We start from the raw sequence: 274,396 nt of genomic DNA, 5'->3' as shown, positions 1-274,396 counted from the left end.
AGATACAGTTCCCAGACTGCTCAGGTGATTGTGCTGCATCTGAGACTCAAGCCCTTTTCTTGACTAGAGATGGGCACTGGGAGCATCACTGAAGACTCTGTGCTGTGATGGTGGAGTAAGACCCTTGCATGAGAACCCTATTCTTTCCTTCTGGCTTGATGTTGTGACCAAAGTACCCCCACCTTCTTTATTTGCTGTAGAACTACATTATAGTTGTTTTTCAAGGGGGATTAAACATGGACTCTTCAGTGCAGCAACTGCTGAAAACCCTGTGAATGCATGTGGAAAGAGCTGTACTGGCAGGTGTGAGCTTACCTTTGTACTGCACCAGGTAAAGACTCTCCCAGAGGCCTGCCAGCATTCAAGTGGATAAGGGCTGTGGTGCTGTGCATCTGGACAAACCTGGTGCAGACAAGAACAGGTGGATGGGAGTGATCTGGAGGCAGTCTAGGAGAGTCCAATAGACATGGAGTTAAGATGACCGTCCCACACTTATTACTGGAAAACACCTCCAGCAAAATCAACTCCCTGTCCCTATCCCTGTACTCTAAAGTATGTCACACTTTTGCAGCTCAGCAACAGCTCCTTGTCCTACCTATTCTAGCTCTGACCAACCAGTTTTCACTTCTTATTGAGCAGCTTCAAGGTTGTCTAATCCTCATAGATGTTTGCTGTGGTTCTTCTTGCCCTGTTACTAATTTACAAAAGGCATGAGATTCACTTGGCAGCACACATGTAAAAAGCTGGTGCTCAGAGACCTAACAGACTGACTATTCTGTTCCAAAGGAGGATGTGCAAAAGCTAGGCACATAAAGATGGGTTAACAGATTTAAAGCCTTTGTCTGGCTAAGACCTGTGTGTTTATTCATCTTCTCATTCTGTAATGGAAGAATGCTGGCCAGATTAACAAAGTACAACATGACCTATTGCTGTGTTTTAACAGAGTGTTCTATATTTTTTCTTTTAATCTGCAAAAATTGAGTACTGAAAGGTTAAGAGAACACAGATTCCAGACCTAATCACAACATTTTCTTCTCACCATAGCATAAACTCTATTCTGTATCTATTCACTATTTGCAGAACAAAGACAGGATATCCTAGAAAAATCAATATTTTCTCAGTGATGCTGGTTGTCCTCAGCTTGCCTCCAGGTAACACAATGAAAGGTTTTAAGAAGCTGTCAGTTAGCAGAATTGATAGCAAATGCTTTTGATCAGGTACCTTGTTTAGAAAGTGACTACAGTAAGGACTCCCATTTGGTAAATGCGGTCTGTTGACTTTATATTGAGTTACCATAAAATGGATTGTAAAAAGCCAATTTTATTGGAGCAAAATTACACAATCTTTCACAAGCCTAGCCTGCTGATGCACACTTTTTCTTTTCTTGTAACAGTCTGCTATAAGATATAATATGTACTACAAAACTTTATTGTTCTACCCATGCAATTAGAGAAATTTTATTGAAACACAGAATCATAAAAGAGAAGTCTCCCCTCATATTTTTTCTTTCAAAAGCTATCATCAATAACCTGTAGTTTGTGTCACATTGTAGGCACAAAATAGTGAGACAGAGGCTGGTAACTTTTCTGTCCACTTCACCCTAGGCCATGCCTCTTCATAAGTGTTGACAGTTTCCTGGCTTTGGAAAGGCCAAAGCATGCATTCTCAAGGGGCTGAAAGGAAAATGCTCCACAAATGCCAAGCTGGAACTTGGCACCGTGGTCATTTGGCAGATGAACAGCACTGTGCATAAACAAGTAGAGAGAGGGAGCTTAAATTCTAAATACCCTCTTGAGAAAAGATAAAAACCAGTTCCTAGGAACAGTGAACAGAAGCTGTCAGAAAAACTAAGATCATTGATTTTTGTCATGAATGACTTATGATTATGGCTGTGTGGTTGGGATGGGAATGGAAGATTATGCAGTACAAAGTACCATGTTCTCCAATCTCATGAGAGATTCCGCTTACACTCATTAGATAAGGCACTGTGTCACATCTGTTAGATCTTAGGGCTTAAATTCTGTATTTTACTCATTAATCCAATTATCTTTGTGTATCACCACATCTTTAGATGACATTAATGTATCATCATCAATTAATACAAACTTTTGCTATTTCTGTGCTTATCTGTGCAGAGGGAAATACACAGCCTGTAGAATAGCCACTGATTTTCCACCCAAATGATCTACTTCAAAATGAAGCTGACCAAGCTGCAGTTTTATTTCCATACCTCTCATACCTTTATATGCAACACACAAAAACTAAAAATAAGAATATATATGGTTCAGAGTTTAGACTGCCAGCTGGCTATCTGACAAAAGAGCAGATTAGGCAAGGTAGCAGGATCTCTGATCCAGCAGATGAACAGGCTGTATTCTGCCTTCTGCATATTAACACTGTTCAGATCTGAAGGAGATCTACTGTCACCCTGGTGCACTTCAGCTCTGCACTGCACAGCACTCAGGATATTCAGTAATCTGTTACCTCACCCCACACCCTTGATATCTTTCACAGTCACCATCCAATACCAATTCAGGGTTTCATAATGCACTCTTACAAAAGCTTTCAAAACCTTACTCTGCACTGAAACAGTAGGCATCCTTCTCAGAGACCAAAGTACAGCCTTGCTCTTTACCTCAGAAGGACTTTAGTCCACATCGAGTCCCATTCTCTTAAAATACAACCAAAGATTAACAGAAGGTGGGAAACGAACCTTCAAACTCCCCAAATAAGCATATTCAGTTTTAAATACTAACACAAAATTACTACTGTGCAATGTGGCATTCTGCTCTCTTCTTTTTCCCATGTCTTTTGCAGCTTTCCTTTACAGTCCACGACTTTCTCTTTGTGGGCCTGAACTACACCCTCCACCAAAAAAATCTATGCTTGTATTCTGCTTTTTCCTGCACTTACTTGTGGTTTGAAAGAAATCCAGTTGTGCAGTTGGGCCCAGATCCAGGAAAACACATGAGCACATGATTTGTAAATATGAATAGTACCATTGTGCAGGATGCAGGCACTTTCCCAGTATTTGCCATCAGTCTTTTTCCTGCTATTGCCTCTTTGTTCCCCATTAGTGCATGTGGCCTTTCTGGTTTTACCAAGATTTTCTCGTAAATTCAAAACCAGGTACAGTCTATGTATATGATCATGCTCAGAATGGAGGGGAATGAAGTCTCAGATGAACTGAGACATGAAATGCACATGCAACTGTGTTTAAAATGAGGTGTCAGTTCTCAGCACTGCTTTCCATCTCAACCAATTAACATGTATCAAAAAAAACTGTTCGATATCCTACTTGTTAAACTTGAACTTCGGGAAGCTCCTTCTGGTAGCTCATTTAGTTAGGGAAATACCATTAGAGAAGAAGTAGCAAAGGTTTACGAGTTACAATATAGTTGTGACATTAAGCACTAAATATTCTAAAATAAAACTACTTAAAACTAAATAGTGTGGATTCTGTGATATTGTGAACATTTTTATATTCTTTCACCTATGAGCAGTAGTGTGTTTTTTGAGGTGAGATATCAATATGTTTCAAACAGTCCCATAAGTAAAAGAAACATTTACAGTTAGGTATTAACGGATACTGATCACTAACATGAATTATCCTGGAAATAATGTCATATATTCAAGTCATTTCAGTTATCATGCTTTGGCTTAGGAATACCTCTTGGAGAGTCCCACATGTTGAACCAGGCATTTATAAGAGCTGCTGCAATATTTACTCTAGAATGCCAGACATGAACTCTTTGCATATGTGCCCAACATGGTGAAAGTTCACATTGGGTGATTTCAGTGTGAAGGTGCACCATGGCCTGCTGTACTTATAGTATAAGTATAGCAGAAATGCCAGTGCTGGTCAAACACTTTCATAAACCCTAATGGGAGTTAACAGCATAACTCAGGGAGGTGTTCACAACCTTGCAGAGTCAAAGTGCTGGTATCACATAGCAGATTTCTCAGCTTTCTAAAATTAAAATCAGGAAAGAAATTTGAAAGTTGAAAGATCAATTTAAAAAAATAATTGTACTGCATTAGTGACTTGTAATGCATGCAACATCATCGTCTGGTTCTCAGAGAAAGGAATAATGCTTTTGGTGAGAGATTTTGGTTCAGGAAGGCATACAAGGTCAAGAACAAGAAGTTGATATTACTGTAAAAGTATATTCAATGCTGTTATCTTGATAAAATTAATTTCTAGTTGCTCAAAAATCCCTTTAATTCGGTATTGCTGGGATATTTTGAAAACACAGATGATAAGCTTTTGTGTTAGAGCTCATTCAAGTTGAATCTTAAGTCAGCTAATGCTTTGGCACTAACAGCTCACTAAATGTTTCCAGGCAACAGAAAGAAAGTAGCAAAAGGTAAACAATTCAAATATGCTAAAGAGGAACAAACTGATACAAAAATAAAATCTTCTTCTGTATGAAACTCCTCACTTCTAAGCAATGTTTACTCCTTCTCTGTTTCATGCATTAAGAGGAAGTACAGAATCCCACAATTTAAGGGTCAGTGTTTTTCAGAGTTTTTTCACTGTGTTATTTCCTCAAAAGTTTCACTGATTATTTTCAACACTTCCGTGGAAAATTGCTTCAACCCATGAAAACCACCACAGTCTCCAAAGGCTTGATAAAGTCACTGAGGTTGACTGAATGTCTCCCTGTGCTTTACATATCTCTGTTGTGTGTGTTGGGGGTTAAGTGTTTCCCTACAACCATTCTTGTGAGGCCTGCATGCTGGGGTGTGGAGACTGTATTTTGTGCCTTGTGATACTTATATTTTTTACAGCTCTGGCAAACCAGAGGTGCTGAAATTGCAATTTGTGCCAGCTGACAGCAGTTGCTGACTGTAGTGAATTCCCCTTGGGCCAGCAAGGGTCCAAAAGTGCTCTCCAGTGTTTTTCTGATTGTCAGTGAGTTCTGCCATCAACTCTAACCCATCACCAGAAAACCCTTCTTCTCTAGACACCAGTAACCCATGCCCTCAACCTGCTGCCCTTTGGATAAACTGCAGAACACACAGGCACTTGCTCCAACACCTCTGATGCCCTGGCCTATAGGTGTGATGGCTTTAGAGGCACCACAGTTCTGGGCGTGGAATGTCTCCTTACTACACAGCTACTTCAAAATTACTCTTAGCACAAAGCAAGTTAAAGATGCACATAAAATCATCTTTCTACCTACACCTCTTTTTTCATTGTCCAGTTGAATAGTTTGCAGATTTTTCTTGCAAATGGTTCCCTCATTTAGAGACACAGACATCTCAGGTAACAATCACTAAGAAGTGTCTTATCATGCTGGAGAATGATAGGCTCGATAAGCCACCTCCCATATAAAATCCAGCCAGTGGTCATAAGTCATATTTTTTTCCACCTTATCAGTTGACCATTTCCTCTTTGTTGAAATAAGCACTGTTTGATTCCCTTGGAGTGGAAAAAGACCTGTTTGCTAGACAAGGTATCATGTTCTATGCTTGACAGCATGTATTGGATTACGTGGCAAGCTTTTGATAGCAGGGGGGCTACAGGGATGGCTTTCTGCAAGAAACTGCTGGAAGCATCTCCTGTGTCCCATAGAACCAAGGCCAGCCAACTCCAAGATGGGCCTGCTGCTGGCCAGGGTCAGGTCCATTGGTGATGGCAGTAATGCCTCTGAGACAACAAATTTAAGGGGGAAAGTTACTGTGCAATTTTAGCCAGAGAGGGGACAGAGAATATGTGAGAGCAAGAGCCCTGCAGACACTGAAGTCAGTGGAAAAGGAGGGAGAGGAGGTGCTCCAGGTGCCAGAGCAAAGATTCTCTTGCAGCCCATGGTGAGGCAGCTCCCTCCATGGAGAACCCCATGCTGGAGCAGGTGGATGCCCAAAAGAGACTGTGATGCCATGGAGAGACTGTTGGCTCCAGGCAGGAGTAGCAGAGACAATGTGTAATGAACTGATCACAATCCCCACTCCCCCGCCATCTGCACTGCTGGTAGGATGGAGGTAGAGAAAATTGGAAGTGAAGCTGAGCCTTGCATGCAAGGATGAGTGGCAGCAAGGTTTTTGAAGATTTCTTATTACTCTACTATGATTTGATTGCCAATAAAGTAAATTAATTTCCCCCATCTGAGTCTGCTTTGACCCAGATGGTAATTGCTGAGATGTCTCCCTTTCCTTATCTTGACCCAAGAGACTTTGATTATATTTTCTGTTCCCTGTCCAGCTGAGGAGGGGAGTGACAGAGCCATTTTGATGGGCACCTGGCATCCAGGTAGGGTCAACCCACTATACAGCCCCTTCAACAGCAAGGGGTAGAATTCTTCCCTTTCCCTGTTGGTGACTCACTACATGTCTCAGTTTAAAGCATTTCTCAACTGAACTTTATGGTCCATGCTGCATATTTGTAGATTTTTATCATAAAAAAGAACTATGTAGTTCATTACTAGCTCGATAGGGCAACCATGATAATAATGTCATCACTTTGGGCTCACAGTGGGCTTGGTATGATCTTTCCCATCTTCAAGCACCCTGTAAACTTACTACACTAAAACAGGAAGGCATTTTTCAGGAGGCTGATTTTACATTTCAGTTCCTTTACAAAACGGATATGCTCTTGCTCAACTTAATGCACTTTGAAAAGGAGTTCAACCAAAAATGAGAGTCATGCTAATTATGGAACGAGGATACCCACATATAGAGTTTCTCAGAAATAGCCATTCTTGAACAGCATTGTATGACCAAGCATGGGACAGATTTTTAAGTTTTTCTTGATAATCATGGTAAATACAGCTTTAAGAATCTAGGGTTTTTTTTTACTTTGTGTCCCTTTCTAATTTTTTTAATTGGATCAGCATAGCCTAGTTTTTGGTTATGGGGGGCTGAGGGGAGGCTCAGAGGTGGCTTCTGTGAGAAGCTGCTGGAAGCTTCCACCATGTCTGGAAGAGCCAGTCCCTCAGGGTTCCAAAGGCAGACATGCCACTGGCCAAAACTGGGCGAATTGGAAATGGTGGTAATGCCCCTATGATAGCATATTTAAGAATCAATCAAAACAAAAGTTATGTTGCAGTTGTAATCTTCCAGACAGAGAAGAGCAGAGTGAGACTATGTGAGAACAACTCTGCAAACAACAAGGTTAGTGAAGAAGGAGGGGGAGGAGGTGCTCCAGGTGCCTGAGCCGACATTCTCTGCAGCCCACAGTGAAGACCATTGAGAAGAAAACAAAAGAAAAAAGAAACAAACTTCTGGAACCTGTGGCAAAAAATTTGCTTCAGTTAAATTGTTGAAAAAGCACAGGAGTATTTCTATCTCCAAGTTCTATCCAAAATTTTAGTAAAAGACACCCATTACCATGCAACTAGGAACACGAAGTCTTACCAAAAAATTAGGTCTACAAAAATTTTCCACATTCCTAATAACAGAAAAGTGATAAAAATTTAATTATATAAGGACGTATTTATTCAGCATGCAATGGGAAAAACTTTCTGGTCTCTTATGTTAGCTTGGTGACTCAGGCACCATGGCAGGATTTCCTTGCCTATAAAAATTCTTTAATTGGAGTGGATGATGAGGCATCTGTTGCCACTCCTTTGGACCCAGTACAGCTGTCTACGGAAAGACACAACTGTTTTCGTAAACAGACAATGGAAAAAATCTTTTTGACAGAGTACAAAAGGCCAACAAGCAGTGGAGCCAAATCCATTCCTGAGATCCCTGAAGAATATCAATGCCATCATGGCAGAGTTTATTATAGCCTATAGGCTGGATGCTCTGCAGCAAATGGAAAGCACTGGAATAAGCTCACAAACCTGATCCACAGGAACAGCTTGCTGTTGGGACATCCGGTTGTGGGTTAATGTTCTGCTTCTTCTAGCTAATGTTGCTAACTTTTTTCTTAGGAATACAATTGACTATTTTGCCTTGCTCCTTCTTTCCCTGGCCCTTCAGAAAAAATCTGGGTGCATGTCTAAGGAATAGGATTATATTGCAGTGATATTGCAATATAGTTATTGTTTCTGGCAAAAATAGGAAGTATTTTTAAAGAAAGATAAGTTCAATTGCATAACTTTTGTCCCTCTGTATGTGCAGAGAGTTGCATAGGAGAGAGAGCAGGATAGGCATCTTTGAAAGCACTAAGGAGCACAGAAATAATTTGACCATATGTTTAATGGCTGCTTATTAGGAATTTTTATTAAAGGTATGAAGCCTTTTAACTTCCACACATTCATAGTCCAGTGATGGCTAACTGAAACTAAGGAGGAAAATCTCCCCATGCAAGTGCATGCACACACCTCTACCCCCATGTACAAGCACAGAAGAGAGGAATAGTTCTAAGGGAGGAGGAGACACAGTCACTGTAAGAGCTGCCTTCCATTACCTACAACACACTGCAGTACTGACCTTGCCAGGAACTGCAGCAACAGCCAATTTACCAGCTCAGGAATCGCTCAAGTGTTATTTTGCCAAGGACTCTGAAGCATTTTAAGGAGAGGTAAAACTCTTCTCTTGTGTTCAGAAGAGTCAAGAATTCACACACACAAACATTATGAGGCCACCCAAGAGCAACTATGAAATCATCTCCCTGAGATGATCAAAGGTGTCTGTGTTAAAGACACATTGTATTTTTGTGTACTAAAATATGGAAGCGTATGCATTCTAGTGAAATCTTGCATTGAAATTGGCAACAAAAAAGGAAGGTGGGAGTGTTGTAAGACAGACACATTTACAGACTGCTCTACATTAGCTTTTTTCTGAACATGACAGTGCTGTTTGGAAACTGTATTAAAATTATTTTGGTAAAAATTTATTCTCAAACATTTATTGGAAAAATTTTATAATCACAAAGTGCAGGAGATAATACATAATATTCAGGATCCTGAAGTCATAATCCTAAGGATAAATAATTTTGAAAATTCCTGCAAAAGCCTAATTTTAGCCAACGTTTCAATAAAAAGAGATCAACAGAGAGCAAAGTAGAAGACAAAAAACCAGATCCATGCATAGTTCTCCATCACTACTGTTGTAAGTACACTGAGGGATTAGACTGCATGGGATTTCAAGCAGGAGAGGATCTCTACAATATTATTCTCCACAAGCCCTATTAGGAATTAATGATGCTTCAAGTAGGATTAGCTCTTACAAATTTTGTCCTACTGCTGCTGCTACACAACTATGGCAACATCATGGCTTATGCCCAGGCTGTGCTCTTAGGGGAAGAGATCTGCAGCAGAAACAGAGAGGCACCAATTCCTTGGGGAGATCTTACTGCTCTGCACATCACTCAACTCCATTAACCAAATAACTGGGATTCCCAGGCTTTAATGTTCCCACAGAGCTCTCCATCATCCCTAAAGCTCTGAGAGGACAGCAAATGTCATCTGAACCTCATGAAAACTCCTTCTTTGTTTTCCCTTCCTGTGGGATATTGCTTTTGGGGTACAATGATAAATATGCATTTGCATACATCTTTAACTGAGCCTATATTCATCCTGTCAGCAAAATATTGGGCTTATCAGAATAAACGAGTGGGAAAACACTGCAGAATTAATGGAAGCACTCAACCTTTTCTAATTATATACTGCATTAAACTTTTATGAGAGAAACCATATAAAGATGCTTTGCTATGAGTGCATTCTCAGACTAACTAATTTAGTTTGGTCAGTTGAACTGATCAGGCAAACAAAAGTTTAACCCAACAAAGTAAAAATATTCATGCAAGGGTGGAATCCCTCATTAATCTCTGAACAGTACAGAAACCAAGCTGAAAACTCATTGCCCACTCCAAAAGGTAATAAAGAAATGGTTCTGTATCACAAAAAAAAAACCAAGTCTACAGCAAAAGGTTGATCTAAGGGACTGTTTCCAAGTGTACATGTTTGTCTTTTGTTCATGTTTTTATCTGCCTTTGATGCATCAGCTGATGCTGGATTTTATTTATATTACGCTATTTATTTCTTCAGCTCCAACTCAGATGCATGTCCCTGCTGTGCAGTACAAATATTCACATAACAAAACATCATCTTTGTTTCAGAAAGCAATGAACTTAAGGGCCAAACAGACAAGATGAGAAAATTGGCAGGGAAAAGGAAAACTCAGAACACCCATTTCACATGGTGCAGTTGAGGCACAAGATTATGATGTTACCCTGGTAAATGGCAGCTACGTTTTGTTTCTGGCACACATAGGGATAGGGTTACATTTGACATGTACCCAGGGAGACATGGAACATACATGGCAGAAGGGAGGACTGAGGCCCAGTCTGCTGCATGCTGTTCAGAGGGGCTGACATCCTTTCTTTTACTCTTTACCAACACAAAATACTTTTCATAGAATTGTGGACTCACAGAATGGTTTCAGCTGAAAAGGTCCATAAAGATCCTTTAGTTCCAATCTCTCTGCCATGAGTAGGGACACCTTTCACTAGACCAAGTTGCTCAAAGCCCTGTCCAACCTGGCCTTCAACATTGTCAAGGATGGGACTGACACAAATTCTCTGGGCAACCTGTTCAGAGAGAAGTGCCTCACCTCCCTTACAGTAAAGAATTTCTTCCTAATATCTAGTCCAAACCTACCCTCTGTCAGTTTAAAGATATTTTCCCTTGTCCTATCACTATATACCCACTCTATACAGCTCTGCTGTAGGCCCCCTTTAGATACTGGAAGGCTGCCTCTCTTCTCCAGGCTGAGCAACCCTGGCTCTCACCTCTCCTCCAGCCTTCACAAGAGAGGTGCTCCAGCCCTCTGATCTTCTTAATGGACTTTTTCTGGACTCACTCCAGGAGGTCCACATTCTTCTTTTGTTGGGGACCTCTGGACTCCACACTGCAGGTGGGGTCTCATGAGAGCAGAGCAGTGGGGCAGAATCTCCTCCCTCACCCAGCTGGCAGCACTGCTTTGGATGCAGCCTAGGATTATAGTTGGCTTTTTGGGTAGAAAGAGCACATTTGCTGGCTTATGTCCAACCTCTGATCCACCAACACCCTCAAGTCCATCTTCTCAGGGCTGCTCTAAATCCATTCTCCATCCAGCCTGTACTTGTGTTTGGGATTGCCCCACCTCAAGCGCAGTACTTTGCATTTGGCCTCATTGAACTTCCTGAGGTTTGCATGGATCAGTTTCTCAAGCCTGTCAAGGTTCCTCTGGATAGCATCCCTTCGCTCCAGCATGTCAGCTATAGCACACAGCTTGGTGGCATCAGCAAACTTGCTGAGGCTGTGCTCAGTCCCACATTCCATGTGAGGATGTTAAACAGTGCCAGTCCCAATACTGACCTCTGAGGGAGCCTGCTCAGGGTTTCATTTTTCCTAACCTTATCCCTGGCTCCTCAATCTCCCTTGTTCATCCCAGGCTGCCTGTTCTTGCTTTCCTGCCCTGCAGGGTTTCTTTTTGTGTTTGAGAATCAGGTGTTCTTGCCTGATTTCCTCTGTTTTGGGAGGCATATACCTTTGTACATTCATTATATACACACTCAATACACAGTATGGAAGAAAACACTATTTATGACAGTGTAAATGTCATTTTTACAGTACAACATACATTATACTTACCTCAAAAAATTAGCCCAACAACCTCAGAGCAGTTTGATGCCTGCTTGGTATTTATTAAAAAAACAGTCTGTGGCTTTGCCTAGTAATTTGTAGGTGTTAATACCTGCTGGTTGCCTTTTGAGAAAGAGATAATTTCATGTTACTGATTTATGACAGACACTAACAGGTTGGTGGGTGGACAGCCACACCTCCAGGTCTTTGATTTCAGCTCTTAAGAAATAGGAGGTGTGTGCACTAGAAGAGAATATGGGCTAAGCTGACCTGACCTCCATAGCCAAATCTGGCACAGAGGGAAGTGGCTTTGAGGTCAAGGGGTGTCCTGCTTTACCAGCATGTGTGGTCATGCTGGGCAGATCCTTTCCAAAGTTACCTTGCTCGGCAGCTATTGGAAGAAGACAGCAATTGCAAGTAAAGACTAGACCTGGATGGAAAACAGAACTCTGCCTAACAAAATATGGTGATATTTCAAGTTTGGAAGAAGCCCTTCAACATTCTCAAAATTCTACACAGGACAATTTTATTTAAAGAGAATAACCCCTACATTTCTGCTACAGCATTTTTGCTCTTGGGGTTTTTTTATAGAAGAAATAAATTGAAATAGATATATGATTCCAAACAACACCACAAAAATCAAACAAAACTTATTATTCTAAATGTGTCAAAACTCTTTTTTGCAAAATTAACATAGACAAAACTAGCCTTTTAAAGACTTCCAAAGTCAATATTATCCCTGATGTCTTGCCAGTCAGCTCTAATAAAAATACCTACTGTTGTATAATTCTCTGAGAATCACAAATAAGAGGCAGTACATATACACAATTAATAATAATAGTAGCCCTTTGTAGATAGATACAGATTTAATACTTTTTTATTTTTGAGCTAAGCTATAAATTCATAACAATAAAACAAGAACTCCAGTAAAATAAAGCTTATCTCTGTATTGGGATGTGATTGACAGAATAAAATGGTTACACTAAATACTATGTTAAATACTGCTAGTCTGAATCGAGACCTTTCACAACATGTTGTATGGAGTTTTCTCTGATTCCTACTGCATTTTTCTGGGGAGAATACTCATTTGTTGATAGTTTCACTGTATGTACTGCAGCAATAATTTTAAGGGACATATACTGAAGCATCCAATCATATTTTGGAAGAACATGTTCAGGCCTACATCCCTAGAAATCCCAGGTCAACATCTGATATATTTCTAAAGAGATACACACATTTTTTAAAGAGAAATGGGACAGTCAGTGCAGAAACTATGTGAAGAAGATCTTCAGCTGTAGCATGTAGAACCTCAGTCTTGATGACCGTGTTGTCTTTTTCTTTATTAATATTCTATTTTTTACTCATATATCATGATGGAAATTGCTTAAAATGAAAACAGCTGCTTCCTTTTTGCAAACTTTGTGGTATTAGGCACAGTCTGAATTTTGTTTTGCAACAGCATGTGTCATTCTGCTGAGGGCAAGCAATTATTAGCAATTCTTTCCTGCAAACTTTATCAACTAACTTTACAAACTTCTTTGTGTGGTTTAAGGCAGGTGGCCATGCAAAACCTATGAAAACAATTTGTTTGTGCCTCAGAGAAACGTCTGATTTGCCTGAGTGTTCAATCTCTATGGCACACAGTGCTTCATGCTTCAGATTCGGTGTCTGTGATTACAGACATATGCTAACCTTGTTCAGGAACAAAGGCAGCACTTTACCAGCTGATAAAGTGTAAATTTCTACTTCATGACCAATTCAGACTTTTCCAGTGCTATCTGAAAGCACAAGCACTCAGCTTGAATGCCACAGCTCTAGCAGAGTAGAATACAAAGCACTGAATTTGTATTTCAAAAATTTGAGCCTTGTAACTGGTCTGGTGAGTAGACTAAAATCCTCTACTTTTGAAGCCACCATCCATAAAAAAGGAAAAAGATGATCTATCCATGAAAAATGTCATGGAAAGCCAGTTACAACATACTACTAACATGATAATGCAATTCTTCTATGAACTGGAGTTAGTCCAAGCAATGAAGTGTGGATCCTAATGCTCCATTTGTAAGTCAAACTTTACCTACCTTATGGCTGAAAATATCCTCAGCACAGGCTTAATGTGTGAAAGGTAACAAAAATACCATTCCTTTTCTTCCAAGGCTTGTAACATTTTCTCTTAGAATTAAAACAACAGCCATTGCTTTAGTTTTTTGGGGTTTTTTGTTGTTGTTGAATTTGCTCACTAGAAAGCACTCACGAGTTTAGAGTAAGGGTAGGGGTACACCACACCAAAGGAAAAATTTCTGAGCAGTTATGAGTTACTAAACTAAAAGCATAGAAAAAGGAGAGCCTGGTTTGTTTTATTCCTTTGCTAGTCAAATAGCCAGAGAAAAACACAGAAGGTACATAGTGATCTATGTGACCTGACATTATGTATATAATTCAGTGCCTTTAACTCCTAGATTTTCTTCTATAGCTGAGGCACCATTTTCCAGGGACAAAAAAGTGTCATTTTGTCACACAGAAAGCACCTCAGATATTAAAATATGTTCTGCCTGCATCAAGACAGCAAAAGTTTATCCCAATTTCACATGATGATATAATTAGAATGGGAAAAGTTTGAAAAAAGATTAATCCATCAAATTAAAGAGTTTTAATTAAATTCTGATGGTGTAATACCATTAACAGTGCACACTTCTGGCTTAATCATAGATAAAAATGTGATTTTCCTCTACTACATCCAAGTTCATAGTTTTGATTGAGTCAGTAAAACCTATTTTTATATACATAAAAGAATTCTATAAGTAAGTGTTATTTAAGTTACTTAAACCTGTACACTTTTAACATTTCTGTGACTCCAGTCCAGCCTTTAAGAACTTGCCAATGCCAGGAATCGGAGTTTACAAGAGAACAAAATGTACTTTATAGGGAAATTAGTAGTAAAAGCAGATGAACTTGTTCTGAAGAAGGTTTCAGTATGTGCCCTTTGAAAAATACATGCCCCACCATTTACAGCTACAGTGAGTCAGAACTGGGCAAGGCCACCTCCTCAGAGAAAAGAATGACTCACCAAAATGTGTTTAGACTGAGCACCCTGGTCCTGACTTCCTTATTATAAGAAATAACACTATGGAAGACATGGAGGTGGTCAGATGAAGAAACATTTGCTCCAGTGGGACCACTTTTTCCTAGCCCTTAATCATCTGTCTTAATTGCTAACTTCATCTTCATATATAGAGCTGTAAGATGAGGAATTCTGACCTCACTGAAAAAGCAGGCACTTTTAAGGGAAGATAGAAATGATTCAAATGCAAGTAAATAAAATACAGATAAAATTAAGGATAAAGTCCCTTGAAAAAAATTAACAATTACTTGATAGTCTCAGAGATGGTCCAACTTAGAAAGAACAGAGTTTCATATGTGGCCAGTTCTGTAATTAGCAATCTTTTACTCTGTGTGTGATCCTTTGTTCTCAGACAGACTAGAAGCTCTCACTGTGCTGCAATCAGAGATGGCCAAGGCTGGTCCTACATTTCTGTCCCCAGCTCAGCAGACACACACTCATGGCAAAGAGCCCTTCAAAAGCCTGAATTATCAAAGCACTCAAACATATAAAAGGAGTCCTTGGGGACTTTAGCAGTATCACGGAGTAGGACTGACAGTGAAATAAAATGAAGAGATAATTCTAATACCCTACTCTGTGGAGCGATGTGCATTTATCTCTGTAAAATGAATACCCAAAAACCTCTGCCTAGAAAGAGCTCTGGCACTGTAGGGTGGGGAGCTTGGATGGAGGGACTGATGCCCAGGTGGGCCTTTGGCTAAATACTGTATTGCACAGACCTGAGCTGTCTGTGGCATGGCACAGCTTTCTGAGTCAGCACAGGGGCTGCCTAGGAGAGCAGAAAAAAAAGGTTCACTCCTTCCCAGGACATCCCACCAGGGCAAACATGACCATCCTCAATGTAAGTGGATTTAAACAGTCTCTAGGAACAAAAAATGATCCAAGAATTTTTGTTCACACTTTTTATAAGCTTTCTGTCCCATTCTCTGTCTATAATGATCCAGTTGTTGGATTTAATTTTATTTTAAACAGTACATGGTAAGAGTATCTCACAATTGCATATGAATCTTTCTTCATACTAATTTTTTAATACTTTAGTCTTGGCGAAATCCCATTCATTCCAAATACTTCCCCCAAATATTTCTTTCTTTGGCCTTTACCTAAGGATTATGCTTCTTCTTGATAGAAATGATTTGACAGTAACCAGAGTGAAGTTAATTCTTTCATTGTATAGAAGGGAATAAAAGCAAAGTTGCCGTTCAATTTAGTGGCAGAATATTAGTGAGAGGCTTCCATAAGCTCCTGAAACCATGTTCTACAATAAAATTCAATTAAATTTGATATGATCCTGGTCATCTTGAGAAATGCTGCATATTTCAAGCTGCCAGTCAGACCCAGCTAAAACCCAAAACTGGCCTTTCAATGCGCTTGGGTTTTATATTTACCTTTTTTTTTGGGGTGGTCTGAGGTTTCTGTGGGGCTTTCTTTTTTTCCTGAAGCAGTCAAAATTATTTATATGTTGCTTTCAGAGTTGACAGGCAGTTTATTTCATTATTAGCATTAACCATAGTTCTTGAATTTCCTGTCATTTAACAGTAACCTAATTGATTACAAGAGAAGAAAGAGAACACTGAGTGCCTCTGCAGGAGACTGTGAAACTAATGACAGATATCTGCTGACTTTCAATACTTTTCTAAAGAGGTTCACACAGACAGTGCCTGAAGAGAGCAGAGGTCTGAACTGAAAGGTGTTTCTCAGCTTTTTGCCTAGTTAATCCCCTTGTTCAGAGATCACTTTGTTCAGAGGTCACCTGTGATACTTTTTAAAGTCACAATTAAAAATTTTGTAACATCTCAGTAAATATTTGAGTAGAAACTGAGCCAACTACAAAACTAAAAATCCAATTAAAACATTATTTTAAAAAAACCTACCTTCCAGAAATATATGTGACTTTACAATCCATGTGTATGTATCACAATTAAAATGTGCTTTGATGTCGGATATGAATGCTCATTGTACCTCTAGAAATCCATGTGATTCTTGATCCACTTTTTCCCTGCCCTCTATATGATAAATAGTGGGCATAAATCTAAGAAACTAACTGTACCAAATAATCTACTGTCTTGGAAGCTAAGAAGGAAAAGAAAACATCAGCCTTTTTATTCAAGTTTTCTCTAGAGAAACTAATAAGGAAGTTCTGCCACCTTGGAAAGGCTATTCTTCCTTACTGCTATGTGTAAATATGGCTTGATAAAAAAATGTTCTGACATGGAAATCTCAAATATTAAAAAAAGAAAATCAACTGTTTATCTCTGAGAGTTCTGAGTTGAGAGGTGGAGGTGAGAAGCCTAGGAGAGCAAAGTATGTTGTTCTATTACAGAAAAAAAGGAAATGGTCTCGAGTTGTGCCATGGGAGGTTTAGATGGGATATTAGAAAAAAATTCTTCACTGGAAGGGCTGTCAAGCACTGGCACAGGGTGGCCAGGGAAGTCATAGTATCACTGTCCATGGGAGGAATGAAAAACCATCTACTTGTGGCACTTAGGGACATGCTTCAGTGGTGAAGGTGACAGTGCTAAGAATAGTTGGACTGGATGATTTTAGAGGTCCTTTCCATCCTTAACAATTCTATGATTCTATATATTCTATTGAAGCTGGGCATTGTTTATTTTTAAAACAAAACATGTAAAAGATTCATATGGGAAAAGGCAAAAAGGGAAAAATGCTTTGTTCCCTTCATGAAAAAAAAAGGGGTTCATAGAATAAACTTGAGATTTTTAATTACAGAACTGTTTTATTTAAAAGGCAAGTATTTTTTGACATTCAAGTGCAGTCTGCTTTTAAAAAAGGTGTGTGTTTCAATTTGTGGGCTCAGCATTTTTGCCACCCTCAGAAGAGGATGAAGAGTTGATTCTAGACCTGTTTTTGAAGCAGAGTGCTGTGAGGCACACAACGTGACACATAAGGTGTCTTTATCACGGTTCGATTTAATGCCAGTGACTCACAGCAGGAAGCTGAGCAGGGAAGCAAAGGCTTAAAGGCCAAGCTACAGTCATCTTTTCCATGTATGCAGAACAAGAAGAGCTTCAACCAGAGAAAGCATTTTTGTACCGTTTGAGATTCTCCTGAAATAGCACTGGGAAAAGCTCCAGGGGAGCCCATGAAATTACACAAGGGGCTCATCTGTTTGACAAGCATCATCTCTGCAATCTTTACCATAGCAAACAGAAAGAGACCCTTAATAAAAGTAAAAATATATTTCCAAACAGAAGTGTCAAAAAGGCCCATCAAAAAAAAGATGCAACCTCAAACTTAGCAGATTTTTGATAGTTTTTTAAATGCCCATCTGCTGTCAGGGCATTTACAATCACAAGCTTTCAAGCTTTTCTTCACAAAGGAAGATTCTTTCTTCACAGTTCCTATGGCCAGGAGCTTGCTTTAATGAAAAATAAACGCTCCCAGGCTATATATAAACCAAGTGGATCTTACAGACTGAAACCTCAGCAGTCACCCTGGGGGTGCTTGCCTAATCCACACAGCTTGGTTCACTTCCACTGAAAACTGACACAGAGAGGAGAGAGTGTCCAATAAAGTCTCATCCCAGCATGGAGCTAGGGTTCCTGCACGGCTCCCAGAATTAGGAAGTGCTTCCTAATAGAAGAACTATTGCATCTGGTAACAAATCAGTTCAAATCTCAGTCTCCAAGGTGACAATTTAAGGGAAATGTGCCAAATTAGATGAGATGGTGATTTAAGATACAAACTGACAGCACTCAAAATTACTATTTCTTTGCAACATTTTTATGGACTGTGCTATATAGCTGTAATGTGGAGTCACTGTCTGGGAAAGTGACAGCTTTCCATCAAATTTGGGCAAGTAATTCCAACTCAACTCCCATTATAAACATCAGGATTAGAGTAATTGACTAGACACCACTAAAAAAACTGAAAACCAAGGGTGAACAAAAAAGGAACTAATAAATCATTAGGCTGTATCAATTAATTTCCACACTCTTTTCTATACTTAAGACAAAACTCCAGTCAGCTCCACTGAAGAAGGTAAGACTGTAATGTAAACCTTAGGAGATGCACTAAAGCTGTGTGAAGAACTTAGAGTTCTTCATTGCCAAAACTTGCACTGAAATAATTTTTCTAAGCATCAGTTACTGTACTATTGCAGTGAAAAACAAGCTGTTTAAAAACAAAACAAAGAACCTCTGTTTTTCCTTTGGGTGCATTGTATGCTGTTCTTAATCCAGTAACCTGTATCTGTTATTGCTAAGCTTTGTGCATCATTAAGAAAGCTGTTTATGAAAATGGTGTTGATCTGTTTTGGTAGAGAATGAGAGTTATTTCAAGACATGGAAATTTTATTCAATCACAATTTCAGCTATTGGTAACTGAAGCATTGCTTCTATGTGTCCATCTTCCACAACAGCTCAATAAAATTTCCAATTAAAACATTACAGCTTATGCTCTCTCCATCTATCAAGCACCTTCACAATTATATTTGCCAATGCTAACTGGCCTCCTGAATCATCAACACTGTAAAATTCCACTTTCTTCTACAGGCTGTTAGTCAGCCCTGATAATTCTTTTTGCTTTCAAAGATACATCAAAATGTAATGAAAATGTGGAAACTTTTTTGATAAAAAGTAAAACTGTCTATTTTGTACTGCTCATATCTTGTTACATTCTAAAACTGCAGCTTCTTGTCCTGAGGGTATGGATCAGGTATCTGGTATTACTAAAATTTAGCAAAGGACTGTCACAATTTACTGTTACTGACCTGAATAATTTGCAAATGTCCAAAAAGAACTGCATCAAAAAAAATCCTTATCTGAATTCAACAGAACCACAAAGATAAAAGTACAAGATAAATAAAAAGAAACATAATTAAAGGAAACTAAAGAAAAAATAAATTATTTTCTTCATTGTTTTGTAAACCTTTTTCCTAACATTATCACTCATAATGTGCAACTACATCAGTGCAGCTCTGTGCGTGGCAGCTCTGGTCCAGTTTGGATCAGCAGCAGTACCACGTGACATATGGCTGTGGCTGAACATCACAGTATTTGCTTTTATCACACTGAGGAAAAGCAACTTGACCACTTCTACCCTTTACCTCAGATTTCTGCTCTCATCTTGCTCTCCAGGAAAAAAAAATGTATTGACTGAGTATTTTTCATATAGGTCTTTAAAACCATATATGCTACCAAGTATTAGAGGTAGAAAAGGTAAGTACAGGAATTGCATATATGGATGCAGGACAGGGAGGTTTGTGCCAGTCTAATTTCTGTGGCCATTTAGTGCCACATCTGAGAGGCCTAAAACACATCTGAAATCTGAACATTTGAGTTTTACCTATAGAAAGCTACGTTGTGTCAAGCAAAGAAAGTTAGTGATGATTACCTTTATTTAAGGGTTTTAGTTGGGTGTGTAGGTATAACATAGAAAATGTTGACTACTGGGGTCAAAGGAGTGATAGAATTCAAAATCCAGTGAGAATTTTACTCAAGAAAAATGAAGCTTGAGTGTGACACTGATGATCTGTGAGGCAGAACACACTTCTAAGGAACATTTTGTACTTGGTGGTGGTGTTTAAGTGTGGCAGACATCCCAGATAGCACTGTTGTAACACTACTGAGAAAGTATAAAGGTGAAAATAATTGATGCCACATTAAGATAATGTCTTTTAGCTACTCACTGACAATATGGGCTTGCAGATGGGGATAACTTCCTGGTTTCTTGAAGGATCACAAAAACTGCTGTACAAAAAATATAATCTAATTATCATCCTACACTGAGTCTCTTAAGCTGTGCAGTTAGTCTAACACCTTTGCCTCTATTCCAAATAGAGGAAGAGAGGAATTTATGTAAACCAAATTACTTAAGTTATTCATAGTTCTCAATAATGCAAATAAAAATAAAATTCCACTTTATATGTAAACACTGGTGAACATACATGTGAATACAGTGCTATGCTATACATAAGTATCTCTAATTACTACAGTTCAGACTCAAAGTGTAGTAATTCTTTTCCCACCGCCCACCAATTGCAAGAAGAGACATAAAGGGAACACATTTCGACCCTCCTGCCAACAAAACAGCAATAGATGCATACTGAAGTAGGAACAATGTGCTTCACTTTTCTGGTGGTGTGCCAGTAACACATCAGCTGTGCTATGGAACAAATTCTACAAAGCCTGAACATTAGTGCTGGGGAAAAGAAAAGAGAAACTTGATATTTAATAAGACAACAATGTGACTGCAATGTTCCATATCAAGTATTAAGCGCCCAGCCCAAGTTCCTCTGAAGTCAACAGCAAAATTCTGATAACTAAATGTTATGAAATGGGGTACAATGAGGTACAGCTACTTCTAAGGCACAGTCCTCTTTCTGACTTGGTCCCTAGTGAAAGAGAATAAAATACTATATGAAAATGAAAAAATCCTGTATGAAATCAGTTTTGACATTAAATTGTATCTGTACACATCAAATAACTGATATTGCTTTCATCATATTATGTCAATCACTATGCTAATTGGGACTGATTTGTAAATACTTGCTTAAACATCTTTACTCCAGCACAATGCTTCTATAAAAATGCTTTGGTAGCCAAAAAATAACTCTAAGCAGGTTATCTTTACTGCTTTTTTTTTCCCCTACTTTTTTTTAATGCAAAACCAGCAGTTCTTCAGGACTCCATGCTGTTGCCTCTCATATTCTCATCATTTATTGAAAATCTGCCTGAAGGATGAATTCATAAGCATGACAGTAGCACTATTTATTTTCTAGCCCCTTTACTCTGCTAATAGACTTTCAGCAGTAGCAAATCTAAACAATTTATAGTAAATGGAGAATCCCAGCTCTTCCAAATAAAACATGTAACTGAAAGGAGGTAGTATAAATGGTTTACAACCCACTTGGGAGGGTGTGACTAATGAGAGACTGTACTACTGCCTGTAGCTGGATAGAATTAAAACAGTTTGCTTTACATCTCTGGACCAGAAACTGCTGGTCAGACTCATCACCTAATCTGATTTCTCTATGTAGATATTTCAGGGAATTTATCTATACATCAATCTATCTACCTGGTTTAGGGAGATTTTTTTCCCCAGGTTATTCTATTTCTGCATCCAACGACACACAACACTACACTTGTCTTTTGCCTGGAAAGAAGTCCCAAAGTTTCTAAAGTCAGGGAATAACTGATCAGGAGTGTTGATATTACTGTGTACAGACACAGGCCCTAAGCACTATCCTCCTACAGAAAATTTCACTTAGCTGGGGTTGTAGTGAATTATTTACATCCTGCTTTCTATTTTAGAATTCAGCTAATCCTGGGGAGAAATAAAACTCTGCCCACTCAAGCAAAACCCTCTGAACCCTCTTTTTTTTTCTCCTTTTTTCTTATTATTTGTACTGGTCATAAGTTATCACAAAATAACAGAATACTCGGAATTCGAAGGGACCCACAAGGATCATCAAACCCAACCCTTAAGTGAAGAGCTCATAGAGGAATCAAACCCACCTTGGCATTTATCAGCACAATGCTCTAACCAGCTCAGTGGCATATGAAAGTCTCCATACAACACCTATAAATCCCCCTCTACCCACATTCTCTGTGCTGTATTCTAAAGCTGTCATCTTCTAATACCCAGTTTGAAATTTCCAGCAACTGGGATGCTTTTCTCTTCTTTTGTATTCTACTGACCTTCCATGCATTTTTTTATTCAGCTAAGTAAATGGTGTCATTTCACAGATTCAAGGTCTCAGCTGGGCCAAACAATCTTCCCACTTTCTAGTTATTAGGTTTTTTTTTCCTTTCCATTAAATAAATGTGACACTGTCTGTATATTTCTTATACTGCCTTTTTCTTTTTCAGTGCTTTACATCAATCATTCCAACTTAATATTTTTCATGGAATTTGTAGCTATGGCAAACTCTTGTGAGGCATGTGAGACATTAGGCCTCTGCTTGTTTTTGAAATCACAGGTAGGAATGGGCTGCCTGGATAGCCAGTATCACTAATCTAAAGTGCATAAATACATCTGCATTCAAACATCATTTCACATTCTGTCAGAAACATGAAGAATGTCTTCACTTAGAAGTCTCAGGTTGTGCTCAAAATTTGCTCAGTTCACCTCTTTTGAATACCTGATATCAGCAGACACGTAAACCAAAAGCAGGCTTGGAATCTACCATCCTTAGTAAACCTAAATAAATGTTCCAGTTTTGCCTTAAAGAATGCCTCTCAGACACTGTCTCCAAGGCTTTAAAATTCTGATTCAAATGGAGCACATTGTGGGGTTTTACTTCATATTCACCCTTTCTCTGAAGAACATCTGCATACAGCATTGTCTAACAAATTGCTGCAAGCAGATTATTATATATCTTAAATTGCAAAGTATTTAAAATAACAAGTGTCTCCAAATAGCCTTTAGACTTTTTAGATAATAAGAGACAACTGAAGACATTTGTAGAATAGCCAGAATTTCAGCAGCAATGATGAAATATTAAAAACAAAATGAGTTATTAAGCAATAACTGTTCTTCTTCTTGATATCCCATTATCATATCCTTTTCCTTATGTACTTCTGTTTCTTTCATTGCCAACCAGTATTTGCTATTTCAAACACATGAATGTGGGCAGGCAAAGTGGAGGTGTCCCACTATAGGTAAGGGAAAGGTCTGACTGTACAACCCTTATAGTTACTGATGATGTGTCTGCTACTGATTATTTAACCATGATGTAAGCATTGATGAGTGATTCTATAGGCAATTAGAAGAAATTTCTGGATTGGTAGCTCTGGTCCTAATGAGAGATTTCAGACTTCCCAGACATCAGCTGAGAATATCACACTGCTGTGAAGAGCAGGTGTTGGAAATTATTTAATTTTTTAGGAGATAGCTCCTTGCCACAAGTACTCAGTGGCAACTAGGAAAGATCCTCCTAGACTTGCCTTCAGGAATACAAAAGGAGAACGTGATTGTAGGTGGCTCTTTTGGCCACAGGGAGCAGGAAATGGTTGAATGCATGCCCAGCAATGGCTACACAGTGGAGAGAGAAGGAATCATCATTTCTGGGACAGAATAAAATTTTTCTCCATAAATACATTTTGTCTTACAGAAATCTTGACCTTTTCTTGCAAAGAGCATTTTAGGTTAACAAAAGTGGAAATTAAATGCACAAAAATAAATCACTCAAACCCAACTGCATATATCTCTATAGGATACACAGAGCATGGATATGTATTACAATGCTTAATAGCAGATTTTGAAAAAGGAAATTAATTTATATAGTATAAAAAGTTACTCTGATGCTCAGGGTTTGTTAGAAATAAAAGCTCTGGCTGTCTTTGGAAGAAAAATATGAATATATAATATTTCTCATCTTTAATCTGTATTTGGCAAAAATGTTTTTTCTCTATAGATGAAAAAATCCATAATAAAATATTCTAGTAGGACAGCTGAAGCAGTAAGCTAATAATCTGTTCCTTTGTTCAGTTTAGATACATCTTAGATTACATATTAAAAACTTATTGTTCCAAAACGGCACTTAGAACAATCCATGAATAAAAAGAGCATTTATGGCAAATGCTGTCTATGTGCTGTTTAAATCATTATTCTTGTTTATAAGCGTACAGGCAATTATTTTTCCTATTTTATGAAGTGTGAAAGAAACAGTTGCTCCTCTTATATTAACTCATAAATATGAGTTAAGAAAATCAGAATGGTACAGCTAATGGTAATATATTCCATGCTCAGCTCCTTGAGAATGCAAGTGTTACAGAAAGATTCCGGTTTTTCACTTAACAGCCAAAGACAAACCCAAATCCAATAAAAAATACAACCAGATTACAACTTGTTCCAGATAATTACATAAACCCATCACTGTTGAATATTTTTTCATTGTTAATATACTGTCCAAGCTATAAATTTGGGCTATTTTTTTATTCCTTTTGACTCACTAGTCTACTGAAAAATTCTAGACACCAAGAAAGATTACTGCCTCTAGCCCTCCTGAAGACCCTTCTGATTATAGCAAAATTTTCTTCCTGTTTTGTTGACCAAATCGAGTTATTCGCAAGGTCAAATCATATATTCCTTTCAGTTCAAAGTGTCAATACTTCAGGGTAATCCTGTAGATAGTTCTAATATACCTTTAGACTACTGGATGAGTATTTTAGGTACTGAAGCTTATTTTGAGTGGGTACATTTTAAGGCAGTAGATAATTGTCTTTGCTTTTTGTGATGACTGGCTGTAGAAATATTGGACACACTACCAGATTATATTTATTGGCATTTTTAAACAGTTACTTATGATTTTTTTCAGATTATTTAACTCTATCCAGATCATCCAAGTTAAGTTTTAAGAGGATTTTTCATATAAAATCTGCAATGAAATCCTGTCTGACAGTTTTTATGAGTTTCCTTTCAGAAATTCCAAACCATGGAAACACACCTCTGAGAGCACAGATGAGGACATTGCTAGAAGCTAACAGTTTGTATTTTGTCTCCTCATGCTCGAACATGAATCTGGCACTCATTAAATTATTCAAATGTATGATAAAAAATATCCACATGCCAGGCACTAGAAAACCACTGACCTGAAACAGACTGAAAAAACAACTGAGGGAGTCTCAGAAAAAGGGACATGAAAGAAAAAACAAATTAGTAGTTCAAAACCAGTGAGTCATCAAGTCTAAACAGTGTATGTGGAGTGAAGAAGCAGTTTATATATATTACTGAATTACCAGAGGGATTGTGCTCTGCTGTATTAAAAAAAATAAATCAATTGTAAGGTGGCAAAATGTCATCTCATACCAAGTTACTTGAGTTTTCACTGTCAGAGAATATTGCTGGAAAGTGCCAAAAGACCTCAGAGCATCATGATAGTATAATTGAGTACTTATTATGCACATTGAAGAGCATACACACTACAGAGAAATATATAAGCCACCTGTGAAGTTTAATTGTATCCAAAGAAACATGCATATTACTACAGAAAGCAAGATAAACTGCATTAAAACTGGAGACAATGCCTTCATGTTTATAAACAGTAAAGTCTTATCTGGTATATTCTGTACAGCTCTGAACCTACTCTTTAAAAATATGTATCAGAACAAGAAATGTCTGGCTATTGACAAAGAAAGATGATGGGATGCTTTCAGGATTTGTACCTTACATCAGGAAGAGGAATACTAAGTGACATCAAATATATAACACATATAATGAGTGGAACACTGAGCAGCTGTTGTCTCTGACCTGTGACAGAATAAGGACATATACAATCAAACAAAAAGAAAGTAAACACCCAGCTGATTAATTGCATTTTTACTCAATATAAATAAAGAAATAAAATCAAGGATATTACTGCCAAAAGCTACCAAATACCAAAAGCTACCAATGTACCACTGTTAGACTGAAAATTTGCATTTTACCGAAGGTCATGGCATACTAGAAAGGGCATCAAACTGGCAAACTTTACAGACTAGGCCAACCTCTAAATAGAGACCAGAAGCCTCAGTACTTCAGTCTGCCAAGCTCTTACAAGTTTCCTTGAAGAACCAGGCCCTCTTCACTCATTTGATGAAGACCTAACTGACATTGTGCCTAAATCTAAATTACAACTCTTGTATTCATTAGAGGACAAATCAAACTTGATTAACTCCCCAAAATTCTCAACTCTGTCTATAAGGCACACTCATGGTCTTGCCCTTTGATCCAAGCACAGAAGGATATAAGAAATGGAAGAGAAAGAAATGGTCACCAAGCAAAGTATATGGGAGTTTAGAAGTTTTGGTCTGAAGAAAGATCTCGTTTCGATGTACCACCATGCCTAAAGGCTATAGGATGAACTTAGTCAGCATTAAATATTCTTCACTACAAACACAGACAGTGGTCTGGTTACAAGGTTGAACGTTGCTATTGTCTCATTATTGCAGCTGAAACCACACAAACCTTCCTGCAAAGACTGAAGGATCAAGTTCTCATTAATTAAGTACTTACAAATATGATTATGAGAGCACCTACATCAACAGGAGAGGCTGTGAAGTATACAAGATGGTTTTACATTGCAGCTGGCATTGGGGGATAATAAAGGAGAAGCAAGGTCAAACTGAGAAGCTGTGCATCCTTTCATCCTGGACTAGTCCAATCCTCCAGCAACATTGTTTAAAGAATTATCACTCTCACTTCTTCAGATCATTTGTGTTTTGGTTTGGAATGACCTAAAGAAGCCCAATGGAAAATACTTCAGAAGCACTGAAACTTTGAACATTATTTTAATTCCCCAATGAAACTGATTGTAGTCATCAGTTTACAGTCACATCTATCTTGACATGCTTGTGCACCTCCTTCCAGCTGGCTGCTTGTTTAGTTTGTTTTCCCAGTGGTTTTAGTGTTAATTAACCGAACACTGAATTTCTATGGCCTGTGAATTAATTTGATCTCTTCCCAGGTCTTCAATCAACCAGAGCCACCTCTCTTTTAAATGAGGAAGAGAGAGTAAACCAGAGACCTTCAGTGCTCAAGTGAAAAAAAAAAAAAACAAGAACCAAATCCAAAATAAAACCACCAAAATAATTCAAAACCAACACCATCTTCCTAGCAGCAGGCTGGAACTGGCAGCTTTAAGCTGGAACAGTAAGTAGCACACACCTGAGCCTATGCTCACACAGTAGAAGGGCAATCTCTTTCAGTGAGGAAATATATTTCAGCTTCAAACTCTCCAAGGATTGCTCCAAGCAAATCCTTATTTTCAACATTAAAAACCAAACCTCTTGATACTATCTTTTGAAACAGCACTTTTACTCAGTGCAGCCTGAAAAGACTATGAGAGAAAGTCTCTACAACAGCTCAAGAAGGGGAAGGAAGAAACAACCCTAAGGAAAAAAAACCCTCAGAGTAGAAAACTCCCTCATAGTAGAGCCATCAAAGAAGTGGTAGCAGAAAAAGTTGGCAGGGAGAGAAGGAATTGACCCACCTACAGATGCAGAGCATTCATTATTACTGTTAAACCAAGAAAATTAAGTACCAGCCACTGAGTCATCAAGTCTGTGGATTTTTAATTAAAAGGACTCATCAAGCCCTTTTCATTTTTTAGCACCTGTGGTGCTACCTGTCTTTGTTGGAGTCGGCCTTGAATTCCAGTGATGCAGGCAAGAGGGACATCTACCCACTATGGGTAGATCTTCAAGTATCTCTGTCACACTGGACACACTTCTTAATCACATGATGGTCTTTCATTCTTTAATTTCATTTTTCCCTTCGCATTTCACCCTTTTCTTTCAATCACCTTTACTAAAGGCTAAGATGAGGGTTCTCATATTCTCCACATAAATGATCACAACTCAAGTAGGCTGCAATCACTGACCAGTAAGGGAAAAGATCAGAAGAAAGAGAGAAGAAGAGGGCACAGTGCTTGGTGTTGGATCTATTCCAGAGGAATCCTCCTGATTCAGATTGTTCTCAGTTTGAGAACTGCTCATTGCAGCATAAAGAAGTCACAACAAGAGGCCAGGCATAGATTTACAGGACACATTAAGTTCCCCTCTTTAGATGTATTTTCCTTCCTTTTCACAATACATCAAGAAAATCAAGTTTTCTTCTTGTTACCTGGGACAGGAGGTACACTTTTTAAATGAAGAGCATTTAACACATAAAAGTTAGGAATTGTGCACTCCTGTGTCAAACAGGGTCAAAATATTTCGTGACAATTAGCAAAGAACACGTGAAATCATACTGACAAAGTAGTTTTTGATTACAGACAAAATATAAGTTTAGTTTTAACAAAGTCTATTTTTTCCTTTGCCATTAGATGTTGAAGCGTGATTTTTTTTGCATGTTGGTATCATGGCCAGTTTTCAAACTTAATTTCTTCTAAAATGTATTCTGAATTTGTGAAAATTCAACAATTTGTGAAATGTGTTCTCAGTGTATCAGCCACTAAATACATAGATGTTATTACCTGCTATTTCATTAGGCACATCTTTCAAGACTGAAAGGAAAAGTGAACCTCACCGCAGGGCAGCAAGATGCATTCATGTAGAAATTGCTTTGTTCATGTGTTTCATCTTCTCACCTCAGGGAGTGACATCTTTGCCAAGACAGCAGCCATCACCCCTCCCATCTGCATCCTCTTTGATGATTCCCTGGAGAGATGCCTGCCAGTTACACACAGCCTTTCCAGGAGAGGAGATATGCACTGCAATATGATCCCATGGTTTCACATGACAAATTTTAGTGTTATCACCTTAGTATCAGACTATGCAACCAGATAGCTGGATGAGTTATCTCATTGAGAGCACTGTGAAGATCAAACTAAGGCTCCAGGAGAAATAATGAAGAACAGATGCACTCCTAAAACTATTTTCAATACTTTTTAAAAAAATAGCTATAAAATCATGACAATCAGAACCCATTACAATTGAGAAATACACAAGATCTCCTTCCAAAAAGTAATTTTTTTAAAATTATTGATTTTCACATGTACTATTGATTTTCAGGTTTGAGCTTGAATATTGTTCTTATTTTGGATAACAAATTATTCAACTTATTTGGGATTGCTGATGTTGAAAAACTAGCTAATGCAATTCAAATATCAGCTTTCTAAAAATTTGAAACAGAATGAGATCAGTTATGAATATTCTGCTATCAGATCTCAGATTTATTTTTTATTATTCTTAACACCTACATTCTGTCATTGCTGGTTTTTCTACTTTTCTCTGTATCTACCCATGACTCACTTGTCACTTGCAAATCTGAAGCATTTAATTTTAGACATTTGTCTTCTGAGAATCAGTCATAAATACTCTAAGAGCTGACAGCCTTTTAAAACAAAAATGTCACCTCCCTCCAGAGATGTTGAACCTTTTTCTCCATCCTCTTATCTTCCTATTCTTCCACGTATTTCTGCAGAGGTAGTCTTAATTCACATCAGCCCCAGTGAAGAATTAATTAGATCACTTCAAGGCTTAGCAAAGAATACCAGTTAACTAGGAGCAATGGATTCAAAATACTCATTTGGGCTGTAGTAATGTATTTTCAGCAAATACTATTTTAAGAGAATTTGCACCTCTTGCAGTAGAAATTAATAAATGTCAGACCAAAGAGAAAATATAAAATCAGTATTCCCAGTTTTACTTTTAGAAGAAGACTTTCAAGCAGGAATTAAATGCATATGATGACTGCTCCAACCATTTGCATCATTTGCCTTGTATATAATTTTAATTTTTCTATGTTGTTTTCTTTTCACTGCTTTAAAATTGAGATAGTGAATTCTTGTTTTGCTGTTATATCCAGGAAAAAACCTGCTGGGATATCACAGCTATTGTGGAGCTCTGCCAAGCAAGTGAGCCCACACAAACTAGCATGGGTCAAATGTTATCATATCAAACAATCTTGACACCTTTTTAAAAGGTACATTTTAGTCATATTGCTTGTGAAAAATTGCACATGGAATTTCTTTTATGGTATATAAACGTGGTCAGGCTGGGCCTGTCTAGAAGAAACAGAACTCCATGAAAATCAAGCCCAAATCCTATTCATTCTCACAGAATCACATAATCATCTATGTTGATTGGGAAAGACCTTTGAGTTCAATCTATGATCTAACACTACCTTGTCAACTAGACCACAGCAGTGACTGCCACATCCAGTCTTCAACACTTCCAGGGAATGTGACTCCACTATCTCCCTGTGCAGCCCATTCCAATGCCCAATCACTCTTTCTTGAAGAACTTCTTCCTAATGCCCAGCCAAAACCTCCCCTGGTGCAGGTTAAGACTGTGTCCTCTTGTCCTGTCACTGGGTGCCTGGGAGAAGAGGCTGACTCCCTCTCCCCCTCCAGCTACAACCTCCTTTTAGGTAATTGTAGAATGTGATAAGGTCTCTCCTGAGCCTCCTCCAGGCTAAACCACCCCAGCTGCTCCTCACAGGACTTGTGCTCCAGACCCTTCACCAGCTCCATTGCCCTTCTCTGGACACACTCCAGCACCTCAATGTCCTTCTGAAGTTTTGGGGCACAGAACTGGACACAGTACTCAAGGTGCGGCCTCACCAGTGCTGAGTACAGGGGAAGAATCCCTGCCCTGGTCCTGCTGGCTGCACTATTACTGAGAGAGGCCAGCATAGCATTGGCCTTGTTGGCCATGTGGACACCCTGCAGGCTCATGTTCAGTCGCTGTCAGCCAGCACCCTTTCTGCCTGGCCACTGTCCAGCCGCTCCATCCCCAGTCTGTAGTGCTCCACGGGGTTCTTGTGACCAAAGTGCAGGACTTGGCACCTGATCTGTTAAGCCTCAGAGTGTTGGATTCTGCCCATCTACCCAGCCTGCCCAGGTCCCTCTGCAGAGCCCTCCTCCAACAGATCAACACATGCATCCAACTTGGTGTCATCTGCTACTGGTAAACTCAATCCCTTCATCCAGATCATCAATAAACTAGCACATCACAGATTATCCCACCTGATACTATACACACAGGTTTTTCTCAAGAAAGCATCATTTTTTTAAGAAAGTCTCCACAATTTTACTTAATAATTAAGTAATAACAATGCTTTGAGACCATAAGAAAGCAGCTTTTTGTTTCAAGTGAATTACCTTAGAAAAACATAAGCCTTGAGGGCCATGGAAGACAATAACAACAACATCTGAGGAACTGAGAGAATGGCATCAAAGTGCATCTGTTGAGGTACTTTCCACTATTCCCAGATAGCTACAGATGTGAAGATAGTGAATTCAAAGTGTTGACAAAGGAAGGCAGAGAGATGCAAAAGAGTGGGAACATGGAAATATGGGAAAGCCAATTGTGGGCCTAGACAGGAGTATATAAACAAGCAAAAGAACTCCAGACAACAGGAATGAAATGCCATTAATAAGGGTTAAAGCCAAATTCAGAAAGAAAGGCAAGGAAAGAGAGACTGGGAAGGTCAGCAATTTACCCTTTATGTTGAGAGTAGTGAGAATGCACAGGGTTCTAGGGATGGACATGAGCCAGCAGGCAACTTTCACATTAGGACTGGTGGGCAGCCCATCATGGGTGACAATGCAGTGGGCCTCTGCTACAGCCCTCTTGTTCAAAAAGTAGACAAAGTGTTCTTAATGTAACTGAATGTTAGCCCATGTGAAAAATCTATGAGGCCTTCAGGGGTCCTGGGTGTGTAAAATCTTGCAACCAAAGTACACTGACACATCCATTTGAGCCACCAGTGGTGACTACATTATAGTTATAAAAGTGATGACTACCAAGTATAAAAATAGGCCTTTTGTTCTTGCGCAGCAGTCAGGCACACTAAAGGCAGACTCAGACCTACTCCAAATGTCTCTACAGCCTCATGGGTATCTTTCCACTCACTCCAGCAAGAGCTGAATAATAAATATTGCACCAAAGATGTGCAAGGCAGGCACATCTTGCAATATATTCATAACAGTGACATTTGACTGAGCTGCAATGGGCCATGAGTCATGTACTGCTAGATGTAACAGTCTGACAACAAAAAATGCTACACACATAATAAGGAGAGGGGGTGGGATAGGAATGCTGTGCAGGATAAGTAAAAGTTATGTGCCTCCAAAAACCACAGAAACTAAAAGATTATCTGGCCATAAATGCACTTGAAGGTCTAAAAGCAGTGACATTTTAAAGACTCAGTAAATCAAGAATGCAGGAATTGCCCATCCAGCCACTTGAGGTTAGTTATGTGATGCCTAACTATTCTAAAGTTAAGAAACAACAGCCTGATAAAAGCTTCTTGTTTTGCAATAGATTTGAGTACTATCTATAAGTCTGCTAAGTACAGCCGCAAACAGATTCAATTCTCTGCTGCCTATGGCCAAGCTCAGCTCTGTAACAATTCCTTAACCATAGACTCATGAATGTAATCATTAAACAAATTTTTTTAGTTACCAGAGCTAAACTACTCTGCCTCAGATTTCACAGTACCCAGGCAAGGTGAGCAGGGCAGGACAGACCCAGAGATGGCAGCCAAACTCAACCCAGAGTGCAGATCATCAGGAAAATTCCTGGTGATGAGGCGGGTCTGAGATCAAGCCATGAAAGCAGCCTTTGGTTAGGGTGCTGATCAACAGAGCCCACGGCCAGCAAGGGCTGTGGGTGAGCTAGAAACCAGCAGTGATAAAGCTCAGACAGGGACTGAAGGCCTGTGCTAAGCTGAAATCCAGCTTCCTGGCCCATGGACAGAGGCCCAACGGTCAGGACAATTAAAGTCTAGTAGTGCCCTGATCATAGAATCATAGATAATCCTGAGCTGGAAAGGACCCATAAAGATCACTAAAGTCTAAGTCCTGTTAAGAGCCTTCACCAGCAGCAATCAATTGAATGATTCCCCATGCAGTTAAGAATTGTACATAATGAACAATAATAGATTAGTATCTGCTGGAAAGTCTTTGGTCAAAGGACTAAAAATTATCAGTATCATTTCAGTTTTCATTTAGCAATGACAGATGTGGGACCAGCTGTTGTCATCTTATTGCAGGGGTTCCATACTGTTGCCTCCTATTGCAAAAGTTTCATACCTTCTTGGGGTCTCTCACGGGCTACTCCTCCAAGCACTAACTCTTTCTTACTCACAAAGCAGCCAACCTGACTCCAGTTCCCTTCTCACCTAGCCACCCCACTCTTTTATAGCAATCTTTTTCTCATTGGTTACAGCTGTGGCCTGTTAAAGTCAGCCTGTTCCTAATCTTTGATAATTGGCCCAGCTGCAACTCCTTAGGGGTGAGAATACTTTCTACACTATCTTTATTTTCTTATATTCTATCCCCCTACAACCAGTTTTGTGACTATTATGAATTAGGAAGGCAGCTGAGACACAATTTATGTTTTACAAAGGTTGTTTTCTTCTGTTTTTTTTTTTTTTTGGGGGGGGGGGGTATTATAAAAGACCATAAAACATTATGAGCCACTACACACAAGAGAATTGCAGTTTTTACAATGACTACCTCTTACATGCTTAAAGATAATCTTGAATATGTATCAATTTTTATTTTGCTACTTCAATTGTTCAAATATAGATGCTCCATAAAATGCTGACCCTGTTAAAATCAATTATGATCATTGTATTTCCTCTTTTTTAGAGTTAGGTTTTCAGATTTTCATTCCTCAATACTTTACTGAAAATCAATGGTTAAAATAGGCAACTCTTTCTACATTGACATCTGGCTCAAAGTTTCATTAAAATATTGTTAAAATGTTGGACAGATGGATTAACTGAGACCAAACATTACCCCATATAAATTAACCCTACAAGTATAATGAAAGCCCTCTTTCACACATGCTACTATAAAGCTTTTGTTAATAAGATTTCCCCTTCTTGGATACTCAAAATGAAGTATTGTTCCTTGCCATGTGGCTCACATTAAATACAAGGAAACAAACAAAAACACAGTAAGCCTTTGACATTTTAATGACTGTGGACCAGCCACTCCTACCAGAAGCTGCTCTAATAGCTAATTACACTCACTGGTAAAAACATTAATTTCAGCTCGTGCCCTTTTCTGCTAACTTTGGGTTCAGATCTGGGTGCTGAAAAGGTTATATGTGTTATCAATAGCCCTTAAAGACCTCAGCTGAGATGAGAGTCCCTTTGGCATTTCATAATTAGAATATGAAAGAAAGTTTTGAATAAGATTGCTTACACAAGACAAAAATAGAGAAATGCTAAAAGTGAATGGACATCAGAGGATCTCCATTCTAGGATAGGGAATTTTCTTCCATGGGGGAAAAGGCTTTTATAGTATCCATGCTGGTGGTCTAGCTGCCTCCAAGGGCCAGTCAATAAAATTTTGCACAAGCACAAGCTTCCCATTAATCTCAACTTTTAGAATTCAGGTGGGTTACTAAATGATGCCAGCTCCTACTGCTACCAGAAGCATTTGCAGGCTTGCAGTAGTTCACAGGATCTTCTCACCATCTTTATTTGAAAAGCACAGATTTGCTATTGAATATAGATGAGACAGAAAATATCTTTTCAGTACAGTATTGTGTTAAATGTAAATTAGCTCTCTTTAGAAGGAGAGACATAGCGATCAGACTTAAGAATCACCATCTGACTGAAGATGATGCTGGCTGACATAGAGTGAGAATAATTAAAGTATATGAAAGTTAAGTGAAAGACTGATGTATATGGTGAAAACCAAGACACCATTGGACTACTGCCTACCACGATGTCAGGGTACTACTTTGTACTAGAAGAGATGTCCGGTGAAAAGAGGACAAACCCACAAAGCAAAGTTATTATCTAATTTTGAACATTCTCCTGAGATCAATCCAACCATGGCTGGCACCTTTGCCTGTAGTCAGTCTCATATTATATGGAGGGAAAATAATAAACCTTTGTGAATGGACAAACTGAGCTTGAGCATCATGGACTTATGGCAACATATCACAGATACAAGAACTGGAGTACCATTAAACATTTCTTACACTAAAACACTATTAAAAGAAAATATTTTAAGGCCCTAGGTGATCCCACATAAATATTTGGAAAGATTACAGATTCCAAGAGAAAAAATACAAAGCCATGCAAGGACAATGATTTTCCTAAATGTCAATGTTGAGAAAACAAGGAGTAGATGTCATGTGAATCTGACAGTGATGAAGACAGCTGCACAGACACATGGCTGGGGCTCCTAAAGGCTCAGACTCTGGGTAATACACTAACAATTCTGATGAGGAAGTCTGCCCCCACCACTCTCTGTACTCACATATTCACCCAGATAGATACACACAAAGAGAAAAGATCTATTAGCTGTCTCCTTGGTCTCTACCAAAAGATGATTTTGCCTGTTTTTTTTCCCTAAATAACTTTCAGTATTTAAAAAAAAAAAAAAAACAAACAGTGGAACTGGAAAAGATTACATCTGTACTTTGGAAATGTATTGAAAAGATAAGCATACACCTCCGAGGAACACAATTACTTTCAGCACTGACCTGCTCTGCATGGAATATTACTTGGACATGATGAAGGAAATGAGCACAAGAAATGTAAGGTAGCTAAGAAACTGCCTCAAAAGAACATAGTGATATGTATAGTAGAACTACTCATTTGAGGGGCAAGTCTTAAAGATCTTCAAGGATCCATTTGAGCATGAGTCTTTTCTTAATATTTTCAGTGATGACCTGGACACAAAAAATTACATGCATTAATTACTCTTTGCTGACGTAAAACTGTAAAGCAGCAACAGTTTTGGCTGAGGACCAGAATATCATACACAAAGAGCTCTATGACCCAGAGGACTGAAGTAATAGAAACTGGATTAAATTTTAATACCACAAAATACAGTGTTATGTACTTGAGGACTGCTATAAATACAGACAACTGGAAGCAGTAGAGAAAAAGGATGGCCATCATAGGATACCCAAGACACCCATTTGATACAGCTTTGAAAAAGACAACTGAAATCATATGATGCATAAGGAAAACTATTTCCAGCAAAGAAAAGAAAATAAAAATGCTATTGTATAAAGCACTTTTTGTGTTGCAGCACAAATACAGTCTATACTTCTGAACATTTATGTTAAAAAAGATACAAACTGCATCAGGTGCAGAGAATTCTTCAAAGATAATCAAAGGAATAGACAGCTTCTCTGTCTACCAAAGGAAGACTTAGAGACACTGACATACACTGAGTAAAATAAAATTAGGCCAATTATGATACCACATATGCATTGGGCTTGCAGGGCAAGATTTTAATAGTGGTAGGGCTACAAGGGTGGCTCCTGTGAGAGTCAGCCAGAAGCTTTCTCCATGTCCAACAGAGCCAAGACCAGCCAACTCCAAGACACACAGGCCACTGGCCAAGGCCGAGCCTGTCAGCAATGGTGGTAGCACATATGGGATAACAGATTTAAGAAGGAAAGAAAACAATTCTGCAGAAAAAACAGCAGCCAGAGTGAGCAACAGCTCTGCAGATACCAAGGGCAGTGGAGAAGGAGGGGACGGAAGTGCTGCAGGTGGCAGATCTGAGTTTCCTCTGCAATCAGTGATGAAGGGCATGGTGAGGCAGCTGGGCCCCTAAAACCCATGGAGGTCCATGGTGGAAAAAAGATCCACTTGCAAGACTATGCAAAACTCCACATCAGAGCAAGGGGATGCCCAAAGGAGGCTGTGATCCCTTGGGAAGCAGGTTTTTGTCAGGACCTGTGGACTCAGGGAGAGAGGGGGCCACACTTTGCTGGGAGGACTTGTAACCCTGTAGGGGACCCACGCTGGAGCAGTCTCCTCCTGAAGGACTGCACACTGTGGAAGGGATTAATGTTGGAGAAGTTCATGAATAACTGCAGTCCATGGGAGGAACTCACATCGGAGATGATAAAGGAGGGCCTTCTCCTTGGAGGGATCTCACACCAGAGGAGGTAAAGAATGTGAGGAATAACCACATCCCCCATTCCTTGTCCCTCTGCACTGTTTTGGGGGGAGAAGTAAAGAAAATGGGGAGTGAAGGTGAGCCCGATAAGACAGGGGATGTTCGGGAGCGTTGTTTTAAGATTTAGTAAGATTTCTCATTATTCTACTCTAATTTTTTTGGCACTAAATTAATTTCCCCAGGTAAAGTCTGTTTTGCCTTTGACAGTAATTGGCGACTGAGCTCTCCCTACCCTTATCTTGACCCAAGAGCTTTTCATTACATTTTCTCTCCCTGTCCAGCTGATCAGAGGAGTGGTAGAGCCCTTTGGTGGGCACCTGGCATCAGTCAGAGTCAAACCACAACGTCAGATAGGAAAGCACCAGCAAGGAGAGGTTAATCTAGGCTAAAGAATACTGGCGAAAGGACAAATGGATTCATAATGGCCACAAATACTTAGGCCAGAATTAGGAAGAGGCTCCTTGTTTAATCAGTAAAATGCATTTTTGCAAGAGCCTTCCAACCAAAGTAGTGAGCACTAGAAATATCATCCACTTCAAAACGCATCTTAAGCTGTCCATGAAAGGGACTCTAATATGTTCTATGATATGATTTCTGAAATCAGCTGGAGGCTGAACCTAGTGACACAGAGATCATTTCACTCCTCCTCCTATTTTCCTATGACTGTTCAACAATCCATACATATGCACATGTTCCACCTTACAGGAGAGATTATGGACTATGCTTGTCATCATAGCTGGTGTAGCCATGAAAGAAACACCTGTGTTGTTCTTACAGCTTCACTTGACTGGTCAGCTAAGGGAGGTAAAAGGGTACCTCTCACCAGATGACATTTAACACTTGTTTCTTCCCCCACCCAGAAGTCTCAGCCTATTTCAAATCACCTTATTGAATCAACATACATCAATTACCATTTTCTATAGCTTGGTGACGAAAAAACAAAATTACAGGAACACTTTGAAATAAATAAGTTTTGTGTGAAGGCAAACTCTTTCTAGCCCTGCACTTAGCTCACTGCACAGAAAGCTAGATGACATAAAAATGCTGTCCCAACAGTAACAATTCATAATGACAACAAAATTAAATTACTGTTTTCGTAAATTCAAAGGTCATTTGCAAGGTTTCACTAGCACCTTTTACGATCTTTACTGATGAAAACAATCCAGCCTTTTCAACATCAGGAGAGAGGGAATGAAAAGGCAAATGAAATTAGTCTAATTTCCGTGTATTGCCAGAATATTCTTTACAAATAAAGTTATTTCAGTTTAACTTTTTTATGAGGAACATGCTTTTTTACAGATAATCTGTTACAGATCCAGAATACACTTTTCATTAGTCCAAATCTGTTCTGTGTGTTGTGGTTCTGCCTCTATCGTGGGATCTGAGAGCATCTGTTATTCCCTGGGTCCAAGTGCATGTGCCTGGGTCCACAGCAGCATAAGCATTACTCATTTTGTATGTATTGTTTCCAAGGAGGAAGACATTTAAGGGAATGGTCTGGAGGACAAACACAGAGTACTGCTCTCTCTCTCGGCACCAGAAACCTAAATGTGCTTAACCTGGCCTTCCAATTCAGGGACTATCTCCTAATAACGGGAAACTTAGTAGAATCAATGTTTGCAAATTGTGGATTATATATATATAATACTGCTATTTCTAACTCAGAAATGTAAAATTTCTGTCATATGCATTATTGCATATATTTATATATAATACAAGGTATGCTAAAATGATTTTATTGATGTATTGTGGAAGTGGATTCAGAGAACTTTTGCATGACTGCCTTAGTATAGCTATATAAAAGGATCAAAGGAACACAAATATTTTTTGTCACAGTAAAAAGATGATAAGAACACAGGACTGTATCACTTCCCAAGACATACCAATAACCCAACTATCTAGAACTGGTGGGTTCTAAGAGCTGCTAACATTATGAGAGTCTAAAAATGCAATTCATCAGTATAGAGAGAGTTGCTGACACCTAGGATTCAGGGTGAGAAACCAAGTACCTATGAAATTCCTGTTACACTGTGAGCCATCATATAGCAGAAAGGAATGATGAGAGTGCAACAGTATGTTACCAACAGATTCTGAAAGACACAATTTCATAGGCTGCTTTCAGATGACCAAATATAAATGGGCAAAGGTCATTCATATCAGAGATCCAAAGGCACCTGGACTGATCAAATAATTTATTTCATGTGCTGGTAGCAACAGAATCTGGTTTGCAGACAGAAAGGGACATTATCATATGGATCTTGACACTGTAAATGTAATCAAGGATTGAAAGGAAAATGGGAAGATAAAAAGCTCTAGAAAAAATGAAGTAAAAAGAAAAAGTGCATTTTACCTACTGTTATTGTAACAACACATATTTTCATCAGACTTTTAACCTTGCATAAGATTTATTTCCCAGCTGGTATGCATCAGGTGTGTTGCAACAGCACAGTCCATGGGAAGAGGACCTGACTGCTGGCATAGAAGATAAGTAAGCAAGATGATTTTTACTATGACTGGAGTCAACATTTATTTCTACAATTCAGAAGTGGTAAGGACTAGCACAAAATAGATAAGCAGCAATAGAAGTATCTAATTCCCCCCACTACTCTACTTTTGGGGAAGTATTTAGCTTAATAATTTATGAATATTCATCAATTCCTTAGATATTGACAAAAGCTTAGAGTGTCCATGTCTCAGATAACCAAAATGTCAAAGCCTAAGGCTACATTGCAAGCAATTTTCATTGCCAATATTGAATTCAGGGACCACCATAAAGTTACTGCTGCAGAAAGAATAAAATTTTAGCACAGCTTTTTTTGAATATTGATAGTGACAGAATCTTTCAACTGTACATCGTAATTCAGAGCTGCGCTAGTAGTATGAATTTAATTTAGCAAAAACTAGCCTCTGTGAGATGAATATCATATTTCAAATATGACAACATATCATATTTTAAAACTGAACAAAGTCACAGCTTTCCTACTGATAGGGAGTTCAACATATAAGAAGTGAGCTGAATCACTCCTTGAGACATGTTTCTTTAGCATCAGCTCCCACAGAATACTCCTGCAGTGCTTCCTCATTCCTGTATCTAACTCCATAAGCCAAAAGGACATCTCTTCCTAGAACAGTGGTCACCAGAAACTAAGACAGGAATTAGAAAGCGTTGGAGAGCCTGAGTAAAATTTGAATTTATGTAAATTCTATTCAAATACCATATGCTAGAAGAGAGCCATGTGGATTTTTACAAACACAATCAAGTTCTGCAAGACACAAGTAAACAAAAGAGATCTGCTCTACACAAATACTGGTGGGAGACACAAATATATAAATCTTTTGGACAAATAGATAATCAATTATGAGATTTTTTTACGTTCCCAGCCCATCATAAATTTTTATTGAACACATGGTAAAGATAACATAGGTAATATAAAATCCTGATGTCTATAAGACAGCAACTGATTTCCTGCAATAAACTGACGGGCTAAGGTCTAGGACTTACCACTGAAAAACATTTATGTAGTTCTTTCTTATCAGCCAAATAATTTTGACCCAGTTTATGCACAAGTGTCACAACTGCAATGCTTAAAATGTAAACTCAAATTACGTTTTCTTCATTCTCTCCCAACACTCAATAAAATGATAATTCCTTCCCAGTTTGTAAATAGATATGAAATTGTCTCAGGTCAACATTTTACATGGTACTTTTTTGGAAAACAAATCATAAGGATATCCCTTAATTTTTTTTTAATTGTTGAAGGTTAAAAATACAATAGTGAATACAGACAGAACAACATTCCAAAAGGACAGAGTCTCTGATCTGTGGTAGAAATAGCAGTATAGGTTTCCACAGTAATGATTCAGTCATTATATGACAGTGAACTGCTACTCTGTTCACCTTAGTGAATTATGGTGCAGTTAGAATCATTCAGTGACTGGATCTATCTTGGGGGACATTTATTTCATGGCGGGGCTATTACCACAATTTATATAGAAGACATACCTGCTTTTAGCTCATTCAGATAACAAAGCAGTCTTTAAACAGGTTTGTAGCCTGAAACAATCATCCATTCTAACACCTAAACCTTTCATGGGAGGACTAAATACTGTATTGAACTGTTATTTTTAATGCTCTGATGAGAGTAATAAGATACCACCTCACAAACTCTAACTGGTTTGTCATCTAAGGGGCATGCATTTGCGTGGAATAGCAAAAAACAGACTCACATTGATCCTGAGTTAAGGCTAAACAGCAGGAATCCAGTCAATTTGTAGGTGAAGTCAAGACTTAGATTTTCACTTGATTATGTAAGTATCTAGGGTCTTACACATGCTTTAGACACCCTGTTAGACCACTGTTCTCTTCAGAGATACAACACATCTGTATGCAGACCAGTGTTCTCAAAAGAGGAACAACTTGGCTATGTTTGTGGTTGCAGAGTTACCTTAACTCAACCATCAGAGAGATTGTTTCATGAATCTTTTACTCCCTGCAGAAAAATTACTTACAGAAGTAAATGCAGACTCTCTTCTCACTCTTCTTCAGCACCTGTGCAAAAACGATCCTCCATGCCATTATTTTCTGTTCACACATGATATTTTTCTACTTAGTAAATATCTGTTTAAAGGAATATTATTTAGGGAGTCTTACAGAGTACCAACCACTTGACTGGATCCACTGATTTGCCTCATGCATGCAGATATTTGTTCAAAATTGCGTAAGCATTAGCTTTGAAACCCAAATAGCAAAGTCCCTTCTTTTGGAAGCCCTATATATTTTTAGTACTTTGCTATTTTAAGTTTTGCACATAAAGGAGTTACAGTTCCTGCTTGACCCCATTTGCTCTGCACAGATTGATGTGCTCTCCATGTCATATTACAGAGGATGTGTTATGCTGTTCAACAGCACCCTTATTCACATCCTGACTGCATCCAGTCCTGCTGTATAGCAGTACTGTGGGAACAGATTGCTTTCATCACAGTTTTGAGACTCAGAGGGAGCCAGTTTGGATTGCAATTTTATTTTTATTCATCCTACAAGGGATGTCTACAATCTAAGACACAACTCTCTCCAACATGATGCCAGTGTAAATAACTGGATGCTTCTTAATGATTACCTTATATAGCTTTAAAAGGCAAGCCATGATCCTGGAGAGATTCAGAGTCCTAGTACCCATTTAAAAAAAAAAAGGCATTCTTTTCAGTTCCCATCTTCTTTTTCTTGTAATAACTACATAAAATCATGATGAATTTGGGAAACTGCTCCAAAAACGATATGGAAGTATCCACGTTCTGCTTGAATTCTGAATTCCTAGATAACCAGAGTAGTATGACTCAGAGGACTGGATAAACTTCCCAATCATCTGTTTCACAGAAGTACTTCAAGTACTTTTTAAACATTTTCAACTACAATTGTGTGATTATTTTAGCCCTTTGCACTTGCACTGTGAAATGCTCAAATTAAACAAGACCAATTAAGCACATTCTTTTTGTACAGGATAACACTTATCTCAAGTGGTGTAATTGGCACTTTGGTTATGTGTACACTATGTAATGCAGTGCAATGCAGAGATATCCAGCTTAACAGGAAAGAACACAATCATGGTAATTAGAACAAGAGTGCAACAATGTGGAAGGGAGGAGAACTTTGAGCAAAATTAACTTCTGGAACAAAAGCTTCTTTAGCATCCACACTTGGGTTCCTCTAGACAGCTTTAGAATATTTTTACCAGCGGATAAATGAAAGTGCCACGCAGTAATTGTCCTTGATAGACAAGAAAAAAATATCTGCATCTCATTACAGAGTCCTACTACAGCAGATCCATTTTAATCAACTGATTCCAGTCTCATTTCCTAGACAGAAACTCACATCTTCCAGAATAAATGGCCACCTGATTACACAGTCTCTATGGCCTTATAGCTCTGTCCAGGTAGTTATTATCCTATCAAGGTTTCCATGACAACTTTCTTTGGTCACAATGGCCACTAAGTAAAGCCATTCACTTAAATGAACAATTTTTGTTCAAAGCAACATGTCATGAACTATCACTTTCCATCTTATTCTGTGTATTCTGAAAGATACAAGGGATTCGCAACACCTTTAGCCACATGTTGTATTCTCCACTGAATTAAGGCTCCCACAAAGTGAAATCCACTTTTCACTCGCGGAACAGTTCAGTGAAATCCAAAGATGTTGTCAGGACTGAATGGGAGAGAGGAAATAAATGAATTGCATGGAAATAAGATCACATGTGCCAGCTACATTATATTAAAAAAAAAAAGATACCTCTTTTTTTGAAAAAGCACATGGACTCATTCACCAGCTGTGCTGCATCCCTCTTGAGGCAATACCATACCGGCAGAAAGAAAACATCATCTTGGAGAAGGATTTCTGAGAAATGCAAGGAGTTAGCAATTAGCTTCAAATTGCTTAATTAATAAAGAACCAAATTATTATGCTAACTAATCTTGTGATTATAGACTGATTTAAGCATTGCTGATAAGTATTATTATTATTAGTCAGCAATGCAGCCATATCCTACAGTATTTCATTTGCATTAGAAAAGATGAAACTGTAAGAGGTTAATACTTTTTCTGATTTATGGAAATTTAACTGCTTGCCTCCTGTTACTGTAAGTAGCCATGTGGTTAAATCACCTTTCCTTATTTTAAGAAACAAAAATAGAGATTTTTTTTAATTATTTCAATTCTTAACATCTCTCACGACAAAACTCTCCATTTTGTTGACATCTTGGTTTTTGTCTTATACTACAACAAAACAGTTGGTTACCAATATCAAGTTATACTAAGATAATTAGAGTGCCATCAGCTGTGGGATGATGGCAATGGTTCTTTGTGCTTTATATCTGTTTCCAGGTGTATGTACACACCACCATAACTGCCTTCTTCAAATTATACTTCTGGTTTGTTTGATTTACTCTGGATTTTTACATATTTTTCCCTGAAAAATAAAGCAAAATCAAAACTATTTTACATAGAATGTTAAATGTTGCAAGAGGGAAGTTGAAAAGGAGGAAAAACATATTAGTCATATCACAAAGCAAAGCTTAAATATTAATGGTGTGAATATGAGAGAAGACAATGGCAACATTAAATAATAGCTTGTTACAAAGTACAAATCAAATTTTGTATAATTTTCTTATGACTCTAGCAGATGGTCACCTTTCACATAACTGACTGAGCACAGAACCTGCTTTGCACTGCAGTCCCTGCCTGCTCTATGGATGCTCTATTGAGCACACCCTCAGCATTTGCTTGTGACACCAAGCTGTGTGCTGCAGTTAACAGGCTGGAAGGAAGGGATGGTATCCAGAGGGACCTTGGACGGGCTTGAAAAGTGGGCCCATGAGAGCCCCACGAAGTTCAACTGGGCCAGCTGCAAGGTCCTGCACCTGGGTTGGGGCAATTCAAAGCACAAAAACAGGCTGGGCAAAAATGGATTGAGAGTAGTCCTGAGGAAAAGGACCTGGGAGTGTTTGTTGACGTGACCTTGTAACATGTGCTAGCAGCCCAGAAATCCAATCACATTGTGGGCTTCATCAAAAGCACAGTGGCCAGCAGGTCAAGGGAGCTGATTCTGCCTGTTTTGTTCTTCTGAAATGCCATCTGGAGTGCTGCATCCAGCTCGGGGGTCCTCAACATAAGAAGGACATAGACCTGTTGGAGCAAGTCTAGAGGAAGTCCATGAAGATGATAAGAGGGCTGGAGCACCTTTCCAATGAAGACAGGCTGAGAGAGTTGGGGTTGCTCAGGTTAGAAAACAGAAGGTTCCAGGGAGGCCTTAGAACAGCCTCCAAGTACCTAAAAGGGGTCTAGAAGAGAGACAGAGAGGGACCTTTTACACAGGCATGTTGTGACAGGACTAGGGGGAATGGCTTCAAACAGACAGAAAGTAGGTTTACATTTCGTATTAGGAAGAAATTGTTAACTATGAGGGTGATGATCACTGGCACAGGCTGCTTAGAAATGCTGTGGATGCCCCATGCCTGGAAGTGTTCAAGTCCAGGTTGGATGGGTTTTGAGTCACCTAGCCTTGTGGAAGGCATCCCTGCCCATGGCAGGGGGATTGGAACTAGGTGATCTTGAAGGTACTTCCAATGCAAACCATTCTGTGATTTGTCGTAGACATCTTTTTGTGAAAATCCTTTCCTTAGGATTTTTTCCCTTCTGAGAAGCTGAGGCCTCAGAAACAATCTGTGAACAATGGTTATCTGCTGCTGTGGAATGCAACAGGTGTGTCTGTGACTGGCCCATCTTGGATGTTCACAATTAATGGCCAACCACAGCCCAGTTAGCTTGGACTCTGTCCGAGACACAAACCTCTGTTATTCATTCCTTTCTATTCTTAGCTTAGCTAGTCTTCTGAGATGAAATTTTCCCTTCTATTCTTTTTAGTATAGTTATAATGTAATATATATATATAATAAAATAATAAATCAAGCCTTCTGAAATATGGAGTCAGAACCACGTCTCTTCCCTCATCCTGAAAACCCCTGTGAACACTGTCACAGTGATTATATGAAAAAAATACTGTCGACCTGTTTTTTAAGAACACTTAGACAGCAAATGCTTTTCTACAGGGTTTCTGAGATTTCCACAATTATATATAACCAAGGTGTTTGACAAAGATTGTAGCCTATTACATTCAATGGCTTAATGCCAGGTGGTTGGCTGAAAGCCACGGCACTTTGCACAACTGAACAAAGGGTCTTGCTAGAACCTTCCAGAAATACAGGTGCCTACATTCTTTCTTAGACAATTAAAGTAGTTACTGATCACAATGATCACATACAGTAATGAATATAAAGTCTTAAAATATGTTAGAAATAACTATTTTAACTCAATGCATTTTTCTGAGAAGTCTAATGACATTTTGTAAACTTGAACATGCATGACTGACAACAGAAGCTGAGTACCTAACAGATACCAATTTGAAAAAAATCAGTGGTGCTTAAGTGGTATATTTAGCTGTTTAAGTGGGTAGGTGGCACTCTGAAGACACTGAGACTTTAAAAAGTTTTCATTAAAAAGGAGTGGGATTTAGAACATTTTTGTAACATCCAAGATTTTTTTTTCTTTACTATTAGTGCACTATGGTCCAATTATAGTGAAAGCACAATTAGCAGTAATTCAACAGAGTTTCCACAAATCCTTCTTGCAACATCTATCCCATTTGCTGATCTTCCTTTTCCTTAATTAGCTCCCTCTAGTTACACAGAATTATTTGACTGATAGAATCAATGTAAGAAGTTTCACTATTATTTTAAGCCAGCCTTGTCACTGTAACAAAACAAGACCAGAGTTTTAACTCCCATATAAATGAATGCATTTTCTGTGATGAGGTCCCTGCCTAGCTTCTTCCTTTTCTTTTTCAAATGAACTTTTACACCTGTTATCTCTTCTGATAGGCAACAAATTGGAGAGCAGATAAATAAAAAAAGAAAAATGAACAATTAAGGGAAAAAATAAGAAATTCTGCAGGAGAAAAGCAGTTATGTTATGTTGTGTTTTGTGGGATACTACAAATGCTTTAAGCTACGTCCTACTGAACAATCCAAAACCTTAAGCATTTTTTTGCATTTAGATCTGTTGAAAACTGGGACCAGAAAGACAGGGGTTAAATGGCCAGGAAGCAGGTACAGCTGAGACCCTGCAACCCAACAGCCTGTGCTGATACCTTGGAATGAGCACACTATAAAAGAGAACAAGGCACCTAGTAAGAAAGCATGCAGTTTTTTTCATAGAGTTACAGCTTTCTGGCCTACTTCAGCTTTGTTTGCTTTGTTGTTGTGACCTGCAATGGTAAGAATTTTCATTGGGAGTTGTTTGTTTTCTTAATCTGTTGGTCCATGTTATTTAATAAGAGGGTTTTATTCCCTTTTGCTCTGAGTAAAGTAGAATAAGGAGCTTGTCTTACAATAGCTGGTGTATTTATCTTTTTGCTGAGAAAGCAACAACTGCTGATTAGCAGAGGTACTAGCTAAGTTGTCTTCAGGTTGAGTACTGCAAAGTATGTAAAAAAAGTCAAATATAAGGGAGCTGACTGGCAAGATTTGGGTTACTTGGTACAACCGAAACAATTTGTCTCTAAACAAAATACAAAATTGTTTGTGCCCTGAGGCATCTTGTATGTGGTGTTCCTAAGCTTAAAACATATTTTTAAATACAACAGGTAATTATCAAATTGTTTTCTTGTGTAAGTACAGAATAACATGCAAAAGGGATGAAGAGACACACTGTCCTATAGTTTTTCACCAATGCAACATGAATATTCTTCTCCTGTTTGTTGAAAAAGGTGGCATTGATAAACTTAAGACAGTTGTTGGTCTCTAAACTTGGAAACATCTCTCTGGATATGGAGATTTGCATTTGTGTAGTCCTGCATGAGACTCTTAACAACTTTGGCTTTTTGTGTGATGGGGTTTGTTTTGTGTGTTTTTTGGGGGGTTTTTTGTTGTGGTTTTGGGGGTGTTTTTTTGTTGTTCTTAGCTGGGGCTGTTTTTTAAGGTTTTTTTCTTTTTTAAGAGTGTTAAAGATTTTTCTTTGAGGGAGGTATGTGGTTTTTTTTTTAATGCCATCTTAGCTAGCCAGTACTACTGAATGTTACCTGAGTCCCCAGGAGGGGTGCCATAGGAGCTTGCAAGACAGAGGCAATGCCTGTGTATTTTTGTCAGTATACTATGAAAAAAAGAGTGCTTAAAGCTTGGATTGTGCTGGTAACTAAGTTAGTGGCATACAAAGCCATCAGACTACTATAAGTAGGTGATCAAATGCAATTTCATTCTATTCAAGAATATCCCTAAGAGCTGTGGGTAATTGTGGCTTGTGAAAAGTAGCAGTTCTTAACAGAGACAGAGCTTAAACTTACAAAATCTCAACAAGGAACAGTGATGATGCTAAAGACAATATCTTACTGTGAAAGAAGTGCTCACTACCTTCTGGGGCTATTAAGTAGGCTCCTTGAAGTTGAGGAAGCGTGCCAGGACTATCCTGTGGTGTGAAATGTCTTTCGGGCATACCGTATTTGCAGCGTCCCAGTGGAACCTATCCTAGATGGGTTACTGCACTAAGAGCAGATTCAGCTCTGTGAAAGGAGCAGAAAGCCCAAGACTACAGCATCAAGGGGAAATGCCAGGCTCTGCCATCTCCCAGCACCATCCCAGGGTGAGAAGGGCTGTTTCCCAATACTGAGCATAAGCCTGCCTTAGCCAGAGTCATTGTCTTTGCCTGTGCTGTAACCATAGGTGAGGGCTTCAGACAGATTTTCCTGCTGTGGTACTTGTTTATGGTAGCTTATAGTAACAAGGCAGATGAAAGGTGAATGGGATGACAGAAAACAGAGTAGGATGTTTTCTCAGTGCTCCCTATGTTGTGCAATGCCATGGCACAGCAATTCCAGGTGAGCATCACAGCTGACTGGTTTCAGACTGGAAAGAGTAGAGCTGTGGCAGCTTCAGTGCTGCACCTGAATTAATTAGTCATGCTTATAGACAGAAAGGGTAACTTATTTGGGAACAGACTGTGCTAATGCTACACAGCCCTAGGCACTGAAGCTGTTAGCTGGGAATGGCACGGTGAGAATATGTGGTGTTTTGTGTTACTAGCTAGCAGAAGTTTACTGTATTGCTACACTAGAAGCCATATGGAGTGGAAACATCTGAGCAGGTCTGAGGGAAGAATTTTAAATATGAACACAAGTCTAAAGTTGATGTTATACTTTAGTACTGCATTAAAGACTTACATAAAACCCAGTTTTTGTTGCTTTTAATGCTTTATGGTTGCCAGGTGCCCAGAAAAATGCAAGCAGAAAGGTTTCTTACAGAAGTTGCTAAATATAATTGGATTGTTCACCCTAAACCATATACTCAATCCTCAAGTGTGACTGTGGTCACAAGGGTTTTCAGGATGAAGAAGAGACGAGAATGTTGACTCCATGATCAGAAGGCTTGATTTATTATTTTATGATATATGTTACATTAAGACTATACTAAAACGAAATAGAAAAGAAAAGGTTTCTTCAGAAGCTAGCTAAGCTAAGAATAGAAAAGAATGAATAACAAAGATCTGTGTCTCCGACAGAGCAAGAGCCAGCTCTGCCATGAGTGGTCAGGAAATCCCAACATCCACAGGAGACCAATCACAGGTCTACCTGTTGCATTCCACAGCAGCAGATAACCATTGTTTACTTTTGGTTGCTGAAACTGCAGCTTCTCACAAGGAAAAATCCTAAGAAAGGATTTTTCATGAAAGATGTCTGCGACACTCAAGTTTAGGGACTCTCATAGCAATAATAGCTACAAAAGTTATGATTTGCAAATGGTTTATTGGAAAATCTAGACTACTGCCCCTCAGGATGTTAAAACACAAAACTGGATTTACCCTGCCCCTGAAGAATTTTGCCTGTCAGTTTTAGCCAGCAATTCTGTGTCTCTCAGATAATAGGAATATGATCAATTCTCCCAACTGAGCTGTTGAGTTCCTGACTCCCTCTATCCTAAGCTGAAGTGACTCAGAGCCATGATTTTCTAGCTCCTCACCACCTTGTTTATCAGGGGAGGAAGCCAAAGCATACGCACAAGATAAAACGTTAATACCATCAGTTAGAACTTAGGGGATGCATATTATTTCATTATTCATATTGACTGTCACACTAATATCCAGTAACAGCAGAATGTGACTTGCTCTCGATGTGAGGAAACTGTCCCATGAAAACAGGGTCCTGAGTTCTGACACTGAAGACTGGGAGGTGGTGTGTACTAATACAATATGAAACACGTGCAGTCTTAGGAGTTACTAATGGTAAAACAATGTATGAAGGGTTTGTCTCGCTGGTAAACATGTTTATCAAGTGGTTCTTCTTGCATATCAGAATTATGAAACCTCACAAAGGGTATCTACAAAGTAGTCATTGATTTTAAATTACTTGCCATTAGATTATTTTCATTTTTATGTATCAGACAAAAAACTTTTTCCATTTATTACTTCCAGTGGCACCAACTCGACTTGATACTTTTTTTCCTCCTTATCTGTATGCAGTATTTTGTACGTATGCAGGCAAGAGTTTAAAGTGAGACTTATAGATGAAGAGAACCAGAATACATATGACAAAAAAACATACCCCCCCCCCCCATATATGACAAAAAAACATACCCCCCTACCCCCCCCACCCCTCAAAAATATAGTACCTATATTGCCTGGTTCAATCTATCCTGGCCTCAGCAGCTGACCAGAAATAAAACTGGATTAGATTTACTAACTCTGTGGTTTACTTTCACAAGGGAAAACATTGTTTTTGATAGGAATTCACATTAGCAGCCCTTTTCTAGGAGTAGATTCTTACAGGAAAACTCCTAACTTCCTGGGATAATGCATTCAGATGAGCCGTGCCTCACTGTGCTTCAAACACACATGGCTGTACTTCCAAGTAAACCAGGCAACTTATAACAGTACATCTATGGCCATCTGTAAAATTTAACTGATGCCTATGGCAAATGGCCCTACATAAATTGCAGTTCTGTACAACCACAGGACTAACAAGTAAATTCAATGCAGAATAGCGTAGATGTTTTGTGTTCCAAGCACTCATAACTTATGCAATCAGAATGGTTTCCCTGTATTCAAATTAGAGCAGAAAGAAAGGGTTTGGTTTGCAGTAAAATACTACTGCCACCATAAAATCATAGTCTACTGGTAGCTGCCAGATCTAAATAATAGTTGTTCAAATGCTGGATTACAGCAGTATCAAGCTGTCAGTTTACTCTCTTGTCAAGAGCAGTTATTGCAAGGCTCACTGAATTGATGCCTAAATAATATTAATTTATATTCTAAAATATTTATCTAACTTCAAGTCCTTCACAGAAAGACTACTGTATTATCTTCACCCATATTCCTTTTTAAACATTCACAACACAAAGTATCCTGAAGCCTCCAGGCCGTCTCAGGAAATACATGTCCTGCAGTATCCTGATCAATTGTCTCCAAGTTATGACTTCCCCTCTGCACTGTATTTTTTCATTTACCCTGGTGTGTATGTAGCCTTCCTTGCAGAACTGCAAGGGGAGCTGGCAGGGATCCAGGACAACCTGTCAGCACAAGCAGCAGTGAGGTGATGAGTCAGCAGAGGCACTGTGTGTCTTTGTGCTCTGCTGCAGCACTGCTCGCTCCCAACCCTCCCGGAGACAAGTCTTGGCTTTGACCTTGAAAAGTGTCCACAGCTCATGCTCATCCTTATTTTGATGAAAGGGAGGATGTGTCCTTCAGTGAACCTGAAAATGTGGAGCTGCCCTACAGAAGCTAATAACCCAAGGAACAAGAGGCTCTGTGTGATCTGAGGATTATGTGAGGCTTAACCTGAGAACAAGGCTGGCAGTTTTGTAAAGCAATTCAGTAAGAACCATCACATAAACTGCAGTGGTAAAACAATTTTAAAATAGAATAATTTCACTGCTTTTGTGCCACACTGCATTCAGTACATCCCCAACATGATAGCTGTACACAGAAAAATCCAGCAGCTGCTACATACACTGTGACTACATAGAATAAGACAAAATTATCTAGGATTGAGAAATAAGATGTCCACAATGAAAGGACATCAATGTGGCCACTCGTGTATTCAGGTATTTTTGTCTTCATTTTTTATACTGCTTTTTTAAAAAAAGAATTAAAATGGCTCCCTCTTGTGTCAAGAGAAAGGCAGTATCATTTTGGCCAAAATCTAGTCCTTGAGCAGAAATGAGATTTTATCTATATTTATACTGCAGAGGCTAGTTATCAGTATGTTGTGGTGACTGAGGAGACTGAACACATGTATCCCTTGCTGCTTAGGTACCCTTTGAAACTACCTAAAATAAGTCACATAAACAGTTACCTTTCAGCTGCACGTGATGGAGGGCAGGGAAAAATAGCTTGTGAACCATATGTATTGCATCCCATCTAATTTGCTAATGCAGTCTAGACTAGATAGATATCTTGTCTTGGAGATCCCTGTTCTTAGAGATCTTTAACATCTCAGCACAGAATATCTGGATCAGTGTAGCTTAGTTTACTTGTGTTTTTCACAGGTGAGCAAATCTTCACCTTGCAAGGGGTGGGAGGAAAGCAATGAACTCTGACAGAAAGCTCTGAGCATGAAAGAGTCAGTAAATGGCAGTGAGGAAGGAAAAACCTGATTTCAATGATCTGCAAGTCTTCTTTCCTTCTTTCTAGTACCTGCTAGCTGATAAAGTTTATTGTTCTGGCTTTTGAATCATGAAAGCTTTTTCCACAATAATTCATATCCATAAAACTCTGAAATTGAAAACTGAGAGGGTTCATATTTTTTTTTTTTTTTTTTTTTTTTTTTGCATAGCATGGAGCATACTTAGGTAACTTTGGATATTAAGCACTAATCTTGGAAATGAACATAGAAGAGGAAAAAGTCTTGCTAACCTCAAGAGGCAAATAAAACGTATCAGGAAATATGTGTGTGTATACACAGGAAGTAGCTACAATAGTTTTAGAGAATGCAGGTCTGAAAAGCTTTGTTTCAAGGAAGCACGCTTCAGTTCTGTAGTTTCTCACAAAATCTCTTCCTGTAGTTATAAATTAACAAAACAGAAACAATCTAAATAAAAAGAAATTAGGCCCACTTCAGAGTAGGATTAATCATACTGATGACTGGAGAGCTTGATGAAGCTACTTTGCAGATAACTATCTTGAGATAATCTCAGTTTATCCTGATTCAGAAGGCTGGTGGCACATGCACAGGAGGCTATGTTTTCTAGCTTGAAGGGGAGGCTTTAAAATACCATCTTATGAATTCTGCTGTAGCTATTTATCCTTTGTAAAAAGTCTTCCTTGCTACAGCCTTACAGGTTGTTACCAGAATGAATGAAAATATGACTACCAACATCAAATTATATATTCTTTTCAAATCTAGGACTTTTATCTCCTATAAGAGGAGTAAGATAATTTATTCTTGCTTCTCATACAGAAGGAGTTACCACTTGTTCACAGAGAGGAAAAAGTTACTATGGTGGACAGAGTAATCATTCAGTATCTTAGCATTTCTTGTTAAGGCCTCTACAGTGGCACCCCACAATCCATTTCCACGTTTCAGAGAAGAACCGCTGAGGGTAGACTCAGCTGAAGAGAAACTGAAAGGCTTTATTGACCCTAAAGCACATACTTAGGCTCCAAGTCGGCTGTTTGGAAAAGATCTCATCAGCTGCCACCTGGGACTAGGTACATCTAAACTAAAATACTTTTTATCTATCCAGCCATGCAAAGTTACTTTTCCAAACACAACCACCAGTGACAATCTTAATGGAACTGAGCTACCTGCCTCATATTCCAAGCCTGAAAAGACAGGATGAGGTAACTGGGCATTTCATTACCTATTTCTTTTGAGGTACTCATTGCAAAATTGTTTGGAAGGTACTTAAAAAAGATTGAGTTGCACTATATACATACACACATAAGAGTATTTTAAAAATCACATTTTATCTTAAGTATGGCTAAACACTGGTACTCTTAATTAATAATCTAGTGGCTGGGGTACCTGCCTGGGAAGTGTAAGAGAACAGGATTCTCAGATGGAGAGCATTTCGTATCCTCCTCCTTGGATTATGCACTTTTTTCTTTCCTGGGTTATTTCCAAACTATGGGTTGTTCTAGAAGAGAGGTGCTCTTGGAGTCTTTAATAGCTTGTGTGGACAAAAGAATAAAAAAAAAAATGATTGATCAATAAAGCTCATGAGCTGTATGTTCAGTGGTAAAATCACTCCACGTCAGGCTTTAGACACCTACCACTAGCAGTAAGTCAGCGTAGGGGTATTTTTCTAGTCAGTTTGCATTCTTCCCAGTAAGTAAGATATGCCTTGTGAGGTATTGGCATATCTAAAATGGGGGCCACTACAAATTTATTTGATGCTTACTTTACTTCCGTTTCAATGCTGTAATGCAAAATATTGTGAGAGGCAGAAGTCAATCTCTTTAAAGGTAGAAAACTTTGAAAAGCTGCTGTTTTCTTTTGACTCAAAGTAAAGGTAAATGCTTTCGTGCTGACCTTATTTACTTGTTTTTCCTTTGGGTGACATTTCCCCTAGCCTCCACTATTGCTAAGGTTTTGTAGAGTAGAAATTATGAGCGAGACTCATAATTTAATTCTATGAAGCATTTCCCAAAGAAACCTCAGGCTAGTACTCTTGACACTTTTCAGAAAAAAAAAATTAGGTTTGTGGTTTCTTAGTAAGCTTTTGTGCCTCGTTTCTACTTAACCTCAGGCAATGAAATGTAAATCGTTAAACAAGGTTTGGATGTGAAATTTAATATTCCTTCCTTGTGTATGCAGGATTTTCCTAAGCAAGCAACAGGTATGCTGTTTTAAACAATAGTTTTTCCAACTGAGAAAGGAGACTTTGATGCAGTCTTTGTTCTGCATCTACATCATAGCAAACCTCACTGTTTTATGTACAGGCAGTACTATCCATCAGTCAGGATCAAGTTTCCTGTGACTTGTGTGTAGTCTTAAAAAATGAGTGCTGTAGCCTGACTTAACATCATCGAGCTTTTGTGTGAGTCATACAGCTGTCAGGTGGCTGAAACGCACTGCAGCTTATTCCTGGACGTAGGCTAACAACCTTTACCACAGCAAATATTTACAGCCTTAACAGACTGCAGGATAAAAAGATCTAATGGTATTTATTTATGCCATACACGCATCTTTCTCTCTGGTAGGCACAGTGAGTTCACCAATTCCTGTAGCATAACTACATAATGTTTCTTTAAATAAACTCACTGCGATCTCGCTTACTGAAACAAAAAAAGTGAAGGTTTATATATAACCAGCTTCCCACTGCCGCCTCCTGTGCCGCTGGTTTTCCAGGCCCTCTCCTATGCAGAGCACTTGAGCGGCGTAAGCGGATGTTGCATAATGTGATTATGGGCTGCTCTAAAGTCAGGAACGTGTCCCACTTGTGGCATCTTACACACGGCTGCCTCCGCTCTTTCACTGAACACAAGCTGTGATGCTGTTTTCATATTCCTGGCAGCTGTCAATCGCCAAAGCAGAAGATTAGGGGATTGGGGCGCTTTTTTTTTTTAATTTGTACTGAAAACCTGTAATGCTTCCTCTCTCATGCCTTTAGCTCTAAAGGAGATGATTACATTTCAGGTCATCTCTTCCTCTGTGTGATCCCAATACACCACCCTAACTCATATTACAGGAATTTGAACGTATATGTAAGCAAGATTTTTAAAAATCAGCCTCGAAAGCGTATCTATGCGATGTATCTACCGCTGAGGGAACATGGCGGTGAGTTCCCGACGTGTCTCCAGCACCAGCCGCATTCGCCACCCGGGGTGAACTGCGCCCCTTGTCGTGCCCAGTCCCGGCCCCCGGGGTCGCCGCTGTGGCGGCGATGCCGGAGCCGGGGCTGCCGAGCGCTCCCGCCCCTCAGAGCCCCTCACGCTCCCGGCCCCTCACAGCCCCTGGCGGCCGCCGCGCGGGGCCGGGGCTGCGCAGGCGCGGGGGCGCGCGGGATGCGGGCGGCGGGAGCGCATGGCAGGTGGCGGGAAGCGGAGGCCGCGCGGCGCGGCGGGACCGGCCGGAGAGCAGGTGGGGTGGCGGGCGGCGGGTCTGCACCGCGCGGCTGCCTTGCGATGTCTGTCGGCCCTGTCTCCTTGCCCCTTGTTCTGTTTGGCTTGGTGGCTTTGGGGACAGACTCAGGGCCCCGCGTTCTCCTGCGCGGCAACCCCTCCTCGGCGCGGGGACCGCCGCGCTCGGAGTGCGCCGGGCCCGCCGGCCGCCGCATCATCCCGGCGGGACCGCGCTGCGAACGGCGACACACGCCGCGACCCGGCTTAGCTGGCAGCGGCCCTGCTTCAGAGATGCTCTCTCTAGCAACAGGCTTTCTTTCTTGTTCTTATGTATTTATTTTATTTTTTTTATGTTCTTTCAAATGGGGGGTAGCGATTCCTACCAATTCATGGAGACTTATGTGGGAATGCGGTGGTTGAGGCTACTGCCCCAGTAGAGTGTGCCCGTGGATCGTTTCCTAGCCTGCTTCAGCTCACGTTACATAATTTTTAAAAGCAACTTCACCCCTAAGACGCTTCTGAAATGCTGCACTGAAAACTGCAGTAGTCGTGACGTTGCATAGCACAGTAGTTAAAATAGTAGAGACCAGAGGAGTTTAGCTGTATTATTTAGTTTCACAAAATAGTATTCCTACTTTGAACTGTCTTTAAAACTCACAAACATATTGTATGCTGCCCACAGTGTGATTGGAAATGGTCATTTTAGAGCAATGTAGAATTAGATTAAACTTTAGGATTGCTTGCTCCTTTGCTTAATTAGCTAACAGAAGTGCTTCTGTTGATTATATTGACCCATTAATATCAAAGTAGCAGTTTGCTGCTGCAGACACGTTTAGTACATTTGTCAGACTGCACTTTTAATGGGTTCTGTCCAAAACAGATGTTCTAGGCTGTATATATACTGCTGTAACTAATGAACACATCCTAATGGATCTAATCCTTCTTCTTCCATTAGTATAAAAGCTTTGTAGACTCCTTTGGTAGAGCTGAGAGAAAGCAACTAAATTAACTTTTGGGTTGTTTTTTTGTTGGTTTTTTTTTTTTCCAATCTACAGAGTGAAAAAAATGGAGCTGTCAAGAAGAGAAGATCAAACCAGGCAGATATTCCTGATAGTCTTTGCCAAGAAGCAGAAACATGCTATCAGCTTAGACTGCCTGAGGACTTCTACCAGTTTTGGAAGTTTTGTGAGGAGCTAGATCCTGAGAAACCAAGTGGTGAGGTTTTAAATTTTGTCTCTTCTAACTTTCACTCCTGAAAGCAGGCAAACTGGAGTTGGTCAGATGCATTTTAGTGATCCTGCAGCTTCTCACTTGAGATGGAGGCTATTTATGTGAGTGTGAACTAAAACACTGTCTATAATCACCAAGATGTACACTTCAAGCTTTCTAAAATGTAATTACTGAAGTTGTGCAATGCAAAGGGACTAAATGTGGTCTCAATCTGCCTTTCTTGCGAGTGCATTTAAAATGTTTAGTATGGAACTCAAATTTCCTCATGTATCATGGTTTAATCCCAGTCACCAACTAAGCACCACAAAGGCACTTGCTCACTCCCCCTTGGTGAGAGAGAATTGAAAGGGTGAAGGTGAGAAAACATGTGGGTTGAGCTGAAGACTGAGTAATAGGGAAAGCAAAAGCCACAAGCAAAGCAAAACAAGGAATTAATGCACCACCTCCCATGTGCAGGCAGGTGTTCAGCCATCTCCAAGAAAGCAGGTCTTTGTCATGCTGAGCATGATGCCATATGCTGTGGAATATCCCTTTGGTCACTTGGAATCAGCTGCCTCCTCTCTCAGCTTCTTGTGTACCCACAGCCTCCTTGCTGGTGGGATGAGAGGTTGAAAAGACTTTATCTTGGTGTAAGCACTACTAAATCTGGATTTCAACCTCTTCAAGTTTATTACATAACAGAATGTGGCATCCCTGTGTGCTCTAGAAATGACAGTGTCTTTCAGAGTCATAGAATGGTTTGGGTTGGAGGGGACCTTTAAAGGTGATCTAGTTGAACCCCCTGCACTGAGCAGTAACATCTTCAACAGAGCCAGGTTGCTCAGAGCTGGGTCCAGCCCAGCCTTAAATATTTTTAGGTCATCCAGTGTGTCTCTGGGCACACTGTTCCAGTGTTTCACCACCTGCATCAAAGCACTTGTTTTGGTTTTTTTTCTTGTGTTTAGTCTGAATCTACCCTGTTTTAGTTAAGAACCATTACCCCTTGTCCTCTTGCTACAGGCCCTGCTAAAATGTTTGTCCTCACCTTCAATACCTAAAGTACTGAAAGGCTGCAGTAAAGTCCCTGGAGCCTTTTGGTCTCCAAACTGAACAACCAAAGCCCTCTCAGCTCATCTTTATAGGAGAGGTGCTCTAGGCCTCTAATCATCTTCATGACCCTGTTCTGGACCCACTCCAACTGGTCCATGACCTTGCTGTGCTGACAGCCCTGGAGCTGGATCCAGCACTGCAGCTGGGGTCTGAGCAGAGGGGCAGAATCCCCTCCCTGGCCCTGCTGCCCACCCTGCTTTGGATGCAGCCCAGGACATGTTTGGCTCTCTGGGCTGGGGGTGCCTGTGGCTGGGTCATGTCCAGCCTTTCACCCACCTGCATCCCCACGTCCTTCTGGGCAGGGCTGCTCTCCATCTGTTCATCCCCAGCCTGTGTTGATACCAGGGGTTGCCCCAACCCAGGTGCAGAACTTTCCAAGACCACTTGGTCTTGTTAAATATGAAGAGATTCCCGTGGGCCCAGTTCTTGAGGTTGTCCATGTTCCTTGGGATGGCATCCCATCCTTCAGGAGTGTCATCTGCACCCCTCAGCTTGGTCATCTGCAAAGTTGCTGAAGTTTGCTGATCCAGTCTTGTGTAATTGATAAAGATGAATATTAAACAATACTGGTTCCAGTTCAGAGCCCTGAGGGACACCACTCATCACCAGTCTCCATCCTGACATTGGACTGTGGCTGGATGGCTACTTTTTATTAGAATTGTAATAACTCTTGAATGAAAACTATCTGGACAAAAAAATTCTTAGCTTTCCTTGTCTAGTGAATAGTGTTTGACTGAATTTATGGGAGCTTTCGATATCTGAGCAACACCAGAACTTCCCAGTCTAGACGTGCACCTGATTCATGGTTTGCTTTTCAGATGCACTTGTGTCAAGTGTTGGACTTAAGCTGGTTGGACCATATGATATTCTTGCTGGAAAACACAAAAAAGCAAAATCAAGAGATGTGAACTTCAATCTTCATTGGAGATTCTTCTATGATCCCCCAGAATTTCAGACTATACTTGTTGGGGATAGCAGAACACAGTATCACATGGGATATTTCAGGTATTTTATTTCCTGTGTGCCCTTGTCTCACTACAACTATGCATAGCTTTTGTTCTCTTTTTCTATGAAACATAACTTGTGTGCTATCACCAAGCAAGAATCTTTCTTTTTTGTAATAAGACATTAACATGTGGCTTTATCTTTTTAATAAAAAAGTTTGCAGTAACAGGAGTTGAAGACTAGATTTAAATATTTATTAATCTACCTCCTCCAGCCATCCAAAGCACCTTCACTCACTAATCTTTAACTTTTGCCATGATGCTGAGAAGAAAATCAAGTTACCAAAAGGAAATGTGTGGCTGCAAGCTCTTTTCAAGGCTTGCTCTAAGATTTTAGAGCTTTAGATCTAAGGGCATTTCTTGGTGGGGTTCTGAAGGAGATGGCAGCATAGTGAGGAGGCAAATTTAGTTTTACTTTGAAATAGGAGAAATGGACACAGCTTGACTATTTTGTGTGTGCTTTTTCATCAATAGGGATGTGCCAGATGAGCTGCCAGTGTGGGTTGGTGCAAATGAAGCGAAGAAGGGTTGTGTGATTTCACAAGTTGGCGATAATGTCTTTGCTGCAGTCAAGTAAGGTTCATATTTACTTTTATTTACAAAGAACAGAATAGAGAGAAATTGTTAATTCAGAGGTGGGATGTGGAATAATGAAGCTAACTTATTATATGGCTGTCTTAAGAAACCCTCACTTATTTTCTGCCCCTGTTGGCAAGTTTTAAGATTCTCTTTAAAGCCTTTGTAGGCTTTTTAACAATATTTTCCTTTCAAAACTAAAATAAATAAGTGTTAATTACATCATTCCTTAAATATATTGGCTGAGACATCCAGTGGATATTTTTTCCAATTTAGAGGCTGCGTTAAAATTATTTTGTAAGTAGAGAAAGGGCATCTCAAACAGTGGTGAAGAAAATCTGAGTATCATAGTAGATAATAGCATCTGTCTCTTGTTCTTGCCTACATAAAAATACATTATTTTTGTATATAATCAATATCTACAAGAAATACCATTTCTGCCCTGTGGCAGGATAACACTGATGTGGATATGTAGTTCAGTCTGATTCATGGAACTTTACATGTTCCTGTGTCAGGAAGGTAAATAACTGACCTCATCCCTGCTGGTTAAAAATGGAAAGCTCTCTAAGAACAGGCACGTGTCAGGCAGTGAAAGCAGACTGAAGAATGGCTTCTGCAAAAGAACCCTTGTGCACTGCAGAGTTAAATGAGGACATATGTTTTGAAAGTAGCACGGGGAAGCTCATAAATATGTATTTATGTGCATGACTTGGATGACAAATGGTGTATATGGCACAGAAACAGCAAACTGAATTCTTAAGATAGAAAGATGAACAGTTACTGAGGCTGGGAGAACCTTGAGCACCTGCAGATTGCATAATTGTAATGCAGGTACAGATAAGAAAAGCCCAAGTACTGGATATGCCAAACTATTTTCTTGCCTCTTCTTAAGAGGCTTGCATTTTCAAGTCTCTGTGTGATTAAACACAGGACTGCTAATCTTTGTTGTTAAGATCTAGAGGCTTAACATTTAAAAGTCTATTAATTTTTTTGTTTGTTTTCTTGACATGTTTAATCTATTTGCAGATTATTTTTGTCAAAGAAACTTAAGGAAGTGGCTGATAAAAAGAAAAATGCTGTTTTGAGAGACATAGATGAAAAGCTAACAAGAACAGCAAAAGAACTGGGTTATTCTCTGGAACAAAAAACCCTGAAGATGAAACAGAGAGATAAGAAAGTATGACTTTCCTCATCTACTGGAGAGAACTAAGTTCTGTTAAATTTTTTTTTCATTTACTTCCTGTTTGTGTTTTTCCATCCTTCTAGTCAGTAAGGATGCTACGTTAGGAATTTCCCAAGGTAATCAGCTCTCTATAAAGCTTCAAAAGAGGGAAGATTACTACAAGTGTGTTCCAAATAATAGGATATAATAAAAAACACTTTACTCTTGTAAATCATAGTTTGGCATTCAATTAAAAATGAAACAAGAACAAACCACCACCAAAAACAACTCAGTAAGCACAGTAGTCTAGAAACTGGAACAAATAGAGGCCATGGAGAAAACTGCTTTAAATGGAAGATTGTTCTAAATAGTTGGGTTGGACCTGTTAAAAACAGGACCATTAAGGATGATGTAGATGATAATAACAGAGATTGTTTGCATACCTGTTAAAAATAATTATGGTGGGGGACTAAGTAAATGCAGTATAGTGCAACACAAGTGACTACAAGGGTTCCTAGAATTCAGAATTTCACTGAAATGGCATTTCCAGTTATTTCAAACTTCAGTACTTGAAATTAACTGCAATATAATTTGAAACTAAGTTGATGTCCTGGAGCCAGAACACCATGTTAGGTTTGACCACCAGCAGTCAGATGTTAGTGTTTAATGAGGTGAGTTATTTTTAGGTCACAGTACTGTCTCATGGTGCTATGTTCCATTTTCTGTCTCTCTATTCAGGTGGTGACCAAAGCATTTCATGGAGCAGGCCTAGTCGTTCCTGTAGACAAAAATGATGTTGGATACAGAGAACTTCCTGAAACAAATGGTAAACATGTTGTTTACTGTATCCTTCTGCTTTTTTTAAGTAAACAACCCTCAGTAAAAAACAAACTGCATTCATGTTTTCTACTTAAAAAATTTGGCTGATAGGAGTAAAACGTAGAAGTCCTAACCCTCACACTTGACCTCAAAGTATTGTCATTAAAGGAACCAGATGAGACTCAATGAAAAGTGCTAAATCTGTGAAAATACCTCAAGTAGTAGTTTAGATGATCTTTTCTTTTGTGTTATCAAAGCCATGCAGGAAGTAGAGCAAAAAGCTGATCTGCATTCAGGGATATGTGGGCTTATCTTTTATCCACCACCTTCTTCTAGTGTCATTTGAAGCAAAATCAGTTCCTTGATGAAATTTCATCACACAAGTGCTTGTCTTCCTTTGTGAGGAACTGAGAGAGATGGGCATGGGGTAAGAATGAGCTTCCAAGGAAAGGGGGGGAAGCTTCACCAGCAGTTCAGGGTATGCCCGCTTACCTTACGTGTAAGCATGGCACATGGGTATAGTTTTGCCACAGAACACTTCTGTGCAATATTAAATTTATTTATTTAAACATCTAAATATCTGCTTTTGTTTTTTTGCAGCTAATCTTAAAAAAATTTGTAAGGCCATTGTTGATGCTCCGACTGATGAGGAGAGAGTGAAGGCCTTTGCACCCATTCAAGAAATGCTGACCTTTGTTCAGTTTGCTAATGATGAGTGCGATTATGGAATGGGATATGAGCTGGGCATGGACCTGTTTTGCTATGGATCACATGTGAGTAAATTAATGCATAATTTTATACATGGGCTAGAAGTTGTTTTGCTGTAGATTAATTATCCCTAGGAAACTAGAGGTCTACAATTCTTAATTCATGAAGACTGTTAAAAAGTCACACAGCATCATTCCATGTTGAATTTAAAACTGTGTGTGTGAAGGCCCAATCCTGCAGTCCAGAAGCGGAGTGTGAAGGGCCTGATCCAAATACACTGAACAGCTGGAGTCCCTTGTCCCCAGCTACTTGTATAGGCACCCATATTCACCCTGATCAGGAAACAGCCTGATGCTTGTAGTAACCCCAGCTGGGAGAATGTGAACCCAGGTGAGCTGCCTGCTGTACTGCATAGGGCACCTGCCACCTGGTGTCTCCTCCCTAGTTCTCTGCCAACAGGGAACATTGTCAGTGAGGGGATTGAATTAATGGCACTTATTGCACATAAAAATTATGCTTAATGATTTTTATTCTATATTAGCTACTGGCCTGCTGATGAAAAGGGTCACAGCTGTAATTAGTCAATGGCTAGAAAATAACATATGAAGTTTCAACATCAACCTAATATGAATGGATCATCATAGAAACCCCTGCAAAACTAGGGGGTTTTTTTTGCTAGCTGCTCCTAGCAAAACTATTATTGGCTAAGTGGTTCTCCAGAGTATCATGGGAAGGATTAAGTTTTTCAGTACTAAATGTAGGCCCAAAAGAGCTGTGCTGATTACTGGTTAAAATACTTAGCCATTGAAATGTATGAAAACTGACTGCTCTTGCCATAAACTGTTAAATTACTAATGTGTTTCTTAGATTAAATGCCCTGCTCTCTTAAGTTCCATACAGCATCTGAAAATGTGTGGTATTTTTCTTCAAAATCCTGCTCATTTAGAGCCCTTCTTTCAGACTAGGCTGCTTCAGCTGCTTACATCCTTTTTACAACTGGAAGGGCAGTGAAGGAAACTGTTCCTCCCATTTTTCTGAGTAGGTGGAGGCAAATCCTCATCTTCCAAGCTTTGTGCTTCTCAGCACATGAGCCTAACCACTGACAAAGTCCTGCAGTGAAAAATTGTGTTTACAGTACTGTAATGTGTCTTGTCTGTTTTACGCTGCAGCTTGGAACACCTGTAACTTTGCAACTGGTTTCTAGATTTAGAAACTTTCATCTTCTAGTTTAGTAAATAGAAGAAACAGTGGCTTCACACATAAGTTTTGCTCAGTTACGTCCCTGCCTTTCTTGGAGCTCCTACTTGGAGCTGTTTTCCAGTTCTGACTGGAGCCTTCCTGGCCATTTGCTTACAGAGCCAGAGAAACACTGACTCATTATCTGTAGCCCAAGACATAGAAAAGAACTTGAATCATCCCCTTTGTTTGAGAGATACAATGGACTTACATGTACAATGATGATTGCAAATGCTAAATATGCTCTGATGTTTATACATTTGAAGTTCTTAAATGGTTACTGTAAGTACCACTGTAAATCCTCAAACTGTGGGGTGGGATGAGACATGGGACTGTGACAGGATAGGGGACTTCACCTGCAGGCTCCAGTTTGGGATTCTGTGGTGAGTGGGATCATCATCTGCTCGATTTCTCTCTCACTGCGGCAGCTCGGGCACCCCGCCTGCCCTTGCTGTGGGTGTCCCAGGTGTAGCATGAGGATGTGCTCAGGCATTTTGGGAGGGGTTGAAGGGCGCGGTGTGAATGGGGCAGAGCCAGGAGCTGGGGCTGCTCCTGGCGATTAACCAAGCCACTGAGGCCGAGGGCGGCTCTTGTTTTTGCTTCTCCCCTACAGTACTTCCACAAGACGGTGGGCCAGCTGCTGCCCCTGGCTTACACCCTGCTGAAGAGGAACCTCTTTGCCGAAATCATCGAGCAGCACCTGGGCAGCCGGCGGGAGGAGGGCCTGGATCAGCTGGAGCCCTGAGCCGGGCGCGGGGGCTGCAGCTGGGCGTCGTGGCCCTGTGCGCCCGGGGCCGGGCTTGTCCGTGTGTCTGTGGGGCTTTTTGTACTCGGTGGCGGTGTTCCCTCGCTCAGTAAAGGTTTTCTAAGGAACGCGCTGCTTCCCGCTGCTGGCTGCACGGCGGGCCCGGGACGGGGAGCGGGGCTGCGGGGCTGAGGAGCTGCCGCGGGCGGGGCTGTGGGACCGGCACGCCCGCCTGGCCCTGCCCTGCAGGCCCCGGGAGCCAGGCCCGGGCCGGGGTTGCTGCTCCAGGGCTGCTCAGAGCACCGCGCCGGTGACTCAGGGCACGGAGGGGCCGCTGGGGCTCGGTCAGCACCCCCCGTGCCAAATGCGAACCGATGCCCACGTCCCTGCTCCAGGGGGTGGTTCTGCCCTTCTCCGTTTCTGCAGTTGTGTCCTCCCCCTCAGGTAAAGCATTCCCTTACTGCAGCGTTCCCTTCTGTGGCAAAGCACTATCCCTGCTCCTGCGTTGCTGGGGCTGGTTCAAGTGGGACGAAACTGATGGGATGAAGGAAATGCTAAATGACGTTACAAGGGAAATTAGGAATTCAACTGCAGTTGCTACCTTGCTAATAAAATAAGAAGCCATCTCCAAGTGATTTTGTACAAGGTGCAAATTAATTGCTTTCAAGGTCCTTAGTTCCCAGTTGTGTTCTTGTTACTGCATTTGGAGGTTTATTCTCTGACAATTGATTAAAGTAACAGTCCAGAAACAATGGAAAATAACATTTGCTCTTACTCAACAGCCCTGCCGCCATCCAGTGACTTGACTTCCATTGTAGCAATTCGCATCAGTACTAATGACAGCAATACTAATTACTACTGCTAAAGATTATAGGCCAGTAGCACTATGCTAAAATGTAAGTCATTCCAACTCTTTCAAGCAAAGGATTGTCAGTTACATGTTACTTTATGGTAGAACGGAGCAATGGAGATAAAATGTAGGTTAGAGTGCTGCAAAAGTATTGTGAGTTTCAAATGCACAAGGAAATCACATACTACAGCTACTAGTGTAAATTTGACAACTTTACCCCTTTCATTCAGCATATTAATGTCAAGCACAGACTTGCAGATACTCATTCACAGGCCTAGAGGTTTTTTTTTTAATACATAAAAAACAGGTACTTTCCATTTCATTCTTGTTGTTGTTTCAAGTACAGGAGCCCGTAATATCAGGGCCCTGTAAATCACACAAGTACTAAAACAGTAGAATCATGGAAAGGTTTGAGTTGGAGAGGACCTTAAAAATTCAACTTTTTAACTGTTACTTAAATATGAACTTAGATCTGCAAAAATGAGGACCTGAGACTGGACATCCGTATTTATGTTTTAACCCCTGATGGAGAAAGGGTTAATACATGAATAATGCAATATGAATAATAGTCCCTGATGGAGAAATCTGTTAGAGCAGCTGCAACATGACTGATGTGCTGTGTAATAAACTGGGCCGGACTCCTTAGCAGAGCCTGCTACACTAAAACAAGGAGTAATGGTTTTAAATAAAAAAGATTCAGACTAGATAGGGGGAATGCATTTTTTATTATGAGAATGGTGAAATATTGAAATGGTTGCCCAGAGGGGTGGTACCTGCCCCTCCCTCCAAGTGTTCAGTGGATGGGCCTCTGAGCAATGTGTCTCATGGAAGGTGTCCCTGCCCATGACAGGAGCGTTGGAATGAGGTGATCTCTAAGGTCCCTTCCAGCCCAGGCCATTCTATGACGTGTACATCATCAGCAGATGGTTTTCAGACAATAAAAGGATCATCCACTTTTAACTTTAAATAAAAAAGATTTTGTTTTAATTCTATAATTAGCTAGGCAATGCAAATACTGCATCTCCTACACTCTATTCTTTTTGACAAATCTTACTAGTTTTGTATGTAAAATTCTAGCTGTTAATTTTCTCAGGGAAAATAAATGCAAAAATCAAGACAAATCTTGTTTGTGAAAACAGTGAGAAAGTATGACAAAACAATAAATGGTCATACAGAAGTTTTTAATGCTTGATTAAATCATCACAGTAATGAGAATTTTTACTGTAATGATATGCAGTTCTACCACACTATTATAAATAAAAACATTAAGATCAATATTAAATACAGCTCTAGGCAACATCACAGATTAACAAAGAATGCATTCTTCATGAACCAGTATCTGAATGATTTAAAAAATAAAAAAATGCTGACACTTTCCCCCTCCCATCCACCACCTTTTTTTTTTTTTAATTAGTAACTTGAGTAAGGCGCTGCAAGTTTCACGTTAGAAATTTTTTGTTGCACAGCACAGGCACACATACTTCATTAACAGAACCTCTACTGCATGTTTACCAGAAGACATTTTAAATGTCAACAGGGAAAGCTTAGCAGGATAAGAGTAAACAGAGATGCACAATTTATGTGCAGCTCTGGGGATCCACACTGAAATGAAACACAGCAGGAGTGTGAACTGTATTTTAATTGAGACAGCAGTCTCTAGAATTAGGTACAAGTTAATACAGTACACACAGCAATGTTTTACGATAACACCGAACAGGGCAGAGATTTCAAACTGATTTAGAGTGATTTTTGTATGTGTAGTGAGTTTGTATTCTTCCACTACAGAAAAAGAAATCAGACAACAGAAATCAGTGTCACAGACAACTTCCAGAGCTGCCTTCTGTAAATGGGCCTAATCCTGCTCTTTGTGAAGCTTCCTCTTCTTCAGGCTTATGTAATGTAACATAGCAAATTTCTGGCTAATGTAACATAGCAAATCACTGGCTTCACATGGAAGAGTACAGGTGGTTGTTGCCATGCTCCCATTTTTATGTAGTCCAATTCCCTGTTTCATTTCCAAACCTGTTTTTAATACAGGGCCTGATCACTGTGATCCCCCTAGCAAATTTCACTTTCTACTGGTTCCAGTTGCTGCTGGAACTGAGATGATAAAATGTAGATGGCAGTTTTTTACTAAGAAAAAGAAGTTCAAATTCAACAGTGCACTTACTTAGGCACAGCCATTTTTGTGCAGCTCAGCCAAAAGTGCCACAATTTTGGTTCATTGTGTTATTGTACTTAAGATAAAATCATACTGAGTACTTCATGAATAAAGATGTTTGAGGTAACTGTGATGAATGCCTTAGATTTAAGATAATGTTAGACTTTTAGTGTTTCTATTCTGGCCATTTTTGCAGTCTTGTGAGCATAACTGTTAAAAGAAAGAAATTTTATCCAACCTCATATTACAAAACATGATTTTTGTCAGCCAGATTTAATTTTTTTCCTTCCTAATTTAGGCTTATAGCATATTGTCATTTTTCCTCTGCATGCAGTTCTGGTGATGGTCTGATAAAATGAATAGAAAACAAAACAATGAACTGTGAAGAAGTTAGGGGTCTGTCAGTTCACCTCCAAGTGTGTGTGTGTTGCTGCTGAATTTTAAAGTCCTGCCAAAGTTTCAAGTACTGGATTCAATTCTGCCCTGCTGCTCAGGTGTGACTACATATAATTTACACCTTTATATACTTGGGAGAAAAGAAGAGTCAAAAGCAATTTAATAGTTGCTTTCTCCTATTACTTTTAAAACCCTGCAGGTTTGGGTTTTTTTAAAATAAAACCCTACTATTACTGTTCCAGTTATCTGCCAGTAAAGAAAAAAGGAAATCCAAGGTAACGGCAGTGAGAGTTACATTTGAAAATGATCTTGCATGTATGTTGTGGATCATAAAGAAGCCATTTTCTTGAAACCCTTCATCTAGTTGTAAACATTTGCTAATCCTCCATTACTTGCAGAGGATTATGAATTATTCTATAAAATCACATTAAAAAGGTAATTAGTTATGTGAGATATTAACTGATTCATATTTAATAGATTTTTTAAATCCATACAAATATAAATAAAGAATGGTAAAACTTCAAGAAAAATAATATACATTTAGTGCAAATTATGAGTTACATTTCTTCCAACCATGTCAGCAGTGGAACGTCTTTTGTGGAGAAGAAAAAATAAAAATGACCATTCTCAAATTTTACAGGGGGGGGAAAAGATCTCCAGTGTTGAAGCATGCATTTTTTTACCAGATACACGTATACAGAATTGTTCCAGCTCTTAAACTAGTAGAATAGCAGTATTTTTCCTTATACTGCACAACATTGGTATATATCATAGTGTGTTCAATAATACAAAAATTGCATAAGACCAGGTCACGTTATTGATATTTTCTGCAGCAAAACCAGTATTTTTCTTTAAAATACTGGTTTCACCTGGTTTTAGTTTTCTCATATCATGACAGCACAAGGGTTGAAAGAAGTCTTGTGTGGTTCTTGGAAAGTATTACCTGTTCAACCTGGTTTTGTTGCAGTGCATCTGCACTGCCCCAAGCATTTCGTGATGTACAAACTTAGACATTTAATGGCACAAGAAAAACCTCCCTTCTTGTGATCACACCTCAGTAACTCACAGTACATCTCAATATGAGAAACAACTGCTTCAAAAGGGCACACCAATTTTAAAGAGGCTTTGTTACGGCTCAGGAGAGAGAGAAATAAAGCTCTTCTGGAATGTAGAAAGGTGACGAGTAATAGTTAATACGTTTCATGAAGGGCAAGACCTTTCAGTCTCCACAAGATGGCTCAATTCAGAATGATCCCTCCAGAAACAGGGATTAATAACACATCTCTTCAATGCTGAAGTACCAGGCTGGGCTGGAGAATGGCACCGCTTTGCACGGCTCACCCACTGCACTATCATGGCAGACCTGATGTCTCGGGACGCATCCAGTGCAGGACAGCAGCTCTCCCTTCCCACACTCCCATCAGCTCCCCCAGACTGACTCCTGATTGCCAGCAGCACTGTTATGTAAAAACCCAGCTCGTCTCTGATTTTAGAAGTTTCCCCAGACTACAGTGTTGTGCTATTCAACAAATGAACCTCCTCTTCCGTTTCCTCTCTCTCCTCAGCTATGGGTTTCAGTTGAACATTATGGAGGCGGGGTCTTGGTTTGCCGTCTGGGCCATATGACGGAGGATATCTTTTTTTGTTATAATGCCAAGGAGGCGCCTGAAAAGGATAAATGGAAGACTGATATTAATCCAAGCAGGAAAATAATGAAGTAGAACAAATCTGTAGCCAAGTCCTTTTTGTTGACAGGAATAGAGCAAAAGTAAACAGCCTGATTTTCTTATTTAAACAGAAACATTTTATTTATCAAAATGTTGAGGAACCACCAGTTTGATAAAACACAGCAATGCTGAGACGCTGTATCAAATGGTCTCTGACAGCTGTAGTCCGTTTTAATGAAATACAAGTCATACAAGTAGAGCCCATTACAATTTTTATTTAACTTTTTGTTTCTACAAAAATCAAATTTTCATTAGCATATGCCAACAAAAAAGTAACAAAGAGGGACAAAGAAAAGAGAGGTATGAAAAAGAAATGACAGTGATCCCACTTCATAAGGGAGGCATGTTCCAACCTAGCCATCAGAAGTGATGAACTGCTTGATGGCCCCAAATCAAACTCCCCTTCCCTCCTTTTTTAAACCAGAAGGATCCTTCCAGTCTGACACACTGGCTCAGATTGAATGTATTCATAGGAGCACACTGTACTGGCCATGAAACTTTTGTAAAATAAACAACAGTTAATTAGTTTTTGGAGTTCATGGCTTTAGAAAAAAACAAACTGTGAATAATAAAATTTTCATTTTCCAATTTAGATACTGTGCTCTTATGACACGGTCTTTTAAAACTATAACTGCTAAACATCAAATAGAGTGAGACTGTCCAAAAGGATAATATCACAAGAGAAGCAAAGAGCAGAATGGATGAGCTGCTGCCCTTGTTATTCTGGTTAGTACATTTCAATTTGTCTTATTAAAGGACGCATGAAATACTTGTGAAATATTAGCATAAAATGAGAACATAATTAGCATGTTTTGCACATAAGCAGCTAAACATGGTGGGTATGTTTAGTAGACATGGAACTAGCAACCCATGTCTAAATTAAGACAAAGTGTACCACCTATCTAAGGGGTTAGTTCACAACATCATGGTTAAAATCATATCTAGATTCTGAAGTCAACAGACTACATAGTAGCAGGCCACTTGGTGGCTGGTATCACTGCACATTTTGTAAAGGATTACACTCACTGCTGTAGGTAACAGTGGCAGAATCACAGACTTTACATAAAATCACAGGACTTTGCTAAAAAATATTTTCAAAAACTCATGTTAATAAAGGGGGATTACAGGGAAGATCTAATGATGCAATTAAAACATGCTTATCTCTTCTTCTCAAAAGATGTGATACTTTGCTATTTAACAGCTATTTAAAGCTGTCCAAATCAGAAAAAGAAATTGGCATATATGAAAATCTTAATTTGCATTAGTCAGGGAAAAAGTATTTCTAGCTGCATGCCTTCCCACCTGGGGAATTCAAGAGATCAACCAGCTGGATGGATGTGATCTCATCAACACAAGTATCAGAAAGTTTACTGTTTACTTTCCTTTAATGTTGTGACTAACAGTATGTTCACATTTACAGCTTCTTTTCTACAAAAGGATTTTGCACATGTTGTTTTATGTTTAATACAAATTTTGAGCATAAGAAGATTTCATGGTTCAGCCGATACCATAAAAGCCCTGAACAGTTCACAAGTTTCATGCTTCCTGACTTCTAATGTGTCTAATTATGAGATCTGATATATCTAATCACCAAGGGTTCGACGTGCTGCTTTAGTTGCTCGAGATGCTCTAATATGTTCTTCTTTGTGATGATCCCCAAGACAATCCTGCAACAGATTATGTTATGCTAATAACTGTGTGAAATCAAATGAAAAAAAAATTCTAATCATAATGGAAAAGGATTAGAGCAAACTGAAAAAGAAAAAAAAAAAGAAATGGTTGCAGGAAAGCTAATGAGATAATTAAATGAGAACTTATTTGAAAGTCAGTACCCTTTCCCAGATTTTGCTTTTTTTTCCTTTTTCTCCCAAAATGCTGAACACAATTGGCTCTACAACCACCCCAGAGCAGTATGTTTCTTGTATCAGTTACACATCAGGGTAGCAAACTTTATCCCTTCATCCTAAATTCACATATTTTTGGGTTTTAAAGGTACTGAAACTAAAATCTACTTTGTATTTCCTTCATTTAATAGTTATTTCTCCTCAGACATACAGATAATTTTGACATTTTAACAAGCCACAGTAGATGAACAAAGTAATAACTGTGTAAAGTCATAGCAACTGAGCTTCAAAGCTGCTTACAGAGCTGGGCTATCTGGTGGCCTTAGAAACAGACAAATTCAGACAAATTTCTTGTTCATGACAGGACAAATCAAGAGCAACTCCCTGGAATGGATATTCTGGAACAAATTTGGAGGAGTAAGGCTCAGTCTTCTCTCTGTCATCTGCACCAATTTCTGTACAATCCAGTCTGGACTGGAATCAGTATGTTGATGCAAGTCTTTAAACAGGTATATTCAGTTTACAGGAAATCTGCCAGCGAAAATATAAAGTAGTCCTTGATGTCCACAAGGGTATATGCCATCGCTAAACACCACTAGTACTAGTATTTATGATCTGCTCTTCTTGTAATGGACAGTGTGCTTGTGGAATGTCACAAATTTGTAAACTGAAGTAGTATAAAATAAATATTAAAGCCATTAGTGCTACTTTATTATAAAATAGTTTAAAATTTATAGTAGAACTTGACATAGTTTTGCACAATCAAGCTTTCTCTAGAGAAGATTTTAGCATCAATGTCAATGCTTGAGCACTCAACCACAACAGAAACTATGAAAAAAAAATCATAGTAATTATTTTTCAGTGAAGTTCTATTGATTCCAATTTCCCTCCCCAAACAAGAATAACTGCATGCCCAGACTAACTTCTAAATGTCAGATCATTATGTCCTTTAGAAAGGCTTCTGGAAACACTACTTGCCATTCCATACAGAGATGCATGGAAGGAAAAAAACAAACAAAACAAAACAAAAAACAGACAGGAGAACGTTTAAATACATTTGTTTTAAAATACATCTGAAAAAAAACCCCAACTTGGAAACCAACGAAATATTTAAATATTCGCTACATACAGCAGCAGTCCTTTTGCCCACAGGAAAACTAAGAAAGTCCCAGTCATTTCAGATTTCTTGTCCCAAGGACACTGATCAATCCTAAACATGTCAATGAGCAGACAACATTTCACTCCCCGGGTGCCTTAAAAGACATGCTAAAGGGAAAGCAAGATACTATGGTAGGAGCTTCGATGTTGCATGTCAAGTGTTTAATGCAAGAGATACAGAAAAGCAGAATGTTAAAGGAACAGCTGCACAGAAAAAGATCATGTAAAAAAAAATAAGGAGCAGTTTAGATAAGAGGCAATTACAATGAACATTTATTTTTCATGCTGGGAGCTGATTTATTTAGTAGATAATCACAGGACAACTCCCAACAGTCTCATTTACAAACATTCTAAACCTTAAAACTACTTTCCTGAAGTATTTTGAATTGTAGAAACAAAAGTTGCAGATTGAAGTTCCAGAACTAGGAGCAGTTTAGTTGTTAGTATTCCGAAAATCAAAAGCTTGCTGGTAATCGCCATCACTAGACTCCAGAAGAAGAGATACTGCCTAGATCATTTTCTGCTTTACTTTTTATGAACCCAGTATTTGTAAATGTTCAGTAACTGCTGATACATTGCATGTTGCCAGAACATAGATAACAACCAGGAAATACAGGCCTTAGACTCTGCAGAGTACAAGGACTAAATTTCTGCGAGACAAGTTGTGTCTCCTCCACAAGCAAGTTGCACAGACCAAGCTTGCCGAATGGCAGTAAATTTTTAACAGAACATCCTAAAATGACTGAAATCATCTGCCTGCTTACTTGGAATACAAAGAAGGCATAAGAATTTCAGAGAGGTGCTACAGCACAGCACATTCTTAATGAACAGCTGGGGTCCTCAGTTGCAATACCAAACCTACCATGGGTTCAAATACCATGATCCTGGTGTATATCCTGGTTCAAATACTCTGATCCTGGAAGTGAAAATTACTGTATCTAAAAAAATGCACAGCATTGCTGCCACTTTACTCACCCATTGTGTGTTACAAGGCACTGCCTCAGACCCAGCTTGCGGAAAATATCCACCACTATTTCCATTGGTGTGTGGTCTGTCACGGTGAAAGGGCTCATATCAAGGATGCTTCTGAGCTTCAAGGGTCGAGGGCTTTCTGCTGGAAGCGATGGGGTATGCTGGGCAAAACATACCCTGGAACTGCCAACAATCCCCTCCTGCTTCTTTCTAGCACTTTCTTTAAGAAAGACAGGGAAGGGGGAAAAACAGCAGAGGAAGAGGAATTTACATTCTTGGAGTAAGATGTTAATGCAGACATACAGCTCAATCAACACTACCAGGCTCTTGCACAGCCACTGCTTTATCCCCAGCAAGTGGTTGTGCAAAAATCACAAAAGCCATCTGCCATTCAGTTTTAGTCATTATTCAACTAATTGTCTCACTCAAATAAGTAACTTTTATTTACTATAAAGAGGTGGAAAGGCTAAAAAAAGAACTACTCAGCTCCTGAAGAAACTGCCAGGGAAAAGTCAGTGTCAAATGACAGCCCCCTGAACTTTGTCCTAATACCCAACTTAAACCTCCCTCAGTACAACTTCAGGCCATTCCCTCAGGTCTTATCAGAGGGCACCACAGAGCAGAGATCAGTGCCTGCCCCTCCCCTTGCCCTCATGAGGAAGTTGCAGACTGCAATGAGGTCTCTCCTCAGCCTCCTCCAGACTGAACAGACCAAGTGACTTCAGCCACTTCTCATATGGCTTCCCCTCAAGGCCCTTCACCATCCTTGTGGCTCTCCTTTGGATGATCTCTAATGGCTTTATAACCCTCTGATAATCTGGCACCAAAATTTGCACACAGGACTTGAGGTGAGGCTGTCCCAGACCAGAGCAGACCAGGACAATCCCCTCCCTTGCCTGGCTGGAGATGCAGTGCCTGATGCACCCCAGGACACACCTGGCCCTCCAGGCTGCCAGGGCATAGTGACTCTTAAGACAGACACAACCCAAGACTAAGCAACTTGCACTGTATAATCACAGCAGCTGAAATGAGTCTTACCTGTGAAAGCATTTTCTAAGAATGTTCTGCTATTCCCCCATTACTCAAGTAAATGCAAACTTTAACTAGTATGGTGTTGGTAATAATATCCAAGTTTTGTACATTCATATACATCCTACATAATGTAATACCATAGTATACACAGTAGTAAAACCACAGGCAAAAATCTGACTGAAGTAAACAGTGTTATGTTCACAAAACATGTTTTAAAAAAGTTTCTGGAGACTTCTGTCCCTTTCTCAAGTGTCTCTGTTGAAGAGATATGTATATATAAAAAAAATCGTTTAAGATGCAACTTCCATCACTTATTTCATGCACTAAATGTTACAGTTTTGTAACATTTTCTTACATAACAGTGTGTTTCCTCCTTTGGTTATGATAGTAGCCTCAAAATCCACAGAATTTTTCTTGCCAGTGCACAAAGCATTATCACAAGTATCACACAAGCACCAATAATATTCACCCAGAAAGAGATGTTCCAAACAGGGCTTGTATGCTCATGTGCCCAGGGACTAATTTCCCATTACACAAACAGATTGGAAAACATAAACCTAAAATAATTAATATTGCACTTATCTCTCCATAATACAAACTTGGTTGTTATAATAAAAGTAAAAAACACACTGTTAGAAAGAAATAGGATATACATTTAAAAATTACTTGGACAGTAATTCTCACAGAATACTGATGGTCAAAATAAGAATTACTCAGTTTTGAAGAATGTTACTATAGCATTACTCAAGGAAATGGGGTACTATCAAAAGCCTCAAAAAACGAAAAAATATCAGATTAGATAATGTTTTGACCTACGTGAGTATGACAACTTTTGTTTTTACAAGAGACAAAGAGATGAGGATTATCTTCATTTCAGAGCCTGCTACTGAAGATATACTATCATACAGTTAAATCAACCTGAAGTGTAAAAACATACAGAGTAAATTCTATTTTAAATATAAAATAATAGAAACCAATTTAAATTGGCGTATATAATAATGCAGTACTGAAAGTTAATTACCTATTGCAATAGTTAAATCTCTTCTTAGAGCAAACCCCACAAGTCTCTGTGATTCCTTTGACATAATAACAGGAAAACCATTGTAGCTGGTTTCGTTGATCAAGGTTTCTATGTCTTCGACAGTCATATTGTCCTGGGTCAGAACTGCTAAAGGGGGGTCGCTCCGCCGAGGCCTCATCACATCAGCAGCCAGTGTTGTGTGAGTGAACTCTTCCTTTGCATCCAAGAAAGGATACCCATTCAGTCGGATGTGTGCTTCATAGATGCCTTCCCTACCAAAGGCATCTCCTACCCACTTACTGGTCATCACTGCAGCCATTAGGGGCACAATATATTCCAGCCCTCCTGTTAGCTCAAAGACAATAACTACCAGGGACACAGTCATCCTTGTCACACCACCTGCAAGGAAAATGATAGCCAGTAACATCTGAGTATCAGATAACAATGATTTTAGAATTTTGTGCCTTCCTGTTGAGACCTACAACCATAACTTTGAGATGAAAGGTCACCTGACAAACATCCTTCTGCGTAATATCAACAGAAGCAGACAGAGAAAATTAACACAGAACTTCAAGAAGTGAAAAACAAGAGTTTTAGGGAAAATTCATAGAAAGGGAGGTAATAAAGGGAACTGGAAAATAAGTACAGTTATTTAATGTAAGCTAAGAATAAAACTGTGTCTATCTCCATACCACATCAGGGTTCAAAGTATTGTGAAACGCAAGGAAATCCAGTGATGTAAGAATTTGAAAAAAGAATGGAACTAATGCAAAAATGTCATAGGTAGCAAACCAACAGCTATGTTGTCCAAAGGATTAGGAATTTAATGCTGTTGCTTAATCATAAAAGCTAAACAGAATTATGAGCTGATGAAAAGAAATCTCTTTCTTGGACAACAGAAGACAGGGATTATACTTCTCTTTTGTTATTATTTAAAATAATTATTTTCTGCTAAGGTTTCTGATGCTATATCTTCATTTAATAAAAGAATATGAACTGTTTTTTCGATTCAATCAAGAGTGATTCAATTTGCACTATTAAAAACCAGAACCTCTCCAAAACCTAAATTTGTATCACTAGTTTGATTGCCCAAACATAATTTTCCTTAAAGAAAAGCTCTACTTCTTGCAGAATCTGTGCTAAGAGTTTTTAAGTTTAATTTCTAAGGCCACCAAGTTATAAATGAGGACAAGTTTAGGTCCCCAATTTAAGCCTCTTTCCATGAAGCTGATTTTCAACAATTAGACTTGAAAAAAATTTCTTACACACTTCTAAAACTTTTGTTTGGAAAATGAGTTTCAGGAACAATTTTTTGCAATTCATGTAGTTGTAGAAGCTGATCACACCACTTCCTTCTAATAATTTTAACTGTACTTGACACTGTAAATGCTCTACTTCATACATTTAAACGAACTGATTTCTCTGACCAATGTAGTGATGACATCTCTTGATACCAAAAAGAGAAAGCATACACTACTAAAATTTTCCTATTTCTCATAAATTTAGATTTCACATTATTTATCAGATCACAAGGATTTGAGGGTCTTGTTTAGAGATGTGAAAGTATTATTCTGGAGGGAAGACCCTATAAACAGGTGTTCCAAAACTGCACAAGTTTATGCCTCCTTTCATTTTTTAATAATTATTTTGCTATAAGAAGAAACCAGATACTTATTTGTTATATTTTATTTACCTAGGCATGCAGCAGCACCAACCATGGCATAAAGACCAGGTGTAATACAGTCAGCTCCAACTTCACACCACTCCTTGAAAATGAACCAGTCATGATGGTAGTAAGCCAGCTGCTCCACTGCAATTCCTACAATCCTTCCTGCTATTGCTCCAATTGCCATACTAGGTATGAACAACCCAGATGGAACCTGCAATAAAAACAAAACTGTTGTCATGCTGCTGGGAACATACCTGACACATGACTTAAAAAGTATTTTCTGTATTTTTTTTCTGAAAGAGATGCAAATACTCAAACTGTCAGGTTAAAACCATGTTAAGTGACCTTGGAAGGTTAGTAGACAGAATTCTATTGATATCTCTGACTGAGCTGATTAGGAGAAACCATTTTATGAGCATGTTTGTTTATATCTTACTGTATTTAAGAGAAAATCTACCACCAATACAGGACCAAGAACTAGACTCAGTGCCAAGAGCACAATTCTCTACCATGTGCATGTCCAGTGTGAGCTGTGCTAATCATACAGGGAAGAGTTCCTTATCATTTCCTGTCTCCCTTATTCCTTAACGTTCCTCAGAGTCAACATTCACTTACTAAACAGGACTGCCTTCCTAAACTGTTTCCTGACACTGCTATAAATTAACTACACAGGTGAGTTTTAAAGGAGGCTTTGTATTATTATTGCTGTTTCCTGTAGAAATGAGTGTATATAGAATGCTAAACACACCAAGAGAGAAAAGGCAAGATAATCCCCACCACAAAAAATAGGTAACACAATAGGTTAAAAAAGAAAGAAGCTCCTACTGTCAGTTTAGTTACTTAAAATGTTTTTCTGCTACTAACTAAAGCCTTGTCACACAACCATGGCTTAGTAAAATATTAGTGCAAACTTCCTTTTATCAGCAGTTTCATATAAAGAAACTGTTGTACATCTTTTCTTCTTACGAAGCCAATCTTTCCAAAAAACATACTGGTACCTAAATGTCTCATTAAACTGTAAATGCCTGCTGCTTCTCCTCACAGCAGTTGTTAACATCAAGCTATTTTATACTGTGACTGAGGTACAGACGTGACTACAAAAAAGGAGCCGAACTTTTACTTCGTCTAAATGCATCTCATCCCATCTTGTTGAAATAACTTAATTAAATATTGCATTCCTGTTGTAACAGGACACATCATGTAATTTTTCTTGTACTGTCCAGCTGTGAAATTTAAGTACTGTGGAATTCCAAACTATAGATTTTGGTGTGGCATTCAATAGCTGTTGCAGAAATGTATTTCAGAATTGTTGTTGTTGTTAGTATTATTATATTTTGTCTGTATTTATGGTTGCAAAGACTTCTAACAACAAACGAAGGAAAAGCAAACATAGCTTATAATTATTATTATTTTATATTTTGTCTATATTTGTGTGTGCAAAGATGATTTCTAACCAAGAAACCAAGGGAAAACTAACTTTGTGTTGGACAGTCAGCAGCATGGGTTTTGAGAAAAAGTTTAATAATCCTTAATTCCTATACTGAATTACCTAATATTTTGGTGTTTACAGAGGTAATATTTAATGCTATCATTTTAGTATTTTAGCCTAGTATTCAAATTGTGCATTTATACCACTACTGTTATTACTCATAATTAATTATGCATCTAAGCCCCTTCCTAACTGCTAAAATCAATTTTTTTTCCTGTGTGAAATTCTTCCTCAGTGAACAATGCAACAGTACCCTGACAAAATCCCGTATTTCCAACATAAAAGTAACTAAATAAATTATTGAAACTGCCTCAGATCCTACTGTGCTAGCAGTATGCAACAGAAATTCAGTCTCCATGTGGAAATTCCATCCAAATTATTTCTGGTCCTTTGGTAATATAACATTTTATGCACTAGCTCCTTCTCTTCTTTCCATCATATGTGGATAATGGTTACAAGTCTAACTGTAATTATGATTTTACAGGTCCATTTGTTTGCATAAGCCTGTGAATCACAAGTCACAAAGGGGAGAGGAATCTTCCCAGAGAAGTAGCAAGGGAAAACAGCTACGTTTTTCCTCTTCTCAGCTTTCTTCTCTGGGACAAGCTCAAATTACACTCCAGAGGAAAAGATTTGTTCTGTGTCATGTGTGTCATCTTTGGAAGAAGCAAGGATTAGGATATGGGTACAACTTTCCACCTCTTTGGTAGTGCAGCTGTGTACCAGTCATGTTCGGAGGCAAAACTGTAACCGCTTCCCACCTGTTGATCAGCGTTTAGACACAGTAATGAGTCTACTGATAAAAAGCAGTACAGTATAGGTGCAAAAGCATGAAAGAAAAAAACAAAACAAAACAAAACAAAAAATGCTGCCATATCAGCCTCCTGGTAATGCATCTCCACAGCAGTATTAGCAGCAGGAATCCCTTTGCCTCACTGGCAGCAGCTGGGTAGCTTTGCTCACCTCACAGGAAAGCAGCTCCTATGGGGAAGATGTGTATTTGCAGATGGCTACAGCTCCAGGAATAGACCTGGAGAGCCCAGAGGATCTCTTATAATTATTTAAATGACAGTGTAATATTATTTCTTCTCTCTTTTTTTCCTTCTATTTTGAATTTGCTTATTTTATAGAGATAAAGCCTAAAGCAAATAAATATCATTAAAGTAGCATCTACTTCTCCAGATCCTGGCTGACATTCTAACTAACCACATGCTTTAAAGCTTCCAAGAAATTAATGTAGCCCAGCTCCATCAATGACAGCAACATAACTCCTTGCCTATTGGCAGAGTAATAAATATATTGTCACAGCTTCACAAAAATACTTCCACATGCTGAAATTCTGAGAAAATGAACCCAACTCAAATAAAGTATAAGCTCTCCCATTCTGTAAAGCAGTGAATTCTATCTAGTACGCAGTGTGACCTTGTGGTGGCAACCCCATGTTAAAGTGCCAGATGCACATAAACATGTGAATGGTAAAGTAATGTCCCAGATATAAATGAAACCCAGTAAGTGAATACAAAACTAAACAGACTGAAGTGGTCACATCACACAACAGTGCCTGAATTACGGACCTAAGGAAGACTAGCTTTTGAAACACACACTCTAAGATTCCTCTCACCCACCAACCAACATACAGAACATAACTTCAAATAACAACCTGCAACATCTTCTAAAATATTGAAACATGAGAAACACAACATGATGTTATTGTTCTGTCAGTTACAGGATAGTTGAGGTTGAAGATGACTGCCCAAGACTGTCTGCCCCTGCTTGCAGGTTGCTCAGGCTTGCAACCAGTCAAGATCTGAGTACTTCCAAGGCTGTTCTCTGCACAGCATATTCCAATGATCAAACACCCTTACAGAAAGAAAGTGTTTTCTTATGCATGCTGTTACATGGAACAGCAACTTACACTGAAAAGTTAAGGCAAATTGAAACACAAATCTTGCTTAGTGAACGTTCTACGGGAAGTTTTCATTAAGACACATTTGATTATGGTGTACTTGCAAAAAAAATGAAGGGAGCCTGACAAGACAGAAAATGATGAAGGTGTGACAGTTATACATTATCACTAAGAAAACAGCCACAGACTGGGGAGAAGCTGAAGCCACCTCCAAAACAGATCTATCAAACAACTGGGAAAAACAAAAATTATGCTGCTTGTAATGGAAATGAAATTTCCATTACAGTCACATGAACAAAGCCCACTTTCTCATCACAGGACGCAGTACTGGAAAATACAGCAGAAGAAATCATCATGGTCTCCTTTTAACATCAGTAGTAATTACATTTATGTGAACAATGAGGAGAGTGGATATAAGAATTACCACCAATGAGTAGTGTAAAGGGTCCAGTCTGTTCTTATTCCAAGTAACAGGAAGACTAGGGAATCTGAGTGGTTATGCTCAAACTTTGCTCTTGGAAATTTCAGAATCATCCCTTATTGCTGAATCAGGCCCATACAAACAGACATCCATCCACACAGTTACTGCTCCCTACTGCATTTAGCACATTTCTATTCAGCTGAACAAAGGATTATTCTGAATTTAATTAAAGTTATTACTGTTTGCTACAGTACTTGCTTACTAGCTAAAAGGAAAAAGACCTCTTTTTAAAAGAAATAACATGAAAAAAAATAAACAAAGCTTCTAGCTTTGAGAGATGGGAAATGAGAAAGGCAATAATTAAATGATGACAGCAGATAAGAGAGCTACTGCATTCACACTTACCTTGATACCAAAAGTGAAGACTGTCATGATAATTTTAAATATGAGTGCTAAACACAACTGCCATATAGCTGAATAGACTCCAGTGCCTGCTGGGCGGTCAGGAATATCATCTACAATTTTGCTTGCATTCATATCATTTCTGTAGTCACACAGCGAGGAGGATTCCAATGGCCCACAGTCTGTGAAGAGCTCCTTAATAAGCTCACTGGTGTTTAGCCTTGTATATGGATTAGGAAATGCAATCACAGCTGTTATTGCTGCAACAATAATAACCTCCAGGACAGGATACTTCCCAAATTTTGTAGATTTGCGTCGACGACACCATGCAATATTTGCTCGGATGAAAAATGCTCCCCAGAGCCCACCAAATACTCCCAGAAGAATAAAAGGAAGCAGTTCAAAAAGGTACCAAGGAGTGTGATATTCCACATAAAAAAGGACTAGGCGGCTATTACCAAAAGGATTGATGGACCTTAGAACAAATGCAGCTACTAAAGCAGCAAAAAACGATCTCCATAAAGTTTTCAGTGGGAAATAGTAACTGACCTGCAAAAGACAATACATGAGAATTATTAGCAATTCAATTAAAGACCTGGAAAGAGAGGCTTCTGCATGTGTTAGAACACTGCTGCTCACATGGTATAAGCTAAAAAAGCTGCTCTGCTTTATGTCTCTTACTAGCCTTCATGAGAATCAGTGTGTACTACCTGTACTCTCAGATTTCCTGCTAATATTTTCACATCCTTTCAACCTCTATTGAAAGGTTTATCACAGATCTATTATTTTTAAGATGTATGATTAAAACTAACAAAAAAAAATTAAAAAGCCTCAAAACAGAACATGCACTTTCATTTTTAAGCCCCACATAGCCTGATTTGAATTTTAAGACAGTTTTCTTCTTCATTTTTTGGCAACAGAGGAAGTCCTCAAAATACCCTAACAACATAACAAAATTATACATGAAAGAAATATCTTCCCTACTTTTCAATTCAGAGATTTTTAGGGCTTTAATTGTCTTTAAAAATACCAATGATAGAAATAACATTCTTACATATTTTGAAAATTACAGTTAAAACTAATTTAGCATAACACATTTTTTGGAGAAGAGAATTTCCTTCCTTTGGAGGTAAGTTTTATAGTATATTTGCCCTTTTAATAATTATCATATTTTTGTTAATTATCATATAATTGTGTTTAGTGTCTGAAGCTTTAAGTATTGGTTAAAAACTTGCTTTACAAAACTGTCCAATAAGTCTTGAAAGCCTTTTTCAAAAATTAAGAGGCCTGTATTTTTTTCCAGAATAAACTCCTAGACTGAAAAGCTGCTGTGTCTCTATCTGTATGTAAACTGTAGTTATTAACAGACTTGGCCCTTTTCCAGAATAAAATAACTGAGAATAAAGTAAGGCTGACATTCATTTAAAAAAAAAATCTTCAGGAGTTTTCTGGTAACAGGACTCTTGGCTTTGAAATATGGGTCAAAAAATAATTTCCTTCTTTGGAGAGACTCCATAGCTTAAAGGAGTCTGAAATTATTTTAGGTAAGAGAGATTTTTTAAAACATTTATTCTTCAATGCCATCTCTTGACATACCTCCTCCAGACTGAAAAGGACTCCACCAATTGGGGCACCAAAGGCTACAGAAACTCCTGCTGCTGAGGCAGCTGACAACACCTGGAAAACGATAAAAGGTGAGGGGTTTGTCACAGTCTATGTTGTAAACATGAACAACAAAATCTCACTATAGCTATAAGCCAACTTCACTGATGACAGAGCAGAGCAGAGGCATGGCAGAGCAGATCTTCACCCTGCAGCCCTGGCAAACTCCTGGCAAGCTCCTGACAAGAGCCATGGCCTTTGAGAAGGAGCCCAAGCAGGAGCAAGTTTCTTGCAAGCACTGCAGCCTGTGGGTGATCCAGGCTGGGCAGTCCTGAATGGCTGTACCCTGTGGAAAGGACCCATGCTGAAGGTATTTGTGAAGGACTGTCTCCCATGGGTGGGGACCCACATTGGAGCAGAGAAAGAGTACCAAGAGGAAGGAGCAGCAGAGACACAGTATTCCCTTGTGCCACTTTGGGACAGAAGAGTTAGGAGTGAAACTGAGCCTTTCAAGAAGGGACAGTGGGGGCAAGATACATTTAGTTTTGTTTTCATTTCTCGCTAGTCTACTGTTGGCAGTCAAGTAACTTTCCTCAGGTCTGGTCTGTAATGGTAACTGGTGAGCAATCTCCCAGTCCTCATCTTGACCTCTGAGCTTTTCATCTGACTCTCTCCTGCTGTCCTGCCAACACAGAGGGGTGAGAGAACTGCTTGGCTGGCACCAAGTCTAACCCACCACACTCGTTAACAACAGTGAACTGAAACAGGGCAGAAAACACTGCTGTCACCAGGAACACTTTGTTCATGGGTTCAGAGTACTCTGCTGTCCTCACCATTGAAGACACCCATCAATTACCAAAGTTCAGAGACAAGCACAGAATTTAAATAAAACCAAATGGTCTCTGAAGGGGAGACCATTCTGGAGTGGAGACCAAACTGACACTGCCATAGAAATTATTTACCTGTTAGAATGCTGGGGATAATTCATTGTTTTTAACAGAATAAATAACAATTGATAATCACTAAACATTGTCCAAGAGAACAAAGATCATCTTTTAAACAAATCAGTGTAAATGCACCAATATTCAATACATTCTAGAAATGCTTTTTCAAGAACTTACCTCTCTTTTTTTAGCTTCATTTGTACTGTATTTTGGAAAGAGGTAGGAAAAAATATTCCCACAGCAGCAGGCAACATGTACCAAAGGACCCTCTTTTCCTAAACTTAAACCTGATGCAACAGCCAAGACTAAAGTAATTGTTTTTATCATCAAAGTCCACTTCCCCAAGTAACCTCTGATGATGAAGCCGCTCAATATAGTTTTTATCTGGAAGAAATAAAAAACTGTATCTGTTACTGCATTCTTGAATTTTCAGAAAATAATTCATCCATTAATTTTAGCTGCAGAACTTCAAAGCCAGCCGTTTGGAATGACTAACTTTGTCACACTTTAAAACATGTATCATTCAGATTGCCACACCAGGTCTATCTGCTTGCCAGAAGCTTTTCATTTGCAACTTACTCTAAAACACTGGGTAATAACATACAACTACAGTATCAATTACATTTAGTAGAAAATTATCGGCAGCTTCTAAGACTGGATTAATCAGTTTGTGATGCAAATTATGTAAAAAGGCAGAAAATTTCTAAAGGAAAAATAAATCTGCAAAAACCATACTCAAGATCAATCTATTGTAGCAATATCCCAACTTGCACCAGTATCACCCCTGTTTTCTCTTTGTGTTTTACCATCACTACATAAAAAACAACAGTAGATTTCTTCACATAAAGATGGAAAAGATCAGCCTATGTCCACCAGAAAAATCCGTGACTTGCCAAAGGTATTACTGTGCTTAAAAATGCTATATTATAAGCCTGGCAAATATGCCCATGCAGAGTAAATAATATACAGCTACCATATCACAACATGTCCATAAATAGGATGTACATTAAACACTGGACAGCTGTGTCCAGAAAGTAAAGACAGCTAGATTTGAAAACAAATTTAAGATGAAATTTCTTCTGGAATAATGGCATAGAACTACTCCAGGCTTAAAGAGAGGTGGATAAAAATATTTATAGAAAAACTGAAGAAGTAAGACTGACCAGATTGATTTGACTTTGGATTTTTCTCTCCCATTCTGTGGATAGTAGCAGACAGCAATTGTGAACAGTGAGTTTTTGAGGATATTACACATTTCACATTGTGACTGTTCATTAGTTTGTGCTAGTTAAGGCAGCTAAAGGCATTGCAACAAAATATTGATTGCTCTATCAAACGACCAAAATTGTGTCAATGAATCACTGCTCTCTTATCACCATAGGGAGGGTGTGGACTAGGGGAGGTTAGGAAATCATTCTTCAGAACTATACTAATCCAAATGCTTCCTTAAAAAGTGGTCCCAATAGAAGCAAAATCTACTAACTTAGGTGATTCTTTTAAGTTTGGGGTATTTTCTCAGAAACAATTAGCAAAATTACCAGGTTTTCAGTTTGAATACTTGTATTAATATACTTCTTCAAAGACACAGGGTGCTTCCTCTTGCCCTTCCCCTGACCCACTAAGGCAGCAGTAATCTACACATTATTATGAAACACCTATTTTTATATATATATATATATATAGATTAGTTAGACCTCACCTCAGGTATCCCTGAGCCACAGGCGTAGGGAGCAAATACCTTCACGAGAGAAACTGCTAAGAAGGCAAAGCTCAAAGCCCAGAAAATGTACATGATGTAGTTCATTATGTATGAACCTGGACCCTAAAAGCAAAAACAAAATGTCAGAAAATAGGTTTGATATAAGAGCAAAATCACTACTTAAAATACTCCAGAAGCACTTCTGCTGCAAGTACATTAATACACATATTTTGAGGCACAGTAATTATTGCCAAGAGAGAGTTTTGTTTGAAAAGCATGAAGCCATGACACTTGCACATTAGCACAGACTTATAAAAGGTAGAAAGTGTTCTAACATTTCCTCTTGAAAAGAAAAAATAAACATTGAACAGCTATGTTTTTAATAGCTAATAGCTGCTAAAATCTAGTAAAATATTGAGTAAATCTTCCTTATTTAAAAAATGTGATAGAAAAAAATCAAGCAAATCTATTCTTAGTTATCAGAGAATACCATAAATGGATTTAATTTACGTACAGCTATGATCAAGAATAGAAATTCTTGTGTTATCAACAGCTCTATATTCTCATAACTTCCTTACATTTGCAAAACTCCAAGCTCCCTTGCAATTCATGAAATACACATTTATTACACTATAATCTAGTAATCAATTCAAATGCTGAAAAATGGGACAGACAGTACAACCTAAATTCATGTTTAGAATCCTAACCTTAAGACCATTATTTTTTTCCCTATTCAGCCAAGCTGTTGAACAAGGCATTCAAAGAATACTCACTTCTGCTTGCCCGATTATTAGCTCTGCCCATGTTTTCCACTGCGGACATTTATCTCTCTCTTCAAATGTGGTCTCATTTGAACCCCAACAACACTGCTCATGGTTAAACCACAAAGCACTAAGGCAAATGCCTTCCTTCAAGTCAGTCATCCAGTCAGCAGCTATGTCAATTAATCCTGCCAATGCCCCTGTTGTAGAAACAGTTTTGTATTAATGTTCTGGTAAACAGAAATAACACACACAGCTAAAATGAAGGAATGTGCTCATATTAACTGAAGTATTAGGTATTAACTTAATTAAATGAACATTTGATATACTACTGGTTTCTAGGATTATATTCTGGTTTTTGTTATGGTAAGACTAATATTTGCTGAAGAATTAAGTACTTTGTATATTTTCCAAGTTAAATGAGATTTTTTTTTGCCTTTTTTTTTCCCTATACCACAGTTCTCCAACAGTCCACTGAAACCAAGGAGTTAAGAGTAAAAAGAGAACTGTTACTTTTTTGTGATGAAGCAGTTTATACAGCATCAAGCCTGCTGGAAAGAGATGGGATTCACCTGTCTAAAAGGTGGAAAAGGATTCTAGCCTATGTGTTGGCAAGTCAAAAGCAGTACTTCAGTAGAACAGAATTTCAACCAAATTATTAAAACAGGTAAACATAAGATCTCCTTGTGACTGAACTCAAGGTTGTACCATTTAAGATCCACTAAACATGCAAGAGAAGGCATCTGAGACTGAAAAACCTACCAGTGTGCAAGACCAGAATTTGCTCACTTTGTTACTCAGAAACAGAATAAAGGAATTTTAATAAACAGCAGCTTAAGGGGTAGAAAACACTACACTGCATGTTCCCACTGAAATTATCATAAACAATTTCCAGTGATTATACAGATTATACACTCCTGGTTTGTGCATCCAGAAGTATATAAACATGCTACAAACTTTGCATATATATTAAATTATATGTGATTTGTGAAAGTGATTATGTATATACCTAAGCAGCAATTATACTGTTACCATGCTTTTTAATAAGCATAGCCTTACTCCACAACTAACTTTCCTAACATTTAATCTAATATGTTTAAACGTCTATTTGAAGTACTTATTTTGAAAAACTGGGCACAAAGTTTGTGATCATTTCTTACTGCAGGTTTTAGTCACTTCAAACTATACTAACAGAAAAAACAGCAGCACTGCCTGACCACTGGGCCACAAACTATTGGATGGTTTTAGCTGTAAAATCCATTCTAAAATACATTAAGAATGAAAGAGAGAATTGAAGTATAAGTCAACAAACTCTACCTGTTAAAGTCAGTATTTTCTGTGGAAGAACCTCTGTAAAGGTACAACATAAACATATAGCTAAAATTCACTAGTCCATAAACACATGCTTTACAAGGAAGTGTGCTTGCCAAAACTACACATATACCAGAGCTACTTTTACAATCCACACTTCCACAAGAAATCCTACAGGTAAAACCCAAAATTTTACAGAAAAAGAAAACATAAATCTCAATCACAGAATTAAAGAACATTGATAGCTTAGTAGGTGGAAGTTCAATAACTTGAGAAATTCTCTCTAAATTCAGTGAGGATTTTGGTTCCCATCTGATCAGTAAACCCTCACCTCAAAATGGTGAAGCTTGCCAATTGAGATAGTCAACTTTTTTCTTCCCTTATGGAACTGTTGTAGTAGACTGAACCAGCTCTTAGCTGGGTTGGTGGAGAAGAAAGGAAAAACACAACAACTATACTTGCTGACAAATAAGAAAAGAATCCTTTGTGTTTTCATTTACCTGATGCCAAGCCAGTCAATGTGACTACCAACCATCCTGACCATGCATCGTACAAACTTTTTGTCATCTCCCATGCTGATTCTTTCTTCTTGCTGTTAATCTGCAAAGAGTAATCAGTATATACAGTTGTATGTATTTCAGTAATATGAATAATGAAACAAAAAGAAGTATGACATACAAATTGTGTGATGCAAGCAAATAAACCCTCTCCTGAAATCACAAGTGTTCTCCTTGTATTTAGTGCTTCACATAGATAAATCAGCTTAGTTATTCAGACATCAAGCAACTGACAGAGAAACATATATTTGCTTAATTTAAAGAACTAAAATCCAGGAAATACATTATTAGGATAATTAAATACGTTCTGTGGCATACACCTAAACTGTGAATTGTAATATTATTTCCCTCCTATACATTAAATATTTTTGAACTTCAATTGAAGTGTTAGCATACTAATAATAAGCTATTTCATATGATTCAAATTCCAAAACTTCTACTTCAAATATAAACATCTTTATGTTTAGACTAAAAAACATATAAAAGTAAAATAAAATAAAAAACTGGATAATTACCCTAAAGTACTTCTAGACAACTATTATTGTACTGAAAAAGTTGCTATTCTTATTTTATCCTTATTTACTCTGCACACTTAGCTGCAGTGGCAGAGACACTTGTGTCAGTACAAAAGCAATATACATCACATCATGCTTCACTTTTCTGTACAAGTACCACCAAAACCACTATTGTACTATTACAAATACATCTACACTGGAAAATAGCCTTAAATATAATAGCATGAAAAAAATGCAGAACTTTAAAAAAGGTATTTGGGTGACAGGGACCTATTCCCACTCTATTAAATTACTGCTTTTTTTTGAAGTTATAATAATGCTGCAAGACTGCAGGTACCCAGCTAAGCAGTGCTTTTTAAACAGTATTCAAGTAGCTCTAGCTGATGTAACTATGTACATATTTAAAGGACGTGCATATATTTGTATGTGTTACTAAATCAGACCTTAACTCCAACATCCAACCAAAAAGGTTTTATTATTTATCTCAAGTACCCGTCTATGCCGTTCTCTGTCTTTGCACTTCTCTCGAACCCAGTCAATGGTATGGAAGTCATCGTATGTTCCTACTCCAGGAATTGGCTCATCCAGAAGGTCCAGTAAATGTGTTGAACTGTTGATATTTCCTCCATTTGTCATTGTATAATGAGTTCCTGCAGAAGAGAAACACAGGAATCAATTAATTCTGTGATAAATTAAGTATTCAAACTGTGTTCATAGCACAGAAATTTATGAAGAAGTAATTAAGACACCTTCCATACTAAGCATATTGTATTGTCATTTAGGTTCTCCCAGTGCTGCATGCTACTCCTCTTTACTGTCATTCAGCTGTAAGTTAAATTTGTGTATTAGTGACTTTGTGTTTCCAGCGGTTAAATAGCAATGTCCTAGTCAAATTATTGTTCTGTTTTGTGTGAAGACTCCAGAAAAACTTCAATAGAAGCAAGTGGAAAAAAAGAGCAACTTTGACACACATTTAACTTGAAGTTTATTTCAGTCTATGAACTACCAGAGGAAAACCTGTTTGTACAAATACAAAGCAAGGATGATTAGCTAGAAAGTTCACAGTACCTTCATTTGTAACCAGTAATTTCTAAATATACATTCTATTGATTACCAATCTCTCCTACACATCTAAACCAAACCTAAAATACATTATTAACCTGATTGCAAATGCATCTAAAAAGCAACAAGAAACCAAACAAATACTTGTATTTTGTTTTTATGTATTTTTTTCAGGTAAATTACAAAGCAGTCCTCGGTAATGAAATTGGAAACATTGTATAAAGAAAATATCTTCTGCTAATTTGTCATCACTAGGTAGTTTCTTCCCAAGCAGCTTGCAGAGCAACAGCCCCACGAATATTTACTGCACTGATCAGAATAAGAAGAGCAAGAGGGGGGTACTGAGAAGTTTTCCATTTTCAAAAGTGATAAAATAAAGTTTTCACTTTTTTAAGCTTTCAAATGTCATAAATTCTATAATATATCAGCTTTTTTTCTTAGTCCTCACTTGTTTGATTACGAACAAAATATTTTGCCCAACAATATACAGCACACCACAGTAATCTCTATTCATAAAGACATAGGCTCAAGTTGACCAAGATTTCTATCACTTCAGATAGACACCAGAACTCATTTCAGGGTAGACTGACACTGGGATTTTTAGACAGGTGGGGGGTTTTTTAACCTGGGGTGGGTTTTTTGGGTTGTTTTTGTGGTTTGTTTGTTTATTTCCAGGCTTCTTTAATTGAGCTTCTTGGTATTGTCATCAGAAATTTCCAACTAACCAAAAACCAAAACTAACAAACAAATAGCTTGTCAAAGGATCTACCTGTAAACTTCCAAATGCTATAAATGCTGAATTCACCAGCCCAAGCCCTCATAATAACTCACAATTGCATTTAAACATTTAAACAAAGTAAAATGTGTCTTTTCCCTTTACAAATGTGAATTCTAAGATCTAGAAGAAGCAGTGTGACACCTGGCATTACACTATGACCAAAGAGGTGCCTCAGTCATCCATTGCTTAAGAGGTCATGTTGACGCCTACTATAACATATTGTTTACTCAGACATTTTCTTAGTGGTGAAAGACAAAACAAGAAAATAATACAAAATTCATATTAAGACAAAACACAATTATAATTTTCAAGATACACAAACAACTATTATTACAAATTCTATAAAGATTAGAAGAAAAGTACAGAAAACAATGCAAATGTAGCAGACAGTTCCCCAGTAACACCAATATTGTTCTCTTACGTGAGCCTGGCTGCCATCTTTACCTTAATACCTTTTTCCCCAGTCTATGCCATGCTAAATTCCCCCTCATCTATTTCCCATAGCTAAGCCCTGTAAATCTCTTCCCAAAGCTGCTGCTAGTCTCTCTTAAAGAGATGTAAAGAAGCATTACCTATGCTTCAATTAATAAAAGACTAACAACAATTTAAATCAGGTTTGCTAATAGAGGTGATTGTGAAAACTTTGCTTTAGGATAAGGAATTCCATTCCCTTGCCACTTCCAATTCTCCTAACTAGAAGTCTAAAATACATGTCTGGATAGCTGAAAAGGCAAGGTGATCTTGTGGAAAAGATACTAACAAAATTCACAGTGTGATAACTAGTTTAGCTCTCAGAATTAAGAGAGTAACAGAATCCATTATTAAAATATTATTTTTGCATTAAATCAGCTTCCTCTGGCAAAGCAAGGGGACATAAATTAACCTCACCCACAGCTTAATTATTAATCTCCTACAAAGCTCCAATGTGATGACACAGTTTCCTGAACCTGAGTGAGTAGGGTTGGGCAAAAGCTTGTCTTTGCTCTGGAGGAGTTGGTTTTATGCCCTGCTATAAATGAAGCAGCACCTAACTACAAGGAGCATGCAATCCTATGCCACAGAAGGCAAAGGAAAGTTGAGAGTTATAAATGAATCACAAACAGTAAAAGATTATTTTATGCATATAACAAGGTGCTAAATTGGAATTCCCACCAGGGGATTATCAGAGATGCTATCATCAGATGGCACTAAACTAATTGCACCTGACCCACAGCAGAACTTGGAGCAGATTACAAATGATGATGGTCATTGTCTAGATACAGTAAAAATCCCACTGAAACTATGTCACATTCCTACTTTGCCAACAGTTGCTGGCACACGAAATACTGGAATATAAGTGATTATTGTATGATGGGGAAGAGACACAGAAGAAGATATGAAGCTGAAGAGGAGGTTTTGTTGAATACAGAGCTGCCATGAGTGCCTGATGCAACAACTGAATAGCTGTAATCTTGTACCAAGTGATAAAACAGGCAGCAGTGAGCGTGGTAGAAAGGCTTCCTTAGAGGACCATGAAGAGGACACCTCTACAAAATCTGCTGCTCGGTATCTAAGATACAGAACTCTGAGATAACATTCTCCTGCTAGCATTATGATCTATGCAGTATACAACTATTCTAAAGCAGATGTTAGAGAAAGATACTTTTACTAAGACTCAACATTTTTCCAACCTCTCTACCCTTCCTTCTCTAGAATTTCACACAGCAAGATGCTCCTTCCAGCTATGAAGATAATGATTCTCATCAGCATAAATGCACAAATTCTCACTATTTACTCCCAGTTCCAAAGTCTCATTAAATGTATTTTCAATGCAATGTTAAAACCCTTACCAGAACACAAATATTTCATCACAACATTCTAACCATCAGGCAGGAAATCATCATTACCTAGATAAATTGTAGAAATATTTCCCCTTCCGTCCTCTCCCTCTTCCCCACTCCTGAAGTTTCAAGATGCTTTCACAGGCTACGTGCTTTTCACCACAACAGAAGCAGTTTTGGTCTTAAAAACCACAACAAGCACTTAGCATACCAGATGTATAGGTATAGCTTCTAGCTATGATAAGAGAACACTTCTAAAGTTCGTATGAGGACACCCAAGCCATTTTGGAGCTGTAAAGAAAGTAAAGCCTTTTTGTTACATATGAGTTTGCTTAAGTTTTTATGAGATTGGAAGGTAATGGTAAAAGTGGCATGCAGAACTTTAATTAGTACTGGTATTCCAAACTAACCCATGTTACTAGAGAGAGGGAAACAGTAGATTGATGTTTTCAGAGACTTAGTACAATTTGTAAGAATCCTTATAAAGCAAACATAGTCACTATACACTTTGCAAAAATAAGGCAAAATCACAGAATAGTTTAGGTTCAAAGACCTTAAAGATCATCTAGCTCTTGGGCAAAGACACCTTTCACTAGACAGGTTGCTCAAAGTCCCATCCAACCTGGCCGTGAACACTTTCAGACATGGGGCATCTACAGCTTATCTGATGGGCATCCTGTTCCAGTGCCTCACCACCATCACAGTAAAGAATTTCTTCCAGAATCTAATCTAAACCTCCTCTCCATTTGAAGCCTTTCCCCCTCATCCTGTCACTATGCACCCTTATAAATAGTCTTCTCCATCCTTCTTGTAGGCTCCTTTCAGGTACTGGAAGGCAACAATTACATCACCTCAAAACCTCTTTTCCAGGCTGAACAAACCCAACTCTCTCAGCCTTTCCCCATAGGAGAGGTGCTTGGTGTCCCTCTGCTGGACTTGCTCCAACAGGTCAGTGTCCTTCCTGTGCTGGGGAAGGACAGCATTCTGCTCCTCAAGAGGAGAGGAGCAGAATCCCTCCCTGGCCCTGCTGCCCACCCTGCTTTGGATGCAGCCCAGGACATGTTTGCCTTTCCTGGCTGCAAGTGCACATGGCCAGGTCATATCCAACTTCTCATCCACCAACACCCCATTGCACTTGGTCTTGTTAAACATCATAAGATTCCCATGGGCTCACTACTGGAGCTTGTCCAGGCCCCTCTGGATGGTATCCCATCCTTCAGGAGTGTCAACAGCACCTCTTTGCTTGGTGTCATCTACAGATTTGCCAAGCATCACTCAAGCCCTTCACCTATGTCATTAATGAAGATAGTAAATAACACCAGTCTCAATATGGACCCCTGAGGGACACCACTTGTCACTTATCTCCGTCAAAACTCTGAGCCATTTATACCCCTACCCTCTGGATGTGACCATCCAAGTAATTTCTTATCCATCTAGTGGCCTGTTCATGAAATCCATCTCTGTCCAGTTTAGAAAGAAGGATGTTGTGGGGGCCCATATCAAAGGCTTAAGAGATGCCCAGATAAATGATATCTGTAACCCTTCCCTTTTTCACTGATGGAATCACTTTCCCATAGAAGGCCACTGGGTTAGTCAGGCAGGAACCTTGCTGAAGCTGTGTGGCTATCCTGAATCTCAACACGGAACTGCTGTGAGCTGTTGCAATCACAGACTGCAAGCTTATAGACAGTAGGCTTCTAGACAATAAAAGCAACATGCTTCTTCAGAAAAAGGAAACTCTTTTGGGGAGTCAGTCACTCTAAGTCTTAAATGAACTACCTTCTAGAAAGGCAGCTGACTTTTGTTATCCTTCCATGCATATAATTCCAAGCCTTGAGCACAATCCTTTCTCAGCAATCAGCTCTGGTATTGCGGAAGAACTGTTTCAACTGAAGTTGTTAAAAAAAAATGTGCAACATTAGAAGAAAAAAAACTGTAATAAGTACTAAGGTTAGCAGTTAAACACTGTACTTTGGGACACCTGATGAGAATGAAGGACAAGAAAAATAAAAATGCTACACAAAAGAAACCAGAAGAAAAGTGGATTCCAACACCATAAAAAAATCTTTTATGTCTGAAGAAGTGAAGGATTTTTTTCTTCTTTTTTTTTTTTTTTTAATTTTAATGAGAACATAAAAAATGCAATCCAAAATTGCTTGAGAAGATACTATGTCTGACAAAAAACCAACAGTCCTTACCATGCTGCTCTCCCACATTTCCCTTTGAACGTGAAGTTATACTCAGTGGCTGTTGGGTCCCAAGACTGATCCAACTTCCTGCTTTGCCTAGCTAGTTTCTGCCAATGGAACCACCAGGTAAAAAAATTAGAGATTTTGCTATACTCACAGAAGCTGCTTTATATACCAGGATTCCTCCCTGTCTTTTGTCCCTCGTTAAGGCAAGAAATATCTCGTCTTTCCTATTTTATAGGTGTGCCTCATATGAGCGGTATTCAATCTTGATTGATGTTGGAACTATGATAAACATGACAGAAAGCTGATTTATGCAGGTTACACACAGCAATTTTGAGGCAGTGCACAGTATTTTTAAAAGCTGCCTCACCTCCTGCAGGAGTAATCCTATACAGCTTTGTCTTTCTGCAACACAGGAGATTTCTTTCGAATTTGAAAATAACCCTGGAACAACATGCAGCTGATGAAAAATGTGTTTTTAAATGAAAAATACCTGGTAAGTTTATAGCTAATTTATTTCACACAAGAAAGGGGTTTAAAAACATGCATGCTGCTCCAGATTCATGCATTACTGTTCAACAATCCTCCCCAACTCTTTCCTTGTAGGCTGTGTTCCTTCTTTTTTCATGAAAATAATGGGAAGAGAAACATTGAGATTTAAGACAAATGCTACATCCTGCATAGTCAAACGATGCACGACAGATTTTTCTGTGGTAATCCACCACGTGATTATCTGAACAATTACCCAGGATCACCTAGAGAACAAATCCCCACAGCTACACCCCCGCAGGAGAATAAGGTACAGAACTGAGACGTGAACAAGCTTCTCAAGAGGGTGGCTATCAGAGTTAACAAGGGACCATAATCTTATGATAAAGCTTAAGACCCCTTCTATATGCTACACAGCACATGACATCCATCTTCTGAAGGCACATCACAAAATACGCCATTGTCTCAAACTGAGCCTATATTACCTTATTCCATTTTAAGAAATGAGACATGTCCCTCTTGAGACATAATTACACAGTAAGACTGAGCTGATCTAATTGACTGCAGGCACACAAAGAGTAGATCTTGCTACCCCTATTTCTCCCCGCTGTTCTTGGACACACATTCCCACTCTCACCCTTGGATCAGCTCTGTCACCCTTGATCTGACTGCACAGTAAACCAACCCAACGTGCTGATCAAACTAAGCAGACAAACTAACAACAACAAAAAAAAATCTGCCATTATAAGGAACTGGAATCAAGTTTCTGTGCTGCTGGAGAAGAAACAGAGCCAGTGCATGGGCAAAAACTGAGAGAATAGATGGGGAGCAACAAGTTCAGCCCCTTCCACAGCAACGAACTGTCAGACTAGTTATCCTGAAATACATAAACGCACCCTTGGGCTCTTGTTAGATTTTAATTATAACTTTCTGCTGGAAACAACTCAAAACTATAAATATTAATGTCCAGACATCATAGAGTAACATCTATTTCACAGAGCTCAAAAATCCCTAAGGTTTAGAAACATTCCAGAGTTGTGAAAACAACAACAGATAAACAATGCCAATGCTGTATTCAATGGCAAAGCAATAACAGGACCTAATTTCTCAAAGGTATTTTTCTACAAGCTATGTAATTGTCAACTCTTACAGCAAGAATAGTTGGTGCTGCTCACCCATCCCTTTTTCTAAACAACGCACAACTACATAGCATTGCCTCAGCTGCTGTTCTTATGGCTGACAGCAGTGCAACATATCTCCTTTGGGCTACTCCCAGTAGTGTGAAAGGAAGAAGGAAAAAAATAAACGCGCTTCTGGGAGTGAAAATGAAGTTAGTCAGATTACAGTAAAGGCTGAATAAGCTCCCCCTGACATGACCATCCAAATCTGCTGAGTGTTAAAATCAGCAGGGGCTGCAGCTTTCCAGAGGCCAGGTTCTAATCCAAGGCTTTGCTTCACCCGTGTGTCCTTGGGCATTAGGTGCCAAGGGGAGTGGAGGCAGGGAAGCACCCTGTGTGCAACGCAGGCTGGAAGGATCACTTACGCTTGTAACAAAGAAGATTTGTATACACAAGGCATGTGTGAGCGCCTCAGCTTCTTTCTGTCGCCATATTCAGACCTCAAAGTATGAGGCTTTCAATTAAAAAGACAAGAAACAATCATCAGTTTATTTTAATTTGTCTGTAACCACTCAAAAAGAGTCATGAAGTACTATTTCCTTTCCTGGCTAGAAGCAATTTTTACATTTCAGATCAGAAGCACAGCACAAAATGCCAGTGTTATTTGCTGCTGTTGATGATTACTGATCTTAAAGTCTTTGTAATCAATTCATACATTCTACTTGCAACTTTGAATTTTCAGCATGTCTCTTCAGTTAGCTCTTCTAACTGCATCAAAGGCTTTCAAACAAAAACTGGTCTCTGCATTACAATCAAAATGCATTTAAAATTGACACAACTATATATACACAAACAAAAAAAATCAGCTGGGAAAAAATCTAATAAATGGGAAATAGGAAGATATGGAACAAGTTTTGAGGAACAAGGATAAGTTGCACTATTTACCAAAGTACTGCATGATAATATCATCTGCTCCCAAATAGGTCTGGGTTTAAAAATAATCTTTTAAAAAGTAGGAGTGAAAACAAGTTCAATACTAGCACCTCTGAGTTAAACCAAGACTTTTGAAGATTTGTGTCCACCACAAATGAACATAGGGGAAAAAAAAAAAAAACCCAAAACCAAAAAAACCCTGGGCTTTGATTTTTCACTTTAGGTGAAACAAACATTTCTGTTTCTATGATGCAGAACCAAAAAAAAGATTTACTGCTATAGATTTCTTTTCTTTTGTAGTCATAAAGGCAGATGTACTATGTTTATTTAATTATGTCTATGATGAATAGTGACTTCAGATATGCAAGTGAAAAGCTATTGAGATCCTCCCACTACTAAATTTACAACTTATATTTAAGATGAATAATGAGGAAGGAGATGAGAAAAATAGAAGGTATAAAAATATATAGAGTTAGAAAAAGCAAGCATTACAAAAGGGAAGTTATCTATGATCTAACAATGACCAAGGCCATCAGAGTCAGAATGCCAGAAATTTAGATAATTAGATTTCAAAGTGCTGCTGCTGCATTTCCATAAGAGCAACTTACTTATATGTTGTTTTAGAGGGCAAAGACAGGATTCAGCAAAAATAAGAATTCTGTTAATATGATTATCCCAATCAGAGCACATTCAGGCCCAAGGAGGGCATAATCTTGGTCTGTTTATTAGCTTTCTAATATCTCAAAATAAAAATACATCAAAAAATTATTTCCAAAATTGAGAAACATATTCACAGAGAACCTTACCAGTTATACAGCACATGCAGATAACCTGTAACTACCTAAATGAACTGCATTTACATCTGACAGTACTTCATGTTAATCACCAAAGTCAAATATGCTAAACTCATAATTGAAAATCCTTATCCCTCTTTTATACAAGGAACCTAAAAACAAAGCACAGCAGAAATACAGTGCCATAATTACACTGAGTTTCTCCAAGTTAGGTTTTTTCTCCAAGTACTTAAAGTTAGAGAATGATAATAAACTTGACCACATTTTCTGTTGTGAGCATGTAATTAATCTAGAAAAATAATTTTTTAACTCTCACTCGGCAACTAATAAAATTTCAGGGTCAAGCTCTAGCTCTGAACATGTGTACACAACTTCCTTACCCATTTATTTCAAAGGTCACACTGGTATTGACTTATTACTAATTCTTAAACATAAGAGGACCTTAACCAGAAATGCAGCCTAAAATGCCAAAGTATAAGTTTTATCACTTAAGAGCATCTGAACTGGCTCAATATACATCTGACTCAAAGTCTTCCTAGGCTATTATTAAACACTCTGCCCCACAGTTTATAGTAACAGGTGAGGCTCCAGGTGGCTGAGAGGTTTCCCCTGTTACTATCAGTATTTTCTAAGCAAGAGAAGTTGCACCTTTATGGCTGGGGCCTGGTGTATGATAAATGAAACAGTGACTTATTTTATCTCCCAAAAAAATTAGGTTTATGAAAACTAAGCCATCAGTACATCTGGCATGTTTTTAATACATGCAGTTTTCACATCTCCTGGCTACTGACTCTATCAGAGATTATTAGTGAAAGAAAATTTCATTAATTTTGCTTAAGGACTTCCAATTTCTTAAATCTAAGACATGTTTATGTATATGCAGAAAACAACTAGGAGTCAACAAAGCCTGTGCCTACTTAAGATAAAGTCTTGCTTGATCTGGTAGCCTGGCCACTATACATGTTCTGCTGTTGCTCAGATTTCAAATTTTTAAAGTGGGGTAAAATTAATGCTTATTTAGGAATAATAAAAAGAGGGTCAGGGGTAAGAGAATCAGTGTGAGCATGAATGTGAATGACTGGAAGACAAGCAAGGTACTGATCATTCTGAACTTTCAAAAGGGTCTAGGTAGTAAAAACGATGCAAAGATAAATCTGAGGGCAACACAAGCAATTTATTTACATATGTTGTAGTATATGGTTTGGGATATGAAAAATTCTTACAAAAATGTACATGCCAGTTAATTGGGATATATGCAATCCTACATCAGAACTTTTAAACCGTTTCTGAGAAGTAGTATTTTTAACTCTTATTTAGTAGAGAATGGAGCAGAAGTGAACTGTGTTCCTGAATTTTTATTTGTGTGTCAGGGAGGATAAGTAGGTCTGGAATGATGCATTTGGTATCACATAAAAAGAAATATTAGGACAGCACAAGTCAAAGAAGCTCCTGGTAAGAAGTATTCAATAATATCTGTTTAGCTTTCTTTTTTTTTTAGAGACAGTAGTGAGTAATCAACATAAAAGACAAATACAATTAATAAATACATTTTTTTTAATTTTTTCCATTTGATGTTTAATCGTGTACTTGCACAGGGGAAAAAATCATCTTAATGCAAGCTAACAGATCAGGCCTTTAATAATAATGTATTATAATACTTTGTATTTCATCTCACTGAACATTAATGAAGGTCGTTAATTAAACCTCAAAGACCCCTGCTGATTTAAACAGTCATTTTATAATTGCTGAGGTACAGCTACTTTGGGTGAGCCACTGCAGTCAATTAGTGCAACAAATGCTTTGATGTTACACAGCAATTTTGCATGATGTGAACATTACTCTGCAGGACATATGAGTTGTGAGTATGTGAATAAGGGGGAAAATCACCAGCCTCTAACAATTAAGTCTGCTTTCTTGGAATATCTTTACCCATGATCTCTGAGCTTGTTATCACAATGCTGTGAAATCTACATGAGAGGAAAATAAAAATCTTGGTAGCACACAAAGTAATGTGAAGAATTTACTTTCAATTTCTGGTTTTGTCTGCTAACATTTTGAGCTTTATTTTAATAGCTGAATCACAAAAACAGAGTACTGTGACGTTGTAAACCAGCAGGAAATACTCACAAATTTTGGTTACATCTATTCAAACAAACTGGTCTGGAGTCATCTTCTTATGAGACATATTGTTGTGGTTTGATAAGCACTTGAAAAATTCAGAATTGCAAAAGATTTTGGTAACACTATTCAGGTCTTGGATTTTTTTTAATCTAAACTCACTAGAGCAAGCCCAAAAAGCACAAGTAACATTTGTTTTGAAATATAGTATTAGAATATGGGAAGCACAAGCCCTAATAGAATTCTGTGGAACTGCAAAATGGACAAGTCACAACTGGGAATTGTTTTGCTGGCCCCCAGCAGTGTCACCACAATGGAACTACTAGCTGAATCCTCCACAGCCTTCATTACAGTATTTGCAAACATTATGTTTAACAGCAATACTCCAGTGTGGCACATGCCACTTTGCACTGCAAATATCTACTTTTTGTATTGTAAAAATCAACTAAAACCTGTTATTTTCCGTACAGCTGATCACATTTCCATGTCTAACTATAACTGCAGAGTCTGAAAGTGTCATGTTAGGACTGTTTTGCAGTTCTCATATTTAAATCTATCACAAATCTAAACTCACAGAATGGTTGAGGTTGGAAGGGATCTCTAGAGGTTACCTTGTCCAAACCCCCTACTCAAGCAGGGCCACCTAGAGCTGTTTTCCCAGGACCATGTCCACATGGCTTTTGAATATCTCTGAGGAAGGAAATGTCACAATCTGACCTGTTACGGTGCTCAGTAAGAACCTGTTTGCAGATGTTCAGAGGACACCTCCCATGTTCGTGTTCGGTCTGTGCCCATTGCCTCTGGTCCTGTCACGGGGCACTGCTCAGAAATGCCTGTCTGCGCCTTCTTTGCACCTTCCCTTCAGGTATTTATATTCAGCCTTGATAAGATCCCAAATTCACGTTTTGCAAATCTTTTAAGAAAACACTTGCCTCAATTTCTCAGAAGTGGTTCTAAAATCTGACTTAGGTAGTGTAAAATTTGCTTGTCTAAAATAAACTGCATTGTAACTTGTTGATGTTCTTAAGATATGCTGAAAAACATTCTAAGAACCATAAAAAGACAACAAATAACCTTCAATGTAAACTACTAAAAAACAGATAAATTGTCAGATAAAAATAAATGAAAATAAATTTATTTACAGAAGTAAGAGTTTGCACGGACATGCAATACAATAAATTACATGTAGAGAAAAAAATCATTTTATGTAAATCATCTCTCTATTCTCAGCCTACCTCCTCTCTAATGCTTACACCAGCAGCTATAAATGTTGATAACTTTCTAATTTTAGATTGCCCAATTTAAACAAAAGTAGGAATTCACTACATTTATTGTTTTAAATACCACATTGTGACCATCCAATCCAAACAAGAAAACATACTTATATTCTCATAATTTGAAGGCATAACTTCCATTCCTGCTACACCTTCTCAGAACAAATTAAAATTTTACAGAAGGTATAATGCTTTGAATTTACAGTGAGAAACAAAATATAAGCTCAAAAGAGGATTTTTTCCCCCTGAACACTGATAACACTTTTCGTTCTAGATCTGCTTCCTTACAAGCAACAGTGTAAAGAACCTCCCTCTAAAGTACCAGTTCCTTATGAGTTCATCAATATTTGCTGAGCTGACACATGACCATTGCAGAGCTTTCCCTTGGCATAGCAAAGACGGCAACAACCAGTCAAGTCTTAAAACCAGGTACGGAAACTTCAAAGCCAGACAAACACTGTTCCTATTCATGCTAGTGGAAGGCAGGTAAATATTCTATTTAGTAACCCTAGCTAATTTGATCGTAGTCAAAGACAAGCACAGTTTTTGGAAGGTTTCTTTTTCTCCACGAGATGGCTTTATTGATTTAAAAAAACACACACACACAAAAACCCGGGAGGGAGCGAAAGGCAAGCCTGCCACATATCGAAGATGGAGTCACAGGGTGATGAGATGCGAAGCAGGACTGATCTGCCCGCAGAGAAAACAATCCCTGACAACACAGGAACCAGCCAGAACTGAATTCTCCTCCCACAAAAGGCATCGGGCAGGCGAAAAAAAGCAGTTCGATAATTAGCAAGCCTTTACGTCCCCGTTTCAAACGCGGACAGCACTCCTGCACGTACAGCTATGCAAACAAGTAACCCAAACGCCAACCCGGCATACCTCGTTTATGCAACTCCCGGAGCGGAATGCCGTCTCCTCCCCCTCCATCGTAGGGCAAATACGGATCGGAAGAGACATCCATGGACGTGACGAACGCGAGGCCCGCCTGCCGGCTCAGGAGGGCCGCGGCATTCCTCACGCAAGGGCGGCCGCGGGGGCCGCTGCCATGTTCGGCCGGGCCCGGCCTGCGCCGCCGCCGTGGCTCTGCAGCGCCGGGCTCTGCGGAGCGGGCTCGGCCCCGCCGCTGATGTCAGCGCGGGGCGGCCCCGCCACCTGCGCCTCCCGCCCGCCACACGGACGGACGGACGCGGCTCCGGCCGCACGGCACCGCCACGGCGCGCACGGAGCGCCCGGAGGCAGAGGGCGGAAAGCGGCCGCTGCAGCTCACGGCAGAGCCGGCCCCGCCGGCAGAACGGCGGGAGGGAGGCGATCGCACAGGTGAACCCAAAGCTGCCACCCCGTCAACAGGTGAACGGTGGGGCCCGGCTCAGAAAAACAGGCGAACCTGCCGCGACAGAGCTGCCCGTAGTTCCTGCACCTTCCTGGAACCACGCCCGCTGACGCTTCTAAACACCTATAATCGCATTTTATCTGGAAGGGAAGATTCATGCATTGCTGGGGGCTGGGGAGAAGCCTCCTTCCTAGGCATTTTATTTACTCTTTTCTAACATTAAAATTATTACCTCAAAGGAACAACGTTAACCTGCCAAAAGCCAACCCCTCTGAGCCACAGGATCAGCTCGCCCCACTTTCATCAACCTCCTATGCCCCATTCACGCAGAACTTTCAGTCCTATAGCAGTGACTGACAGATTTGAACATGTGTCATCAAAAAAAATTAAACAAGAATTTAATTACATATCTAACAGAAAAGGAATAGTGTCTCAATTTTTTTTGTGTGTGTGTGATTACTCTGGTATTACAACTGTGTAACATCCATACTCACACTATAAAGCTTGGGGTGGGGGTGGAAGAAAATGTAATAAACACAAGTCCACACTTAGCTTGCATTACTCTACACATTGATAAAATGGTCTGAGTCCCTTAAAAGTCACAGGCTCAAAATAGGCAACAGCCCACATGAATCTAACCAAGGCATTCATGTGATGCATCATCAAGCCGTGGCTGTTACAGCACTGGCAAAGCCCAAGCACTTCAAACAGCCGGGATCTAAAGACAGGAAATCCTACACTGACTGAATGCTTCCATTTGAAACAGATACTATTACACATTGAATCCATATACTATTTTATGTTTAATGTTTGATCTTGTCCGGGTCCTATCTTGCAATTGCTGATAAGAGCAATTGATAAGAAAGCTATTTTACATGAGATTTCCATAGTTGGTCCAGAGGTAATGAAATACATACAGAAGGTATGCATAGTTTTTTCCTTTTTTTCCCCTTCAGCAGGTAGCAAAGTTAAATATATTGCATGCTTACGTCACAAGGTCAGCTTCCACTTCATTCACACAGCAAACAAGGAATTAATGTAATAAACACAAGTGTGTTTTATTGTGTATGCCTTTGCACCTCTGTAAGTGTGAATCAGTTATTTTAGTTTTCAAATGTATTCGTTTCTTAAATAATTTTCTATATATATCCTTAGGGAAAAAATGTCTCTTATAAGCCAATGTTACAAGCTGTGTACTGCAAATGATCATTCTGAGGACAGACTAGGACATAAAGAAATGTTATGTTTACTTCATAGGCTTGTAAATATACTAAATGTTAAAAACTATGTCTCCCATACAAACATTGAGAAAATGCTGGCATCTCTATAGGTGGAAAAACAAGTGAGAAAAGGGGGGGAAAATGAGCATATAGTAAAATACGTTTCAAAATTTTAGACTACCTTATCTCCAAGACAAAGGGAACCCTTGAGCCACAGATACTCAGTTCTAAAGGACAGCTCCGTTTGCTATCACCTATACAAACAAATGCTTTTTTAAGTGGCCTCTCACAAACTTTTTAACAAAAAACCCAGAATCTTTAGGATCTTGCACATGCAAATCTTTCAGAGCCATTATGCATTACCACCATTTATTTTTGCCTGTGAAAAGACAAACCTAAGCACCTCTTAACTTCAAAGTATTCCTATCCCTTATTTCCAGAGAAATACAACAGAAATCCCTGAACATTCTTAATTCCTTACCTCAACAGAACCTGGAAGTAGTCTGTAATCTTATTGTAAGGTTCTAAAGAAAAAGTCATTCACAGCAGGAAGAAATACAACAGTTTCTGTAACCTGAAGCAAGAATTATTACAGAATGAACCGTTAGTGCATTTATTATATGTCGATTATATATGACAACACTATAAATTCAACTTCATACTTGAGAGAATATGAAATAAAGGATATAAAGGACTTGCATGAATAAAGTCTGGAAGATCATCTCTACTTTAGGAGTTTGATGTGGTTACTGAAATTCTGGAATGTCTTAAAACTGATAATAAAAATCAGTCACAGCAAAGAAATGGCTCACTTGTTGGCCTAAACCCGTTCATTAGACTAAGGCAAGTGCAAAATTTCTGCCCAAGACTGAAATCCAGTTTGAGCTGGAAAAGGTGAAGGATATAACTTGTTCAAGAGTATATCTGATCAACTGTGGGTATGAGGGAAAGTCATAACAAGTCGTCTGCAGTGAAAAATAGATGACTTAATATTTGCTACATGAAATTTCAAGAGTCCACCTAATACTAAAAAAGTATTCGGCTTTCAAAGGTCACTGCTTATAGACTGGCTGCCAAGTACGGCCCTTAGTCTACTCTTAAAAAGCAGAGCAGTGATTTTCCCTTCTCAGTTACCAACAGCTTGTGTTATCATTGTTCATACCCATCATCACTGTGTGTATTCCCTTTCCTAAAATACCATGAAAGGTGATTTTAGTTTTTGTGTTGTTTTGGTTTTCTTAAGAAAGAAAGATACTATGCATACTAATGTGATAAGCAGTCTTTTTCTTTGTAAATATCTAAACACTTATGCAATTTAATCTTCCAAATTCCAAATCTACCTTTCTGAAAAAGTGCGTAGCTTGAACTGACAACTTTATATTCCAGAGAGTGTGTCAGTTATTACTGTTGTGAAGTTCTGCAAATTCCAAAATTATAGTCATTCAAATGGTGTCTCTAGCTAACTATGTATTTTGGGTATTACGGAGTACAAAATATTATGAACACTTGTTGTAAGGCCTAAAGCAAGTTTAACAATACCCTTATTTTAAGTGGCTGAGAGCCCCTTCAAATTGCCAATTTACTACATATAACAGCTCACATGTAAACAGCAGGTTTGTATAGCAGCTTGTTTTCCAAATGTCATTGCAGTGATTATAGCCTAGGTCTCAATCCCAGAAATCCTCCATGCCCAAATAACTTCACACCTCGGAGTGCTCCCATTGTTCTCTGCAGGCACATGCTGTGGTTAACCATAACTTAGATGCACCTGTCTTTGCAGAAGTCCATTGTTCTGAAAATACTGGAATGTATGCAGGTGACATGCCTTTAAGGCATACTAAGAATGAAAAAAGGCACTTTTATCCTCTCTCCACACTTTGTCTTTTCCAGTTTAGGGAAAGAATCATATTCAAGGCAAAGTATCTGACAACATAAAAACAAGTCAGAGGTTATACAAATCAGTTACACCCAGGGAAATATGTTTTGAAGGGACAAAACAAGGCCAATGAAAAGAAGGGAAGTACCACAGAGGTATGACAGCCTGCTTACCCAAGCCTGCTGGAGGGAAGACCTTAATTCTGAAGCACTTCCCACCATTTCATATTAAAAGGTAAGCTAGGTTTAAAGAAGACAGCCAAGCACTGTTGCTACATATAAAATGAACATGCTCTTGCTTCTCTCAATTACTTGCTTTGTTTTGGTGACAGACTGTGTAACTTTGTCGTACCAGATAATGAAAATTAAAATCATGTCTTTTATGAAATTACAAATGTAAGTTTTGGGATGCTGAATGGTTTCATCAGCATAAAAACAGATGCCAAAAACATGACTGATAGTTACAAATGTTAGTGTGACTGATGCAAAAGATTTTGGTGATTCTTAACTGTCATTTTCTTTCCTATTATTATTCAAAACTAAAGCTTCTCTTTCAGCAGAGCTAGAAGATAATGTTCTCCTAAAAATGCTACATATAGAGCACTCACCAAAGTAGCTACCATCTTCAACCATTCTAAAAAGAATTTAGCTGATACATACCTTCTCTTGAAGGGGGAGAAAGCATCTGTTTACAACAGAGTGCTCAAAGTATACATAAAATGTCTCAAAACCCTCTGTCCCTCATCATTACTTTTCCTTCCAGCTTCAGTCTCCTACCAATTTCTCCCAATTTCTTCTTTCATTAACCCTTTTCTCAAACCATGCAGCCAAATTCAGCCCAGGTCTAACCCCTCTACCAGACTAACTTCTCTTAATGTTTATGATCTTCCAGTCCCTTCAGCTTTACTTTGTTCATTCTGCATAAAACCATACAACTTTCTCAGATGGGTCACACAGAGCCTTCTATGAGAATATGAAAGATGATAAAAGGACAAGCACCGTTCTCTCAGTTCTAATTCCCAGACATGGTCCAGGATGATATAAAAAGATGCGAGCACAGAAAATGGGGAGGAAAGGAAGAGAGTGAAAAAAAAGTACAGTTATACATAGCTACAGATTGATACATAGTAAAAAACAAGGATAAATTATTTTGAAGCATTGTAAATTAGAGTCTTGAACTTCATTCCTTCATTGGCAGTGTACAGAATTCTGTCCTTGATCAGTGTATCTGGCTATATATAGAAGACTCTGTTACCATTACCATCTCATTAAAAGCCTCAATAAGGCAGACAGATAACAAAACGAAAAAGTTTAGAGCAAATATAATGTAAAAGCAGAAGAAAACAAATTTATAGCATGTGCTGCTGAGTAGTTTAAGGAAGATGGGGTTTAAGCAACACAGAAGTAAAAAAAAAAAACCAGAAGAATGTGCACAGCAGCAATACACAGTAAGATTTTCCCTATTTCCATTTTATTATACAGAAAAAAATAGCTTCTTAATCACACTTTCTTTTTTCATAATCACTTTCCCACAAATTTGTTACTTAATTTTGCTCACAATCATTTCACCCACTAGAGAACATTTTAGTTCAGGTTCACACCTAATAAACTCACTTTTTACTGGCTGACCACAGGGTTTTTTTTTGTATTATACTCCTAAAGTTTTGTATAACTTCCAATGGTGCTTTTATTCACTGTCCAGACACAGAAGGTGGTAACTGAAGTCAAACCCAACCAGCAAACAGAATGCAGTAGAACAGGTCATATAGCCAAAAGCATGTTGTGCAATCAATTCTGAGACTGACTTCCCCTCAGGGAAGTTGAACCCTCACTGCCAACCAGGGAAACAGCAGTAAAGGTTTCCCACTGCTATGCAAAACTTCAGGACAGGAGAAAAAATAGACTCAAAAAGGGGGAAATAATAACATAATGATGCAGCACTAACACCAAAAACCACAAATAAACTGGGGGGGAGGAAGAAAAAAAGTTTGGTCCCTAAAGACTGGTTTGACATCTTGGCCCAAAATACCTGAAGGCAAGGCTAGACTCTTTCCACTTCTTCTGGGCCTGCCTGTAACACTACCTAATGTGTAACTCAGTGAGGCTGGAAGGAAAGACTTGACATCAACAGACTACACATAGCTACCAGGTGTGAGAGGTGTGTGTTAGTCTTCTTAGTCTTTGGGGTTTTGTTTTGTTTGGGGGGTTTTTGTTTGTTTTGTTGGGGTTTTCTTCTTGGTTTTGGGGCTTTTTTTTTTGGCTGGTTGATTGGTTTTTGGTTTGTTTTTTGGTGGTTTGTTGGTCTTTTTAAATTGATCTGTTTTATTCTGACATCAGAAACATCTACTTCTCTGTATTAATCATGTGAGGAGGACTTAGAAGAAAAGCAAGCTATTTTCTACAAATAAATTGCTCTCTCTGATTCTCTAAGAGCCTCTTAACTACCACTAAGTTTTTTTTCCTCTACTTTTTGTTTACAGGATAGGCTTTTACTAAGAAAAAAAGTACTGCTGCATTTTCACCTTTGCATATGTGCTCTCACACCCCAGTTTGCTAAAGCTGTACTTACAATGCATCACCAGGAAGATTTGGCATCCTTCCCTGAAGTTCACTTCTCCCCTTTCCCAGACTAGCCAAAATTCTGCTGCAGAGATTGTTCTATTTTTCCTCATACCTAGATGCATACAAGGATTTAGTGTTATCTGCTCCATTGCCCTTATTCTGTTTTAGGGTTGTTCACTGTTGGCCACTATTTCCAACGTGGTGTTTGAAGCATATTGAGGGGATAAAATTCCTCCCTAGGCACAGCACTGTCCTGGCTCTGGCCCCACTCAGCGGGAGGGCCACGACACAACATTGTGTTATTGCATAGCACCTCACACCACGGCCAGGGCAGGGAAATGGGACTCGCTCTAATTCCCCAGAAGGGTATTCCTTTCCACTTGGGAAAACATGGCTGCAGGAGGGTTCAGTACGGTCAGGCTCTGAGGTGAGAATTTTTGCATGTGACTCATTCTCTTTTTTTGTACACATTTGTTATTACTATTGTTGCCATCACTGTTCGTTTTCTTATCCCATTGCTGTTTCCATTAAATTGTTCTTATCTTAAGCTGTGATTTTTGCCTCTTGTTCCTCCAATTCTCCTCTTCATCCACCCACGGAGGTGGCAGGAATGAGGGGGAAGGTGGAGGCAAGCAGTATGGTTTGGAAGGTCTCAGTGGAGAACTAAACTGAGGAGTACCACTCCTAAATCACAACAGCCATATATATATATATATATATATATATGTTAAGCTTACCTTCTATCTTTGAGAATATTACATCTTCCTCATAAATAACAAGCTTTGTGAACATAGTCTCAACAGCAATTCTGTATGTTGTTAATATATAATATTACATTATGTCAGGCATATTTGAATTCCATTAAACTATGGGCTCAGTACTTAGTAGTGGTCAGAATAAATTTATTTCTAGGACATGACCATCCTCCAAATGTTGTGTGAAGTTCTGACCTCTCCGTTAAATTAGAGCTATTAGAAAGGGGCAGTGAAGAAGATCCAAAGGATGGGATAGCTACAAGGTTGGATCAAGCAAATAAGAAGACATCAACCTGAAAAAGACATAACTGAGGAGAAGATAAAGTAAGTAGCAATGGAAATATAATTTTCAACATCTGTTCTAATAGCAGTGACAGCACCACGTAATTCATGTGTTAATCCCTGTTAGTTTCTACATGCGTATGGCCACTGCGTGATAGGCTTATCAGAGTATGTGTATTTGGCACAACAATCCTAGTTTCAGGTCACCCTGTCCTAGTTTCATATCAAACCTTTTCCTATCAACAGCAGTTTCACTTCAATAAGCTAATAACACCCCCTAAAAATTTTGTATCAGCAGAAATATTTTCTGCAGTTATGACTGTAGATGAAAACTAAAAAACACAAAAAAGAGCTTAAGCATTTATGCCACACGGGTAAGTGACAAGGAGATCCACGTGTCAGCCCATGCTATCACATGGGCCAGTGTTAACCTAAGTAAGACTGGCACTTATATCTGTTCTCAGCAGTATTTATACCTGGATTTAGGTTCAAAATAAAAAAAATAAGGTGGTGCTTTACATAAAACATAGCTAAGCTGTGAGAGCCTGCAAGGGATGGTTTGGGTACTAAAGAATTGCGTTTGTGAGAAAAGCTCAGTTCAAGAAAAATACACTGATAAAGACTAAAATTAAAACCCACCACTTAGACAAGAGGGGCCATCAGCTAGACAAAAACTGCTCTACAAGTACTGTGGTGCCTATCTCTTACCCTGTTATTATTCTTCCTTAAGCACTGACTTTTAACCCCTGCCAGAGACAGGATGCTAAGCCAGGTAGATTTGTGGTTTGACTCAGTACAGCTGTTCTCATGTTTCAGATATATATCATGATATACTCTTTCAGAATAATATTTCTGTTTAATCCAAGCACATGAAAAGCTTTCACTTTAAAATGTTGGTAACGAAGAATATTCTCAAAGCAGAAAACAAGACTACAGCCCAACATCAATTTGGGTAAAATCCTATCTGCCTTCTTTGGCTGACTTGAGAGAACAAATCAAAACTAAAATGAATAAATGAAATATTATTAAATCTGTATAAAAATTGTCTATTTAGTTCCTAAAGATTTTATAGACATATTATACTGAATTATTTTATTTTAAATTTCAGACTCATCTTTCCACTTATATGCCATCACAATTCCTCTGTTTTCATTCCTCCACTTGACACTATTCATACCATTTGTCTGGGAGAGGGACATACACATACTAACACTACACCAAGCTGTCAAGTTGGGAACAACTTCCTCAGCAGCATCTGCTGACAAAGCCAATGTGCTTTAAGCACTTCAGGAGAGCTGCAGAAGGAAGCCAACAAAATTACATAATATCAGAAAGAAGGAAAGAATGGATTATTAGTACTATAATTCATCTTCTTCCAAAGCATCAGGCTCATGTGCTAAATAAATCTTTGGCAGGAAGGACCAGTGAGCCCACTCAAGGACTGTTAGTAGGGTTGACAAACAAGTCCTTGAAGAGCTGACCGTGGTATTTCTGAGATATTGAAATGATAATTATTTGTTTTCAAACATATAAGAGAACACAGAACTACTTGGTTACTAAAACTCTACATACACATTGCTGTGTATTTCCATCCCTCGGAAAGCCTAATGCCTGAACTAACGCTATAACATCATTACAGGCTGTTCAACTACAACAATATCAAATGAATTTACATTTTGGACAATAACTACAAAGAAAAACCCAACCGAACAAACATTAGAGTTCAGGAAATCACTAGCATAATAAACTCACTGAAAAACTCACTGAAATTCACTCATTCGACTAATGACATCCCATTAACTAAGATAAAACATTTTTTTTCTTAAACTAAGAATTTTCCAGTCAGCTGGGGAAGGGAAGGAGTTGGGGGGGAGAGAAGGGGTGTTGACAATAATTTTTAAATCCTTGAAGAAGAATCTTGTTAATTAGCACAATTACCCATTTAAACATAATGTATAACAATTTCTGTTCCAGAGAGGTGGGCAAAATCAACTTCATGCATTACCATTAAAAAAAGTAGAAGAAATCATGGTTTCATACTATCAGATATGCTGTGTTTAGCTGCATTAGTACTATGAAACACGGGCAAAATGTCTGTAGCCTAACTACAATCCAAGAGAAAAAAAGTAAATTATAACTAGTTACTGACAATTTTATTTCATTTCCTTGCATTCTATCAATTAGCTGAGCCTCATGCTTGTCCTTGTGATCACAGCAAGTCATGCTACCTCATGCTTTGATCTGTATGGCATCATTTGGGGGTGAAAATACTTCTTACAGCTCAATGGCAATGAGCTCTTTAATGCACATATTGCTAACTTGGAAAATATGCTGTATGTAACTTAGGAAAGTGATATGTCAAACTGTCATAATGACTGTTCAGTCAAGTCAGTTTTATAACACACGGATGGAACGAATAGATAATAAAAACAATGCCAAAGGTGCAAAATTACTTCAAAGGCTCTTCTTCATATCAGCTGTGAACAATAGGAAGAATCCATTAAGTCAATTTCCACATATAAAGAATACAACAGGAACAGTAAGCTATTTTATTCCTCTCTTTGTATTCTTCCTTCTATTTATAAAGAGCAACAGCTAAAATAGAAACAAGTATACATGTGAAACAACATTCACATGTTGCTGGAAAAGATAACTAGCTCTTGCTCAAAAAATTATCCCCTGCTGTGGTACAAATGTCTTGATTACACTGAACTGCCTGCTCTTGCTGAAAGTTGCATTCCTCAAATAATGCCATAATATTAGTTCTATAACTACTATAAGATTTTTTGTGTTGGTATTTAAGGCACCAAAAATGGATTGTTTAGGTCTCTCTCTTTAGGCAAGGGACTCCAAATCATGGTTAAGGAGGTTTTAGCGGAGATAGAGAGTTTTACACTATGACCTGCTGGCATATTCTTCTCTTTTTCAGTGGCAATGAGATAGTAGCAAGGAGCAGAGTAGCGGCTGTAGCAGCAGCTTTTGAATTGCCAGTTTACAGGTTGTCATACTAAGGTTAAGTATTGCCAATTTTATGCTAACACCATATGTCAAATTGTAAACTGTCTCTACACTGAACTCACAATATAAGCAACTAAGCTCCTTCAGCTGAAACAGGAATCTCTATAGCTACCAAGAAGAATGCAAGCTCATTCAGGACTCAGATTCCCATAGACAGATCAAAGTACATCGAGATGTAAACACCAATGAGGTCATTTGTTTGCAAACCATTTTTACTGCAAATAAGGTTTAATCATCTAATTTCAGGAAGTGCCTTGAAAAAACTGCAGTCTGACAACAGTACAAAACCCCACCTCCTACTGAGCTTGCCCTTCACTTAAACAAAAAACAGTCAAAACTGATGCAGTCCTCTCTTATCACATAAACAGCCCCCAATTCTGAAAAAAATTATGGAGACCCCTGGGATGACAGGATGACAGGCAGCATCCCTTCAAGGCAGGGCTTTGGTACAGGCCATCCAAGCCTCCCCATGCATGGCCATCTAATTATTTAGCATGTTAAAATACACTACCCTCAAAGAATTCACAATTTCATAATACCCATTTGTTCTCCATAACACTGCCACTGAAAATCTGTAGGATTGCAAAGAAAACAGCTACCAGGAAGCATAACAGGCATAGTACATATATAATTACTATATATATATATATATGTATTTGGTTTACAATGCTACATCATCACAATTTCTGTATTTTCCTCATATGAGACACTGAGAGACAGGTCACATACATGCTTTCAGATCATGTTAAGAAAAGCAAGATTGCTGCACAGCATCAGTTTTAAGATCATGGTGATTACCCAACAGAGAACTATCCACAACCTTCCAAATAAGGTGATTCTAAAAAGACAAATTGCTATCAACTAAATATTAAAGAAACCTAAGAGTCCAGGTGACAGGAGTTTCTGATTACTCATTTCAGTTAATGTTCATTTGCTTAGTCCATTATAGTATCAAGGAATTTCCCACATAAGAAGTATACGAGGCTAGCTTTCTTTCCCAACATCATCCAATTTCCATATGCTTTCAACAGAAGGCATATTCACCACTGTGTAAGAGCTTCAATGGCTTTCTAAACCTCAGTTAAGTACTTAATGTGAGTGGTAATGTGAATAGCAGTACAGTGCAGCTTTATAGCATTGCTGTCCTGAGAGCCAAGGGACTGAGCAAGCCTAGTGAAATAAGCAGACTTTTTCTGTTAACTTACTAGCCTCTGAATGAGGGGGAAAGACTACAATTACTTTAGAAATTCCACATAGTTAGACATTTCTCTACATCATATATGTGCAACTTATGTTTCCATTTTCATTAGTTGAAAAAAAGAAGATAAAGACTATTTCTTAATCCTTTGTTTTTTCCTCAATGCATAGTCTTGATTTTTTAAAAAATCTGCAATTCTATATTTTATTACATAAACTGTAAAATGTTGATGTACATGGCAACTTTTGCAGATTGCATAAATTCACGTCTGTGCTCATTTGTACTACAAGCTTACATTCTGCAGCTATGCAGCTTTTAATTTATCCACATTATTTCCCCAATTCATTTGAACTAGAGATACACTGTTGTCATTTTGCTAATGTTGCTAAGATACCAGGCTTATAAATTCTTCCAGTCCCACAAACTTAAACCACACTATATTTTTTAAATAGGTGATCCTGATTTTGGCAGGGTTCACCTGCTAAAGCACAGAGCTAGACCTGAGGCCTCTGCATTCACATCATGCTCTAGAGAGCTGCAGGGCTGAGAAGCATGAAATCTTCCAGTTACTGGGGGGGTCCTGCCCTTCCTCAGGAGGTGAGAAATGTTCCATGCTGTCCATGTTGAATCCATCTGTACTTGGACTTAATGGAACAAAAATAGGGCTAAAGAATAAGAGTATTTAAATAATAGTAATAATAATGCTAAGCAAAAATTACAAAATGCAAGAATTACATGCAAGAAAGCCCTTGCTTTGTCTTGTCAATGAGATTTGCTGTATTAAAAAACACAGAAGAAAAAACCCCTATCTCATTTGGACACCTAAGGAATGAGAAACACAGATGTTCACCTCCTGAATGGAAGTTTATGTGTAACATTTTTCTAAGTATGTTCTTACCACCCAAAAAAGTAAACTAATATCAGATTCTGATCTACCAGTAAGATATTTATTATGATTTGCTGTACAATAAAACATTTTCCTTGTATGGAGACACATAAATCACCATTCACTTAAAGAAAATAATAGGGCTTATTGCTGCCTCTTCCAAGGAGTCCAGAACTGGGGCAAGCAGGGAAGTCATTAGCAAAAAATTCAAGTTCCAGGAAAGAAAATACATTCATATTTATGTACCAACCCACATTCTGTTACTTCAGGGTTAGAACAACATGGGAGCTGCTGGCACGTGCAGCAATTAGCACTGATTTTGACAATGCAAACAAAACAACCACCTCATCTGTTTGGACTCAATTTATGGATCTGATTTCACAACAAGTAAAGGGCAGAACAGTGGCTCTGAAACTATTTATTTTACTGTAAACTCATTTCTCCTTCATGCTTGAAGTGATGGAAATTATTTTTATGAGCAATAACTGGAATAGCTTCAGAATAGTTTTCAGTATAGGTTGTAAATATTATGATAGACAAGCAAGGTACTCACTTTATTAGAAGTGCCAGATACTTAGAATAAAGAATTATATACAGAAGCTAGCTGTTCACCTAATAATTTCCCAGCTCTTAAGCACTGGACTTTAGCATGCTGGTGTTCTCCAAGTAATGTGCCAGAAGGAATATGTAGATTGAAGGTGTGCTGGCTTGTGATAACTGTATTGGTATAGAAGTTAAACCACTGCACATTCAAGATATCTAATTAGAAAGAAGGAATACAAGAGAGAAGGATGCTTATAATGATATGGCACAACCATCTAGTACAGTGCCAATATCCAACTGCTAAGTGCAGCAAAGGCAAAATATATGGAAAAGACAGTGCAGGGAAGGAAAACAACTAAATGCTAATGGGAAAAAAGGAAAAGGCAGTAAAAAAGTAAAAAATACAGGAAGCAGAGGTTGATTTTAAACAAAGTGAGAGGAAGTGACCGGAGTCTATATTTTACCAAGTTTAGTATCTTTAACAGGAATTACTTTCTTTCCCTCCTTCAGTTCACCTCTTTGACTATTGCTAAATGAATGTTAATACTTTCACTGCCTGAACTGTTTTCTTAAACTAAAAAACAAGAGCTCCCCAGTTCTTTCTTCTTTGTATTACTTTGGTGCTTTTATAGTGTTCACTGTTGAAAGTTTTTTTACAACTTTTTATCTAGTCAAAAACTCAGCTCACATTGTGCTTTCTGTTGCTTCTAACACTCCTACTTTTGGCTTTTGCCTATGCTTTACAGAGGTGAAGCTGAATGAATCAGAAGAGATTTATCTCTAGAAGTAATGATTAAAATAGCCTGTTAGTTTTTGCATCAAAGAAACATTGGAGACATGGAGACTTCCAAAATCCCACTGCAGAGAAGAAAGACCAGGTACCTGCAGAATAGCCATTCTTTTACCTGAGAGCAAGTTTTCATTTGTCACAGCATGTTAATATCTGCCCTTTATGAGAAGTCATCCCACACAATGTAATTGTTAGGCAAGCAGACAGAAGAATGTTCAACCCCTTTCAGGTTGAAAGCCTCTCTCTGAAGGACAGATTAGCTTAACAGAAAAGGGTCAGATTTGCTCATATAAGAGCAAAAAAAAATAAAACCAACAAAAAAAACCCCACCACGACACATAAAAACACAACCCAGAGAAACTTTTAAGCTGAGATTAACTTACCAATGGATGCATCACCATCCAACAGATTGTCATCTTCAGAGGTCTGAAAATCCATAATTACACCTGCTCCATCTAAAAGCTCCTCATCGCTGCTTGCACTAGTTATACTGTTGTAACTGTTTCGATAGTAGCCTCTATGAAACAGCTGCTCAGACTCCATTTAGCTGCTTTAGAACCTGTATATATACACAAAAAAAAGTTATTTCCTATTTGAATAGTCAAAAAACACTAAGAAATTTATATCAAAATAAAACAAGAGTATTTCATGTTTTGGGGAAAACTTTTTATGGTGACAGTACTACTACAAGTTACAAAAAGGTAGCAGCAATACAGAACAAATATAACCAAACAGAAGAACAGAGAGTAAAGCAGGATATCTTACCTGTTATGACTAGAGAGAGCAAAGAAAGCAATGAGCACTTGGGCATAGCTTATAGTGGAAAATCTAATTAAATAGAGTGCAGACAGGACGTACATTGGTAAGGGAGAACAGTGAACAAACAGCTACATTAACAGCAGAAAAAGCATGTAAGGCTGTGCAGTTTTCTGCAGTCTAGTACCACAGGCACTTTTCTGCTCTCCAACGTCAGACATCCTGCTTCTCTTTCAAGCTCTACAATTAAAAGGTCAAGCACAGAAGCGAGTCAGCTGAGGGAACCACTTCCAGTGCAGAGACATGTCTATGGAAAAGACAAAATAGGCCAGTAAAAACCCAGATTTACAAGACATTTGCTGACAGCTGATCCAAGTAATCAGTAAGTCTCCAGGATGTGCTCTGTTATCCCACAAAAACACTTTTCTGTATCTCAAAGGAAAAACAAAAAAGGCAGCTAAGGCTTGTTATTTTCCCAGAAGGGTGGTAGAGTGAAAACTTTAAAGTACTCTTCCAGATTACAAATTTGCTTTAAATAGTTCAAAATCAAAAACAACTAAAAAACCCCAACAACAAAGAACCCCACAAATACAATCAACACAAAAAAACCCACAAACCAATAAAAAACCAGAATGATTGATCTTAACAAAAGAGCTCTTTTTCAAACTAAGAATCCTGATTACTTAAAAAAATCAGTGTAAAATTCAATTTTTCTGTTCAGTACTAACTACTAAGCTAAAAGGCAGTGATCTGTCCACTAACTCTCATACATTTTCCAACAAAGCCTACTAGAGTACAGCACTTAGTGAGAACACTATGCACCCATGAAGCAAAAAGAGATGTAATGAAAATTATCAACACAAGCTTTACACATAAGAATACAGGAGGGAAAAGTGGTGACAGGAACAAAAGAGTAATTTGCTGAAAAATACTGAAAATAATACAGAATTTTAAATGGTTTAACTGTTGAGAACTTTCAAAAGTAACTATTTGTTATAAAATAGTCAGACTATATACATATAATCTTATTTTTAAGTATCCTTATAGTATATTTAAGTATACTTATTTAAGTATTTTATCCATATTTCAAGAACAGAAAAATAAAATGACAGAGACACTTCCCACACCCATTCTTAAATTAAAATTTTAACTTGTATCCATATATGTATGGGAGTCTATGCCAGAACACCTGCCCAAAAGATGAAAGCAGAATTAAGCTTTCATCACTAAATTCTAAACCTCCCATATTAAATTATTTTAAAATCCTGCATATGTTTTAGTTATTAAATAAACCTGCCATTCAGAAAGAAATTTTAACCTTAGAAATTACAAGAATTTTACAATAGTTCTAAAACAAAGGCCATGTTTCGGCAACTCTTTCTCTTAGTCTCACCAGCGTGAAAATTACATTTCCATTTTTACCACAGACTCATCATATCTAGCTTTCATTTATTTATTCTGTCTGCAACATGAAAATATTTAAGCAGGATGAGACCATCACTCATCTTCCAAACTCTGGGTTTGGAAAATGGGTGAATGAGTTGTGAGGAATTTCTCACTGTGTTTTTTAGACCACTAGCAGATTATTTCTTAGCAAAAAGGCACCAAAAAATCTTAACACTTCAAGTTAAGCTCCAACCACAAAAATTCTTAAGAATACTCAGTTATTCACTTGAAATTTAGGGAATGGTTATGCTAACCTTTACAGAAACACACAGGCAGATCATTCTTTGTAGCACTCAAAAAACCCCATCAAAACCTTTTTTTCTTTACTGTGATGCACTGAGACAGCTTGCCCAGAGAAACTGTAGATGCCCCTTTCCAGGAAGTGCATAAGACCAGGTTGGATGGGCTTTGAGCAGCCTGTCTAGTAGAAGGTGTCCCTGCCCATGGCAGGAGGGCTCCAACTGGATAATCTTTAAAGTCCATTTCAACCCAAACCTTTATTTGATCCTTAGGAAAGGATCTTGGTTAATTTTTAGGTCATCTTTGGAAAAACAAAGTTAGGAAGAAACACTGCCAGTTAACTGAAGCTATTTGAGTTTTAATAACAACAAAAAAAAAAATTGAGTTTATGTAGTAGATTCCCAGTGCCTTGAAATAGAAGACAAATATCCATAGGTAAAGCTTAGATTAGTTTCACTCACAGCTGCTTCCAAAATAAAACCAACATGCATGGAGGAAAGAGACCTACTCAAATATGAACAGAACACAGATAACCACAGGAAAAGATAATACTTGTAAAGCACAGTCTTAGCTTTAAAACTGCAACAAAACCTCTCAGTATTCATATTTATGTTCTACTGAATCTTAACAATCTTAGTTAAAAACAATATAACAACAGCCTGAAAAGTTTCTTCAGTTTAATGACAAATACCAGGAGAGAATATCATCACTATAGACCTGATCTTCACAAAAGCAGAACCTATAATAAATACTCATTTTGATACTTCTTTTTATCTCCTTAGCTTTAAAAAAAAAAAAAAAAAAAAAAAAGAAGCCAACAAAACACCAACTAAAACCTGAGAGTCAAATTACCAGATGAATACCAAACTCGTGCTCCTGGTCATATGATGACAAACATTAAGGGCATTGACTTTAGTTGGTATAAATTATTCAAAACCACTGCATCTACACTCCCTAAAATGTCATAACCAGAAAGATTATGGCTACCCATATTGTGACAGCTGAAGAATTGCACCCACTGGCACAAAGATATCAGCCTACCTGATGGAAGGCATTGCTTCTTTCACACCCAGTCACTAATGGGAGTACTTTTTAATGGCATTTCACATTTACCAAGTTACTAATGTGAATACTTTAATAGCATTCAACCAAACTGGCTGGATTAGCTGAAAACTCCAGCTTAAGCTCACTAAACTAACCCCATTTATGGACACATAAGAAAAAACTGCTATCAGAGTTGAAGAGTAGTCTCCCGCACAGGTCTAGTAAGTAACAAGCAGCTCCATGAGTGGTAAAGTCTTGGAGGGGTTTTCAGCCAACAGTTTAAAAAGAAGGAGAGAAAAGAAAAGCTAACCACATAACCCTTAGCATGAACCTGAACTCAGTATGAAAGCAAGTATGACTCAAAAGCTTCAGCTTCACAGGCAGGTAGGTACTGGTCCTTAGTCAAATCACAGTAAACAACTGTGTCCATGGCTGCTAAAATATATGAAAGATACAGTACTAATTTCTAAACCAATGGGTCAGTACCTACAGGTGTAAATATTCAGTCCAAGAAAGAAAAGATAAAGAGTTCCCTCGACAAAAAAAATAAAAATCTCTGGTGTCCCTTCTGTGATCGTATTCAGATGAGAAATAACATTGCAACTCGTTAAGACAAATGAAAGGTAAAACGCATCCTCTCTTTTGAAGGGCAGGAACTATGACTGCAGTTTCCATTGTAGACAATGTAACATGTGTTTGTTGAATCTTAGGTAATTTTCTGTTTGATGAAAAGACACTACAGCAGTGTCTCTTTACAGTTTTTAAAGGCTTTTGCTCCTTTTTAATGTGGACTTGTGTTGAAGTCATCTGAGGGTTATACAATGGAGCAGAGCTTTTACACATCACCAGAAATCTCATTAATCATACTACTTTTCTTCAACTTACCAGAAAAATGTACTGAGCAGTCCCTAACTATGTGCACAGATTCCTAAACTCAGGGTTACACCTGAGTTGAGAATCTTTCAGACAATTTCGTTCAAGTTCAATATAGTTCAGGATTGTCAAATTGGAATGTGAAAAAGCACCACTATCCTCAGCTTTACTCCAAACATCTTCTCAATAACAGCAGCAACCACCGATTTTTAAGGTCTGTATTAAAATTTCTTTAGAGACACAATAAAGCCTTGAGATCAAGGAAAAAATCCTATAGAGCTCTCTAAAACACAGCACAGGCACAGGACCACTACTTGTGAAATCTTGTGGGGACCCCTGGTGGTTCTTGGTCTTTACTCTCCCTACTAACACATTTCCAGCTTCAAAGGAGTGAGAAAGACACCAGGTAAACAGGAACATATCCCTTGTACTCTGTCAGAAGTGACAACCCTTTGGTCACCAGAAACAAAAAAGGCTGGGCACTCCTCTTGGTTTGTGCAACTGTTGAATCCCAGAAGATAAGGGGCTAATGTGTTATGTCTCAAACAGTGATAACTGGATGGCTGTGGAGCCAGCCAGGGATCGTTGGTAATAACAGACAATTGTTGGTACTGACATGAGAAATAACAAGCTTGGCTGGAGAAGAGGCCATGCAGAGGTAGGGCAGCACTTCCCGGGACAAACATCCTCAGTCTAGTTCCGAGAGAGACGCACAACACAGTACAGTGCAAGCACAGGAATGAGGCCAAGGTGTGGGCACAGACTGTAGAGAGGGATCAAGCCTATCCCAGACCCCTGAAGCTCTCCAGCCCATTTCCAGAAAGGTCTGAAAAAATGGACTGCACACAATGGGTAATTTGCACAGAAAACAAGAAACCTGCCTTCCTGGTGAGGAAACCTATCTATTCAAAAGTACCCCCAGCAAGCCCAGGAGTGCCCCCAGGACCTTGGATATCTCATCAGCTGAAATGATGCTGGACTAGTGATCTCTTTTTCTCTCTTCCCTTTCACCCTATCCCTTTATCCAAAACCCAGTGCCATGCACTTATACAGACTAACATTGCAACTTTCATGCCGAGTGTGTAATGCACTAACAAAACTTACTGATTGTTTGCAGACTCTCTGACTTTTGTTGTTCCTTTTGACTACGAGCATTTATGAATCTTGAGTGCTTCCTTCCCATTAAGGGAGACACACCACAATAGCAGAGTGATAAAGTGACAGATGCAGTAAGTACAGCTATTGAAACTTCAAGGCCAGGAGTGCTGACAACAGACTTACTTGGCTTCTTGCTCTGGATCCTCTCAAGCAGCAGTTTTAAGAGGTGAGGAGGGACTGATCTGTGATCAACACCTGGCTCTGCTCACGGATGACATCCTTTGCTTGACTACACAGAAGCCACCTCATTTTTTTAAAAAAAGCTCTCCCAGCCATTACTGGTGGCCATTGTGGTAATTTTCAAAGGATGAAATAAATATATAAATATTTTCAGAGAGACCTGTGAACGTCTGATGTTAATAAACAAGACTGTTAATAGCCTGTTCCAGCTTTTTAATAAAAACAGATATTCTAACTAAAGGAGACGGGAAAAAAATCAAAAGGTAGTTAAGATTAACAAATGGCACCAAAGCAAAGGATTTCCTAAATCAAGTGTGTTAGCAGTTCAGAATGCACAGTAAGTTGCCCTTACTTGAATATTCTTCTCTCCAGCTGTAAAACCTAGTTGAAACGTTGGCAAGGGCATTGCCAAAATTATCTGTATTTCATCAGGGTCTACAAATGGTAGTTTCTGGCAGGAGTGTCTGGAGAGAAAATTACTGCTCAATAGTGCTATCAAGTTAAAAACAAGACTCATGGTGGGTATTTTATGAGGAAAAAAAGAAATTGGTTTCATGTGAGATTTTTAATATTACCAACAAAAAAAAAATCACCTATAGTTTACTAAAAGGCTTTCAGCTAACAGACTGCAAAGAAGGTGAGTTATCCTAAATGTGTTGTTATATAACCACAGAGATGAGGTTAGTTCACTGAGTTCATAGATCAAATTTATTAAAAATAGTCCATCCTCTACCTATCCAAAGATAAACATTCTTTAAAATTTCTTAGGAATAAAAACTGAGATTTTTCTAACTGTGGTAATGACATAAGCACTTAGTGCACAGATTGTTAGGTCTTCTCAGATGTCTTAGAAGCTTTACTGCCTAAGTTAAAAGAATATTCGTGTCTCAGCACAAAACAAATGAAAACTGCTAAGTCTGTAAAAGTGACAGTAACACAAAATTGTCTGCAAGACTAGAAGCAAAAAAAGTCAAATAACAGTTAAAGAAATCTTCAATTTTCTTTCCTAGATATACTCTGGAAATCTGTAGATTCAGTTTTCAAAATCAGAAAATGAATGTGTTTGGAAGCATATGGAGAACAGATTTTTTTCCCATCATATACATGAGACAAATTAAAAGCGGAAAACTCAGGGGAAAAAGCTGCAGTAGATCAAAAACTGCAGATAACACATCAAAATCCAAGAAATCTGGCAGAGAACACTAATTTGGAGATAAAAGTGGAAGGAACTCAAACACAAACTTATCTTTCAGGAAAACAAGTACTTGAATTTAAACTGGCAGCATGTCAAAATATTAAATCACCCCAGTAGCTCTATCTGGAATTTAAACAAAGTACTGAAGTGAAATGCCATTTTTACTATTTCAATTAGGAAACATTTCTTCGTTGTACTTATTGCAGTATGAACATGCTAAATACACATTTGAGTACTTCATCTCCTCTGAAATTTTTAGAGAAATTTACCAAAATATATCAAAAATAAGGAGAAAAAATAACAAAGGTTATTTAACCTTAAGCGAACGTTATTTTTATCAAAGGGTCTGTGCTTCAAGACTGAAGTTTATTCACTTTTTCATTTACTAGTCCTCCTTAGCCCCACAAAGTAAGCACAATCTAATCCTGTAACTAGAAAGCCTAAGGAAAATGCTTAACAAACAAAACAGCTGAATGCCTAGAAAGTTCAAGGGGAAAATACCTGACTATAGACTACACTCTTTGCAAGTTATTAAAAGTAACTGCTGGTACCCAGTATGAAGTTATAAACTCTTTTCTTTACATTTCCAGGAATATACACTCAAGACTACCTACTACATAATACAAACTAATAAGGGCACTCCAGATGTAAACAGATTCGTAACCACTTTAACAGTTTTGCCTAGAATTCTTTCTATTATGCATGAAGCCTATGAATTACTTAATCAACTTCCTTCTCCAATAATAAAAAATATCAGTTCATTAAGTATGTATTTATTTCATTAGTATTTATTAATTACTAATAATAATAATATTAATAATTACTATTAATAATTATAATAGTATTAATAATACTATTAATAATTACTATATCAACAATTTACATTTTTCAGTTTCTATGTTTCTAAAGCAGAGCACATTTTCCAGCAGAAAAAAAAAAATCTGTTTACAGCCCTCTTATCACAGTCAATTTAAATGAGTATTGTTCTGTCTAGACTTTATTCTCTCAGCTGACTTTTCATAAACGCTTCCAAAAATCAAAAACAAGCTTCAAGTTAACTCTAAAAATTTGTAATTGTCAACTTTCTACTATTCTGAGCATCTTCAGTTTGCAAAGCTTGGCATATACACAAGCACAAAGTACTGTACTGCAGAGCCTCCTCGTCCACAAGCACAGTAAAAAGCTGAGCTGACACCTGAACAGCTTTGGCAAGTCAGACAACACAGAACCTGCACTTTAAAGTTATGACATAAGGGAGCAACTGCAACGAGGAGGGCAGAACTGGGAACTTGCTCACAGGCATTAAGCTGAAATCTTAGTTTTGGGAAAATAAGCAGGGAGAGTACAAAAACAGTTCCATGCACATGATCACTGCCACTGCTGACAACTTTTGGAGTTTATTGGGTTACTGCTGCTCTCAAGGTGCCAAAGCATGAAATTTAGGAACGTGCAAAATAGTCTGAGAATTAGGAAATTAACTCAAATTGGCACAATCACTTCTGGCACAAATCTCTTCAGCAGTCAAGCTTCCACTCTACTTTTTTAATTTATGACCAAGTTAAAAATACCCCTACTGCCAAATTATTATAAGACTTTACCCTGAAATCTTGATTTGTACAGTTACACCTATTCACATGCATATGAAGTCAGCTAAATAAGAGCAGGAAAAAACTATCTCAATGTTCCTAGAATGCCTTTTGGCAATGATTGTGAACATGGAACAGTTGTCCCAGCTTTAGTGCTCACACTCAAGGAATGCAACTCTGCTGTTCAAGGTAAGACACACACACACACAGATCCCAAAGCAAAGTGTGTGTGAGGGGGAAAGCCAAACTGTATATTCAGTGAACAGGAGAAGATATATTACACAGCCAGACCCACTTGTTCATAGAATAACCAGCACAGTGGGTTTTCACTCACAAGTTACTCAAACATCAATTTGCTACAAATGTTTGTGTGCAAGAGACCACAACAGGAAATATAAACATGGTCATGAGCAAAACGATGACAAATTCATAAAATAAAGTGGTTCAGGGCAATGCAGTCACAAAGAGAAAAGGCCAACAGCTTCAAGTGTCTTTCCTGGTCAAGAATTTGGATAAGCTTGCTCTTACTACAAGGGGAGAAGAGAGAGGAAGGGGGGGAATTTTACCCAGGATAACTTGAAAGTCTGCACACAGAGAGAACAGTGGAATAGTAAATGACTCAAAGAGCGCACTTTAAAAATTTGGGCAAAGAAAACCTTGGAATACAACAAGTAAAATGTGTTTCTAGAAACATTACAAATACACATTCTGTATAACATCTACCATTATCAGGCAAAGAATTTTTAGGACTGACATACCACATACCAATACTAAACAGAAGTAAACGAGAAACACGCTCCATTTTTCTGAACACCATGTAAATTCTGTTTTCACATGTGTTGCAGAGAGATGCAGAGTCATTGTGTTTCAAGCTATAAGTTTCAAGCTACCTGTAGTTTTCCTAGAGCAGAAGTCCTTCCCACTCTGACAAACTTGCAGCAAGTTTACATCTGCTTGCCAGCCAAAGAGACAAGACATCAACTTTACAGTAGTTAGTGAAAGACTTATTTTAGCAAAAGTGATAGCGACAGCTGGCGGTTCTCTTTTATTATTCTTCACAAAGGTATATTTCCTATAATGCACAAATATTTTTTTAAATTTTACATTACAGCATATTGATATTTCCTTAAATAGAGAAACAGTTTTGATGACTATCTGCTTTCAAATCTGTCATACCAACACATCCTTCATTCAAATAGCTGTATCTGCAAAGAAGTACCTCTGTTGCTAAGGGATACTGAAAATAAAACCCTTCACAGGTCCACCAAAAAGAAAAGCATCTAAAAGCAAAAAGCACACATTCACCTGACAATTTCTTCCACAAACTCTGCACCAGAAGCTTTAGAGGTCCCACAACCTCAAAAATAAGGTGCATATTTTCACACCCAAATGACTACCATTTACCAGTATGTTGCCAAAAATATTTAAGTATCTATTCTAACATAGGTTAGACCTAGAAACATTTTATATTTGGTTGTAAGGCCCTATTTTACCTAGTTTAGTACTTTAAAGTGTGACACAGCAAATTTACTACACTACACAGAACATAGTTTACTATCAGCACACGATTTTCCACTGTCATATTCATAGCCATTCATTTCAAGTGAGAATTGATACACACATGTTTCACAGCCGTTTCCACGGTACTGGCTAGGTCATGGAAGAATTTTGGTCAAGTAGGGAAGATAATATGAAAGAATGCACTCAATATTCAGTTTTAACCTCAGTGACCTGCACGCCCATATAATTATGAGGCTCCAACAAGAGCCTATGACCTCTCTCCCTTGTCTAAGAGCGGCCCTACTAGCCAAACCCGTGAGCCAACATAAAGCGAGTAACTCATGCAGAATAATCCTGGCGAGGAGACCCTGGACACTGCCAGCCGCAGAGCCCCCCGCTTTCCCTATGCTGCCCGGAAGAACACCGGGATGGGGTGACACGGTGTAAACATGCTGTGTTTACACTGTGTAAACACAAGGGGCATTCCCCCCCTCATCCCGGCCTTTCGGGGGAGGCACACGGACGAGGTGAGATACGCGAGGAGCCACCACGTCCGTCCTTCCCAGCCCCGGCCGGCCGGAGCCGCCCCGCTGGCGGGGGCGCAGCAGCCGCTGGGCGGGCGGGGGGTGCCCGCCGCCCTCCTCCCGCCGCCCGCCTCCCGCCGCCTCGGCCCCGCTCGCTCCCCTGCCGTGTCCCCCGGGCCGCGGGGGAGCCCGAGCCTGCCCCGCCCCGCCGCTGCCCGTACCTGCGCGGGCGGCGCCGCCCGCTGATCCCCGGGGAGGCGCTGGCTCATCCTCCCTGCGAGCGCCAGCGGGACACGGGCGCAGCCCCCGGACCCGCGGCCGCTCCGCCGCCCGGCACCGCCCCTCGGCCCGGGGAGGGCGGGGATTGCCAGCGCGCAGAATCGGCGCCCGTCGGGCCCCCGGGGTCAGCATCGCCGTCACTGCTGATTCTGCTTCCCGCGGTCCGCCCGGCGCGGGTCCGTCCCCCGCTCCCGCCCTGCCGCGGAGGGGCGCGGCTTCCCCGAGGCCCGGGAGGGGCCCCTGCCGGGCACCCTCGCTGCGAGGGCGGGTTGAGGGCTCAGGGGGAGGCAGGACAGTCCCGCGCTTCAGAACGGGGTGGAGGCGGTTTCCCAGGTAAAGGAGGCAGAGAGAAGCCGGGTACATCCTTCGGCTTCGGGCTAAACCGCGCCGCCTCTAAATTCCAGGCGCTGCAAAGGCCCGAGAACCTGAGGGTTTTACCTGCGGAGAAAATGCAGGTGTCGGGCTGAGCACGGAGCTCCTGGGTACTGCCAGCCGAGGTGCTGAGGCCGGTCTGGGGTCCACTTAACACACAGAGAATGCAAGTTCCACCAAAACGTGTCAAGTCAAGCAGTGGATTTTTTTTTTTTTTTCCCCTAAGGAAAACGCCCGCTGGTCCGCTTATGTGCAAGGCTAACAAGCCCGCAGGGCGCCGTGCCCTGTGGCACTCGGACTGAGGAGGCGCATTGTGAATCGCGAGGCTCTTTAGCCATAGGTGCTACTAAGGCGCGCTTTGGAGTCGAGAACGGAGGAGCCACAGGTGCAGCCCGACCCTCCCCGGTAAGCGCTGCGCTCAGCCCCGCCGCGGCACGCTTCCCCACGGAGCCCCGCCCCGGGGCTGTCCTGGGGCAGACACGTACCGCCGGAGCCGGGCTGTACGGCGCTGTGGGTCGCGGCTCCTTGGTGAAACACCCGTAGCTGTTTTGGGGGGTTTCCCCCAAAAACGCTGACACCCGCGCGCGCCCCGCCCGTCACGTGACCGTGACCGCGCGTTACCAGGGTGAAGTGCCGCTAAGGCGGGCAGGGCCGCGGCCCCGCCCCGGTGCGGGCTCGCCCAATGGGAGCCGAACTGCGGGGCGGGGCCGCCAATAGGGGCGGATGGGGGCGGGGCCTTGCCCGGCGCGAGGCCAGGTTGGGCAGTCGTGGCCGCGGCGGGCAGGTATGGCGGGGTGGGGCCGGCGGGCGCGGGGAAAGCAGAGGCGGGGCGGCGACGGGCTGGGCCGGGCCGCCCTGCCGGGAGCCGGGCAGGTAGCGGGTGACCTCTTCCAGCCACCCTGGGGCTGGCTGTTCTGGCCGCGCCTCTCGCCCCGGTGCTGGGCTTGCTCTGGCTGTGCGGGGGCGGCGGCCTGGCGGGGCCCGCTGCGGAGCGCGGCCCAGCCCGGCCCCTGCCCTGCCTCTCCCGGTACGCGCGGCCCGGGCCTGGCCGTGCGCTCCGGTCGGGCGGGCTGCCTCGGGATGTGACTTGCGCCGCTCTCCTGCGTGTCCGATGAACTGACTTGCTCCCCTGGGCTTGAAAAGACAACGCCCTGTCAGCGCTGATGTCCTTCTTCTGGACGCCTGTTTTTCCCCTCCACATGGGAAAATAAGCGATCTAACAAATGGAAGACGATATACCCGCTTTGACTGAACTGTGACTTCTCGCCCAAAGGCTGGGTACTGCCCGTTTATATTTGCACGGAGCAGCATGCAGAGGCAGCCCTAAGCTACGCCTAATGCAGCTGTTTGAACTGTAGAGCAACTCTGGTTATTTCATAAGTAGAGTAGGAAGAGAACTTCAGTAGAGTCATGCAGAGTTCAAATTGTATCCCACCTGCTGTGTTGTTACTGTTGCCTGAAAGAGAATATTGAAGTTAGTACCAAGACCTTCTTATGTTTAGAAGTGCAACTTTATATTAAACTATCTTTATGTACTGTAAGAAAATAAAAAACCAACCTTACCAAAACACTGCAGGCCTGTAATTTTAACTTTTTACTTTCCTGGTAGTTATGCTTAGTCTTAGTAAGCTTTGCATCTCCTCTTTTGCAGAACAGATTACTTTAGATCTCTCTTGTTTTGTCTTGCTATGCTTATCAGGCTTACTCATCTTGGTCTCCTTTCATGGTATAGGTCCTGTTAAGCAGCATCTGTGTCTAGTACATGGTAATTCTGTGTAAAAAAAAAAAATCTCAAATTGAGGAGAGACCCTGATTGTGAGACGTGTGATGTGTGTGAAGTTTGGCTCTAAGCTACTAGGACCTCCTGTTGGAAGGAAGCTGGATACAGCAAAGCAGAAATGCTATTAGTTCTTGCAAGTGAGGCTTAAGTGAAGAAAATCCTAGGACACTTTTGTCTTTTTCATCTTATAGAAACTTTCTCAGGGTATGGAAGCTCTTTTTGCTTTAAAAAATATAATCTTTTAGTCTACTGTGAATTTGTTAGGATATTTGTCACTTTGGTCTTTGTTTTGCCGTTTCACTGTGCTGTTCTGACACATCTGTATATTGCCATAGCTTCTGCCTGCAGCTCCCTATTGTCCTGTTTTTACCAAAGTATTTTTTAATATAGAACCTTAAACACCATAAAAATTCAACTGAGTACTCCTTTTAATCTGAAAAGGTAGTCTGAATGGTCAGATAGTACATGGAAAATAGTGATGTGTGCCATTTTGTGATTATATGTTTTATATGCAATGTGAAAAGAGTCTTTCAGTCAGGCTTAAGGCCACACCTCTCTGTATTGAATAATGATTTGAAACATGATGGGGATCTGTTGAATTCAGGCCATTTTTGGCTTCATTATGGTGATAAAAAAGCTGGATTTAGTGCTTCTTAAGAAACAATGCATAGGAATTCCCCTTGCATCCATTGTGTTTCTTCCAAGTAAAGTTGAATTAAGCATTTTTAATCAAGTGCTATAGCTCTATGATGTTTGTGTGCCAGCTGAATCAGAAGCCTTGGCACTGATTGCACTGGTTTATTTCAAGACAAAACAGATCCTTTTTAGTCAAAATGAAGGATGAAACAGGTTTTAGTTATGCAGCCCTTGTTGGCCCAAATGAGCCAACTGTACTAAAATAGAGTTGAGACTAAGAGTAGATGATTTACAGAAAATCAACTGAAGAGACAAATGGATCAACATTTTGAGTTAGAGAAAAATACCATGATCAGGTTAAATCACTAAGTACACCTAATTAAACATGCTCATGGTTTTTTTGTGTTTGTTGGTTTGTTTTTCCAGTACTCAAGTAAGGATGCCTTAAGACGAGAACTATGGATAAATATATCAAAGTACGGAAGATTGGAGAAGGATCCTTTGGGAAAGCAATACTTGTCAAAGCTAAAGAAAATGGCCAACAGTATGTCATCAAAGAAATAAACATCTCTAAGGTAAGTGATTGTTATTAATAAATTCCTGAGCCATTCTTTTTGTACTTCTGTTCTCACAAATCATTATTTTCCTTCTGAAGATGTCAAATAAGGAGAGAGAAGAATCAAGGAGAGAAGTTGCTGTTTTGGCTAACATGAAACACCCAAATATTGTCCTGTATAGGGAGTCATTTGAAGGTAAGGTGAACTAATACTGTAAAACCTGAAGTAACGTGAGTGACTCTGTGCACTTCTTACTGCACATAGTCTAAAAGTCAGGGAGTTTTCTCTCTTTAATCAGTATTTTTCATACTTTTATTACTTACTTCAGTTATTTTCCATATTTTTTCAGGATTCCTATCCACATTTAAAAATAATTTTCCTGATTTTGTAATTCAGGAGAAAGGCGAACAAATAAACAAATATTCATGGCTATACCTTATATAGTATTTGTTTTGGTTGATACTTAAATAAAAGATATTCTCTTGTTTCTCTGGAGCATAAGTCTCCTTGAATATACCCTAGCAACTGGAATGCTTGTGTAGGTTAAATTTGTGTAGGTTAAATTACAGTCTAAATTTGGATATTGATAACCTAGCAAGAGAAGTTTTATGTCCAAGTCTATTGTCTTAGAGTGCAGTCTTCAGTAACTGCAACCATATAATTGCTTTCAGAGCTGGGAAAATAAATGGGACTGTTTACTTCATCAGGCAGTGAAGGAAGGAGAAATATAATTCTACATTGTCTTCACAGTGAATGTCTTGGGAAATGGGCAGAACAGAAAAAAGATTCCAAAAGCCTATTATAAAAGTTAAAATATTATTAAAAGTCCCTAAATATTATTTGAACTGCTGTTTAGAGATTTTGGTCTCTTCTTTCCTTCCTTTCTGCTGACTTTCTTATGTCTTTCGCCTGGGGCTTTCACTTTGTCTTTTCATTAAATTAGATTTTTGTGACATAATCATATTACACAGCCTCACTTCTGGTTTATAAATACACACTGCTTTCTTCCTTGTGGTAGAGGCTGTTCTTTAAGACTGCTTTTTTCTTACAAGGTAGATCCTGTAAACACAAGAATTTGTGTTGCATCTTTATTGGGAGAACACATTGACTTTGAATACCTTGAATATAAAGTTCACAGAAGAAAATTATTTCAGCAATAGATATGCAAGAAATCTAGACTCTTAGAATCATGTTTTAAAATGACACTAATTAAAGATGATAATAAAATACCCAAACAGAGAACTTTAAGGATTTGATGTTTTGAAAGGCAGATTTCAGAAGCATTTTATGGGAGTGAAATTTAAGTGACTTAGATGATTCAATTTGTTTTAATTCAAAGGTTTTTAAGTGTTGTGACTAACTTTTTCATAAAATAGGAGTTCTTTTTCCTTTGACCAGCATGTGACTGATTTTCTGCAGTTATTCATCTCTTCTCAAAATCATGCCTAGTATGTGAGTAGTGTAGTTCTTATGCTTTTGGCAACTTGCAATTTGCTTCTCCTAATCTGTTTTTTCATCAGTAACTGAGAAAACCATAACTTTGAATGAAATGTATTATGTTTGTTCATACCTCCTACTGGAAACTTGCATGGGATTTTTTTGAAGTCTCCTGAGATGTCATTCAAAAAAGAGAAAATAATTGTTTCCATCTCTCATTGTTTGCTGGAGGTTCTCTTATTGTTCTTCAGACTGAAATAAACTGCATGTCTAGTATGAAAGCTGATGGCTGTCATGTTCTGGCAAGTCCAGGTAAAACTCCAAGAAAGAAGAAGGCAAATAGAGGCAACTTAAGATTCCTTTAGGGTAGGGGGATCTATAGGATGTTTGAAAAAAGTTTAAAGATTGGTTTTATATTGTGTTCATAAAATGACACCTTTAGTTTCATAGTGGTTTTGAGGACCATGTTGGAACATTGGTTCATACGTGTAATTCTTCTCCCTCCCTATCAAAATAGTCCAATGTTACCAAAATGGAAAAATTAGGTTTTGAAACTCAAAATAATAAACATATTTTTGCTTGAAGTTTGAAAAAAATAGACTAATATATTATATCTAAAGCTGCATGTGAAAAAGTAAATTTTTTGTTGCTTTTTCTGTGACTGTGTAAAGATATTTAGAAAGTTATGTAAAGAAGAGTCTTGCTTTTGCCTTTTTGAAATACTTTGTCTTTTACTTTACAGAAAATGGTTGTCTGTACATAGTGATGGATTACTGTGAAGGAGGAGATCTATTTAAAAAAATAAATGCCCAGAAAGGAATCCTGTTCTCTGAAGATCAGGTAACAGCAAACTGCTGTTATAGTGTTTTGTTGCAGGATACTTTTTCATGATTTGAAATTATTTTGGTTCATGTTATAAGTATGGTTGCTTAATCTAAAAGGAGATTCTCAAACAGTCATTCTTGTTGCTATTGGTCAATGTAGTATCATTAAAAAGCAAAATCAAACCAAAACACAGACAAAAAAAAAACAACTGCACACAGGAAAAAAAAAAAAAAAAAAACAGAAAGAAAATATGGTTGGAAGTCCTGGGTATGTTACTTGAGATTTTGTCTCTATGTGTAAGATGCTTTTAGAAGTTGGATCTCTTGTGAAGTAAACCAAATCTGAGACATGAAAAATACTGAAAGACAATATGAATATCCTTAAACCTCTGAAATAATTTTTAAAGTTTTTTAAGATGTAGCGGCATAGGATTTTTGTATTGTAATACTGATTTTCATGTGTCATAAGTATAAAATAATATACTTTCTAAGTATAATAATATGAAATATGGAAATATGGAGTTGGCATAATTTAAAAGTTCATTTTGCCAGTAATAAAAATTTAATATTCTGCTGATACACTTCCAATACATTTTGTTTTGCCACAAAACTGGTTATAAAGCAATTTTTAGTGAAGGAGAAGTGACATAGCTTGGAATAAATGAGAGGATTTTAAGTACAGATTTGATTAAATTGAGTAAAAATAAATTATGTAGGATTTAGGGTGGATTTTTTGTTAGGACTTATATGTTTCTTTGTTTATAAATTGTTTCTATGCTTTTGTGTCTGTGTCCAGTAGGATCTCAGTTTACCTGGGATTGGAAATTCTTAGTAGTATATGAAACATTTGGGATATAATTTGTAAAACTTTTAATTTTCTAATTTGATCTCACTTTTTACAAGAAGGACTTCAAATGGAAGTGAAAATTATGTCTTGCATTCTACTATAATTTTGTCATGTATGTACTTCTAAGTAGTGAATATAAAACTACTATTCACATGGCAAAGTTTTTGTCATTAGCCACTTCTTAAATTGTGATTTTTGCAAATTTACCCAAAAAAGGGCATTGTTGGCTTGTTCATAATCTTTAAGTTAGATGTTTGTTGCTTTTCTCATCAAAGTCTACTTTGTAATATTTTTCTTTTAAGACACACAGAATTACTATAAGTAAAATAATTTCTGAGAGCATCAGTAGGCTTCCTAGGACTCTTGGTGGATTAACTGAGTGCAAGAAGACTTGTATTGGCTACAGCAAAAGTGCAATCTTTTAATTTGCAAGTTCCACATCTTAGGCATTTTAGCCAATCAGATCCATGTTGCCTTCCTCTGCTAGGTTTATAATAGGTAATTAAAATAGTAGTCTCAAGCTTAATATCAAATTTGGGTAATAAGCATTCTTCATTAAAAGGTTTGCCTTATACTGACTATTAAGTTTTTAATTATTCTTTGGTATAAATGAAGTGGGTAAGAGAGGGAGGAGGGTAAAATCCAGTTATAATTAAAGTCTGATTTGATAATATCTTGTAAGAGGGAAGTTTTTAGATAAATGATGAAGTTGATGTTGCATTTTCTTTTATTAATAGATTCTGGATTGGTTTGTACAAATCTGTTTAGCACTAAAACACATACATGATAGAAAAATCTTGCATCGGGACATAAAGTCACAGGTATGTAGGTGGCTATTTTTCAACTGAATTGTCTTTCAAAGTGATTGCATTCATATCTTCCTAGTTTGTTTATGGAAACATTTCTAATACTGGAAACCTTTCTTCAGTCTGCTGGAGATTTATGTATTTGTACAAACAGATGAGGCTATTAGATGAAGCTACAGGTGTTACTCATGTATTTATGTGTGGGGAAAGAGAAGATTATGTTTGATAGTGTGAAGTAGTGTTTTTTCATATTAATAAAGTAGGAGTTATATAAGTCTGGTGTTCCATAGCAGTAAGTAACAATGACTTCAGGGGGATTAAATGGTAAAAAACTTTCTTCTTCTCAAAACATGTAGAGAACAAAAAGTGTGCAATTGTATGAATATTTTAATTAACAGACTTTTTAATATTTCTATGTCAAGAATATATTTTTAACCAAAGATGGAACAATACAGCTGGGAGATTTCGGAATTGCCAGAGTTCTGAACAGGTAACTCCTTTTTGATATGGTTTTTCCTCTCACTTAATTTAAATTGCTTTGATCAAGGAAAACACAACCTGTGCACTTCATATGAGTTAACCAGTTAACATCCATCTTTATTTTTCTCTCAGTACTGCAGAGCTGGCACGCACTTGCATAGGAACACCGTACTATTTGTCGCCTGAAATATGTCAGAACAAGCCTTACAACAATAAAAGGTACTAGTAAGGATTTTATTAAACATCTTTAGTAAAAAGAAAAAAAGAAGCTCTTTTAGGAATTTAAAGCTGTTCTAGTCAAATGATGGTGAGCATCTATTAGTTTGTCTCTTACCCAAGTACGTACTGAGCTTCACTGTAGAGGTTGTACCTCTACAGGTAGGTCTGAAGTAGAAAGCAATATCATGGAGAGATGACTTAGCTTAATGCTCCAAGCTCTAGATCTAGTTGTGTTCTTAATTGTGGCTCTACTTTTGCCTGTCTGCACAGTGGTTGTACTGCCTTTGTTTATGCACTACCAAGGTGAAACTCTTTAAGGATGAAACACAGCAATTTGATTATCTGCACACGTGATGTGCATACAGGGGTGGCTCAGCTTGCTCCAGACACCTCGTTTACACCTTTGTTGCCCTAGCAGCAGCCTGTGCCTGGTAACAGTGTCCCCATTGTAATTAAATGGTAATAATTAAATGTTAATAATTAAATGTTAGTAAGTTACCCTTCCACAGTACCAAGCTGTTGCATTCATTGCTGTGAGTGTCTAATCATCATTTCCATTAATTTCTTAAGAGACAAAAATTGTTACAATTACTTCCCTTTAATTTGTTCTACATGGGGTTTATTATCCAATGGTGTTCTAACCAAATCCTGTAATGAATGATGGTAAGTTTAGTTGCTGCTAAACAGAATAAATTGACTTGAGAATTGTGTTTGCTGAATTAAGTGATGAGGGTTTTTTGGATTTTGTTTGTTTAATTACAAGACCTCAGGGAAATGTATATATTTAAACAAAAAAAAGCCTTTGTCCATATTTTGCCTGATTTCTGTGGCTGAGATGGTTCTAAATCAGAAGCCAAAATAGCATAATCTGATTTTCAAGATGGCCTTATTTTGGTTGATGAATTAGTTTGGGGATTTTTGTTTCCTTAGGGTTTTGCAGGGTCAAAGAAGTCCATAGAGGGGAGCTTGTGCATACTCAAAAATCCACCCTTTTCCTCTTCGGAGATACAAGTTAACTGGCAATGTTAACCTAGAACTAAGTGTTAAAATAATGTGTTCTCTTTGATTTAGTGATATCTGGGCCCTTGGTTGTGTTCTCTATGAAATGTGTACACTTAAACATGCGGTGAGTAGAAACTTTGTGTCCATAAAAGAATAGTGATTTCAAACAGAATTTATTTCTGATGTCATGCAGATTTATTTTAGTTGATGAAATGCTTTCATGGTAGCTGTTTGAAAGTTACCTTCAGCATTTTCATCTCCACTTTCTGTGCCAAGCAACACTTTTCATTGATGTTTTGCTCCATGCCAGTCTCTCAGCTGTGTTGGCACTTTTGTTTTTAATGGATTGTATTAGCTGAAAAACTTGTTAGGTGTTATAATAAAGGATACTAGGAATAGTGGGGGCATTTGTAGGGTTTTTTATTTGGTTGGTTTGGGGATTTTGTTGGTGGTGGTGTTGTTGTTGTTTGGGATTTTTGGTTGGTTAGGTTAGGTTTTATTCCAAAAAAGCTTGAATTCATTGAAAGCTTCATTGAAAATCTGAATTTGTATTCTGCTTTTTTGCGGATGGATTAATGTATTTCTGTTTAGAACAGAAATAGTGCTTACAAAAAGCTCCCAATGTGGAAGAGTTGCCTTTTTCCAGTTTTTTTGGTTTTTTTCTTCTATCTATGTGTGTTATAGTTTGAAGAGTATGTCTTCATCATCCATTTTTCAGTTATGAAGGGAAGAAAATGTTTGGGGTTTTTTCTGTCCTTTCCACAGACTTTTTTGTGGATTTTGTTTTGTTTGGAGCTTGTTAGTAGCTGTTTTTGTTAAAAGAAAAAGATTGTAACAACATGAAAATGGAAAGAACTATTTTCAAGGGATAAGGATTTCATTTCATTTCAAGCTTTTGTAATTTCTTCTTGCTTGATCTTTTATGTGGCAGTACTGCTGACAGTGTTTAATTTCGGAGAGTCGATGTCAACAATTTGTTTTCTGTAAGCTGGGTAATACATATTGTTTTCTTTTTATTGTACAAAGGAATTGAAATGGTGCTCTCTGTTACCTGAGATTAAACTGAAGTCTGAGCATTCCCTTGGATTTCACTCTGAATAAGTGTGAACCTCACATTCTCTAATTTGTAATGGGGGGTTGCTAAAAAAGGCAGAAGGCATGTTGTGGTTCAAAGCCTTTGGAAGAGGAGATCAAGCAGATAATTATTTTTTCCTTAGTTATATATCATTGTCAGTCTAGATCTGGAGGCAAGTAATTACTTGATAGCAACATTATGTCTCCATAGTATGAAGTACCTGTATTGTGATGTATTTTTAATTAGAATTTTAATTTGGATACATGGCAACAGATTATTTTGAACTGCTGGTGTTGGCCCTGGAAATGTGTGTGTTGCCTTGAAAATGTGTGTGTTGAGGCAAAGGAAGGTGCACACTGTTAGCTTGGTTTCCTCATCATCTGTATGTGCAGCCTTGCATGAGGACAGGTGATAAGAGTAACTGTTCTGTTCCTTGTGTGATACAGTTTGAAGCCGGTAACATGAAGAACTTGGTCCTGAAGATAATCTCTGGGCCTTTTCCTCCTGTTTCTATGCATTACTCCTACGACCTACGTAATCTGCTGTCACAGCTATTTAAAAGGAATCCCAGGAATAGACCATCAGTAAACTCCATATTGGAGAAAAACTTTATAGCCAAACGGGTTGAAAAATTTCTCACACCAGAGGTATGGAGTCAGTTTGAATTCTAACTTTGCTAATAAAAACATCATAGGACTTTCCTTTTTCTTTATCTTAATGTTAGTATATTACATTGAAAACTAGAGTAATAGTTTTCCCTAGAATAGTTTTCTTATAGACAGGGTCAGTTGAGGAAAAACTAGTTTTACAATGGACTGTAAAGAAAAGTCTCAAATTATTAAGTGTTTTGTAGTTTCCATAAGTAAATCCAAAGTGATATTTTCTGAAGTGCATTGTTTTGTGTGTTTTTCTATAGCATGAGGAATCACTACTGAGATGATTTTTTAGATATGTATCTTTTCATAAAATGCTGCTGTCAATTATTTCAGCATTGTTGCTGTATAGAATCTCTTGAATCTATTTTTTGTTTGTAATTTGGAATGGCCTGAGGGCCTGCTGTGGAAAATAATGCTAAGTAAAATAATCTTTGAATTTCTTGAGGTTTAAATGTATCATGTGTATGTACCCTCAAAGAAGTTGCTTCCTATTCTGTTTAAAATCTATTCATATAATTTTATATCTAATAATGTCATTTTAATATGAATCTAGTCAAAAGAGATCAAGATTAACAAGTGAATAATAGTACTGGTATGAGGTAAATAAATATAGAAGAGAAAGGACATGGAGGAAGTGCAGTATAAATAATTCTAATGGATTCTAACTCAAAACTAAAGAAATGTCTTGAAAAGGCCATATATAATTTGAATTTCTGTGTTGAAATAGACTTTCAGCTGACTTCAGATTGAAGTCCCAAAGAAAGGTAAAATTCAGCAATCTTTACAGATACGTTTGTTCTAACATTTACAACAGTAATAGTTTGATCTGGTCTTGTTTCCAGTAGCTGGAATGGATATGAAATTTTTATTTGGAGTTAGTCAGTCAAAGTATAATTAGTAATAGGCTGTGTCTATCTCCAGATGGTGATACTAATTTGTCCTAGATGGAGTATGAATACTTAGATGCAATTTTTCCAACTGTACTACTGCTGTGTGTGGCTTAGAAGTGTTATCTAATATTTGAAACAACCAAAAAAAACCCCACACAGAAAGCACCTTTTATGAAATGTATCAGTCTGGTACATTCATATTCAGCAGGAGGTGGTCATTCTGTGATACAGCTGTAATGCTTATTTTATTGCAGTATCATCCATGGCTAGTGCTGTTGTCCTCTGTTTTCCTTAGTCTAAGCTTAAAAATTATTTCATAGTTGACATCTTCAGGATGTTGCAACTGTTGCTGAAATCCCATTTTTAAATATCGGGAAATCAGTCTTCCAGTTTTATGTAAATTCTTTCTTTATCTTCATAGTTACTAAGTTGGATTAAAGAGCAGATCTAAATTAGCATCAATTTTTAAAAAGGAGAGGGGGCACTTTGGAAGATACTAAAGAGTCAGGTTTCTTTTCTGTCAGTAAAGGTGTTATCGTGGAAACATCATAATTCAGTTGCTACAGCTTACCACTCAAATAAAAGCTTCAAGACCATTACTAAGAAACTGTAGGAAACTGTGTGCCTTCTGGTTTACAAAATCTTTGATGCCAGACTCTCCAGATTAAAAATTTGTTTTGCCATTATGTGCAGAGCCCTAAGTTCTGCATTTTGGTTCTTGTTTTAGGGTTTTTTTTAAGCTTTAACTCCTCAGCATTGTAACTGACTGGTACAAATCAAAGGAATCTCAGTAGTTCAAGATTCTGTAAGACTATTCCTGAACTGACACTTTTCATTTATCCTTGCTGCTCTTCCTTGAATACTTTTCACTTCTACTATATAGATTTTGAGGTGTTTGGTTCAGAACTACCTACAGTATTTAAGATGATGGCCTATTAATATTTAAATATTCTTTGTCTTGTCTCAAATTTTTCACCTCAGTAGGACTGCTTTCCATATTTTATTATTCTAATTTTATATGCCTTACAGCACACCATATGTGTTTTTCCAGATACCCACATATGTGGTCATCTTCCCATCTTGAAAAGGATAGCAACACTTTAAAACTGCAAGCATTTTTAAAGAACTATTTTTTGACACTAGCTCTATGAGAAATTGAGATGAACTTTGGCAGCTACTCAGAAATCTAAAATTAATTATGCATAAAAATTGTGTTGATGCTCACATTAACTTTTTTCCTAGATTCTTAGCTAGCTCATAAATGAGATAACATGTGCCACCCAGAAGTCAGGCTAAATTGCTTTTTAAAATTACTTGAGTAATTATGCCAAAAATGTTTGAAAATACTCCAGCTCCATATTGGTAATACTAGATTCAAGTAATACTAGATTCAATGCATAGAGTTGAGTATTTATTTTTGTGTAATTTACAGTAAATGCTCTTACTTAGATGCTTACTGCTAATGGCACGCTTGTCTGAAAATGAGTTATTCCTAGCTTTGGTCACAAGTACTATTGACTAATTCTTCCACTTGTTTAGCTTATTGCAGAAGAATTCAGTCACAAAATTTTCCACAAGTTTGGACCACATGCTTCACCAGGTAAGTTGATGTCTACACTACTTTTCCTTTCAGCTCTGTCAAGATCATGTATGTAGCTTTGTTCTTTTACTAGGTTTTTTTTTTTTTGTGTGTGTGCTCTCATACCTGACTGTAGGATTTTCAGGAAAAAGGAGAGAAGAAGGAATTTTCTCCCCTCCCCTGGGGAGCTGGACATATCTTGGGTACAAATGATGCAAATACAAGCTATGGGCCTGTAATTTAAGGAGACAGTGTAGACTGCAAATAATGGAACTAATTCATATGCGATGATTGTATGACTTATTTTTATCCCTTAGTAATGAAAAATGGCTAATGAGAAGTATGATTTCTTCCAAAAAAATGTGGGATGCTTCATTAGAGATTCTAAGCTAAAGCCCTGGCTTCAGTCTAATTCAGTAAAATTTCTGCTAGTGTTAACAAAGATTAATTCTGTCAAGATGGTGTTACTTCATTTTACTGCATTAGTTTGCCTTTTTTTTCCCCTATATTTCCTTCCCAGGTATTTTATTTCCCTGTAATTATCTGATGCTCTGGCAAAGGGCTTTGGTATCTTTTGATAGTGTTGCTGACCTCCTATTCTGTGGTAAGAGAGCCCTGCTAACCCAGAATCAAACCCACAATATTGGTGTATGTTCAGGAACTCTATGGGGAAAGCAATATCCCTGAAGGCCATTGAAGCTCTTTTAGAACTCATCTTCTATGAGTGACATTAGCATTCCAGGTTTCAGTTCAGTGTTGTTAGTGGAGAAGGGCCTGTCTCTCCATTCCATTAGGAGACCTCTTCCCTGTGTACATGAGCACTGTGCAGTTAAACAAGGCAGCTGAATGAAGTGTCTGTTATACAGCTTGAAGGATTAAGTAAAAGCACAGGAATTGTTTTCTTCTATTTCTTATCAAATATTAAATTTAGACAAGCTAATACATCAGGTTATGTGAATGAAGTGTTAGTGATTTGTTACAGGTTCGGGAGAATGCCCACACACACCAAACCCGAGACCCAGCTGTGACTGCAGAGCAAGTTTGCTTTTATTGCTAGCAGTAGCAAATAATACATACCAACCCCTGATTCCTGCAAAGCCACTGGGCAGGCAAAGGACATGGAGAGCATGGGGCTCATGCAGGGGGCAGGCAGGCAGTGCACCTTCAGGGCATCCCCTGGATCCACAGTGTGCATCCAATCCTTGTCACCCCTCCAACCCAGACCCACACCTCAAGGCTTCTCCTCAGGAGTGGAATTTTTCCAGCTACAGCACGTGAGATGAGCCAGAGTGGCTCGTGATCCCACCTCCATGCTAACAACAGCTCCATTGTGCATTGCTCCTCTCCCACAGATTAAGTTCCCACTGATGGACCAATGCATTGTTTCTTTTTCAAGGGTCAAGTTCCCACCAGTTACACATTAAAGTTTTCCTTATTGTCTTGTGGATGTGCACAACAGCAGACCAAATATTGCAGGGCCTCAGACACAACTTTGGTCCCTGACACATGGTTCACCCATTTTTCTCTAGTTTTGCTTTCTAAGACTTTGGGAAAGGGAAATACCATACACTGGCCAGCCTGGGTAGCTCAAAACCAGGGTTTTTTTATTGTGGGGTTTTTCTTCTTTTCAGCTCAAAGACCAGTTCAAGAACCAACACTGACTTCAGTTGTACCAGCTCAGAAAATTACCAAACCTGCTGCAAAATATGGAGTGCCTTTAACTATCAGGAAGTCTTGTGGTGCACCTAAAAAGCCTAATGAGAAGAAGCCATTGACTAAAATTAGACAGGTAAGAAGCTAAGTTAGTTAAATTGAGCTGTTTTGTTCATACCTTATTTAAATACTATGCCTTCCTTTTCAAAATGTCTTGGTATGTGGACATGCCTCATCCACCTGCAGAGAAAGTAGAACTAGTAGTTTAAATGCTTGGCTTGCTTCATTATTGATTGTTTGTTTAGTTGGTTTTAATATAATTTTTGTAAACTCCTAATTAGGCTTGGGTTTTAATTCCAAGGCTGAATTACATTTGTGTGTTTTCATTTGCTTTGTTGGTGTTAACCACTCATAGGAATATTGGAAGCCTGTCAGGTATACCAAGATCATTGACACTGGAACCTTTGCATCTTTTTTCTTTGTTCCAAAATAATTTCAATTTTTTTTAAAAGTAGGCAAACTTTTTCTAGCCATTTTACAAAGTGTTATTAGGCAGAGAAACTGTGTAATTGAAAGAGAAGTTTCCCAGATGTAATTTCATGAGCTAATGAGAAAGTTTTCTGTATACTGTCATAGAGTACTACTAATATTTCTTTCTGTTGTCTTCTTTGTATTCCTGATTACATAAAACTTTTATTTTCTCTCTTTATTCCATTAATTACTGCATGGTCAAGAGTTGTTTTTGCTGCAGCTAGTTTTGAGCTATATGCACATGCCAGACAACTAGAACAAAGAGGCTGCTGCTTCAGCAAGAGAACTAGTTGAGATTTTCCTCTGAATAAGTAACATGGTTGTTGTTGTGGGGTTTATTTTGGTTGTTTTGGTTTTTTTTCCTTCTCCCATGGCACTCCAGGGAACATAGCACTAAGACCTCTATCCATCTGTGGAAGTTGTTGGTGGATAGAAAATTATCCTGGAGATCCAAATTATCTGTGAAGTTCAACAGTTATGAGAGGTTTAGAGAGAAGCTCAGTGATCACACAAGCCTTGTTGGGTCTTGAAACACAGTTTGAAAAAGCAAGAAAGGGAGAGTACAGACTTCTTGTGTGTCCTTATGAAATCACAAGGTTTATGTGTTTTAAGGCTTGGTTGCAAAGCCATCTATGGGTCTTTGTCATGGGTTTCACCAGCCAACACTTACCCAACTTACCCTGAGACTTAATGTGGCAGGGGAGAGACTGAGGAAATACCCTCTTCCCACTTGGAAGGAATCAGTAATGCTATTTTAGGACAGTCTTTTTGTGAGCTGTACCTAGTGATGATACCCCATAAGATGCAGGATAGAAACAGTGGCTACAACTTAGAATATAAATTTTCTTCTCTGAGTCTGAGCTTGCAGCTCTTAGCTGGCTTTTCAGAGGAGCGTGTAACAATTGTCTCCTTTAATTAGTAATACTACATTAATATTATGTTATTACAAGTCTCTAAAGGTTTCCAACATCTGCAATATTTGATTTTAAATTATCCATTTGACAGGATTGCATGTTGTCAAAAGAAAGTGCTGTGAAGCTCTGTGTGTTCTAGTATGGTCAGAAAAAAAAGCTTTAAAAGTAATGATGGCTTTTTTAAGATTAGAGTAAACAGCACATTTTGTTAACTATAGCTGCCTCTTTAACAGGTATTCAGTGGTGACTGTGTTGTCATAGGTAACAAGAACCTTGGTTAGAGTTGGAACCAATGAAGTATCAAGCAAAAAACCACCAGGATAACCTTCCAAATAAGAGAATCTTAATATCTAGACCCCCTCAAAGAGTTTCTATAAAGAAAGCATTGTAATGAAGAGTGATACTACCAGAGAAGAAACATTAAGACAAAACAGATTTAAAAATCATTGCCTTCAGGTTTTGAAGAACTTTTAGTACAGGATGAACAAGTACCCCTATATCCTAGCAGTGCTTTTCACTTCAAACCTCCTGAATATCAAGTATTTTAAACCCCAGTTAGTGCACACTCAGTTGTGACTTAAGAATATGTTTTCTGATGGAATTTTTCTCTCATTCTGGCATCATGCTGTCTAATTTGAAGTTTCACCTTTTATGCAGGCATTTCCAACCCCACTGATGAAAATTATTCCAGTAGAAAAAAGGAGCAAAAATGTTTGGGGTATCATGAAATCATCTGTTTTCAAACTGAGCAAAAGCCAAGTCCACAGAAAGAATGACAAAATACAACTTTCAAACCTTTCCTCATCATCTTTTTTGCCAAACATTATATAGCAGTGATTTCTTTTTTCTTTAATCTTCATGGACAGCAATTGGATCAATAACCCATCTTGACAGAGACTTGACAGAGTAATGGCTCAGTAATAAATACCAAATTATATGCTTATTTTTCAGGAACCTTCAAAAAAGAAAAGGTTAGAATTGCCTGAAAAAGAAAAACGCCAGAGAGAGCAGGTAGACAAGAGTCTTCAGATTTTTCTTTATTCCCCCATAGAAATTTTCATGAAATACCTTGTGGTGTGGTGTGTTGTGTAAGAACATGCAATAGTTTCATTTCCCAGTTCCTTATCATGTTTAATCCTTACACATTGCAGATCAGTTTACCGAAGGCAGATGAAATGAGAAGATTGGAAAAAGAAAGGGTAAAATATGTTTAAAATGTGTTAAGAGTGAAGTTCAATTTTTACTTAGTGGTTCCTTGAATTTTGTTTTCCTGTATTGTTTTCTCCTTCAGATGGAACGAATAAACAGAGCCAGGGAACAAGGATGGAGGAATGTGCTTGGTTCAGGTGGAAGTGGTGTTAAGGTTGGCAGCAGATGCAGAAATGTGGTGCAGTGTGTTCCCCCCACCTTTGATTGTATGAAATGGTCTTCTTTTTTCAGAAGGATTTGCTCTTGGAGGTCAACTCTTGAGACTGTCCATTATAAATCTGTGGATAATTTGAGATAGACTGTAACAGCTCCTCCCTGGCCTTTTGGAGATTACATGCAATTTTCATTTTTAATGTTTCTAAATTTCTGAATCTCTTCTCTTTCTGCTAGTAATGGTTTTTTATGCACCACTTTCTTATTTCTACACCTGCTTTTGCTACTTTCCTGTGCTGAGTGTATGCATGAACAGCTTCTTTCACATTCAAGTTTGTTCTTAAGTTTTTTTTTTCCCAGGTTTTCATATTATAGTAATGGACCTCTTTCCCAATATTAAACACTTGTTTCTAAACATTCCTTGTAATTTAGCAACGTAAGTGTTTCTATATATCAATAAGGTGTTCACGAGGGGAGTAAAAATTTCTGAGTAAATCTAATTATTTTTAATGCAGTGTGCTGTTTAGCCATTCACTTTGAACATAATTTAATCTGATTCCCATGACTGTTTCCTTTTCCCTATTTGGGCATGTCATAGTTTTGTGGAAATATAACTGTCCTGGAAAGTAGTCTCATCAATTTAGTTATTATAAGGGTCTGGGTATCAGACAGAGCCAGTGCAGGAATTTAAGTAGTACTATGGTAAGTCTATCTGACAATAGAAAGTGGATTGAAACACAGGGATTTGTTGTGGTGAAAATACTGGGCATAAACATGTTCAGTAGGGTTTTTGTAAGCAAGCTTTGAGCAATAAAGTCAGAATGGATAGAGGTTTTATTACTATTCTCTGTACAAAAATGAGGAATATACAAACACCAACCAGGTTTCATATTTAATAGACAGTAGCTGCCTATTAAATATTTCCTTTCAAAATAGATATCATCTTTGGATGTGTGCCACACATCATATAAGTAAAGCTTAAATATAAACACAAACTTAAGCACACTAGACTTTAAAAACTACAAAGTGCTGATTTAATGGAAAAATAAAAGGAAAAATGTAATTTACTTCCTATGTTGTCCTCCTCTCCTTCAAGATCAAGCTGGCAGGCACCAGTACAAGCTCCCGTACAACATGGTATGCATGCATCCTCACACTTGGACGAGAGCTGCGTGTGTTCCTGAACACAGTGTTCCTGTTAACTCAGAGTTTTACTGTGAGCATATGAGCTGTTCTGTTGTAGCTCCAGATGCATTGTTAGCTGTATTCTCGGTTATCTAGGGAAACTGAGGCCAGTGAGTGTGTTTGTTTTCACCAAGTGTCATTGGTGTAAAACATCTTGGTAGGTGGAAAAATCATTGAGATGTCTTCTTCAAATTGGATAGTTGAGTGCAAATCATACTACAGGCTGCTAGTTTGCCATCATTTCAGGTTTATACTATTATAATATTCTTGACTTAATTATCTTTTTCCTTTCTCTAGCATGCAAGGAGTATATCCAGCAACTCGCTGACAGTGCCGTTGAATTGCATTGGTCAAGCTTTCCAATAACATAAGCCATACAACCTCTTACAAAGGCACAACAGTCATGCACTGCATGATTCTGCACTCTTTTATTTTTGGTCTGATTGCTGGCATCTGTTTCTGAGGAAGAGTAGAGAAAGACATGGCATGTGTTTGGCTTTGGGTTTGTGATTCTAGCAGGTGCTGTAACTTTTCTCTAGACTGTTGATGAGTGCCTGCTTCATATCATTTGCCTGGAGAATGATGATCATTCTCTAGAATTTCTTTAGATTTTGGAAACTGAACTCTAATAATGATACATGAAACCTTGAATAGTGTCTAAAGTTAAGACTTTTCCCTCATTTGTAGAAATCATAGTCTTGTATAGTTATTTTCATTCAGACCAACAGTCTACCTGCATATTTGTTTGAATGCCTAGATAAATCCTTGATTTAGTACTCTCATTTGGATTATGGGGAGCCATTGATGCTACTGAACAACTGAAACTCGGAATGTGAGATAAATTCCATTGTCAGATATAGTGTCTTCAAGAACTTCTAAACAGGCAGTCTTAAACCTGTCACATCTGTACTCACCTTCTGAATTTATATTAAATACTTCAGACCACTCTGGAAGGTAGATTGACACTGTTGGTGAAACAAATTCCATAGATTTACTACCATGGGCTATTTGACTGCTTCCCCCAGGCATAAAGGAAACATTTTTATGCATGTGCTGACAACCTTAACCTTGTTTTGCCAGTTTCACATTTTCTGCATCCATCCTTGGCTATTACTGTACACAGCTGCTTGAAACATTTTTTTTTTCATTATTTTCACTTGAAATTTCTGCAGGAATTCTACTACTTTGACAATTACATATAATTTGCACAAAGCAGTGCCTTGTGGTAGGTGTTCTCCTGGTCTGAACTTTAGTAGAGAAGCATCTCAAGTCTAGTGATGGAAATTAAGTGATAGGCTGGGTGGCAATGGGGGTTCTCAGATAAATCTACACATAGTGCCATTCAGCAAACTTAAAACTGTGCTCAACTTTTTCCAGCTTCATGAAAAAAAATGTGTGTTTGGCTATAAGTCACTTGTTACTACTTCAGTTGGAATGTATCACTTTTTTTTGCTAAAACTTTGATTTTGGCCATGTAATATTATCTATCTCTATTTACACTTCAATGGAGTCATTTTCAGTGACTTCCAAAATGTGTGAGAGGTGACTCATGTATAATTGTACTATTTTTAAAGGAAGCTAAAGTGGTGTTTTATTCTGGACTCCTAATAAAAAAAAAATTATCTATCTTGTAATTTGTTAAAATAGGAGCATGCCAGGGATAAAACTAGGACCAATTTATAATTGTTGCAGAATATGTTAGTATTATTACTTTGCTGAAGAGTTAAAAATTGGAAGAGCCTATTAAAAGCAGTATTTGTGATTTCCACCCGACCCCTTTTGGCTTCCAGGCACCGTATTATGTCGGTGGAGGTGGTGTTGGTCCTTTTCCTGTGTCTTCCAGAGGACGCTATGAACACTATCATGCTATTTTTGACCAGATGCAACAGCAAAAGGAAAATGTCTTCAGAATAGCTGAAGAGAGGGAAGCCAAGTTGAGAGCTAAACTACAAGACCGAGGAGTTGTTGAAAGGTATGGCTACCTTCCATTAGAAGCTACATGTGTTCTGCTTTAGATGAAAGTAATGAAAGTTACTGTACGTATTTATCTACAGAGGAATTCCACCTGGAACACGTCCAGGAGTTCCTAAGGGATCTGCAGGTCATCACCATTTACCCGATGTTGGTGCAGTTAGGAAAAAAGTGAAAAGATTGAAGGAGGTGTCTAAACAAGCCAATGCAAACAGGTTGGACTATGATAATCTGTGAATCTGTCCCTCCATGTTAGATTCTTGTTCTGTGTCTGGTTTCATTTAGTAGTTGAGCATGTCTCAGAATCACTTCTATTCATTGGTATTGTGCTGTCTGTTTGTGTGTTAGACCCTCACAGACCACAATTCTTTTAGAGCCAATGGAGATCTTGACTTTTCCAATAATGGAAAAAATAGTTTACTAAGCAATTGTACCTAAAGTAGATTTCAGACAAAATTGTTGGCTTCATGTGGTTGCAGATAACAACATAAGCCTCCTCCTTTGCTTTGTTCATGGTTTGACTTTTTGTGTTACCTGACAAGATGCTTCTTTCTCCCATCATCTTATTCTTCCTGCCTTCTGTGCACCTAAGTGTCTGTAGTATTGCAAAGCATCTAGAATGATCCCAGAATTGTTGGTGGAAAACTTCTAGGAGCTTTCTTCACTGAGATGTGAATGCCAGGTGTTGTAATGGTGTGCAACCTCTAATTTGGTATTCAAATAGTGAATTAGAAGACCTGAGTCTAATTACTGTAAATAGGGTGTTTTTATATATAAAAAGATTGTAAGCAAGTACTGATTTTCTTTTTAATGTTTTCACTCTTTCAAATAGCTTCTTCAAAAATTATTTGCTCTCCTTTAGATCTCATAATATTGCCCAAGAAACTCTGTTTGCGGCTGTGACTAGGAAATGGGAAAATACCATTTTCTTGGAAGTTTAGTACTGTGAACATTACTAACTGACTTTCCTAGAGGCACAAATTTTCTCCTTTATTATTTAAACTTCTGCAGAGCCAATCATGTGTTCCATGGAGGAAGAAATAAATGAAGTTAATGTGAGAAAAAGGAAGTGGCCAAAGAAACCATTTATTCTTGTAAACTAAATTAATTCAATTTTATGTTCTAATACAATATGTATTTGCAATTATAGGTTTTTTGCTAATTTAAAATTTGCAGGAATAACATCGTGCTTAGCATTGATATTACAGTTCTGAAAGCTCTGAGGTATATTTTATGTTCCCTATAGTAGTAGGTTGGACTGTTGTGAGGTAATTAAAATTCTACCTGGTACAACCCAATACTGGAAGGCCTCTTTTGCCAGCAGTAGTTAAATGTATTTCCTCCTCTGTTTATTCTCAGTGCTTTGCACAAAGCACACAGTCCCCAACTCTTGCTTAGATTAGGAAGCAGTTTGACTCGTACATTTGAAAATATTAGATTATATTTGTCTGTACCTGGATAAACTGTTTTAAAATTGAGAGAAACTATAGCAGAGTACTGCAGATTATAAATAACTCAGACTGGGAAGAGAAACCAATTCAGCATTTCTCAAATACATGAATTCGGAAGCACTCAATGAAAACACTGTCCAGAAGTTTCAAAATAGGTAGAGATTTGGGTTTTTTCTCTTTATAAACTGGATTACTGTTAGCTGTAAATTGAGGTGCTATTTCTTAGCCTCTTAAGTGTGTTAAGAATTTGTAGGTTACCTAGGAGCAATTTTATTATCATAGCCAGGCTAGCTGTATTTCCATCCTGGACTTAATTCTTCCTGCTGAAGGCAAATGATCATAATATTCTGCTCAAAGAAAGAATTTAAATTACAAGAACTTTGTTAAAGATAGTCAGTTTAGGGCATATATTGAAGAAGCTGAGAAATCTTCAAGTTGAAGTCTTTCATTGTACTACCAATTTTGTAGAGCTAAATATATTCAGTGTCAACAGTCTTGAAAAACTGTCTCAGGCAGAAGTGAAGCCCAGAAGAAATCTAGTTGAAATGTTTTAGGAAAATGAGTTGCTCATCTTTGGAGTAAGAAAAACCATTTTTATAAAATTTTGAGCTAAGCTGTTCCCTGTGAATTTGGTTTGAGACAAATAGGACTGTCTTGGTATGGGTATTTTTGGAAAGACCTCTCCTCCAACACTGTAAGGTTCATGATGTGTGGCAGACTTCAGCTGCATGACAGGGCTTTGCTCAGATTTCATATCCACCAATTGAGTTCATATGTAGTTAAAAGGTAGAGTAAAAATCTTTTGGTGAATCAGGTATGTGTACACAAGGATTGGCAAGTGTTTGTTTCTTTACCAGTAACACCTGTGTGGATTGTCTTGCCTTTTTAGAGCAGTGTTTGTTTTATTGTATCAAAGTGGTTTTATCTCTGGCTTCCTTTTAATGAATTATAGCATCTGGAAAAAAATTCATTTCCTTTTTGATTGGGGTGTGAAGGGTCAAAATAATAAAATGGGAGTATTTTAATTAGTGTGCTAATTATTTATGAATTACTAGAGCTTCCTGTATTGCAAAAGGATTCTTTCTTTAAGTGCTTCAGTCTAATGGGTTATTGCTGTCAGCATATTCCAGTTTCTTCCTGACTGTTGCCAAACCCCCAATTGTCCCCAGTTAAAGGAGGCTCAGGGAACCTTGGAAAGGCCTTATCATTCTACCAGTTGTAGAATATCTTAAACCATTTCTCAGTGTTTTGGTTTTATTTTAGTACTTAACTTCTCTGGGTCTACTTCTGACGAATTTGTCAGAATCTGGTTTCTCTATGATGTTATAAATGTACTCATAGAGTTGCAGGATGCTCAGTTATGGTAAACTAAATGTAGCCTTCTTGTCTTCCTAAGCAGGTCCCTGACCTGGGGTGAAACTTGTCAAAAAACAATCATCTTGTTACGGCTAATTCTAGGGTAGGAAAATTCCTTCATGGACCCTTTGAAAACAAACAAAAAATATCCCCCAAGATTCTCTAAAAGGAATTGCGAGAACACTGAGCACTGTAGTAATTCCCTATGTGGTAGAAACTCTTACTGCAAATATAGGACAGTCTTGAAAGGCTGTCACAGTATTGACCTTACTGATTGGCTTGTGTGATGAGTTCTTGCTCATCTCTGAAGGGAAATCTTGAAGGAATCTTCTTTTTCACAAATCATAACAGTAATGAGACACTTCCAGAAACAATCATACCTAGACTGTGTTTTGACATTCATTTTTCTTTCAATGACAAGGATCTGGAAGGACAACAATACAGTGGTTTGGATTAATTTTTTTAGTAGTTCTTCTCACTTTTACTAAACCTGTTTTCCTCCATTTTGTGCAAGTGTGACTTGTATTTTGGCTGATGAAAGGCATTTTTTGAAGATGTCTTACTCATATAAAGTTACTTTTTTCCCCTGCGTGTTCTAGTTAGAATAAGTGCGGGGGGGAGGACAGTGAGGGTGGTGGTGTTTACAGTGTCATATTTCAGAGACTTTCATCTTGCTGTGTTGAAATTACTCAGGCAAAAAGGATGGATAGCTGCAGATAGAGCAAAGCAAGTTGAAGAATTCTGGCAACGAAAGAGAGAAGCCATGGAAAACAAAGCTCGAGCTCAGGGACACATGGTATGAAATCTGGTCTTCCTGTGTGTATTACTGTTTCAGCATGCTTTGTGAGTCTTTGAAGTAGCATCATAAGTGAAATGCTGACTAAATATTTTCCTTAAGTGTTGAAAAAAACAGAGAGAATGGGAGATAAGTTTTCTGCATTTTCTTGCTAATTTTATTGAAATGTAACATAATCATGTAGTACATTTCTCATTACTTCAAGCTTATTAACAAATTATCTTTGTTTGAACGTGTCTAACTTGCTATTGTCAATTTTAGAAGATTCATTTACATTCTTTTTCTGTTTGTACTTTAGAGTCTTGGTTAAAATTAAACTTCATATTATACAGTAGCTTGAACCAAAAATGAAGTTTGATTAAACTGATACAGCTAATGATCAGACATAGTGGTGCATGCTAGGGAAACACATTCTGCTTATTGAAAAGGTATTATAAATTCATCCATATCTGTCAATGTTGAATCTTGTAGAACCTTTACTCTTTAGAAATTAAGTAGAAGATAGTATCATAAAATGATCTTTATGCTTATGGTTCTAAATTCACTATTCCTTTAGGAAGTTTGTTTAAAATATATATTGGAAATGACTATGTATTTTGATAACAAGGAGGGTTTTACTTTTTGAGTGCTTCTCCACACCATTCATATGCAATTCAGTGAGAATATCTTAGTCAGCTGCTGAAATTGAACTGACTGTGCTGGAGTAGCAGTGAGATGAGACCAACAGCAGATCTATAGCAGCATCTCCTGAGTTATACCTGATAATCAGATTATGATTTAAAACCAGGTCTTAATGTCAGGGATTATTTCACTTAGAGTGAGCAATTTTTAGGTGCTTTGATTCACTGCTTTCATGGCAAAGTATCCTTAGATTAGTATATATGTTGTAAAATGAGTCTTCCTCTCTAAAACTATGGTTCTGTTTTTTAAAACCTTCAAGACCAGTAAATAATTTTGGAAAAAAAAATGAGCAATTCTTGTGACTACCTCTTCTTGGGCAAGTTGTTGTTAGTACCATTCCCTCTTGGAAAGTTGTTAGCAGTACCAGTACTGCTTCCATTTTGTTCTTGATTTTGTTCGCATTGATATGAATTTATGAGATCAGTTAATTTAAGATACCCAACTATTCGTGTTACTGTTTTTCAGTTTTCTCTTACGTGTTCAATGAGCCTAAATGTTTTAATCTTAGATGGTTCCCATAATAAAACAGGGAGGTTACTGAACAGTTAAAGTAACTTCCAGATGTTTAAGACTTATAACTTGAAGTCAGAGTACCAAGTCCTTTTCTGGATTTGTCATTGAAAGTGGAATTTATCAACAGCTTCCTTCTATTTGTGCAGGAAATTAATTTGACTAGCTGGCAGTTGTTCTCGTATAGGGATGGGACTCTTGTTTGGACTATGTTGATCTGAAAGGAGAAATCATCAGCTAATAGTCAGCCTTTTGTCTGATGACTGGCACTAATTTACCCAGCTTCTATAAAATATAATTGCTGTCAATTTTAATTTTCAACTGACAGTCTAAATTTGACTCAGTAGTTGAGTTGATGGTACTTACAGACATCTGTTTTTTAAGACAGCTGCTGACCTAATTTGCTACTTCACTGTAGCTGTGTGGCATTGCAAAACATGAGTCCTGGTCTTTGAAAATTTAATGTAGCAGATGAGTAAAATAAACAATCTACAAAGAAAATCAGTTCTCAAAAATCTTGCTTCCAGTTTCTTTCTTAAGAGCAGTGATATAAATCACCATCAGTGATGGGAATACCTAAAATAACTTCAATGCTAGAACCAAGAACAAGGAAATTCCTTCAATAGTGCCAGTAAGCTTTTGTAAAGCTCAGGAACATGTATTAAAAAGTTAAAAATCTTTTCTGAATATTAAAACCAAATATTTTCTGAAAAGATGAATATGGAAAATATTCTTTTACATTTGGTATGGCTTAGTGCTCAAGCTGAAACCAGCATTCATGGGGCCTTTATGAATGTATAGGAACTACTCTTCCACAAAATTCCTTAATTTGTTCTCTGATCCCCTGGTTGCTAAACCACTGAAGTGCAGTAGTGTGCCATTTCCTTGAGCTATTAATTTTTCTCAATCTGAGAGATTATTTAACCAGAATATTTGGATTCAGTCAATAACCTCACTGGACTATTTACTTACTGATGGTTCTCTATCCACAAGCTTGAGAAGGCCAAAGTCCCAGGCATTTTATGAGGCAGAAGGTCTATCATACGTTTGTGTGCTTGCTGTCTTTATTGTATGTGGCACTAACAAATCAAGGAATTTTTAACCTGTTCAGAAAAAAAAAAAAAGTGTTATGTCATTAGTAAAATAATTAAAGTATTATGATTTTAATCCAAGCAGAAAACATGAAGTCAAATGATTCTTGTACTGTTCTATATAGAACTTTCTTAAAGGTTGAAATCTTTTTGTTGACAAGTCACAGAGTACATCACATGAACCAAGTCTATACACTGCATGTGTATTAGACATTTAGCACAACTTGTTGGGTGTAATGAGTGCATTTAAGTGCTGTTTTAGATTTTTGAGTCATCATTGTTAAAAAAGCTTAATCTAAGAACGTAAAAAGATTCCACGTTCTATTTTAGGCTTAATTCAGCAATGGCAGAAATCCCAACGCTGTGCCACCATTTTTATATAATCCAGATGTAGAAAACTCATACCCATCACAATTTAGGTTTTCTAACCTAAAGTTTCTATGAGAAAATCAGAATTGAAGGGAGACAGCAACTATATTCTTAGAGCTCTTATCTCTCTCTTTGGCTGCTCAGAATTTTTAGTTACTGCTGTCATATGTTTCATGGAAGTGAAAAAGGTTTATTGGTTAACTACAGAACATCTGCAGATCTTTGATGGATTTGGTTTCTTATAAGTGAACCGTTATTGGATAAAGCAGATAATTTTACTGCCCCAGCCACCTTAAATTTGATACCATTAAATGGTAAACAGGGTACACTGCAAAACCTGGCAGATACCTATGGAGGCAGGTCCATTTCTGCAAGAGGAAGGAAATCCAGAAACAAGGAGGAAGAGGTATGCTTGCTGCATGTTTGCCACTTTGCTCATCACAAAAATAGCACTATTTTGACCTTAACTGTGCCCAGTTTCCCTGCATGGTTCCATCTGTGTAACAAAATTAAAGGACTTTCTTAATTTTTAGGAAATAATTTACTGTTAATGTGCTAAAGTTTGGGTGTGCTTAATTGTTTTTGTTTTTAAAATAATCAAAATAATAGTTGCTTAGATCAATCTTTCTCAGAGAGGTTCTAGAATTTGATACACATAGGTATAGCTATATCCTAATCCTCTTGTGATAAATGCAACCTTTCCTAGCTTTCAGTAATGTAAAATGTAGTTATAATTAATACTGATAAACATACATTCCAATTTTCTATATTTTAATTACATGAGATTTTTCTGGAGATAAGTATATGCTGCTGAAGTGATAACAATAATGTTGTGGGGTGGTTCGCTCATTTTATTTCTTTGTGGTATCTGATATATTTTAAGTTAACCTTACTGGAGAGAGTTTCCATAGAGCTGAAATTTGTTTCATTTCTTTGTGTTAGGAATATTTGGCAAGATTGAGACAGATCCGGCTACAAAACTTTAATGAACGTCAACAGATTAGAGCAAAACTTCGTGGAGATAAGGTTGGTTTAAAAACAATCTTCAATACTTATGGAAGTTGAGTGTGAGGTGTGTTCCTTTACCCCTGGTGGAAGACTTTTGTTTTAGGCAGTTTTATATAGACATATATTTTAGACAGTATATATTGGGAAAAAACCAGGAATTCTAGAGCATCAAACCTTTCTTGTATCCTCACCTGCAGAACATGGAGCAGTGATGAGGGGTAGTAGGTGAGAGCCCAGCATTGTAGGCTACTTTCCTTTGCAACAAGAAGCACATTACTTTTTTCCTGACTTATTAAAGCTTCACATCTTTTAAAACCAATCCTCCCTAAAAAACCAAACAAATAAAACCCCCGCTGATCTCAGAGATGAAGCTCTGTTCAAGTAAACATTGCATTTAAGCAAGGAGTCAGTGAAACTGACCCATGTCAGTCATATAGTCAGTTAAAACATTCTGACTAGGCACTCATATCACTCAGTGTTTAAATACATGCACTGATGATAATTCCATGAAGACTTTCACTTTGCAGAGTGAAGCTGCCAGTTCTGATGGACAGGACTCTAGTGAGGAAGCAGAGCTGAAACGCAAGAAGATAGAATCACAAAAGGTAAGCATGGAGTGGGAGGAGATGGAAGTTACTGTTGTCAAATATGCTTTATATCTCATGAATTTTCTTGTATTTCATCTTGCTATTAATAGTTTGTACAAGGGGAATGGGGGGAGTTTAACAGTATAGAGCAAACAACTGTGTTCAGCTGCTTTATCTTGGTAATTTTAAAACATGCTGAGACATAGTGTAGTCCATGCTTACAAGTCAAGGATTTTCTGTATCCCACTCTTTGAGATTTATCTCTAGGGTAGCTTTAGTCCTAATGGCAATTTGGTATAACTAAAATCACATTTTGACACTGAAAGGGTAAGGGAGAGGTACCTTAGACAACACCTTTATTTTAGTTAAAGAATAAAGGGAGGCAAAACTCTTTAAATGGGCTGACATGGGTTATGTGTGGATTGGAATGTGAGTTATAAAACCATGTGATGAATTACATTTAAAACAAACACATTTCATAGAAATACAGTGTTTGATTAGAACTTTATTCCATGTGGCGGTTTTAAATCAATAACTGGTTCACAATACTATACATAGCAACTATTGCTCTTATCTATTCTATGAAGTTCCCCCCACCATCTGCAAAGTACAGTGTAAAAACAAGCTAACCCTATGCCTAACCTAAAACTCGAAGTGAAACAGCAAGTGAAGCTTTTTGTGTATGAGTAAGTTGGTAAAATTTAAACATAATATTTAATATTTTTTGATTAATGCATTTGTCTTCAAAGATAATTTTAAGTAGAGTTTCTAATTTTACATTAGTCTCTTTAAGATTACTATGTATACTAAAAACAGAACCATGCAAATCAAGAACTGCAATTAAATTTTGAGGAGCTGCCATTATTTCAACATAGATGATCAGTTATTATACATATGGTGTGGTGATTTTGTCAGTGGAGTCCTCCTTTCATAGTCTATACAGTACTGAGAGAAAAGGAGATGAGGATTCCAAGAATATTCCTTCTTAAAATGTTCCATGAAATAGGCTGCTGATGATTTTAAGTTGATCTTTTTTTGCTTGTTTACTGTAGGCCCAAGCAAATGCTCGTGCAGCAGTTCTGAAGGAACAGTTGGAGCGAAAGAGAAAGGAAGCATATGAAAGAGAGAAAAGAGCCTGGGAAGAACATGTAAGAAAATAAATCTGTTACATGCAGTCAAAGTATGTAGGGCCATATCTTTGTAGAAATAAAATCCTATACTGTGATTTTTCAAGACAAGTAGTTCTGAAATTGGAGAGAGTATCCTGTGTCAGTCAGAATTCCCTAATTAGAAGCCTAATCTTAGGTATGCTTGCAGGGAGACTTCTGAACATCCTACCTAAGAATCATTAGGATTATCCCAATTATTTTATTAATTGTCTGTTAATGACCAAAACTTATTTTATTTTCTTTTACTTGTGTGTGCTATGGAACAAGTCCAACTAGTAATATTGTGAATAGAAAAAGCAGGATATGAAGCTGGCAAACTGGCATACAGTGGGCAGTTGTCCTTTGTATGAGTGTGTGGCATTATTATCCTTCTGTAAGGATTACATGAGCCTAATTGATAATACTGTGTTTAATGTGTAAAGTCCTGAAGTAGATTTTTGATTTAACTTTTTTTAATTGCATCTCTACAGCTGATTGCAAAAGGGGTAAAGAATCCTAATGTGCCTTTTCATGTGGAAGCTACAGAACATAGTCCTATGAATGGACTACAAGAGCCTGGAGCAGCTCTTCCTAAGCCACAACTTCCAGTGAAGCCTGGTGTACCTGTCATCTCCATGACTTCTGCTTTGAAGGAAGTGGGTGTGGTAAGTACTTTTGCAAACAGGGTAAAATGAATGGAAAGGCAATAAATACTGACTGGAAAGAGAATGTTTAGAGAAAATGTATAGGTTAGCTAGAAAAAAATTGTTAAGGATGTTTGTTCCTTCTAATTAGGGAAAGAAATTAAAAAAAAATATAAAAAGAAACCAAATCTTGAAAGCTGTTGAAAACACGTCTGTATGGTGAAACTGAAATTCATGTTCTGAGCAAAATAGCTTATGATGAGCCCTAGGTGGCAGCTTCCATTTTGATCAGGGCAGTTATGTTCAGTTGAACAAGACATCAACTTCCAGCATTTTCATCAGCCCCTTGAAGAGAAGAGTTAATGAGTTGGTTACTTGGTAGAAGTGAGCAGATAAATTTTGAATGATAGGACTATGTTATATTAATGATTGTTTTCAGTGAGCTTGAAAGTGCTGAATATTACAGAGAAGACAAAGCTTAAGATTCTTGAATGTGTTAGTGCTGTCTCTTCTTGTTGTCTAAAAGAGTATCCTAATTTCTGTTCTGCATGTTCTTGGTCCTGATATTGTAAAAACTTATATGTTTACCTCAACTGCTTTATGTTACAATTGTGAAGCTGAGCACATGAGTGTAATTTAGAATTACAATTGTACAATTTAAATTTTTAACACAATGTTAATTTGATTGCTAGCTTTTGTACATATGCCGAAGCTCTTTGTAAATTTCAGTGTAGTGTGGTACTTCATACTGTATTCAACCCTGAAGGCTATAGCTGTGGGAATAGAGTGAAACTTACACTAAAGAATATATTTAAAATATAAAATGTTATACCCTGAAAGATGTCAGTTGATAGCTGGAAAAATAAATCATATTTTGGACAAATACTTAAATCATATTTTTTAATAAATCGTATTTTTTCCACATGGACAGTTTATCTCACAGTAATGCAAGACAGTGACTATAACAGACTAAAAAATAGCACACAGAGCAATTTGAGTTGGAGAATACAAGCCTTGTACACAGATTATAAATTCTACATTTTGCCTTCAGTATGTAGTTTGCTTATTTACATACCACTAAATTTGTCTCTTTTCCCTTCTGTTTTTTCTTCATAAATTATCCTTGACTCTGTGCTTGCCACTTTTTTGGTTTGATTGTAGAATTTGTAGTATAGGAATTCGGTGTTATCTTGCTGTAGAGGTCGTATCTGGCTTTATCTCTACATGTTTCATTCTCTAAAATCTCATTTGTCTGTTTAAATTGAGTGATTCACTTGCTCATCGCTTTTAGATAGTGATTGGTTCAAAGATGGAAGGTGCCCTTGAAATTGTGTCTTTGGGACAGAATAAAGCAGAATAATCAAGCATTCTGTTTCAGTCTACCTGCAGTTGTCATTGGAAAGGTTTTATTATGTCTATTACTATTCTCAAGATAATTTTTTTCTGACATGTTCTTCTGCTTTCTATTTCATGCTTCTGGGACTTAAAGGATGAACATGTAATAACTGCTCTCCAGGAGTCTGAGGAGGAATTAAAAAAGCCAGATTTTGCAGTACAAGTATGTCAAATTATATAGTGTCATTTAGGTATCCTTTCAAGAAAGGCACTATTTTAATACATATGTTGGTCCTTTCAGAACAAGAGAGAAATTCTGAGAAGATTAAATCAAAATCTTAAAGCTCAAGAAGATGAGAAAGGAAAAAAGGAGAGTAAAAATACCTCTGAATCAGCTGGATCTGAAGATGCTAAGGAGCAACAAGGTGACCAGCCACTTCTGGGAGATCGCAAAAAATGGGAATCTGGTGCCTCTGAGTTGGTCGTTCCTCTAGCTCAGCTGTCAATGGAAGATTCTTTCTCTGGAGCAGAGTGTAAGTTATTGGGTTTTTTTGTCACTGTGGTATTACTAAATCAGTTTGCCATGTGTAGTGTGTGTTTTTATAAACCAGGTACTCTTTATTATTATCATCTTGTTATCAGTTAGATGTCATGCACTTCTAAAATGTGGGTGGTTATGTATTCCTTAAATAAGGAATAAGGCACAGGCTGAGTAGTTAAAAGTCTGCAGGAGATTCAATAAATAATTTCATAATTTCAACAACAAACAGTTACATGACTAATAAAAAAAGTATTTAAATATATGAAAGATTCTTATTTAACTTGAAAATCCTGTTGTGTTATCAGTAGTGAAAAAAACTGAGGGTTTTTCTTGATTTAGATCTGTAACTTATGTTAAGCCTTTCTTAGTGTTTTCCTTCCTTACATTGAGATTGTTATTCCAGATTTTCCACTTTCCTTCTCTGGTTTTTTTGTTGAAATCTCTTTTTCCTGGTTTCACTATATCTTACTAAAAGTCTGTTTTACATTGTAGAAGGAAATAATCATTGAGAATGTGACAGACTTGCATCTTTGCATAGTGGTTTTATAGTGCTAGAATCAAGAAACTTTTTTCTCTCGTTTTCTTTGGTGCTTTGTATCCTGTTTTCCTTGGAGGGAGAATTAACAGAAATAAATGTCAAAGGATAGCAAGACGAGAAACTTTCTCGTTTACCATTTCAAGTAAAGTTCAAGACCATTCTGTGCCAATGAAACATTTCTCATACTGCTTTCTTTTGGAATGTCTGAATTTCTGAAAAGAGCTGCTGCTGCTGCTATTAAGTTGCATATGTCAACTGATATTGAATAACTCTGTTATTGATTGGAATTGGCAGAAGAAAAACTCTAGATAAGCAAAGTCTTTGGGCTGTCTGATTTGGGGTGAGGTGACCTGAGTTCTGGCTTTGTCACCTTTTTAGTTTTAAGTTTTGTGGAGGTTATTTGTTTGATTATTTATTATACAGAAAATGAATAAAAATTTCTAATTTAGAAAAGTTTTTCTATTTGTGTTTGTGTCCCAACAGGTCAAACTCTGGGAGAAGTAATTAAGTTAGATATTGGTGAACCTCACAGGAAAGTCTGGGGCAAAAGCCCAACTGATTCAGTTCTGAGGATCCTAGGAGAAGCAGAGCTGCAGCTGCAAACTGACATCCTTGAGGAACAAGATGAGATAAATGGTAAGCACAGTGGGTAATTATCTGCACTGCAAGTGTAGTGACAGTTTATCTACGGAGAAAGATTTTGAAGTAATAGAAGCATATTCTTATACTCTCTCTTGCTTTCTACTTCTGGGTGTTGCCTCAGTTCTGAATGTATGCACAAGCTGATACTGGAGGACACCAAAATATTTCAAACTCAGTGGAGTGGTAAGAAATGAACCAGGGTGTGCTGAAAGGAAAGGATCTTCATTTCGCTGAAAAGTCCTAAACTTTGCCTTTTAATAGAAACAATCCTATTTTTTGGAAGGATGTCATCATCTGAATATTTCATTAGATGCTTCCTGTAACTTTGTTGCCAGCATGTGACTTACATATCAGTTGATTTTATTTCATTTTTTCTGCCTGGTCAACTCCTGCCCTTAGTCCTTTGTAAGGACAAAAGGACTTACATTTATTCCAAATATAAACTTGTACTAATGATAACGTAACATAAGTAATTAGGATTTTAATATTTCTAGCTGTCTTCTTTATATAGTTGTACTAAAAGCATGCAAATTTTTTCTTCTGTTTTCCTTTAAAAAAACAAAAATCCCCAAATTACCTTATTAGCCACATTGCAGTTTATTACCCAAATATACTAAAACACTGTTTGCATAATAGAATCGTTTTCTGTTAGGTACTGCAGAACTTCTTGAGGGAGATCATCAGTCTTTATCAGAGGAGAAGGAAGAGAAGACTTTTTCTCCTGTTGGAACTCAGTCTGCATCACCAGTTGGTGTTACGAAGTCTGTCATAACTGTACCAGAAGAATCTCAAAGAACTGGACCCACCTTGGTGCAGAGCAAAGCTATTATGCTGGATGGTAACTCATTTCATCAGTAATTCTACTTAAAATCTGTTTATTGAATGCAATAAGTGAAGTAACGATCCTGTATACTTTTATATCTTCCCATAATTAATGTGCAGGTTTTTATCAACCCATTTTAGGTAGGACTAGGTGCTCTCTATGCCTGTGTTGTAATCAGATTCAGTAATGTATTTACTAGATTTCCTGAAACATTTTTGTGTGCTTTTAGAAAACTTCAGAGAACAAGTAGAATTCCAAAGTGCTTCAAATTTTTTGTTGTTAATTTGATCGGGTTTTGGTTTATTTCTCCCCATCAATTGTGCTGGAATCTTTTCTCCTATGATATCAGCATCCTTTTGATCTCTGGGGGCATGTTGCCGAGATTTTTGGAAGACATGGTTCATTGCAGCTTTAAGACACTCTTCTGGTATCAGAAAAGAAACAAAACTTTTAGCTCTGGGATTACAAAACTTCTTCTGTTTCTGCAAAATTATTTAAGATTAAGGATTTAAGTGTAATCTTAAAATGTATACTTACCCATCTTTTTGCTTGATTGGAATTAATTTTTAATGAGGTAAATGACTATTAATTTTAGAGCCTGATGATTTGGAAGCAGAGGTGCTGGAAGAAATGGAAGATAAAATGCACCCGAGTAAGGAGAATAAGGAGTTCCCTAGCACTGTGAATGAAGTGTGGATAAAAGAGAAAGAAGATGTGTAAGTACTCTCTTCTGACTTCTCTCTCCAGTTCAAACAACTGAGCCCTGACTGAGTTTTATTTGGACATGTCAGTTAAAATTACACTTAGCTAATTCTTCATTGCTTGCTGCTATGTTAGTTCTACTGCACTTGATGACTTCAATAGATTAATGACCATTTTTTACATGGCATTTCCCCTTGATGTGATGTGTTATAATAGGGCACAACATGACAGAATGAATGGGGCAGCTTCAGAGAAAGAAGCACTCAACAAGGTGCAACCACAGAAGGAAGCTCCAGCAGGTCAGTGCCAGTCTCATGTTCCATGGCTTGGCAGTGTGGGGTGCTTGAGTCACCCCTCCTCGCTTCATTAACCCCAAATGAGCAAGTTTTTATTCGCTTCTTCAGTTCCTACTTCTAAAAAGGAATTTCTGATGGGTTAGGAAGATAAATTGTGGGTATTATGTTTGTCACTTTGGAGGAAATCATGTTGCAAGAAAGCTACACTGTGTATAGATCAACAGGACAATGGCCTGAACTGATGAACAGTCAACTTTCTGAATGTTACAGCTTTTTCACATGAATATTTAGGATGTTATGAGATCTGATTATTTACTTAATAGAAGTGTTGCTTTGTTTATACACATTTCAAATTAATACTGAGCTGCAGCTCAATGTTTTAAGTGGCTGCTGATGACAATATTTTATCTTTATTGCATAGAAGAATTGCTTGTTCTGGAGGTCTGGGAGGTAACTTCAGAAAAAACATTGTCAGTGCTGTAAAGTATCATTGGTGATACTCTTGCATCTAGTTAAGGGTGGCTTAAGCAAACTAGATAGGTTTTTTTTCCCCTGTTTGGGCAAATTATATTGAGATAACTTCAAAGAGATCTAGTATAAGGTGATAAGCAATGGTTGAAAATGGATGACACAGTATCAGACATGGACTGGATAATGAGAAAACAGAAGGCCTGAGAACAGAGCAGGCTATAGCTGAGGGTTGTATATTCTCCAAAAGTTAAAATGTGAAAATTCACATTGTAATTGCACTTAATAAAATGATCAAAAATATTTTAATACTTTTGAAGTGCTATCTACTTTTCTCTTTAATTGTATAACAGAAATTAGTTAGGTAAGTTCCCAGCAGTTACCTTTTCTTTAAATATCTTGGGGTTTTAATCTGGTTGGATTTGTAACAGACTTTCTTTTACCACATCAGAAACTTGTTCCAGTGACTCTCAGCAAGCTGAACTCTTATTCCAGAGGGTAATACAGCCCACAGCTGTACCAACAGCCTCACCAGTTCTGTCAGCTCAGTCTTCACAGGAAGAGTCTTTTGTACCTCGTTCACGTTCCATATCACCAGCAAGAAATAAAGGCAAAAATTCCTTGTTGATTGGACTTTCTACAGGACTTTTTGATGCAAACGACCCAAAGGCAAGTTTAAAATAACAAAAAAGAAATACTTTTTTGTTCTATAGTATTATTCTTACTTTCTTATTGAAGTTGAATGAGGCCAGAAAGATGGCACAACTCTTTCAGCTGGTGTTTGTATTTGTCAGGCTATGTCTGCCCTGTAGTTCAACTGCACTGTGCTCATGATATCAGCAAGTCTCATGCAGCAGTGTAAGTCTCTGGTTTCACCATTCAGCAGTCTATGTTCCAGGTGTTTGTGGAGGAATTCCACTCTTTTTCTGAGACATTACTGAGGGAGTTCATGAAGACATTCTTAACTTGCCCTATCTGCTTTCTTCCTATTGTGCAGTCTTTTAGAACGATCACTACCTTGCCATCATAAACAATCACTGAACAGGGCAGCAAAAATATCTTGTCATTTCTGCCAACCAAGTGATTTTTTCCTGTAGGATCCAATCTACTAGCACAGCTTCTGGCTGTAAAGCAGGAAGCCTGAAGAACAGTGAAATCTCATTTTAAAGTATTTTGTAAACTCAAGCTGTCTTTAATATTGTTACCAACCAAGCTTTCTATTGCCTTTGTAGATGTTGAGAACATGTTCACTCCCAGATCTTTACAAACTGTACAGAACTTTAGTTGATGTTCCCAGTGTAGCAGATGTGCAGCATCAACATAATCTTGAAACAGATGATACAGAAGATGAGCAAGCCAAAGAAGGACCCTCTGACTCTGAGGACATGTGAGTGTATCAAGTTTATCAAGCATTTTAACAGACATCTTAGTTCAAGAATGTTTTTGGTTAGACACTGTTATACACACTATACCAGCATGGAGTTTTTACCCAGATTTTAAATATTTTGTATTGGATCACCATTTACTTTAAGTCTTGTTCCAGAGAATTGAGAAGCGAATGGGGTACACTGCATACAATAGCTATCTAAATTTCCTTCCCAAAATCTATCCAAGGTCTGTCTGGTGTCTGCAACTTGCACTTTGCTCAAGCAATTCAAAGTTGATTGCTATTGCTCTTCTAGAACTAAAAATTTCTTGAATATTTCCTTTCTTTCTGTGTTCTGGGAATCTTGCTCATTTATCTCCTCTACTGTTTAATTAGAATGTTCTTCAAGTCCCTCAAAATCTGACCCTGGAATTGACTATTCCCCACAGCTTTGATAGTCTGGTGTATCTAGTCTGCTTAGATCTAGATCGTATTTTGCTCCAGACACATTTTTATCTGGATTGAAAATGTTATATTTGCCAGGGTTCTATAATAGTGCACAAATAGAAGGATTTTGAAATTACCTTACTAATAAGGTTGAATTGAGGACTTACTATCTTTTTATGAGACTGTGGGATATCTGTTTATTTATTCCCTGTGTGTTGTATGATACAGAGGTATCGATGCTGTAGTCATATTGGACTGAGGTCACAAATAGCTGGGGGAGGAGGGTGGAGAGTGTCTCTTTTTTTCCCCTCCAGCTAGACTGGCTTTTCAATTTGCTGCTAACAAAAGAAATGAGCTCTTTCTACAGTGTTTGTCTTGCAAAGTATTAATTATATAAACTTTATATCACATTCCTTTAGTATGTTTGAAGAGACAGACACAGATTTGCAGGAGCTCCGGGATTCAATGGAACAGTTGCTTAGGGAGCAGCCTGGTGAGGAACTGAGTGAAGAAGAGGAGTCGACTTTAAAGGCTAATGCCATGGAATGCATAACAAATGGTACTGAGCTGGATGAAGGAGATGAAAATAACCCCAGCAGTGAAAGTGCTCTTAATGAAGAATGGCAGTCAGGTATAATTTCTGTTATACCCGTTTTATAAGTTAGTTATTCATGTTAAAAATTCAGATACAGAATAATTTTTTAGCTTGGTTAACTTATAACAAGGTAAAGCTCTAACTGATAATTTTTATACATAAGTTTAAAAAAAAACAGATTATATTCAGAGGTTCTGAGTGTTAAGGTCAACATCTAAGCGACATTGCATGTTGCAAATTAAAGCTTGGCTGTTTGTGGAGTAGGGATGGTAAGGGCCTTTTTCTCTAAATTGTCTAAAACTTGGCTTCAAGGAAGATCAAAGACAGAAAGCATTGTATGTCTTGAATAATTCATGGCTGTAAGTGTGAAAAAGAAATAGCAATTGACATGACTGGAGTATCTGGGATTCAGCTTAAATTACAGTTAAGTAATTTAACAGGCAATCAGAAGGAACATGAAATTGTTCACCTTGTCCTTAGCCAAAATTAGGTATTAATGCAGTCAGACTAGAAGTGAGACAGATAAATTAATTACCGATTTTAGCATTTTGCATTAGCTATGCACAACTTCCTGAAGTCTCATTTCTGTATTTTAAATTCTTCTGGAAATGGAAGTATTTTACTCTTGCTGGAAAATGAAGTGCAACTAGAAATATAGTTATGAAAAGATGCAGAAAATCAGTAACTCATCTAAAACAAAGCTTTTGTTAACTTTTTATTGAAGAAAATTTTCAACAAATTGAACATCTAATAATACATTCCAATAATTATTTTAAGGTAAAATAAACTTTGTTAACGTCTTTAATTTTGTGGCATGCTGATGTTACACTGATAACATGCAACACTATCTGTATATCTGATTCTGCTGTTGTTGTAAGTGCTGGAGTTTAATACCAGCGTCCTACCTTCTAGATATTCTATAAGAATTTCAAGTTTCATTGTTGGGGCAGGGAGGAAGGCAGGGCAGCCTTCAAAGGGTGACAGATAGAACTTGAGACAAAATCTGTTCAAGATCTAGATGTTAAATAGAGGATTAGAAATAACCTAATGGGTTTTTAACCCATATACAACTTTTTATTTTATTGATACTTTCTTATTGATTTGACTGTTGATACTTGAATGAAGGATGTGATTTGGCCAGGACTATACCTTAGACTAGTCATATATAAGAATTGCAAGTAGTAGAGTTCTAATACTACCTCATGAAGTCTGTGATCCACCAGGTAATAGTATTTAAAGGTTTGATATACACTCTGAAATTTATGAAGTTTTTCCGTGGGAGACAAGTTCTCTCCAAATTTGAATGCTTATTTAAGAAAGTATTTTTTCCTGCATTTTACAGTGGAATTTTACATAAGGATTCTGTCTTGTATTTTTTAAAACATCCTTTTTGTTAGATTTACCTCGTTTTACCATTACAAACCTATTTTCAAGGTTTCTGAAGCCTATAAGCAAAATTATCTTGATTTCTCTTCTGTATGTTATTGCACCACTTGGCATACTTAATTTGCTACACAAAGGAGATGCACTTATAAAAGAACAAGGAACTCTGTAGCTAAATTAGTACTGAGTTTTTTAGACTTGCTCCATGGAACAAGATGCATCTCAGGACAGAAAGCAATGGATGGGTAACATACATGTCCTCATTTTTTGCTAGAAGACAGCTGCTTCATTAAGGAACTCCTTTCCCTTGTGTGGGGCAGCCACCAACCTTTCATGAGTTTCACCTCAGAAATTTATAGAGTGGTGGTATGGAACTTGACCTACTTTGCTAACTAAAATTCTGCTTTAAGACCATACCATGTTTTCCTTCAGGCTGAATACCCCTATGGCTAATTGTCAGAGTGGGGATTTCGTGGGGATAGCTGGATGCTTCCCATTTGGGATTCAGGATTTTTTTTCAAGAAAGAGACTATTCCTATTTTCTTGCACATTGTCAGAACATCTGCCAACATCATCCAGTGCTCCTGAGCTTACCTGTTTTGTTGCTTTTAAAGGGTATTTGTTTTAGAGATTTAGAAACAACATTAAGAATGTAGAACTGAGGGGGTTTTACTGTTGTTTTCTTTCTTTCTAGATAATAGTGATGGAGAGATTGCCAGCGAATGTGAAGAATGTGATAGTATCTTCAGCCATTTAGAAGAGTTGAGATATAACCTGGAGCAGGAAATAGGCTTTGATAAATTAATTGAAGTTTATGAGAAAATAAAGGTTTGTGGAATAAGCTCAAGTGGAAATATTTGAAGAAACAAGCACCTAGGACTGTTTGCTGTGCCAGTTAACTAATTACTTTGTGTAACTAGAGTAAAAGGTTTTTCTATAGTCTTTTAATCTGTTATGGCACACTAAACTATTATCAGAGAAAATGCCTGGCCAGTGGATTAAAGAGAAAATCTTCTGGTTTAACCATGAATAGCATTTAATAGATTTGAACTACTTAATTTTATAACCATTTTCATTTTGGCAACATGGTTTGTTCTTTCCACTAGGCTGTACTTGAAGATGAAGATGAAAATATTGATGTTTGTTCAACTGTAGTTCAGACTGTTCTTGGAAATGAACACAAACACCTGTATGCCAAAATACTTCATCTGGTAATGGCAGACGGAGCCTACCAAGAAGGTAATCTCAATGTGTCCTGGCAATTATGGGTTGTCTTATGTTCTTTCTTGGTCATATACAATATAGGTTCTAATATACTTTTAAAACATCATAGTATCACAGAGTTTAGAAAATGTCTGTGTTTTGGTATATTGATTGACTAAGTTAATTAAAGTTGTCCACAAAGGTTATTTTTATTCCTGCAACAAAATGTGGCAAACTTTGCTGACTACTCTGATTTAACAGAATTTGCATGTACAGTCAACTGTAACAATAATTGGCCTACAAAAGGTACAAATTAATGAACTTCTAGCTAAAATAGTATTATGCTTTCTATAATGTTACTTTTAATAGGTTGCACCATCACTCCTTTTCTGAAAATTTCATGGAGCTCTTTATCCTATAAGTAGCATTTTTCAGAAGACCTTGATGTGTATGTACCATCCATCTTATTGGGTGTCTCAGTAATACATGAAAATAATTCATTTTGCCCTGGACCCCTGCCCAGCTTAGCAGAGGTTACAAGGCAGATGGATGTTGCTCCATCTTTCAGAATCACGCTTATGAGAAACCACACAGACCACCATCAGCAACAGAATGGTTTTGGGTTTTTTTTTCATTTCTCTCATGTCAGTAATTTCATTGCAGTTATGTATTTTTAGATTTCTAATGGTGAAAGTCTTCACTGGAGAGGAGAAAAAGAAGAAATCTAAAATTTTAGTTTTATAGTAATCAGAAGCATCATATATTGGCTTTAGAAGTATGTGCAATGATCACTATTTAATGCATTTCAATTTTCAAAAAAATATTCTAATGTATGTTAACCAATAAGTACTTTCTGCATCTTTTAAATTCTTTTACAAATGTGTTGCATTGGTAGTGCAAGGTCAAGTAGGGGTACAGCTTTTTATGACTTTTATATGTGAATACTTGGGAGGTGTCTTAAAACTAGTTAGAAAAACATAATAGTTTTTTTTAAATTCTAATCCAAATTACGTTTTCCCAATTTTTTTTTCTACTGATCTAGAACTGCTAGGTAAGAACAATCATTTCCATGTTGTTTTCATGCTGTGTTAGACAACAGTGACAGAGAAATGTCTGAAAATTATTTTTCAGGCACAATTTCTTGATTTAGTGGAAGATTTGAAAGATGCACTGCAGTAGTCCATTTTTCAAGTGTCCAAAAGACTGGCAATGTAAAATTATAGGAAAATGGTTACTATAGTGTCACCATTTTCTTTTGCTTGCTACTCTGCTTTAAGGATAGTTTAAAATTAGTACTAAGAGACTTAAATGAAAATTTGCTGAAATATTGGTATATAATTTATAAGCTGTTGTCTGAGTGAATCCTATTAAAAAAAAAGCTGACTTTCATCTGGCAAAATGCTGATTAACAAGTGGCTATTTTATTAGATTCAGTTCTAATTCTGTATTTTACAAATCTGTGGTAGCATCCAAAAATGATAAGAAAAAGTAATTCTATACATTTCAGACACTTGAATTAAAAAGTCCTATGCTAATAGGGGTGAATAGAGGACAAGTGACAGAATGATCTTCATGAGCTTCTGTCTCAAAAGTCTTATACTCTTCAAATAAGAAATGTTGGGAGAAAATCTCTCTTCCTCTTTCCTAAGAGGATTGTTCTAACTGAAGCGGGCCACTTGAGGTGCAACTATCTTAAATTCACTAATCCAAGCTGGCACAATTTTCAATATTTGTGTGTAGCGCTTTAAGGCAGCTTTGGTCATGGTCACCTCATTGGTGACAGACTTAGTGTATTCTTGTGTTATTGCTTACCCAGTTGTGGTTTCAGATTGTTTTGTAACCCTAGCTTCCCTTGTGTCTGTGTGTGTCTCCGTTTCACAATGTCTCTCCCCCTCTTCTGCTTTGTACAGGTAATGATGAATAAACCTGACTCAGGAAATTTTTAGTGCTTACTACACACCGGTGTCCAAGGTCCGCACAGCTGAACAGCAAATTGTAGTGGAGAATGTGACATTGAGCAGGAGAGACAAGACTTCAAAAAAGAATGCTGATTGTATGAAAAAGAGAAAAAACATGCCTTTTAAACTGAGATATCTTTAGAGTTCTCTTGTGTGGATTTGCATACGTGTTCCTTAAATATTAGGTGCCCAAAATTTTAAAAAAACCCACACCAACCAACCAACAACAACAACAAAAAAATCAACAAAACCCAAAAACCTCAACAAACCAAACAAAAAAAAAACCCCAAACCTGTAACCTCTCAAATTTCAAAAGAAACAGAGAAAGAAATACCTGTATATATTCTGATACAAAACTGAGACCTAGAATTAAAACAGAATTTCTGCCATATGAACAGATAGCTGGTATGGTTGAACAGTTAGAAGCATTACTGTGTTGTGGAAGTACTTACATCTAACTATTCACTACATACTTCAAATAGCTTTTCCTTACACCTACACAAAGAAATTGCTTTGTTTTTATTGACCCTCATGGATTTTTAATAGTATCTTAGTCTAGTGGTCCAGTTCAAGCATTTCACTTTTATTGTATTTTGAAGCTGAAGGCTTCTGTCACATCTGAAATATCTTGATGGTGTTTCTTAATTAGGGCAAACTGCTACATAAGTCATCATTGAAATGTCTGGGGATGGGTTGGGATTGTAAAATCCATTTGGACCTAGAATATTTTCCAAAATTTTTCTTCTTATTTTTCTTCTTCCCCTTTCCTATCCCCTTCCCAAAAGTCCTAGTTGTTTACCACTCTTAAATTTTGTAATCTGGTCAATGATGATGTACTACACTGTTGAACTGAAAAGGGGAGGGGGTTTGCAGTTCGGCCTTGAAGTCTGAGTGTTCTAGTCATTGCTCCAGCAGCCACAGGGGAAAATGAAACATTGCAGCCACAAGTGCTGTGTAATACTTCACATCTTCTGGCTCCTGTATTGTACAGCTTGGTTTCCACCACCCTACAAGCAAAACCAGGTTTCTTCTGACACACATTTTCTCATTCCTTGTGTCGAAGCAGTGCTATACAGGGCAGACATTAGGGATTCTGTTGTTTTCCAGTCATCATCTCTGCATCAGCTTTACTGATTTATCCATTACAGTAAGTCTCTTGTTATGAATTTGATGAACTGTCAAACTTCCAAGTGCCCTATTGAAGAGAAATAGGTTTGGTTTCTTTTTTTTTCAGCTACAACCAGTCTCAATCTAAAACTGTCAAAACTTGCTTTTCCACAAAGTAAAAACAAGTATATCTATATATATATTTATTGTTTAAACTGTCAAAATATGTATATGTTTTTTGTATAATTGCTTTATGGTGTCATTATTAAAATTTTGCCCACTGAAAAGGGTTAAATTTTTTTAGATACCAAACTTACTCTAGTTCAGCAGTATCGTGGGAATCTGCGGTGAGAATAAAATTATTAATAATAAGAATAAAAAATTGCCTTTAATAGATTATTCTTTATATCCTTATTTCTTTGATAAACACCTCTTAGTTTATCTGATGAGAAACTATGATTCGTTCTTGGAAACAGTGTTGGTTCTGGGCTATGCTGCTTCTTTTCTCATGCCTTTTCCTTCATTATTTCTTTTTCTTAACTTCCCACAGTACACTTTTTACCAGGTTTCTCATCCATTTCACTTTCCACTGCTGCATAATCTATTCAGAGAGATGATCTTCATGAGCTACGTCACTCATGACTTTTAGCAAATGCACCCTAAAGACTGAATTATTTTCTTTTTTCAGGTTTGATTTTTCAAGTCATACTTTGCCCATCTTTTGGAGGAAGGGAGGACTCAAAACCTTTAGATTTAAGATAATATAGAATAACTGTATGGAAACAACAAAATGCACAACTGGTATATTCTGTCCTCTAGGGTTTTGAATCCTCTTAAGGTGTGAAGTTAAGGATTGGGCCGTGTTCACTTCTTTTAAATTGAAATCGTGTCATTATTGACAGTCTTCATTTCTAATGCAGTGTACTGGCTTCCTTCTGGTGAGAAACATGGCATAAGCTACAGACTGCAAGATTTGAAAACAGAGCTTTTTACCAATTAATAATTTGAAGAATACAGGTAGATAGTGGACAGCTTTTTAAGAATAATCTTCAAACCTGCCACTCAAGATTGAATATCCTTGAAATCCCTCAAAAGCTAACTTAAAACTGACACAGTAAATAAGTTTGTCAGCAAAAGAAATACTTTCATCTGAAATGTTAAATCCATATTTAATGTATTCTATAATGACATCAAGAATGGTGTGGCTGCAAGATAATTAATTGGTCTGTATGCAATTTACTGAAATTAGTTGAGCATTTGGCGTGTGTTCATATGACATTCACCTTGAAGAATTTTCTGTTGTAGTTCTAGTAGCAAATTGAGATAGGGAATGGTATTTTTCACACAAAACATATTCTGTGGACTATGTAACACTGATGTCTCGGTCTTCAGACTTGCTTCTTGACCCTTGAAGCCAACTCTTAAGTTCAGTTGAGAAAAGTTTTAAAAAAACCAAAACCACCAAACAAGGAAAAATCCATCAGCAGAAAGGAGTAAGACCCCCAGCAGTGAGCTGCTTTGAGCTGAATGGGTACAGTACTCTACTGGGAGCACTACTGCCTAAAACCTCCTTTGAAGAACAGAGCTTAAAGTGGGTTTTGTTCTTCAATTTGCTGAATTCTGATGAGGGCACATTTGAAGTTACTACAAGAAGAAACTTCAGAAAAATGTGTTACCTGGTTGGGCAGCGTGAACCAAAGCAGAGCACAGGTTTTTCTGTGGTCTGGTAAGTGAATGGCTGATTTAAATCAAGTTCCAGTCTACCACATTCCTAGCAAGGCTCTTCGTGCTCTTGAGAAATCTGCATTGTTTATTAGTAACTCCTACTTCAGCTTTTGCTACTTCTGTGTCCCTCTTGCTCTCATGTGAGCATAAATGCTGTATGTTTACTCAAACATTCATTGTTCTAAAGCTTCAAACCTTTGCCCGAATTGGCAGGAAGGTAGAGCTGCGGGTGTTGTGCCGGCCCTGGAGCCGCCAGGTGGCAGCGCTCGGGCGGGCGCCAGGGCCCCGTGCGGCTGGAAAGGTGCGGCCGCCCGGCCCTGGGGGTCCTGCGGGGCGGACACCGCGAGGCTGAGCCGGGACGGGAATTCGCAATTTATTTATTCCCTTGTACAAGGTCTTTTTCTGAAAATACCCATAGATACAGTTCTTTGTCTGTTTACAAATCTTTACATTCTTTTTCCTGGAGGATAGGAGAATATCCTGAGTTGGAAGGGACCTACAAGCATTGAGCCCAACAATCACAAACCATGAACCTGAGAGCATTGTCCAAACGCTCCTTGAACTCTGGTCACTCTGTAACCACTTCCCTGGGGAGCTTGCTCAGTGCCCAACTACCCCTTTTTCTAATATCTGACCTAAACCTCCCCAACACAACTTCAGGCCGTTCCCTCAGGTCCTGTCACCGGTCACCACGGAGCAGAGATCAGTGCCTGCCCCTCCTCTTTCCCTCACAAGGAAGTTGTAACTGCAGTGAGGTCTCCCCTCAGTCTCCTCCAGACTGAGCAGACCAAGTGATCTGAGCTGTTCCTCGTATGACTTCCCTTCACAGTCCTTCACCATCTTTATAGCCCTGCTTTGGATGCTCTCTTATAGCTTTATGGCAGGGTATGTCCAGTTTCCCCAAGTGACTAGATGCAAATTTAAATAAGATACAACACTTTTAGCCCATTTGAAATGTATATTTGGGCTCAGTATAATCTTCCCCTTTGCCAGAGGCTGAGGTAGAAGCATGCCCTGACTAAATTACTGATTTGACTTCTGTCTCCACTAGAAGCACCACATCAAAGCTCAAATAAGGCTACACTCTACATAATTTTATTAGCTGTGATAAACCAAAGACAAATATAGAAATTTAACTTTTCAATCCTTTTAAATGTTTTTTTTCAAATAACTTTGTGCTTTCTCAAGTCTTATTTTACCATTTGTTCATTCATGAACCGCATAGACTCAAATTTAGCGTGAAATAGAAATCAATGGTTACCATTCCTAAAACATTTTTTTGCCATTTTTATCATAGCAGTTCAAATGGAGCAATTTGTATAGTTTAAGTAGTAGTTTTAAAATCCATAAAGAGCTTCCTGTAAATTAAATTTGTGTGTTAATGCAATTTGCACTTCAAATGCATTTTCAAATTGATATGTTTTCCAGCTGAGCTGATGAGTTCATCAATTCAAATTGTAGCGCTTAGAATGGTTGGCTTGTGCAAGAGTCTTGAAAACACTTCTTCATCAACTAAAGCCTTAATTGAGCTGCTTCCACAAAGATATATTAATTTGCATTTTCTTGTGAGACACGTATATATATGTATATGTGTCTGTGTATACATATATATATATATATATATATATATATGTATGTGCGTGTGTGTGTGTGTTTATATGTATGAGTTCAGCTGCTGCTCCTAAATTGCTTGCCTTGAGCATCTCTGATGTGGTGCACTCTTCCAGATTTTATTTCCAAGATGTTTTTAAATGAAGATGGGATTTAGCCAATTCCATTCACTCTCTTTTTAACAATACAGTTTAGAGAATTCACAGAGCCAAAGACTTGGAGAGTTTTTTCTATGAGCTGCACAACACAAGCCAAAGCCATGGGCAGGTTGCAGAGTGGGAATACTCCAGCATTTGCTTAGTTTCAGGATGGCTGTGACAGTTCTTTCCCAAGTCATCCCTGAGGTTGACTGTATCAAGTGTGAGGCTGGGGCGTTGCATGATTCACTTCTGCTTGGCTGATGGATGTTCCCTTAGGGACTGAAGTCAGCCAGGAAAAAATACAGTTCAGATTTAAATAGGACTGTGGCTTGAGCTGATGCAGACATGCTCTGAGGAGAAGAGAACCAGTAGGGTCTTTGACATTCCCTAACTTTTGCTGTATCCTGCACGCAGTCCTGACAGTAATATCTCCCCTAGGGGAAGGGATGAAGTATGCACTTTGGCTGTGTCCTTTATGTAGAATAAAACTTCCCTCAATTCAAATTGTAGGCTAAAAGACTGTGGTTCTATCTCTCTTGAAAAATTTTAAATCTCAAGCAATAATTTTCAGGGATGCCATACTTTCCTCCTATTGGCATCCCCATCAGCAGTCAAATGTTCTTATTGTTGTTTGTTTTATTGCTGCTACAATTATTCTGAATGCTATCAGAGAAGTTTTGTAAAACTAAGGTATGTAGCCTTTTTCTGAAGGGATTGATTTGATGTGGATAGAGAAAGGACAGAAAACCTGAGGTGCATTAATGATGAGCCACAACTCTGTCTATTGTGGAGCTCTACTGACTTGAGCCCTGTTTAAAACTGCTTTTTATAAACTGCTGTTGCTGTTATATTTCCTCTAAATTCTGTTTCTTTCTTTGTAAGGAAGTGTTTAAGAAAAGACTGGACATGACAGTTACTGCCATGGCCTAGCTGACATGGTGATATTCAGTTAAAGGTTGGAGTCTATGATCTCAAGAGGTCTTTTCCAACCTCACTTATTCTGGGAATTTGTAACAATTCTTGATAAAGATGTCTGAAAGATAGAAATAAAATGCAATAATCTGCCATAATTATAGCACCTTGAATTGAGCCTTTCCCACTGACATTAATTTTGATAACTTACAGAGCCATTTGGAGTATTTTAATCCTCTTCTTTAAACATTGTAAGAGGAACCTAAAAGATTAAGTCTATGGCAGTGGAGCTCAAAAGCATATATTTGGACATAACAGTTGTCATACTTTTATATCTTTTAATTATTATAAATATGAGTGTACTTTTTTTATACTCAGTAGTTTAAAGCCTTCTTTAGTAGACCTGTATATATTGTTACATATATGAGAATTATTTCAATAGCACTAAAATATCTGATATGATATTTAGCTTAGTAATATAGCACTTTTTTTCCAGCTGTGGAAAAAGCCTGATTGCACTAACCTCTGTATCCAGTTCCACTGTGGCCTTTAGTACATTAGTTAATGATCACAATGCCCTGAGTAACCTAACTCACTGTGTTCACTTAATACTGCTTTGTCACCTTTCCTCAGACGACCACTATTGCTTTCTCTACATTGGACAATCCTCTTTGTCCAGAAACTTCAGCAAATTCTCACTCCACTGACCATGAGGTCAAACATTGCCAGGTGGGAAAGGAAGCACAGCTCAGTCCTGGCCCACAACCTTTGTTAACCAAGCAGTGATACTGTAGTAACCCTTTTGCTCAAATCCATAATGGGCAGACTTTCCACCACAAACCCCCAGTATCTCACTGTACATAACAATAGTGGAGCGTGGATGAGTGCTGTATAATGCCTCCTTCCTCCCAGTAAAATTAAAGAAAGCTTGAGTCAGATCCCATTGTGGTTTGTTAAGCTTCTCCTGTTCAGCATAGTCTGTTCTTTCCCTCTGCTGATGATTATCAGGACCAGCAGAAGGAAATGTTCGCCCACCCTGATAGTTGGGCACGAAGCAGAGCGTCATTGATGAAACTGCTGAGAAGATGGGTGTGAGCCAAGGCACCAGACTCTGAGCTGCACTTGGTGAGGATATGAACACTTCTTCCATTCTGCTCATTCTGCCACAGTGAACACAATCTCCATCAGAGGATGGGATATAACAGATGGAGCTATAACTTAAACCACTTTGTAACAGTTCCTAAAGCTCATCTGTCAAGGATGGTGCCAGACTGCTTGTGCAGTGTTAGTAAGAGAAATTTATGTATGAACATACAATGTGGAATAGGCCTGCTGAGGAGCAAAAGCTGTGTAGCCTATAGTGTTTATCTTGCATTAATCAAGTTGTAATGTATTTACTTAGCACTATTTTTGTTTTCACTTGCTGGAATAATCCCCACAGATATTTTATTCTACCTTATAGCAGTTAAAAAGGTGAGAAATGTATAACTGAAATAATTCACTAATTGTGTAATTTTGTGGCTTATCACACAATAAACCATGGAGGTTTTTTAGAAGATCACAATAATCCAAAGTATGACACAGGTCAGATCACTTCCTACAGTCACTAGCTTTAATAAAGCTATCTATGACACTTCAACACAGGTATTTTCAGCTGAAATTCAGAAGACTGGCAAGATGTGGGGTGTCCCCTATCCCTCCATTCTGCATTTTACCATTCTTAGTGGTATCTGAAGAATATGTTGCTCACAGCTACGCTGATGGTCATGGAAATTGCAGGTACCTCATTTCTGGAAATCTTGATGCTTTTGCAGTCTTAGGGAACTGTATTTTCTTGCCATAGGATAACAGAGAGGTCAGAAGGCTTTGTGATCGTTGGCCAGAAGACTGTGGAATAATAGAATGAACTGGGGAAAAAAATGCACTGAAAGCATCTGGGAGTTCTTGTGCATACTAGACAATATATTCTATACTAATTTTCTGTGGCTAAGTTTACTGTTACTGAGGCCTAGAAGTAGCCAAATAAAACAGCAGGGAGGCTTTTTCTATGTTTCTTTTTCTATGTTTCTTGCCTCCATTTCTCACTAACATTTTTACATTTGCTCACTCCCTCTTCCAATGGAAGCAGGGGGGAAAGTGCCTGAGTACAGCACTGACATGAAGAAAAATACTGAAGGAGGCAGCATGGAGACCATGGTTTCAGCCCTTCTCCCTCCTTTGCCCAGGAGAATTTCGGTGACCTCTTGACACCTCCCATGGGAAACTTTAAATTGACAAGGGTATTTGCCAAGTAAATACAAAAAATAGCATTAAAATAGTATTGTTTCTGACTTAATCCTCCTAAAGTCAATGCAAGTGAGTTAAGGTTCCCAGAGCAGCTATAATGCACTAACCTCAATCTTGATGGCTGGGTATGTGAATGTGTATCAGGACTGATTAAAAAACACTTCCAAGCACTCACTAATAGACACTGGGGAAACTGCAAATAACAATGCCAAAAATTAAGTTACAACTTACTTCTGGCTTGTGCTGTTATATTGGTTAAATCTAATACATTTCATGTTATGCAACGCTACCTAGAGTCAAAACATTAATTTGTCCTATCAAAACAAAGGGGAAGGCATTTCATGTTCATTATAAGCTGATTGGTTATTCTGCCGTGTTTTTGCTGGGGTAAGCTATTCAAGAATGATTGTTGTGACTCTTGGAAAATATTCTGGCTTTATTATAAGCCAGTTGCCACTTTTTCCTCTGAAATCTGAAATAGAGAAACAGGAGAGTATGTTGTACCTCAAGTGTCTCCATACCATACTCCCCCACACCCAGAGAATACATTTACTGCCCAGTAACACTTGCTGATCATTATTAACTCTGATCCTGCTTGTTAATAGTAGGATTAATAGTAGGATTAATTCTACTCCAGGAGACAGGTTGCTAAACTGGAGATCTGTAGTTTAGTACTTGGAATTGTTCCTTTGCTTCCTCCCCAGCATATTTTTTAATTGACCCTGTAGAGATAAATACATCTGTGCCAGTCCTTGCCTCGTTTGCCTTACCTTCTCTTATCTTTCCAGTCTTTTTTGCCACAAGTTGCCAAGTCTTCCATGTATGAGGTAACTGGGCCTTCATGTTCCCCATGCCTGTCATATAGAAGAGGATCAGCACAATAAATCCCATAAACAAGAATGTTTCCAGGAGACAATACCAGAAAAAATGCTCACCAATATGAACTAGTATGCAGTAAAAGACCTAGTACATGCCATTTGCTGGCAGTTCTTTAGAGCACAGCTGCCTTAGCTATATGTAAGGACTATGATGTGGATTAAAAAGACATCAGTTTTTTAGCACAGGTGTGACCTTAGAGAAGAATTCTGGTAGAACTGCATTAGCAGTTTGCAGGTTTTTGGCACACTTACCCATTGTCAGTGCCCCAGTCCATCCACACACAGGGTTGCTGTTTGCATTTTCTGGGACACGTGGGAAAACATTACTCGAAAACGAATTTGACTATAGCTCATATAAAGTGTCTTTTTAAGAGGTATTTAAGGGTTGATTCTTAGCTGGGGGATGGAATCCAGCTGCCTGTTTTCTTTGGCCCCAAGAGCCAGTTTCATGTGATTTACATTTTCAAAGCTGACTTCACAATGAAAGACCTTGAGGCTTGGTTTTGAGGCATGACGTGGTTTTTTTGGGACTGGGGTTTCTTTTGGTGGTGGGGGCATGCTAGTGAGTAAATATTTTACAGCCCACATTCCTAGTTCTACAAAATCAGTGACTCCAGGCTCTGGGACAATATAAGTAAGCACAAAGGCTGGAATTTATTGCTAGTAATGATCTATGAGATAAGATTTTTCAGCTAAGCCAGTGCAGAGTTCTCTTGCCAGATGTGTGGGAGTGAAAGTGACACAAATCTTAAAAAAAAAAAAAAGATAAATCTTTGGCAATCCCAGAGTGATTATATAGCCTTGTAGCGCTAGCAGCCTCAGGGAATTCATTTTGTGTCTCAATGTCCTTATTGACTTAGAAGCCAAGTCTCAAGCTTTATGAAAGGAATCCAAAGTAGTGCCATGAATACTCCATAAATTTATCTCACTTCCTTAATCTTATTTTGAACAAAGATAGTTTTGGGGTCCTTTTTCCTACATTTCTCTGTTTATAAAGAACTATGGTAGCAGAATGATAGTGATTCTGCAAAAAAATCACTAGGGAACTTGTCCCATTCCTCCCTTACTTTCATCCCAATGTAATTTAAAACTTTCCTTCATAGTCAAGCTACATCATAAATCTTTGGTTTTTGCTTCCAAGATATCACGGACAAAAGCATGCTATATGGCTGGTACACAGATCACATCCAAACCTCTGCCTACATCCTTTCACAAGTGTACCAGAAAATGCAGAGAACCAAAGCTGAAAAGGAGCTTCGGAACCTTTTAGACAACCAAGAGGCCTAATTTGTGCTAATGGGCTGCAACTTTCCTTGGAGCTGAGGGTACATTCCAAAAAGGGACACTAAAGTCAAAGAAAATGCTTTCCCTTGTATAAGGATACTGCTTTACTGCTTTCACTAGTTTGGAATTAAAATGGTTGTGCACTTTAAATGCTGTAACATATTTAAATTTTTTATATCCTAGTACACAAACTCTTACACAATCTATCTCATCGCTTATGTATGACACCGCAGCAGAACTGTTCAAGTGTGGCAGAGATGTTTGAAAAGTAAACATGCTGATAATCCTACTTGCCTGTCACTTAGTTCTGCCCAGCAGGCACTTTTAGAAGAAAACGCTATTTTAGGGAAATAAATCTCTCTGAAAAAAAGCTAGCTGTGCATGCTTTTAAGAGCTAATATGACAACTTTTTTTTTCTTTCTTTTTTTTTTTTTTGCAAACTATCAAACTGTTGCAGCACTTGAAATTCTAAAATAACTTAGTTTAGAATTTAATCTTCTTGTAGATTTTGCTGTAAAAACACATGAATTTAATGAAATTCATGAATCCGTGAATCATGAATCCATGTGACATGGAAAGATATCACATATTTATCCTGGAGCATCTTACCAGTCCCTGCTCCTAAGTCTGAGAATGAAACAGCTACAGACTCTCCTGGGACAAAATCCAAACCAACTCTCTCTGCAGAAGAGATGCAGATGAAGGGATTATGGTACTTTTCAACAGATTGCCTGATTTGGACAGTAGGAGGAACTGCAGGACTCATCATAAAACGACAGGAACCACACTTCAGATACATTATTGCTACACATTTGTCACACTTTAGCTTTCACAAAAGCAAAAGTGGTTTTAAAGAGTTAAGCCTCTGTAAATGCACTTCCAATATCTTCTCTTGGAATAAGACACTCAGGATAAGGTGTTTCTTAAGACCTGCAGAAAGTTCTGAATTTTCATTATGTTGTCATGCAGTTACCCAAAGGAGAAATAAAATCCTCTACATCACCTTGTTGTAAAGCCTATGCTCTGAGTTGACCTGAAAATTTCTCATCTAGAAAGACTGAAAAGAATGCTTAATATGCTCTAAGGATTTATTGGTGAGAAAGTATGAATAAATCTGAGGTTCCACCCTGTTACTGACTGGAGGCACCCCAAGGCTTTGGCCATGGATGTTTGATCTTGAAGGGTTAATTTGACTGAAGGACCCCTCTAGATAAAATAGCACAGTATTGTGAATTCTTCCCTGTATGTGAAACTCACTGACTAGCTTTGTCTTCTCACAGGACTTTAGAGAGTGAAGCTGTAGTGTATTTCTAGAAGTAAAAGTATAACAAAAGGCAGAATCTAGGAATTGTAGACCTGACATGATGGATCATCTCCTGAAACCCAAAATCTCCTTCTCTCTCTGCAGCCCAGATGCAAAAGTGCCACTGACTTTCCTTTCCTTCTCCTATCTAAAATTGCAAATTTTAATATTTTTTAATTTTTTTTTTTGGTCAAAAAATTCATGTGCCAAGTATTCAGTCTCCAGACATTTGATTTCTTTCAGACACTTTGGTAATGAGGTGTGGTAATGAAGACTAAGTAAACTTTGATGAATGTTGAATATCCTCTATGATATTTTTGCTTATTTAAAAAGAATTGTTTGGGCCCTGCAACTCATCTCATCTGTGTGTTTGAACACATTTGGGTGTCCAAACCTCCAGACACTTGTCACAGTGTTCCTCAAAGATAAAACTCGACTTTAGTCATTCCAGCTCACTATCACTGGAAGTGGTTTATTACAGTTCTGCCTCATCTCAGTCTAGATTCAGTAACATGATAATTTTAATTCAATATTTATATGTTTAGTGGTTTACTCTTCATATGAAAGAGCTTTACCCTGTGACTGGAATGCAGCCCTTGCAAGTGGGGAAAATACTAATAGCTTTTTAATAGCTTACAATTTGCTAACAATATAGCAAACTATTAAAACAGCATGTAAGCGTTCCAAAATGTCTAGGGCAGTCAATAATTCTAACACTACATTCTGAATCACTTACAAATCTGTGGGACACCAGACCTTAATGAGGCTGGGAGATACCAAGAGCAGAACTGAACACATAATCTGGTATGCTCTGTCCCCATCAGAATCTCCCCTGTGGAGAGAGCACTAATTCTAGAGGAGGAAAGAAGTGTTGGAATCAATTCTGCAGCCTCACAGATTAGGTCTGTAGTTTTTCAGCTGTATGCAAGGAAGGGAAAAGATATTCTGATTTTGGACTAAACTTATTAAGAATGTATTCTAACATTTCTGCTCCTCTTCTAAAATCTTCACAGTTGTACCATCTGGCTTGATTTCTTCAAACATGCATTCTCCTTTGTTTTTCCTTTAACCTTATTTGTAGTAAGGGCAAATTCAACCTTACTGGTTAATGAGATGCAGGCACAATGTTCCCATTAGCATAATGAACATTTAAATCAAGTCCTTGACCAACTACATAACCCAACACCTTATTGCATTTCTACAAGGTACAGCACTGAATGATGCAGCTAGGTTATGGGGATCATAAGCACCCACAAACCCAGCATTTTCCTGTGACTAACCTGGTGGGAATGTCCTGTAACAAGAAGCTCACCCAAATACTGGGTAGTTGTAACATGTTTATTTTTTAATGGCACAGACACTTTTTGTATTGCACATTTCCTCCCTGTGACTCAAATCAAGTTATTGCAATAACAGCAATATGTACAAAGTTACAATCCCAGGTTCACCTTATCAGGGAGAACCACTTTGCAACATGAATGCACAAATGATACTGTTCTCAAGAAAGCTGGATGCCTAGAGCAGAGCATAAAAAATGTACTATTGGTACATTTGGGCTTCTAGTTTTTCAACTCATTTCTCCCAAGTCCTCACAAATACCAGAACAGCAGAGATTCTTCTGTGGCAGGATGCAAAAGCCTTAGAAGTACGTTTGTCATTGATGTAGTTAAAACTATTTCCCAACCCAGAAAGTGCATTAAGGATAGCACAAAACTCAGTTTGCCAGCAAATCAACTGGACAAGTATCAACCATGCTGAGGTCCTTGCTGCTAGAATTGTTGCCAACAGTAACTGAGCTGGATAATTTAAAGCTGGTACTAACTGAAAAAAACCAAAACCAACAACAACAACAACAACAAAAAAACCCACCCAAAAAACCAAGACAGCAAAGCAAAAACAAATGGAAACCCCCCTTACCTCCCTGAAAAACCTGAAAACAAAACCACAAACAAATGAAAAAAAAAATCAGCTCTTAAATGGAAAAGGAATGAAGCCATTGAAGAACATCTTTGCTCATTTCCACCAGGGACCAAAGAAAGTTGGCCATGGGCCATCCTTCATGATGTGTACTTTCCAATATAAAGCCAGCAAAATCAGTGTGGCCATCAGCAGTAAACTTTCACTAAAGGGATGGCAGTGGGAATTTTGCATGGCCTTTGAAAGGGGATGGCCACCATATCTCCAGGGGTCATTTTACAAAGAAATAACATTACCCTTTTAGCTTGAGATCCAAATTGCATGGGAAAGACAGGCTAATGTGGACATTACAAATGAAAAAACATGATCCTTTCTGACTAAATTAACAAAAAAAAAAGCTTTAAAAATATTTTAGTACAAAAATGTAGCTCAAAACAAAAAGATGCTTATGAACCTACAAATAAAATTATTCAGACTATGAATGCCACAAGACACTGTTGTGTTCTCTTTCTTATGGGACATAACACATCTTTTCCATGAGTCTTATTATGTTTGAGCCCTTTGCAGTTATCTGAAGACTTTCAGGATGGAATTCACAAATAAATTAATTATGCCTTCATATGTTTATTCTTGCAGGCCTGCATTTCTCTACATGGCACTCAGTTTTGTTTTATTACTTTAAATATATATAGTGCTAACATGACTTTTTCAGGCACATGGATTATCCCTGCTGTCAAGGGTAACAATCTTCAGGGACATTTTGTACGATTAGAAGGAAGATTGGATATGGTGTTGTTCTGTAGTGTGTTAGTGTATTTAGGGCATTAGTTACCAAATGTCTTTATGTTTAAGATTTGAATGTTGAAAAATGTTCAATTCTGAAATATCCCATATTACTTATCCATTAAATTTCCTAAGAAACTAGATGCAGATAACTATAGAGTGCATCTTCTAGCCCCTCTTCCCAATAATTCATTGGCAAAACCTGATGGAATATCTGGAAAGATTTTAAGATTCTAGAGGTTTTGTAGAAAACAGTGGTCATATAAAAATTAATCTAATATTGAATGTCCCTCATACAGCACAGGGTGCAGCAGATGTTGTTCTCCCTTCTTGTGAGCTGCCAACTTATCAATTAACCAGTGCTGGTCAAAGCCAGGAACGGTATAGACTGTCTCACATTTTAAAGACAGAGGAAAACTAAGGGTACTTGGAAACGCGCCAGAAACAGGAATTAATGCAGTAAGGGTCAGTTAAAATAGAAAGTGTAACTGTTTCAACAGAGTGGGCTGAAGACATGGGGAGTGGCCTTTAGGCTGCTCAGTCCAGAGAGGAAAAAGAAGGTATTGGTGAAAGAGGAGCGCAGAGACCACAGAGGGTTTACTGCACTAAGGATGCAGGCACAGAAAAAAGGAAAGAAAATGGTGTTACCAGTTCTTTCTGCTACTGACATTGTCTTTTGCTGTTCTTCCTATTGTCCTTTGCTTCTTCCTTTACTCAACAGCTACCAAGTGAAAAGAAACAACATACATTGGAGGAAAAAAAAATGTGCCTGAAACCCAGTGACAAAAGTACAATTCATTACACCAAAAATGTGTAAAATACAAGCAAATATTAATAGAAATTATAATTGTAGAAATCTAGGTGGTTGAGTAACTGGAGGGCCTCATCTTTCAGATCTGTGTTTTTAAGGGATTTCTGCCCTTTGCATCATGTACTCAGTAAAAGTTGTACAAGGAACTAATGAAGTGTGCATAAGGATGGGAAAATTTCAAAAAGTGAGGCCTCCTCATGTAAAGATGTCCGAAGAGTGCAATTCCCTGCTTACAGTTGGTAGCAAGAAAGAATAAATTCTTCAGTGTATCAGCAATTCTGTTCCTTTCAGTGCTGCGCCAGAGTATTCCAGGCTCTCTGAGTCAAACACTTCATGCGTAAGAGGGCAGTGGCAGACAGCTGCACACACCCCCACATTTTTTTACATGGATGATAATTGTTTAAAAATTAATTACAGCTACTGCTCAGGAAGTAACATATTTACCTGATACTCTTAAGAGTGTTTACTGCTTTGGTTTGTATTCCACAATGTATTTAGTATTTTACAGACTTTACAAAAAACACTATCAAAGACCAGCCCTGATAAAGGGGTAATCTTTTTATCTGCTTCCCTGAACTTTCATCTTGCTTCCCTGGTGCACCACTTGTGTTGTAAATTCCTTTACTATTGTAATAGATATTTTACATTCCTTAGGCAGCAAACTAAGTTTAGACAACAGTAATTGTCTTGCTTACAAAACTATGCTAGAAAGGCTGGCAAATGAGATCTTTTGAAGAAGCTAAGTCCAAAAGTGAAATCCAATTGTGAGATGAGACTTTGTTTAGATTCAACAAGTCTCTGTTTCAAATGTGCTGATTATTCTTTTTTCTGTAGTGACAGCACTGACATGGCAAGATAGAGGGATACTATGAGACATAGAATATTCTTATGTATCAGATGTTTATACCCTTCTATCTATGTTACAATACTCCCTGGAAAGCACAGACATAGACCAGAAACCCATCTGTATCAGTTTTCCTAAACTCCAGAATTCATGGGGGAGGAAACCTTATTTCTTAATGAACTGTACATATTTAGCAGCTTCAATATTTCCACTACTACAAATGAAAAATAAAATAAAATATTAGAGATGCAGTGTGATGAGTACTTACTTGGAAATCCTAATAATCAGAGAATATCATTACCATTGGAAACAACCAAGTTAGCATATCCAGGAAGTAAGACAGAAAAGACTGTCACACTATCAGCTTACCCAAAGCTACACAATCCATGTGTGAAAAAGAAAAAAAAAAAAAAAAAGGCAGCAGCGTTTTTACATATAGACACAGAATTCAAGTAAGGATGACAGCAAATTTAAAGTTATAGAATATCCTGAATTGGAAGGGACCCACAAGGATCATCAAGTTCAGCTCCTGACCCTGCATGGGACAGCCCCAAGAATCACAGCACATGCCTGAGAGCCTTATCCAAATGCTTCTTGAACTCTGTCAGTCTTTTGCTGTGACAACTTCCCTGGGAACCCTGTTCCAATGCCCAACCACCCTCTGGGTGAAGAAATTTTCCCTAATATCCAACCTAAACCTCCCCTGACACAGTTTCATACCATTTCTTAGGGTCAACTTGAAAGCTAGAGCTACACACAAACTTTTGGATTGCTTTCTTTTTTGAGTTGCAGTTGGCGAGATAACTGGAACTTAAACATTTGTCTACTTTTTCATCACCCATAGACAAGGGATCGCATTTCATCTAAAAAGAACAGGCTTTAACTTCTTTTTGGTTTATGCCAATTTGTATGTATACTAGGGTTTACTTCCTCCTTCATTCCCACAGTCTTGCAGAGAAGTATCTCACAGAAAACACCACACAAGCAAGTGCATCATATCCTGAATACAGAGGTGTGTGGTTGTGTGTGTGGGGGGAGTGTGTGAAGAGAGGCACTCACCAATTTTCTGGCATCATTTATTTAATTAAGCAGTCCTATCACAAAACCGTCTAGTTTGGAACAGACCTCCAAGATCAGCGAGTCCACTGTTAATCCAGCACTGCCAAGTCCAGCACTGACCATGCCCATGACCTCACCACAAGCGTGCTGCAAGGGCCCGAGGGAGCAGAGCCGCCCCCGAGGGCAGCGACGGACGTGACCCGGCAGCCCCGTCTCCTTCCCGGCCCGTGCCCAGCACGGCGGCCCCGGACCCCCGGAGCGGGAACCACGCGGCCTCACCGCGTCCCCCCGAGGCGCCGGGAGCTGCGGCCGCACCGCCGCGGGAGGCTCAGGGAGGGTCCCCCGCCCCGCACAAGCCCGCCCAGCACGAGGAGTCTCCTTGGGCGGGCCGCCGTGGGCTCCGGGCACCGCGGCTCCTCCTTCTGTGGGGCCTGGCAGCCGCAGGCCGGAGCTCCGGGTACGACTTACCACAGACAGCGAGCGGGGGCAGCCCTGCAAGGAGCGAGCGAGCGAGCGACCACCCACCCTCGTTCCCTCCCTCCGTCCCTCTTGCTCGTTCGCCGCCGCCGCCCCCAGGCAGACGGATGGCAGCCCCAGGTGCCCGTCCGGGCTGCCCCCAAGGCACAAGGCAGGGGGAAGCGCCTGTTCCTCCCGTCCCGGGAAGCCGCCTGCGCGCTCCCACCGCCTCAGCCACTGCCCGAGGCACCTAGCGAGGTGCGGATGGCGGGGAGGACGAGGCGGCCCCGCGCCCCGTCCCCGCCCGCGAGGGGCGGTGCTGCCGCTGGGCACCCGCCGGGCCCGCCCCCGCTCCCTGCCCGCGGCCCCTCGGCGGGGCGGTGCCGGGCGGGGCGGTGCCGCGCCTCGCGTCAGCGGCCCCTGCGCGGCCGGGCGGGGAGGGCACGGGAGTCTCGGCGCTGCCGCGGCGGGAGAGTCAGCGGTGGGGCCGGCGGCGGCGGCGGCTCCTCACGGGAACAAAGTGGGGGGCGGCGCGGCCACACGGTGAGAGCCGGGTGAGGGACGGGGAGGGGGCGGCGCTCGAGCTCCCCCGGGACCCCTGCGCTCCCCGAGGGGCGGCTCGGCGCGGTGCGGCGGAGGGGCCGCGGGCCCGACCCCTCCCTCCCTCTGCCCAGCGCCTTGGGGCGGGGTGACAGCGCCGTGCCCCCCGCCCGCCCCCGCCTCCCGGGGAGCCGTCCCCGCTCGCCCCGTGTCCCCGCAGGGACCCCTGCGCTCCGCCGCCGCCGCGGTGTCCGCCCGCCTGCGGGTCGCTGTTCCCCCGGGGAGCAGGGGAATATAAAGCAGTGGATCGGGGAGGCGGTCCGGGCGCGGAGCCCGAGAGCAGGTAGGTGCGGGACGGGTGCCTGGGGAGCCGGGGGCGCCGCTCCCGCAGGCGGCTGCGGGGGCTGGCGGGAGGCGCTCAATTTCGCCCGGCGCTGGGCACTGCCGAGGTCAGCGAGCCTTTTTCTGCCCGCGAAGCATCCTGGTGTGACTTCTCGCAGAATGCTTTTTTTTAGGGGGGCTCTTTAGTGGTGTTTGGGTTTTTTTTTTCCCTCTCCTTTGCCAGCCCGTCGCTACACAGGCTGGAGCTGGCCGGGGGATCGCCCCTGCCTCTGTGGTTGCATACGCAGCGCTCGTGTTGTCCTAACGATATGGCAGTAGCACTTCCTGCTGTAAATCACTTCGCGATAGTTTTTGAAGCGCTTCTTTAAGGCGGCACTGTAATGAACCCTCTTGTCAGTGCTTGCGGTGAGCTTAAAACCCTGTGAGCTGGAGGCTGTTTTTAAGGCTGAGCTGTGTAATGTGCTGCAGTAGTTTTCATAGAAAGGGTAGAAACGTAGTTCACTGCTGGTTTAGTGTTGGCATAAATGTAATTCCCCTTTCTCTGCCCTGTTGGTGTAGGCTGTGTGGTTTTGGACCCCGTTGTAGTTACCTTTGTCATCTTCTTGTTGTGAAAGAAAGCTAATCTCAGATGTTCAGAGAGACTGATGTATTAAGAACTATGAAAAGTAAGCTTTATTAATACTGCTGTACTGGGGATAGCTCTTTGTTCTAGAATAATTTGGGTAAATAAAACCACTCCGACTGAAATTTATGGGGACTTGAATTTAAAAGCCTTAGGTGTTAGCATTTGTTAAAATATTTTAAATAAATAGATACATTGATGTCGATTGCTATTACTGTATTTGTGTTTCACTTATTTAATTAGTCTAGTGATCTCCTATTTTGCTCTTTGTATGAACATCATCATATAAAATGATCTTGCTGACTTTTTCCAGCTTATTAATGCCTTTTTCCCTCAAAAAATTTTAGAGCACAGTCAGAAGAGGAATGGATGTAACATGATACCCTTGCAGTGCTCAAAACACACAAATTCTGCAAAGATTTGTTTTTTGGTTAAATAATCCAAGGAAAATGGATGAATCAGCTTTGCTGGATCTGTTGGAGTGTCCTGTTTGCTTAGAGCGCCTTGACGCTTCTGCGAAAGTCTTGCCTTGCCAACACACGTTTTGTAAACGCTGCCTGCTGGGCATCGTGAGCTCTCGCAGTGAGCTGCGATGTCCCGAGTGCCGGACTTTAGTGGACTGCGGTGTTGACGAGCTCCCCAGCAATATTTTGCTGGTTAGACTCCTGGATGGCATCAAACAGAGGCCTCGCAAAGCCAGCGCCGGCGGTGGCACTGCCGGCACAAACGCGCTGAGGGTCCCCATCACCACTGGAGCTAACTGCGGATCAAAGGACCTGCAGAGCTCGCAAGCTGGACAGCAGCAAAGGGTGCAAGCACGGAGCCCTCCCGTTAGGGTAAGTACCACGTGGGGACAGTATTTTGTTGCATTCCTGTCTTTTCCAAAATGGTTGATGGCCTCTGCTTTGGGATAAGGGCAGTTGGACAGTTAATATAGCAAAACAATGTAATTCTGAGGATTTCTGCAGATACCTTGCAAAGCATGTTGGTATTCCTATCAGTGTTGGTTTAATCTTGCATAAATATTAATAATGCTTCCTTATTGAAACTCTCAGTTTTTGAGGCAAGAAGAAGAAATCCTTAACTGTCCAATTCAAAGACAGTCAAATAGAGCAAGGTAACTTATGTGGAAGGCTTGAGTTAAGTTATTGTTAAGGATAGAGATCTTGTGAAGAGCATTGGGAATTGTTTTTAGTTTGTCAACTGCAAGACTAGAGATTTCATTTTGGCTCATGCACTTTCTGAAATGATTCTTACAATCACTGAATTTCCTTTAAGTTAGACATAACAAATGTTAAACATGACCAGAGAAGTTTTGCCACTGGCTTCTTAGTATCTAAATTTTTACTTTCTTTCGTTCAAAAAGAAATTTTTGAATTTCTGCAATCTGCTAAGTTGTTTGTACTCTTAGTCCTCATATTTTCTTTATTAGTTTTTCCTCAAGTATTTTTTTAGGGGATTTGGAAGTTGTATGTATCATGATGGGAAGACATTGCCTTCTTTATATACTCTAGTTCCTTCCTAAGAGCTATGCAACCTGCAGACTTTGTCATACCTTATAATCAAGACTCAGTAGCCTCATTTATGATTATTCATTCTAGAACCTGTGTCAGGAAATGTAATTTTATGAGATGATAGACCTTGCTCTGTTTTATCTAATGACAAAGCAAGACAGCTTCTCTGAAAGGTTTTGCTGCCCAGTTTGTTTGAGTTCCTGTGTGTGAAGTGGAGTTTCTGAATGGTTTAGGTGGTTTCTGCCTTGTGGAGTTTATTAGATTTTTATGAAATGTCTTAAGGAGTTTCCAAGAAGAGGACTTAAACCTATTTTTGGCAGGACTAGTCTTTATTTTGAAGGTTATCTAAATTATTTAGTTTACTTACCCAGTGAAGGAAGCCTAACACTGATTTTCCTCAGATGTACTTGACATGATTGGAATCTCTCCAAAAGATCTTCGATACACCTTTTAAGTTTACATAAGGATTTAAAATACAATTGATTTTCCACTAGTTGATATTGCTTTCTCTGCTTGCTAGAGATCTCATTAGGTTCTCTACTTTTGAATATATAAATTATAATTATCAACTCACTTCCTGCTAATGAGTTTTATTTTGTATATACATTAATTGGTGAGAAGGTGATCTGTGGGGTTTTCTGTTAGTGGTTTGTTTTTGTGGTTTTGGTGAGTTTTCTTTCCAGAACGTAGAATCCTTAAAAAGTAATGCAAAGAAGCATCAGGAATATCAAAACCAGTCTGGTCTTCTCCAGAACTTTAAGGTGTTTATCATGATACCTTGCATTTGCAAATGCTCTTCAACTTAAAACAAAAACCCCTTATTATTTGTTTATATATTTTTGTGTTGACCTCTGTAAATAACTGTATTTTCAGAGACTGCTTCTCCTCCAAAAAGGTTTCCGGTGCAGTGCTGTGCATGAAAGACTGTACTTCAGAGTTTCTCAAAGCCATGTTAGACAAAATAACTTGAATATGGAATATTTTATCTTTTTTTTTTTTAATGTTCTATAATATCCTGTTTTGCAACATTTGCATTTCCAGATGTTGTGCAGAGTAGAAAGTGATAACACATGGAAGGTTGCTTCAGCTTATCCTGTACCGTGTGCCACTATAACTGTGACCATATGCATTCCTCATGCAGTAACTGATACTCATTGTATATTAGTGATAGTTTTTAGTGTTCTACAGTAAGTCTTATTCCATCTTTGGTTTTGGAGTTTCACAGGCATTCTTGTGCCTTCTTTCCTTTGGGAGACAGGAAAGATGATGATGTCATCATTTGTCCACTTTGTCCAGAGCCTTTTTTACTAGGAAGCCAGTACCTTTAAGAACATGAACCAACTTTGATGGATAAGAAGGTGGAGATATGAACTACTTTTCTATTTTCTATATGAAAAGTGGTTTTGGAAAAAAAAAAAACAGTCCAGAAAGCAAAATGCCACTTTCATGGACAGTGTTGAAATGAATGCCCTGTTTGTTTTGCTAACTCTAACATAAAGATGCTTGCAAATACAGTTCCTCCCTGGGAATTGAAGAGGAAAATCTGTTTCTAGATGAGTGGCAGAGTCAGATTTCCTAAACTAATTTTGCTGAAGGGGAGCTAGTAAATGAAAGTTGCTGTTATGTTAAATGAAGTGAATGTGGATGAAGTCTGTCAAGTCATAAACATTCTGCTTATACCCTGAAGTAAAACTAAGCTCATAAATGCCCTTTCAGAGAATGCCATAATTTTCAGAAAAGGTTAATACAGTATGTACTGCAATATGATTTCCTGAACTGTATCAATGACTGTGGAGTGGCCAGCCCTGTAATTGCACACTGTATTGCATTCTCTGTATGTATGTGGTGACATATGGCAATAAACAAACAAATGGTTCCTTGACTCTTAAAACTAATGGAGCTGGGTGGGTGGTGGGGATTAACAAATTTTGTGCCTAGTATGTCCCCCACTAGAGTAACCTCTTTCTTTCCATAACCTCTCTAAGCTTTCACTCCTGTAACAAGGGCAATTTCTCTGTGCAAGTTAGTAACCTATTTTGTTCCCCTGCTGTTTTGATGTATAAAGCCTCCTGTGCCTTTCTCTGGTACTGGCCGGACTGCACCTGATGGAAAACTTGTGTTTGCTGTCTGCCCAGCAGTTCTGTCCCAGGCAGCCAGCTTGCCAGGGACAACAGTTATATACATACTCCAGCTTCCTCTCTGGTATGGATGCAAATTTAATGCTTTTCTACTTGTTTTTGAGTGAAAATCTTCAGGTAGGTTGACAGCTTGGAAGAGCTGTAAGAGCCCCAGCCTACTGTCAAATCCGCTTGCAGCTGGTCATCAGGAGCAAGTTGGGCTGTTGAGGGACTGCATGATCACATGAGCCTTGTTTCCTTCAAAAGAGCATTCAAAAATGATAGGGTCCATCCTTTTATGTTTGTGCTCATGTTATTAATTTTTTCATTTTCACAGAATATGTCAAACAAGAATTATCCTAAGTTCCTTATGGCAGTTTTACAAGGATACGCTTATTGCAGGAGTCTTACATGTAGCTGTGTGCATGAGTTGTTGGATGTTGGAGAGGTGTTCTCTCCTGGACAGATTTAAGATGATACATGTTTAACTTTTCCTTGGAATTTGTATTTGCCTAAGACATACTAAGTCTCCTTCTAGTTTGTTTATAGACCAACTTTCTGAAGTTAGGGCTATCTTTTCCACAGAACCTAGAGGAGAGTTGTCTAGATAGTCTGAAACCTCATCACTGTTGGAAATATTTTGTAATAAGGTTTTCAGCTATTTTCTGGACCAAATGTAGGCGGGAAGAGCTAAGAGAAGAATACAAATGATCTCCATTAACAAGAGAAAAGCATGAATAGCTCAAAAGTTGGCCATTCCTGATGCAGTTGATGCTTATGCTGAGTAAGAATTGATAGTGTAATGTTGTAAGCAAGTGGTGCTGAGGTGGGATGGTTACACATCCAATTTGAATATATTTCACTGTATGTCAGTGGAAAATCTTATCAAGAAATGTTACAGTGCAATGTGAAAGTCCTGAAGCTATCCCCTTTTTCATTATTTTTATTCTGGAAAGCCCCTAGAAACTCTGGAGATCCCATTCTCGGTGAAGTCGACTTGAAATGAGGGAAAAGAATCATTACAGGCTATAGGAAAATGCTCCTTTAGGTGTTAAAGGGGGCTAGAGCCACTAGTATCTGAGCATCTGAGTTGTTTGTGATAAATTCTTTTGCACTGAAGAGGAAAGAAGGACTCACTAGCAGGAGATTCTTTCATGAGTTTCTGCTAATACTTGCTGCGTCATGTAAATCCATGCATCCATTTTCATGGTTGTTTAACAAGGAAAGCAATACTAAAATTTTAAATTCCTGTATCTCTACTGCTGCAGCAGTTGTCATTTGTGATCCAGTAGGCTTGTCTGGGAACTGCTGAAACAGTTGTAATGGCAGAAGGGAAAATAAATGGAGCAGGTTTTCCACCCGAAGCCGTGGTGTTTGACCTTGCCACACATCTTGGGGCAGTAGGGACAGTGGGCCACCTTCTTGTCTGTGTGGATTTAAGCAGGTTGGGCTTCTCTCTCAGACTCAATGGATGATGTAAGCAATCCATTTTCTTTTATCCTAACCACCCTGGAGAAGACAGTTTAGAGTGCACCTCTCACAATTTGCCTGTTGAGCATGTTGCAAAAATCTGACAGGAGCCAAAACAACTTCTGCTTTTGTAGTCATGGTGCTTGCTGGACTTTGAAGATCCTGGCAGAACTTAAGTATCAAAAGAAACCTTTTAGACTAGAAGATAACAATAGGATGAAAGATGTGGATTCATGGATCAATAACTTTATTACATTATTGTAAATAAATATGGGGATTGCCAAGCATAGCAACAGGTGTAGATTGGAACAGATGTTTAAATCATGTTGGAACAAGAGTTAGTGGAATACAATAGTACAAAGAATTGTATCAGTAAATGTCTGCTGGAGGAGTACTCTTAGAGGAGGTTCCCATTGTCATAATAGATCAGATTGTCAAGTATACCCATTTAAAGGAAAAAGCAGTTGTAGAAATATGCAAAAAACAGTGGCTAATGCAGTTAGCTTCATGACTGTTATTTGTGATCATAGGCTGGAGAATCATTGCTTGATGGTACCTGATTTTGAGCTGACCCCTCCAACCAAAAGGTTATTCCATACCAAATGGCATCATGCTCAGCATATAAATCTGGGGAAAGAAGAAGGAATGGGGGGGAATTTCTCAGGTAATATTTGAGAATCTGGACATAGACACCTATTCATGCTCTGGAGTGATCATTAGAAAATATTTTGTGAAGTCTTTGCAAATCATATATGCATGCTTTTGTTTTATATCATGCTTGCTGAGATACCAGATTCTACTTTTATGTTTACAGTTTCTTGTACAGTTTTAATTAGTTCTGTGTAACACTGTTGTATCCTATGTGAAACTAGAGAAAATTTAATGGAGATCCTAAATATGAAAGAAAAGAGACTGACTCTCATGGTGTTTGTGTGTTCCCTTTCAGAGATAAATAATTAGGTAGAGAAGGAGGATAAGCAAAAGGAAGAACTGTCTCTGTATCCAAAGGCATTGAGAGCTTCCGGGCTCAGTTCCTGGCTTTGCTACAGACATCCTTTATGACCTTGCACAGAGTCACTCAAAGCTCTTTGTGCCTCTGTTTCCCATCTGCAGATATGACTGATAGTACTTTCTTTGTGTGACTCACTATTTAGACTTTATGCTCTCCAGGGCAGACACTGACTTTTTTAAAATATTGGATGTATCCATGGTTGTTTTACAATCGTTCCACAGTCTCAGTTGAGGTCAGTATATCCTGCTGTTAACTCTAAATCATTGACTTCCACATTACTGGAGAACTGTTCATAATCCATTTCCTGTCCCAAAGACGGTGCAATGCTTAGTGTCACATTGTTAAAAGGATTTAATTTTGTTTGGTGTTTAATAGGAAATCACATGAATACCTCAGTGAGGAAAAGCCAGACACTTGAAACATCTGTGGAAGTCATAGTCCACCCTTCAGCTAGGGAAATCTGCATCTAACTGGCACACTGGTGTGTAGATTTGAGTCTGTTTTGTAAAGAATAAGAAGAGAATATCCAGTGTAAATAGTGTGGATAATGCAGAAATGTTTAATTCCATACTTTGAACCTGCATAGCTATCTTGAACCTGCCAATTTAATGTTAATCTGCTTGATAAAATAGCGGTCAAATTAGCGTAATCCCCTTTTTTAGAAAACAATTAGATTTTGAAGTAAACTGATCTATAAACTAAAGAAGTCCACATTATTTACATGTGATACTGAAATCTGAAATCCCTTTTTAATTTGTTTATAAGCTTTTATTTTTTGTCTTCATGTGGAAGAGAGGGCTGTCTCTATTTCCCTTCATTTTCCAGTTTAATATTCCTCCATTTATGTAGATTTGTTTAAAACCACCTACATGAAATGAAATGGTGTCTTTTTTTCCTCCACTTTAATGTGGCCAGTGAGTTGTTCTACTTGAAAAGCTTTGATCATTCAGAAAATTTAAACTTTTGCATAAAAAGGGAAGTCTCAAGCCATTACTTTTAATGGGCTTGTGAAGGGAAGCAGTTTTTTAGAGAGAATAAAAATCCTTGAATTTTTTTCTCATATTACCAAAAAAATCAAATACCAATAAAATTGCTTTATGTAGGTGATCCAGGATCTGGTTTGAAAAGTCAGTCAGTAGTGCTGTTGCTGTGTGTCTCTGTGCATAGTGTCTGGCTTTCTGCAATGCATTTGGTGGCTCAATAGGCATCATGCACAGTATGAAGAGCTGGTTGGGATGGCATCAGCTAGAAATCCTTCTTCTCCCCTCTCCTTTAAGTGAGTGAAATGGTTTTTAATGGAACTTCAGTGTTTAGTGCATGGATAGGAACTGCAGAAAACAGAAAGCTTTTAACTGCAGCTGTGATAATAAAACTGGAAACTTGTTATGATCAGTTGTTTGTCTTTCTTTTGGTGAACTTCCCCTTGCAGTGCATTTGGCCTTCTCCCTATGATACGCTTAACACCTTCCTTGGTCTTTTCTTTGGCTCCATTGTTGTCCTTTATTCAAACAATCTCCTGCCTCTGATATTACTGTACCACTTCCAAGAAAAAGAAAACATCTAGTTTTCTTACCTCTTGTGTCCCATTTGTCCATGACTGTGTCAGACATAAGGAACAAAAAACAAACAATAAGAAAGAAAATTTTCTATTGAGGTATGTGGATTATGTACAACCTTGTAGTATATTCAACTAAGATCTGCCAAATACACGAAGAGCATAAAGTATAAGTTAATATTACTGTATTGCCTAGCCTCCTGGGATTATTCTTTCTTTTTGCTTTTTCTTTTTCTTCTTCTCCTTTAAATCACTGACTATATCTTCATTCTAGTGTGGGCAAGAGTGGGTCTCAGTAATTAAAGCTGAAATATCATCTGGTCAGCCCTGTTCATGCATACACCTCGTTACTGCCTTGACAGAGGAAAAGTGTGCATCTGTTAAACCTCATTTCCTGTCAGATCCCTCTGTGTTAGACAGAAAAACTTGTCTTGGAAAATCAGCAGTGAATTCTTGAGTCAGTTGAACTAGATCAAATCCTTTACTTTTCACATCACTAAATCAGAGTATTTTTGGAAAGCAGGTTTTTGGGTTTGTTTTTTTTGGACTGAGAATTGCTGCTGTGAGGTGAGCTGGATTTGTTTTAGAAAGCAAGTGGTCCTGAGGTGGGATGGTCACACATCCAAGTGCTCTTTTCTGCTCTCCTTATCTCTCTTAAGTATAGAGGGGAAGATGGTAGAACTGTCCTTTGGCAGTCAGACTGAATGCTGGGAGCTTAGAGCTTTGCTGCACTGAACACCTTATCCCTTTCCCGTGGATATTGCCAGAGTTGCCATGCAGTTTGGGTGCAGAACCCGAGCTGGTCAGCACACTGGCAATTGGTTAAGTCTGTTTTCACATTTGCATCCTCTAAAATGTCAGGAAATTGTTGGGACTCAGAAAGATGCTCTGGAGAGAAGGGAAATCACTCCAAAGAGGGAAATCAAGTCCAGTATTTTTAATTCTTTAGACATGTGATGCTTATATACGTATCTTTAAAATGTCATTCAATGTTGCCTGGAAACCTACAGATTTGGATTCTCCAGTTGAAGGAAGAGTGAAACACAGAAGTCAGTGTTTCATTTATGGACACTGTTGCCCAAAGTGTCTCAGAATCTGAGCCTGCTAGGTACACCAAAGTCAACTGTGGTGTGTGTATGAGCAATCTGCTGTACCCTTAGAAACTTAGGGTTGTGGATCTCATTTTACACTTGTGGCACCCAATATGAGATTTATTGTCCAAATAAAGTTTTTGTACTGTAAGAGTATAAACACTTAAGAATTTTAAGTAATATCTTGTCTAGGTCTTTGTTCCCCTCTTATTTCGCTCTAGATTAATCTCCTCTACCCCCTGACCCTCCCTCCCCCAGCATAAGCACTTAAATTTTCAAGTATTAAAAAGCCAGGACCTGCAAGGATGTGTCTGATCTCCTACAAGTGAGGACAAGATTCTGTTGTGCACCATCCCTCTCACAGAGTAATTCTGTTTGAAATATTGCTCATATGCTTGGCCTTCCACATCTCATTTTTTGAATATGGTGTGAATTTCTGTTTGGGTTTTTGTTTTTAATTGAACTAAAAGCCCTGTTCTGGTGTTTACCTGTTCTTTCTATCTTTCTTGATTTTTCAGAGTCAAATTTAGATAGTCCATTTTTATATTCTGTAAATGTGCAAAGTATAATTTTCTAGTTTCTAGCTGGGAAGTATGCTATTAATCATAAATGCATTTTGATCAAAGGTAAGCATTTCAGTGTTGTTTAAATATTAATACAGATAACATTCTCCTCCTCTCTGAAGTAGAGGACTGCTGCCAGTGCTGTTCAGAAGATAAGCCTGGCATCAAGTGTCCTGTTGGATTTCGTCACACCTGAAGTGCTCCTCAGTCTTTAGCATTTCTTTGTAAATAAAACTGATTTTATTTCATGGCATTAGTGTTGCAGAAAGATGAGATAACTCTCCTTTCCTCTTCTTGTAAAGGAAAGATTGCATATTACCTCTCTTGACTTTCTCTTTTCAGCATCTAAGCTTTCAAAATATACATGTGCCTTGAAAGCTTTTTAAAGAACTGAACCACTGTTTTACCTTGTGTGAACTGCAGTTCTACAAGACAAGCTTTTGAAAGCTCTGATTAAAGACAAAAGTATGCATTTCCTCCAGACTGTCAAGCTGCTGAACCCAAGAGAAGGAATGTAGTCTTACTTGCACAGGGGTGACAGAACATCAATACTGAATAATTTGAAGCATGTCTCTTCAATTATTCTTTTTTGGTATGCTATCTTAGCCCTTTAGATTATAGTCTTTATTTTATTTATATTAAAAATGGGTAAGAATTAAGCACTTCTGACTTTTAAAAGTGTTAAAATGAAAAATAGTCAAAGATAATCAGATGACAATCTGAGTTGGCATATATAGGGCATAGCTGTTCTAGAAGCTTATTTTAAACAAATCCAGTAAAGTTGAGTTCACTGCACTGTGGTAAAGTGCCCCTGAGTAGTGAAGAAGCTTTTATTCTGAAGCTAAGAGCTTGCTAAAAGAAAATCAGTGTCTCGTGGACCTTCACTTGTTCATGTGTGCCAGTGCCCTTCTATCTCACATGGTCTTTCTCAGGAGCTAGATAAAGAAAGGAGACTCTTAAATCTTATCCACTCTAGCAGACTTAAGCCATTTTCAAAACCTGTTTAATGTAACACAGTTTTAAATCCACAGCCTTATTAAGTTAACAAGCCTTCAGCCTTGCCACCAGGTTCTGTAATCCTCTTAGGTCTTGGGACTAAGCAGGGCAGGGATAGTCAATAAGCAGATGAATAGATAATCTTGCAGAAGACAGATAGATCTTAAAGTTGAGAAACGCTGATCTGAATTTCCATTCAGCATATGCATTACCACTAGTACTTACCACTTGAGGAAAAAGTTGAAATGACTATTGTCTGGGAGGAGGAAGAGTGAATAAAGGATTTTTTTACAAAATGCATTAGTTCCTGGTTTGCAACCCAATAAAATTAAGTTAAATTTTAAATATAGAGTAAGGTAGACAAAAATAGCAGTTTTGTTTCCTTGCTATTGTGCATATGCAGATTAAAATCATCTTATGGTTGTTTCACAAGTTATTTTTGCAAATCTTTCAGGCAATCAGGAGTCCAGAATTTAAAGACCACAAAGAACATTATGCTGATAATGTGGCCATGGCCACCACTGCAGTCTGCATATTGCTTCTGTTCAATTTTCACTCTTCTAACACTACTGAGCTAAAGCTGTGTCTGTTTTCTGGGCATAACTCCTGAGGTAGTGGAATTGGAGGAATTTAAAAAGAGCCATATGTAGTGGAAGAATTCAGCCTAACAGGAGGATTCCTGCCAGACATGTTCACACAGCCCCAGAGTAGGAACAGAGGAAGTGGATCATAGAATCATTAATGTTAGAAAAGTCCTCCAAGATCATCAAGTCAAACTTTTGACTGAATATCACTATGACCACTAAACCATATAATGAAGTGCCACATCTACTTATTTTTTGAACACTTCCAGGAATGGTGATTCTACTACTTCCCTGGAGAACTTGTTCCAATGTAGGATTCAAAGCAAGTCCAGGAGTTGGAGAGGGTGGCAGAAGAGCTGAACACACATCTAGCCTTGAGGCATGAAAGCAATCACTTATCTCATTGAAAGGGTGGGAGAAGGCTTCTGGGAGGAGATGGCTGAAAAGCAGAGAAATTTCAGTACTGATGGGTGATAAAGACCCAAATGGTCAAGTAATAAGGGAGGAAGAAGGACAGTGGTTCTGAAAGAAAACAAACTGTGGTAGTAGGCTTGGAACATAGCAATAGACCAATTAGATAAAATACTGGAGAGGAAATGGGATCAAGCAAATGACTCTTGGCTCACTGGAATGGAATTAGAGACTTGGTGAGGGGGAAGTGCTGCAGGAGCAAGCTGAAGAGGTAGCTTGATGTTTGAGGAAGGTTTTGGAGAGCACCAAAATAGAAAAGTTGCTATGGAGGTGTTGGCTAGACAAGAGGTGAGAAAGAAATGTAAATGTGTTGACTCACATGCCATCTCGTTTCCTTCAGTATGTGTGTGTATTTCAATACTGTGTATTTTATTTTTCATTGTTTATTTTGTAATAGTGTGTCATATATTATGTGACATTTAGACTAGTACAGTTACAAAATGGTCAAAGAACTTCCATTCAGAGCTTTGAAGATTACTTCTGCTGTCTCTCTCAAGCACTTTAAGATTCTTCACAGGATTCTGAAAATGCCTATTTTACTACTAATAATGTATTCTCATCGTTCTTATAGAACAAATTAAGCTGCAAATTCTGTATTTCATTAAATGAACTCAAAAAGAACATACGAAAAGGGGGGCTAGTGTCCTAGGAATTGATGAGAAATTCAAAAAGATTCTCAAAGAATGGAGAAAAAATAAACATAATCTGTGACTGTTTTGATTTGATGGCATTTTCTTTCATCTTACTTCCATATTTCCTAAGTCTTTTGTCTATTCCTTCAGTTAGTAATAAATGAAAATAAGGATTTAAACACCATGCTGGCATTACAGAGCATGGTCACAATCTATTATTTTGAATTCAGTCATGATAATAAGACTAATGGATTTTATGGTACATGTTCTCCAAGAAAAACAATGTAATATTTTCAGTATGTTTTCAATCTCTTGGAGCAGCTCACCTTTCTGTAATAATTTTAAAAGACCTATCTTTCCAGAACTATTGTTTCAAAATATATTGGTTTCTGTAAGGGAGATTTTGTTTACTTTAACTAATAAGGGAATTGGATTTTCAGTGCAGAACTAGAATAACTAGTGGGCTGTTTCTGGAAATGGGTTCCCAAGGTAGTTTAAAATTTCAATAAATGTTTATCTTCTTGTACTGAAACCTCTGGACCCAGAAATTTGGGTCAAAGAAACTTCAGCTCCTGTTGTGGGTTTATGCTCTTTTCTCAGGAAATCATACTTTTTCATATATTCAATTCAGAATTGTGTTGCTTGCAACAGGAACTGATGTCATTTATGCTTTCCTATTTGTTTTTTATCACCCTACCATTTAATGGAACAGCACGAAAGACATAAAAATTTGTTTTAAATGGTGTAGAAGAGAAACCGATTATCCTCTGCAGTCCATACACAGGTGGTGTGGGTTTTTCCATTTAAAAATAAAATATTAAGTACTATGTCTTAAACAGTTAAATAAGGAATATTCCTAATTGCATGTATAGTGTTTGATAGGGAGACTTTTTTTTTTGAAGTGTAATACTGGTTTCAGATTTTCTGAGTTTGCACTAAAAGAATCCAAGGAAACTGGGGGTATGAGTTAAACCAGCTCACGTGTCAGGAAGTGTTTGTTCCATTTTTTCCCTTCAGCAAACAGAATTTTACGTAAAAAGTGCCATTTTTAAAATATTCTCTGAGTAAAACTTTATGTAATATGGCATCCTTATTCCTTTTAGAGATTTTGAAATGTGTGCAGTTACGCTCTACCACACTTATTTTTTGATGTTGTTGGCAGTTACATGAGTTACTGAGATGGACAGGTGGATGAAGTTTGTGCCTGTTTTCTTGGGGTTTGTAGGCTGTGGTTGCCTAGGTGGGTGTATATTTTTGTCTGTAGTGTACTGCTCAGTTCACAGTAAGAGCTTATATTAGAAATGGTTAAAAAAGAAATAAAATTATTTTAGAGACAGTTTTGTACTTGCAATCATGGAAGATATGGACTTCCAATATTCAGAGGTACAGTCCCTGGAAGAAATCTCTGAATGTATGAAATTTTTCTTCCTCTCTTCAAGGGATTTCAGTGCTGCTTCACTTAGATACTGTCAGATTGGAGCCAGTTGCACGTAGGAGATTTGAAGTTCAAGGTAATTTATCTGAATCAAACCACACACTAACTTGGTCATTGTAGTCAGGCATGTCTTACAGCTTGAAAAACCTTTTAGCCCAGTATGCAGTAACCACAGCATAGTCTCACCTACTGTAAATGGAAAACAAAGTATTCCAGTATTCCACATTCTGTGTTTCAAGCCAACCTTCAAGTTGTTGCTTTCAGGAATTGGTAAGTTTTGACTTAAGTAAGTAAGATAGCTTGTGCTGTCAGAGAATTCTTCCTTGTGCTTAAAAGATATCTTAACCCTCAGGTCCGGACACTGGCTGCAATTTCATTTTGGACATATCTTGCTCTCTCTTCTAACTACTGCTATTTGCACTGTAAGGGTAGCACCCTGCATCTTCCTGGGAACAGCATCTAATTCTTGGGAAATCAAGTACTTCTGGCGCTCAAAACTAGAACATAAGTAAAAATTTTTAAGATTTCATATAAACCAAAATCAAGTTATGCACTAGTTCTCTGTACTTGAATGCATAAATATGTTTAAAACCTGAATATGTTTAAATAAAGATGTTGTTCAATAAATAAATATATATGTTCAAGTTCTCTAGACTTGAATGCATAAATATGTTTAAAACATATTCTTTCTGCATGTTTCATGTTTGGGGAAGAGGTAGAGGCAATGAAATTTTTGTGAGATGTGGCTTTTTTAACTTAAGGAAAACCCTTTGCTTTTGCAAAAGAAGACCAAACTTAACACCAAATTGTTGGGGCTTTGTCATTACCACAGAGCTCTGGTTTTGGGTGTGGATTCCAATTATTGAAATTTAGGCTGAACATACCATTAGATGCCAAACTGTGCTTTCTTTTTGGAGAAGGTAGTTGATTTTTATAGGATAAATGAATTTGAATATCTTAGTAGAGGTACTTGATGTATGAAATAGCATTTGATTTGTTCTGTGTTGTGAAACAAGAATACTTCTTGCAGATTTCTTTTGTCTGTTCAGCATATAAAATTTAATGGATGAAATCTGTCCAAAGTGGTCTTACGTAAACACTCACTATGTTTATATTTTTCAGGATCTTGTAACTATAGAAATAAAATTGCAGTTTTGAACTTTGCTATTAAAATATACATTGGAAAATATTCTGTTGGAATACAGAGGAGTGTTAATGGCTTCCATAAAAACAGATCTGGTAAAAATCAGTAAGTGCAGTAGATATCCTTCATTAGAGGGATGCTGGTCTTAGTGTTCCTTTGGTAGCTGAAACAATAAAGCTGCTGCTTAAGCATAATAAGTCTGGAACAGGGAAGACTACTCTATGAAGACTGATAAAATTGACCATAAATAGCAGAGCTAGGTCATTGGTGCATGCCTGAAGAGAAATGGAATTTTTGAGAGAGTGTTAACAAGAAGGAAGAAATGCATCAGAGCTTTGCATGAACCATCAAGGAAATAAATGACACTCTAGGGAGCATAGTAATTTCTGATAGCACCAACAAATTGCAAAGGGTGCTGTTTCTTGGTCGTGTTAGTTTTGGATAAAATCATGATTTTATGAATTTTCTTGGTAAATATTATTTTGAATTCCATTTTGTCTTTCTAATGAAGGTGAGTCAGCAAGGACCTAGGAATGTTGGCTAGCTGTTTAGATTGAGGGCTAACAGATTTTGTACTTGATCTCTCTGATTTTTGTTTGTCTTTGCATACAGTGTTTTCAAAAAAACATTGAAAAATTTGTACTGGATGTAGAAATCCCATGTTTTCTCTGTTTTGTCATTTTGTCAGTATGCCTTAAATCTGCATTAAGTGAATCACCTTAATTAAGGTAAGTCAGCCTTTGGTTCAGTATTTAATGTGCTGTGAAGATTGGTACCACTGATTGTAGTGGCTTAATTATGTAGACTTTTGGCCCCCTTCCTAAAGGGGAACAAGTGAAGTTGTTCCGCTCTGTGAAAATAAAATATTCACTGGAAAAAGGATTAAAACCCAACTGTTCACATCCCAGGCAAGTGCTGGGGTCATTGAGCCAGAGAATTGTTTTGTCATCACTTTCAGTGTTCCAGTAGAGGTTAGAGGAAATCCATGCCAAGACGTCTGTGGTTTGGTGGTTAGAGCTCATGCTGTGTTGGATCATGTATTGCAGGTATGAATGAAGCTTTTTATGGAAATAGAACCTTTTTTTTTCCTAGTCTCCTTGGTTGTATCCACAGTGAATAATTTGATGAGATAAAATAATTCTGATTGCATATTTTGTCTAGAAAGCACTTAATTAACCATGGCTCTAAGTGTGGTTTTCCTCACTTTTTGATTATCAGATGGGGAACATAACATTTTGTTGTTTGTGTTGGCTTAGCTGTGATATTTCTCTTCTCAATTTCCTCATGTAAAGATGAGATTAATTTAGGAGAAATTTGTTTGTTTCTGACTTCTGTTTTATGAGAAAATAGTACCTCTTGGGATAAGCTTTCAGATGTTGGAGCATTATTGTTTTGAAAGAAACTAATATTTGGCAAATCATAAATTACTTGTTGTAAAACAACAAGTTAAATTGCTTTTAAAATGGCAGCATTAGAAGCATACGTTGAATAATAATTTGAATATTATGTTTCAGGTGTGCTGTATCTCTGTGATCCTGTGGGGATTATATGACTGCTATTGAATTGGAAGGAAAAAATAACAAAAGCACTAATTTTAGTTTACTGTTATTCCCTTAATACTAGTAACAAATACTAATATCAAAGTACATTGAGATGTATGTGGACTTCAGCTTTTCATATGACCTTGCACACTATCTAGCCTTTTTCCTATTCTAAGTGGTAGAAAAAGAAAAAAAAAAAGATAAAATTTTGTGTGCTTTATGTTACTGCACAAAATGTTTGAAAGCTTAGTAAATCTGTATTTGAGAAGAATCGCTGAGCAGTGTAATATTACTGTGTTTCTTTTTTGAAAAAGTAAAATAGAACCTCAGTCTTCTACCTCCAAGGAGAGAGAACAACTGAGGCTCTACAAACGTAGTATTATTGAGAAGTACAAGTACATACTCATCATGGCTCTAGATGAAGAATAACTGTTCTACTTGATGCATGCAGATGAGGGAATAAAAGGGCCTGTAATGGGCCATATAAAATGTTGGCACTACAAAGCTGAACTACTGGTGTGTAGAAACCATCCCTTTGTTCCCTTTGCACATTCTCCATTTACTCTGTGCAATACTTCAAATAAAATGGAAAACTAGGGTTTTCATGGGTGTGTTTTACCGCTTGCCTTCTACTTTTTAGTTTATCACTTGATTATTTTTTATTTATGTGAATTACTTTTATGTATTCCTTGAGTTTATGTATTTTTAATCTCTTGTAATCAGGGTGCATCAGTGATTATTGTCTTAATGTAGCTATAATGATTTTTAAACTCATGGCTTTGTTGCAATTTCTGTTGGTGTGAACCATTTAATATAATTTTGAATTTGGAAATGCAGTCACCCAGCAGAGTGTGCACAGAAAGGACTGCTGGACTGGCTTGGCACTCTGTGGTCTAATCTACTCAGGGATAATTAGTACAAGCATTACAGATAGTTCCAGCCAGGCAGCATTAACACAAAGTTTCTAAGGAACCTCTTGCGTCTAGTTTTGTTTCATTAGTGTTGGCAGTGCTGGAAGCACAGGAGAGTGCTGCCAAGGTTATTACCAGTGCATTGCCCAGCCTGTCCTTGGCTGGAGGTGGGACCCAAAACACTGGAGTCTAGCTTACATCACTGCTCTGCTTTGGATGCTGCTTAGTCCAAGGCTGACAAAATTGGGAGAAATTCTTATTCCAAGTGACATTGTGCTGGAAGCTTCTCTGAAGTGAATCATCCTTGAATAGACAAGACTGTTAAATGCTAAGCATATCCACCAGCATTTTCCTGTGTGTGCTTTCAGTGTTTGGATTTTCCAGTTTGTAGAGATAACATAGCAATGAAATGTGCCACCAAGGCACATCAGAGCTGCTGTCACTGTCAAAAACTAAATTTAGCCTCCAGCATTTTAACAGTAAAAATAAGCTGTTCATCTATCTCTTAAGCTAATATGTTGCTGCGATGAGAAAGATCTGTTAATAAGCAGTAGCCTTTGTGAGTGTAGACTTAATCATGGTAGATTTAATGATAAGGTTTATTAATGGAATCCTCGCCTCACACTTGCTCTTGTTGAAATTCACTGTGCTTTCCATGACAATTACTTGTGAGAGATCTTAATTTAAATGCTAGTTTCTGAAATAATTTTAGGCATATTTTTTGCAGCAGGAAGTGTATGTATCCCGCGAGACTCTTCTGCAGAAATCTGTTTTTACCGTTGGTGGGGCAACATCAATTTTTTTCTCTCCAACCCAATTGTGTTTATATTCTTACTGTCTTTTGCTAGACTGGCAAAGACTTGACTGTTAAAATGCTAGATACTGCAGCTTTGATCACATACATGAACTGTGATTTTGGTTTCCCAATGACTGGTATTCCACAGGGATCCACTGCAAGTAGCCCATAGGTACCTCTGAAAAATAGTAAGTGTCTGAAATCCTGCCTCTTCACAGCTGAGTGAAACTAATCCTGAACTGCAGACTAGTTCACTGGTGTTCACTAGTATTCACAGTATGCAATCCTCTCTAGAGTGAAATGGTTACTTTGAGGATTCCTTCAAAAGTTGTTTTTTCTTCAAAAACAAAAAGCTCCCCTTAAAATAGGACAGTCAATTAAAATAACAACAGCAAAACCCCCCTACCCAGTATTTCAGTGCAGTGTCTTGAGTACTTCCCAAAATATATAGGACTTTTATTCTCTATATAGGGCTATGGACTTTTCCGCTCTTGTTTGTGGGAAGTGGGCACTATCCACCCAGCTACAGGCTGAAGAGCTCTAAGTCACCTCTACTCTTGTGCAGGCCAGGCCAGGAAAAGAAACACAGTTATTTGAGTCAATTGCAAAAGGTCAGTAGAAAATAAAGAAGGGAGTAAAACAACTACCAGGGCTACTATGCATCTCGGATTCAAGAAGATCAGCTACATTTAGTATTATTTTACAACAGATGCCTCCAAATCAACATGAGGGGCGGTCTTTTCTCCTTAATTTCTCAAAAGTGAAATTGCTTTAAATGCTCAATGTGGTGAGCATTTTAAGTGCCATTGGTGGCAGCATGCTAAAATTAAGCTATAATAGTATTGGAATAGATACGAAGGAAGTAAAAAGTGAAATTTTTCATTGGGCACAAAAGTCTTTAGCCATAGCTAAAGATCATCTGTAGACTGAGTTGTAATTGTAGGTTAAATGTTTCCAAAATTCCTTGTATGTTAAGCAGGTTTTTACTCACAGTAAGAAATTATTATTTTTTTAATTTGAAAATTTTGAGCTTTTTATTGTTCTTGCTTCTTAAAAAGCATCTCAGTGACCTTAGAGGGCACAATTTTAAAAAACAAATTTTCAATGGATGACTGTTGGTGCGAAGATGAACCTGGATTTCTCAGATGAAGATCAGTCTATTTCATTAACTCAAAGAGAAGGTGGAAGGGAAAACTGTCAGTGTGCTGGCTAGGTGAACAAGTCAGTGCCATGTGGCACTTTGAGTTCCTGTACCATCTTATTTTTTTTAAAGGTGATTTATATTTGTTATCAATATTGTGTTTGTATTCCAAAAGAATTTGTAGTTTCAATATTCAAAATTGATTTAAGATTATTTTACTATAAACCTTTTAAAACTCAATACTGGATAGTGTCAAATAATGTGAGATTAAATATTCATTGACAGATGCGGAGGAGAAATCTTTCAGTTATGAAAACCTGATGTGTCAGATGGGGAGAGCTTAGGATTCCAAGCTACTGTAGAAATTGCTTCTTTTAGTACTATTTTTGACTCACAGATTATTTTGGAAATTACTGGGACAGAAGTAATGAGCTATCCTGTAGTTCCTGCCCTTAAATTATTTTTGGGTGCAGCAGTGATTGATGAGGCAAATTGCTGCCTTCATCTTGAATGGACTGGTCTTATTTATAAATAAATATGTAGATGAAGAAGGCTGTAAAATAGGTTTAATAGTAGTCTTCATTGGTATAAATAAGGAGAGAACCACTGGATCCTTCAGGATTTCAGGTCTTTGTTACGTGTTAGTATGTAATTTAAATGTGGCTCTTAAAATGTATAACTTCAGTAGTAGCTGGAAAGTATTAAGTACTAATTTCTGTTGTTGCAAAATTAGTATTTCTTGTTTTCTGTAGGTATATAAGTGAAGATACTGAAAATTAGTTTCAGTGTAGACATTCTGTAGACAACTGTGGAAAAGGCTAATAAGTTATCATCAAATAAGAATTTTTTGGTTTCTTAACAGTCATTCACTTGGTGGATAAACTTATGGCAAATTATATTTCTTTATAAAAGAGGTGATCCAAACATGTGGAAGTTTTTGTGGAGAAGAGTGACAACAAATAATCTTTTATTAGTTTCCCCATTTTTTCTTTGTGTATTTTTTCTTGCCATTGAAGTCTGAGCTCTTAGTGGAAAGATTATATTATGATACAAAAGTACTTTCTGAAATTCAGTGTATTCAGTGAATTGGATTATCATTTAGATCCTGTTTCCAGCAGACAGGGAGCTGAGGCCTGTAATTCTCAACAAGTACATTTGAGTGGATCAAGGAGAGTTGATTGAATCTGATTCACAAGACAGTCTCCTGTAGTCATCATGCGTTTTATACACCACTCATTTGTTTTTGCCTTCTCTGCTAAAGTTTCTTACCTGAGTAGTTTATCCTACTGTCCACTGCAGTAGGTGTAGCAAGCTGTGAAAATAAGCTGTTTTCAGAGGAAGGATGACACTCGTTTCCTTTTGAACAAATTATGGGTTGTACTGGGAAGTTGTTTTCACTTCAGCCTGTAGGTGAAGATGAAGGCACAGCAACACCATCAGTATGCTGCTATATTTAGTAACCATTGTATTTATACATTCATAAATATTGATCACTGTATTATGTGTTCAGCCAGTGTTACATATTCAAGGTACCTCTGATGAATTCACACTTTTTAAAAGAAAGCAAAATAAGCATACTACAGTGGGTAAAAGAATAAACTTCAGCTGAATTTGCTGAAAGAGATGGGCTTGCATCAGTGTTCTAGACCAAATCTGGAAGTATTTTTTCAGTTCAGGTTCCTGTGGTCAAGGTTCCTCCCCAGCTCAGCCATATGAAAATATTACAGTATGTAAGTTTTAAAAATTTCTATATTGCAAGAGAGAATATTCTTAGTAAGCTGTGGAGTTTTTCTATCTCTTTGTAGGCTTGGGCAGAGTTGGACATTATAGAAAAGAAGGAAGGACAGGAAGCACTCAGAAAAAACCTGAAATTTATGGGATGAATTCAGGAACTTCATTTTTTGCCCTCAGTAATAAAGTGCGTTAATGAGAGCTGTCTTTTAGTTATGACTGTAAGCTACTGTTAAGTTCCAGCTCTTAAGCTGAATATATGACATTGGGCAGATCACTTTTTGTGCTGAATCATGATCTTTGATAGGTTTATCTGTAGCAATTCCGACTGTTACCACTCCTGTCTTCTGCTGAAGGTTACTGATAAAGTCAGCTTAGGCTAATGAGCAGGTTATGAACTGTGCCTGCTGATGAGCTAGCACGTGGAGTTTTTCCTATTGTCCTTGCCAAATAGACTGTAATCTTCAGCAGGAAAGTGGAGTAGAAAATAGAAGCAATAACATTTTAGATGCTGTAGTAATGTCTTCCAGAGAGCTTGAATTAGTCTTTAGTCCTTGATCTGTGAAACTGATATAATAATATTTTTTTCCTAAAAAAAAAAAAAATTGTCCACTGCTTATTTACTTGGTACCTAAGATTAAGGAGAGTCAGAAATCATCTTGTGCTTCATTTAGATAATGGAATGAGGAGTCATCCATGTATCCTAAAGTAGAAATAATGCAGTTCTCTAGCTTGTGCAACTAGGTAAGTCAGTTGTTGTAACTTACAGAAAGCTTGCCAAAGCAAATTATTTTTCATTTATTCAATACATTAAATATTTGTTTTCAATACATTAAATGATTTGTTTCATTCTAAATTTTTAGCAGAAAATTACTATACCTGAGACAAGGATTAAAAGTAGTATTGTTTTACACAAGCAGGTATTTTCTTTTTTGTGATCAGAGGACTAGAAGACCTTTCCTTTAAAGATAAGCTGAGAGAGTTGCAGTTGTTCAGTCTGAAGAAGAGATGGCTCCAGGGAGTCCTTAGAGCAACCTTCCAGTACCTGAAGGGAGCCTGCAAGAGAGCTGGAGAGGGACTTTTTACAAGGATGTGGAGTGATAGGACATGGGGGAGTGGCTTCAGAGTGGAAGAAGGTCAATTTACATTAGATATTAGGAAAATTCTCTACTGTGAGGGAGGTGAGACACTGGAACGGGTTGCCCAGAAAAGCTGCAGATGACCCAGCCCTGGAAGTGTTCAGGGACAGGTTGGGATGGGGCTGTGAGCAATCTGGTCTACTGAAGGTGTCCCTGCCCTTGGCAAAAGGGTTGTAGGTAAATGATCTTGAAGGTCTCCTCTAACCCAAAGCATTCTGTGATTCTACAGTTTCTTATGGAAATTACAGATTACTGATTTCAGTAGTGGACTTGCATGGCTATGAGTTAGCTAGTAGCAGCAAACAGAGCTGTTTTTTGGACATGATATATCTAACTGTATTTTGAGGCCTAATTTGATTTTTAAAAAAGAATTTTTTTAAGTAATGAGTGATGCAGGTCTGTTCTCTATTGTATTTTTTTTCTTTCCAGAAACCCTGCATATCTCTTTTTTTTTAAATGAAATGAGCATGTATCATTTGTGCACTTACAAAACATTTGGTTTCTAACACATTTAGATCAGACCCACTTTGTGGGTATGATAAGAAATCTCAAACATGGAAGTACTGCATAGTGATGTCGTTTTGCACTAGAATATTGTGTGGTATTATTAAAATTATCTGTGTTGCTCTTGAAGTCTGTAATACAAGAAATTAAGGTTGCTTACTCATAAATGAGTTTTTTAAGATTGTATCTACACACTTGTTGAAATGCAGATCATTGTACTGATGAAATGGAATGAATAGAAATTTCCCAATGGCAAACAGAATATTAAAAGAACCTAGACAAATCTTGGCAAAATTGGTTACAAACTCCCTGTAGATTACAGCAATATAAATCAGATTTTTTTAGCATAAACTAGTTTGCCTGTGTAGCATGCTGTGTTTGTGATTTTTTCTTTTAAATTAATCTTTAAGTATTTTTATTATGCATTCAGTAAACAAAAAATGGTCTTTTCCTTATTCTAGCTGTATGTATGCAGCTTTAGTAACACACAGCTGAGTATTCACTTCAGAAAGCTGTAATTAAACTAGCATAGAGTCTTGTCTTTAGTCTTTTTCATGTGCAGTCCTTAATTACTTGCTTTATGCTATCTTATAATACAGTTTTTAAAACCTTAGATACATGTGTGTTTCTGAGATGGATAAAAGCTTAGAGAAGTACATACTAAATCACTACACTAGCTTCCTGTGAGTGAAGTATAGTAACTATAGTTTCAACATTAGGTTTTCTATGTTATAATGCATATTAGAATAAAATCAAACTTCTGTTTAATTTCTTCATGTTTTTTAAAATTTTGTTGTATGAATTTCACTTTATAATGAATGTTTCCTAAGATTTGTGGTATTTTATAGCTTTCTTCTGCCTGTTTTTCTACCAAGTACACAAGTAGGACTTTTTTCTCTTTAGCATGATGCTTTTTTTGAAGTCTAGCTATCCTTGAAATGATTGTTAATAAGCATGATATCCCCACAGAGCTCAATGCTTTACTTTGGGCTAATTAGTGAAATCTGGAGGTTAAGTGTAGAAAGCCTTATCATGTGGAGTAGAAAGAGTTGAATTAACCAATTGTGTACATTAGCATCCTAGTTGGAAAAATTCTGTAGTATGATGCTTGCTAAAATTCATTGTGTATGCATCATTTTAGAGTGTGATGTTAAACATCCTGTCAAATTTTGTTTAAGTGATCAGAGAAGTAGCATTATGTTTTGGTGCTACTAATAGTCCCAACTGTTAAAATTCAGAGGTTTTGCGCTCCTTGTTTGAAATCTGTTAGCATCTCATGCTTTTAAGAGTTGCTACAATTATCTAAAATAGGAATAGTATAACATGTTTTGGTGCTTTAGGCAAATTTTGATACAGCAAATGTAAACCATGAACTGTGGCATCCAGTATTTTTGTCCAAAACCGAGGATATTTTTTAAGTGGATTTGCTACTTGAAATAAAGCCCCATAATAACCAAAATGCACAACTTTTTCAATGGCTGCTACATTTCACGACATTTTTTAAGGTAAATATCACTTTTAAAATAAGAAATCTAAATATTTAGAGGGTTTTTTTTGTAAAATTTATTCTTATTTTTATTGAAATATGGGAAAAGTGTATGATCTATCATGTATGTATGATGTTACCATCTTGATCTTTAAAAGCAGACCTGTTTTGTACCTTTTGGGGACATGTAGTGAGAAGGTCTAAAATACATTGACTTTTTCAATTATTTTTTCAAGTTTTAATTTGTTAGCTATTATAAGTATACTATATATAAGTAAAATCTTGTGACACAGTAAATTTAATCTTCACTTCTCTCCAGTGTTTTACTTTTTAGAAAGTGCCTATTTTAGTAAAAGAGTAAGGCAAACTGAAGTTGATTTTATTGTTTTCCAGTTCTTATTAATTAGATATTGTTGTGATTTTAGTTTACATTTGTCATGTGGTGTTAGCCAGAAACCTTTCATTATATATAGTTAGAATAGATGGTACATTTTAATGATAAAACTGTATAAATTGTCTATAGCTAATGCAGTTGAAAAATTGAGTGGTGCTTAAATTACACTAAATATGATTGGAATTGCTGGTCTGATAGATGGTGTATAACTTACCTCACAGGCTGATTTGTGCAGAGATGAATTTATAATTTTTTTTTAAGCATAAGGGCTGTCATATCTAATGCTAAATGATCACATATGAACGTAAAATTTAGGACTGTAATTGTAAAATGTAAAATGATTTTTTTCCCCTTTTAATCTGAAATCTGAAATCTGAAACCATGCTTTAAATAGGGTGACTCACATTATTATGTTCCAGCATTGAAATGCTGAACAGTTTTCCAGCAAGAAAACTCATGGCAGAGCAGGTTTGTGTGCTGCCAGCAGCTGGGCTCTGGAGAAGACACTCACTCACTGTTAGACTGTTGACTGCTTCTCCTCTGAAGTGGCTGGAGATTTTCACTGTTGCATCTAAAAGATTAAAGCTGCTCTTAACGCTGAGTTTTGGTGAGTACGTGGGAGGCTATTTGAATTTTTTCCCTGAAGACAGTAGTTCAAATACTTCTGCAGGAATGGAATTGGTCCCCTTTTAACTCATGCTGTTATTTGTTGCTTCTGATTGAAGAGTAAGACGGTAAATATTGCTCATCCCAGCAGGCAGCTGGAAGGCAGACAAGAGCATCTCTGCCAAACTGCCAAGGATTTCACCCTGAGGAATGAGGAGCCAGTTGGCAAAGTGGTAAATGATTTGGGCTGATCTTTGCACTTATTTGTTTGCAGAAGTTGAGATGTTCTGAATTGAGGGATGGATTGCAGGAGGGTCCATTTTAAATCCTGATGTTAGACAGGAACTGCCTGCTGTGTGAAACTGGTTACTGGCATGGTGACTGGCAGCTGGGTTATTAAGTAGGATTGAAAAAAACAGTAAAGAAAAAATATAAAAAATGAAATACCATATGTAACATATCAGCTATTCTTTTATAGGAGAGAGCTCTGGTTTTCCACAGTTGGATGTGATGTGGAAGTAACTGTGTGATTTGACACTATGTCGCAATGTTTCCAGTGGCAGTTTTCATTGCGTGAGGCTGTGAGCTCCGAGAGGCACAGAACTGTAAATAAAAGGAAAACTGGAAACAAAGACTTCATTTTTCTTGCTAGTGTGTAGCACCAGCATGGCGAGAAATAATCTGGTAAATTAAAAGAAAGGAGAAGATATTTTTTTCCTGCTGGGTTGCTGGTTCATAGTAGATAGTTGTAATTTTGAATCATTTTAGTGTTGCCTCAACCATATCCTCTTGAAACCTTTTCTGTTTTGGCAATGGCTTAAATTGTGCCTATCTCATTGGGTTAACTGAATTGTCATGTGTTGTTTATAATGTTCTGTATCATTTTTGTAACAGTAAATTTTTGTAAATGTTGCCTTGTAATGCTTGTTTTTTAGAAGAATTATTCAAGCTGCTCATTTTTATAAGCTTTGTATTCTCTCTTTATGTATTTCTGAAAGTTAGGTTTGATTGCCAAAGTATATTTCAATATGTAGGACTTCTAAAGTAGTTCAAAATTTTGCACTTTTGCAGCTACCACTTTCCTGTAATCCTTGGATACTTTTACGTTTTATTACCAGTATTTTTACTACTCCTAGGCAAAGAACTATGGCCAAGCAAAGTGTTATTAGTCTATTGCTGACTGTGAAAATGATGCTCTTGTATAGTTGTTGGGGAAGTTGAGTCATTTATGCCTTTAAGTTGAAATTTTTCTTTTCAGGTAGTTTTTGAAAGAAATTTTCAAAGAAACATATTGTACCTCTATATGTGTGAGGAGAGATTATTTAAAGTTCAGTCTCTTCTGATATTCAGCTGCACAGGTGTGTCACAAAAGCAGGAGGTCTGCCTTTGTTCCTCTGTGTCTGTGTATCAGAAGAAGCAATAGAAACAGTGAGAATATGTTGTGAAAACTATGAGTGTAGATAAGGATTATGCCTCTCCTAAACAAATTCAGGTTTTCTAAGGAAAGGTGTGAGTATACGAAGATCACATAAAGACTGGTTTGAGATGGGTGGGGGTGCAACCTCTTTTCCCTTACAAATGCATGATGAAATGTTGATGAAGATATGGGAGCAATGACAGAGAATAGATAATGAGGAAAAATAGAAGTATCCTTAAATTTTGTATTTAATGTGGTAATTAGTTATGTCTACACTAACTACTTTTAGTAAATTTATGGGTTAAAACTCAGATTACATTGAAGTACCACGGGAATATTTGTCTCTGGACATTCTCCCAAGTACTAATGATTTCCTTTATTTCCTTTCATTTTTTTCCCCCTTAGATTGAAACAGTGTATATGTTGTGTTTTAAAGACCAGAACAAAAGTGGCAGGAAAAAGTAAGGCAATAATGAGTTGCAAAGTGTTACAAAAGGATGAATGACATTCCTAAGGGAAACAAAGTAGGAGGGCAGGGCAAAGGTCATTTAAACGCTGGACAGTAGCAGCTATTGTCTGCTGGGAAAAATGAGGGCCAGCAGAAAAGCATATTTTTTCTCAAGAGCCTGTATTCCCTGCAACAAATATTCAGAGAAAGCAAAACAAAATCTAACCTTCAGCATTCTCCAAAGTGCTTCCTTCTAAGACTCCAAGCCTTCAATGCATCTGCAAAATAGAAAGCTATTCCCAAGTAAATTAGTTCTACTTTGACTGCATATGTTTGTTTATCTAATGCATTCAATTACATGTTTTGAGGCATCATAAGGAAAAGTTGTCATATGATTTAATATTCCCTTTTTTTCTTTCTTGAGTGTCCAAAACATGCTTCATGTTAAAATAACACAGTAGGTCGTTATTGCAGAAAGCTGCTGTTCTGCTTTAATGTAAAGCTGCTAATGAACAAACCTGTGCAAAAATATGAATGGGTACTAGCTCTCATTCACCCAAAGGAGAATGTTCTGCCTGATTTCTGGTAACACTGGCTAGCTAAACTGTAACTTTACATTGCTGATTGGTTTTGGGAAACAGAAGAATAAGAGATTAATTTTTTTTTGTTGTTACAGGTGTGATAACATGCACACAATCTGCTGTAGTAGGGATGCTGACTACCAATCTAATGAGCAATTCCTAAGAGGAGTCTGTGTGCATTGCCAGAAGTGTGTTTGTGAGCATTTTAAAATCATCACTTGTGATTTTAAAAAGCATTTTGCAAGCTATAATAACATAGTCATTAACAGTGTATTAAATAATTTGGAAGTACTGATTACTTTTTCTTGGATTTCCTGACATAATTCATGAGGTTTTTTGAAGTAACTGGAGTCCCACTGCACATCTGGAGACAGCTGATTTCTAATTCATAGATCCTTTGAAATGCTAATACAAAAATGGTATATAGAAAATAGCTAGGCTGATGGACATTAGCTTTTCCATTTCCATTTGCCTGCCTCACTTGCTGCAATCCAAACTATGAGTCAGGCTTCAAAATGCTCTGTCAGAATGAGAAAGTATTGGGCACAATGAATTTAAATGATGCATTTAAGTTTGGAGAGTTTTTTTCTGATATTAACTGCAGTAGTTTTCTGGAGTTTGTTGATTATTCAACACTGGAAAATACATTTGTGGAACATAGTTTTTCAATAATATTTGCTTTTCAATATTGCACAGTACGATGTGGAGGATGAAAGGAGAGGTGTACACATTCACTTTTTGTATCAATTATTCCATTTGACAACTAGGAAGGGTCTGCAGTTGAAGGCTTTAAGTCTTAGTGCTTCCACTTTGAAGTTTAGTTTGTGCCTGAGTTTTTACCGTTGAGAGTCCAAGGATGTGCGTATGTCCGGTCACGGTGTTTGAATCAAGTCTCAGTCACTCACATGAGGAAGTGCAGCTCAGTCCATCTTGAGGAAGGAATCAGTGAGATTGTCTGGGAAGGGGCAGCTAGAAAATAATACCCCAAATGTTTTCCATTCAGTAAAATTTACATATTGCAGCTGGTTTCTCTGGGGCCAGATGTATTTATATGAGATTATCTCTAGCTAACTAAAAATAAAAGTCTAAGAGGAGAACAGATGTTGTAGGTCTTAAAGCAAGGGACATTCGATATGTGCCCATGGGATAGAAATGATGCTTTGTCCTAAAAATTTGTTTTTGTTTTATTCCTAAAATTGCTTGTAAGCCTTCTTTTCTCCTTCTCCAAGGTATTTAAGGGTAATTTAGCTGATCCACTCAGGTAGGCAGGGCCAGAAAAGCGCTGTGAACCAGAAATGCAAGGAAGGAACAGTTGTTGTTTTTTTTTTCCTGCAAAAGCCAATACTTTCATCTCTTTCCATTTTAAAACAAAATTGAGTTTAAAGCTCACATTTGACAACACAGTGCAAAACTTGATATGGCAATGCTAATTTTTGTGATACCATCAATATACTGTCTCAAGAATTCTTGATAGATTTGCTCTCCTCATCTGTTTTTGCTTGTGAGTGTTTGGAAAGGAAGTGTTCTTCCTGTTTACATGCAGATAAAGCATCATTTGGTGTCTTGGCTAGCTGAGTACTTCAGGTGTTCTATCTGAATTAGTGGTTGCACGATGTCTTTCTTTTCCCCAGATTTCTTAGATGTTTCAATATTAAATCATAACATGTTATCCATTCCTAAGTCTACAGGAGTTTCCAATATGGAAAAATCCATTGCTTGTTTTACCATGTTGATGCTTGCCATCACTGGTACCTCTTGCATGAAACTCTGAAGTACAAAGCTGAATGTTCTGTATTCTAGAAAGCAAAGCTAGACAGAAAGGAGCAAGGCAAGTCTCTGCTAGAGGGAATGAGGACTTTAGGTTGTTAACTTTTTGTCTCTCTCTGCAAAATGGAAGTTACACCACTCTGTCATCTCATTGAAGCAATTTTCAATATTTAAGAATAATTTAATTTTGTTTAATTTAATTAAAACTTTAGTAAGGGAAACTGAAAATTGAGTATGCTGAGTTAGTCAAATGAGTAAGACATGGAGATTTATGATCACTGATTAATGATAAGAAAACAATGTCATACAGCCTCCTCTCAAGAAAGTTAAAAGAGTGATCATATAATATGATCAGTGATCATAATAGAGACTGTGTTATGCTAGGGGGATTATGTGAAGTTCTGCAAGCATTCTCTGAATTTAATAACTTGGAGGACTTGATATGTAATGTTACTGGCTTTTAATCTAAATTTTATTTGAAAGGGAGAGACAGTAGAACTACCTTGTGTCTAAATTTAAGTTGGTTCCAGTAATGAGGTAATGAGACCAGCTTTTCTGTATTGCTAGAGGGGTTGCTTTGTTGTTCAACTAAAATGCTTTTCTTCTTCAGATCCCAGTATGACACCAATAGATAAAATATAATCCTTCTGTTATATGTATTTCCTCTGTTTTAAGAGAGTGGGCTTTTTTTGAGTTATTAGTTTTCCCCTGTTGCCTGAACACATAAAGTTAAGCATGATATCTTACAAATATTCTGCTGGGTTTTTTATCCCTTTGGTAAAAAGGGAGTATGTGTGTGGGTGGGGGAAGATACTGAGATGATCTGTGGGATGACACTTGTTGAGCCAGTTACTTGGCTGTCAGAAATTGGGGTTCTTATCGGTCCAGTTAATGCAAATTATTAAATCTTTGCATGATTTTTCAGTCTGAAACCAAGACAAAACACTAACACTTACTGAAGCTAATCAGAGAAGTTTTCTTTAAATTCAAATCCTAATTTTTGTTCAAATGTGTTTTAGCAATGCACTTTCTCTTAAATATAAAAAGAGTGTATTAACTCTGTGGAGGGATTTCCTAACTTGCCTAGGGCATGCCTTTCCTATTGTCACTGTCTCATTTTTCCTACTATTTTCCATCCTTCGTTGCTTCAAGTTCTGGATTAAATTCCTTAGATTGTAAATATTTTAATAAAATATATTCAAATGCTTTTTGGCATAAAGTTTTTCTGTTCATAGTGCAGTTTTCTGTGGCTCTGTGGCATCACTTCACCTTTGGATGAAACACAACAAAATTGAGCTTTTGATGCTTCTGGAAGGGACTAGTTGAGCGAGTTGTAAGCTATTACTTTGTCAGAGCAATTGCTGAACTCTGAGGAGATGGATTGCTGCTCAGTTGGTCTGGGTATGGAGTTCTGCTATGGAAGCCTCTTCTGGTCTCAGATTGTTCAAAGCCTTTCCCCACTCCACTTAGCTTGATCTACCCTGTGTACCTGGAAACAATCGAGGTTCCAAGGGATTTAAATAAACAATATTTGTAAGTAGTAATAAATGCAAGGCAGTAGGGAACAGCAAATATTTGGAGTGTTATTGATGCAGAACTATTGTCTTTGCTGGAATTAACTAATTGCTGGATATAGTAAAAAAAAAATGCAAAAAACAAAACAAAAAAAACCCTACACCCAAATCCAAAACACCACTTTATTTGTTTGGTAAATGTTAAAAAAAAAAAAAGTAAGTTAATTCATATCTTTAAAAGGCAGAGGGCTAAATGAGCACCTTTAGAAGTTTAATAGGGCTTTGTTTAGTTTTTGTGGTTTTTTTAAATAATACTGCATTTTTTGAACCCTTAATCAGAATGGGGTATAAGGACAAGTTGTTCTTTCTCAAAGACTGGAAGTGAGCAGGCTGAAGTTTATGGAGAGCAGAAGATAAAATTGAAGACAGGAGAAGCATAAAACTCTTAACTTGTAAAGTATTTAACTATTCCAGGAGTGACCAGTTGTAGCAAAGATGTGAAGAGGAGAGCAAAAGTCCTTGCAGTCACAGTGACAGTATTTAAACAGAGTTAGAGATATATATAATTTTTTATCTACTAAGCAGCAAACAACCATACAAAAGGAATCTTGTTGCTTGAAATAATTTGTGGAGGTCTAAAACTCTTGGAACAGTGCAGATTTCTTCAACTTCTAATGTTAAAAGGTGAAATTTCATTGCTCTGTTACTACATTCAGATTTTCAAGCCAATTTTTTACATTATAAGCTTGGTGTATGCATAACTGTATAAAAACCCAACAAAAGCCCCCAAGGCAAAGTGTCTCTATAGAGGTAGATGCATGTCATGTTTTATTTTATACAGTCCAACTATATTAAAATTTGTTCTGACTAATTTTTCTTTTGACTTTATATTTTACTGATACAATCTCTGAGGACTAAAGCTGAGAAACTATATTAGCATTCTATATATTAGCATAATTTAATTTTTAAATTTAATTTAATAATATACAGTAAAAAAGGCTTAGTTTTGAGTTCTTACTGGGCTAACTAGCTTTGAGTTCTTACTTACTGGGCTAACTTGGGTATCAAAATCTCATCTAGAGAGAAAAAAGCTAACTTCTAGGAGGCCTTTTAGTTGAACCTTTGTTAATGAAGTATCATTAAAATGACCTTTTGGGAGTGATGTAATGGGAGAAAAATCTCTCTATGGTTATGTAAAACAAGTAGTTTGGGACATTTTCTGTTCCAAAACACCAGCTTCATTTCTGGAAAATCTGAAATTTGTCTCATGGATGAACCAATAGATTATCACCTCTTTGAAGAGAAGCCAGACTGGGATCCTTCGCCTTCCTGTTTTTATGTGAGACCTTTCCCTAGAGGGGCATTGTGAGTGCAGGAAACAGTCCATTCTTGTAGAAGACTTTAGGTCTCTCATGTAGGTAAGATTTTAAATGCTGTATTTCTGTGTTTGTTCTTGAATTTCATTGGTGTGATAAGACATAATTTTTCAGAAACCATTACAGCCTGTCTGGTTTTTTTGGATGCCAGCCTGCTTCACTGACTGTGAAGCCACACTGATGTAATTGAAGGTAACAGTTCAGAAGGAGCAGTAAATTATTTCAGGTGAATGAGTGACAAATTTGAAGCCTTTAGCTACAGCTTGTGAATACAAACCCAAGCTAAAGTCAAAATTATGTCAATTGTACCAAAATCTGTTAAAGTGAGCTTTTACTTGTGAGTGTGTGCATAGTCCTGGTCCTTACTAAGAGCCAGCTAAATAATGAGTTGCTCCTAGTTCTTCTGATCTGCACGTGTTGAGCGGTCACCCTGTAACATGTTTCACAAACTGAGAACTTGCTTTATTTAGGATAGGATAGGATAGGATAGGATAGGATAGGATAGGATAGGATAGGATAGGATAGGATAGGATAGGATAGGATAGGATAGGATAGGATAGGATAGGATAGGATAATGTGTGGCTTTCCCCTTTGTAGGGAAGTGGAGCAGTCATTGTTCAAGGAGCTGCAGGGTAGCTGCAGTCTGGATTTTGATGGCTGTCTTACACAGCTGGGTCTGCCTGTTACTCTCAGCTCGGTGCTTTTTCATTAGAAATCCAGATTTGTAACTCCCTATCAAGGCAGATAATTTTATTTAACAAAGAGAATATAAGATAGGACTTTTGTCAGTAAACAAAGTGATTGGTCTGTGTGGGCTGATCTGGAAGCACAGGCAGAGAACTTTCTTCCCTAGAAATACCAGGTGAATCCCATTAACTCAGTTTGTGTGTTGCTGAAGCTGTGGTTATACTGTAATTGTTAGTTTGGTACCCTGCCTGTATGTTTGCTTTCTAGCAATTTTCCCTTTACTGGCTGATTGGTCTTTGTTCAACATGTTGAATATTAGCTAGTGATAAACTGCAGCAGTCAAACCACTGAACCCAAGCAAAGGAAAAACCTGATCCTGTTCCTTTGTTCCTTTGGCTGGGGAAGAGTAGAAGACCACCTACCTTATTTCTCCAATTCGTGTACACATAACTTTCTTGAAAGGCATTTCAGCTTTCAGTCTCCTTTTTAAGGAGGTTGCTGACTTTCATTAGTTTAAGATTTAGGCCAGTACCAATACTGGAGTAACCTGTGATGCCTCTTCATGTCCTGTGTGTTAACTGGCCCCATAGTGTTTGGGGTTTGCCAGTGTCCCTTACCACTGCTATGTCCCCTAGCAGCCATCTGGAACAGGGACTCTTGTTGCTAGTGTCAGATTATCCATGTGCTCAGTGAGCAGCCAGCAGCCACAGAGAGCCAGGCAGAGGATGGCACTAATGTGGCACTCTGCCTTTTTTTGTTCCTGCTTGTTTTAATGCAGCTTGATAGAGAGAGGAGTGGAGCTGGCCAAGACCGCAGGGATTCCTATTCAGATGTAACCAAGCTAAAAATTGCCTTTGGCTCCACAAGAGACATGGAACGTTTCATACAAATCAGGGTTTTTTCAGTAAAGTCGTATTGGATCTTGGAATTTTCATCCACATTATTAAGGTTTATATTCCAGCTCATGTTAAGAGCAGATGTTAACAATAAGTGTTGCCATTGAGAACAAGATTCCAAAGTTTGTGGGGCTTTTTTATTGTTGTCTTTAATATTTTAAAAGAAAATCAATTACATGCTCTTAAAATACATCCTGATTCATAATGATGACAATGCTGATTTCTAAAAGGCCATTCTTTTGGATATGTTTTTATGCTAAACTCCTCTGTACAGTGTTCAAAGACTCACGCTGAATTTAACAAAAAACATTTGAGTATGGGTAATTTTAGGGAGAATGTTAGAGATATAAGTAAAAGAAATTTAGGAAACCAAGCTGTACTACCTTTTACAAATCTGGAGAAGCTTTTACTTGTAACTATTTAGCAATGTAATTGCAGGGGCAATTTAATACAGTGCTTTGTTTACTTGCCCCAAACAATGTAAGTACATTCCAGAAATGTCTTTTTTTGTTTGGTTGGTTGGTTTTGGTTTGTTTGTTTTTTTTTTAAGGAAGGGAGAGGAGAGGCCATGTCTGACATTTCATAACATCTAAATGATTTAATTGGAGCACCCAGGAGTCAAACCTTATGTTACCAAACTCTTGAGCAGTACCAAACTCTTTTAGCTCTGCAAAAACAAATAGGAAGATGTATTAATCACTCCCAGGCTGAAGGTTTGAAAACTGCAAAAACAGTGTGATGCAAGGAGCACAGGAGATACTCTCTTGCCATCTTTATGAAGAGCTAATTATTTACTGTTTATCTGGAAGTTTAAACTAAATGTAAGCTGCTAATGTAGACTTAAATACCGAAAGGAAATTAAATTTGAACACCTGAATAATGAGATATTGTGTTTTATTTCCTTTAGGCAATATAATAAATTTGCAATGTATTTTGCCTGATGTGTGGATGATAAATGAGGTTTGCAGAAGTGTGTGCATGTACACGGCAGAATACTGACACCATGGTGCTGTCACACCAATTTTTTTCTGAAGGGTAGAATTTTGTTTGTACTGTGGGATGATCACATTCATGTCTAACCAAAATGGAGAAATTTTATAAGAAAGTACCTTGATATGTGCCAGAAGAGACTTTTCTTGGTGTTCCCCAAAAATGTAAATAAAAAATGAAGACATGCTTAAGACACTATTTTAGGTGTTTTTTCTAGCTAGACCTTATGTATTCTTAATTTTTTTAACATTGCCAGCAAATAACAGACTAAAGTTACCATGAGTGCACAAGTGCATTAAGAAGCATCTAAATCATTGTAGCATGGGGATGCCAGTGAAAATATCCTAATGGCTAAATTGTTTGTCTATCAATGTTTTCAGTTAAACACTTGGTGCCTTTCTGGAAGAAGTGATCTTCTGCATCACAGCCTCAATGGGCTCTTTAGAAACAACGTTAAATACCTGCTTTGAGGCAGTTTGGGTGCAGACTTGTGAGTCGGCTCTGTTGAAGGCTGCAGATTTTGGACAGAATGTCATGATATACATTGGTATTGCTATGCGATGCTTTCCAAAACTGTGTCTAGGATCACATCAAATCCTAAGCCTCAGCCATCCTAAAAAGAGAACAGATTTGAGTGAATAGAGAAAAACTGGAACCTCAAGAAAACCTGACAGGAAGGTTAGTTAGGAGAAACATGGAGGGGTTTTGCTTACAAGATGATTTGTTTCACTTTGAGCTGAAGTCAGTGGCTGAAGAGTATTTACCTTGCAGGATCAGTGAAAGTGTGTAATGACAGCACGTACCAATACCTAATATAAGTATTGTTTCACCATATGCAGGTTTGGTACCTACAGGAATAAATATTCAGGGTCTTATTTAGGTCTGTATTTCTGTGTCAGCACCAATTCACATAAACGTGCTGAGTGGAACAGTTACAAAGCTGAGGGCTGTGTTCATGTTGTTGTGATTTGTAGAGCTTTTCCTGTGTATTTGTGTTTCTTTTAAGAGAAGTTAATCTGTTTGATTCTGTATAAATAAGCTACAGTCTCATACAAGAGCTGGACAAAACCAACTCCATTAGCAGTGGGCCTTGAGGTGCAGGCTGTCCTACCATGGTGACAAAAAGAGGTGGAGTTTCACTTTATTTTGAGAGTCCTGCTCCAGGAGTTTTCTTTCCATCAGGCCTTAGTGGCGTCTGAGTCCAAGAACTATGAAGCAGAATGACTGAATTCTGCTTTCCTAATATATCTCAACCAGTTGAGTAGCATGAATAGTTAAGAGAGAGAATTAAAGAGCTGTCAGCCTTTCATTATCCTATCTGATTCTTAACTCTTGGCTCCAGAGCAGTGCTTTCCCATAATAATGCATTATGGTTGCACTTGCTTAATTAAAATGCTTTTTATTTAAATGAGAAAGTTGTACTTCTTGTAAGCTGTTCTTGAGTATTTATTTATGGAACATAATTATTCTGTGCAATCCCTGTTAATGTAAGTAGATGGTTATTAATTTGCTTGCTGTGGAGTCTCAAAGACAGGAAGCCCTTGTAGAGGAAGAATATAATGAAATTAACTTCCATGGAATAAACTTTTAATGAGATTAACCTGGCTGGAGTAAGAGCTGCTCTAAGTATTTCAAAGAAAACATTGAGATCACGGCATGTATCATGTTTTACAACCAAAGGACTAAAAACTTCTTTAGGCTTGGAAAAGTTTGGCTGGATCTATATTACAAGTAATCTGTAGTGGGAATGGATCCATAGAAGAAAACAGTGGATGCTGAGGACCTGGTGGCCACAGGCTGTATTTCTTCAGAGGTAATACTTTGAATGAATTCTACTCTGATTCCAGGGAATGTTTGGATGAGTAGACCACTGTTGGAGAACACCTTCCATTTTAATTTCATCAAAAAAGGAGTGTAGTTCATATACATTATGTTAAGGCCTCTCCAAAATGAAAAAAGAGAAAAGTGTACCAGAATATGCTACTTACTAAATATTTTCATTCATATAGCTATTTGATAAAAATCATTATATAGAAGCATAAGTTTTAATTTATGGCATGAACACAAATGAAAACTATAAGCAGATCTGAAACAGTTCATGGTATAAATATAAACCCTCTTTGCTGTGAAAGTAAAATAGTAAAATTTTTCTTCAACCAGATGAAAGAATGGATTGTTTCCTTTGTGATTGTATCATAGAAAAATGGAAAAAAAATTACTTTCCTTTTTCAAATATTTGAGAGTAAAAAGCCCAACTCTTGTATAAATTTGTTTTTTATAGATACAGAGACTCATGAATTGTGGTGTAAGTCCAGGAGATACTTCAGATGTTGGTTTACAAAGTGACTACGAAATTCTCATAACATTTGAAGAAGTTAAAGGCTTTTAGTAAAATGCATATGAAAATAGAGTAGAATTGCTAATAAATTGTTGCTTGAAGTAGAAAGGATATATATTTTGAAGTAGAGGACTACCTGCAAGAAGCAGCTTTGTGTGTGTAAGACTCAAAGGTTGCAATTTACAGGCAGTGTCTAATAAATATGAAAAAAGATGGTGGAAGATTTCCTGATGGAATCATATGTAAACATGGAGGTTTAATCTGTGTTATGACTGCATAGTAATGATCAGCCTGTTAGTGTCAAATTTCCTCTTCCACAATGCATGCAGACACAGTTGCTGGAACATCCTTCATTTAACTAGTTTGGCAGTTTCTAGTTTCTATGTCACAGAGCATTCTGTTCTGTTTATTGTAACTGGCTATTAATAAAATGGTAACAGTGCAAGTGGACTAGAGGAGCAGAACTGGTGTAAGTCAAATCAGACTGTGACCTCCTTGGGTCCAAGTTCTGGTAACTTTTTCTGCAGTAAATGACTGAGAAGTGAACAGGTTATCCTTGCAATGTAAGCCTCCTGTTGCCCAGCATTTCTAACCCTTCCTCACATCTCATGCTTAAATCCACAACAAATGTTTTGGAGAAACAATTGCATTGAAAAGCTAAATGGAAAATCTTTATCTGTCTACCCTGAATTATCTAGTTATACTTTGTGTATTGCTTATGCAGCTCTCCCTGCCTCTGATGGTGGAGTTAGAGTACTGAGAGATTTTGCTTCATTTGAGCTGATAGTTTTTGTAAGAATTAGGCATCCTGTACAGTGAAGGACAGTCTGGGCTAGAGCAGCCTGGGAGAAAACCTGGCCAGGATGTGCTGGAGTTCACCGTCTTGCTTCATTACTAGCTGCCATGTAAAACCAGTGGCAACTTTTAATGGAGTAAGAGGTTAATTAAGATAAACACATGGAATATGGCTCTCTGCACTGCTGACAGAGCAGAGCCAATTCATCTCCAGGGACAGGGAGAGCAGGGGCAGTGGGACAGGGAGGGCTGTCCCTTGCAGAAGGGCTTGGGGAGCTGAATGCAGAGCTCCTCACTGACCTCCCCTGCAGAAAGGAAGCCTGGGGAAGGTGGAAGTGAGGATGAAGGATGCTGAAGGAATTAAGCAACACTGAGCATGAAGGTGCAGAATAAAAAAACCACAACTCAGGGAGGGCTTGTACAGTGACAGTGACAGTGACAGCAGATGGGAGGGTGGTGATGCAATGTACTAATTCAGACCTCATAACTCAAAGACATGCAGATTGGTTTGGGTTTTTACAGTAATGCTTTTATGCTAAAAGAGATCCATTTGAACAGTATGAAATGTGAAGCATAATCCTTTCTTGTAGGCACTATGTGTTCAAGCCTGTTTGACTATACTAAACTGAGCAGAAGGCTTATTTGCTGTTTGTCTACTTCTACAGACTGGATGAAATAACCAGGAAGTGCAAACTCCAGCTTGTCACTGCACAAGAGATAAATGTTAATGTAGCATTCTTCTGGCTCTTTTGTTACAATAAAGAGCATACAAGAACTTTATCTTAAAAAAGATGCATCATTTCAGCTAGGATTAGTTGCCTTTTCAAAATGCTGACCAGCTGCTTCAAGTAAAAAAAAAATCTTTTGCTTTGAAGCAAGAAAAATTTAAAAGATGAGTAAGAATAAATTGCAAATAGTTTATTCTGTGCATGCAGTGAATGTGTATTTGTGTGTGCTACAGTGACAGCTAAGATTAGCACCTTTTCTTTTATGCAATGGGCAAGAAGCTGTTTGAAGTCAGGATATGAAAAGAATCAAATTGATTCCAAATGAATTTCAAGAGAGTGAGTTTTAAGGGTTTTAAGAGAAAGAGGACATGATACCAGTCCTAAACCAAGCTTAGCAAAGTCCCTCCAGTTTCTGGCAACAAAAGTTTGCAGGGAATGCCTGAGAAGGATGTGTGATGGTGATGCTGGATTCATTCAAAAGGTTGAACAAGCACCTGAGCATTTACAAAATAGTTGAAGTAATGGTAAATAAACCTAGAAACACTCTCAGAAGGTAATGGAATGTCAGATGCTATCTCCAGGACTGTAAAATCAAATTCAGACAGAAGAGATGCCTGTGGTTACTCTCATTTTAAATACCATTAACAGTGCCTTTGTAATTTTAGAGCTTGTACTGTTTTGGTGGGGAACAAATTCACACTTGGTCGTAGTGGAAAGCAAAGCATGCTCAGATAAAAAGTCAGGCCTGTCAACCTTGATAGGTTTTCATCAAAAAATGCAGCAACCTCTTAATTTGCAGCTCTGTGTTTTCCCATTGCCCAAGTTTTGGCAGCAAAGTATTTGAGAGATTAAAGGAACATTTCTTCATGCTGATCTCACCAAGAATAATCTCACCAAGTCACTTATTCAGAGTCATTTGCCCGCTTTGCTCCTCCTGTATCATGTTCTAACTCCTCGCCTTCAAAGCTCAGTAAGATTTTGCTTTTAGCAATCTCATTTCTCATTTATTCTTCTCAGATTTTTTTTTTTTAGTCTGTCTTCTCGTCTGGAATTCCCTCACCTTTACTTGGTGCAAGAGGCAAACATATTCATTTGCACATCACATTGAGGGAAGCTTCTTTATGTTCGTTTTCAAAGTGTAAAAACCTTTAGAAGAGTACAGAGCATTACTCTTAAATTTTTATATTGTTGGTAAACCTTCTGGAACTTCTGAAGCTTGTGTTAAAATATCAGCTCCCTGAAACAGGGACAAGGGCCTCCTGTGTCCCAGGGATTTGTTGAGAAACTGTGTTCCAGTCTTCTACACTAAGTAGATTAATGGGGTTTTTATCTTGTAAAATAAGCAAGCAGAATGTGTTTTGTAAAGTGCTGCTGTAAGTTCAGTTTTGTGAGAGAATTTGATATGTGCTCGGTAAAATGTATCTACTTTTCCAGTATTTATGGCTTCTGTTTAATGCAAAAAAGGAAATAAGCTAATGTATCCTGATTAGCCATGCAAAGACTGGCAGATGACATGGTTCAATTTGTTCCCACTACTCCATCATAGCACAGCTTGGTAGTATGGCATTAATCATGGAATCTTTTCTAGGTGTTAGCAATGCCCTGTGGCTTTATGTAGATTCCCTTTTATTTCTTCTAATGTGGTGAGATTTTGTGTTAATATATGAAAAAAAGAAAATTGTTAAACCAAATGGAGACGTTTCTAAGCATTGCAAGATGGTTTCTTTCTTTGAGATTGCTGTTGACTGTATCCCTTTAACTACTGCATATGATACAGAAATCACAACAGCTGTCATGTATGGTACGTCTGCCCTACTGACTGTGTAGATTACAGAAACATGTTTTCTGGATGTTTAGGTGATTTTTTTTCCCCCTTTCTGGTGACTGATAGAAGCTGTTATAAGGTTAGATGACTGTTCAGTTAGTAGGGCAGATTTGAATTATAACAGTTGCAGTTATTGGTACTTTATTTGTGGAAGGGCATATGAGGGTCTGTGGCTTCTCTAGCTGCCTCCCATTAAGCCAAAAGGAAAGAAAAGCATTCTGAGTTTGTGTGAAAATTTCTCTTTGTTCTGGACTTGGAGCTCAGAATGGCACACATCTTGCTTGGGAATTAATTATTTCTCTGTTTAGGCAATTGCATTTATGGCTTTTGACAGTGAAAGTAAATTCTAAATCACTGTATTAGAAGGATAAGTATTAATTTAGGCAGCAGCAAAAGAATGCCAAAGATGTGTAATTTCCAGATTATGTGGAAACTAAAATGAATGAAAGGAAGGGCTATGTATTAGCCATGTAAGAAGGAATTTAGGGAAAGTGTTTAACACTGAGATGTGGTCTGTATTTTGGTAGTGGTCAGAAGGTTTTCTTTTCTCTTGTTTTGTGATTTTATGTTCACATAATAAGCAAAAAAAAGGAAGTTATATTTAAGAAACTATTCACACCAGAAAGTTGTCACAGTTCCTGCAACAGATTTTGGATGGGATTGAGTAGTTGTGAAGGCATTTACTAGATAACTGTGCAAAATGAGGCTTCTTGATAAACACAAAAGTACTGTCTTATAATTAGGTATTTTGTACAGGCAAATAGTTCTGTACTCTGAGCTTCAGGGATATATTTATCTCAGAAAAGTACTAAGACATACTATTTCAAAGTCTTTTGCTAGGTCTTTGTCAGGCTCCTGACCTTCATAGACTTTATTCTGATATTTTTAAATTTGTTTGCTTCTTTTCTTGCTGTGGTTTTCTACTTCACTTACTTTTCTCCCCCCACCAAAAACAAAGTTTGTCTTACCATTATAAAGACACTTTTTTCAAAGTGTCTACAGCTAGAAAATAATAAAGTGCATTAGTAATCAGCTGCATCTATTTTTCTTTTTCCAAACTGTTCTCCAAAAAGATGAAATTAATAACTGGGAGGTAATTTTCTGCAGTTTTATAGGGGTAGAGGAATTTGGAACAACAAAACTTTCAAAGCAGTTGGTGTTCCTGCCTTTCTAACTTGGGATATTCATGGGGCTTTTAATAATGAGAAATTGGATATGACTGGGGAACATTAGATATATTCTAACATCCACACTGAGACTTCTTCAGGGATGTACAGAAGTTAGAGGCACTTCAGAGTAGGACTAGTAAGTCCAACTATCCAGTCTCAGAGTTGTAGATGTATCCTTGCCAAGAGGGATTTCTCTTTCCTTATTCTTGCGGTATGCAGTGTTCTTGTCTTAGAAGCCATGGGTGATATTACCTGAAAAGAGAACACATTGGAAGTTACACTGCTAGGAGAATCTAAGTGCTGAGGGAACCTGTGCTGCTGTGCTGATATTAACTTGATGTGCTAAAAGAGATGAGGAGATCTGTGCTGCTGTATGGTGGCACTGGGACAAGAAAAGTGAAGTTTGATGGAGACATCAAATGCCCTTGAGTCAGAACATACCAAGAGAATACCAATGAAGATAGTGGCACTTTCACTTTGAGGAGTGGTGTTGGTCTAACAGCTTATCAGAGCAGATCTTTCAAACAAATCATTGCTTTTGGAAGTAGCTATTTTATATAAACATTCTAGCTCTATGCAGTGCACAATTTAAGGTTTTGTTTAGATTCTTAAAAGGATCTGGTGTTTTTCAAAGCAAAAATCTTTTGTAGTAAACAATTAATAGAAGGGTTTTTAAAGATTCAAAATGGAATTGTTTGATATGCAAATTAACAGCAATACAGACCTGCATTCTCTTCTGCATCTTGAAAGTTACCTCCTCAGTCTTTCCTGTGCAGAGCAGTTTTCTCATAATTCATTTTGTTTGCTTGTGGAAGGAGCAATCTTGAAGATGTCAGGTGCATACAGTTAAAATATTGGGGACATGCTGTGTGCAGGATATAATTATTTTCTCTTCCACTTTCTTCTATTTTTTGCTTACTTATTTTATTAACTTAGAAGTTTAGTTCAGTGGAAAGTGTTCAGAATTTTCTTTACTTAATAAACTTTGGGAAAGGAAGTAGCTAAGAACTTTGCATTTTGACTAGTCAAAGAAAAAAAGGCAGCATTCTGAAAACACACTTTTTATTTGACAAAAAGAAGTGTTTATGAAGGTGTGACACAGAAAGGGACTGGGAGAAGTGCCTTTGGAAAGCTTTGTAAATGTCCCTTCCTAACCTTCCGTATTATTAGTGTGATTGCTTAGGCCTTAAGGCAACATCTTTAAATTCCTTTCATTCTCCTGTGTTCCAGCTTTTAATTTCAAAACAACTTTGTGGGAAAGAGTTGCTCATACTTACATTAAACAACCTTATACTTATTTCTGAACATCAGACAAGAAAAAAAAAGCCAAAATGTTTTCTCCTAAAAGCTGTTAAGACAGAGGAAGCAAAAAGGGCTTTAATAAAATGGCTACTTTAAGTAGACCATTGAGAATTTACCTTAAAAGAGCACATAAGAATTGCTTACATGAATAAAGGAGCTACCCATCTGCTATAAAATATAAGTTTCTCTGAGTCTGTGCTGTGAAATTCTTCTGCAAGTTACCAAGAGCAAAGTGAGCTGGTAAAGTCCTGAATAGAGTCAGGCAAAGGGCTCTAGGAGTGATTGGTGTGTCAACCTGCGTTAGATGGATGAAACCTTGAAAATTAGTAAAGTCTATTAAAGAATTTTTAACTTCAGTTAATTAAACAACAGTAAAAATGTTTCCTCATTTAGCAAGATCCTAAAATTTTTACTGATTGCAAAAGTATAATAAATATGTTGGCTTGATTATTTTTTTTATTTTGCACCCTGGTATTTTTCCTAAAGTAATCTTTCTTCAAAACTATGATTGTTATATGGGTTAAGTTACGCACAGTTGGGTTTCAAACCCTGATCTCTTTGATCAGGGCAACCTGGCTAGCTAGTTTCCTCTTGATGCTAAACTTCTACTTTCATTAAAATTAGAAGCTGTATAGCAAGTAACTATATTTGAATACAGCATTTCAAAACAACTACAAATTTGCACTTTTCAAAGTCAAATGTTTGGCCTTTTGCTTTATGTGTGCAGAGAAAAATTATATTTAGTACAACTGTATTGTAGGAAACCAGTAGAAATGAATATACTTACCAACATTAACGTTGCTCACTTCTTTAATCTAATAAACTATTATAACCCCAAACCCTGGTTTACTGTATTCAGTACAGCAGTAGTAATTTATATCAGATGTTACCAAAGGTTTGTTTTTATGGTTATTACAGTATACTGGCAGTTTGATGCAGCCTCCTGACATAAAAATATCTTACTTTTTTGTCATCCAGATAGCAGGACCTCAGAGACACTTTATCTGAAAAAAATTTGTCTGTATTGATGACCTCTGCAGGCTTCTGAGATAGTTCTGATGGCAGAAGTACGTAAGGTTGATTACGCTAACAAGTCAGTGTTGGGTACAGATGAATAACACTCAAGTCACCCTTTCTTTGCACAAACCTGACCTTGTTTGAATTGTTCCTTAGATGACAAAAGTAAATGCAGGGAGCCAGCTTTTAACATTCTTCTTGGATTATGGAAACACTTTGTGTTCTGGAGCTCAAAAAGAAACAGGGAGATTTAGTTTCAAATGTTATCATCTCTAGCTTGCTCTGTCCTACAAAACTAAATATTTAATTTCTCAGGCCAAAGCAATGTACCTGTATCTTAACACAGGGAATATGTGTCCTTCCTTTAGAAAGAAATCCAACTTGAGAAAACACATCTTTTAATATAAGCAGTTTAAGAAAGTCTTTGGTAAAGTATTTTCATATGCTCTATGACTCAAAATACATGGAAAGTTAAATGCAAGCAGAGAAGGAGCAAAGCAGGCTGAAACAAAGAAAATTGAATTACACAGATCAGGTGGCTATAAATTAAGACTTGAAACTACTTATTTGAGCCAGTGAGATGAAAGAGACATTAAAAAAATACAGATGTGAAAGGGGATGTTCTTGCAGGACTGGACAGCTTAGTAAAGCTAAAGAAGGCAAGAAAGCAAAAATACACTTTAAAAAAAGTAATAGGAAGGATGCATTTGAAAGATTTGAATCAAGAAAGCAATAATATGAAATAGAATACACCAGAAGATTAAAAGAAGCAGTATTGTCCTTGAAAAGGTTTGAATGACTAAGTGTCTGAAGAGAAATCTCAGGTTTGCCTGGACCTACTGGAGGATGTACATATTAAGAACCCACTTTACCCAAATCTGCCTTGCAAACAAGTTTTGGCTGCAAACATTTGCATTATGTTATCCTTATGTAAAAGCACCTTTCACAGGCAATGAAGTATGTCTTACAATACCGATGGTTTTGGAAAAAACAAAAAAAGAATTGACTGAAAAAAGTACCTCTGTATCACTAGACTTACTGTACTTTCAATTGCTGTGTAATTTGAGATTTTTTTGTGGTACTTTCTCAACTTGTTCTGGTCATTAATGTGACTCTTGGTTTGATTTAGGAACTGCATGGAAAGAAAACAAAAGTGTAGGTGAAGAAAAATCAATTTTCTGTCTTTCCTTGTAAGAAAGTTGCAAATAATGGATGTTAAAAATCCCCTCATGACATGGATCAACTTCCTGTTTTCAGATTTTCTGTAAATAAAGGTAGGCCTAAAAACTGCTGCTGAGGTATCTGAACAAGCTGGATTTTTCTGGAAGCTGATAGAGCATGTAGCCAGTTTCAGAAAATTGTTTTTGTCTGTCTTACTATCAACATAAGCAGTACTCCTATAAAAGGCACTACTTCCTGGCCCCTTGAAAACACTCAGTGTCTAAGAAACTCAGACAGGTGAAACCAGTGTAATTATTCTGGGTAAATTCAGCTGGCTCATGGGGAAGCTCAGGCCACTTCCCAATCTTGCAGCCAGGGACCAGGGAATGCCTTGCTTGCTTGGCAAAGGGACAGCCAGCAGCACCGTGTCCGGGAGGCTTTGGAGAAACAGAGCTGTGGCTGATCTTGTGTCTGTTCCATTCATTTCCTTGAGAGAGGGTGTACTATTCTTTGCCACTTTAGCTAATGTTGGTTCTTCAAGTGCAGTATGTACAAACTGAGCACTGTTTTGTGCCAGTGTAAGCATATTTACATTTGGGCTTCTGCCGCCAAAACTCCTTTTTTAAAGGAAATCAGATCTCGTGTTTCTTCACAGGCATAAGTTTCTCTTGGCTTAAGCTGATGAAAAATACATACAGTTGCATATTGCCCATTAGAAAAATAAAAGTAAAGTTCGAAATAAGGTGACTGAAAACAAAAGTATAATTCCAAAGAGCAAAATAGTGCATTCTGTAGGTTTCTAAGACAAAATATCTGGGTTAGGAGAAGAAAACTGAGAAACCTGAGCCTCGTGTATATGAATGCATATGCATTTTTTCATATTCTTTTTAAGCCATTTGTTTTGATGTCATCATGTATTATTTTCTTTAAAGGAATCTGGCATCTGAAATTTATGTGTATATCCATGCCTTTGCTAAAAATTAATTTAAACACTTTGTCTATCATCAGTAGCACTAGAAATTCTGATATTTTTGCATAAGGACTAAGGAAATAATTCTAAGAGCCTGTCATGTGGAGTCCTTCTGAATTTTATATTTTAACTTCCTAAAATGGTTTTTGTCTTTGTTTTGTTGTCGTTGTTGTTGCTTACTCAAAGAGCTGCAAGGGTAAGTGGCAGCTGTAAACTTACGGGTAGGCTGCAAAGTTTTTCTTCCAAAGCCTTTCTTTCATGTTTAGCCAAGTGAGAGGCATGGAGTGAAATGTAAACTCTGGCTCGGCGTGTCCTCATGGCCATCTCTGCTGGTGAGCAGCCAGAGGGGCAGAGGGGGGCTGGAGCTGCCTGACCACAAGGACCTGGAAGGCGCCGGCTGTGAGCCACGGCTCCAGGTTGCTCAGAGGAGCAGGAATGTGAAGATGGTGCTCAAGGGCTCTTGATCCTGTACCCCTGAAAGCAGCCCTCCCCATTGCACCCGCTCTTTCTTGCTTCATCCTCCCTCTGGGACAGAAGGGAAAGTCATCCACTTCTCCTCTCAGTCATTTAACTACTTCTCTTTAATCCCTGGGAGTCCAACTGGGAACTGTGTCTTTTGTTGAACTTGGTTTTATTTGGAATTATGGACTGGAACCATTTCTATTTAATGTGGGAAACAAGCTTTGCACAAACTCAACCTTTACACTGGGAAAAGAACTTCCTATAAAGCATAAACAGATGTTTGTACTTTTGTATGCAGATTTGTTTGTGGGAGCCTTTGTGATAAACTGCATAAATTCAATATGGAGTTCTAACAATAAATGATGGCAAATGAGTTTGATTGCTTTGACATGATCTGCACTGGTACTCCTGGCTTGTTTTGTTTGTTTTTAAAGAGATTTTTTTTCCAACTGTATTTTATTAAAAAAAGCTGACCTAAAACCTCTTCCTCAGCGTGGGCACATAGAAAGCATTCTCCCAGGACAATGGTGAGATTCCTGGGAGAAGTCAAACTATTACCTCCAGTGCAAGAGAGATTTCTGTATCCTGTAGTAGCCATAATTGCTCGGGCCCGCTTTCTGTCAAGTAATTCTTGGCTCCTAATCCTTTTGTTTGTGTGTTTGTTTGCTTGTTTGTTATTGTGATGGAAAGGGATAAGCAAGCAGTGTTTCCTCTCTTGTTTAGAGGTCTGTTTCTTTTTGCTTCCTCTCCCCCAAAGTTGTCTCTTTGCGCTTGTTCATACTCCATCTACACTGACTGCTTCCTTCATTCTGTCTGTGTACTCTGCAGAGAACATAAAACTAAAAAATACACACACAGACACACACACACACACATATATATATATATATGATTTTTTAATTATTCTGTTCTGACCATTAATTTTCCCCTCACTTGGCTGAGGCCCACAAATCCCCTACTTGGTACTTGGTGTCTTTTTCCGTATCCAGGTTTGTACAGAGTGTGGCATCATAGTGCACTGATGCAATTAAGTGTGATCATGAAGAAAAATATTATTTGCTTCAGTTTGGAGATCACCAATTGTGAACAATTGCTTGGATACTGCTAATGTGATATTTTTCATATTAATCCTGGAGACAATAGAATGAACTTTGATTTTCCTGTATTCATATGTAAATTATACTCCTCTGTATCTATGTATATACACACATGGTTCTCCTTTGACTGTTTGGCATAGAAAAAAGGTTACTGGAGAAGTTAATCTTTAAGATATTTTTTATACATTTGAGACATTAATATGCATGGACAAAAGTTAAAGCTGACCAAAAAAAATTGATTATATTGAAAGATAAAATTTTGTTCAATGTGGTATACATTATCAAAACTCTGTCTTCTGCCCAATGGACAGACTCAAAGTCATAAATCCTTCTGAGAATTTCCTTACATTGTGTGTGACTTCTTGCGATATTGCAAGTGCAACTCCAATTTACAATCTGAGCTGGTGGAAGATTTGAGAGGAGAGACATACCATAGGGTAGATGTGGCAAATAATATCAGCAACCTTGAATTTCATTAAACTTTGCTTTTTCCATACGGGCTTGCATCAAAGATGTGAAATACTGTGCTCCATGTGACTATAAAGGCTGCCTTTGCTTTGGAAAGACTCCATTAGTAATGCAAGTTATTGCTGTTTGTGTCATTAAGGGGGGTAAGCCCCAGTATTTAAATTTGCAGAAAGAGGGTTTTGAAGGCAGTAGCCCTAATACTAGAGTTGTAGAGTTTTACAGCTCTCTCTTGCAAAATTTGGAGATATAGGCTGAGTAATTAAAACATAATACCTGCAATGTATATAAGGGAGGGTGACAGTGTTAAATTGCAATCCTTCTGATCTGCATTCATGAGCAGCACCAATGATCTACAGTTTTCAGATATTATGGAGGAATCGAGTTCAGGAAACCCAAGGCTGCACACCTTCAACAGATCTTTTCCAGTAATTCTTATTAGCTGTGGTTTTAAATAAATAATTTAATAAAAGAGTTGCTCCAGGATGAAATTTTCATTTTTAATAAACTGAAATTTGTTTTTCAAGCTGGAAAACACCTCCTTTATGTCCTCATCTTTATTATTCTCTGCCCATGAAGTAAATAAGATGAGGAAGATGATAAGAAAGTCAGGCAGGAAAACCTCCTTAAAGGCCTTACAGGAAATTTTTTATTCCAGTGTTGTATTTTCTTGCAGCATTTTTCTGGCAGTGGTCTCTCAAGTGGTCAGGTTGCTTTCCAGTTTGCTTGCTTTGTTTTTTTAATGTTTAATCTTACTGAATTAGTACATGAGGTTAAAGTATTATGTTTTTCTGTCTTTTCTGTATCTAGAAACTTTGTATGTTTAAAATCGTAATGAAACTTAGAGGGATTTTGAGACTGCAAGAACTGAAGCTCTTCCCACTTGTGTGGGAAAAATCAGTAGAATCATTGCAGTAAAATATGTGTATAATTTTACTTTGCAATTTCATACTTTGCAGCTTCATTCATACTCTTCAAAAATAGAATATAAATTCTGTTTAGTAATACTCATCTAATTCTAATGATCTATTATTTTTTTCTTTTTCTTTAGGGTGTACCTCAGTTACCATGTGCTAAAGCATTGTATAACTACGAGGGAAAAGAACCTGGAGATCTTAAATTCAGTAAAGGAGACATCATCATTTTACGTCGACAGGTGGATGAAAATTGGTATCATGGAGAAGTCAATGGCATCCATGGCTTTTTTCCTACCAATTTTGTTCAAATTATTAAACCTTTACCTCAACCTCCGCCTCAGTGCAAAGCACTTTATGATTTTGAAGTAAAAGACAAGGAAGCAGATAAAGACTGTTTACCATTTGCAAAGGTAAAAAGAGAATACAATTACTATTTTCTTCTAATGATTTCATTTATTTGGATAAGAAATGATATAACTGTTTTGTAGAATTATCTGCATTTCTTATTGGAGCTGCGCACATATGAAAAGGACAGGTAATTGTGCAAGTATTTCTCCTATATTGATTAGTTTCACATTCTCTTTCTAAATTACATATAATTTCTCTGATGTTTTATTTCTGAGAATGCATTTTTGCATACTTGCAATAGTGATGTTCCTAATTGATGAGAAATAACCTATGTTGTGAATTTAAAACATTCCATCTTCTAAAGAAACACTCAAATTGCAGATACGAAAGAAGTCATATCACTAGCAATGTTCTTAATTACTTAAGTAGAAAAACAACATCTAGGGAAGGTTAGGTAATGAGTCAGTTGAGAAGGAAAATGGTTGTGGTTCTGTTGAATAATGTCAAGGAATTAAAGGAGGGCCTGGTGAGTAACATGGACTGAACATGACAGGAAGACTGGCACTAAGGACAAAGTCAGATCGCTGAGATGTGGGCACTTAGTTGAGCTCTGACAAAATAGGAAAAAGAACAGCTTGAACTGACTTCAACCCCCAAAGCAGCATATTCCTCTTACAGAGTGCCTTCTCTGCAGTTCTTGTCCATGTCCTGCCTTCTCTGATTACTCCTGTGTTATGGAGGAAAATTAAATGAGAAGTTAAATTAGAGCTGGGAGACATAATCACTGCATGTTCACACAGGATGATATTCTGACTGTAATTCGCCGTGTGGATGAAAACTGGGCAGAAGGAATGCTGGCTGACAAGATAGGAATATTTCCAATTTCCTATGTCGAGGTGAGTAAAGCTGGGTCCTCAGTAAGGCTGTGCCCACTGTATATTTAATTTTCTGAAAGGAAAAATAATCAGTACTGGTGATGATTCTAAAATAACCTGAGATACAAATAATCTTAGACCTAAAATTCTCTTTGGGAAAGTTAATGGCCTCAGCAGCTGAACCAGTGATTTTCACTTGGCTATTTGATACCTATTTTTATTGAATGGAATTGAAATGAGTGTAATTGGAGGCAGTCACTATGTTTTCTTGTTAATACTGGAGTCATGCAGTCAATCCAAACCACACTTAGCCACAAAATGAAAGCAATCAGCAAGTCAGAGAAATAGTTAGCTTTGGACTGTCCCTAATATCCATCCTTCAAAACCAAATTAGCACAACTAGGATGTCAAAGGGTATAGTTTGTTGTTGATCAGGTAAAGGATCAGCTTTTTCATCAACAGAGCCATATATAAAACCTTCTCCATCTTCCTGCATTTATCATGTGTTACAGCAATTTACAGTAAAAGGTTGCAGTTGAGAAAATTTCCCCAACCCTTTAAATTTTAAGAGTTGAAAGCTGTATATTTTATATAGAAAGACATCAGTGATTAGGAACAGTGTGTACAGCCACAGCAACTATTCAAATTTGCATTACAGAAAGATACAAAGGTTTGGAGTAGTGTTTGTCCTTTTCTGATAGATATGCTGTGAATACTTGGTAAGATACATTTCCCTGCACCAACAGTATTTCATTTAAATGATTGAGGCTGAATGATGAAAGAAAAAAGTATTTTCACATTATCTCTGGGATGAGAAATATGTACTTCAGGTCACAGAAGAAATGTGTAGCCATACTAAGAATCAAGTCAGGTTTTATTAATTCAATTTCTGAATCCTGTGATGAGATGGGAACTTCAAAAGCCATTACTGCCTTCAACTGAAATAGAATTTGATATTTTTAAAAGGAAAAAATATATATTTATTTTTATAGCTTGATGTAAGGATCTGTAAATCTGGAGGTAAAAAATTTCACGACTGTAAAAAAAAAGAAGACCAAAAAGTTTCAACTTGCTTAGTGCAATTTTGGCTTCGGTTTAAGATGTTTTAAAAGGCCAATTTAATGATTTCTTGCCCTTGGGTATTCCTTCCTAGCTTCTTGCAATTAACTGCCCCTTCAATTCAGCCAGTAAAGCTTTTTGTAGTGTTTTTTCAAACTAAATTACTTAGCCTTGTTAGAAAAAGCCCTTTCCTAGGGCAGCCACTTGATCTATTTAGCTAACAACTACATTCCTATCTCTGCAAAAGTTGCAAAAAGGATATATGGCCTTGAAAAAAATATGTAAAAATGAAAGTCACAAAATATATTTCTGTTAATGTTTTTAGAGTGATTCCATCAACTAAGAAAATGTATTTTCAATAAACCCTTTTAGAACAGGCATCAACACTTAAGTAAGTACATTTTCTCAAATCCCTACTAAAGTGGAATGGAAAGTCTAGAATGATAAATTATACCCTAAGAGTTACTTCAAATCAGATAGGTGGGTTTTTTTCACTATATACTAAACTGAAATGCATGCTGTGGTGGAGGGCATGAGATATGCAGTAAAGTATGGGTTGAATTTTGAAATGCCTGGTTTCTGAGAGTATATAACTATTGTTCTGGAAAATATACAGACAACTGATAGAAACAAGTATAGCAAACCATTCTTACCAATTTTATGAAAGAAAATGAAGATGAAAAGTAATAAATATTTTTGAAAGATTTTTATATGGTAGTTTTCATTGCATTTCCCAATCCTGTAATCATTGCCTATTTTTAGGGAATTCTATCATGTTATAATGACAGACATAGCTTTTACCTTGTGTATGTTAGTCCACATCCTTTTGTTTGAAAATGTGAATTAGTAACTCCATTTACTAGAGGTTATTTGAAGTCATTAACTATAAAATGGGCGTAGTCTGTGATGTTTATTCTGTAGTATAGGTGTAATAATTGAGATATTTCTTGTACAGTGAGGATAAAATTTTAGCTAATGTTGAAGTCCATGAAAATCTCTGATTGTATTTGAGGACAATTTTGCCCTATTATGATTCAATGTTCACTACTCTGATCCTTTCTTTTCTAACTTTCACGTATTAAATTTGTGTTAGTAATAAAAGTGAGACTGAACACATTTTGAGAGAAATTTTAAGTGATTCTTTTAAATCAGTTAGCAGCTATAGTTATTGCTATTCCAAGAACAAAAATTATTCATAACTAAACAGATATTATTAGATTTTTTCTGAAAATTTGCAGTTCTGGGTACAATATACATTTCTTAGACCTCAAATTGGATGATCTGACCTAGTTTAACACTTCATAAACAAATACAAATGCGCAGAATGGAACAAAAATCAGGGAAAAGAAATCACTCTTCAGTCAAATTGCCAGTAGAAAATAATGTCAGCTTTTGTTTACTTTTGTGCAAGTAAAGAACAGCTGAATTAGTTTTTAAAATAAGTGTAGCAAAGCAGCACTCTTAGAGCCCTTGCAGTAGTGGTAATTCCTGCAGACATCTGCAGGCAGAGCAAAGCTGCGTGCTGACCTCAGCCCTGCTGCAGCCCTGAGACGTAGCTCAGCCAGCTGCCTCTGTCCTGCCCTGCTTGGAAAGTTTTTCAGTTTCCTGGAGTTTGGTGGGAACGGGAATTGGATTTCAAGCTTCCTGCTGTAGCAAAGATTTTGTTGAATGAGAAAAAAAGAAAAAAGTGAATGTAAAGATTGAAGTAAAGAAGCCTCAATGAAAATGTGTCTGTTAAGGAAAACAAGTGATGTAGGAACTGCAGGCCTAGGTACATATGTATTTGTTGCAGAAACGAATGCTAGATGGAAACACTTCATAGCGTGACTTGGGTTCAGTCCCTTGGTGACCTTGAATATCTGTTAGCCATTTCACTGGAGAATGCATGCAGGTGCTTAATTTCTCTTCTCAAGGAGCAGAAGTAAACTGCACTCTACAAAATATTCTGCAGCTGTTGCTGTCCCCAAGTTACTTCAAAGAGAAGGCCAGTAATCAGTTCTCTTCCATCTTCAGATCCATGCAACTGTTGTTTGCTTGCTTCTCTGCATAAAAAAGCACAGCATGCTGCTTTTATTTGAATCATCTTGAATTGATCCCATGGGCAAGCCTTAACTTCTCCCTAATAGGTTGTTCACTGTACAGAGTAATCAGATTCTGCAGGCACTGATAGCTTCTGGAGGTAAACAAATATAATTAGGTGTAACAGGTACCTTGGGGTGCTATTAGCAAAGTGGCTTTTGGTATTCCTTTTCATTCCTCTGTTATCCCTTAACTTCTCTGATTAGCTAGTTCTTTGCAAATAAGGATGTAGATTATATAAGAATGGAAACAGTTGCAGCCATTGTATCAACAGTATGGAATACTGAGATTCTCAGGAAGGATGTGAAGAATTTCAATCTGATTAAAAAAAAATGTGCAAAATAGATAAAATTATTAGACCTTGAAAAACCTGCATGTTTGTTGTGATGACAAATAAGACCCTGACAAGCTGAACAGCAGAGTAGGCTTTTTTTGGTCTTATTTTCTACTTGTTTCATATCCTCCAGCCTCAATGTTTTCTAATGAAATAATGTTTTCACTGGTCTGTTTAAAGTATGTTTGATCTAAATTTAAAATTCAATAATCATCTAAATAATGGGCTTCATTGGAGAAAATGATGTGTTTATATCTTCTGTTATATGCAAGTAATACAATATTATTTTGATCCCTAAGATCCATCTTGAGTAATAGCAAGAAGGAAAACCTAGCATCCACCTTTTTCATAGGATTGTTTACTGCCCTGACATTGTCTTCTCCTATCCTTCCTTCTTACAAGAAAGATTGAGAGGGACTTTTTACAAGAGTATGTAGTGACAGCACAAGGGGGAGTGGACTCAAACTGGAAGAAGATAGGTTATGATTAGGTATTAGGAAGAAATTCTTTACTGTGAGGGTGGTGAGGCACTGGAACAGGGTGCCCCATCCCTGGAAGTGTTCAACACCAGGTCGGGTGGGACTCTGAGCAAACTGGTCTAGTGGAAGATGTCCCTGTCAGTGGCAGAGGGGTTGGAACTGATGATCTTGAAGGTCCCTTCCAACCCAAATGATTCTATGATTCTGTGATTCCAGTTCTCTTCAGTTGCATTCTAAACAAGAAGAATATTTAGGAAAAGATTCTGTATTCTTGACTTAATATCCTTTTTCAAAGCCCCCATTATGCTCTTCCTCCACTGCAGTGTATTCCATGTAGTTCTTATTCTTCTGTAGAAGGTTTTATGTCTACCCCTCATTGTTCCAGTAGTTCTGGTTTTGAACTTCATCTTTTTTTTTCTGTATATACATGAAATTTTCTTCCAGATGACATCTTTCAAATATCACTTGCCAGCCTCTTCTATTTAAAAAAAAATCCTTTTTCTTTTAAACTACCTTATAAATCTGTATCTGTAGACATGTTGTGTTCAGAATGTAAGCTGGTCATCTGTGGGAGTTGCATTTAAATCAATGTTGATACTATCATAATAAATGGTTTGTTGTTTGTCTGGTAAAGGTTTGATGGGGTAAAATACTACTTTAAAACTCTTCAGGAGCATAGTAGGTATCTCAAGACTTGCAGGAAAATGGTACAATAAATAGAAGAAATAATGTGCTGAAGAATAGAAATAAAATTCCACAGTAACTAATTTCATTCTTTCCTCCTGATGTTCTTCAGAAAAGATCTTTTCTTTCTTCATAATCACCTACACTTTTCAAGTAACAGTATTCATATTTAGTGGTACATGTTCAGAAAACTGGTGCTGGTGTTATTTCAGCTCATGATTACATGAGAGTTCTGACGTTATTATTTCTAATAGTGCTAAGACTTTCTAAAAATAAAGGGCGTTTGAAAGATGTAGAGGGTTTGTTTGTTGGTTTCCTCTCCTCCTCTCAATTATATAGCTTACATTTCATTGTAAGAAGAAAATGTGTCAGATTCCTCATTTCTTCATTGGAAAGGAAGGATTTGTTTGCATTTAATGTAGTATCGTTGTTACAAATTAGCAGATAGAAAATCTCATTTGAACAGAAATTCTTTAGGTAAGCTTAAAGAAAGAGAAAATAGCACAGAGATGGTGCCTCTACATTAGAAAATTCAGAAGCTGAGAAGGTATTTCCACAAAATTGCCTGTATATGTTTCTTTTCTCCTTATGCTATCTTATGCCTGTATAGGTGCCTGTTGCCAGGCAGTATACTGATATAGCTGGGTATTTAGTCTGTCCTACTGTGTTCTTAAACCTGCATTGAGGAAGCCTGTGTTTTCATTGCTGGTAGTGTTAAAGATGTGCACAAGTACAAAAGGATATAAAGGAGGAATATCTTCAAGAGCCCACATGCAAATGTGCAGGATTGTGTCATAGACAAAACAAAAAAATGGCTGAAAATGACATAAATATCCAAGAAGTTTTGTAGCACGGATTTTTCTGTTATAAGGTCAAAGGGGACCACTGTGTTTTAGTCTGACTTCTAGATGATACAGGCAGTGGTTACTGCTGAATTAATCCATGTCTGGACTATGGCATTATGTACTTATTGATTGAAATTTTACCTCTGATGGTAAAATTTCATACCAGCCCAGCAGTAAGTGTGTTGAGTTTGTAGTGAATGATTTGTCACTCTCTACTGACAGATTGGTAGAGTAGGTTGGTATGCCACAGTTTTAAGTTGCATGGTTGAGATTATCTTATGAATAAAAGGAAGAGAGATGTTTTTTTACATTCAGGTGACTTTTATAAATAAAAAACATACTAACATGTTACTGGTTTTTGTAGTTTAACACAGCAGCCAAACAGTTGATAGAGCTGGACAAGCCCTCAGGTTCTGCTGTTGACTCTGGAGAAGGTACCTCTGGGGCAGCCCACAACAATTCAACCCAAAAGCACACCGATACCAAGAAAAACACCAAAAAACGACACTCTTTTACCTCCCTCACCATGTCCAACAAGGCTTCTCAGTCTTCTCAGAACCGCCACTCCATGGAAATCAGTCCTCCTGTCCTCATCAGCTCCAGCAACCCCACGGCTGCAGCCCGCATCAGTGAGCTGACCGGGCTGTCCTGTAGTGCCCCCTCTCAGGTAATTCACAGGGCATCAGCTATAGCTATAAAGGCCTCTGATCTTGTCAGATTACTTATTTCAAGTTATTAATTGTGTCTAATTAGTAATAAATGCGCACTTTCAAAAAACTTACCTTCCAACATGAGAACATTTAAAGAAAATGTTCTCTAACACTTCTGATATGAGAGCAAATAGTTTTGGTCTTATAGACTAATTTGGTTTTTTTTGCAGTTGATATATTCTAAAGTGCCACAAAGATTTTTATTAAACTGTGGAAACTAGAAACTGGAGTGATGTAATTTTTTAATTTATTTTTTCTAAATTGAATATAATAATGAATATTAGTAAAGTGCATCCTATAAAAGTAAAATATTCAACTTGAAGATTATACGAATTCCAGATATTTAGCATATTAATCTGGTTGTGGTAAGTAGAAATATTTATTTGACTTTATTTATTTGTTCAGCAGTTTGTGAAAAATTGGCTGTTTCATATAGTGATTATGCTTTGGGAAAAGAGAGAGCAATGGAGCCCAAGAGGTATTGGTGTTGTTTTACCTGAGCTCATAAATATGCTTTATTTGCACATCTTAGGGATCTGACAGCCTTTTATGGAAAAAAAAGAAAGCTGACACTGGTTAAAAGTGTGTTTCATGTAACTGGTTCAGTGTATCTCCAAACATTGAGAAATGTCAGAAAAAAAAAAGTGAGCAGTGTGATCCAACACTGTTTATGTGAGTATCTAACTAAAAATTAGGTTTAGTTTAAGGTTACAAGGGGTAGAATACTGGTGATTTTGACCATGAAGCTTACAGCTCTGTCAATACCAGCTGTTACTAAAGTACACAGAACTGACCCTTTTTTCTCTCTCCCAGGTTCATATTGGCACTACAGGGCTGATTGTGACTCCACCCCCCAGCAGCCCCGTCACAACAGGGCCTTCCTTCACCTTCCCCTCGGAAGTTACCTACCAAGCTGCTCTTGGTGTAAGTACTGCTTAAGAAAACTCAGCATTTCCATTTTCCTTTGGTCTTGTACAGTTGGTTTTTTTTTTCCCTCAAGTTCCAATATACTGATTTGAAATGATGGTTCTATGGAATTGTGTCCATGTGATAGACAGTGGTATGAATTTAACTATAGCAAAAGCCCTATTGCTAAAATGTTTGCATCTTGTCATGTATATCCATTTCTCCAGCTTTCCTCTGTAATTTCTCCTTAGTAAACATGAGAAGCACACTTCCTTCCAGAAAAGTCTTTCTTTTAAACATGAGTAGAAAAGAAATCATGCTGGGGGGAAAGTCTGGGGAAACAAGCATGTTCTTAAAAAAACAGCAACTTGGGACCACAGCTGCCAGGTGTTTCTGTCTTACTTAAGATTTTCAAGATTATCTGAAATAACTTCAAAAGTCTGCTGCCTCCTTATTAAATAAGGTGATTTTACTTGCATGTACACCTGTGGCACATGAAGAACGTGTCTAGCATTTTGAAGTTAGGCTCCTGAGGATCAATAGAAAAACATGTAGCAAATGGCCATCTTTTAAAGGAAGAAATACATTGCAATGATGTTTCCTTTGAACAATTGACATGATATTTCCTTCAAAAAGTGCAGGTATTCTTTCTAAAACCTGATGGAATTCCTTAGTTTCCTATGCTTATGTTAGAAAAGCTATGGAATGCCATAAATCATACTGTACTCATGAAAGCCTTACTGCAATAAAGATTATGGATACCAGTTTTCAGAGATCTTTAAGGGATCTTAATGTGACTTTATTTAAAGTTCTTGAAATTAAGTTCACTCAGTCTAAAGTTGTGCCCCTAATTTTTAAGGGGTGGGGCACAGCTGAATAATAGATCTTCACTTCAAAAAACCAAACAAACAAGCCAAAAAAAAAATCCCCGAGACTTGATTTTGTTCAGGTGTCTATCCTTGAAGTCTTTAAATCAACTAAAATATAATGAATAACCTTGCTGCTAAATAGGTCTAGTTTTGTTTTCAACTTGTTGGCATTTGCATAATTTTACACATTTTTCTGAAAAATTTAAGGCACAATTGTCTGTCTTGTGGTATCAACTTTCTGTTGTTTACAAAAATGCTTAGGAGGGGCTTGGTTGCTTTGTTGCTTGGTTTGCTTCTTTCTTTGGAACTCTAAAGTTACAGGTTTCAGTCCTTTAAATTATGATGCTGTTGTTTTCTGGATTATCTCCAGTACTTTCTTTTGGCATGGTACACACATGGTGGCACATGCCAGAAGTTGGTGCAATACTGCACAGTCTTTTTCAGTGGAGAAGATATTGATAGTGTAACCCTTTTATCTTTTTAGCCTGATTCTTATATCTTGAAAATTTGCCTGAATGTAGCATCAAGTTTATGTCCAGCTAAATATCCAGCCTGATGCCACAAATTTTTGTCATCTTTTGTGAACTAGTAATTGCTCTCATCCAAGTAAATGGGTTTCACATTCTTTGCTCTTCAGACAGACAACTTTATTACTCACAGTTATATGGACCATGTGCTTTTGCCCTGCCTTACTGTGTAAGGCAGATTGAGCTGTAGCTGTGCTTTGTCTTACTTTGGTTAAATTTTGACTCCTTCTATCTGTGGATTATCTGTGTAATCCTCCTGTTAAATGAATGCTAATCTGGAAACAGTTAATAATCTCATTATATTTAGGTTCATATTTTAATGTCATGGAGCAGCTGAGTTTAGAAAGGCCTCTTGAGGTTGTCTGGTCTAACCTCCCCTGCTCAAGCAAGGCTGCCTAGAGCCAGTTGCCCAGGACTGTGTCCAAATAGCTTTTGAATATCTCCAAGGATGGAAACTTCACAACCTCTCTGGGCAATCTATGTACGTTGTAGGCTCTTGTTGAAGTTGGTGTCCACCAGGAAGAACCCTCAGCTCTTTTTTTGCCTATGAGGTGTTCATCTTATGCTAGAAACAATTAGCTGCTTATATACTAATCCACTTAGTCTTTTATTCTTCTTTCAACCTATCCTCCAGAAAATACCTGTGAGAACTGAGCAAACAGAATCAACCTAGGTGTTGTTAAGCAGAATGCAAGTCTAGCTAACATATATGCTGCAAACATTGAGTAATTTATTTGATTTATGAGATACTTTTGGAGAGGAAGCATTCAATGCATACTTTCAGAAGTTCTGTCAGAAGCTGTTTTTTTTTTTTTTCTTTCAATAGCAAACACTTCTGTTTGGTATTAAGAGTCAGGAGTTCTTTATTTGATGCCAACATGGAAAAATACTTTAGTTTGGTGGTGATGCAGTCATTAAACCACCCTGGGTGCTTTAGTTGCTTAAGCTTGTTCAAAGGCGATCTCACCATGGGTATTCAGAGGAATTAAATTGCAGTGCTAAATGCAGCATGGAGAGAAACTCCTGCCATTGATTGTCCCCTATCTTGGGGTGCTACTTTCTCTTTGTGATAACTGTGTTCCTGCTTATTTTTCCAATTAGGCACATAATTCCCATTGAGAATCTGAATTATTCTCTGCCACCCTCTTTAAAAGTCAATAGCCTTCTGTACATCATGTTCTGTTCTTGACTTGTTTTCAGCATGACTAAAATGCAAGCTGGCAGCTCAGGTTAGAGTCAGGTTATTCCTCTGTTCTTTTATGATAGTTAATATTAGATGATGATGCAGTTTGTAAAGTCACAGACTCTGAGGTATATCTTTTACTTACACTTTTCCTCTTGCTTCATCAGCTCTTGTTTTCATTTTAGAAATGTGCAAAATAGTTCTGACCAGCCAAGAGAGAAAGTGATGTTCTTGTTTATCTAGATGTTTCCCTTCTGAAAGGGAAACATCTAGATAAACAAGAACATCATTCTTCCTTCCTGACATTCTGAACATTAATTTTAAGCTGTGGAACAATTGTGATTGTTTAATACATTAGAGTGGTTGGCTTGAGTACTTTTGCTCTTGTTTTTTTTTTTTTTTGCTTTTGTAAGTAGAAGTTCCTGTATTTCTCTGAGTTTCTCCCTTTAGCTTTTTTCCTAATTTCTGAATACTAAGCAACTGACAAGGAAATTGGATGGGAACAGGATGAGTTTCTCTTTAGCATGAAGGTCATTTATTTCATGTCCTTCCTATCAGTTGTTTTGGTGCTTATAACACTATTGAAAGTAATTGTTCTTTGAAAGCAAGGTGTTTATACACGTTTTTTATATAATTCTAAACTCAGATGAAGGGAGAAGAAAGAAATCTGAGAGGATGAGCATGATTACCCATCAGCGAAGAAGAGAATAATGTATTCCTTTACAGTAATTCTGAATTTGTGCGTCTTTGCTACATTTATCTGTCCTGAATCTCAAAGCAAGGAAAAGCTAGTGTCTTCTCTTATCTCCTGTAAGAAAGATGGCATTTTTATTGTCAACAGGAGATAATTTTGAGTTGTCTTGTTATCTAACAAGTTTCTCTAAGACAGTTTGGATAAATTCCTAGCCCAAGGGAGTCTGTGACTCTTTTATTTGTGTACATGTATAGGATTGCATTTTAGTTTTTTATGTTTCTCTGATGGTTCAAAAATGCCAATTGTATTAATTTTGTTTTGTCCATAATCATGTCTTGTAGATGCTCTTTGGTACCCAGTATTGTATGAAGTAAAGAATTTACAAAGTTTCAGCCGAAATTGGCACAAATAAGCTTTAGGAATGAGAGTGCTCTTGTCAAGTGACCATATATACTCTCTACTGCCTGTATCATTTAAGCAAATTTTAATTTTCCTTCAGAAAACTTGTGATAACTTATTTCAAAGTTTTATTTTGCATCAGGGGTTCTTTAGACAGCAGCATTAATTCTTGGCTTGTGATTTGAGGTTTGATTCTTTGAAATTGAAGAAGCTATGAACTGAGACAGACTTCTCACAGCCAGAGCTTTTGGCTGTGATATTATCTCTTACACTGTTCTTTGGGACTTCCAACCACAGCTTTACCTCTAATTAGGGCATTAATTGGTCTGCTTATCTTGGCCACTGGCATTTTTGAACCTTGTAGGTGTTTAGTATATTTAAAGTTCTTTGCAAAATAAAAATAACAGACGTCAAGTCCAGCAGTAGTTGGGTGAAAATATGCACATACAATTATGTAAGGTTCATTCACTTGGAAGGAAATTCTTGGATGTAATTTATAAGGTTGTTATCTAATGGAGTAGATCTAGTTGCCATAGATTTTATTGAAAAATAATCTTAAAGTATGTGATTTGAACCATGATATGGGAAAAACAAACTAAATGTACCACAGCAAAGTTAGAATTACATTCAAAAGCAGCAGCAGAAAAACAATCTAGCAATAAGAGATAACTTATCTTCCTTTCAGTCTGCCTTTACAGTCTCTTGGGAAGTGAAAAGTGTTTTGGATTGCAATCAACCTAAATGTCCATACTGCTACTTCTACAGATTGGAAATGTTGACTTTGAAATGGTGTCTTGGTGTGTGCACTAAATTAGCAGAAAGAGGTGGTGTATATTTGGATGGTTTGCATTCACTTACGTGCTGAAGGTTTCAAAAATTAAAAAATAGCTAATTTTTCTGGTCTTGTTCTCTCATGCACAAAAGAGAAATTGCTCTTTATGTTGAAGAATATAAGGTAGTTTGAATTATGATTAATGAGGCACAAGCTGTGGGGGTTATATAATACACTGATGACATTTAGCTCTTTTATGTAGTTCCAGTGTAAGTTCAATAGTGTAAGTCAGAAGGTTTTAATAAAATTGTCCTAATTTTAATCAACCAAAATTCAAATCAACTTTTGTTCTGAAGAGGAAGCAGCAGGAAGAAACAATGAGGTTTTGTATGAGAGACCTGTTTTTGATAACATATAGTTTAGGAATTTTGTTAAACATAAGCCTTAATTTGTTAGCCCTCAGGGAATTTTGCAAGCCATATATTTTTTCCTAGACATTGTGGGAGTGAAGACTGTTAATGAATGTTCTTTTCCACTGCTGTGCCTTTTATTATTCTTTGAGCGAGGTGATTACTGATCTTCAATTAACTGATATGGGAATGCAGCCTAATTATATTTAAGTTTAGTAATATGCATGTGTTTCTAGAGCATGACTACAGATACTTTTTGAAGTTGTAACATACATTAATTATCAAATAATGTAATTTTTCATCTTTCAATTAAAAAAAATAATTTATCACTTATTTGCTGCTTTATATGTTTGAAAGTACACCCGGTGTCTGAAAAGTAGTTGCAGAAACATTCAATTTTTTCCCTTCACCTACCTAAAATACTCTTAATTATTGCTAAGCATACTTTATTGAATCACATGTGGCTTGTGTATATTCTTTCACGGAATGTTGACTATGGGAACCATCAAAACTAGCAAGTGTCCTGGAGGTAGGTGTGTTTCTCAACAGCTAGAAAAATGCTTACATGCCAGAAAAACTTCTTGAAAACTTGGCTAGATGATTTGGGTCTATTTTACCAAGTTGTAGCAGTGCGAGCTGTGGAGTGTTAGTCCTTCTATGAAGTAGTTTATTTAGATTTCTTGCCAAGTCTTTGGGAGTTTAATTGTGCTGTGGCTCACTGCTGGTCTCATTACCATACTGATAGACATGGTGAGGGGAGCAGAACCTGAATAAAGCAGAATAAAATAGAGCTGTGAAGGTGCCTTTATTGCAGCTAAAGCTTCAGTGTATATTATGTGTTCAAATGAATAAAATGCAATGTTCAGCATCTTTAGAGATGCAGGAAGTAGGGAACTGTGACAACCTTGATATTGTGCATGAATAGGTTTAATTTTAAAGAATTCCAACTAATCATCTCCTAATGTGAATTTACAAGTTCTACCATATACAAAGAAATCTAGATGCCTAAAAAAAGATTAAAATTGTTATTCTTTTAATAGGTTACATGAAAGTCAGATGCTCACATTCAGCTTGGATTGAACTAAGACATTTGTTGAATGTCTAACTGGGAGGGACAAATAACTTCAGCTGTAAAACAGCTGAGAGAGAAATGTTGGTATTTCAGTGTGAATTATCTGGATACTTTAAAAAATGGTTGGGTTGAATATGAAGCAAATGCAATTGTCATTTTTATAAAAAATACCCTATTAGTATCAAAGCTCTCAGTGATGTTTCTCCAGCAGGTCATTTCTGTTTAATGTTGGATACAGAAGGCCTACTTGGTCTTAAGAATGTGTTAATGTATGACCAGAAAAAAAGCTTGAAATAAAATAGGAATATTTCATTATATATTATATAACATGCAATTTATACCATAGCTAAGCATAACAATTTTGACTGAAACTCTTACAGAGTTGGATCAGTTTTCTCTAGATTTGAAAGTCTTTAATTATGCAGTTCTTTACTGTGACCTGGCAGTGTAAAACTGGTTTAAAGAGCTGTCTTTTTATTAACATTTCCACCAAATGTAAAAGAGTAATAATCACACAGTGTAGAACTAAAACTCTGTTTCCATATAGGTTTTTGTTTAGAAAAACAGAAAAAAAAGGGCAAAACCCTTTAGAAATGAAGTGTTTGAGGGGAATTAAAATGATTTTCAATTACATATTTTCCAAACTGATAATGCAATGTTGTGCATTTATATGCTGATGTATTGAAAGTGCCAGGAACTACTTCAGGATATTTTGATAATTAATTTTCTAGTTCCGTGGGTTTTAGGAAGATTATGTTTGAAATTAATTCAGTTTCACTTTTTCAAAGGTAGGAGGTTTTTTATTACTCTTTTCCTGTGTGTTGTAACACAAATAGTTATTTTTGGAAAGGGGGAAGGAAAAGCTCTCTCTTTGTGAGTGCCTTTTCCCAGGAGTGTCAGTACACAAGGTCCTAAAGAATTGTCTGAGGCCTTACAGAGCAGAAGGTAACAATTGCTCCATTGATTCTAAAACGCACAGAAGTCTGTAGGCAGGACCCCCATTACGATCTGTGGTGCCTTTTTACTGGGGTATTTGTTAAAGATTACCAATCTTGATAATACTGAATTTCAAAAGCTAATTCTTTAGACTAGAAGAATAGGAGAAAGAAGTAACAATAGCTCAGTGATTATGGTCTCATATTGTGCTTGCTTTTGTAACCCATACATCAAAAGAAAATTTCCCCCAGAAGGGGTGCTTTTGGGTGCACTGCAGCTGAATTGTATATTATGTTTCAACTTCAGGTTACAAAACCAATCATGTTATGAAATAAAGTCAGCAGCAGGATGCAAAATCTACCTCCTGGAAGGCTTCTGAATTTTTGTCGAGCCCTATCCTAAACATGTTATAACTAGAAACACCTTTTTTGCTGTGCTGAGAAATTGTTTGTCATTTGCTTAATTAGCTGCCAAAACTTCAAGATTTTAAATTGAAAGAAAAAGAAATAGAGAGAAAGCTAACTCTCCAGTTATATTGTAACAGTAGGTAAAGCAACACTGGACTCAGTTGCTTTTTTCCACTTCCTTGGAATATCATGCCTTTTCTTTTTTTTTCCAGCTTATTGAACTCATCAAACAATATTGTTCATCTGTTGCTGTTTTTTTTGTTCTTATAAAATCAGAATATGAATCCTCCACTTCCGCCACCACCTCTCTTGTCTGCTGCAATCATTGCATCGGCCACTTCTGGACCTCAGTCTACAAGTGTCATACAAAGGTCTGCATCAGGATCAGCTGACCAAGTGGCACATTTACGACAGCAAACTCGTCCAAGTGTGTAAGTAAAATTGAATCTTTTCTCCAGACAGAAAAATGGAACGGGATCACCAACTTCACCTGTACATTTAGCACGGCAACTGGCTCTGTTCTGCTGGGATTGCCAAAAAACCAAGCCTGCACCTTAGAAAAAAAACATGCAGAAAGGTGATATCCCCAAACAGGTCCCACACTGAGCATTGTTTATGTCTTACATAAATATAATCACCTGTTGCTGTGTATGGAAAGAACTCACTTCAAAATATATTTATCATGCAGAAGGTGAATGAATCGTTACGTTAGCACTGAATACTGGATAACTCAAAAGCGTCATTTCACTGGAGTGAATTTATTCAATGTTTTCCATTATGTATGGTATGAAAAGGCTATTCTCATATGGAATAATTTATGCCAAAACACAGAAAGTGCTGTATTTAATTTAGACTGTTAAACGTGTTACTGTCAGACTACTTGTGTCAGTTGCAATTGAAATTTGACTGAAGATTCTACAGTGCACTTAATTAGTGGGTGGCAATTTGGAGTGAAGGCAGAAAGCTGCTAGTTAGCATTATGTCTTCACACTTGCAATACAAGCAAACGTGCGTCATCCTTTCGGGTGAAAATATTTGGTATATTAACATGTGTTCCTAACAACATCTCTCCTCTTGAAAACTTCTTTGTGTGCAGCTTGGGGAATAAGAATGATAAAAGAAAATGTTAAATTCAGGAGATGCTGAATCTAATGGGACAAGTTTGAATAAGGACTGCTTTTGTTCTGTCCTTGTTATCTTCCCACCAGGTTTCCTCCCACTCCAGAAAAGCACCCTTCTTGTATAGCAGATGCATCTGGATTTGGGCTGTTTCTTGGTGTCAGGCATTTTAACATTGCTTCTTATGGATTATTGCACCTAGTACAGTTAATCAAGCTCCCATCTCGTTTACTCCCATCTTCCATCTTCAAAGGGTTGCTCTATAAGAGGATACTAATGAAATTTGGAATAAATTAACTGAAAGGGAAGTTAATGAACATCAATTAAAGCAGATCAATTGCTTTTCCATAGAGCTTCAGTGTGTGGCTTTGTAGATCACTGCTAAATCATGTACCAGTGAAGCCTTCTGCTGCCAATGTTGCCTTTATGTGTTGCCTTTAAAATGAATTTATTGCTTGCTTTGGGTACCTATCTTGCCTTTAAAGGATTTTTGTAGATATTGCAAATTTTCTTGGGTGAACAGCAAGGAATAAAAATGTAATAAAAATGCAAAAAGGAGAAGCATGCAGTTAATGCTATTGTTACTGTGCACTAGAGAAATATTTTGATGAAAGAATGTTTTCTAAAGCCACATTTTTGTCCTTGGGGTTACAAGGGGAGTGGGACAGACTAGCACTGAAAGTAACTGTGGATCCTTTTTCATAAAAGGGGATAGTCTAGCCAACTACTTAATTGGCTGCCCCTTGTGAAAAGTACATTTTAGAGAAAATGGGATTTATTGGAATGCTGTTTTCTGTAGGCCTGGGTCAGTAATTGTATACATGCTTCAAATAGTTTTTTTTAGGTTCAAACGTGGCAGTAAATAGAATACTGTGGTAGTTAAAACAGTATCACTTTCTAATAATAGAGAACTGTGCAACCCTATTTGAAAATTCCCCTAGGAACAATCCAAGATGCAACTACAAGAGCTTCAGCTTTTTTTAAAATCTTTTTTCCTAAGAATATTTTTTTAAGAAAAAATGCAAATGTTTCTGAACTCCCAGTATGATTTCAAATGCACTGTATTATGCTTTAGTGTTGCTTAGAAAACATAAAAGGAAATAAACTTTACAAGTGAGTTAGCTGCTAACCACCTTACCCATAGGCTTCAGTCACACATCTTTTTCTGTTGCACTGAAGCTTGCACAGGATCTTCTAGTTTTGCAGTTTGAAATGTAGTTCTTGACACTGATCTTTCATTCCCAGCTATCAGAACTTCTCCATTCTCCCCAGCTCTCCAAATAAAAAAGAAATTGATGTGTCACAAAGTGTAAGAGATACAAGAAGCAGGTGTAGGGAAAGAAAAGTGGGATACACTGGGATGTGTAGTTGATAAACACCTACTTAATTAAGATCACTAACTTCATTAAGAAGATGAACAGTCCTATTACAAGTCTTTTGCATTCCATTTAAGTGCACTTCAGAGGATATTCCTAACTTTCATTAGGAAAGACAGTTTCCTCTTAATATTACCATAACTTCTGTTTCAATATTGTAATGGTATGATGGATTATCACAGTCATTTCTGCCATGCCTTCTCATCTCTGACTGAACTCTCTGTGCCAGAAAACACAAGTGATGTTTTGAACTGTTTTAGTTTTATCATTTGCATCTCTTTTTTTTGTCTTTCAGGTATATTGCTATCTACCCCTACACTCCTCGAAAAGAAGATGAACTGGAACTGCGGAAAGGAGAAATGTTCCTGGTATTTGAACGCTGCCAAGATGGCTGGTTCAAGGGAACTTCCATGCACACAAGCAAGATTGGTGTTTTTCCTGGAAATTATGTGGCTCCAGTTACAAGGTACAGTATTATACAGGTGTCTAAACAGTTTAGCTAGTTTCAAATCCAAAATTATTCTGTTCTTGTATTAAATGCTACAACTGCATAATAAAAGACCTATGGGTTTTAGTAACTGGCTGATTTTTTTCAGTTGTGTTTTATTGTTTGCTTTAAATTTTGGCAGGACAGTGACAAGTGCATCACAAACAAAAGTTCCCATGTCTACTGCTGGCCAAACAGGACGAGTGGTGACTATGGTCAGCCCTTCCACTGCTAGTGGAACATCCCAGAAGCTCCAGGGGAATGGTGTGGCAGTGAACTCCAGCACAGTGCCCACAGCAGTGGTTTCTGCAGCACATATCCAAACCAGCCCACAAACCAAGGTCCTTATGCATGTGACAGGACAAATGACAGTCAACCAGGCTCGAAATGCAGTTAGAACAGGTAAAGAAAAACCCACAAAATTTGTTACCTGTGGTAGACAAACTGTAGAGTCCATCTTGACAAATGACTGGAGTGAGGGTCTGTGTAAGTATATGCTGAGGTTTTTTAAAGCTTTTCTTAATGTCATTGTTTAGAGTTGAATGTTTTCTGAAACAGCAGTCTGAGTTGTTCCATCTTTTATTATTCTTCTCTAAGCAACTGTGTGTACGTACATACTCCCACTATTGAGAATTTATATGCAAGTACTTCAGGTGGAATTTTCTTTTTTTTGTTGTTCCAGCAGTATCTGGGATGGGGACATTCTTTGAGCTTTCCTACTCATATGCAATTCATATAGTAATAAAAGTGATAAGAACATCTGAGTCATACTTATTTTTTATGTGTTAACTGCATAAGAGCTACAGAGCGCTCTAATTTAGCATTCACTTTTAAATTATCTTCTAACATCTTTGAATACCTTTAGTGTTCCTTTTCAGGTCTCTGACTCAGGGTTGGTCCTTAGGCATTCCAGCTTGTTCTCTAACCTTGACTGCAGCTTCTTTCAGCTTTGACTCCGAAATGCTGAGGTGATACTGGCATCAAGATCCATTATGATCTATAAAATTCTGTATTTCTGAAAGGTGTAACTCTTCATTTACTGTCTGGGGCAGGCCACATCATAGTGAAACATGCCTTCTTGTTATTTAAATGCAGAGCCAAAAAGACTGATAGTAGTGTTTTCAAGAGGTTTTTGTTTACCAAATCCATGCACTCCTCTGTGGATTTGCCAGGCTAAGAAAATACCACACAACTGGAGCTGAATCTCTTCCAGCTGCTTCAAGGGCCTCAAAAGAAAAATTTAAAAAAGGAAAGCTCCCATTTCAGACTATCCCAATGCTTCCCCTTTCAGCCTTAAATTTAGGGTCTGTGATCTCCTGGCTGAGCATCATGACAAAAGGGGATTTTTTTTATCACAGGATTCTTATTGGCAGAGTAAAGGAGAAAGCAAAAAAATGGTAATGGTATGCTCTGTTACCCCCATAAGAAGGGCATTTCTTATGGGCTCAAGATCCATGGATTTTCAGAGTCATGCATCTCCTAAAACACCCTGTGCATGGTCAGATGTCAGCACCAGGTTTGCATTTAAAGGTAGGATATGTACATATGTCTTTACTTATCTTATTTCCTTAATTGGCCCCATCTTCCTCCAGTCTGATCTGAAGCTGGAGCAGGTGTGTTAGTCCTAACAACTTTATTCTTTGCCTTTAAATAAAAATAACCAGATGCTGCTGGCAACTGCTAAGAGAAACTAAGCAAAGCATCTGTACTTTTCTGCCTCTTAGGCACAGGTGGTTTCTACTCAAAAGCCTTCTCTTGAGCTTGCAAGTGACAACACAAAGGAGAAATCTCCTGTGAGCTCCGGAGGCGTTTCTGTCCCTGCTTCTCTGCACCACTGTCAAGATGAATAAGCTTTTACACTTCCATTCAGCTGAGAATGTGACAACATACTGCCCACTGACTTTTCAGGCCCAAAATGAAAAATAAGAAGGGACTGGACTCTCATCACAGAGACCTTAACATTGGATTGTGCAAAGGTGTGCTCTTTGTCACAAATACAGATCTGTCCCTTACAAGGACCTGAGCACTGAAGCAATTGTGGCTGCTTTATGTTCAAATTGTTACAGAGAAGTTTGTAGTAAACATCTGAAACGTGATCCTCTTGAGCTTTCCTTAGCACATTTGCTGAGTGCTACTCTTTGGGTGAGGCTTCACAGGATAATGCAGGGCTCCAGCTTCAGTTTAGCTCAGGGCTTCAAGGACCATTCTTCAAATGACCTTAGTGAGACATTGCTTGACATCACCTTTGCTGAGGGAGTATGCATCCTTTGATTGGAAAGATCTATAATGAAAATATATATTCTGCTTACTTCATTAAAGGATAATCTGTATGAAAACAGGGTGCCTTGAAGCATTTTTCCTATCAATTCCACCAGCAATAAGAAAACAAAACCAGAAGGCTCTTCCATGCTTGTCATACATAAATTGCATGTGAGTGTAGACATATCTTGAAGAATAGCAGCTACTTCTAGGAAAACTGATGTGGTCTTATGAACAAAAGCCAGCATTAATAATTGTTTGTTGACCCAAAAAAGTCTTTCTACAATCTCCTTATCTTTCTTTTGAAATGTTCACGCTACTCAAGAGTTGGGAAGGGTCAGCTACAGAAGAAGAGGTTATCAAAAAACTAGATATAGCATATAAGTGATGTGCCTTTTTTTTAATAAAATGAGAGAATTTGTGTTTCTTACTGCATAGATTGTAATTGGGTATAATACTGTAGGATTGTTATATAAAATTTGGGACCTTTTTCAGTCTTCTCTAATACACTGTTTCTGCAATCTAACCAAATTACCAGAGGAATTTGCAGAAAGCAGAATCAAGAGAGCAAGTGCTGGAGGTTTGGTTCCAGGATTTCACTTAGAACAAGTCTGAAACTCTATTAGTATCTGAAAAATCAAAAGTTGATAAAATTGAGATGCACATGCATCAAGCTAGAGGGATGACCCCTTCTTAGATGGAAAGTTTCAAAGTATTTGAAGGAGAGAGGTTGTGCAGCACTAGGGTGTTAAATTTTGGCTCATGCTGTTTGGTTATATCTGCATTTCATACCACCCAGTGGTGCAGAGATGCCCAAGCTGTTGAAATGGTCTAACAGCATGCATATATGACTGAGCACATGACTTGAACAGCAGTGTTACTTCTTGAAAGGGATCAATTAGTTCATGCAAAGCTCTGTGCTTACAGTTTTGCACTGCAACCCAGGTTAATATACTCAGCCCTGTGCTATTCTGCAGCTTCCAGTGTAGATGTTCCTTTTATTTCACAGGAGTATGAGTAAATCCACTTTCTATATTTAAGCATCCCAAGAGACAACAGCTTACATTTTCAGAGAAAGCACTCACAGTAATTGCCACTGTGCTTATTGTTTGAAAGACCTGTGAAATCTGTTGTGGATTTTGTGAATAGTTTGGGGAAACAATCTAATTACATTTTTAGCAGCTTCTATAAGGTGTGTTTCTTCCTACTTTCCTTTTTATGTCCTGACAACTACACGTGGTATTAAAAGGAGCAAACAAGTTCCAGGCAGTATTTAGCTAGCTCTTAGGTACTAAAGTGTAATCTTCACTTTGCATCTGTTTGTATGTGAAGCATTTGATTTAGCAGCTTGGATTTCTCCACAACAGAGAAGTTGCAGTGCTGTTATTTTTCTGTTGCATACTGGTGCAAGTAGGGAACCATTTGCAACTGCTTTATTTGGGTGAAATAGATATGGTGGTGGGTATCATGTCATTATAGGAGTATAAATGGAAGTTTAAAAGGTAAGAAGAAAACTTCTCGTGATTGATTAGCTGTAACACAGTAACTGTACCTCACTTTGTGTGTCTTGTGAAAAGGTGAACTCTCACATTTCATTCTTTTATTCCAGTTGCCTCACATAGTCAAGAAAGACCTACGGCAGCAGTCACACCCATACAAGCACAAAGTCCAACCTGCCTTATTCCTGCAGCTGTGATCATTCCCCACCACTCTGTTGCCTCCCAGCAGCTCCAGCCCCAGCTTCCAAATACTGCTGCTTATGTCACAGCTGTGAATGTGAACCGCTCAGCCATCCCACTGGCATGTACAGCAGCTTCTCTGAATTCTCCTAACATTGCTGCTTCATCTTTGGAGGGAGATAGCAGTGGAAAAACTGCAAACACTCACCCTGGAGCTCCTGCATCTCCAGAGAGTGCTTTAACAGCTGGTGGAAATGCTGCTGTCAGTAAAACAGACAAGGATGGCAAGGTGGGTAGAGAATAAAATCATTCCCTTGAGTTTTCCTATTTTCATCATACAATCTTTTAAGAAATTTAAGAGCACAACCTAAAAAACCCACATGAACATGCAGGAACGTAAAAACTTCAGTCTAACAAAATGATATGAAAATCAGAATTCTTTTAGGTTACCTTTCTTATTAAGCAGGCACACTGAGATATTATGGAAAACACATTACCAGCAACGTTTATTGGACAAAGAAAGAATACACATAACCATCTTTTTTAAATGTAGGACAGTGGAGCCTGTAAAGATTCTGCTTTCCTTCCTTCTATTTGAAGTATTCCCTATGTGTGTCAACTCATTCTCACTGTTCACCAAGCCATGTGATTATATTGTTGTCAGAAAAATTCTTCTAGCTTTGTAATTGATTTTGTTTTATAGTTGTGATGTAGTTAGGAAACTTTTTTCTCCTTGTGACAACTATCTTTGTATCTCAAATATTTTAGACTTAACCTTACTACTCTTCAACCACATGTACTCCTTAGTGAAGTTTATGAAGATTTTAATCTTAAACTGTACACTAATGTTAGCCACTTTTTAGTTACTTTTTTTATTATTGTTGAATGGATATGCCTCAAACTTTATTTTAAAATTACTTTAGCCATAGACATTGAAACCAGACTGAGGTGCCCTTAGAGAAAACTTATTTGTAGTTTAAGGTGAATGATGCTAATACAGGAGTGTTTTAATTTCTCTGAGTTTCTCTTTATCTTTGACATTTTCTCTTTATCTTTGACAGTAGATTGTTGGTGAAATGGCTCTAAGTTATTGGAGATTTGGAAAAAGGACTGAGGATTTTTATTCACTAAATCCACTGCATCCCATATAAAAAAAAAATTCACATTGCTCTTGCTTTTCCCTGTCTATGGATAAATATTATTTTTGTCTCCAGGGCTTACAATCTGGCACTCCTCATAAGCACTAAATTCACTCAGTCAAAGGGTTGGTAAGAAGATCACTGCCACACCCTTTAAAAAAAAATACAAGAAACACAAAAGCTACTTAAATAATTCTCTTCAGGCTAGGTAATAGTCTTCAGGGATTCTTGTCTGGACAAGCAAAAAGAATGTTTACAATTCTCCCCTTTAGCAGAACAGCAGAACACAATGCATTCCCCTTGGGGCGAATTTTTGTTAGATCATGAAGGTCTTCCATTACTAAAGAAGGATAAATAAAAGAAACTTACCTAAACAGCAGCTTCCAGAGCAGACTTTTCTCCCTGTTTAGTTTGAAGTGATTCTTTGTCTTCCCAGAAACATCCATGTTGATGAAATATTTTTCTTCATAGATTCCTGCTGTGGTAATATTAACTCCTCACGCCTTTCTCTACACAACCTTTTGTGACAGAGCCATTTCAATTAAAGTTAAACTTTAACCTAACAAAGTGAAAGGATTTAGCTAGTTTATGATCTAAATTACTTGCTGTTTTTCTCTTTGGAATGTTAATAATTTTCTTTTATAATTTTCATAATCTCTCTAACGTCAAGTATGTCCTCATAATTTACTGAGTCCTCTCTGAGCACGATGTCATCTATCAGAAGGAAGTGTTCAGCTCTTTATGGGACAGCTTTGTTCTAAAATGGGGCACTGCTTTTGGTTTACAGAAAGAAAAGAAAGGTTTGCTGAAGCTGCTTTCCGGAGCATCCACCAAACGCAAGCCTCGGCTGTCACCTCCAGCGTCGCCCACCCTGGAGGCTGAGCAGGCTGCGGCAGAGCTGGCCCTGCAAGGTGCAGTGGGGCCCGAGCTTCCCTCGGCAGGGGCTCACAGCAAGGCTGGCTCCTGTGCCACGGAGGGCGAGGCCCCGGGGCTGGCTCAGGAGACGCTGCAGCGCAAGGGCGCTGCCCTGGACGCTGCTGTCCCCATTGCGCCGCCGCCCCGGCAGCCCTGCTCCTCGCTGGGACCCGTCCTCAATGAGTCCAGGCCTCTCGTGTGTGAAAGGTAAATTCTCCTACACAGCTACACTTGGGCACACCGAGAAAAAATCCTTGCTCTGATGCTTGTAGCGTGTGTAAGAACTGCTTCAAAATGCTGAGATTTTATAGCAAGATGAAACTTACTTTTTAACAATTCTTTATTTACTTATCAACCAATACTCGTGTTTATGTTTGTTTACTTTTCATGTTACCTTAAAGTTTTTGAATGAATAGACACTCAAATATGATGATCACAGGTTTGGTAGACAAAAGAGGCCTCCTTTTTTTCAAAACAGAAGCACATTATGTTCTTGAACTTAATAGTATTAGGTTAGTTCTTATTATTAGCAGTGTATAACTGCCAACCTAAAAATATGGTGAATGAGACCTATATCTGTCTAGGTGTCGACTTCTTAATATTTGATTTCTTGAGCTTTTGCAAAGATACTTTTTACTGCCTGAATGCCCCATGGCTGTGCATCCACACAGGCTCCAGGGTGGCCTCTGTGCTCTAGTGAGTCTGAACAACATACAGATGTCTGGACCCTCAGATTGACAGGCAGTTGCTTAAATGTTCTGTGACTTTTGTGTCCACCTATAGTGTTTCAAGTCCTCAGTAAAATGTGAAGGAAGTGACAGTTTTCTAACTACAGGATCTTTTCTTTTTCCTGGTAGCAGACAAGCAGTATGAGGAGTGTCATAGGATTTCTTTTGCAGCAGCTACAGGATTGTGTGCTGTACTGAGAACAAATAGTAGAGTTACAATATTAACAGCTCTAGGACTGAACTGATTGAAGCTGACTATTGTAGACTTCGTTCTGATGCTATTAACTCATGGTGTGTGGGCATCCCGTTGTACTTCCAGAAGTCCACTATCCTAAGCTATACCCGTGTCTTAAAATCCAGACAGTATAGAACTTTCTGCTTGTCTTTTAGTTCACTTCTGTCATACCTCTAATATTTTTTTAAAGGTTATTTCTGTTCCTACACAATTTCCTTGCAGGAGGTTTCTATTTCATACTGAATTTGTGAAGCAGATTTACGTTTATACATGGAAAATAAAACCTGAAAGACTCTTCTTTAAGAATAACATAATTCATTTTCACATTATCATAAGTCTGTTTGGCACATTAATATGTTTTCATGCTTTGAACGTGAAAATAATATTAAATTCATTGTGAAAATAATATTAAATTCATTCTGGCATAACCAGTGCTTATTAGCATAAAGCTCTTTCTGTCATCACAAAAAGTAGTTTTTTTACTTCCATGATGGAATTTTTTTTCTCAGAACTACTTACAGAAAATGATGCTATATATTTTTATTGATCTAGTGATAACATATACTCAAACATTCTCTCTATCCTTACTATTATTTAAGTGATAATTGCTACTGATAGAAGAAGTGTTACTACATGATAATTCTCAGTGGTAGTCAAGCATGGTTGTCAGTGTATTTAGACAGAATTTCACCTGAGTTCCCTTTGTCATTTTCAGGACAGAGCTAATTTTTTTTTCCTGCTGATGTGCCCTTGCACATTTCCTTTGGCTGGATTTCTTAAAATGTGATGGTTAATAATACTTAAAATTTACATTGTACTCAATATCTTTGAAGTAATTTATAAGCATTGATTACTCTTCAGCAGTCTGGAAGATCTGGTGGGTAAGAATCATGTGGCATCTTCAGTGAAAATTTGAGCTGGGGAGGGAAATATTCATGAGGATAAGCTCAACAAAAAGCTGAAGAACAGAGAAATCTCCTGCTAGGATTATTCTGCTCTTACATCTCACAATTCCAGTCACAGATCACAGTGGAACTGTAGAATTGCAATTTAGAGAATTCCCGTCACCTGAGACTCTGCAGTGGGGCTCACTCATGTCTTCTGATTCTCCGGCCAATACCCAGGTTGTCTTGGAGTGATTTCTTGTATTGATGCAGTGCTGACAAGGCCAAGGATCATTATGTTTTCTTTACAAAGATAGACCCAACTCCCTGCAATTCCCAGAGTGAGACATGCTATGCTATGAATATACAGGAATTTAGTTACCTGAGGAGTTTAATTTTTCCATATAAGCTACAAGAAAACTTCCAGCTTTTTTCATGAGCTTTCTCTTTTAGAGGGAAATGTTGCTTAAATAGCCTTAAATTTTACAGTAAATATACAGGGTTGTAACAATAAAGTACCCAGTACTCCACAATGGTGTTAGAGACTTGAAGTTGAACCTAACTACACATCACTGCATATCCTAAATTATAAAATGAATCTTTCATCCAGTTACAGGGAAAGAAAAGCAGTAATTTTGTTCTTTGATTAAAGTGACCCTAAGTAATTTCATCTACCACAGAATGACTGATGTAACATCTGCTCCCAGTGAGCAGGCCAGTGGCTTTCCAGGGCAGCAAGCCTTCCCACATCTGGCACCATTTAATGCTGGTAATTAAATGCTGAGAATCACTCTGCCCTCGATGGGCGGTGGTGATCCGGAGGAGTCAAGGCACCCACTCAGAAGACACAAGGTCTGCACAACAGCAGGGCACACTTGACCTGGAAAGTAAAAATTCTAAAGGCAAGGAACGAAAGCTAAATCAAGAAGCTGAGTAATAATTGTTCATTTAACTTGTGTAATGGTAGTAATTCCAGCTTTCTGTGTTTCTCTCAGCTAAAATTTTCTGCATGTGAGAAAATATTATTATCCACTTGTTGATCAGGAAAACTACAAATAATTGTCCAAAAATCAACCACAACTAAGTGGGCATAAAAGCGGTATTTTGTGTCCAGTGAAACAGAAGCAACAAAGAAGTGGAGAAACACATGAACGATATAATCTTTTCCATGTTACGGAAAAGTGTGAGAAATGCTAATATTAAAAATTAAAATCAGAATGGAGAAATGTGAAGACAGACCACCACCCTTTTCAAAATAAAAAATAAATTCATGAATACAAAGCAAAAGCACCATGGGATATTGCCAGACATATTAAGAATATCAGCAAACAACCAGTAGCAAATATATTGGCTACTCCTGGGAAGCTAAAGTACTTTTATTTTTATAATAATTATATTTTGTCACTAGCTGACTAAAAATAATTAATATAATATTTGGAAAATTAATGAAAAATGTTATAAGACAATCAAAGGAAAATAAAAGAAAGGAAAAACATCATAGTTGTACAGCTTAGGTGCGTGTAAAATATTAAGTGACCACAAAAGATCTACAAATTTGACTTTCAGTCATTGAAAACATTTGCAAATACTGAATAGGGAGACAAACAAGGAAGTGTTTTGGAAGATTCAAACATGTGGGAATGAACATGTTTTTCCAAAACATAGGTCATGCTTAGTAAATATGATTATTTTTCTTCAGGGACCTTGCAATGAACTTCTGAGCTGAAGCATAAGCTTTTTATTCTGCGTGAAATTGGTAGTTTTGGCAATATGTTGTAGATGATGAAATAAGTAATGGAAAAACAGTTTCTGTTCCATAGATAATCCAGGGTGATCTGGATAGACAGCTGTGTGAATGTGTGATGGGTCTGTGATCACCTCTCTTTGGGCAAGTAGGATTTGTAAAATGTGGCAGAAAATTTGAAGAAGGACACATGATTTACAGGTGCAAAGCCTGATGGGTTTCTTCTCATTAAAAATTGAAAAATACAGTAAAATAGCACTTTAAAACCAAGGTTGTTGTGCTTTGATTTAGACACTAGATTTCAAGATGAATATCAAAATAGCTGGGACACTAAAATTTAACAAGAAATATCAAATTACTGCAGAGGTTGTTGGACACTCTATGGAAAGCTCAAGACAACTGTTTCTGTGCTAGCTGGTGATCCTCTAGGGAGGACAAAGAGATGATGGGAGCAAGCAGCAGCAGGGAGCAGACTTGTCTGTCAGTTCAGGGGAGCACAGAGGTTACTGGCAGACAGAATTAGAAACTAAAAACAAGCATATTTCAAGTCAAACATTTACAAGGCAGTGTTTGACAGACTGCAAGATGAGGCAGGCATTTTGAAACTCATTTTTTTAACAGACTACGAAGTGTGCTGGATAATTTTCAGCCTGGGAGCAACTGGCTTGTTAACAGTAGAAATTCTTCATAGCTTTACGGCAGTTCTTTATGCTTCACTATCTTGTCCTTGTCTTGCCTGAGTAGAGGCTGTTGTTTTAACTCAAGCAGTTTACAGTCTCAATTTAACTTACAGTCTATTAAAAATATTTGGTTCTCACTGCCTAAGTCAGCATTAAAACCCAAATTGCCCAAAGCAGAAGTTAGTGCAGGTCTAGGTTGGATGCAGGGCATTCTGGAGCTGCACACTAATAAATCTTGTAATTGGCTTGGTAGCTTTTATGAAGCATGAATCTAATAATTCCTGTGCTCTGAAATCTGGGGATTTCACTGAAACAAAGTCATGGCTTATAAGTCACTAATAAATAACATTTGACAACTAATTAAGTCCAAATATGTTTTGCTATACTTAGAGTTCCTAAGAGACTTCAATTATTTACAAAGTGCAGCTACTCTTTTCTGAGTATTTTTAACTGTATGGACAGACTTAATTTTTGCTTCATATGTTCTTAAGCAAAACATTCTAGTATAACACAGTATCTTTCTCTGCTTCAATATTACAAAATTGTTTTATTATGTGTGTATTGAGCTACAACTGTCATTCCATCCATTACTAGACTGTATCCTGTTACCTTGTCTTTTCATCAGATTGTTCATTTATTTTAATCTATTAAAATAATAAATTATTTTAAGCTTATTAAGATAATCGTTATCTTAATTTATGAAGTAATAGAGTTGTTGTGAAACTATGGAAGAAGAGATTGAGTGGTGTTATGAATGTTAAAAACAGAAGTGTAGCCTCTTTAATGCACTTATATTTGAAAAGTGATTTTACTGTGAGAGACTCAAAAAATATACTTCATGCCAAGTGCTTAAGAAAATTGTTGAGTTGAAAATAGTTTTTAATGTAGGAGTGCACAAGTTGAGCAGCTGTGTTGAAGAATATGTTCTAACTTGAAGAGTTTCTAAGGAAAATGCAAATTATTTAAAACAACAAATCAAATTTATAGGTTTTGTTGGTTTCCTCCTTTTGTTCTTTGCCTTTCCTTAAGAGCCATCACTGGAATAATAAGAAATTAAACAGACACTTGTAAAATTTTGCCTAGCTACTGCTGTGAATGCTTTGATTCTTGCTGAATCAAAATGACTGAAAGAGTCTGCAAATTTATACTGGAAAAAATGTTTACAATTTTCTCCTGGTATTTAACCATTGTCTGTATTTTACAGGGATCTTGGTAAAAAAAAAATCATAGGAGAGGCATGAATTTGCCTTAAATTTATTATGTTGCTACTGTTATTATCTGTTCAAGACATACTTTTAAGTTGTTACATACTCAGCAAACAGTTCCAGACAGTTTCCTGTCTTCATAAGCTTCAACAGGCACAGAAATATTTTTTAAAGTATCAGGTTAAAAAAAGGGGGGGGAGAGAGTGAGGCAAAAAAAAAAACCTAAATGTAGGTGTTTTTTTTTAATTACACAGGTACAGAGTTGTGGTATCCTATCCTCCTCAGAGTGAAGCAGAACTTGAACTGAAGGAAGGTGACATTGTTTTTGTGCACAAGAAACGTGAGGATGGCTGGTTCAAAGGCACTCTGCAACGAAATGGAAAGACTGGCCTTTTCCCTGGCAGCTTTGTAGAGAACATTTGAGAAGATTCATTCCAAGAGCTTCAAATCTTACTGTACTGTAAAATAGCACAAATATTTTGCCAGAAAAAGCACAGTCATGAAATATTTTCAAATGACTGTAATGTAAACAAGAATCTACATATTTTTACAGTGTCTATAGCACAATTACACCAGCGAACAAAGGAGATGAAGGCATCTGCTGGTTTTATCACTTTGAATTCTTAAGTGTGATGTGTGCCTTGTACTGTCTGATTTATTATATAGAGGAATTTTTTCCCCAAGTATGTTACATAAATGAGCAATTGTTTACAAGGCTGTAACTAATTTATTCTTGGTTTTTTTTAAACTTGAATTTTGTGTAATAGCTAAAATTCTTGTGACTATGATTTTAACAAATTATTAATTTATGAAAGAATAACAAAGGGGAAGCTGGATTCTCTCCTTATGAGCAAGCAATTATATCTGATGAAGAGCCTCCCATTTATCCTCTGGACATTTTTCCCCTGCTGTGTCTGACAGTGGAGTAAGTCTCTGTTGTATGAGTTAATGTTGAGTGGTGGTGATGTGGCGTCAAATAGAATTTGCCAAATGGGGAAAAAATGTGTATTTTCTTCTTTGGACAGAGAAAAAAAAAAAAGTCAGTGGTGTTCTTGAGTCTAGTTTTACTTCTTCATGAATCACCTAAGTAGAGTAATGTTTCCAGGAGGCAAAGATGTATGTGAACAACTGAACAAAACCATCTCGAGGTTAGGATCATCTCAAGGTTAGGAAAGAAGAAATTTAGGAGTGCCAACAAGAAATTCCCTATATACCTTCTGTTCATGTAATAACTTGGCCATTTGAACAAAGGTTACCTTTGTATATTTGGCCAGTTCTTTGGGCATTTAGCGCTCAGGATCCAACAAAATTGGAAGGAATGTTAAAGCCCAACACTTAGAATAAATATAACTTGAAAACATCTGTTTGATAAGACTGAATATAAAAATAAAATTATAAGTTGTACTTCATGTCTAAAAATGCCTAAGATGTGTAATTTGCTGTTTTCTTCTCAAAATGATCTGCATGGCCAAGAGATGTTTTAAAATGTCTGAGCAGTAGTGGTGGTAAGTGATGCACTTGTGTTAAAGTAAAAGGCTGTATGAAACACTGTGAAAACTTTACTAACTTCTTAACCATTGCTACTTTGCTATGTTCTGACTTTTACTTTGTCTTGCATGTGTTACTCAATTCCTGCAGTAATGTAACTGTGCATGGTTGGCATTTTCCATTCCAATTTCCTGTTGCTGGGTTATTTTGCTCTGAAAGTTTCCCAAAAGCCACTTGACCAAAACTAGTGAGCAACTCACCTTCAACCAGAGAAGGTATCCAGTGTTTGAATCATTAATAAAATTTTTTAATGTCCTTGCAGCTGATGGATAGAAAGAATGCAGCCTGCAAGAAATACATTGTTAGTCTTTCAGGGTTTTTTTAGAGATTTGACACTGGGGAACACACGCGCTACTCAGCTGAACCTGTTTTTTTATTTTATCATTTGATTATAGCAGTTTAATGGTGATTTTTTTTTTCTAAGACACTGAGCACCATCATCTCCATTTAAATCTGATGTAATTTGGCTGTTACTCAGCACTTTGCAAAGGGAAGCCAGTAAGGTGATTCAGTGTCACACAGAAACTGTCACACAGATCTGTTAAATCCTTATAATTTTCTTCAAGTTATGCATTGAAAAATACCAAATGTTAATGACAGAGATTTCTTGCAATATCAGGTAGTATCATGATGGTCTTAAAAATTAAAAAAATATATCTATAAATATATATAGTTGGACATGACAGCATTCCCAAATTAACCATCTCTCTTAAACACTGTATCATTCAGTTTTTGCATTTTTAAATCTTTTAAATAGTTTACTTGAATATTCATGTAATATATAAAGGTTTTGTGAAATAAATTTTAGTTAGAAAGAAGCTGATATCAGCTTTTGTCAGCATAAATTGGCACTAGTGTGTCGTAATCTTATTTTGGAAAATTTAGTGCATTTTATATTAAAGACTACTAAAGGTTAATTTTTTCTATCTCTACTCTCCATATTTTAAACTAAGTGACTAAGGTACCTCTATTAATAGAATTTCATGATGTAAAGTCAGTTAAAAATCAGCTGTTAATCCAATAGTTCTGTTAGATGGAATACATTTTTAATTGATTTTTTTAACATTGAGTAAACGTTTGTAAAAAGGGCTTATTACATAGCAGTGCAACAATGACAAAAATGCAGTTTATCATGCCTTTTTTTGTGATTTTTTGGGGGTTATTTTTTGGTTTTGGCTTGGGATTAATTCAGTGTAGAAACAGACAAACCCTGTGCATTTGCTTTGTGTAATTCCATTAAAAATTTTTGTAAGGTATTTTATATCTATGTTCGAAGTCCGGTGAATGTTAAGTGTTTGATTTATTATGTTAAACTTCCAATCCTAATAAATATTTTCTTAGCAAACAGCTACAGCAAATAGCGTATGCAAACATTAAACATAAATCACTTGTAAAGAATTTGCCAATAAAATTCCCAGAACTTAATTTTCGAATTCCTAGGAGGGTATTTCTGCTCACGGAGAAAAAGTCTGCAGATTCCATAATGTAAGAAGCTTGGAATGATGGCTATAATGCAAAAACTGTAGAGAGAACTGAGGACCTGGCTGATCTTTTCCCAACTCCTTATTTCAGCGAGTAACTTCAGAAAAGGGTAGGTAACTCCATCTCAGTGTGTTTGTGATGGAACTACAGTCTCATCAACAGCACAGCAGGTGCACAGTGTAACTGCTTTCCCTAGAGGAAGAATGTCTGATGCAAGGGACCTGTGGATGTATTGGGAGAGGTTGAAGCATCTGCCTGAACCTCCACTGTGGGCAGAAATGTTGGGTGGCCAGAGACTCGTTTGCCTGAAGGAGTTTTCTGTGCTCAGCAGTCAGGCAGCAAATGGCTAACAAGGAGACCTTGATTTGCATGTGGTTACATGTCTGCTATATACACATGGCTTCTGGGAAAATTGGTGGAAATTAATCCTAAAAGTGTTTGCCAATGTTTGAGACTTGGTAAATGTTGCAGCTACTGCGATAAGCTCAGTGTTAGTTAAGATTGACAAGCAGCACCTAAATTGTGCTGGCAGTGAATGGTGCAGCACTGGGTGCTCTCTGAAAGAAGGAGCATCTCATCTGACCTTCCTTAATTAAGGGGGATGAGGGGAGGGAGCAAGGCAACATGATTTGTAGAAATGCAGAATGGAGACTATAGAAAAGCAAGATTTATTTGGTTTTTCAGAATTGTGGTCTGACACCAGTGCATCCATAGGAGAAAAGTATAGACAAACATTGTGGCTGTGTAGCAGAAGACTGTTTCTTTGGGTTGGTTTTTTTTGTTTGTTTGCTTGTTTTGTACTGTAATTACTGAGTAATTCTAATAATGTGTTTAATATTTGGCTTGCCAAAGGTATAAGAAATCCTGTTCACCCTCACTTCATTACCTTTGCCTTATAGCAGTAGTGACAATTATGATAGTTTTGCATAGGCTTAAAAATATGGCTTGTGAGCATTCTGGCTTTTTTCAGAGAGCTGGCAAAATATTTTGTCTAGCTTGTTCTTTCCAGTAGCTTTAAGCAAATGTGTTTAAAGGTGCACATTGACCTTAATGAAACACTAGAATCCACTTGTCTAGTTAAAGAGATTTGTGTCTGGCATTACTAAAACTCTTACAGTGTAGTCACTGCTTTCTGTAGGATACACCGATATTCCTTGGATTTCTACCGTGCTTCTGCAATATGTGTACTTCTCAAATCAGGCTCAGATGCTCATTCCCTGCACTTGGTTAATTATGATAAAACTTAAGCAGATTTGAAGCTTGACTTGAACAAAACCAGTGTCATAAATCTTGTTGTTGTTGTAATCTTTCAAATAACAGCAACAACAACAATGGCATTCATAATAATTCTTTTCACATGGAATACTTGCAATATTTGTCTATAGGAAAAAAAGAGCTGAGAATGCTGATGATGAATGATGAGAACATGGACATAGATGTGGGGAAAAATGGGAAAGAGAAAAGGATTTGGAAGACCTGTATATGGGACCTGAGTCTTCACTAACTGATTAGTGATTTTACCTTAGTTACTAGAGTCAAGCTCTGTGAAAGGACCTGAGAGGAACTTGGATGTCTAAGGCTGGAGATGCAGCCCTCAAGTCTTTGTCCAGTCTCTTCAGCTTGTATTTGTTTGGTGCTTATGTTTAGAATAACTGCTGTTCTCCTGTCAAATACATTTGAAATCCAAAACTAAGCATCTGTATTTCTGCAGGTTTGCATTAATAAACAGTGGTAGTGTCCACTTTCTACATATTTTATGCAGTAGCACTAACATTAGAGGACTGAATGTCTTGAGAAATGCATACCAAGATGAAATGCATTCTTCTTCCACAGTGTCATCCCTATAGCTCTTACTTTCTGGGAGACAAACTTGTTGACAAACTTGAGGTAAGCGCCTGCTCTTGAAAACTTGAGGTGTCACCTTTTTGCATCTGTTTCCTGCTTTGCCAACTGATGATTCCTGTGCTTCTGAGGTATGTGGTGTAAAATTCGCTTTCAAAGTAAAGGCTGACTGTTTTTTGTGAGTTTGAAGATAGATTCTGATGGATCAGATCTGCCTCCAAATGTGATCATCAGCATCTAAACTTTTCTAGGAGAAGTCTCCTCCAGCCTGCCTTCTGTGGGTGAGGGACTTAACTGATCCATTTTAACAGCTGAAGAGCACTTTGTTCACAATCACACTGGTACAAGGATCAAAACAAAATGGATTTGCTATACCCAATCTGCAATATGCATAATCTATTCAAAATAATGAGCATTTCATGTGTGCATATCAAATCAGGGTGGCTACACTCTACATCATATTCTGAGCAGATCTCAGAAAATATTATCTATCTGCTCCTTCTACTGTGCTCTTTTCTGTCAGCTGTATTATTTTGCTAAAAAGTGGCAAAATCAGTTCTTAACTGCTCTACTGTTCCTACTCAGTGGAGTAAAGAAAATTTCGACACAGTGACATTAGCCCCAGATTTCAATTACTCACAGTTCTAACAAGCTTGTAAAAATTCCCCTTAGCACATGTAAATGAGCAGAACTTGGCTGCACTGTGCACCCAGCTCCAGTGCCCACATGGTTCAGGTTACATGGCCCAGAGGCCTTCTGATGTTTGCATCTAGTAGTCATTCAGATCCAAACCAGGGCACAGGACGTCCAAACACTAGCTACATTCTCATTTCACAGTGGTGAGAACAGCCTGTACAGGAGTGTAGAGAGTGGAAATTTGGCTGGCACATCAAGACAAAATACACTTCAATTACAAAGGCAGAAAGAAAAATGTCAGGATTTTAAAATCTCTGTGCAGGTGTTTTCTCGTCCCTGCTACCTTAGATGGAACCCCATTTCACAAAGCAAATGGACTTTAATTCCCAACTCCCTCAAGCCCCCCCTTCCCAATCCCCCCCTTCCTAGAAAGGAAAGCAATATAAGCCCTTAGAAATATCCAGATTCTTTGGCATTAGAACACATGGTTGGATTCTCAATTACTCCAAATCAGTGCTACTTCATTGATTTCATTAAACTTTGCTGGCATACACTGAATATGCCCCCTACTGTTAAATAGTGAAGGAAAATATCTCATCTGCCCTAAAGGAATGAATATGTTTGAAAGAAACGGAGTTGGATGATTTTCATACTTGGAAAATACAGAGCTATTCTGGCTGTGTTATGCTTCTCTCAAAAAACATTTGTCCCACTGGTACAGCTGAGGCACTAGATCAAAGATGATGCCTTTTAGAAGCACTGTGAAGCACAGAAGACTTGCTCAGTTTTCAATCAAACCTATAAATTTCCAGATCCACAATTGCATACTGGGTCTTGGTTTCCTAACAGCTGCTAGTCCCAGAATCTTTTGTGGTCAGTTGCTGCTGTATTTTCTCATGTTGTATGTGCAAATGCTTGGGAGGGAAGATGAGTCAGCAGTAGAATAACTTTAAAGTAGTCATCGACTTTGTTCTCCACAACAAGGGATGTGCCCTAGGTCAAATTTCTTATTTCAGCTGGTTGAACTTCTGAATAAGCTGAAGAATGTTAACTCTAAAAAGTTTACAGTTCAAAGAATTTCTCTCTACTCCTCTGGTAGGCAGCCTTAGTGTGTCTTTTGAATACACACAGATCAGAAAATCTCCTTATTTTCTTGCTTGTCAAAGCATCACTGTACCCTGCTATCCAGCTTGTAAGTTTATAGCACACAAGTAACTATTTGCCCCTGCTGTCACTGAAATTCTTAGCATTCAAGAATTTAAAATCTGTGATACACAATATAGCTTTTTTACAAGGATAAAGTTTAATAGTTTTTTAAAATAAAGTAATATTGGGCTTTGTAAAGATCAACATTTTCATGAAAGATAAGAACCATGCAAAGAGATAAACATTTTACCAGTTAAAAAAATGGGTAATCATTCTGCCTAGACATTGAGTACTCTTGATTACTTGCACCAAATGTGTATTTCTTAATACTGAATGGGTTATTTCTGCTACAGACTGTTAAAATTCTCAGAAAGCTGGAGAGTTTCTGTTGAGGATGTCTCCAATAAATAGGAAAGAGAGAGCAAGAATGAGATGGCCTTGGAATTCTGTCGGAAGAGCCAGAGACCGGTTCAGGACCAAATTTTTAGTGGTCCAGTTGTACATACCACAACCTTATCACTGTTTGGAAGTCTGCCATAGCTGCTCTCAAGAAAATGGCAGAAGGTATTTCTCATTTGTTTTTTACCTTACCTAGAACACTCCTTTTTAAGGAAATCCACGTAACTTAGTGTCAAATGCAGATAAAATTTGGCCACAATGGTAAAACACAACAGTGCTCTTGTAATTTGTTTCTCTGATTTGGCAGCATTAGTGAACACTGAGATGATCAAAGAAAAGTTAACTACTAAAATATAAAATTCTCTAGGTGATGTTTCTCAACACCACATGCTGTTCTCTACAGCACAGGATCAGCAGACTTGGGCATCAGTTTCTGAGTCTGGGAAAGTGATGCAGTTCCCTTTGTAAAGACTGACATGTCAGCAGTGAATGTGCCAGTGGGGAGTGGGTGGGAGGAGAAGCAGCCTGATAATTACAGAGGTCAGTGAAACATTGCCTGGTCCAACCACAGCTATTTTGGGGTTTTTGTTTTACAATATGCCATTCCATAGTAAATGACGCTCCTCTCCCACAGTAGGTCAGGGAGGTTTGTAAGTGGATTGGACCAAGTGTGTGGGTGCTGAAGATGAGGACCACAACAGAACTTAGCTGGTTTCATGTCTCGGGGGTTCTGGAGACCTGGCTGTGTCACCAGAGCCCCCAGGTGCAGGCACAGCCAGGGCTGATGGCACAAACTGCTCTCAGAGCTGCATCACAGCTCAG

General features: G+C 37.9%; 4 protein-coding genes across 22 annotated transcripts; 3 read left to right on the top strand and 1 right to left on the bottom strand.

Moving 5' to 3' along the window:
- Nucleotides 1-55,259: 55,259 nt before the first annotated feature.
- On the top strand, nt 55,260-64,764 carry LOC118686406 (histone PARylation factor 1). 3 transcript variants are annotated; one of them, XM_036382623.2, is made up of 8 exons: nt 55,260-55,280; nt 56,620-56,779; nt 58,702-58,888; nt 59,362-59,460; nt 60,490-60,640; nt 61,364-61,451; nt 62,045-62,217; nt 64,002-64,764. In XM_036382623.2, the coding sequence occupies exons 1-8, from the start codon at nt 55,275-55,277 to the stop codon at nt 64,131-64,133; spliced, it is 996 nt and encodes a 331-aa protein (XP_036238516.1). In that variant the 5' UTR covers nt 55,260-55,274; the 3' UTR covers nt 64,134-64,764. The 3 variants fall into 3 exon arrangements, with proteins under 3 accessions (XP_036238516.1, XP_036238517.1, XP_036238515.1); XM_036382624.2 differs by lacking the exon at nt 55,260-55,280 and adding an exon at nt 55,492-55,583; XM_036382622.2 differs by lacking the exon at nt 55,260-55,280 and adding an exon at nt 55,779-55,894.
- A 1,381-nt stretch (nt 64,765-66,145) lies between these two features.
- Nucleotides 66,146-126,459, bottom strand: CLCN3 (chloride voltage-gated channel 3). 5 transcript variants are annotated; one of them, XM_036382621.2, is made up of 14 exons: nt 126,337-126,459; nt 115,997-116,172; nt 89,063-89,220; nt 87,999-88,098; nt 86,200-86,387; nt 85,427-85,549; nt 83,905-84,111; nt 82,778-82,858; nt 81,185-81,730; nt 76,988-77,174; nt 75,295-75,693; nt 73,245-73,461; nt 70,859-70,934; nt 66,146-69,205 (listed from the first exon to the last, which is right to left on the bottom strand). In XM_036382621.2, exons 2-14 carry the CDS (start codon nt 116,154-116,156, stop codon nt 69,047-69,049), a joined length of 2,601 nt encoding a protein of 866 aa, XP_036238514.1. In that variant the 5' UTR covers nt 116,157-116,172; nt 126,337-126,459; the 3' UTR covers nt 66,146-69,046. The 5 variants fall into 5 exon arrangements, with proteins under 5 accessions (XP_036238514.1, XP_036238511.1, XP_036238513.1 ...); XM_036382618.2 differs by lacking the exon at nt 70,859-70,934; XM_036382617.1 differs by lacking the exons at nt 66,146-69,205; nt 126,337-126,459 and adding an exon at nt 116,379-116,474 and having other exon boundaries at nt 69,463-70,934.
- A 123-nt stretch (nt 126,460-126,582) lies between these two features.
- NEK1 (NIMA related kinase 1) lies at nt 126,583-170,614 on the top strand. 12 transcript variants are annotated; one of them, XM_036382192.2, is made up of 35 exons: nt 126,583-126,727; nt 126,993-127,171; nt 129,609-129,757; nt 129,838-129,934; nt 131,919-132,016; nt 133,585-133,668; nt 134,076-134,143; nt 134,266-134,352; nt 135,424-135,478; nt 136,876-137,076; nt 139,515-139,575; nt 141,186-141,343; nt 143,604-143,663; nt 143,804-143,851; nt 143,944-144,015; nt 147,080-147,171; nt 147,254-147,385; nt 150,671-150,773; nt 153,747-153,830; nt 154,367-154,450; nt 154,945-155,037; nt 156,072-156,167; nt 156,659-156,832; nt 158,301-158,369; nt 158,448-158,679; nt 159,709-159,861; nt 160,520-160,705; nt 161,286-161,406; nt 161,609-161,691; nt 162,608-162,825; nt 163,389-163,543; nt 164,389-164,600; nt 166,642-166,775; nt 167,054-167,186; nt 169,061-170,614. In XM_036382192.2, exons 3-35 carry the CDS (start codon nt 129,641-129,643, stop codon nt 169,072-169,074), a joined length of 3,774 nt encoding a protein of 1,257 aa, XP_036238085.1. In that variant the 5' UTR covers nt 126,583-126,727; nt 126,993-127,171; nt 129,609-129,640; the 3' UTR covers nt 169,075-170,614. The 12 variants fall into 12 exon arrangements, with proteins under 12 accessions (XP_036238085.1, XP_036238082.1, XP_054370577.1 ...); XM_036382189.2 differs by having other exon boundaries at nt 146,990-147,171; nt 154,960-155,037; XM_054514602.1 differs by having other exon boundaries at nt 146,990-147,171.
- Nucleotides 170,615-186,681: 16,067 nt separating this feature from the next.
- Nucleotides 186,682-269,494, top strand: SH3RF1 (SH3 domain containing ring finger 1). 2 transcript variants are annotated; one of them, XM_036382631.2, is made up of 12 exons: nt 186,682-186,767; nt 188,076-188,564; nt 236,618-236,893; nt 237,632-237,727; nt 243,551-243,853; nt 244,710-244,820; nt 252,348-252,502; nt 254,862-255,032; nt 255,196-255,455; nt 258,922-259,280; nt 260,918-261,252; nt 266,776-269,494. In XM_036382631.2, the coding sequence occupies exons 2-12, from the start codon at nt 188,178-188,180 to the stop codon at nt 266,942-266,944; spliced, it is 2,622 nt and encodes an 873-aa protein (XP_036238524.1). In that variant the 5' UTR covers nt 186,682-186,767; nt 188,076-188,177; the 3' UTR covers nt 266,945-269,494. The 2 variants fall into 2 exon arrangements, with proteins under 2 accessions (XP_036238524.1, XP_036238523.1); XM_036382630.2 differs by lacking the exon at nt 186,682-186,767 and adding an exon at nt 186,798-187,107.
- The last annotated feature ends 4,902 nt before the right edge of the window (nt 269,495-274,396 follow it).

The sequence above is a fragment of the Molothrus ater genome, chromosome 4 (assembly GCF_012460135.2).
Source record: "Molothrus ater isolate BHLD 08-10-18 breed brown headed cowbird chromosome 4, BPBGC_Mater_1.1, whole genome shotgun sequence".
Classification (NCBI taxonomy): Eukaryota; Metazoa; Chordata; class Aves; order Passeriformes; family Icteridae; genus Molothrus; species Molothrus ater.
Note: the sequence above shows the minus strand (reverse complement) of the source record. Positions and strands in the feature narration are given on the sequence as shown.

What these genes read in the sequence shown, in the direction of transcription:
- SH3RF1 (XM_036382631.2), top strand. Translation starts at nt 188,178, where the DNA reads ATGGATGAATCAGCTTTGCTGGATCTGTTGGAGTGTCCTGTTTGCTTA. An exon ending in CACGGAGCCCTCCCGTTAGG is followed by an intron (nt 188,565 to 236,617) that starts GTAAGTACCACG and finishes CTTTTTCTTTAG; the next exon opens with GGTGTACCTCAGTTACCATG. An exon ending in AGGCCTCTCGTGTGTGAAAG is followed by an intron (nt 261,253 to 266,775) that starts GTAAATTCTCCT and finishes TTAATTACACAG; the next exon opens with GTACAGAGTTGTGGTATCCT.
- CLCN3 (XM_036382621.2), bottom strand. Translation starts at nt 116,156, where the DNA reads ATGGAGTCTGAGCAGCTGTTTCATAGAGGCTACTATCGAAACAGTTAC. An exon ending in ATTGACTGGCTTGGCATCAG is followed by an intron (nt 86,388 to 87,998) that starts GTAAATGAAAAC and finishes TTTCTACAACAG; the next exon opens with GGGCATTGGCAGGATTAATT. An exon ending in ATGAAGCTAAAAAAAGAGAG is followed by an intron (nt 82,859 to 83,904) that starts GTAAGTTCTTGA and finishes ATCGTTTTCCAG; the next exon opens with GTGTTGTCAGCTGCCTCAGC.
- LOC118686406 (XM_036382624.2), top strand. Translation starts at nt 55,527, where the DNA reads ATGGCAGGTGGCGGGAAGCGGAGGCCGCGCGGCGCGGCGGGACCGGCC. An exon ending in TATCACATGGGATATTTCAG is followed by an intron (nt 58,889 to 59,361) that starts GTATTTTATTTC and finishes TTTCATCAATAG; the next exon opens with GGATGTGCCAGATGAGCTGC. An exon ending in AGAACTTCCTGAAACAAATG is followed by an intron (nt 61,452 to 62,044) that starts GTAAACATGTTG and finishes GTTTTTTTGCAG; the next exon opens with CTAATCTTAAAAAAATTTGT.
- NEK1 (XM_036382187.1), top strand. Translation starts at nt 129,641, where the DNA reads ATGGATAAATATATCAAAGTACGGAAGATTGGAGAAGGATCCTTTGGG. An exon ending in TGGACCACATGCTTCACCAG is followed by an intron (nt 139,576 to 141,185) that starts GTAAGTTGATGT and finishes TCTTCTTTTCAG; the next exon opens with CTCAAAGACCAGTTCAAGAA. An exon ending in CATTGACTAAAATTAGACAG is followed by an intron (nt 141,344 to 143,603) that starts GTAAGAAGCTAA and finishes CTTATTTTTCAG; the next exon opens with GAACCTTCAAAAAAGAAAAG.